General features: G+C 46.5%; 1 protein-coding gene and 1 non-coding gene across 3 annotated transcripts; one reads left to right on the forward strand and one right to left on the reverse strand.

Moving 5' to 3' along the window:
* Window positions 1-17,161: 17,161 nt before the first annotated feature.
* LOC138503107 (uncharacterized) lies at window positions 17,162-129,164 on the forward strand. Of its 2 annotated transcripts, XM_069622616.1 has the most exons (15): window positions 17,162-17,290; window positions 55,322-55,613; window positions 58,301-58,461; window positions 61,992-62,151; window positions 65,564-65,734; window positions 74,839-74,930; window positions 96,467-96,624; window positions 99,409-99,512; window positions 102,875-103,099; window positions 105,101-105,186; window positions 117,919-118,055; window positions 120,608-120,697; window positions 121,539-121,747; window positions 122,863-123,069; window positions 127,553-129,164. In XM_069622616.1, the coding sequence occupies exons 2-15, from the start codon at window positions 55,455-55,457 to the stop codon at window positions 127,847-127,849; spliced, it is 2,256 nt and encodes a 751-aa protein (XP_069478717.1). In that variant the 5' UTR covers window positions 17,162-17,290; window positions 55,322-55,454; the 3' UTR covers window positions 127,850-129,164. The 2 variants fall into 2 exon arrangements, with proteins under 2 accessions (XP_069478717.1, XP_069478718.1); XM_069622617.1 differs by lacking the exon at window positions 17,162-17,290 and having other exon boundaries at window positions 55,178-55,613.
* Window positions 129,165-277,677: 148,513 nt separating this feature from the next.
* On the reverse strand, window positions 277,678-277,759 carry TRNAS-CGA (transfer RNA serine (anticodon CGA)). Its single transcript has one exon. It is a non-coding gene; the product is annotated as a tRNA-Ser (tRNA).
* Window positions 277,760-288,358: the final 10,599 nt, after the last annotated feature.

Genomic DNA, 288,358 nt, shown 5'->3' on the forward strand with positions numbered 1-288,358 from the left:
TGACTTGCGGGGGCTAAAAAAACAGATGTTCCTATTGAGTTCCCCCGAGACCTGGTGCTACTCAGCCCACTGACATAAGTGTCAGAACCAAGAATTGCTGTGTGCTGAGTTAAAGTTGGGTGAAACAAAAGGGCAATAAGGCAAAGAATTGCCCCACCCGAGCCATACTAGGATAGCTTCCCTTGGAGGGTAGAGAGTGAGTGTCACAACTATATAATACAAGCATTGGCAAATCCAACAGGTTGGGCTTTTTTGTAGGAACAGGAAAGGCACTTGCCAGGCACTGCCGTAGTGGTATTAACTCTATTGGTAGCAGGTGCAAAATGGTGTGAGTACCTAGATATCTAATAGCAGTGTCTGGCAAATGCCTAATACTTATATGCAAGCCAAAACGGTCAGCTTTGCCAATGCTTGTTTTTCACAGGGCTTCAGTGAAGGACATGCATAGTTCTTATAAATCGAATGGCTGAAGGCAGACCTGCTTAAGACATTTTTATTACATCAGTAGTGTGTTTACAGCTCCAATTAAGTCACTAACTCCCAGAAGACTGCTTTGAGAAAACACTGGCAGGCACTTTGAGTGCAACGTTGGATGGTGAGGCTTGATTAAAGCAAGCTCAAAGGGTTCCCATGAAAAGGTGTTTTGCATGGGGAGTTGCAGGAACTGGGTGGGAATGGACATGGTGATTTGCATGGCCATGGGCAGTCAATGGGGGGGGGGGCAAATACTCAAACAGCACCTGCAAGTCTTGTGTCTATCCTCATATGCCATTTCTCCTTAGCTGCATTCACATGCAATAGATTTGGCAAACTAAAACATAGGCCAACATTTATCATTTGCAATTGTTCTGACTTGAGTGTCGTGTAGACCGTTGAGACCTCCGTCCCCAAGTGACGCATAGGGGAACCAAAAGAACCCCACTGTGCGACCTTTGGAGCCACAGGTGGGAGATGTTACTTCCCGGATCCACGGAACCTCTGGAACACCGATGCTGCTGAAAGAAAGCGAGGTTAAGTACCATGCAAATACAATGAAATACAAGAATCACAGGATCTGAATAATCTTACCTATCCGGTGGTTGGAAAAGCCGGGAGACCTAGTGAGAGAGGTTCGAGACTCAGATGAGAGGCAGTCCCCAGAACAACAGGAACCGGAGTCACACGTGGACACAGGACAGCCCACCTGAGACTAGAGCTGGAGGCGTAGTGTGAGTCCCCAAAGGGCAATGGCGTAGAAGACCAACAAAGTTCCAAGGGAAGATCCGAAGGCAGGTAAGGGACGGGCCGAGGTTCAGCAATGAGTAAACAGTTCCAAGCAAAGGTATAAAAGGATAATCCGAGGGAGTCCAGGTGCGTGATCCAAGGTCAAGGGAAACCAGCAGAGTAAATTCAAACGTAGCGCCTAACAGAGTCGAAAGACAGCTGAGAAGCGGTGAGTGCTCCGTGCATCAAGCATTATATACTGTGCGCTTCCGAGTCATGTGACGTCCTCCATCGTCACGTGGAAAACGCCGTTCTGAATCACATGAGCGGATGAATGATCGATGCGGAAGCGTTCCACCGCCCCTTCTGCTGTATGCTCTCCATGGCAACTGCCAATGCAGGAAGGGCTGCAACCGGGCACGTACATTGTACCCGGTACAGAGCTTTCGGTCCTTTGGGGTAACCACATCACGTGAGTCTCGAAACCTGGAGGGAGTAGTGTGGGAACCCGGGGAAGGTGTTGTGGAGATGTTGGCAGTGTTCTGGTGTGCAGAGGAACGTCTAACAGCAATAAGGGATCACAGGACATGTTGACGAACATGCAGCTTTACTGCACAGTGTCCTGGCTGCATGCATTGGTTGATTAGCTGATAAAACTCTGTGTCCAGTTTTGCTCCGGGAGCTTTCCCAGTGGCATGTCATGACACAATGTGCCCCATAGGTTTCAGCAAGCATTGCAATAAGCGTGATTAGAGGTTGAGGGCTTGGGCACCCAGTGCCAGGCTAGTGACTTTTCCCCATAAGACGTGTGAATGGTGGGTGATAATAGGTAAGGGGGCATGGTGCAGCTTTCTGTGTGAAGTAATTGCTCAAGCAGATAACATGGGCAGTCGGGTACTGCTCGCCCCCCACCGGGCAAGATTCATCCAGGCGTAGCCCACCTCGGCTAAACTGAGGCCAGGCCAGCTTTTCCTCATTTGTGGCATAAAAAGGCTGCAGTTTATTTTAAACATTTCACACCATCACTTGAAACCGAACATACGATCTTCAATACATTACTACAATTCCAGACAATCGGCAGCACCTTTCCGTTTACACATTTCTTGGCACGCCCCTTTTCACCTTTCTTTATTCGTTCATTTATTTACAGTCCGCTCTCTTTTACTTATCGATTCCTTTGCAGCATACTTAGGCCACCACTCCCTGAACCTCCCGGAGGCTCTCGGTCTGAGAAAAACATATTGGCCGGTGCCGCTCATGGCTGCAGTGAATGCTGTTATGCTTTTCATTTCCACCAGCCCAAGCTGGAAGCTGACGACCCTGCGGGTGACACCACCTCTTTATACCATGCGCCCCCCTGCCGTATTATGCTCCCGGGTGGCCAGTGACCCGTGGTCCATTTAAACCTCCCTCAGGAGGTTAGTTTAGGCACTGCTCAATGGAGTGAGTTACCGCCACAGCAAAAAGGGGTTTCTGCCCCTTTGCCGTCCCAACTCAAGCCAAAAACTGCCCTACTATTCTCATCCTCGCCTTTCATGGAGTCCACCCAGCTCCAAAAAAAGAGGTATCAAGCCATGCCGACATGTGAACCCCTCCTTCTCGTACTGCCCAGGCACTCCTAGGGACCTCAGCCAAAATAAGCCTCCCTCCCTGTGACCCTAGGAATCATTTCTGATCACGTCAACTCGCACGAGCCTCCAAGGCCTTGCTCAATGCCCACTTTGTGACGCACATATTGTGCAGCAGGTTCTTCTGCCCAGTCGGGCCAGGTCATTCCACCTCGGTGGATCCTTACGATGTCGGATGCCCTCTTCCATGATCAGTTCTGCCCTTTTCCTCCAGTTCCTCCCCTCTCGTTACTTCCTTACCAAACAAAAGGGAGTCAGTCTAACCCAAGCCCCTCTTCCCTCACTCCCCTAAACCCATTTCCCCATTTTTCCCTGATCCGTCTTTGCACCATAGCCAGATGGTCTCCTCATCCTGTCCCGTCTGGAGGATTCCGCCAACTCCCGTTCCTCCCCACTCTCCTCACCTGATTCCAAGTCCTCCGGTTGCAGTTGCCTGTGAGAGAGATAGTCCTTCTCCTTTTTGTGTAGAACATATCTGTCTCGAGAGGAAGCCACAGTGAGCGCTAAAGTGTAGCAAACCTGGGGCCTCCTTCCCGCGATCAGACAGTAGCGAAGGGAAAAAGCCTGTTCAGGCAGAAAAAACCCTCCGATGAGAGAAGCAGCTTGAGAAGGTCCAGAGCAAGCAGCTAAGGTGGCGTTCTTGAGGTAGGTAGCTGATGGGAGCAGACGAAGCGGGATATCCAATGTAGAGAAGGTACCGGAGAGAGGGAGAGCCACCGGAAAGAGAACCAGCGGGAGGAAACTACTCCAGAGCAACAGAAACCGATGCGGCTGGAAGACAGCGCAGCCGAATGTAAGGGAGAGAAGGCGGGCGCGGAGGGGCCGCGCGCCGTAGGAGAAAACAAGCCGAGAGGTAAGGAGAAAGCGGGAAGGAGAGGCAAGGCAGAGGTAGAAAGGAAGAGAGAAGGACAGGTGGTCCGAGGGAGGCAGACCAAGGAAACAAGGAAGTGACCGGGGCGGTCGAGACTGGAAAACTAGCGTATAGACCCAAAGATGCGAGCTAGCGCAGTGAAGGGGGTTGCAACGCAGCGATCGCTGGGAGAGAAGGAAGGAAACACTTCCCAGCGGCACCATGTTGGGAAACCACTAGACCGTAGGGTGCGCTGAGGAGAAATCACGTAGCGGAACCTCCACTCGCCCTTCCAGCGCATAGCCGCTAACGCGGATACAAACGCCAAACAGGACGGCGGATGACAGTATGCCCCCCCGTAGAGCGCAGAACCCCCTGCTTAAAGGGGAAGCGGGCATGAAACCGAGCCAACAATCGAGGGGCATTAATGTTGGAAGCTGGTTCCCACGAGTCCTCTGACCTAGGGTAACCCTTCCAGGACACCAAATATTCCAACCTACCACGGTAGTGGCGGGAGTCACGCAAAGTGGAGACCTCATATTCCATAGAGGAATCCACCTGAGGGAAAGGGTGGTCGGGGACAGCCCTCTGGTGGATGTCCGGAATGAAAGGTTTGAGAAGAGAAGCATGGAAGACAGGATGAATGCGGCTGAGGTAAGAAGGTAGTTTAAGCCGAAAGGTAACAGGATTTATTTTGGAAAGAATGGGAAAAGGACCCAAAAAGCGAGGAGAAAGTTTAGAAGGGTGAACCCATTGCGGTATGAATCTGGTGGACAGCCAAACCTTGTCCCCTTCCTTCCAATCAGGGCAAGGCCTACGATGTTTGTCCGCTTGGAATTTGTTGTATTGGCGACTCTTCTCCAAGCACCTTCTGGCAGTGACGTGTGCATCAGAAATAGACTGCAGAACCTCTTCAGCCGTCTGGGAATTTGGTCACGGAATGTAGGGAAGAAGAGATCTTGGGTGTACCCCATAGGTGCAAAAGAAAGGAGAGAGTCCAATGGCTGCATGAGATGAGTTATTATAGGTAAACTCCGCCGTAGGAAGCAAAGAAACCCAATTGTCCTGAAGATGATTGCTGTAGCATCTAAGGTACTGTTCTAAGGTGGCGTTAAGGCGCTCAGTTTAACCGTTAGTCTGTGGGTGAAAACCAGAAGACAGGGCACGTTCCATACCTAGGCGAGAACAAAGAGCCTTCCAAAACTTCGAGATGAATTGGCTGCCACGATCAGAGATGATTTTGTCAGGGAGACCATGAAGACGGAAACTATCCTGGGCGAAAACCTCAGCCATCTCGGTAGCGGTAGGTAGACCAGACAGAGGGGAAAAATGAGCCAGTTTGGTCATGGTGTCAACTGTAACCATAATACATGTGCAGGAGTTGGAAACAGGAAGTTCCACGATGAAATCAGTAGAAATCAATCCCCAAGGGCGAGAGGGTACCTCAGGTTGGGTAAGAAGGCCCAAGGGTTTGCCAGTTATGGATTTAGTCATGGCACAAACAGGACAACTGAGTATGTATTCCTCAACATCCTTCTTGAGTTCTGGCCAAAAAAAAGAACGAGTGATAGATTCAGTGGTATTAAGCTTTCCTCGATGGCCTGCAGTGAGTGAATCATGACACCAATTTATGATCTTGAGACGTAATGGACCGGAAGGTATGTATAACCGATGGTTGAGGTATAGCAAACCCTCCTTTTTGGTGTAGGGTGTCACTCCTCTGGGTTGTGCAACAGTACCTTCCGAAGCCACACCAGCTCGAACCTCTTGCAAAAAGGTATTGGCAACATTCAGGATCCTATTCCTGTGAAACATCGGCTCTGGGGTATGTCTTTTCTCTTCACATTTGGGACCCTTCCGAGAGAGAGCATCCGCACGCGTATTGTTGGTACCAGGCAAGTAAGTAATTTGCAGATCATATTGGGCAAAGAAATATGCCCAACGGGCCTGCCTGGAGTTGACACACTCCATATTCTGCAGAACCTTGAGATTCTTATGGTCCGTTCTGATGATGACGGTCTGCCTAGCTCCCATCAGTAGATGTCGCCAAGTCTCACATGCTTGTTTAATGGCCAGCAATTCTTTTTCCAATACAGAGTAGTTGAGTTGGCTGGGAGTCAACGTCTTAGAGAGGTAACAAATGGGGTGCTCCCCTCCTTCGAACACTTGTAGCAGAGAACAGCTCCAATGGCCATGGCCGAGGTGTCAGTCTCAACAATGAACTGTCTGGTCTGGACAGGATGGCGCAAAATGGGAGCAGTACAAAAGAGGTTCTTGAGATCGTGAAAACTCTGTTCTGCTTCGAAAGTCCAGCGAAAGGGATTGTTGACTTTCTTGAGTAGACGAGTTATAGGGAGAACTGCTTCAGAGAAGTTTGGGATGAATGTGCGGTAGAAATTAGAGAGTCTGAGAAACCTTTGCACCTCTTTGATCGATGTCGGAGAAGGCCAGTCCAGAATAGCTGCTACCTTGCTGGGATCCATGGAGATACCTTTTTCAGAAAGGTGATACCCTAGATAGGGCACTGAAGTAGCAGCAAAAACACACTTCTCTGGTTTGACAAGGAGTTGGTTGTCTTTAAGCCTTTCCAGAACTTGTTGGACATGGGTCTTGTGATCCTCTAGATTGCCAGAATATATCATGATGTCGTCCAGGTATATAATCATGGAGACAGACAATAAGTCTGAAAACATCCGGTCCATAAACCGTTGAAAAACAGCAGGAGCATTCACCAAACCGAAGGGCATGACTCGGTACTCAAATAAGCCGAACGGAGTGCGAAAGGCGGTCTTCCATTCATCTCCTTTGGCGATGCTTAACAAATTATATGCTTTTCTGAGGTCTAATTTGGTGAACCAACGTGCACCTTGAACAGCTTCGATGATCTCATGTATTAATGGCATGGGATAGCGATCCCGGATGGTAACCTTGTTGAGGCCTCGGTAATCGATACAAGGGCGCAAGTCAGTGGAGTCCCTCTTCTTGACAAAGAACAAAGAAGCCCCGGCAGGAGACTTGGAAGGTTGAATGAGCCCATTCTGAACATTGACATCAAGATAATCTCTTAGAACCTTTCTTTCTGCTTGAGTTAAAGAGAACATCCTACAGAAAGGAACCAGAGCATTAGGTTCTATGTCTATGGTACAATCTTCTGGCCTATGGGGAGGTAAGGTCGCTGGCTTTCTTTCGAACACCTCCAAGTAAGGGGAACAGTATAGAGGTAGAGCATGAACCCCGGCCAGCTGTTTGGTAGACCATGTAACAATCTGAGGAAGACCGTCGTCAGAAAAACAGTTAAGCTTGCAGTAGGAGGAACACAAATTTAGCTGATTGTCCGCCCAATTGACATGAGGGTTATGCTTTCTGAGCCATGTGATGCCAAGAATAACTGGAAAATGAGCAGCTCGAATAATGTCGAACCGGATTGTCTCAGAATGTTGAAAAATGGTAACCGATAGGTCCTCGGTGGTGTGAGTAATGGGTCCTGAAGAGAGAGGAGAACCGTCGACCCCTTCAACCTTTTGATCTTCTTTGCGAGGCAGTGTGCGGAGACCCATCTGTTTGGTCCAGATGATGTCGACAAAATTACCGGCGGCCCCGCAGTCCAGAAGTGCGAGGCACTCAACGGCCCTGCTGTTGACCTCAATAAGAACAGGTAGAACCATAAGCCTGGAATCCTCAGGAATGTAAGGAGCCGAAATTGAGAGAGAAACATAGGGACTCGTGGATGAAACGGAAGTCCCTCGGAACCAGGTCCCTACTGGCGCCGAGGGAAACCATTTCCCTGCCGTTTCTGAGGAAGTTTGGTACATTCTTTGAGGAGATGTTGATCCGACCCACAATAGGCACATAGACCCTTCTCCTTCCTTCTTCCTCTTTCAGCAGCGGATAGAGGTCCTCTAGTAGATCCAATCTGCATGGGTTCGTCTGAAGTATGGGAAGAAGAGGAGGAGACGGTGGAGGATGAGGCGGGATCGGCAAAATGAACAGTAGGTCGTTGTTTCCGACGCTCTGATCGTCGTTCCTGCAGTCTATATTCAATTTGTAAGGTGGCGCAGAGCAAATCCGGAAAAGAAGGCGGTCTGGATGCTCTTGCGAGTTCGTCCTTAATTTCCTCCTTGAGGCCTCGCCGGAATATGGCAAATTGTGCCTGTTCAGACCACCCAGCACCCGAAGCCAACCTCTTGAACTCTGAAATGTACGATAGGACATCCGATGACCCTTGTCGGATATCCAAAAGGTCCTCACAGGCGGTGTAAGTCAACTCAGGCCTCTCAAAGGTTTGCTTCAACAAGTTCTGAAAACCAGCAAAATCGTGTAAAATGGGGTTAGCCCCGGTAACCAGCGGAGTAACCCATACCAGGGCATTGCCGGTCATGTTCGATATCATGAACCCGATCTTTGTCTGATCGGTGTCAAACAGCCAGGGCCAGAATGTAAAATATACTATGCAGGCGTCCAAAAACTCTTTGACTCTTTTAGGAGTTCCATCGAACTTCCCTGCTGAAAGAGTCATGACAGGAAGTTCTGGGGATAGTGGCTCGCGGGCAGTAATCATCTGTTTCAAGACCACGTTCTCTGCCTTAACAGTTTGTAGCTCTTGGGACATTCCCTGAATGGTCGTCCATAGTTCTTGTATCTGCTCTTCTGCCGAAATTTTTTCTGATTGGCTTTGCAATCTGTCCCGTCTGGAGGATTCTGCCAACTCCCGTTCCTCCCCACTCTCCTCACCTGATTCCAAGTCCTCCGGTTGCAGTTGCCTGTGAGAGAGATAGTCCTTTTTCTTTTTTGTGTAGAACGTATCTGTCTCGAGAGGAAGCCACAGTGAGCGCTAAAGTGTAGCAAACTTGGGGCCTCCTTCCCGCGATCAGACAGTAGCGAAGGGAAAAAGCCTGTTCAGGCAGAAAAAACCCTCCGATGAGAGAAGCAGCTTGAGAAGGTCCGGAGCAAGCAGCTGAAGTGGCGTTCTTGAGGTAGGTAGCTGATGGGAGCAGGCGAAGCCGGATATCCAATGTAGAGAAGGAACCGGAGAGAGGGAGAGCCACCGGAAAGAGAACCAGCGGGAGGAAACTACTCCGGAGCAACAGAAACCGAGGCGGCTGGAAGACAGCGCAGCCGAAGGTAAGGCAGAGAAGGCGGGCGCGGAGGGGCCGCGCGCCGCAGGAGAAAACAAGCCGAGAGGTAAGGAGAAAGTGGGAAGGAGAGGCAAGGCAGAGGTAGAAAGGAAGAGAGAAGGATAGGTGGTCCGAGGGAGGCAGACCGAGGAAACAAGGAAGTGACCGGGGCGGTCGAGACTGGAAAACTAGCGTATAGACCCAAAGATGTGAGCTAGCGTAGTGAAGGGGGTTGCAACGCAGCGATCGCTGGGAGAGAAGGAAGGAAATACTTCCCAGCGGTGCCATGTTGGGAAACCACTAGACCGTAGGGTGTGCTGAGGAGAAATCACGTAGCGGAACCTCTGCTCGCCCTTCCAGCGCGTAGCCGCCAACGCGGATACAAACGCCAAACAGGACGGTGGATGACACATCCTCCCTAAGGCCGCCCTTCACGAGTATCCCAGACGCTCACCTAACATAAAACGAGCCCGGGAGAGGGCGCCGTGTCCCGAGAGTAAAGAGGTTTGTTTCCCTTGCCCTAAGTTCACCTCCCTTCTCGTTCGATTGCTCCCTCTGCTCCAGACGTGGTGCTCCTTACTTTTACACCGGGCAGCCTTGTGGTCTCCTCCGCATATGCTGCACGCGTGCCTGAACTTATACTTGGCTCCCCATGTGCAGTTCCCTTTTTCGAATTCCAGCAGGAGGTGTCCCTCCATGATCTGCTGTCCCTTGGCCAAGCACCAGCCCCACCCTGAAGGTGACACGTCTCCTCTCGCCATTCTGATAACTGCTGCTTCCCCACCGGCATGCTCTCGTGCCCATTGCTAGATATGATCTTATGGATGCATCCAGACCTCATCCTCATCTCAGTTCATGCTTGGAAACATCTGCATCTTCAACCTGAACCCCTCATCGTACTCGAGCCAGGCATCACCCCCATACTCCCCCTGGGCCTCTGGATGCACTGCTCGCATGTGATGAGTGCAACAGCGTCCCCCGGGAACTTCTCTACCATGATGGAAGTGCACCTCCTGAAGGCATATAGCCAATTCATGATGTTCCTTTCCTTCCTCACACTCTTCCTGCCATCCCTCCAGTCGTCCTCCTTCTTGGCCCCACCTGCTCTAGCTCGAGCGAAGTAAATATGTCAATGAACACCTTGCTCCATATCTTCTTGATTTCCAAGGGCACGTGCCACACTAAGCCTGCAGCCCTTGTGGTCATGGGTGTGCACCCAGACCCCTGCTGACCCCCACCATCGATGCGTGCATGTCTTCTATTTTTCTCGTCCCTTGGACGCCGCTCTTTATTAGCCCCCGCGCTTCCCATGGAAAGCCCAATGGTAGGGGACCAGCTCCTTTCTTTCCTGCTTGATCTCCCCGCTTAGTCCGGGAGCTGCGCCCCTCCCCTGCAGTGTCTGACTGGGTGCTGCTATGCCCCTCTCCCGCGCTCCCCTGCCCGCTATGGCTACATCATTTCCCCCTATTGTGGGCTTGCTTCTCTCCCCCATTGCTGCGCTCGTGCACACCTTCTACATTTGCCCTGGCCTGCAACCCATAGGTACCCCTGCAAGCATTCACATTCTTGACCTGCCTGCTGTCTTGCAAACTTTTCAGCGCTCTTTCTACATGCATCTCTACCATCTTTGTAACCCCCTCACCCTATGCATCCTGGTCTGACGCTACTGTCAAGGCCCCTAGCGACTTCTTAGACTTGGCCTTAGCCTGCTGCTTCTGTTTCCCATTTCCTTCTCGTCATTATCTTCTGCTGTTCCTACAATGCCTTCCTGGCTCTTTGTGGTCTCTTGGCTGCTGGTGGTGGTTCATTTTCCTCTTTCATGCTTTTCCTTTTTAGAGCTGTGTCCATTCTCTCTGGTGCTTCGGAGTATTCCCCCAGTCTCCCACTCTCCTTCTCCTTGGGCTCTTGCCACCCACTCTCCGGGGGTGGGGGGTGTCCGGCACATAGTCCTCCCCCATGGTATCTTCCAGCACTACCACTGCCTCTTGCTCTCTCTCTTTATTTTGCAGTTGCCTGTGCCATGAGCCAGTCCACGCCCTTGTCTCTGGCGGCTGCTCGAATTCTCCTCACTAGGTCGGCCATTTCCTCTGGACTTTCCATTCTTCATTTTCTTTGTTTTGTTGCCTGCTGCAGGGCTGCGCAGGCCAGCAGTTGCGAGTTTCTGTTTTTCCCCCCTTTGTTTTCTTTTTTTTTTAGTTACTGTAGGAAGATGAGTGACTAGGAAGATAAGTCACCCACGCCTTTGTGGTTGTTGTTGCCTCCACTTGCTCCTGCACGGTATTTGCAGACACCCCTGTTTCTGGAGCTGACGACGGAAAACGTCCTCAAAAATGGAGGAGGCAGCAGGGTAACCCCTGCGGGGTCATGCCGCTAGGAGCTGGGACCCTCACCCGGAAGGGCAAAGGGACGGAACGGCGCCAAAAGCCGAATGGCCCAAAAGCCAGCGAAGGGGAAACAAAAGGAAAGGGGCTGGGCTTGCAGGATATAAGCAGGCGGGACCAGGGACCAGGCATCTCGCTCTTGCACTGGGACCCGGTCGCCGCCACCTGACAAGTTGTATCAGTGGCGGCGAGGGATGGCTGGAGTATGACCGGGGCTTTAGATTAAAGATGCAGATATGGCCAGCAATGTCATGGGACGAGATGGATGTCGGGGGGTACATGGACAAAGTGGTCCCCTGCAGGGAACCCCAGGACGAGCCACTAGGAGAGAAGTCTCGGGGTGGGAGAGGCAGAGGCGGGTTCCCGCAACGGGGGAGAGGGTCCTTTCGCGGGCCCTCCTCCTGGGTGTACCGGGCAGCAGCCCACCAGGGGGAGCAAGAAGTCTGCTGGAGGTTTGCAGAAGGGTATTGCTCATACGGGAAGACATGCAGGTACAAGCACCAGAGTGGCGGTGGTACGGGCGCCCGCAAGGCCACTCCGGGAGAGGCTAAACCCAGGGATGGTGGGAAACAAAAAAATAAAGGAAATGTTGAGTGATGCGCCGACAAAACAAGGCAATGCTGGGGAAACAATGAATGACAAATGTATGATTAAACGGGCATTGCCCACACCAGTTAGCCTTCTTGCCATGACTTCCTTTCTAAATGAGTACCAAAACAAGGCCAAGGCAAAATTGCTATGGCAAGAGTTCAGGTGGGGCTTTAGGATCCCGGGGGCGGGTACTCAAAGGGGAAGGGAGGCGGCCAACCTACGATCTGCTCTGGAGAAACCCGAGGTAGTAGAAAGGAAGGTCGACAAGGAGGTGGGGCTGGGTAGAGTGGCTGGCCCATTTACTAGGCCTCCTATGAGCAATCTGGTGGTATCTCCGTTAGGATTGGTGCCAAAGAAGGGAGAGGGCCAATTCCGCCTGATACACCACCTATCCTTCCCCGAGGATCAATCAGTGAACGATGGCATCCCGGAGGAACAGTGCAGGGTGCAGTACGCCTCCCTGGAGGATGCGATACTAATGGTAAAAGCGGCAGGAGAAGGGGCATTGTTGGGGAAAGCAGACATAGAATCAGCCTTCCATCTATTACCAATCCACGAGGATAGTCACCACTTGCTGGGTTTTAAGGTAGGGGACAAGTACTACTATGACAAATGCCTCCCCATGGGGTGCGCCATTTCCTGCTCATATTTTGAGGCATTCAGCTCCTTTCTGGAGTTTACGGTAAAACGGGAGAAAAAAGGTGGGGGAATGTTGCACTACTTGGATGATTTTCTCTTCGTGGGGAGGGAGGGGACGGAAGAGTGCAGATCCCTGATGGAGGTATTTCAAAATAAAATGGAGCAGCTAGGGGTCCCCCTAGCACCAGGAAAGACCGTGGGTCCAGCAACGACATTGACATTTCTGGGAATCGAGATCGATTCAGTTAAAGGGGAATGTGGGCTCCCGCAGGACAAGGTACAAAAACTGAGGGGCTTGATTCAGGAGCTGATGGGGAAAAACAAAGCGACCTTGCGGGAGTTGCAAGCACTGGCTGGAAACCTCAATTTTGCAGGCAGAGTGATACAAGCGGGGAGGGCATTTGCCAGAAGTGTGGAGCTGAAAACTGTGGGCTTACAACATGCCGCACAGCACGTCCGATTGGGTTCAGAGGTAAAGGAGGATCTCAGGATGTGGGATAGCTTCCTGACAAGTTCCAGCGGGGTGGCAATCTGGAGGGCAGACTGGGCAAGCAGTCAGAGGCTCAAATTGTTCACGGATTCATCTGGGTCCCTGGGTTTTGGGGCTATCCTGGGTGACAGATGGTGCGGCATGGCGTGGCCGGAGGAATGGCATAAGGAAGGGGTCACGAAAGATATCACGCTACTAGAGCTGTTCCCCATAGTGGTTGCATTTAAGTTGTGGGGCGGGCAGCTGCAAAATTCTAAGGTCACGCTATGGTCGGACAACTTGGCGGTGGTACAGATCATTAACACAGGGTCGTCCAGTAACCCGAGGGTGCTGAGGCTCCTCAGAGAACTCACCAGAAGTTTTTTAGAGTTAAACATCGAGGTTAGAGCACGGCACATTCCAGGGGTGAAAAACACGGCCGCTGATTCTCTGTCTCATTTACAGTGGGACCGGTTCCGGGAGAGCTGTCCCGAAGCAAGGGAGGAGATGACCCCATTCGAGGTACAATGGTGGGGGATAATTGGGGCGATCTGACCGCCTTGGTAGAGACTGCCCTGGCACCCGGTACAACCAAGAGGTACAGGGCTTGTTGGAGTCGGTTTTCACAGTTCCAGGAGGAGAAGGAACCCACTAAGGAGTATTACGTCATGCTGGCCATGAAAGGCTGGGCGAGGCAAAGCATAACAAAACCAGATGAAAGGCGGCCAATCGATATTGGGAAATTGCACGGATTAATTAAATGTCTAGGGGAAGTATGTAAGGAGGAATCAGAGCGTGTGCTCTTCTCGGCTGCTTTTACTGTGGCATTTTTTGGGGCGCTCATAATCGGCGAACTGGTGCCGGAAAACAAGAACGGCAAAGGGAATGGGTTCTTGCGCGTCAGGGACATCCAAGTGGGGAGCGCTGAGGTCATCATTTATGTGAGGAGGTCAAAGACGGATCAGAAAGGAAAGGGGGTGGCGCTGACCGTACATGCCATTCAGGCGAGCAGGGTTTGCCCGGTGGCGGCAACGGCAAACTTTATGCGACAGAGGCGGCCATCAGGGGCAGAGGCGCCATGGCTCACGCACAAGGATGGGTCCGCACTAAGCCGTTTTCAGTTCAAGAAAGTGATGTCGCTAGGTCTGGATAAAATGGGTCTGGCAGGGGGCCAGTTTGGGACACATTCTTTTCAGATTGGGGCCGCCACCTCAGCATCAGTCGGGGGACTAGGGGCGGAGGACATTAAGAGATTGGGGAGATGGTCGTCAGGATGTTATAAACGTTATGTCAGGCCAGAGAAAGTGTAAAGATAACCATGCCGTTCCCTCCATGTCATTTACCAGCAGTGCACCAAAGGAAACTACGCACAGTATGGGTGGTGGGGCACTCATTCATCTCAAGGGCAAAGGCGAGCTGGAACCAGCAGCAAGAGATCTTGACGGCAGGAGAATTCAAGATCGAGTGGCACGGGGTGCCAGGGATGAAATGGGCCCAGCTGAAAGGGCAATTGCATAAACTGCTAAATAGGCGGCGGAAGCCGGATGTGTTGGTGATACACTTGGGAGGGAATGACCTGACCAGCCTAGGGAGGGGGGTCTTGCTGAGAGACATCACAAACTCATTACAGGAAATATCGGCACAGGTGGAGGAGGCAGAGATCATCTGGTCCGAGGTGATTCCTCGGGCGCAATGGAGAGGGGCAGAGAACCATTCAGCGGTAGAGAAATCGAGGAGGAAGCTGAACGGGGCAGTTGCCAAATTCTGCAGGGGCAGAGGTTTCCATCAGATCAGGCATGGCCTGATTGACGGGAAGACCCCCGAGTATTTCTTAGCCGATGGGGTGCACTTGTCCCCAAAGGGAATGGAGCTCTTTTTCTGGAACATTTGCACCAAATTGCTGGAGTTGTGAGAAGGAATGAGGAAGGAGGGAGCCAACGGTGGGCGGGAACCCACCGGTTGGCGTGGCGGTGTTTGGGCAACCAAGCACAAATGATAGACTCCGGCCGAGCCAGAAGGAAACGGAATGGGTCTTCGCTCTTCTGGACCAGCGCCTCTTGGGGGCCTAAACGGCGGGGGCGTCTGGTAGGAACAAATAAGGCTCAGCTTCCCCCCCCAAAACAAACGGCGCTCTCCCCACCCACGGACCCCTGCACGGACAGGATAGGAACAGGTACAATGGGTCGGGGGAGTTGGGGGCCTACTATACCAAGTATAGGGGGAAGCAAAGGAAATCCGGCAAGCAAGCGCCACACGTACAGAATGAGGTCACTATTGTGTACAAATACTTCTGTTGTCATGGAAATAAAACTGCGGCCAATTTTGCCAATTGAAATCTTGTGTCATGCCAATTCATGGGGGATAAAAACATTGTGTGCATGCGCAAAGATAATTGGGAGTAAAGGCAAATGGACGGCTGCAGGGGTTATGGAGCTGACGACGGAAAACGTCCTCAAAAATGGAGGAGGCAGCAGGGTAACCCCTGCGGGGTCATGCCGCCAGGAGCTGGGACCCTCACCCGGAAGGGCAAAGGGCAAAGGGGCGGAACGGCGCCAAAAGCCGAATGGCCCAAAAGCCTGCAAAGGGGAAACAAAAGGAAAGGGGCGGGGCTTGCAGGATATAAGCAGGCGGGACCAGGGACCAGGCATCTCGCTCTTGCACTGGGACCCGGTCGCCGCCACCTGACAAGTGCAAGGAATTTCGTTTTCCACCCACCCACCCACGAAATACAAGGAGGAGGACACCTGGGCATTGCTGTCGCAGGGCACCCAGGTCAGAGGATGACAAGTTGGCGGTGTTTGGGCAACCAAGCACAAATGATAGACTCCGGACGAGCCAGAAGGAAACGGAATGGGTCTTCGCTCTTCTGGACCAGCGCCTCTTGGGGGCCTAAACGGCGGGGGCGTCTGGTAGGAACAAATAAGGCTCAGCTTCCCCCCCAAAACAAACTGCGCTCTCCCCACCCACGGACCCCTGCACGGGCAGGATAGGAACAGGTACAATGGGTCGGGGGAGTTGGGGGCCTACTATACCAAGTATAGGGGGAAGCAAAGGAAATCCGGCAAGCAAGCGCCACACGTACAGAATGAGGTCACTATTGTGTACAAATACTTCTGTTGTCATGGAAATAAAACTGCGGCCAATTTTGCCAATTGAAATCTTGTGTCATGCCAATTCATGGGGGATAAAAACATTGTGTGCATGCACAAAGATAATTGGGAGTAAAGGCAAATGGACGGCTGCAGGGGTTATTTATTCTTTCGGTGTCCCCAACCAAATCAAGCGATACACTTATTTGTGCCAAGTCACTTTTGGTTACCGATCAAAGGTACCGGTCGTCTTTTTTCCCTACCCAAAATGGTTGCTACTCAACCTTCATGTGATATGGCCCTTTCTTTATTACTGTTGTCCCTTTCAAAATGGCCACCATGCTTTTGCCACACTTTATGTGCCTTTCCTCTTATTGACACCACGCGTCTCTTCACAGTTCCTCGCCGTGCTGCAGTATTCTTCCTACCACATTCCTGCTTTCTTGATCAATGCGGTGGGATATTGCGCTGTGAGCAGGCGGGTAGGTGATTTTCTGGGCAGTTGTGGATGCACTTTCCGTCGCTTATGCTCCCGCCGCTCGTGCCGCTCTCTGCTCCGCCATCCTGTTGGACACATGGCCTGGTTGCCACTTCTCTCCCTGATCTGGCACTAGGGAGACACACACGCTGCCCTTCGTTCCCTCAGTAGGATATTCATCCTCCCCCAGGACTGACGGTCCTGCCTGCTTCAGCCAATCTCATGCGCGTGGCTGCTAGTCCGCATCGCCGGTAAGTTCCGCCTGCTGGTACAATGTTCATGTTGCATGCGTTACCACGCTGATCCTGCTGCAGGGGGGGGGTGGATGTGTAAGGAGGCAGCTCCTCCTGCGCAGGTACCCTATATAGGGGTCATAGTGTATGGTCCCACTTCCTTTTCCTGCCCGCTCCTCCCCACTGAGGCAACTGGCGGGGTGCTCGGCCTCTCTGCCCTGTTATGCCTTGGTGCTTCGAGGCCCTTTGGGGCGGCGCCCCATGTGCTTTCCACATGTTGCATACCATTTTCTGCACGGAGCTATATTACCGGCGTGTTAGCTGCATATTATTATCACGACCAGTGTTCGGAACTATTTCTGCAGCAGGCACAATTACCCACCAAGCTATGCCGCTGTCTAGTAGGAGTGACCTCAGCTGGGTGTCTGTCTTCATAGCTGAATATCCCACGCGTCTTGATTGGAATTGCCTCCACTAACATGGCGGAGGAAACGGACAAAACGCCTATTTCCTCCACTTACGTGGGTAGCCCAGAGTCCTCCGCTCGGCCTGCCCTCAAGGGGCCGTTCCTGCCCTCAGAACGAGAAGGCGGGATTCTGGCTGGAGGGGGCTCAGGTAGGACTCTCCGGGACCTCGCCGAGGGGGGCGGAGACCGCACGACCAATCCCCAACCCGTCACTTTTCACTGGGTACATATAGTGAGAAACTGGTGAGTGTGCCAGATGAGAACGGGTGAGACTGGCGGGGCACCCGCAGGTCTTGGGTAAAACACTACACAGACAAATGCAAAGAGGAGGAGGGGGGAGGGGGGAGGGGGGGGGGCTTCTCTTTCGTTGCAGCGATGTGCGTGTCATTTGCAAGTTCTGATCCTGGCATAGCCGACCTCCGCCTTTCATCCTTTTCAGATTGATAAAAGAAGTACCATTGAATAGGTAGAAAGTGAAAACGATGAGGTGTCTGCTACCTCTATCCCGGGCTGGCTGGCCTATAGCAAAATGGCGTATTTCTTGGAAGGACCCTGTCTCTAGACAGTAGGACATGCCGTCACCTGTCAAATGATTTACTCAGTAAATTAAAGTCCTCCGTTATATTGTGAGAGTTCAAGTCGTGTCACGTGAGCGTAGACTGGAGAGTGGAACTGCATTCTTGGCAACATGACCCATTTCAATCTGTAGGCACTTATCCAGGCCTGGTTTTTTTCTTTGCATTCTGTGACTTGCAGTCCGAGTTTTTTTAATGGGAAAAGTAGAACTGCAAATCCCAGAATGCAAAGAAAAACTAGGACTGGAAACGCACCTACAGATCTGAAAGGGTCATGTTGGCAACTGTGGGACTGAATGGTTTGTACTTCTGCTTTCGCTAGTATAAATTCACGAAAAGACTACAGCCCCCAGAATGCTGAGAAAGTGCATGCCAGTGGCTGAGCTGCGTCAGAAGGGATTGCATTGAAGTGCACTTCAAAGCTTCTAGCTCAAGAAGGCACGGGTGCATTTGCACAGCATAGATAGGCGACAGAAGGCAAAGGTAGCAGGAGTAAAAACGTGCATCCGGTGACATCACAGGAAGTGACACAACACATGACCTTTCACCAAGATAACATTGCAGGAAAAAGAATACGGATGTATAAGTGTATCTTCTAAAACGTACACAGGACTACTTTAGTTGGCAACCATCTTTTAGCACAATCCCACATGTTCATGTGCAGCTAAAATATGCCATAGGTAGCCCCTACATGTGAGTACTGCCATCCTATGCCTGTTATAGCCACACATGCCATCATGTATCGCCATAATATGCCAAGGGTAGCCCCTACATGTGAGTACTGCCATCTTATGCCTGTTATAACCACACACGCTGTCATGTATCTCCGTAATATGTCCCTACATGTGAGTATTGCCATCTTATGCCTGTTACAGCCACACATGCCATCATGTATCACCATAATATGCCAAGGGTAGCCCCTACATGTGAGTACTGCCATCTTATGCCTGTAAGAGCCACACATGCCATCATGCATAGCCATGATATGCCATGGGTAGCCCCTACATGTGAGTACTGCCATTTTATGCCTGTTACAGCCGCACACGCCATCATGTATCACCATAATATGCCAAGGGTAGCCCCTACATGTGAGTACTGCCATCTTATGACTGTTACGGCCACACATGCCATCATGCATCGCCATGATATGCATGGTGCAGCCTGACATAGCAAGATGCTGCTATCATGTGTCGTCTCAAATGCCCTAGTAATTCCTTTCAATGCCAGGTAACGCCTGAGATTCCCGGTAAAGTCACTGCATGCATGGTACAGCCTCACCTGGCTAGGAGCTGCCATGATAGCCAAGTGTGGCCGCTAATGCTACAATATTGTCTCCTGCCATTCCATGCCTTCTCTTGACAAACCTGTCCCCGCCCCCCTCCCTGTGTCCTTCCCAGAGTTCCCCTAACCTATTATATACATTGTATGTATCCCTATTAGTGAACCCTAGTACTGTATCCCCTTGTTTTAGAGCGCTCCGGCACTACACAGCAAGGCATACATACCTACATACATACATACATACATACATACATACCTACAGCAGCACATTTATTTTATAGTCTAAAGTGCGGACCTAGCTCGAGAGCAGCAGAGCGCTGTTCAGTGTGTGGAGCTGGCATTTGGGGGGCATCTTTTAACAGCACAGTACTGTGAGGTCTGTGCGCCAGGATGTGTGCCCATTAGAATTAGTCCTTGGTGGGGTGTTGGTGAAAGAGCCATGTTTTAAAGATTTGTGAAATTGAAGATGTGTGGGGGCATTCCGGCCGACACCGGGATCGAGTTCCAGAGGGTGGGTGCACGACAAGAGAAGGATTGTTTGTGGGTTCTCTTTGCGGACGAGTTGTGATTCAAGCCGGTTGGTCGATTTGCTACGTGAGGAGCGTGTGCCACCAAATAAGTGGAGCTTAGCCGCCAGCACACACAATGCTTCCTGTGCCCGGTGTAGTTGGCCTGTGAAGCTGTAACACACATATGCCAAGAGCAGCCTCAAATGCCCCAGTACTACCCTCTTGACCAGTCATTGAAACATTTATTTATTTAATTTATAGAGCGTGCAGCAACCCGTAGGCATCGAGGCGCTATGCCAAGTTTAGTTAAAATATGTGAAGTACGGCCTCACATGTCCAGATCCAGTCATCATATGCTGGGTGCAAGCTTAAATGCCCCAGTACTTCCATTGAAAGCCAAGTAAGGCCTCCCTTACCATGCAAGCAGTCAATCCTTTCCAATGCCGCCCCGATGCTAATTGTAGGGATAAGGATAGTAACTGTTGAAATCTATCCTGTGGCTTGTTCCCACCCACCGTTTACCCCACAATGACCCCAATTCCTCTGCTTGTAGCTCATAAAGAGATCCCACCCCTAATACAAGGAGGCTAGTGGCGCCAGGCACTGGTGGAGCTCCCAGGCAGGGGGATATCTTCACCCATATCGCCAAACAGCTGCCTTCTGCACAGGGAGATAGCCCACTGGTAGGGCTAGTGCCCGCTATTGTGCCCTGCCCTTTCTAAAAACAAAGGGCTTCCCCCGGCACCCTGCAATTCCCATGTGATGGGCCCCATCTGCCCCTCCCATGGTATCTCCAAGGCAAGGGTTGTCCTAGGGGTGTCCTGGGCCTGTCACATCAGAGTTGTGAATGGTCCCTGAGCCCAGCTGGTGTGGCCCGATGCCAGCAAGCAATGGATGGCTGAAGTTGCCAGTCAGTGGTTTAGGATCTTAACGAAGCTGCAACCTAGGGTCAAATTAGAATTAGTTTGGATTCCAAATCCCATAACGTTTCTGCACGCGGAACATGTAGCTGAGACCACCATGAGATGTTAATAAACAAATGTATCCCATGTATTAATAGTCTTTGTCACTGGAGCCGTTACAGTGCCAGAGGTCCCCTTGTGCTTTCAAGCTGATGCCAGACACAAATCCATTTGCAACACTGAAGGTTGGTGGCTAGAAGGTTTGAATTAATCATAACACTGGCATTGCTCTGGCAGTCCCTCCACGCCATCGCTCTTCAGCCTGCAATGTTATTGTGGAAGGGGTGATCATATGCCATCTGGCTGGTGTCACCGCAAAAGGGGCAGTCCAAGCTGCAAGGTCACATCTCTTCTGCACGAGACCACAAGCATCCCCAGACATGTTTCAGCCTCACTGGGTGTCCTCGGTGAGGTGTACCTTGGCTCTCTAGGCCCAGCAGGCACGGGACCTGCATCTGGGCATACTTATTCCACTCAGGGTAACATAGACAAAACTGAACCTTGATGGCGGGAAGTTTTTGTATTAATCATGATGGCCGGCATTGCTCTGGGAAGCCCCCAGACCATTGTTTTTGTAAATGAATGTCAGGAGGAAAAAACTGCCTCTATACCCCTCCAACGCCCTTTTAGCTTGGCACATTTGCAAAGCGGGTCTCTATTATTGCCAGCCTGGGTGAGTGGCACCCAGCAGCAGTAGCTCCTACACAGAGCCCTGAATGGGTAGCCTTCAATAAAAGGCCATGCCTTTTCTGCAACCAATTACACTGCGCCACAAAGCTTAACTAATACGGCACTGCCCCCTAGTGACAAAACTCAAAATAGAAATATTGAAGGCACATATTGGGGAACGCCTTTTTCTAAATATGTATTTATTTATTTATTTATTTATTAGCATTTATAGATCTTCTTTTGACATTCTCTGCCGCCTGCAAAATCCACAGAGAATTACGCGCATTGTGTGCATGTTTTGCCCTCCCAGTTTGACTGGGAGATGTTAAAATGAATTTGTGGGAGCCACATCATTTTCTAGAAAAAATCATTTTCATGGTAGAAAATATTTCTAGAAGCTTCCAATTGTTATTAAGCAGGCTTCATCTAATTTGACATTTCGCCGTCGTCTGAGTTTTTTTCTAGGTGTTTTTAATTTAATATTTCTGTATTAAAGCCAACCTCCCCCCAACGGGTTGACTATGTATTCCACAAATGAAAAGTGCAGGGAGGGCGCATTGATTTGGGATTTTTGCAATGTGCTACAGCATTGCTTCTGGGTGCTAGCAGTGCAAGTGGGAGGGGTGGTGGGGCAGTGGGATAAAGTAGGTGTAGAGTAGGAAGAGGGTATGAAGGAGTAGAGAAGATGTATCGTTTACCCCATGTAGGACCTCATTAAGGTATTCTGGGTCCCATCACAAGTCTGGCAGTAATACCGCTGATATACCGCCAGAACAAATAGTGTTACCGCTCCTCGGTCCGGCGCTATTAGCGTGGCTAACAGTTATTTCACATTCCCCATTGGAACCAATGGGGGTTTCATGGCACTATTAGCGCCGTCCTAAACACTGCCGGTGGTAATAGCGCTGAAAACAGGTGGAAAGCTGGATTTTTAACCTCCAGTAAAAAGCTGGCGGTAAAACTCCAAACTTTCCGCCCAACTCATAATAGGGCCAGCCCTTAAATGCGGTGGTAATGGTGTTACTGCCACGTTTTAAGGGCTACCGACCAACTCGTGAAGACTTTCATTTGAATGCTTGTATTTTGTTCATTCACTTTTGGTCGAATCAGCCAATTACATGTACATACACATTCATATGTGTATGTAAGAGTAGGGGGCGAGAGGTGGGTATTGGGATGATTGGGGTGTGGGGTAGGGGTAGCACTACCAGTTTATAAAATAAAAAAAAGGGTTGAATTGAGGTCAACCAAAAGTGCACAAACAAGGAATGTCTTTGAAAACACATGGACCTCCCTCATTACAAGTTCAGCTGTGTGGTAAAAAAAGTGACAGTCATTTCATTACCAAGCAAATAAAACCAGCCCTTAAAAGAGATTCATGATCTTAACAAACACATATCACCCCATATGTTACATACATGTACAACAAAATATGAATGAGTTGAAAATCATTTGAAACAAATCAAGTAGTTTACCAGCAAATGTAAACCTGACACAAGCACATTATTTATATCAACATGAATTCCTGGGTGTAACGGAAGTCCACCCTCGTTTCTAACAAAAGAAACTTGATAGAATTTGAGTAACAATGGATTAAGGAACTGACTTAAGTTTCGGCTGAAACGGCCTGATAAGTCTGTGTCCCAGCCTTCTGCACGGCATAGGCGTAGTTAACCGGTGTGAACAACTCAATGGAAATAGATCTTCAGTTCATTTGGCAATGCAGTGTAGATTCCGGGTCTCATTCCCACAATTACTGAATTTCTAGCGCTGGTATCAGTATGGCTTGCCTTGTGAGTCACACGGTCCAATGAGGGTGTCCACATTTGCATTTAGAAATTACTGCAAGCTACATTGCATAGTGAAATTGTTGGGTGAAATAGCCCCGGATGCCATAAAGAGGCCAGAGTCCTGTATGAGGACTCCCCAAAATACAAGGCCTGCACAGAAAGAGGTCCGACATAAGGCCTTGTGAACAAATCAAAAGGAAAGAAAAGGTGCCTCAATGTCCAAATAAAGAGAGGTGCGCAACTGCCTTTCATGAAGGGAAAGAAAGACACGTGGCAATGATGTTGACAAATCCAGGAAGAACTGCACTGATATTCAAGAAACTGCAGTGCACAGTATCTTAAAGGAAATGCCATAATTGTGTTCAAGCAGCTGCAGTGAAACTGAGTTCATTTCATGTGTAAAATAAAAGCATGTCATTTAGTTTTCCCCTCATCTAGACTAATATTATGTTCAGCAAAATGCTCGCCAGACTTTGGTTTCTGCCTATCTCAAGCTCATCCACATGGACAATTTTAAAGCAACAGATTTTTGGAAACTGTGTGCCTTAGGAGAGGTCATTTAATATGAATGTATGTACGATTTACATGCTGTCTGCTGCAAGGGACAAGTACGGTGATTTTGTCAGATGTGGAACCAGACCCCTAGGGCCTCCCTGTTGCCCTGGAGATTCAGGACTGGCTGCCTTCATCCATCAGAACCATTCGTTAAAAATACAAGAAAAAAATTACTTCTTAGATCAGAAATGCGAGGAAGACCAGATTAGGACAGATCTTTTCTACAGCACTTAAGTACCATAAACAGTGCATTAGTAAGGCCATTAGTGGCCATTAGACCTGGAAGAGGTAAGCTAATATAAACACAGATCCCTCTGCTGACGTCGCATGCGCTCAAGGAGGAGAAATGAAACTTTTAAAAAGGTGGGGGTCTAGCAAATGAGGAGTGAAATTGTTCATTGCTTTTCAATGGGAGAATCGCATTTTATCGCATAAAATGGACAATGTACATCGCACAACAGTAATTCTCTGCTTTTATGAAGGGTGACAGTGAAACCCTTCTAACGATACTAAAACGATTTTTGTGGGATAAACACAACTAAAGTTATTCATGAAAATTTGATTTTGGGCCTTACCGAGAGATGTGAAAGTTGGTAAAAGCATACCAGTAATTATAAATATGAAGATTATAAAATAGCACATTTTTCACGGATATGGTTCCTGAGGAAAACTGTATCTCTACACAGGAAGGATGTGCGCAGTCCATATTAGTCTCATTTGATCCGCTTTAAAATGTAGTTCTCAAACATTTATTCATATATGTCAAGATGTGAAAATTAAGGGTACTTGCCATTTTGTGAGATTTCGTTTAAAAAACATGACAGAGCCCACCGGATGATGAAGCTCTCTCCTCCCTCGGCTAACCCAAAGCACTCCAACATCCCCATGTCCTATCAGCACCCAGGTGGGAGGGTGGTAGTGGAGGCAAACCAATCACTTTTGCAGTAATCATGACAAATATGTGATGTCATTTGCCCTATAACTAATCCAGCTTGCATGAGAGCTGGACTTATCCCAATAATTCCTAGAGGCAACCTGCTGCTGAAAACCTGGAGAAACATCCCAGCAGAGAGGCCTAATCTTGCAGTAGAGGACAGGAGCCAGGAGACTTAAATGCTGACTTGGGACCCCTTGGAGGGAAGAGAGGAGACCATTGACTGACCCCTCGCTGTCCCAGTGGTGTGTTCTGATGCTACCTAATGCCCAGTCCAGACCTCTCCTGTAAGTAGAACTACCCACAAATCCCAAGATTGTATAAGCCCTACATGGTTCAAGCGTTTTGTTATGCCCCCCATTGAAAAATCCCATTTGCCCGTGCAGATCCTTAGCATATTTATCAAAGTAAATCAATGAATTTTATTTTAAAATTTTTTGCATTTTTAAAGCGCTCACACAGCCCGCGGGCACCGAGGTACTGTTACAGGAATTGTTTGTTTTTTAGTTGCATAATTGTTGTTTTTTTTTGTCTTAGTTGCGTATTTATAACGCGCTTAAATACCAAGAGGTTTCTAAGTGCAGTCCCGGGGATCGAACCTATGTTGCTTCATATCATCTTGCTTCCAAGGTCGAGCACGTTGCTGATGTTTTCCACATACATTGGAGGGGGAAGGAGCTCTCTGACTTGGGTGTGACCGTGTAATAAACTGCGACAAAACGAACTGAAGATCTATTTCCATTAAGTCATTGAAAGAAATATTAATTTGTGAGAATATCCCGAATTGCTTTTGATTGTTGAGCCAAGCACCCACTCAGTCCTTAATATGAAATCTACTTTTTGGTGTCCCTTTACCTATTTTGTGGTAGTGATTCCATTACCACCACTTTCTTTTATGGCAATGGCATTAGCGCCACTTTTACCACATCGCTGAATTACGAATTTAACCTTGAGTCCAATTTTAAGGCAAGAATGTGGTGTATTTACCATGCACAACTACCGCTCACATTAAAACCCCCAAAAATTATTATGGAGTCCTAAGGACTCCAAAAATGTTTATTAATGCTTCCTTACCACCGCTCAGTCAGGCAGTAATCTTGCTGCACCGAGTGACAGTAACTGTAAACGATTGCAGTCAGTAATTCCAAAGAAATACCACTGAGTTACTGACGAACTTGCAGAGGCCCTTACTAGAAATATATGCTCAATAGCCCGAAGTATTGATGCGATGAAGGACTGACTAGGGAACATAAATGATCGGTAGCGGCGCTCAATGCTTCGGGAGTCTAGCTTAATCCCCTTTAAAAATTAGCAATTTACTCACAAGTTAATTGCTCTATTCATAAGCAGACTTTCTAGTGGTTAAGCTTTGCTACTGGTGTACGTCTTGCAGCATTTTATGCATAACTGCGTAAGTTATGCAGTCGTAACTTACTCCGAAACCAGAAAAAGGTGTGTATTCTCAGGAGTCTGTGGGGGAGTTGTGGGTGTGTCGGGGGAGGGTATGAATGGATGAGAGGTTCACTCCCCGAAAATTTAACTTTTAGATACACTCTCAAAACTAGAAAGTTGTTTTGGGAACGTTTCTGAACACACACTGGAAAGTTCTCGGTGGAAGTGTAGGATGCGAAGTGTGGAAGTACGTGCAACGATGTGTCAATGCGTGCAATGTGCGGCATAAGCATATGTGGTTGAGGGAGAGGAAACATGTTTACACAAGATTTTGTATTAATTTATTCATTTTGTTAATTTTTTTACTTATCTGACTTGAAGTAGGTTACTCTGTCTAGAGAGAGGGCCATCACATCAAAGCACCAAGTTTGTTTGTAAATTGGGCCTATCTTTGTGAATGTTATGGTATGTTATGTTATTAGGATTTGTACAGTGCGGCGCTGCCATTTGCATGGTCTCCAGGTGCTGTGGCACATCTGGAAGATGGTGGGTGGGTTTGGTTAGCTGGGAGGAGAGGGAAGGGGAGATTACAGTGCTTTGCGTTGAGGTTGCCGATCAGAGGTACCTCATTTGTAACTTGCAAGAAAACCTGACCATAGCATGGGGTACACGTGATTTTCTTTTTGTGAATATCCAGTTACATCAAGGCGGAGGAGGAATTTGCACCTGAATAAACGTCTACTAAAAACAGAATTCTTTGAGTCAGTGCCTCATTTAGCGACAAGTGAGACTGAAATAGTGGCAGGCACGACCAGCCTTAGCAGCAGCTCCCTGAGCGAATTGGCGCCACCGCCGCTCCCCACGCACACCTGGTCAACAAGGGGTGGCGCAGGGGGGACAGTATGCGCCACTTTTTTTTATACCTCCTGCGCCTTGCAGGGAGCTAATCATTGGAATAGAGCTCATTTGCGTGAGCGCTCTATTCCAATGGAAACAGCCTCGCTCCCGCGTTGGAGCGAGGAGGTAATCATGTGAATAGGGTGCATCAGCACCCTATTGTTGTTAAATGCGTCCCACTGCTGCGGGTGCATTTAATAACAAAAGGGCACCTGCTGCACCTTCTCCCACTATGCCAGCTCAGGGGAGCCCTAGAAAGACTGCCGTGAACTGGCATGGCAGGGGCCTAATGGCGCCCTGAAGGGGCATGGTGCCCCAGGCGGTTGCCCGGACCGTCCTGCCCTAAGTCCGGCCCTCATGGCAGGGGAAATCTGTCCCTCCCCCCACTAGAGATCTGAATTCAGGGGGTGTAGATGAGATGACAGAGGGAGACTTGCAAGGGGAGAGAATTAAACACAGGAGGCATAAAGCAGGCGAGTGCCAGACCCTCCACATTATGGTGTGACCTCTTTGGGCAGCTCATGCATGTGAGAATATTCAGGCCTCCAGTTCCTAATCAGTAAACTGGACGCCCTTCTTCTTGTGGGGATAGTGGAGTGGAGTGGAGTGGTCAGAGTGATGTGGCTGGGCTGTGGGATGGATCCCCAGCCCAGGTCAAGCAGCACGCGATTTTCTCAAGGAACCAAATCCAGTGCAGCTGCGGGCATCCACCAGGCGGTACTAAATCCTGGCGATTTGCATAAAAGCAAATTTGAATGGGAACATAAGAATGACCACAGAAATGTATATTTGAAATATATCTGTGATGGTTCAAACATGGAACCCGTCTGAGAAAGTTGTACAGGAGGGCGGGATATTCACTGACGGGCCCATAGGTCAGTGCACACCCTCTAGTACCTGTAAGACAAGATAGCTGCACCATGTGAGGAATGGGGGTGCAGGATTCACTTACTCCAACACGACTCAATAATGAGGACTCAGTAATTTGGCAAAGGAAAGTCTGTTTAGTGACATGTACATTAAACAGGGAAACAAATGGAAATCGGTATCGTTGCGATCACCTGTCTCGCTCCAACTTCCTCGAACTTCAGTCAAACAGCAATAGTTATAGGCAAAACTCGTCATCACTGACGTCTAACTCTACAAATTCGTCATGCAATACAATTGGTTAGGAAAGGTAACTTAAGTATAGGTGCTATAACTGTATATGGTAACAGAGCATGCGGATTGGATAACTCTTATCGGGTGGGCGTCTACGCCCATCCCCCTACATCATGCGTGATAGACGTCACTACAACTACGACATCCCATTGATTATAGTGTCTATAGGACCCTAGATAACTTGGTCCATTGTGATTGGGCTGGTTACACCCCTAACCATAAATCTCCACTTTAATTAGCAGCATGCAGACTGGACACCCAGGTGCCTAGTGTCCCAAGATTCACCCTGCCTCCCTCCATCAATCAGGCCTTTTGAGCTATGTGTCCATTAGTTGGCTAGGCATGGCCTCGAAACTGTAGCCTCTTATCTGGAGAAGTTATGGCACCCTTGGATCTGGGTGACATCAGACGTTGGTAATTCTTTGCGCCTCTCTTGGTCACATGTCTGTTCACCGTGAATCTGCTTCAGTTTCAAGCTTTTCGTGTATTTGTTTCTTCTTTAACCTCGCCACCTGCCTGGGCCCCTCTTATCTTGCCCTTCACAAGGCAGGCTGGTATGCTCTAAAGTTTTGATTCTCCAACGTTGCCGCTCTCCCCCTTTCCTTGGGTTGACCTTGAATTCCCAGGCATGAGCTGCTCTTTGTTGAGTTTTGATTCCGCTCTTTCTTCTGGCTTTAGCTGGAATATGAAACCTGGCCTAGTAGGCCGCCTCTGGCCACCTGGGCATACTTCTGCTTAACAAAATGGAGTCGCACTTGTATAATGTGCCTTATTGAGGTAGATCTATGGTTGGCGCTTGCCGCTCTATTCTTCTACTGAGCATTGCAAGCCGTATCGTTTCCTTAGCTTCTTGCGTTCCAAGCCTATTTACATGAGTTTAGCTGGTTAGATTCTTCCATCTTGTCTTAGAGCAACATTTCCTTACGTTTCAACATAGTTTCCTCTTTCGTGTCTCTTGAATCTGCTTTCGAGGCTGCTCGCACTGGGGTGTTAACTTTGTTAATATGCAAGTCTACTCAGGCCCTCGTGTCATTACCATTTGCCTTCCCTCAAGGCTCTTTGTGTCTCCTCATGGACAGTCTGTAAGTACTCATCGTTTCGTATCAGCGGCTGGTATGGCTGTCTGATAGGGTACCGTGCTGCCCAGGGTTGTCTGGTTATGGGTGCTTCAACATGTATGGCTCTTCTGATGTACACTGGGCAGAGTCCCAGTGCAGCTCTTTGTTGGTTCATCTGCTCCTCATAAGTCACATACCTTGGCGAGTACTTTACTGGTACCTCGAACTGAGGGGCAGGGGTGCAGGCCATGTCTGGCACCTCCTCTACACTCCCCCCTCTGGTGGGTTCATTAACCACTTCTGCTTCATCTTTTGTGTTTATTTCCTTTGATTCTTCAGTGTTTTGTTCATTGTCTTCAGGGTTGGTACAAGATGGCGTGAACATGTGCGTTTTTGGAGTCCATATTTTTATCACTCCTTTCAAACTTCCTGCTGTTTTCACATGTTCATCTTTGTTCCAGGTCATTCGCTGGCATTGTCCATTTGGACTGCAGTAGATCCATTTTCCTTCATACCTTCCTCGTCTCTTAGGATATGTGAACTTTGTTCCTTCTGGTGCAAATTTGCTGGCCTTCACAAATTCTCTTATTTCTTCATCAGTCAGGTCTCTGGGTTTCCATCCTGGTTCGACATCGACCATTATTTTCATCCCAATGGCTTTCTTTGCAGTTTTCTGGCACTGTGTGATGATTATCTTGATAACACAGAATCCTAGCAGTACCATTGCTATTAAGGCTCCCAGAAACTTGAATATATCTGCCATCCATTGTGGGACCAATGAGAACAGGGCTCCAAACCAGCTGTCATCGTCCACTTCACTTGTTTCGTCGACCATCTGGTTCTTTAGGTTTGTCAACATACTTATGGCTTCTGTTAAAGTTCCATTTTCTTCATCCTGCGATGGTATAAATGTGCAACATAATTCTCTGATTTTTGCGCAAACACCTCCATTCATTGCTGTGATCATGTCAAGCACATACCTGTTCTGGAGGGTCATCAATCAGATTGCTCTTAGTTCCTCTTTGATCGCGTTAAACCCTTTTACGTTAGAGTTGATGGTCTGAAAGAACTCCCATCTGGTTATCTGCAACCATTTAGCATTCACTCCAATTTGGATGTGTGGCAAGAGCATCGTGGTGAACACTGTTGAGGTGAGGCTGAAAGGCCTGTGTTCGTATGGGATTGCATGGAATGCCTCTTCTGATTTGGCAGAAAAGTAGTTTTCTCTCTTCATTCTGGATACCAGTTCCACAGATCTCCTTCTCCTTAGATGAGCATCTGCTTTTGGGAAACTGTCCAAATTCAGGTTGTTTTTTGGGATCACTAGTGCAGGAACGTGGACGTTCACCAGTGTACATACGCCTCCCCAGTTTTTCGGCAGTCTTATGTATGCCTTGGATCCACACGCCCAGTAATGGTCCATGATGACTGCGGTTCCGTGTGTCATTCCTGGGGCTTCATAAATTCGTCTGCAGTTTCTTTCTCGTGCCGTTGCTTATGAAGCTTAGTTGCGGGCCTTCCAGTGGTACTATTTGCAGGGGTCCTCATCTGTCTTCGACCCATGTTAGCAGTCTTACCAGTTTCGGCCATAGAGGTTTGCATAACCTCTGTGAGTTCTCTATTGCTTCTTGGCAGGCTCCAAGGACCATCCAAGCTCGGCAGATTACTACTCCATCTTCCCATCCATCTGGGGAAACCACTGTCCCCCCAAATCTGCATTTGGCCTCTTCTGCAGTTTTTCCTTGAACGTTCAGTCTCGGGTTTATTTCCCATTTTATCCCAGACCTCTTAATGCCAGGGTTCTAGTACCTGATCACATGATTCCTGGTGTGCGCCCTGTTTCTTGTTTTAATGTCCTGGACGTAGCCATCTTCATCCGGGGAATCCTTTTCGTTGGCCCATATCAACGAGGCGTCTCTTCCCATAAATTGTCCTCTGGTGTTGCACATTGCTACGTGTGACATACAGTGTGCTGTGGGTACATCAATTTCTACAGCCACGAGTATCTTGGATTTTCCCATGCTGTATGGTAGAAGATCACAGACAAAGCATTCTCCTTCTGATTGTCTTCGTCCTACTTCCTTCATGTGCAGATACCATATGTTATTTCCGAGATGGGCTGTGCTGTCCAGGTAATCGTTAAGTTCATTGTTATCTTCATGTGGGCTTCTCTTGATTCTTAGCATTTTTCTGTAGTTTGCTATGACTATGTCTCTAAATGCGTCTGTGCTGCTTTTCCTCTCTGGGTGTCTCGTTGGAGCAGGTTGCCTTGGCTGTCTCGCTGTGCTAGGAGAAGGTTTTGTGTTTCCTTTCCTTCCCTTTTGCAGTCTGTCATAGACTTCCTCTAACCACCATTGACTCACCAACCTCCCAATGCGAGCTGTGTTGTAGGCCTGATGCTTGTTCCTTGCATTAGAACTGACATGCTTGCTACTATAGTCTCTGGAGTTCTAGTTTTCAGCTCCTTGTGTAGTTTCTTAGCTCTGACTATGAACGGGAACAGATGATCCATTAGCACTTGTGTTTTCGCTGTGAGTTCCTTTGTGGCTACTTCTGTTCTTTTGAGGGATTTTTCTATGCCCTCTCTCTTTGGTTCCTCGCTTGGCTCCTCTTGGTTACTTCCACTGTTTTCTGGATCTGTTCCTTCTGTGGGCAGTTTCCCCTTCTCTGTTGCCCTTGTTTTGAGGCCCTGTTGCCATTGACGTGTGTGTGTGTGTGTGTGTGTGTGTGTGTGTGTGTGTGTGTGTGTGTGTGTGTGTGTGTGTGTGTGTGTGTGTGTGTGTGTGTGTGTGTGTGTGTGTGTGTGTGTGTGTGTGTGTGTGTGTGTGTGTGTGTGTGTGTGTGTGTGTGTGTGTGTGTGTGTGTGTGTGTGTGTGTGTGTGTGTGTGTGTGTACACACACACACACACACACAGTGGTCAGTGCTACATTTTCATTCACTCCGTGCTGACCCTGTCTCCAGCCTTTTTCTTCATTCATTACCTCAAGTGTGTATGAATCACTGCTAATTACATTTAGTTTTATCTCGTTTGTTTTACCATCAGCCTTTCTGGGAACTGGGATCACTATATAGGGTCTGGGTGCTTTTGTAGGCCCCAGACGTTCATTATCTGGTAGATGCACTGAAATTGGGACACTTCGTGCACCAATAAAAAATGCAGTTCGGATAGTCAAAGATAAAAACACAATGATAATTACTAAGCATATACACATTATAGACTTGTAGGACAGCTGGCAGCATTTCCTTCCAGGGAAGCGGGGCGCCCCTCTGCTGATGGTAAAACTAAGTTACTGTTCTGGGCCCCCATTTCGAACAAGTCCATAGTCAGTTATTTATTCCTTTTCTTGCTCTGATCTCGTAGCAAGAGTTCATTAATTCTAAAAGTAACAAGTGCTTTTCAAGTGTCCCCCCTCTTGCGGGTGATGACGGTAATCTCTGGGTATGCAGTACAGTTCCTTTTGCTAGACTATGGAAAAGGGTTAGGCTAGCAACTTTGGTACATCACATTCATAATGCATATCTATAGTAGGTAAAATGCCAGTGCATTCCTCGAATTTGCCTTGGTCCTGAGGACATGCTGGAACCTGTTCAATGCGAAGGAATGAAAAGATGGAATTGCTAAAAATCACACAAAAGTAAAATGACGTAAAAATAAAAATAAAAGTCAACATGGAAAAAATAAAAATCAAAATAAGGAAAAATAGAGGAAAAGGAAAAAGGAAAAAATAAGATGGTGTAGTTCCTGTCTCTGCTCTCCGCGATCTGTCCCACGGCGGAAAGCTGAAGAACTGCTTTTTTGTCTTTTCGAAAGTCTCACTGGAATCTCCTTAAGTATTCTCGCTGGAAGGTAGATGGCTCCACTTGGAGCATGATTCCGTGGAGGAGAGTGCCCATGTGTGGGGTATTGGCTGGATCTCTAAGGAAGGTGATTACGTCAACATCTGCAGGCCTCCCCACCATTTCCAGATAGTCTGTGACTAGTCTACACAAAAAGTTGTGCGCCAGCTGGGTGTCCTCGGGTGATAAGGACATTTGTCCTTTTTGGCTGGGTCCTGGTCACAAGCTTTTCTTTTGATTCAAACAGTTTCTGCACTTCCCTGTTGCGTGGATTGCCACTAGGTAATTTAATTTAGTCCACAGCTGGTTCAGTTGTGCCAGGTTTCTTGGGTCTCTGATGAAAGTGTGTGTGTCAGTTGTTCTCCCGACGAGTACTGGCCATTTCTCGATTATTTGAAAGAACAAAGTGAAGGTGAGTTCATCAATGTCTACTGGCGGCGGTAGCATTTATGTCCTCTTCGCTGTGCTCGGGTATCTCGGCGATGGCTTCCGCGATGACAGTCAATTGTTGGGAGATTATTTTCTTGTTGGCAGGTTCTCGAATAAAGTATGTGACACTGGTTTCTCTCCCTATAAGCGACGAATATGATATTACCACCAGCTGAAAGTAGGTGAGCACATCCCATGTGAGATTTCTGCTGGGAGCTACCATTAGTTCTGTGAACAAAGTCTTGATACTGGTTGCTTCAGGATACTGTGTCAAGTTCTCAGAAATGTCTTATATTTGTAGTTTATCAGAGTCTTAGTTTTTACAATGCTTTGTGTGATTTGATTCAAAAGTTTGTGTTATCAACGTTATTGTGGCTTCGGATGCGCTTCTCTTTACCCTGCAACTTTGATTTACAGAGTGTCAGTTTTTTGTCCTTTATCATCCTTCTCTTTTCTTTTCTTAAATGGTCTAGTTTTGAATGCCACAATCTTAAACAGAGTTCCTTTGCCTAGATTTTGCTGCTCATGCGTCCTTCTTCCTCGCCATAGATCTTGTCTGCACGTGCTGACGTGTGGTTTCTTCGCAGTTGATTGCAGCTGGAGGGCTCTCTCCTATATAAGGTTTAATGTCATTCAGGAAGAGACATGCCCTTCTGCCCTGGACTTTGACGGCTGAAGGAGTGCAGTCCACCACAATAAAAGGGCCATTGAATCGTGGCTCATCCCACTTCTTCCTTGTAAAGTTCCTTATAAGCACAGCATCACCAGGGAAGACGAGAGGCGCACATAGACTTGCATCCCTTCCTTCGTCGCTGCAGCTGGCCTGAAATGACAGACGCTGGATGTCATACAGCTCAGGTAATCCTGGATCTCTGTCCCCAGTTGGCTGGGCATCAGATCTAGCTCTATCTCGGGGGCGGGGGGTAAGAGGGGACCTCATTCTTCTGCCTGTGACTATCTCGTGCGGCGTGAGATGATGGTCGGAACCGGGTTGGTTCCGAAGTGCATACAATGCCAGTGGTAGACAGTGCAACCATCCCTTTTTCAATGTGAACTTCAATTTGGCTATCCTCTCCTTTTAGCAAGCCATTGAGCCTCTCACATATGCCATTCCCCTCCAGATGATACGCCGACGAGAACTTGTGCTTTATACCAAGCAACAAGCTGATCTGCTCAAACTGCATTGACAAAGTGAGCCCCGTTGTCTGACCTCATTAGCTCGCACACCCCCCATCTAGGGAACACTTCCCTCACTAGAAATTTGGCAGCACAGGTAGAGTCTTGGTGTGCACAGGGACCTTCTTCTATCCATATAGAGAATAGGCACACCACCACAATGAAATACCTGTACCCATTGCACACTTGAATCATGTCGACGTAGTCGATATGCAAGTGCTGGAATGGCCCATTTGCCCGGAGGATAACTCCTCTCACTACTTTTAATGTGTGCCCAGTGGTGAATTGCTGGCAGATTATGCAGTTCACCATGAAGAATGCAACATGCTCTGCTAAATTCGGTGTAAACCAGTCTTCTGCAACCGTTGCAGCGAGATTTTCTTTTGACATATGTATAGGGTAGTGTAATTGCTCCAATGCTACATTCAGTAGGGCTACAGGCATCACTGGTTTACCAGTGCTGTCTTGCCTCCACAAACTGTCAGAGGGGTTTAAGGAACACCCGCGACGCTTCCACAAATTCTTCTCCTCCTGAGGTGCCTCCCCTTGGAGTTCCATTAGCTAAGTCTGTCCCATGTTGCTATAGGCCTCTGGTGTGGCGCGTGCTACCATCATACGCTCATGGGTACGTGCCACCTCCACGTCCATAATTGTTTCATTCTTGGATGCCATACGCTTAGCTTCCGTGTCCGCTTCCTGGTTTCCACGTGACACAAAATCTGTCCCTTTGGTGTGGGCGGTGCACTTCACGACCGCTATGTCCACTGGGAGCAGTAGTGCTTTTTTCAACCTGTCCAATAAGGCTGCATGTTGCACTGGCGGGCCGTCCGCTCGGAGATAGCCCCTCCTTTTCCAGCGTGCTAAGCCTGCGTGCACGGTAGATGTCACATAGGCAGAGTCACTGTACTCCGTTACTTCCTGGTCTGCATGATTCTCAATGGCGAGTATCAGCGCCAATAGATTTGCAGTTTACGCAGAATAGTGAGACGGTATTAGTGCACTGACGAGTACCTGAAACTCTCCATTCGCTAGGTGTTTACCACAGCCACGCCTGTGTATCTTTGTCCATCTTCTTGGTCGATTCTTGATGAACCATCAATGAACACGATCTCACCACCTGCCAGGGCATTTTCCTTTACCCTGGGGATTTCATCATAGAATTCTTCATAATTCGCACAGTCATGTACGGGTTCTCCCTCTGTGACTGGCTCAGCTATGAACGTAGCTGAGTTTACTGTTTTACATCAAACTATTTTGATCGATGGGTTAGAGATAATCACCTCATATGCGGACGCTCTCTGAGATGTCAGTGTGCCCTTTGGCTTCTCTAGTATGGCGAATAGCGAGTGCTCAACGTACAATGTCATGGAGCACCCCATCACAATGGATGACACCTTTCCAATGGCGAACGCAGTAGCAGCTAGATTTTGTTCGCATGGGAAGTGGCCCCTCATAACCGGGTCCAGACTCCTGCTGTAATACGCTATGGGCTTGTACCCCAGTGAGGTTCGCTGAGCGAGCACTGCCGTCATAAATTTGCCATCGGTATGTGAGAACAGGTAGAATTCCTGTGCATAATTAAGAATACCGAGAACTGGGGCCTTACAAATCGCCCCCTTGAGTTCTGCAAACCTCTTTTCCATTGCCTCAGTCCATTCGATATTTTTCCTTTGTTGCCTGGGCCTTCTTTAGGGCCTGAAGCAAGGGCTTGGTATATGAGCTGTAGTCGAAGACCCATGCTCTGACATAATTGCACAGGGCTAAGAAGCTTTGCATTTGTTTTATCGTGAGCGGTTTAGCAATGTTCATGATAGCTTCAGCCCTTTCTGGGGTTACCTTTTTCCCTTCGTGAGAGATTAGCTGGCCTATGTACAGCACCTCTCGCTGACAGTATTGTAACTTTTCCTTATCAACTTTATATCCTTTCTCAGCCAGGATAGTCAGTAGCTGGACAGAGTCGCGCCTGCATTGTTCCTCAGTGATGCTGCAGATCAGAATGTCATCCACATACTGCAAAACAACACTGTCTCCTGCAATATTGCTTAGGTCCATCTGGAGGACTCTGTTGAAAATGGACGGGGACTCACAATTCCCCTGTGGCTACGTCCTGCTTTTCAGGCGCATTTGTCTGAAGGTAAATGACGTCAGGTCTTGTGAGTCACGGTGCAACGAGATTGAGAAAAACTCGTTTTTCAAGTCCATCACCGTGAAATATTTTGCCTCAGTGGGTATGTTGCATAGAATTGTAGATGTATTAGGGACTAGAGGGAACTCGGCTTCAACAATATTGTTTAATGCTCTTAAATCTTGAATTAAATGCCAAGACCCCCCCCTTTGATTTCTTGACAGGGTAAATCACTATGTTGCAAGGTGATTTTGACGTCACTAGGATGCCCTGCTCCATGATGATGGAAATTGTCTTTGCGATCCCTACATCTGCCTCTCTGGACATGGGATATTGTCGCGCTCATGGTAAAATTGTTCCTGGTTTCAGTTTAATGTTCACTTCACCTGCCCCCCTCAGGAGGCCTACGTCATAGGGCCCTGTAGTCCATATTGCAACAGGCACTTGGCCCATGTCATCTTTGAAGTATTCTGGACGTATCAGTGCCAGCATCATTCGCTGTGGCACCTCCCGTTTGATCATTTTGACCCAAAATATGAGACTCACTTCCACCCTTGCCTCTTCTGTCAGGGTGTTCTTCGAACAGATCGTCATCAGTGACGTCAGTCACTCGATACCCTTCTTCGATGGCGATAATCGTGCACCATTGTCTGCCTTTGTCAACATATCTTTCGACCAATACCACTTTCCCTCACACTGCGGCAGATTGTATCATTAAGGGAAATACTTGTCCCTCTTCTTCATGCATAGGTGTTCTTGGTCTGAATAGGAACTCATCAGGTGTCCTCATAGTTCTATCAGCGAGACCTGGCAATCCCACCATGAGCACCCACACGCCATATGCAAAGACATCTGGCTCTAACGGTATAGATCTCATGGCTATACGTCCTGAGTATGCTCTGATCATTTCGCACACGTTTGAATAATGCATTCCTGGAGTGGAGCACACTATACCATTCTCGGTAAACAAGATTGTCATATTCAACTTAGTCATTAAGTCCCGACCCAGGATGTTTACTGGGGTCTGACGTGAATACAATAAGGGTACATTCATTTCGTGCTCTCCCACAGAGACTGGGAGCGTGTCTGTAAAGGGAACTCTACTGTGAGCTCCTGTGAGTATCTATGCCTCGCCGGACAAGGAATACTTGCCTTCTCGTATGCACGAGCGTGTCGCACCCGTGTCAACTAAGAAGGAATATTATTTACCCCCTATGACCACATTCACCCTAGCTTCCCTATTAGGGTCTGGTGTCACTGATGGGATAGAGCACATCAGAGTCCCCTGTGAGCTGTCCTATTTCAATATAAGTTCAGCCCACTGTATACTTGTGGATTTCCCCCATTTCTAGTGTTGATTTCCCCCTCCGGAGTTAGTGCTCTGAGACATTTGTGGCAGTGCCTGCTGGGATTGTCCCTGTGTCAAGTTCCCCATGTTCGTGGGTTGAACCCCTTGTTGTGCACCTTGCTGCAAACCAAACGTCTGCTGCTGCACTGAGTGGTTCTGTGCATTGCCCTGTTGCGGGACGGCAGGCTGATTCACCATGCCTGGCCCCATTCCTTGGCTATTTTGCCACATGCCTTGGCTTCTGCACATGCGCGCCACATGTCCTGTCGTTCCACACAGCCAACCTACTGGCTGTTACGCTCACCTGGACCCCACAGGGGTGTCGATCGGACCTGGACAGCTGCGGTCTCCTTCAACGTGATGCGTAGTGCAGAGATGACTGTCTGGACTGGCCTGCCTAGTCTTGTCTGCTGGACCCGAAGAAGTATTTTCCTGCAAGTGGAGACGGGGATTAACCACCTGTGGGTTTTAGTGATGGCCTCCCAACTGTTCTCGCTCTCCCCCACTAATCACCTCCGATATCCCCTAAGTAACCTCACCTTATGTTCGTAAAAGATGAGCTCTCCATCCTGCGTGTCTTGCAGGGGCGCGTAGATACCAGTTACTTCACTGGTTTGAAGGCGTTAGGAGAGTTCCGGTAAGTATTGACTCTGAAGTCCCTGGCGGGATTGGTAAGTATCAAGTTCAAAGAGTTCAATGGGCCCGATGTTCACTCTTCTCCCCTTCCTTCCTTAACTTGCAACTGAGTTCGTGAGAAGAAGGTCTCGTAGCTGCTGCTGGCGTTCAGGTAAGAGTCTGTGTTACCCAACGCTGTCCGGTAACTATTGCATGCATTAACGTGTTGTTTTTTCCCCCTCCTTTATAGATGCGGCATATGAAAATGTGGAGAGTTATGGAATAATACCGCCGGTGGTAAGTCTATGGTGGTAAGAGGTTGTATTTGTTGATTCCCTTGGCTCACCTTGTTTTTTCTTGTGTCCCCTAGGTGCCGGATTACGGCGAAGAAATGATGGGGACAGTGCCAGATCGAAAGATGCTGTGAGAACTGGGGAGTATGGCGCTGTGCTGGAGCTGGCGAAGCGACGCGTGCAGGACTGATGTACTTTCCAGGTCCGGAGATGAAATGGTTCCGGAATTAGGTGAGGAATTTGAAATAAGTTAATTTTCTAACCTTGTCCTTTTCTTCTTCTTTATTCTAGGAGCTCCGGATTCGAGGCGGGCGTGGCAGAAGACTGGATGCTGGCTTCAGGCACGTGGGCGTGGCAGAAGACTGGATGCTGGCTGCAGGCACGGTGAGCGTCCCGCTGCTGGATGCAGAATAACGTGAAGCATGTGCTGCTGTTCGGGTGTGGTTTAAATAGCCTCCAAAGTAGTTCCAGGTAAGAAGTTCCCTAGAGCCACGCCCGAGTAAAAAATAGTCCCTGTAACAAAATAGTCCCATCCAGGCCTCATGTAGGCTTGGACTCTTTTGCAGCATGGTCTGCATCAGGTAAGTAAAGTCTATGAGCCTGGCGCCTAAGGCTCCAGGACTGAACCCAGACAGCCCCTAGCCGGGGCTGCTGAGGTTTAAACAAATGTATGGATGCCTGCTCCCGGAGCTGAGGGCCTTGGTCCTGATGGCCGGGGGTAGGCATCATGACAGCACTCCCCCCCAACCCCCCCCCCAAGGCCGCTCCTTTAATTGTTCTTCTCCCTGGTCCCGGTTTATCTGGGAAGTTCCGATGGAATCTTTTCACCAACCGAGGTGCATGAACGTGGTTGCTAGGCTCCCATGATCTTTCTTGTGGTCCGTAGCCCTTCCAATCGATCAAATAAAAAAGTTTTGATTTAATCATCTTGGAGTCCAGGATATTTTTTACCTCAAATTCAGGTTCTCCATCTATCAAGATGGGGTCAGGTGGTTTGGTTAATCTTGTCCCTGGTTAAACTGGTTTTAGAAGTGAAACATGAAAGACAGGATGAATTCGCATATTAGAGGGTAATTCCAATTTGAAGGCCACCGGGTTGATAATGGCCTTAATGGTGTAAGGTCCCAAATATCTAGGATTAAAAGTCTGAGTTCCCTTCAGAGGTATATGTTTTGTAGCCAGCCAAACTTGATCCGCAATCTGGTATTGTGGAGTTTCACTTCTATGTTGATCAGCATTTTTCTTGTATTTCTCTTTTGCTTGTTTCAAATGTTCTGTGGCTTCCTTAAAGGCTTGTGTAATAGTAGAGTGCAAATGACTAACTGCTGGCATTTCTAAGTGCTGAGGCGTATCGAGTTCTGAGGTTCGAGGGTGATGTCCATATATGGTATAAAAAGGGCTTTGTCCGGTTCCTGAATGTACAGAGTTATTGTATGCGTACTCGGAAATCCATAAAATATCTTTCCAATTGCTTTCGGTCTGGTGTAGCATGCAGCGTAGGTACTGTTCAAGGGTCTGGTTGGTCCTTTCCATCTGACCATCGGTCTGGGGATGGTGACTTGTTGATAGCCTCACGTCGATTTGTGCCAGTTGACAACATTTCTTCCAAAAATGCGAGATAAATTGACTACCTCGGTCAGAAACCAATACGGAAGGGAATCCGTGTAATCGAACAATGTTTTCGAGGAGCTCCTTGGCCAGAATCGAAGCAGAAGGTAACCCCTTTAAAGGAATAAAGTGGGCCATCTTGGAAAAATGATCCACAATAACTAGGATGGTGTTAAATCCATTACATGGAGGTAGATCTGTAATAAAGTCTAAAGACAAGGTGTGCCATGGTGTAGGTGGAATATCCAAAGGTTGTAAAAGGCCAGCAGGTTTTTTCTTCTGGCTTTTGTTTTGGGCGCAAATGCCACAAGACATCACAAATGACTTTACATCTTTTCGCCAAGTGAGCCACCAGAACTGTCTCTTAATTTTCGCTTCAGTTTTTGCGATACCTGGGTGCCCTTCCATCAGGGTGTCATGGTAATTGGAGATGACTAGTTCTTGTATTTCCTTGTGTTGTAGAAATAGTCGTCCTTGATAGTAAGGTAGGTCATTGACGACTGAGTAGTCCGGGCCTTTCTTTACCCAGTCCTGCAGGGTTGCTGGATCGAAGAGTTGTTGGATTTTTGAATGAATATCTTCTAGTGTCTGTAGAGTAGTTATGCCAAGAATTCTTTGCTCTGGAATTATTACCACCGGTTCCGGGTTTGCATATGCTTCTCCCATCCCTATTCGGGATAAGGCATCTGCTTTGCCATTTTTGCAGCCTGGTCAAAAGTGATCACGAAATCGAATTCGGCAAAGAACAATGCCCATTGAAGTTGTCGCGATGATTGGGCTTTGGCTGTTTTTAAATACTGCAGGTTCCGGTGATCGGTGATTACAGTAATAGTATGCCTGGCACCAAGAAGATAGTGCCGCCAAGGCTTAAAGGCGGATTTGATGGCTAATAGCTCTTTATCGGTAACTGCATAGTTTAACTCAGGTGCTGAGAACTTTCTGAACCAAAACGCTACTGGGTGAAGTTGACCGGTTTCAGGATCCTTCTGGGACAGGACAGCTCCCATGGCTAAACTGGATGCATCAGTTTCTACTATGTGTGGAAGCTCAGGGCGTGGATGCTTTAAGACAGGTGCTGATGTGAATTTCGTTTTCAGCTCTTGGAAGGCCTTTTCAGCCTCTTCGGTCCACAAGAAGCGTTTGTTTTTTCGCAAAAGTGCTTTGATGGGGTGTACAACATGGGAGAAGACCGGAAGGAATCTGCGGTAGAAATTAGCAAATCCGAGCATGCTTTGTACCCCTTTGACTGAACTGGGTGATGGCCACTTGAGAATTGTGTCCACCTTTCGAGAGTCCATTCGGACTCCTTTTGGAGTCAGGATAAATCCAAGAAATTCAACTTCCGTAGCATGAAAAACATATTTTTCCAATTTTGCATATAACTTGTGCTGGCGTAGTTTCTCAAGGACTGCACGCACGTGCTTAACATGGTCTGATTCTGAGGAGGAGTACACTAGAATATCATCTACGTATACAACGACACAGACGTCAATGAGTTCACGAAGGACATCGTTCATAAAATCCTGGAAGGCTGCTGGTGCATTGCACAACCCGAAGGGCATCACCTGATATTCGAAAAATCCGTACTTGGTGTGAAAGGCAGTCTTCCATTCGTCGCCTTTCTTGACACGTACCAGATGATCTGCCCCTTGGAGATCTAATTTAGTGTAGATACAAGCATCCTTTACTTGGTCTAGTAATTCGGGGATCCGAGGCAATGGGAATCGGTTTTTTACCCTAATCTGATTTAATGCGCGTAATCTATGCACGTTCTAAGGTCACCTTCCTTTTTTGGCACGAAGAATAAAGCTGAGGATGCAGGAGGCTTGGAAGGACGAATAAAGCCATTAGCAAGGTATTGGTCCAAGTATTGCCGTAGGTGACGATTTTCAGGTTCCGTGAGGGCGTAGATTCTACTGCATGGGGGTTGTGCACCGGGTAGGAGTTCGATTTGACAATCGTATGATCTGTGAGGAGGTAATGTATTGGCCTGTTCTTTTTGAAAAACATCCTGAAATTCTTGGTATTCCTGAGGTAACTGCACGATTGGGTTAACGACTGTAGGCAGGCCTTTGTTCAAAGTTTTCTCCGGGTAACCGGTGTGTGCACAGTCCGGGAAGGTTATTCTCTTCTCTCGCCAATCTATAAAAGGATTATGTGTTTCCAACCATGGCATCCCCAGTATTATCTGGAACTGTGGGGCTTTGATTAGATTAAACACAATAGTCTCTCGATGCCCATCTTGACTCAACAGTGTCATCTCTGTAGTGGAATGAGTTACAGGCCCCGAGGCAATCTCAGTTGCATCAACTGTGGTGATGACATCCAAAGTGGTCTTTTTGCAAAGAGGTAGATTCATCCTTGACACCAATTCGTGGTCCATATAGTTTCCTACGGCCCCGCTGTCTATGTATGCCCTTACTGCGTGCATACGTGATGGCTGCCTGGGATCAAGTAGGACCATTGGGATGATCAGATGCAAGGTCTTAGTGTCCTTCTTTAAGCTCGCCAAGCGGACCTCTACGCTTGTCGGGCGTGGTCGTTTCCCGAATCAGGCTCTATGTGGCTTTTATCAGCAACTCCTACCACCTTCTTGGGTGGTTTTGTAGGGTAATCCCATAGAAAATGTCCTGAGGTTCCACAGTACAGACACAACTGCATCTGTCGTCGTCTTTCTCTTTCCTTTTGAGTTAAGGGTCCTTTAACCCCCTCGATCTGCATAGGTTCAGATGCATCTGTTCCTTTGGGGGCAACGTTGGGTTTAACCAATACCCGGTTCTCGAACTTAGCTCGATCAGTCTTTCGGTTCTGAAGTCGGTGGTCTAGCTGGACCACTAAGTCTATAAATTCTGTGCAATCCTAAGGTGGGTTCACAACTTGAGCCAAGACATCTTTAGTTCTCCCCGAAGTCCACGATGAAACAATGTAATTCGTTTTTCCTCCGGCCACCCGGTTTCCACCACCAACCTATTGAAGGTTGCAATATAGGTTAGCAGATCCTGGTTACCTTGTCGTAAGGATAAAAGTTTGTTGTCCAGGGCTTGACCCGGTGAGTGTCTGGCAAATAGTTTTTCCATGCTCCTTTTGAAAACCCTGAAAATCCCGGAGAAGAGGGTCATCCTGGTTGACTAGTGGCATTGACCAGTCAGCTGCGCTGCCACTAAGATATGACAATACAAAGGCTACTTTGGCTTGGTCATTTGGAAATGTTCCCGGTCTGCATAAAAAGTGCAAGCGGCATTGGGTCATAAACACGGCGAACCTTTTGGGGTCCCCAGCAAAGCGTTCGGGTGGAGCTAACGGAATATTTCCTGGTAAAACCACTTGCACTGGATTGCTTGATGAACCGGGGGTTGGGTTTCCCCCATATCCAGGTAGGGGCGTTTGCCCAGCTTGGTTTTGCAGTAGTTGCCTAGCCAGATCATCCGTGCGCTCCTTTGAGACAATCAGTTCTCTCCTGAGGGCATTAGTCTCTTGGCGAGCGGCATGTACTTCCGCCCTAAGTTCCCCCAATAATTGGGCCAGTTGGTCGGTTTCTGAGGTTTCCATAACACCCGGGTGGGTATTTGTAGAGAGGCTTTGCATTCTGTTACGCTCACCTGGACCCCACAGGGGTGTCGATCAGACCCGGACAGCTGCGGTCTCCTTCAACGTGATGCGTAGTGCAGAGATGACTGTGTGGACTGGCCTGCCTAGTCTTGTGTGCTGGACCCGAAGAAGTATTTTCCTGCAAGTGGAGACAGGGATTTAACCACCTGTGGGTTTTAGTGATGGCCTCCCAAATGTTCTCGCTCTCCCCCACTAATCACCTCCGATATCCCCTAAATAACCTCACCTTATGTTCGTAAAAGATGAGCTCTCCATCCTGCGTGTCTTGCAGGGGCGCGTAGATACCAGTTACTTCACTGGTTTGAAGGCGTTGGGAGAGTTCCGGTAAGTATTGACTCTGAAGTCCCTGGCGGGATTGGTAAGTATCAAGTTCAAAGAGTTCATGTGCCGATGTTCACTCTTGTCCCCTTCTTTCCTTAAGTTGCCACTGAGTTCATGAGAAGAAGGTCTCGTAGCTGCTGCTGACGTTCAGGTAAGAGTCTGTGTTACCCAACGCTGTCCGGTAACTATTGCATGTGTTAACGTGTTGTTTTTCCCCCTCTTTACAGATGCGGCATATGTAAATGTGGAGAGTTATGGAATAATAGCGCCGGTGGTAAGTCTATGGTGGTAAGAGGTTGTATTTGTTGATTCCCTTGGCTCACCTGGTTTTTTCTTGTGTCCCCTAGGTGCCGGATTACGGCGAAGAAATGATGGAGACAGTGCCAGATCGAAAGGTGCTGTGAGAACTGGTGAGTATGGCGCCATGCTGGAGCTGGCGAAGCGACGCGTGCAGGACTGATCTACTTTCCAGGTCCGGAGATGAAATGGTTCCGGAATTAGGTGAGGAATTTGAAATAAGTTAATTTTCTAACCTTGTCCTTTTCTTCTTCTTTATTCTAGAAGCTCCGGATTCAAGGCGGGCGTGGCAGAAGACTGGATGCTGGCTGCAGGCACGCGGGCGTGGCAGAAGACTGGATGCTGGCTGCAGGCACGGTGAGCGTCACGCTGCTGGATGCAGAATAACGCGAACCATGTGCTGCTGTTCGGGTGTGGTTTAAATAGCCTCCAAAGTAGATCCAGGTAAGAAGTTCCCTAGAGCCACGCCCGAGTAAAAAATAGTCCCTGTAACAAAATAGTCCCATCCAGGCCTCATGTAGGCTTGGACTCTTTTGCAGCATGGTCTGCATCAGGTAAGTAAAGTCTATGAGCCTGGCGCCTATGGCGCCAGGACTGATTTCTATGATGAGCCTGGTGCCTAAGGCGCCAGGACTGAACCCAGGCAGCCCCTAGCCGGGACTGCTGAGGTTTAAACAAATGTCTGGAGGCCTGCTCCCAGAGCTGAGGGCCTTGGTCCTGATGCCCGGGGGTAGACATCATGACACTGGCGGTGGTCGGGCCATCTGCCCATCTGGCGTAGCTGGACTGCCCATCTGCGTACTTTGAAATCCACCTTGGTTGGTCTGAAAACCTCCCTGGTTACCTTGAAACCCTCCTTGGTTACCTCGAAACCCTCCCTAATTGCTCTGCCATCCTCTTTCTCCAAAACCCCTTCCCCTCGGGTAAAATCCTGCGCTACCCTGATTATTCTGCGCTGTGTTAGTCGCTTGCTGTGCGCTTGGTTCAGCTGGGCTTGTCAACATGGCTCCCTCAAGAGCATACTTGAGAGTTTCTTTTGCACCAGCTTCGCCTCCTTACCCTTACGGGTTGCCTCCTTTTTTCGGTTCTTTTCTTGCAACAATCTACAGTAGTGTGTAATTGTCAACTGTATTTCAGCCCATGGTTTAGCTTCTATTCCTACCAATTTCTTGAGCTGTTTTTGCACCGGTTCAGGCAACCCATGGCACAATATATGGTAGAATACAGGGATAGATTTTGTCCAAGACTCATGAGTTTCGAGCACCCACGTGTCTTGAAAATTCTGGATATAAATGAACAGATCTTCTGACTCTTTCCTTTTCCAAATCATTATGGCTCCCATATCAGAAGTGTCTGGGTAGAGCGTTCGTAGAGCTTTCCACACTGCTGCCTTACAATTGTTAAATGGTGCTCTGTCATGGGACGTGTTAATTATGGTTACCCTAGGGTATCCAGCTCGTTTCCATACATTGTCTGCCCTTTCACCAAGTATGGCGATCAGGAGGCCCTTAATGTCCCCTATAGCTAAGTTGACACCCCCTGTCATTTTCTCTAACTCATGTATCCACTTCCCAGCTCCCGATGTCAGCATTGGAAGCTTATTTTTCAGGTTCTCTCGATCCATGTGTGGCCATGGAATATATTGTGGTCTTGCTCCCCCTTTTTCTAGCAGCGGGAATTGGAATGTGCAGTCTTCCTTTTCTTTCTCCATAGCTCTCCTGTCTACCGCTGGAGTGGTGTTCCCGCCTTGCCGTCTCCCTGGCAATGCCCTTAATCTGCATAGGCAGGTGCTGACGCCCCCCTCTGACCATGGGGTGTTCCTTCATGTCGGCCGGACTGCGCGGCAGACTTCGGTGTCCTAGTTGCGGACTCGCTAGCGTCTGACCATCGTACCCCTCGGTCCCCTGGGAGCTGTTTTTCGCACTGTCTCCTTTCCTCGTGTGCCTCATCCTCGTGTCCCCACCGGAGTCAGATTCTGAATACTCCCAGTTTACACAACTCCTTGCATCTTCTTCGTTCTGCCCAATCTCCAGTCTGTCTAGGGACTGTCCCCTGTTCCCACTACTGGAGTGACCTCCTCATACAGCTGAGTGCTCTCCAAGCGCTCATCTTCCCTTCCCCCATAGGATGTCTGTTCTAGCCCCATCTCGTTGTATATTTTCTCAATCGTTTCCCCGATGCTTCTGGTGTCGAAGTCATCTTCAATATTTGTCCCACTTATACCTTGCACCGAGTCCTTTGCAGGAAAGAATTCTTCTATGTCTTCCCATTCTACAACAGGATTGGGTTTTTTAACTCCCCACTCAAATATTCAAGATCCCGTGCCCTCTGTCTGCGCTTACGTTCTGCTTCCTCATCTATTTCCTTGCACTTCCTCGCTTCTTCTCTAGCCTTGTCTACTTTCCTCATCCTTTCGTTTCTAAGTTCCTTTGCCCTTCTAATTTCCTCATCTTCACTTCTCTTCACTCTCTTCTCACGTACCCTTTGCTCTTCTTCCAACCTTTGCTTTTTCTGTTTGTATTGGTCGCAGGCTGCCTTCTGTTTGCGATCGAGCTGTTTCTCTTGCTCTTCGTGATATAGTTGTTCTCGCTTCAGCCTATCCTTCCTTTTTATTCTTTCATCCCTTATTTCCATCTGTTTTTCTCTCTCCCTCCTTTGCGTCTCATCAGACCTCTCTCTCGGTCTTACATCATCACTTTCTTTTCCATCTAGTTTTAACAATATCTGTCCCCCCCCATCCATTCGTCTTTTGCGAATGTTATCTCATCAGTTCTACCTTTGTTTCCCTTTCGTTTCTTTTCCCTTCTCACCTTGTCAGGAAGTGCACAGCTCTGTGCCTGGTACTTCCTTTCATTTTCGCATCTCTCCTTGTCCCTCGGGACCGCGGAGGCAAGATCGTTTTCCTGTTCCTTTCCCTTATTGTCATCCCTACTGTACGTAGGCGACTCATATGCAGGATTGCTATACTCTGTGGCTGCCTTAAGTTCTCTTAGCGGGTAGAGTCCCTCTGTCTTACTTCCCTCAATGACTGGTTCAGACGGGGCTGGTGGCGCGGTAGGCGTCTCACCCCCCTCCGTACATACATTTAATATCCAGTCTGCGGGTGGTTCTAACTCCTTCGTATGTTCAAACATTTTCCAAAGTTCTAGAACAGCAAGGCGTTTCTCTAATTTCTTGCCTGTGTATGTGGCATGTAGATAAGTCGTCATATACTGTAAGACGGCTTTAGATAGGGACCCATTCTGTGGCCACGGCATAAACATCTTGCGGGCGGTACCCTTAACCCACTCTGTGCTGTACTTTTTTAGTTTAGGTGCATGCTTGGGTAGTTGCTTGCACAGATGCGCAAGTGGGGTAACCTCCTCCATTTTCGCCACCAACAATATTTATACAGTTTGTTATCCTTCTACTAGTATGAGCGAGCACCAGATACGCAAGCTCCAATCCAATCTTTTCCCGCCAAAATTTATGCTATCAATTAACTCAAAACCATCAATTCATTGGCAATTCCATCTTCTTTACAGAATTGCATAAAATCAAATTTCATTTCAGACAATCAACGATACATTTCTTTTGCATTTGACGTACAACAGAACACATATGACAGACTAGACGGACACCAGCTGGTCATACATATACCTGCCTTCTAATCAATACCCCGTCATGGAGTTTAAACAAACTCCTTTGATGCGTCTTTAAACGTCACTGTAGTCTAATTGTCCCTTATTATATGGGCTATGAGTTCACGTTTTATTAAAGCGCAGGAACAAGGCGAATCCTTATGTTTTTATCTCCGGTGCCCCCCTGGTATCCTTCATTTTCTCTCGGGTGTCCCCCCCGGTAATCCTTTTATCTCTTACGCTCTAGTCATTACCCCTTATATATATCTTCTCTACTTCTGACTATTCTATTTTTTCTCTGCCACCCTCTGTTACCTTTCCCTCACTTGTTCTAATGCCTACAAGACAATTGCCAAAGTAACGTATTTATCGTTTCACTCACCGCTCGCATCTTTTTCCTCTCTGGAGCTTTGGGATCACTGCCCTTCCGCTTCAGCCTCTTGCAGTCTTTATGTCCGATTGGCTGCCCGTGGGAATGAGAAGGTTATGCTTGGAAAGGCGGGTTCCTTCAGACCCACTGCAGATTTTTATGGACTTACACTATCATTGTCCACAGGAAGCTACTCAGCCGGAATGGCGAAAGGACTTGTGATATTGCCGAAGGCCTAGAGTTACTTTGTGCCGTCGGTCTATTGGTGTCTTAGAATTATATAATCAATAATCGATGGCCGTAACCATCCTCTGCTACCAAGTGTACATGATGGCGGGATATTCACTGACGGGCCCATAGGTCAGTGCACACCCTCTAGTACCTGTAAGACAAAATAGCTGCACCCTGTGAGGGAGGGGGTGCAGTATTCACTTACTCCAACACTACTTAATAATGAGGACTCAGTAATTTGGCAAAGGGGAGTCCGTTTAATGGCAAGTACATCAAACAGGGAAACAAATGGAAATCAGCATCGTTGCGATCACCTGTCTCGCTCCAACTTCCTCGAACTTCAGTCAAACAGCAATAGTTATAGGCAAAACTCGTCATCACTGACGTCTAACTCTACAAATTCGTCATGCAATAAAATTGGTTAGGAAAGGTAACTTAAATATAGGTGCTATAACTGTATATGGTAACAGAGCATGCAGATTGTATAACTCTTATCGGGTGGGCGTTTACGCCCATCCCCCTACATCACGCGTGATAGAAGTCACTACAACTACGACGTCCCATTGGTTATAGTGTCTATATGACCCTAGATAACTTGGTCCATTGTGATTGGGCGGGTTACACCCCTAAGCATAAATCTCCACTTTAATTAGCAGCATGCAGACTGGAGTCGCACTTGTATAATGTGCCTTATTGAGGTAGATATATGGTTGGGGCTTGCCGCTCTATTCTTCCACAAAGCATTGCAAGCCGTATCGTTTCCTTAGCTTCTTGCGTTCCAAGCCTATTTACACGAGTTTAGCTGGTTAGATTCTTCCATCTTGTCTTACAGCAACGTTGCCTTACGTTTCAACATCGTTTCCTCTTTCCTGTCTCTTGAATCTGGTTTCGAGGCTGCTCGCACTGGCGTGTTACCTTTCTTCATATGCGAGTCTACTCCGGCCCTCGTGTCATTACCATTTGCCGTCTGTCAAGGCTCTTTGTGTCTCTTCATGGACAGTCTGTAAGTACTCATCGTTTCGTATCAGCGGCTGGTATGGCTGTCTGATAGGGTACTGTGCTGCCCAGGGTTGTCTGGTTATGGGCGCTTCAACAGGTATGGCTCTTCTGATGTACACTGGGCAGAGTCCCATTGCAGCTCTTTGTTGGTTCATCTGCTCCTCATACGTCACATACCTTGGCGAGTACTTTCCTGGTACCTCGAAATGAGGGGCAGGGGTGCAGGCCATGTCTGGGACCTCCTCTACAAAGTAATGCAAACGGGGCTCTCTGCCCATTTTGTCACAACACAACGCTCACACTAACTGTAAAATGGCTGAAAAACCACAAGCCGTACACACTCATTTGGGTAGTGCATCCTTATTGAAGTAAGGCTTGGGCTGTTCTGCTTGAGTGGATGCTTCACAGCGCTTGTAAGTCAATCACTCAGCCTCCCTTGCTTACTACGAATCTCCTCTCACCCCCTTTGTTACTAATCTAACAGTGTCACATAAGGCATGAATAGCCATTTGCAACTGTGGGACAATTTATTTTTATTGCGGCCTGAGTCAATGTTATGGCCCAGTCCCACCCTGAGTACAAGAACGCAGGAGAATTCACTTGGGCTACTTATGTGTGACAAAGGGAGCAAGTTTTGGGGTCTGCCGGGGCGCTGCTCCTTCTAGCCACAGGGGCGTTGGGTCTCATGACTCCATGGAATGGCACTCAGACAAGACAAATTATCCTCTGAGGCAAAAAACCTTGGAGTCATCTTCGACTCCACCCTCTCCTTCACTCCTCACATCAGACCTTTCAAAGAAGGCCCACTACCAGCTGCACCTCCTCTGATGTATTCTTCCTTTTCTCAGTTTCCCCTAGAGGCTCACGGTCTCCAGCGCTCTGGTCCTCTCTAGGCTGGACTACTGAAACAGCCTCTTTCTCAATCTGCCTGCCTCTATTCTCCGTCCTCCTCAACTCATCAAGAACAGGACTGCGAGAATAGTCCTTGGCCTCAATCCCAGGGACCGTATATCTCCAGCTTTGAAATATCTCCACTGGCTCTCAGTGGCTGGAAGGATAAAGTTCAAGACCGTATGCATTGTCCACAAGCATTTCTGGGGCCGGGGCACACACACACACACACTCTCTTCCTAAATACCTTCCTTCTCAAGCCCTTTGCTCTGCTGCCTCCAACTCTGAGGGTCAGACGCTTCTCCAGGCAGAGAGTAGGGGGCAGATCACTTTCCATTGCAGGTGTCTCCCTCTGGAACGGCCTCCCTGCCACTCTTATACTCAAGCTGGACCTCCTGAATTTCCAGAAGCAGCTCAACATTCCTTTTCTGCTTTGCCTTCTTTCCCTCCCCTGCAGACATGTCTGCTGTGCAGACTGGTTGCTTGGTTCCCCTCAGAGTCTGACTGGGTACCTGGCTCCTCTTGACCAGTCTCCCCAGCACTGGCTCCAGGCCTGTCGCACGCTAGGGGTTGTATCTGTAACCCTACAGTCCCCAGCCTCCTGCACTTACCCAGAGCCGCGCTGCCCTGGCTGCAATTCCCATTTCCCATCGCACTTCCCCTGCACTTTGCGTTACCGCACTTGCACAATCTGAATGTCGCAAATCCTAGTTTGTCTTGTCCTCCCTCGGTTGTCTTGTCGTGCCTAGAAACACATATGTACAGGCATGTTATAAATGACTTATCCTATCATGTAATTCTGGAGTGCATCTGTATCTTGTTCCAGCCCAAAACCTCTTAGTTCTTCCTTTATGTATCACACACAGCCTTGTCAAATGCCGGATCGAGGTGTAAGTTTTGCCAGAACTCCTTTCTTATGTCCTGAATGTAATGACACCAGATCTGGGTTTCTGTTGCCAGGTCAGTGAACATAAGGATTTCACGCCCCCTCAAAGAAAAATTCAGCTTTTTTGTAAGATGGTGCAGGATGGGCTCGCTCTTCATCACATCTGCCAGTTCATCTTTGATAGTAGCTTCTACAGTACTCTTACCACCACATCCACATGTAAGTAGTCAGTACACCTGATGCACGAACACCACATGCGTTGCACCCCTCCAATTTCTTCTGTGCCTGAAAAAACCTTCACTGTGTCTCTCAATCGTCCTCGCTGCTGGGAGGCCCAGAGTCTGTACTTTGACTGTCCTCTCCATTTTAGGTTGCAGACCCACAATAGTCACTGACTGTTCTTGAAGCCTTCTAAGATTGGAAAAGTCTGTCTCAAAGTCCTTCACTTTGGATTGTAAAAGTTATGACCCTCTTGGCCATCCCTTCCAACTCCCAGAGAGTCGAATCAATTCAGGGGGGCAAATTTGTCCCTCATGGCTGTGCCCTCAAATTTGAGTGCAGGGCCACCGCCAAAGGGTGGCCATGGCCACCCTTATAAAAACACTGGCCCATTCAATTATGTGTATTTGTTTTGCTGTGCCACCCCAAGGTTTCCAGTGTGGCAAACCCCCATGAAAAATGTGTGGGGGCCCCACTGTTTCTGGTGGTTTCTGAGGGCCTCCAGCAGAGCACCCCTTCTCAGCAATCCTGCAGCAGAGGTTGTGGGCTTTAGACTCTCTGCCAACTCTGATGCCAACTAAGGGTGCCATGAAACTCAGAGAAAGGAGACCCCCGTCTCAGGAACTTGTAAGCCATGATTGCCCAACTCCAGGCCTCGAGGGCCGAAATCCTGACTGAGTTTTCAGGATATCCTTCATTAATATTCATGAGAAAGGTTTTGCTTATATTTAGATTCGTTGTATGCAAATTTATCTCATGAATATAATAGAATGAATTAGGGGTATCCTGAAAACCTGTCAGAAGTCCGTTCCTCAAGGCCTGGAGTTGAACAACCATTTAAACACTTCGGATAGGCCATAAAAAGATGCTGTGCATGGGGACAGCCCAGCTTCTTGTGTATTTTTATAATTGATTTCAAACCCAATGTATAATCCATGGGAATAGATTTAACGCAACAATACTCCATTACCATAATATATGATTCTGGAAACGTACTCGTGTTATCCTTCTTTTCTCCTTATATTGAACACTCTCCAGCATCACAAAATGATCTCATGAATTGACCATCAGTAAACCAGTATGTCACCCCTCCCCTAAAGGAACCATATTTCCATCCTGCTGACATCAAGCTTGCTATTTCTACCTTTAACTGATAGTATTCTTAGTATACGTAACCGTGGAGTAACGGGATGGAAAAAGGATTACGAGGTGGGTGGAAAATCCGGTACAGAATTTGGGTGGCAAAATAGTTGGGAGACGACGGGATAAGAGATCTTGTAAGTTTCTGCAAAAACATGTTATACGTCAATTACCGCACAGGGTTCCCTAGAGAGATGCACTACCAGTGGGGCACAGGGTTCCCCAGAGCAATGCACTGCCAGTGGGGCACAGGGTTCCCTAGAGAGATGCTCTACCAGTGGGGCACAGGGTTCCCTAGAGAGATGCGCTGCCAGTGGGGCACAGGGTTCCCTAGAGAAATGCTCTACCGGTGGGGCACATGGTTCCCTAGAGTGATGCACTGCTAGTGGGGCACAGGGTGCCCTATAGCGATGCACTGCCAGTGGGGCACAGGGATCCCTAGAGTGATACCTGCCAGTGGGCACAGGGATCCCTAGAGTGATACCTGCCAGTGGGCACATGGTTCCCTAGAGTGATGCCTGCCAGTGGGGCACAGGGTTCCCTAGAGAGATGCACTACCAGTGTGGCACAGGGTTCCCTAGAGCGATGCCTGCCAGTGGCGCCCAGGGTTCCCTAGAGAGATGCACTGCCAGTGGCGCCCAGGGTTCCCTAGAGCGATGCCCTGCCAGTGGGTCACGTGGTTCCCTAGAGCGATGCCCTGCCAGTGGGGCACATGGTTCCCTAGAGTGATGCCTGCCAGTGGGGCACAGGGTTCCCTAGAGAGATGCCCTACCAGTGGGGCACAGGGTGACCTAGAGGGATGCCCTGCCTATGGGGCCCGCGGTTCCCTAGAGCGATGCACTGCCAGTGGGGCACCGGGTTCCCCAGAGTGATGCCTGCCAGTGGGGCACAGGGTTCCCTAGAGTGATGCCTGCCAGTGGGGCACAGCATGACCTAGAGAGATGCACTGCCAGTGGGGCACAGGGTTCCCTAGAGAGAGGCGCTACCAGTGGGGCACAGGGTTCCCTAGAGAGAGGCGCTACCAGTGGGGCACAGGGTGCCCTATAGCGATGCACTGCCAGTGGGGCACAGGGTGCCCTATAGCGATGCACTGCCAGTGGGGCACAGGGTTCCCTAGAGTGATGCCTGTCAGTGGGGCACAGCATGACCTAGAGAGATGCGCTGCCAGTGGGGAACAGGGTTCCCTAGAGTGATGCCTGTCAGTGGGGCACAGCATGACCTAGAGCGATGCCCTGCCACTGGGGCCCAGGGTTCCCCAGAGAGATGCACTACCGGTGGGGCACAGGGTTCCCTAGAGAGATGCCTGCCAGCGGGGCACATGGTTCCCTAGAGCGATGCCTGCCAGCGGGGCACAGGGTTCCCCAGAGAGATGCCTGCCAGTGGGGCACAGGGTTCCCCAGAGAGATGCCTGCCAGCGGGGCACAGGGTTCCCCATAGAGATGCACTGCCAGTGGGGCACAGGGTTCCCTAGAGAGATGCCTGCCAGTGGGGCACAGGGTTCCCTAGAGAGATGCCTGCCAGTGGGGCCCAGGGTTCCCTAGAGAGATGCCTGCCAGTGGGGCCCAGGGTTCCCTAGAGTGATGCCTGCCAGTGGGGCCCAGGGTTCCCCAGAGAGATGCCTGCCAGTGGGGCACAGGGTTCCCCAGAGAGATGCCTGCCAGCGGGGCACAGGGTTCCCTAGAGCGATGCCTGCCAGTGGCGCCCAGGGTTCCCCAGAGAGATGCACTACCGGTGGGGCAGGGTTCCCCAGAGAGATGCCTGCCAGTGGGGCACAGGGTTCCCCAGAGAGATGCCTGCCAGTGGGGCACTTGCCAGTGGGGCACAGGGTTCCCCAGAGAGATGCCTGCCAGTGGGGCACAGGGTTCCCCAGAGAGATGCCTGCCAGCGGGGCACAGGGTTCCCCAGAGATATGCCTGCCAGTGGGGCACAGGGTTCCCTAGAGAGATGCCCTACCAGTGGGGCACAGGGTGACTTAGAGCAATACACTACCAGTGTGGCACAGGGTGCCCCAGAGCGATGCACCACCAGGAGGACCCGGGGTGGGCCTGTTTGTCAGCCTGTTTCTAAACTCACATGTGTGGACAGTGGTGGAACAAGAGCGCAAGGTGATACAGCGATGTGCCCAGGATCACACCAGGTGGTGAAACGGTAAAGATGTCATTAGAGTGTAGCCTGCAGTGCTTTGCGTGCATTCGAGAGGATGTGTGTTGCATGATGGGATGGGTGGGGTCATTTTAGAAAGTCTCCAGGTGACCACGGAGCGGGGATTAAAGATAACCTTGATCGATATGTTGGTTTTCCCGGTTCTTTTATTGCAAGTAATTTTGCTTTAGATTTTTTTTTCCTCTTTTGACACACGCCGTTGCCATCCCTTGCTTCAAGGCGCTTCCTGCTCCATCGAAGGCTGCATGGTTGAAGTGGATATGCAGATTGCCCAGCCAAGCCCGGGGGCGCCATCTTTCCCAGTCTCTTGCAGTTGATGCTCCAGGGCTGGTGACAGGCCAACTTGTGGAGGATGCCTGGTGCAGCCATTGCCCAGGCTGTGGCCCTGCTCTTCTGTGCCAGCCAGGGCACCTGGGGCCAGGAATATCCTTTCAGAGACCCTTCCCTTCCCTGGGAGGAGCGAGTGGAGGACCTCTTAAACCGGTTGACCCTGGACGAAATGATACTGCAGGTAGGTTGAGGTGTAACGCATCCGCCTATCACAGTGCAGGAGCAAAGATCACTTTTAATGAGCACCTGACATGACTGCTTTCTAATTGCTGCAAGCTGGTACTGATTTAAAGGTTAAAAAAAGAAATGGAGATGTGAATAATGCTCTATTTCGTTTTTTTTATTATTATTTTTTTAATTTTATTTTTAAAACGATAGGATTTATTAAAAATTCGCCCACCCTTTCTACGACTTTTAAACGGATCCGTTTTTGCTAAAAGGTTTTCAAATGCATTTATAAAAAATGTTTCCAAACTTGCCCTGCTTTAACAAATTATTGTATAGATTAAAAATAATTAAGGCTTATAGCCAGGATTTTAGGAGCAGCATGAATTCTCCATTTTCCGCCTTTTTCCTGTTTCTGGTTTGAATGTGTGTACAATGCTGGTAAGGAAGCTCAGTGGGTTGAACGCTTGCTGCTGCGATCTGTTGGTCGCAGGTACAAATTACGGCAAAACCATTTCAGCATTTCATCCTTCCAAGGTCGATAAATGGGTGCCAGCTTTGGTTGGGTGATAATCAGGGCTTTAAGTGGGCCAGGGCTAGCTAGGGCTCAGCCCAGGCAGTCCCCAAATACTGACACTATGCCAGGGTTCCCTGTATGGACTCCCCTGCCCAGATCTATTCCCTGCAGGAATGCAAATGAAAATAAGTGCCAATACTGCTCTTCAACAGTAGGTGTCACTTTCAGCCATGTTTAGAATCATAACATAAGTTAAACAAATGTGCTTGCTTTCAAACACGGATTGGAAATTATACTAGAATACATTGTTTTCTTGTTGTTCTTTTTACAGCACAGATTAAAACATTTTAGAATTATTTTATTTGCAACAATATGAACATTTGATTGGCACTGTTGGACCACACCTTAGGCCCTGCCTCTTTTAAAGGTTTATCTACTTGGGAAGAGTACCTGCGCAAGACCCTATTTTTCAACCCGCCATCAAATATTGCATCATAACGCGTTAGAGATCCTCCTCCATTTGTTATGATTATTATTATTATTGCAAATAATAAAGTGCAAACTAAGGCCCATACCTTGTTATCCCACTTAAAGCACTGGTGATAATTATATGAAAATGGTGTCCAGCCAAAGGATCGAAAACAAAAGGATCGAATTCTATAGTTGAGTCAAAAGGACTCAAAAAAATAAAAATAAAAAAATAAAGGTTGAATACCTTTTTTTAAAAAGTTTTGGTTTCCATTTAGGAAAAAAATTCGACCTTTTTTTTTTCTCGGTCCTTTTGACTCTGAACTTTTTCATTTCGATCCTTTGTATTCAATCCTTTCACCTATAACTTATGAAAATATGTTCTATGTACAGAGCTGTGCCGAAAGCGCTATATAAATGACACATCGCTATCATTATGGCCCCCAAATGGGCACCTTATCTTAAAGCAACTGTAATAGACAAATGAAAACATTAGCTATTGTATCGGAATGTCGCATATAGTGAAGTAGGACCCTGACGACGGCGCACAAAGAAGTCTCATTTACTGAAGCGCGGAGCTGGAAAGATAGCTCAGCAGGTTGAGTGCACACTGCAGACAGGAGCACTCATTATCCACCTGAGTTGAGCAACAGAACATTAGTGAGTTTCAGTACAATGACAGGTTTCATTTAAGTACACAGCCAACAACCCAATTTCTTATGTGTGTAAATGTTTTTGTGCGTACACCTTTTCCTGAGTGGCCAAGCCTCCCCTTGTGCACGCACTTCCCCATCTCCCCAAAGGTCACACATGATGACACATAGGGGGAGGCAGTATTTTAAGAGGGATAACAAATTGAGGGGCCTAACCAGTCAATAAATATTTCTGGGGTGGGGGCATATGAGGTAAAAATTAAGCTGCTAAGGAACATTAACAAGTCGCATGGCCTTGGTACCTTGAGGAGAAGCCTCAGACACCAGGGGAGATTTCCTACTTACCATGAAATGAAGTAACATTTATTTTAAAAGGTATTTTAAATATAATATAATGAATCAGCAGTCAAAAAATCGACTAAAATAAATGGATTCAAATATCAAATAAAAATCTGTAAATTCTGGGGCATTACCCCCATTTCTTTCGAGGGGAAATGCATAATTTAATGTCCCATCATTTTATTAAATATATATCTATTGGCAAAGATTTGGCTATAAAAGTCTGTTGCAATGTATTCGTTCTATTATATATTCCCTTCAGACTCTTACAAAACTATAATATAATCGAACTCAAAATGTATAGAACTCGTGATGTAATACTAATAAAGTGTTGATGGTGACATATAGTGGGCAAGAGCAGTATTGTCAAACATCATCTTTTCATTAACTTGGATCATGTGGCTTTGGAGGAAATCAGTTTTGGGGGCCTCCTCAAAGTCCTGACTCGAGAGCAACTTTTTGACCCTGCCAGGGGTGCAGGTACTGAGCCAGGTGTGTTCACTTTAGAGAGCATGGCGCATCCAGAATCCCAAGTCAGTGAGGTTGAGGCATTTGTTCGATGCTTGACTGTCGCGACATGATGTATGACTGCCGGCTCACCCTTTCTGAGGGTGGGCCCTGTCCAATAATCAGTTTCCCCACAGGCTAGTCAGCCTACAATATTTATCCCTCTTGTTGGAGATTCTAAGCTGTACAGTATGAAATTCCTGCTTTTAAACCCCACAGATGGCGAGAGGCGGAGTCAAGAAAAATGGCCCTGCTCCCCCCATTGAAAGGCTTGGTATCAAGCCCTACTCCTGGAACACAGAGTGTTTGCGGGGCGACGTGGAAGCCCCCGGTTGGGCCACCTCCTTCCCACAAGCCCTGGGGCTGGCGGCTTCCTTCAGGTGAGACTACAGGGGTCTGTAGCGCTGGAATTCAGTCTGAATTGTGTATCACCACGTGACCTGATTTGAGGAGCCTAGAGGGTGTGTCACACTGTTACCAATGCGGGGAGGTGGGAGGAGGGCTTTATTTACACCAATGAACAGTGTCTTACACTGAGATCACCTGGATACACTTTCTGGTTGGTTTGTTGCATTGTGTCAAGCCATGGGCCACTTTGCTCATCCACGTGCAGCTGTGGAGTACTTTCTTACACACTACACACGTGGGGTGGAAGGGCCAACACAAGATACACACGAGGCCCAAGTCAGAGAGCCTTTTATTTCATTTTGTAAATGTATTATTATTTGTACTCAGTTCTAAAAGAACGTTAACAGACGTCTCAGTTATTAAACATTTCATAACATTTCACACATTACAATATCCATTTCAATTTCCATTCCAATGTTATTTCAGTATAGGGTTTGGGTGACTACAGGTTCTGGGGGGGGGGTTGACCTACAACTAATAAAGGTTTTCCTAAGTGGGTAAACTAAAGCAAAGTACATTTTTTCTCCCAGATGTAAACACACTTGGTGGTTTTATATTCAACATAAGGTTCTTTAAACTTAAGCTGGCTCACCCTTGACACCCTGTTCTATAAAACAGAGTCTCCAAAAGATATCCAACAAAAAGTTACAGCACCCAATCTTTATAAATCCTTAGCTTCCAGGCTAATTAAGCTAAAACATCAAATGTTCCAGAGTGTTCCTAAAGCAGATGTCACAAACTACTCTTCAAAGTCCACCCCTGATCCATTGCAACAAAAGATGAGGGATCTTGGAAAGTGCTTGCAGCAGTTACTCAGAGTCTGGTCTCTCTTGTGTCTCGCTGTTTCCACTTGGTCTCCAAAGTCCTCCCCGTGGCCTCGGTCTTCTGACTCTTCTGAGCTTTGGGGCTTTACAGGATTCGCAACAAGTCATTGGCACAGGCCTTACCTTCTATTAAGATTGACGACAGGCCCCTTGTGGACCATGTCTTTCTCAAATTCACTCCAGGTACCTCCAGGAGCCTGGGTTTCTCAGCAAGTTCCTTCTGAACCTTGCCATGCTCAGGGATCATTCACAACAGGTCCCGCTGGAACTTGGGATTCAAAATGGATCCTTCCTGGACCTTGGCTTTCTCAGGATTCAGACGTAGTCAATATAGGGCCTTGCAATTCACAACAGGTCCCCCTTGGAAGTTGGGGTTCAAAACAGATCCTTCCTGGACCGTGCCTTTCTCAGGATTCAAAATGGCCGACTTCACGTTTGCAGAGATGGGTGTATCCACCCCTCCCCCACCATTGGGATCCTCGTCAAACAGCCAATCCCATGATGTCCTCCAGTCCCAGGTCAGGTCTTGCCTTTGGTTCCCTTGGGATTGGGAATGGATGCTCCAGAGGAAGGTGCCGCTCCGGCAACCTGGTGATTCGCTCCTTCCAGGGTGTCCGTGCCTGGATGACACCTAGCCTGATAACATGGAACATCTTTCAAGCTCTCCTGATTCTTTTAAAAGCCAGCTCCCAGCACTGAAGTGAGATGGAATTTTGGGGCTGCAGATGGGAGTTGGAGGTGTAGAAGGAGCTTTGGAGAATACTCGCGGCGAGATTAGAAGGAGTTGGGGCAGGAGGATGGAGGATAGAGAAAGGGGTATGCAGTGATAATATTGAATACAAAACAACTAATGAAAAAATAATGAATGAAAAAACAACTAATACCAAACTAACTAATTTTGAAAAAAAACTAAAAATGGGGTTGTGAGAGGGAATACTGGTTTTGGGGGTGGGAGAAAGTATTCTTTAAAAAAACACGGGAGATTTGGAGAGGGGACCACCCCTCCTTTGAAATTGGTTGTTTTGTATTAGTTTTTTTTTTCATTAGTTATTATTTCATTAGTTATAATTCAATGTAACCAGAGATAGGTATCCAGAGTGCAGGAGAGGAGATTTGGAGTTGTGAAAAGAAGTGGCCACGAGGGAGATCAGAAGGGAAGTTTGAAAGGAGTGGTGTGGAGGAGAGGTGGAAGACTACTAATGGAGAGGCGGACGTTGAAAGGAGTGATGAGGAGGACAGGGAAACATCGGGTGAGGTGAAGATGAGGTTGCTGGAGATACTTTGAGGGCTGAGGTGGCGGATTGTGGTACGGAAGAGATTGGAGATTGGAGTGATGGGAGGTGATATTGAGTGAGGTGAGGAGTGAAAGAGAAAGGTGGATGAGGAAATATTAACAGGTGGAAATACAGGAGTTTGGAGGTGATATCCTGGGACGGGAAGAGGAGAGTTCAGGCAAGGAGGTTGGAAGGGTTGGCAAGTCAGGCCCTAAAAAGGCCAGAGGAGTAGAGGTGCTAGAAGCAAACCCTAAGACTATAAAGCGGGATCCAGGAATTGGTGAAGGGATGAGAGCGTGATACAGCATTAAAGAGCTCCAGTGGGAGCAGCGGATTAGTGAGTCGATAAGACGGGAGTAGGTGGTGAGGAGCAACATACGAAGTAAGGAGGATGGAGCTGAAAGAAGGCAGGAGGAGATTGTTGGAGAAGAATCGAGAAGAAGAAACTCAAAGCGTGAATCGCACCCGGATCCACAGGGGATTTGACAGAAGGAGTGGTGGAGGTATGAACACATGGAGGAGCATAACGGAGAGTAAAAGGAGGAGAGAGTGTGAGGTACAGGAAATGTCGCAATAGGCACAAGAACATTGTGATTCGTCAAGTATTTGTTTGAGGATTGGGTGTTTGGGTCTTGAGCCAGGATCTCATGACCGGTAAGTGAAGGAGGGACCATGGCTGTGCCTCTAGAGATACCCAAGTGACTCGCCTTTTGATGGAAGCTCTAGGGATCTGATTCCGCGTTGCCTAGCTCCAACTCTCGCCAGAGCCTAGGCATAATATGTAGGTACACGCAGGGCCCTGAGATCCCGATGAAGGACATTTGCTGGAAACGACAAGAAGTGGAGGGCCAGTATTTACTGGGGAGAAAGCCAGAGACTTCTGTCAGAACCCAGAGACTTCTGTTAGAACCCATGCACTTGTGTGAGAACTTGGAGACTTGTTAAACTTAGTCTTGTGTCACAACCCATTGACTTGCACTGCACTGAGCATTCCCTTAAACAGCAGGTGCTTGTTTGGGGTGTGGGAGGGTGCGTGGTGATGGGGTTTGAGGAGAGCGGGGGCAGGCCAGCAGGGAACATGGTTCCACTACTTATTTTCGTACACTTCGACACTGTAAAGCTCCCATTGGTTTCTAAGACCTCTGACGGTCTGTTTGTTTGTTTTATGTTTGTTTGTTTTTATTATTTATAATGCGCGCCAGACCCGGGGGTATCAGTTATGCTTGTTGCTTTCCTGGGAAGAGGTACTGAGGCCAGTCCACAGCTGTCGGGATCTTTGCTGGGCTAATGGATCTTGAGTGAAAATATATGGAAGCCCGCAGGTTCCACGCCGAAGGCAGGCTGAGTTTAATCCTTTTTGGTCCATGGGCCTCACATCTCGTCACTTCCGTTTGCCATTCACAGCCCCGACCTTCTGTTCCGCATCGCCAATGCCACAGCGACTGAGGTCCGAGCCAAACACAACTACTTCCTGTCCATTGGGGAGTATGGGGACCACACCGGCCTGAGCTGTTTCAGCCCGGTCATTAACATCATGAGGCACCCGCTCTGGGGCCGGAACCAGGTGAGTCCGTCTTTAATGTGACCTCCGTCTTGCTAAGCGGCTATGTTTGTGTCTGTCTTAAGAGTTATGTAAATGTATTATGATGCAAGCCTCATTCTTTGACGTCATTGGTGGATGTGGGGAGTTATGACGTACACCCAATTCTTTGACGTCATTGGTGGATATGTGGAAACATATGGCCGATTCTCAAATCCTTTTTGCGCCAAGTCGCATCTCCTCACTTGCCCCAAAAAAAGGAGCAGCCCAGTTCACAAACGGCATCTGAAAGCACAGCACAAATTCACAATTGGACTGCACCTTTACATGCACAGAAAGGAGGGTCCTCCCCCTGCGCCTTATGACGCAGGCGCAGGGGGAGGCGCAAATCATGACGGGGTCACTACTGACGGCTCCATGTGATTCGGTTGAGGAGAATTCGTCGATTTCAACACATTTTTGTTTACCATTTTTGCCACAGATATACGCGGGGGGAGACCCCCGCACTCCTCCCCTTCGGCCTATCACCTTAATTATTACCCTTACTGACCCCCCTCCACCATATAGTTCCCTTCTGATCATGTCATCATTTCATTTTTAGTTTGACAGCTTAAAACATGGCTGTCACACGTGCATTTCCAACTCCCAAACAGGGTTGGAAATGTTTTTTTGTTTTTTTCCCAAGCATTTCACTGAGACGGGCCGTTTAAGGAACCGTCTCGGTGAAATGCACTATCAGCAAGTGTGTGTGTGCGTGCGCACATACAAGGGTGTGCCAAATGATTACCTACTGCCCCTTAGTAGTCTCCGCAGAGGCGTTACTAGGGGGGGGCTAAGGGGGCTATAGCCCCTGATCTTTTGGTTGTAGCCCCGGATAGAATCTCAGGAGCTACAGCCAAAAGACTAGCTAGCCCCCAGCCCCAACAGTTCTGACATCAGCTTAGCCCTGGGTCTTTTCCAGACCTAGCAACTCCCCTGAGTCTCCGTAAACACAAGCTACGATCCCACATTCCGACATCCACCATGCGTGCCGGAAACGCCTTAACATGTTCATGGTTTGTTGCACAGCAGTACTCTGCATATGAAGTAACATTACATGACTTGCGGGATGTAAACATTCAAAATCCCATGGAACCTGGTCATGCCGACAAAACTCTTCCCACCCAGCTTCACCAGAGAAGCCGGTGGCTCTGGAGCAGCTCCCAGAAATGCTCACAAGTTGTATTCTGGAGCACTAGCTTTTATAGCGCATGACCTGTTGCAGTCTGGCACATGACCTGTTGCATTCAGTAAGTGTGGTTTTAGCACATTGTAAATGCAGGACTACAAGTACCAGAATACAGAGTGAGCCTACAAGCTATGACCAGCTAACTAAGTCCCATCTGACTTGGGACGACTTGAGATGTCTGTACGGCCCTTATGATTTATTTGACTTTAAGCCACAAAGGCAGCGCTCAGAGGAGTGCTTGGTTGGCACAGGCATGTTGCTATGCATGATGTGAAAGAAATTCATAGCACCACAGATAAGGTACAACACATTGTTGTGCATTTAAAAAACAGAAATGCTCTATTCTTCATTCCAAAGGAAGGAGTTCAAAACACAACTTGTGTCTTTGAACTGTATAAGTTCTAGTGTTAATTGCCAATCATGAACAATTAATAGAGGCTGCTGAGGGTCAGAGGATAGGGGCTCTCAGTGATAACATTCAACACAGTTGACTGTGCCCATTCAGCCCTGTATTACATAAGCCCAGCTTCAAATAACGAGTCTGTGTGTTCCTAGCGTGACCAATGCAGCAGACAGTGGGCGTGGGACATCTTGGCATGGCTTTGCACAGGGTTAGCTCACCATACTCTTGTCTACATCCACAAGCACGTGGCTAGCGCTGCCCCTGGCACACCCAGATTCTGTACCACGTAGCCAGTGTTGCTCCTGGTGCACACAGATTTCTGTACCACGTGGCCAGAGTTGCTCCTGGTGCACACAGATTTCTGTACAACGTGGCCCGTGTTGCTCCTGGTGCACACAGATTCTGTACCACGTGGCCAGTGTTGGCGTGGCGAGGGCTGCCCCAGGCGCACACAGATTCTGTACCATGTGGCTAGCGCTGCCCCTGGCACACACAGATTCTGTACCACGTGGCCAGTGTTTCTCCTGGTGCACACAGATTCTGTACCACTTGGCCAGTGTTGATCCTGGTGCTCATAGATTCTGTACCATGTGGCTAGCGCTGCCCCTGGCACACACAGATTCTGTACCACGTGGCCAGTGTTGCTCCCAGTGCACACAGATTATGTACCACGTGGCCAGTGTTTCTCCTGGTGCACACAGATTCTGTACCACTTGGCCAGTGTTGATCCTGGTGCTCATAGATTCTGTACCACGTGGCTAGCGCTGCCCCAGGCGCGCACAGATTCTGTACCACGTGGCTAGCGCTGCCCCTGGCGCACACAGATTCTGTACCACGTGGCTAGCGCTGCCCCTGGCACACACATATTCTGTACCACGTGGCTAGCGCTGCCCCGGGCGCACACAGATTCTGTACCACGTGGCTAGCGCTGCCCCTGGCACACACAGATTCTGTACCACGTGGCTAGCGCTGCCCATGGCGCACACAGATTCTGTACCACGTGGCTAGCTCTGCCCATGGCGCACACAGATTCTCGACTAAACATTGGATTCTGTGCTACACTGTAACCCAGTAGAAGAGAGTTTTATAACAGTATTTAGTGATGTTTGCAGAGAAGTGCAGCTACTTGCCTGCTTTCCACTCTGGGCCTCATAGTGATAGCCCCCCCCCCCCCTTCCTAGTATACATGTTCTCTCCGCGGCCAAAGCATGAACCGCCGCGATTCACATATCAACTCATCTCGGCAGTGAGGTATGCATGGGCTTCAATGATTCCAATTATTTGCAGCTGAAACTCCAAGTTATGCCAATATTATTATTCTGGTATTTATTGAGCAGGGGTCCAGCTTGGTGAAGCCTTGGACCCCTTTACAAGCCCTGACGTGTATCGGCTTAACACAATCCTCCCCAATCGGGTCCAGCTAGTGATAGTTTGCCATGTGAAATGCAAGTTGATCATTCTGTCCTTAAATCTTTACAAGGAGACAAGTCTTGACACCTGCACGAGGCGACGCCCCATCACTTGTCTCTTCAGGGCATGGGTCCTTTTCAGACAACTCTAAGGGTTCACTGTTTGAGTGGAGAGAGCGAGGGAAGCAGCGACGGAGTGGGGAGAGAGACAGAGAAGGAGACAGAGAAGGAGACAGAGAAGGAGACAGAGAAGGAGACAGAGAAGGAGACAGAGAAGGAGACAGAGAAGGAGACAGAGAAGGAGACAGAGAGATAGAGATATAGATAGCGAGAGAGGGAGAGAGGGAGAGAGAGAGAGATGTATATATTGGCTTCACCCCTTTTCTTGTCCTGCAGGAGACGTATGGAGAAGACCCCTATCTGAGTGGGACCCTCTCTGCCGCATTCGTGAAGGGGCTACAAGGATCCCACCCTCGCTATGTCAAGGCCAGCGCAGGCTGCAAGCATTTCAATGTCCATGGAGGTCCCGAAAACCTTCCGGTGTCCCGGTTCAGCTTCGATGCCAAGGTGAGTGCTTGCCGTACTGTGGTGATAGAAATTTGTGAGATTAGAGCTATATGCCTACGTTTAACAACGCATAATTACAACACTACGTGTGTTTATAACAAGTGTTATAGTACAATATATGTTCAAAGTCAAAGGGGGGGGAGGTCCAGTAGTGTGATGGGGCCATTTACACCTTAGACTGAAATTCCCACCTGCAGCAGACGCGCTGTTTGCTCAAGCGGATGATTTACAAGTTTCCGAAGATGCTTAGTTGGAGATTGTTTACAAAATAAATAACACTCTGCGCTGTTCGTCTTTCTAACGCGTTGATTGGTTTTATTATTATGATGGTGTTTATTGAGCGCGGGCGAGAAGCAACAGAGCGCTTTACAGAGGTAAACATGAGCTAAACAACACAGATACATAATGGAGCTCTTTCCAGAGTTAACCGAACAGATATACACAGTGGGGACGGGGTAGGATACAGAGGAGGGATACAGCTGTACCTGTAGGCATGGAGATGGGCGGGCGGCATCTAGCATGTCAGGTGGTGCGAGGGGCGATATGATGGCCTAGGTGTTGAGGCGGGGAGGCTCCTTGAAGAGGTGGGCCTTGAGTTTTTTTCTGAATGGTAGGAGTGTGGGGGCCAGTCTGATGCTGACGGGGAGGAGGATCCATATACTTGGGGCATAGGGCAGAGAAGGCTTGTTTTCTGGTCCTTTCCTTTTTGCAGCGGCAGATATCAAGTCTGCACATGTCCTGGCTTCTGATGGTGCGCTGAGTTTCTCCGCCAGGTAGCTGGATGACTTGAAGGTGACTGCCCTATAGATGATAGTCAGCAAAACAATTGGACCTATGGAACCGGGAATAGCCTCTCAACACATTTATTTGTTTCATAAATACCAATAAATGTTAAATTTTCAATTTCTAAAAACTTTTATTTGCATATCAAATTCATATAAAATACTAGAACATTTCCACAGACAAGTATCTACAAATTCCAATCGTACTCAATCACTCCTACCATTCGTTCAATTTTTGCTTTTTCGTATCAAATTTTTTGACATGTAAATATAAATGGCCTCACATATGGATGGCCTCCGACCCTAACTCCACATTACACAAAAGTCCTCCATTCGATTATCTGATGATTCCGTCTGTGTGTTTCTAATTACACCGACATACGTCTACACGTGTTTCGGTTGTCTTTTTTCAGGACATCAACATTCATCAGCCCTTTGTTCATACAACCTTCTTCAGGACAAAATTAGGGGAGTTTCCTTATTCCCATACGCATCGAGTAGGGTGAGTATCACCACCTAAAATACAATATACAATATCAAAAACGCGCTAAAATCAATTGAACTCAATTTCATACATTCTCTGTTAAACATAGGCTGTTCCCACTGATTTGAACCACAATTACTGTGAAGATATGATTCTCAATAGTAATCATCATGACAATGTCTAGGGGTGACACACTTGTTTAGCCCCCCATTTCCATTGTTAATTTGATTAATCCTGTTTACATCTCGGTATAGTAACCACCCTTATCTAGCCCCAACGAAGATGCAAACAAACATGTTGAAACACTACTTGTGGAGCATTGTACTTACACAACTAGATTGTGTCTCCCTTTTCTGTATCACTACAGGATATTCAAAATCCTTCCTCAAGAGGGATTTTTTGCAGCTCAGTCAGGAGGGACCTATTAATTCTCGTTGGCCCCTTGAAAGAAGGAAAAGAGCACTTTCTAAGAGGGTTTGTCAGAGTATCTTTTGTACATATATGTAAGCCGAATCGATACTTACAACGGCTATGATCTCGTGGTGCACCAATTCTTAACGCGTCTTAATTCGCCAATGTGCACGTCGTACACCAATTCTTAACGAGTAGCTGATATCTCTTGTGGTCGTTATCTCATTTGACACGGTCTGTGGGCCAAAGACGGATGAAAATAGCTAAGTGCGTTCGTGTTCCTTTACATCGAACTGATCATAATTAGAGCTGTTCCCCACATCTCCTGGTGACCTTTCTAGTATGCACCCCTACATGTACCCGAGCATTAAACAGGATCTAATAAATCAAGTAGAAGCTATATTCTACTCCATACTTTCCCGCCATTCAGTTCTCTCTGTTGTTTGCAGGCGGCCATCCCCACTCACTTGCTTACCTTGCTTCTTTTTTCAGGTCCCAACTACATGCCGTCTCGCTTTTTGACTTCATCTGGCATTGTTTACATAAGCGCAGCGCGGATTTATTTGTACTTCCGTGTTGGTCGCGATAGAAAGAGGACTGCTGTTAGTGTTCCAATCGTCACTGTAATGAATGGACTACACTTCTATTTTAGTCACGATAAAGAACAGACTGCCTTTACTAATTCATTAGTGAACATTGAGAATGTAACCCTTCTTCCTGCTTCTTGCATTAGTTGTACATTAACCTATCTCAATGTTCTGGATATAGATCATATTTGTACATATAGAGTGAAAAGAGATTCCAGCACATTCCACATCTATTTAATGTGTTATCAAAGCTCCCCATTCCACCGAAACATTCAGGCCATTTTTCACCGTATATAAACAATATATCCATCGTTGTTCCAATTTGTGGAGCATAGTTGACATGTCCCCACCTCTTTTCGGTAGTCTGATAGTCTGTAACACGAACCATCTCAGGTCGGTGTCTTTATGTTGTTTCAGACTAAAGTGGTCCACCAAGGGTTTTTTACGCCACTTTGTTCCGAATACAGCTACAGTGTTCCCCTATTCGCTGTCTCACCTCTCTGGTTGTTTTTCCCACATACAACAAACTGCAGGGGCATCTAATAATATAAATAGCGTTCTAAGTGAGACAGTTTGTGTGTGTTTTCATTTTATCACCACATGGTTGAACTCGCACCTGGTCTCGTTTAGTGGACAGGACACGCAGTTGCCACATTTATGATGGCCTGTGATTGGGTGTAGACCCCATTGGTTCAATATGGTTTGTTCCGAATTTGAATCTCTATAAGTGTGCACTAGAGTCTAAGATTTTGGTTCTTTTTAAAGGCAAACATGGGTTTCTTCGAGAGACTTCCTGCTTGTTTAATAAGATCCCAATTTCGATTTACAATCTTTTTGATTTCATTGCTTACCGGATTAAAAGTAGTAACACACACTAATCTGTCTTGTTTCTTTTTTTCTTTCGGTACCAAGCATTCTTCTCTGTTTCTGTTCAGAGCCCTTTTCAGATTGTTCTTTACTAACTTGCGTGGATATCCTCTTTCTAATAGCCTTCCTTTTAGATCCTCTGCATGTTTTTTGTATTCATCCTTATCGGTACAATTTCTCCGTATCCTTAAAAACGGACCATAGGGTAAATACTGGCGTAGCCCCACTGGGTGAAAGCTGGAGTAGTGGAGTAGTGTGTTTTTATCAGTTGTTTTCTGAAAGAGGGTAGTGACCAACTGCTGGTGTGACTTCTTAATGAGTAGATCTAGAAAACTTACTTGATTTTTGTGCCATTCCATCGTGAATTTGATATGATTGTCACATGTGTTTAGCCACTGATGGAATTGGTTCAATGTTTCCTCTGTGCCCCTCCATATCATAAACACATCATCGATGTATCTGTACCAAGCCCGAAGGCCTTGGCACAGATCACCTTGTTGTTTCAGATGGCTATGTTCACCCAAAATATATCTCTTCGTATTCCGCCATGAACAAATTTGCCACATCTGGCGCAAAGGTAGCCCCCATGCTGACTCCCTTTCCTTGCTTAAAAAGGGTTTGTTTAAATAGAAAAAAGTTCTCGGTAATCCCAATCCTTGCACATTCTTGTATAAACTCAGTGGGTGGAGTATGTGGTTCTGGTCTTGTATTCAGAATTCTGCCCAACACCTCCAAACATTCTGTCTGGGGGATAGAGGTGTACAGTGACTCTACGTCCATTGTGACTAGGATATCATTATCATCTAGTACTAGGTTCTGAGTTATTCTTATCATATCCCCCGAGTCTTTCACGTAAGATGGCATTTTGCCCACGAAAGGTTTGAGAAAAATTCTACATAAACCGAGAGTGGTTCCAATAATGAGTCTATTGCCGCCACTATAGGCCTCCCTGGTGGGTCTGACATCCTTTTGTGAATTTTGGGCAGAATATAAAAAGCCGCCTTTTTTAGGGTGGCTTTTTCTGAGGAAACAACCCTCTTCACTGCTTATCCATGATTCCCTTTCTGCATGGTTGGTCAGACTTTTCATTTCCTCTTCTAGTCTAGATGTGGGATCTAGAGCTAGCTTTACGTAGGCATTTTCGTCGCTCAACAGATTGAGTTTCAGAGCCTCTTTCGTTTTTGTTCAGGTTATCTGTGGTATAGTTCTTTCTCCGGATCGCCTTCAGAACTTCTTTCGTTAACCGATTTTCAAAAGTTTCAATCTCCGTTGGACAAGCGTATGGAGGTGGATTAAACCTCGATTTTATTTCCAGTCCTGTCACGTTGGGGACATCTTCTGCTGTATTGGCTGATTGATTGTCTTTCTTTTGATTAGGCAGAAAAATCTCAAAATAGTGTTCGAGTCTAATGTTCCGGAAAAATCTGTGTAGTTCTACTTCTGTGTCAAAACAGTCTGCTCTAGTTGCCGGTACGAAGGACAGACCCCTTGACGAAAGGCTAAGTGCTACTTCATTTAGAGCCTCAGTGGGTAAGTTATAGATGATGCAGCAAGACTTGAAGGTGATTTGTACGTGCAGTGGGAGCCAGTGAAGGTTGATGAGGGCCGGAGTGATGTGGTCGTATCTGCGTAGACCCTTGATGAGGTGTGTAGGACACCTCTCTGAGGCACAAGCGAGGACGATGGGAGGCCTTTGAGGAGTGTGTGCAGTCGCACCTGGAGTGTTCTAAGTGCCAGATAGAATTACCAATACATGATCTCGGACTCAAATAACTGGACAGTCACAAAGAATATGGCAAAATACTACTTTATTCTCAGCTCAAATAAAGTAAGGAAATCTGACAAGCATATATAAGTTGTAGCTTACTCACTCTCAAACATATCTTAATTAGGTTTTTAAGGATTGCCATGTAGGATGGCGGCATAGCTGAAGAAAATTGAGGTATAAAGCTTTTGTCTATCAGGTGGATGGATTGGTTAAGGGAACATACACACCTATACTTTATTTACGTGTTAGTAACATAATTGGATACCCTTTGTTTGTTTGTTTTATTTGCTTACATAACGCACTGAACCCTGAGGTAGCTAGGCGCACGCCTATCTGGTAGGCATGCCTCGAACTACCTCTTAACTGGCTGTAATACAGATTAAATGGCAGAATAACAGCAGCGGATTGGTTCCTGCAACAATGTATGGTAAACAGCTACACAGACCCTCATGATTGGTTGGCATTCTCTCCCACCATGGACATTCGGCTTGTTAGCAGCACGTAAGCAAAACAAACCCCAAGTGCAGGGGAACAGCGTCGGTCTACTACCCACTTGGTCAATTGGCCTACTATCTCTCATCAGTTGGGCCCCAAGCCAATGCTTCTTCTTTGTAGTTGACCTTGCTGACTGTTCTCTTCCACTGGACTTTTAAGGGAGTGTAGGTACATTGCTATCTTCGTCTGGAGCTTAACTAACAGGCCTTGTTTTCTGGTCTTACACCACATGTGAGGTGGCCATGATTTTGTTCAATTTGACCTTTTATTTAGTGCTATTTAATTCAATTATGCTGGGTGCTATTACTCCTCTTGGCCTCTGGAGACTTGGTTGCTCCATCTTGCATATGCTTTCAACATCTTTGATTGTTCAATACTTGGCACCTGCAAATATTCTCCTCTTTGCTTAATTTAAGAGAAATATGTTGTGCGTATGTAGCTCACCCACTTTGACTCCCCTTGTGCCTTGCAGTTATTTCTTGATGTGGCAACCTTGATCCCAAGCCAAACAGATATTCTTGGTTCTTCGCACAAACCTGTTTTCCAGCACCTGTCGGCTCTGCAGCCGTTGCCTCTCTCATTCGGGATTCTCGCTTAACTATTTATACAGAGTCAACGTCCATCTTGTCATCATGGCTGCTTTACCCATGTTATATTGTCTACTGCAGCAAGCTTCTATATGTGTATATAACTTGCGTTTTTGCAGATGTACATTTGCTTCGTCTCCTCACTTTTCTTCTTGGTGCATGTGACTTCTTCATGTTTCACAAATGTTTACTTTGTTTCTTCAGTTACATCTTCATCTGTAAGTATTTGCATATTGTTTCAGTGTGTCCTGGTATCTTCTCTTTATGACATCACTTTACCCTCATCCGATTTCAGTTCTAGGTCTTCTATGTCCAATGGTGTATGCAGACATCCTTGCACCACTTCAGTGTGAGGGTACATTTGATACAGTTGTCTGAGTGCATAACGTCTCTCATATCTTTGAGGCAATATTGGGACAATACCTAGTGCGTCACACAGGGCCCTCTTGTTGTTCCAATATGACAGAGGTGAGGGGGTGGGCACTAGAGATGATGTGTACATCTGCCTCTCTACAAGTGCATTGCCCCCATCCAGGTGGGATGGAACCAGTGCTTGAACAGTGGATCTAAAGCTGTCTGGAGGAAGGAAGGGCTTGATGTTTCGCAGGAGGGAGACCTGATACGAAGCTGTCTGAGTTGTCTTAGCTGTGTGTGTCTTGAAGGAGAGGTGTTTGTCGATGTGGGACCCTAGAGACTTAATGTAGTAGGTGAGTTTGGGTGTGACGCCCTCAGGGTTCATGGTTGAGAGCCAGGTCTGTATGTCTGGGTGTTCGGTGTTTTTGGTGAGGAGTAGAAATTCGGTCTTGGAGGGGTTGAGCTTCAAGTATGCACTGGAGATCCAAGACTGGATCAGCGAGAGGCAGGATTTGAGCCTGTGGATGTCCTTGATGGTCAATCTTGAGGTATAGCTGTGTGTCATCAGGGTTTTGGTGGATGTGGATGTTGTGTGTAGCTAAGAGGGCTCCCAGTGGCTCCATGTATAGATTGAAGATCACTGAGGAGAGGTTGGAACCCTGCAGGACTCCACAGATGACGGGTAGCATTGGCGACCAAGAGGAGTCCTTCTTGCGGTTGGCGAAGTAGGACTTGAACCTGCGTAAGACAAGGTATCTGATCCCCATGCGCCAATGTAGCATCTCAGTAAGTGCCTGGTGGTCTACTGTGTCAAAGTGACTGAGAGGTCGAGGAGAAGCAGGAGACGAGGATGGCCATCGTCAAGGATGTTGAGGGTGTTGACGACCACCTGTATGGTTGCTCTCGCCGTGCTGCATCTGGGTCAGAACCCGGACTGGTAGGTTTGGAGGAGATTGTTGGTGTCGATGTGTTTCTGCAGTTGCACACTACTGCTTTCTTAATGATCTTTCCTAGGAAGGCAAAATGGGTGATGCGGCGATAGTTACCTAGGTTGTCAGGATCAAGTGTGGGTTTCTTCAGTAGAGGGAGGATTTGTTCTGTTTTTAGGGTCGATAGAAAGATGGCTTGAGTTGGGGATCTCTAGGAAGTGAAGGAGAGCTTCTGCAGGGAGGGTCTTGAGGATTGATGCTGGGAGGATGTCGTCTGTATAGGATGTGGCTTTGTGGGCGACCAGGGTTTCTACCCAGTCCTCTGTCGAGAGTGTCTTAAATGTTGTCCAGGGTGTAGAGATTTCACAAGGTGGGCCTGTGGATGCAGAGCTGGTGTCTATGTGCTGGAAAATCCTGTTGATTTTGTCGATGAGGGTGGCGGTGGAGTTTTCAATGTAGTGTGGTGTGGCAGGGGCAGTTAGTGGGTTGACTGAGTGCTTGACCGTTTTGAAGAGGACTCTGCATTGGTTGTCGGCTTTGGCTATGGTGTTCTGAGAGTAGGAGGCCTTGGCTGTTTTGATGAGTTGTCAGCGGGTTGCTCAGAGTTCCTTGAGGAGCGCCAGGTTGAATGAGGTCTTGGAGCGGCGCCAGGTTTTCTCTTGTTTCCTGATGACTCTTTAGCTGAGATTGAGATCTTGCATGTACCAGGGCGCTGATGTACCAGAAATTCAGACAGGACGGAACCCTGGCGCAATATAAATGACCATTACTTTACATTGGTGGTAGGACCAAGACTGGTTTGCAACTGGGTGGTCCCCTTCAGTACTGGCACAGTCGTGCTAAAATAATTATGGCATGGAGGGTCGGACACCGCATTGCTGGTGGCTAGGATTCATTAAAAAATGTCACACATACAGTTTTAGTTTTGGTGGTTAGCAGAGTAGCATAAAAAACAAAGCCTAGCCAGTGCTCTATTCACTGGGCCTTGCCTGTGATGTCACTTCCTATGACATCATCTGGGTCAAAAATGGTGCCTGAAACTTTGCTCGCCCACTCATCCCCTATAAAAATAAAAGTTGGCACCCCTGTCCACATTGAAAGGGTGGGAAATTCCAAAATATGGGGCATGCACTGAAGACTGAGGACCAGCAATTCAGAGGAACCCCTTTCTTTAGGCCTGGCTACGTTTAACTTGCCCATAAGTGAAAAAGAGGTTTTTCTTTTTTTTTGTGGGTTTATTTTTTTATTAGCACCCGGGGTGGGGGAGCCAACCAATCGGGTTGCTCACATCGAGGTCTGAATCACATGATCCAAGCCCGCATTCCAAACAGACTGAGGCTGCTCCTCTGCCCCGCCATCTTCCCTCCCGCCCTGCCCTCACGTCCTGTCACTGTTTCCTCTCCTACCCACCCTCCTACCCCACTCACCTTATTCTTTAGGCAGTGGTACTGACGCCGCTCCGGTCACTGTCCTCGCCCTCTGTGAAAATGGATGAGGGGCTCGGCATGGAGCCCCGCCTTCTGTCTCCACGGTGGCCATCTTATATCAGTATTTTGTTTAAATGAACAGGACGCCGCCGCAAACGGAAGCGAGTTGTCGGCACCCCAGGTTCTCGGATTGAAAACCTTTGTTGTATTTAGGCTTGTAACTTAGGCCCCCAGGGAGTTACCGCCCAATCTTGCTCGCCAGATCATGCGTTATTGCTATTGTTTGTAATTCGCTTGGCTGGCATCATGTAAATCGATTACTTGGCTAAACAGTACACACTGCTAAAAAAAATGCAATCAGTCCTGTTCATGCCCTAATTTAATCACCCTTCTTCTGGTCTGTGCACTAACAGGTTCAAGAGCGGGACTGGAGGATGACGTTCCTGCCTCAGTTCCGGGACTGCGTGCAAGCTGGGAGCTACAGTGTCATGTGCAGTTACAACAGGTACACATCTCACTTGGCTATCTTCCTGCCCAGCCTCCCTCTTCTGGCTTATCACGCATGGGGTGATATCTGCCAAGAGATCTTCCATCCACTCTTCCTGCATTGTGTGGTTTAACCCGAATATCTCACCTACTGAGAACTTTCTTAACAGTTACAAATATTACATAAAGTGAGAAAAGTAATACGAAATATAAAAGAAATTACAAAAAAGTATATTGAAACAAATTCTAACTATGACATTGGTAAGTATTACTAGCAATTACCATAGAGTTTTACTTCAATTAATACTACCGCTCCACGTGAGTGTCAGTATGCGTGTTATGCAGAATACCACCTTCGGGGATGCTACCGACGTCATAATTCTTTTTTCAAAGAAACCTCCCACGAAGGTGTTGCCCTGTGACTACAACAACGTCAATGCCTCCATTTTTATAATGGGGAAATAATGAAGCAATAAACCTCGATGGGTGGGGGCTTTGCCGGGCCAGTTAGAAGCCAGAGTGAAGCGAGGGCTTTATCGTTAGCACAGGCATTACCAGCCCTGGTAAAGCCACCCACTCTGAGGAGTTTATTGCTGTTAGCATCCCAACATGTTTACCATGATTCTAATAGTTGTTTTTTTAAAGTTGATAAACGGCGCAGTTGCTGTTTATCAACTTTAAAAAACTGCAAACAAAGATGGCCACCATGGATTAGGGAAAAGGGAACTAAACATAGTCCCTTCTCTCTTTCCGTGGTAGCCATTGCCGCAACAGAGATGCACCAGTAACACAAGTGTACCTAGTGCCGCTGGTGGCAATGGAGTGCAAGGTAGTGGGGTGGGGATAGGGGTGGGGTGACAAATGTGGAAATTGGGGTTGGGGTTGGGGGGGAAGGACAGGATGGGTGGAGTGCGGGGGCTGGTGTCACACTTACCTTTATTCCGGCAGAGAAATGGCAGCCTCCCGTTTCCGAGGGGGCTTAGAGCAGGGGCTTTACAATGAGGTAAAGACCCTGTTCCGAGCCTCCTGATTGGCTGGGAGGCCGCCGACCGCCTAATGCTAATTAAATTTTACTATTTGTGTGCAAATCATCTCTCTGGCACAGACTCACTGATGGAACTACAGTGCATATGAATGGCCTTTGAGGTGCTAAAAGTTCCTGATTGTTTCATATGTTAGCCTCGAACTCTGAGCGGGGCAGAACAGCCGCTACAGGCTGCCTTGTCGAGAGAGCGATTAAATATGCTAAATCGGGTCAAGAGAAGTACTTTTAGTCACACAAGAAAGAGGCAGATTGGTAGAGTATACACAATTAAGAGAAAAGATCCCACATTTAAAATGGAAAATGGGTAACTGGAATAGTAAACAGTTGGTGTTTTTTTTACCCTGCTGTGCACACAAGATGGCAAGCAGATCCTTTTTGAATAAACACATCATAGCAAATATGTACACAAAATGCCTTTAACACAATGTTCAAAAGAGAATTCTCCCCACTTCAGTTTCAATCTAAAACTTTCTTCGAACATCTTATTGGGGCCTTGCTCACGTAGGTACCTAAATTAAAAATAAAGTCAGACAGTTCCAAATAAAATACAATGCTGCTTTGTAAATCACCTGATTTTCCAAGAAGAAGGGCCTTAACAAATCTATTCGCAAATCTAGGTACCACCTACTATTAGCAAAAAATGCTAACGATCCTCCCTTTCTGTTAGCCCACACATACAATTTCGATGGGTCTCCCAGTCCCCGATTGGTGCGGGCGTTTAGTGGTAACATGTTTAAACGAACTACTCAAGCAGGCAAGCAGATCTGAAAAATCTTTAGAAGCTGTTGGGTGGGGTTCACCCTTAATGTTTTTTGTTCAAAGTGCAACGCTTTCTTTGACAAAAGGTAGCCTTTTCTAATAAAAAAACGTAAACACTACTTTCCTGATTGTGCCACTTGTCGCGATTGTTCAGTCTGTTGGAAGGGTCTTCTTGTAAATGGCTCAAGCACATCTCTGATATTCTGGGCAAACAGAGTCAGCTAACGTTCTAGAGACATACGTGAGGATGGATAGCTCAGGGGCAACGCGTTTGTCTTAGAAGCAAGACAATGTAGCGCAACACAGGTTTGAATCCCGATCCCGGGCTTCGATACCAATCTCTGGCATTAGGCACGTTATAAAAGAATAATTATACTGAAACATAGTTCCTTTTGTAAGCGGTTAGGACTTTTTGGTGCTTCTCGTGATTCAAGAGTTTTGGTGCCAAGAGGCACGTGCAGTGCATATAACTAAAATGTAACCACACAACAAGACTACACATCAACATACTAATTAAGCATTACACAAGTACACATAACAAAAAGACAGGTTGTATTAAATAAACCTATGTATCTGGGACTTATGTAACCAGGATATACCTGAAGAGGTGGGATGCCCCTGCACGATGGGATCTCCTGACCACCACATGGTGAACAGGATTTCCAGGATATACCTGGAGAGGTGGGATGCCCCTTCAGGATGAGATCTTGCGACCACCACATGGTGAACAGGATTTCCTTTCTTCTCCATCAATGGATTAATCCTGCGCTACAAATCCGATTCAGTTTCTAAATGAATTGATTCCTCGTGCATGCTCAAATCTAGCCCTCGATTACTCACATTGACTTCTCTTTGGGTGTGAGGGAGCATGAAAGGTTCCTCGGGTATTCCACGCTGGTTCCACGTGTCCTCCACCGAAGAGGGAGTGGAGAGAGTCGGTCCTCATTCTCAGGCCTGTCTCTGTGGCCGAGTCATTTATACAATTTATCAGCAGCAAAACTCGGCCAAAGTTAGACCAGCATGAACACAACATCAAAAACACTGCACCAAATACACACAGTGCATAAAATGAACCTCACTTCACCCTGTGGGGAATTGCCATCTGCCAAGTGTGCAAAGCCCTGGCTTTTATTTCTTTTTTCTTTTTCTATGAAATAAAATGATGGGGGTAATGTCATCTCTGAAAGGGTAACCTGCTGATCAGATTCCCCTCTCATAAACCCCAGGCCAAGAGCATAGTGTGCATCTGTGTCTTGCTGCATCAGTATCCTGATGTGCAGCACCTGCTCTGACCGTGGCACAGAGCAGGTTCAAGCTGCAGTGATCGCCAAGTCTCTGCCATGCAGGGGCTGCATTTAAGATATGCACCCTGTACCAAAACTACAATTATCATAAGTAACCCATGCGGGTGGCATGGTAGACTCTAAATAAAAACCTATGCCTGAGTTTAGACATAGCGCATGGTACTACTTATTATTACGGTCTCCACATTCCAATGGGTATCGGGCATGTGTCCGCTCCTGTGAGTCAGCTCTGCTATGGAAGGGGATGTGTATTCGGGCCAAGCCTCTTCTTTGCTCTCTTTGTGTGAGCAGGTAACGCCCTCAACCTGAGACAGCCACACAGCAGGCAGCTGTCCTGGGCCCAGGCATCATTCCAAAGAAGTAGCCTCTGAGCAGGGTGCTGCATCTCTAAAGACCTTTGTTCTTAGTGACAAAGGAAGGGAGCGCGATTATGATAGGCAGAAGGGCTGTGATCAATGAAAGTAGACTTCCACCATTTTGTTTCTCTTTCCTGTCCCTTCCCCTCCCTCTGGAGCAAAGCACTTTGGGTGAGACATTAGAAGGACAAAGTCCTCTCCGTTCAAGACCCCGAATTGGACCACTAACGCAAGCTAGCTTTACCCCAATCACCTGGGGACGTTTGCCTTTACAGAGGAGGGGTCTCCCACCCCTTGAGCAGATCCTCTCAAGACCATCACTCGCTCTGAAGCACCGGACTTCCTTCTTTTCCTTCAGCCTGATGAGAAGAAGGAACTATCCAGGGCAGAAGAAAGATCTTCCTCCTACCCACTCCTAGGGCACATTTCTGGTGACACGTTGCGGTGGACCCAGACCTTCCAGTTTGCATTGGAATCTCCTAAAGCTGGGAAAGCAGACCCTGAATAGAACCCTGCTGTACTCCATTCCTTCTGAGTGTGTGGAAACATAAAAATTAACGTGAGGCCAGGAAGCCCAAATGGAAAACACACCAACACAGGTTGCAAAGGATCATATAAAACGTTTTATTTCAAAGTTCAAAGTTTATCAAAGTATCAAAGTCAATCGACATGCGAATAGCTATTCGGCTCTCTGACTCACATACGAACCTTCAACGATAAGGTTCGTACCGCAAGTGGGAGAGACCGAATATCTGGATGCTCTGTCTTTTATACGTTTCGTACTGCATTGGCCAGCCCTCTTGTAGATTAATCATTCCTGGAACTGTGGCTAGGGTTCGTAGCCAGGTCGAACATACGTTTTAGATCAGTTCCGCTGATACAGTTACAGATTTACAAGAGGTTGAACAGAGGACAGGGTCTTAGTTCATGACCCTAATAAATAGCTTGCGGACATATTGTTTATACATGTGTGCGGAGGTCACCATGGCCGAAGTCTTTACTCGCAATGTCATTCGGCCTCCATTTTGTGGTTCGGGGTGACTTCCACACTGCAAGAATACCTAAAATGGCGGCTAAATCCAAGATGGCGGCTTACACAATACATTGAGGTCAAGACCTTGCCGCGGAACCTATGTTCACAGTGTACTTTTAGACAGCTTGGCGTAGGCCAACATACATTTAAACAATGCGATTGGGGTCACAATATTATACCGATTTCCACAGACCCTCCTTTTGGCCTATGCCAAGTGCTAAAACACAATTTCTTTAATACTTTTGAAAATACTTAAAGGCATTATCATTTATAGGTTCCGCATCATTGTCCGAAACATCAATAGCCATAAGGTCGTTCACAAGAACTTCCTGCAACATGAACTCTTTAGATGCTGTCTTCGGGGTGTATATTTTTCGCCCTATTGCACTCATTGCCTGAGCACAACATCCTCCCATCATTCCGCATATACTTGGGAGGCACTGAAAACAACAACAAAGGAATAACAGAGTCCCTAAAATACCTAAAATAACGGAAAGCACCTTCCACCCCCAAGATCGCAGAGAATCCCAGAACCAAGTACTGAGGCTCCAGTCTCCTACAGGGATATGGACTTCAGAACTGAGAGTGTGTAAATTCTGAATCGCTTTGAATATAGTTGGTGAAGAATCTGGTACGAAAACACAGCAAGCGGACCCCACTAATTTGCATACTCCACCCCGTTCAGCTAAAATGACATCTAATGCCATTCGATTTTGTAACGCTACCAATCTTATCGCCTTTTGCTCTAAGGTCATATTGTAGAGTATGTCTGTGGTCCGGTTGATCGTTTTCTCCAATACCCTCGCTAATCCCCTAATGTTTTCCGAATTTGCTATTTGTCCCCAGAAAGGGACTACTGATTTAGCTATATCCCCGAACACTTGTCCGGGGGTATCTCCATCGCTATCTCGCCGCGGGCGAGCCTTAGATACCTCTGAGGTACTAGCTATAAACACACCTGGTAATAATATCCCTAAGTAACAAGTTCCCTGCCAATCTTTAGGCAACCAGGGAAAAGCTAAACTACCACAAACAAAATAAACGGGTCCCCCTACATACAAAGGCCTATTTTCCCCAGTCAAGTTTACAATATTTACACAAAGCTCAAAATCTCCCATTGGCCTAGTGCCATTTCGCTGTACACAGAAAGGGACAGAATCAGGATTGTGATTTATAGAATAAGAAGGAGGCATGGCATCCTTATTGCCTATCGGAGCCATCTTGAAAGATATTAGATTTTGAAAAGGAGAAGAAAGTTTATCAGACGGCCTAATAGAAGCGATGTTAGGTCTACTCCTATTTGCAAAAAGCGAGCATCCCAGGGGAGTCAATTCACGTCTCTCAAATTCGTTCAAATTAGTGCCATCGAAGTTCCCTGAGATGCTATCATTCCATCGGCCAAAGAAAAGTGCTCTAAGAGAAGCATAGCAGGAGGTTGTCAGAGGTAAGGGATGTATATACCATCCCAGTCCCTTGTTCCCATGTTGTGGCAAGTGCGTGCAAACCCAACAATTGCTCTTATTAAATATTGCATGCGTAGCATTCATCACTATCATCAAAGTGTTATTATGATATTTCTGTCTATGCCGAGAGTCCCTAGGGGACAGAGTATGAAGGTGTACAGAGGGAGTCAAAACAGTTGGTACAATTTCGGTCGGTAACAAAGGCTTCAAAGGATAAATGTCTTCAAAGTACCATAGTCCCACGGCAGCAGTTGCAAAACTAACAATTATAAAAACAAAGACACAACAGTACGTTTTCAGGGCCCAGGAGCATTGTCCATTGTTCGAATTGGTCACCTCTTTGTTAGAAAGTTCGATATGAGGAGCAGTGGCGAAAGCGGCAGGCATCGTGCTTGTCCTGATTGTCGGCCCCAAATGTTCGTTTGCTGGCGGCACTTCGGCCGAGCGACTTCTTAGTCCTTCCCAACCCTAGCCAACAGAACCCTCCTTTTCTCCTTTGTTCACAAAAGAAAAAGATATCAGTATTTCAATCACTTCTTCCCTTCCGATGCACGACGGTCGTGCAACAACTTTTCCCGTGATCGGAGATTGTACCTGATGGTACCCAAGTTTGCTGAATCCAAAAGCAGAGTATCGTCGCTCCCTGAGGGGAGCGTCGCGTCAGTGGCGACGGAAGTCGCAGAACTCAAAACAGGATTTCCCGGAAGTGATTGATCAAAAGAGTGTGGAGACAAGATGGACGATTCCCCGAGCTCCTCGGGCTCAGAGGACTTCTCCGATGCACTCACAGCGCTGATTGCTACTCCGAGATCAGAGATCGTAGCATCAGCGAGGGGTTCTGTTTCTTCTGTAGCGTGTGGCGTCGGGTGAGGAATCTTCTTCAGATGCGTTGCATGTATCCAATGTTTCTTGCCCGCCACTCGGACTGCCGTTCGGGTGACCAATAGGACCTGGTAGGGTCCACGCCAGCGAGGCGCGAGACAGGAAGACCTTTCGTAGGCCTTGACCAAGACCCAGCTGCCCGGCAATATATCGTGTCCTGGGCCCGTAAACCGTACAGGTAAGGCAGCATTCACCTGGTGGTAAATGAAATACAGATTTTTAGTCAATTGGTTACAGTAGTCTACGAATAATACATTTTCCACATCCCTCAAGGCTTTAGGTTTAGGGAGACCCCAAATATTGGCGGGTCTTCCCATCACTATTTCGAATGGGGAGAGCCCAGTTCTAGTCTGGGGTGTGGTGCGCATTGCTAACAAAACAATAGGTAAGGCATCTGGCCATTTCAATTTAGTATCAGCACATGTTTTTGCAAGTTTGTTCTTTAGAATACCATTGTGTCTTTCTACCAACCCCGCACTTTGAGGGTGCCTAGCTGAATGAAAACGTTTCTCTATTCCCAAGGCAACACATATTTGCAACATTACGGCTGCGATGAAGTGGGGCCCATTGTCCGACCAGATTATCCTCGGGAGCCCAAAACGAGGAAAATATTCTTTGACCAAGATCTTTGCGGTCGTCATGGCGGTGGCATCTTTAACGGGGAAAGCCTCGACCCATTTGCTAAAAGCACAAATAATAATGAGAACATATTTCAAGTTGTTACAACGCTCCATTTCAATAAAATCAAGGTGAATGGTTTCGAAGGGAACAGAGGGAGGTCCGAAACTTCCCCTTGGAGCCACTGTCCCTTTACCCACATTATGCTGCAAGCAGATTATACAATTCTGGACATATCTTTTTGCTATTTCCAAAATCTTATCATTCACCCAAACCTGCTGCAGTATTTTCACAATCTGTTGAGCACACACGTGTGTTGGGCCGTGTGCCATCGTAACCATTGCAATCACATAAGAATCTGGAAGCAACCATTTCCCGTTAGATGCGTCCACCCAACACCCTTCGTCATCCAATTTCCCCATGCCTTCAGCCCACTTCCTAGATTCATCAACAGTGGCATCAGTCTGAATATCCCGTACAGACCCAATACCTTCATCCATTACACAACCATCTCTCACTTCCCTCGTGATATACATGTCTGTGCTAAGGTCTGTGGCTGTTTGTCTAGCTATTGAATCTGCAAAAGCATTTCCTTTGCCCACATCGTCTATGACCTTTCGATGAGCTGCACATTTCATAATCGCTAGCTGTTTGGGGAGTGAGAGTGCCGAGAGTAACTGTACTATTAGGGGACCATGCTGAATCTTGGTCCCATGTGAAGTCAGGAACCCTCTTTCCGACCACAATTTTCCGAAGTTGTGAGCCACCCCAAAGGCGTACTGACTATCCGTATAAATATTAACTCTAAGCCCTTGGGAGAGTTCACAAGCACGGGTCAATGCTATAATCTCTGCGGCCTGCGCAGAGTTATGCGGAATCCTTTTAGTCTCTATGACCTTATTCAAGGTCGTAACCGCATAGGCAGCTGTGGATGTGCCGTTCGGAAGTTTAAAGCAGGAGCCATCACAAAACAGCTCCCCTTCCGCATTTTCCAAAGAAATATCTGAGAGATCTATTCTGCCCTTCGTTTCTTGTTCGGTGGCATATAGGCAGTCATGTGATCCATCATCACCGCAAGCAATAGTTTGCGGGAGAGGCAAAAGTTCAGCCGGATTAAGAACACAACACCTTTTAATTTGGATATGAGGAGCAAATAGAACTAATTCATACCTGGTCAACCGGGCAGAAGTAAGGTGTTGCGTTTGAGTTTTGTTCAGTAGAATATCGACAGAGTGAGGTACCATCAAAATCAAATCGTGGCCTAGAACCATCCCCTCACTCTGTTTAACAGACGCAGCAGCAGCAGCAACAGCGCGCAGACATCGCGGCAAAGCGCATGCAACAGGATCGAGGGCGGAGGAATAATAGCCGCACGGCCTATTCTTCCCTCCATGTTCCTGTGTTAACACAGACAAAGCACATCCATTACACTCATGCACAAACAAAACAAAGGCCTTATCGTAATTTGGTGTACCCAGAACCGGTGCTGAACACAGCGCGGCTTTGAGAAGCTCAAATGATCGTTGTTGTTCCGATTCCCATGGCAGTGGCAGAGAAATGCCCTTCTTCGTCAAAGCCAACATCGGTTTTACCACTAGGGCAAAGTTAGGGATCCACATTCTACAGTAGGACGCCATCCCTATCAGGGCTCTGACTTCCTTCTGCGTTTTTGGGACAGACATGCCAGAAATGTGTTTGATTCGTTCAGGTGTCAATCTTCTCCCCTCCTTTGACAGGAGGTAGCCTAAATAGGCAACCTCCTGGCAACAATATTGAAATTTTTTAAGAGAAGCTTTGTGACCATTTTCAGCTAAATGAACAAGCAACAATATAGTGCCTTCTTTACAAGCTTCCTCAGAGTCTGCGGCCAGGAGCAAATCATCTACATATTGAAGCAGCGTACAAGTAGGTGGCAATTCAAGGGTGTCGAGCTGCTCTTTTAAAGCCCTACTATAGATACTAGGGCTTTCAGTATACCCTTGAGGCGCCCTTGTGAATGTAAACGAGCGTCCCCCCAAGGTGAACGCGAACAAATACCTGCTCTCTTCATGTATCGGGATACTAAAGAAGGCGTTTTTCAAATCTACGACACTAAAGTGCGTAGCCGTAGCAGGGATCATTGTTAAAATCGTCGTTACATCAGGCACGATTGGAAATTGTGGGGCCACTACCCGGTTAATAGCACGAAGATCTATTATAAACCGGTAAGGAATTGCATTGTCGCCTTTCTTATATACCGGTAAGATCGGGCTGTTACATAAACTACCTGTAATCTCTTCGATCACTCCACGATGCACAAAATCGGAGACAATGCATTTCAAAGCGCGCTCGCCTTCGATCGAAATTTTATATTGCGGAATGCGCGGTAGCTTGACCCCATGTTTTAATACTATTCTTACAGGGTCAATGTGTAAAATCCCGACATCATTGTCGTCTATTGCCCACAAACATTCTGGGACAATGTCAAATTCAGAAGGTAGAGGTCGGGTCAAATATTGGGAGTTAAAGGGTTGCTGAGGTGAAACTGTCAATCTTATTCCATCAGGGGAACAATAAATCACTGCATTCAGTTTCTTCAACAAATTCAACCCCAGCAAATTTTCTCCACAGTTTGAAGTAAGAAGAAAAGGGCACTGGTCAGTAAAAGGACCCAAAGAGACAGACACCGGCACAGAGACCGGACAAACAGTTGGTATGCCAGAAAACCCTATAGAAACATTTGATTGCCCTGACAGGGGAATGTTTGGAACCCGAGAATGGTCAATGGAGCACTTCTGTGCTCCAGTGTCGATCAAGAATTGGTGTTTCCTATTCCCTACCAACAGTTCAACATAGGGGCCCTTCTGAATAACAGGAATAGGTCGTGGTTCCAAACGCTGCTTCGGGCAATCCTAGTAAGGCAGAACTTCGTCAAAGGGAAGTTCCTCAGAAAGATAGACGGCAGAAGGGTGATCAAATATATTTCTCGAGTCCATACTCGGAGTCTGATTTTCCTGTGAGAAAGGTTGCTGGGGATTTCGTAGAAGCTGACCCCTATCAGGGCCCCCTGCTCCAGGGCGGCCCCGTGGTCGCCTACCCATACCTCCAAATGTGCCTCCTGACCTCTGACTGAGGGCAGGGCATTGTGCTCGCCAGTGACCTTCCTGGCGGCAATAAGCACACTGATTAAAGTTTGGAGGAGTATTTCCTCTTGGAATGTACTGACCTCTAGTCTGCGTCGTACCTCCTCTGGGGTTTCTAACTATTTGTTGCAATAATACCTTAGTTTTCAGGTCACCCCTTCTTTTTTCGATTTTCTCTTTTTCGTTATTAACCCGATTCTCATAATACTGAGCCATGTGCAGAACCTCTGACTGAGATTTTGCCTGCCAAGCGCTCTCCGAGGACATAATCTGTGACTGGATGTCAGGCAACAATCCACGCACGAATTTGTCCACAAACAACCTCTTCCCCGACTCGGTACCCAAATCCTGTCCACTAAAGTCGGAGAATACTTGTTCAAACCTATTAAAGAACTCGGTGGTACCTTCGGTTTTCCCTTGGACACAGGCAGTAAGCTTGTCCCAAATAATCCTTTTTTCTGGAATTATAGTTTTTAATTTGGCAACTATTCTATCGGGTAAAGTGAGTATTACCTGGGGTGGTTTCTCACCAGCTGGTCGTTCCCCATCTAGTCTGGTTAGATTTACCCATGTATCCCCTAATCCCGGCACATCATCTACTGTCCGTATCTGTTTCCATACATCGACAGGCAAAAGTACTGGAAACAATAAATCCATGTCACTTAAGGTGAACACAGAAGACTGCAAAACGGATTCGATTTCCTTATAAAACCCTGTCGGGTTCTTCCTAATATCTGGTACCGATTGTCTGATCGTGTTCACTTCCTGTCGAGAGAACGGGACGTGAACAAACTGTGATACATAGTGTGCTGGGATATCCACCGCGGGAGTACCAGCCGCCGCGTTGGCGGGGATTTCTACTTTCGGGACAAAGGTCAGAGGGACCTCTCTCATAGGCAACTGAGATACCGGGACCTCCGACCGCTTACTGAGTAATAAGGCCAAATCGAGCGCTAAGGCAGCTGTAGAGGTATCGGGCGAAAAAGCTCTTTTAAAAATACCAATTAATTCTATGGGGCAACCAACCTTCTTTCTTATACATTCTTCCTGCAAGTGCTGTACCATCACTTGAATTACTTTCCTTTGCATTTCTACCGTATATTGACTGTAGGTATCGTATACCTCATCTGGCGGTATCGATGAATCCGAGATCCATCTGACCGCATCTCTAGTGCAAATTCGTACTTCCTCGGGTGCTGATCTTCGGCACGAAAGGAACCGTTTCTGCATATATATTCTATCGTCTTCATCATCCTCATTTCGCAATCTTTCAAAATCCTGTCTAAATTCGAATAGTCTATCGACATGCCCATGTACCTTCTGTTCGGTATCCCTCGAGAGTGCTAGATCGTTCAGATCTCTCACTCCTTGTGGGAGATCCGAAGTCTGCAATCTACCCCACATTACACCTAAGTGAATCCCCAGCCCTTCAATAAAAACGTTTTTCTCAGGAAAATCGTGCAAATTAGACAATGTTAAAAATGCATCGTTTTGATCACCCTTTTCCATGCAATGTTTAGCCCAAGCAAATAGTTCCTGTTTCCTGCCCGCAGGAACAGTACTACGAGTCACAATTTTCGACCTTGCACCAAGGTCTAATTCAGTAGATACGGGACTCCCCGAAATCGGAAGGATAGGGGGGCCTAACTGAGGTACAGAGGAAAGAGGTAGTGTAGCAGACGGAATAGACAAAGAAACGACGGCCAAAGAACTGGGAACAGCAGGCTGCGCAGGAGGAGGCTGCGCAGGAGGAGTGAGAGTAGCAACGGGAACAACAACAGGAACGGGCAAAGCGCCCGCACCAGGAGCATATGGAGGTGGCGCTGAAGAGTCAGGCCTCCGTTCATTTAATATCTTTTCAATAAACTCCTCAGAAACATGAAAATCTTTAGAAGGATAAATTTTCTGGACTCCGAGCGAGAAAGCTCTATCCATTCTCTGGGTTTCATCTAATCGTTTTTCTTTGTCATATAACAATGCTTTTTCGGCATTCGTTTTATGACGTCGTGCATGCTTATCCCTACTCTTAAGCTGCTGTAATGCTTCCTTTTTCCAATTTTGTAACACATCGAAGGCCGCTGGCCTAGCCTTCTTTTTAAGCAGAATCGACTCTAAGTATTCAATACAGGGGATCTCAAAACTACCATTGATTGGCCACTGAAATTCGGAGGCATTTCTGGTCTGTCTGTGCCAAATATCATTAAATACAATACTTCCAATGCCATACTTACAGTACATAGTACACGCCGGCGACCCCTCCTGTGGTGCCGGACGGCTAAATTCAAAGGATTGTCGATCGCTGCGGAATAAAACCCTAAAGCAGCTAGACAATTTCCCAGGCATTTCTCAAAGACTTGGTGTTACCTGGTTCAATAATTGTGTCTGCAGATACAATACTTCAAATTCAAATGTCAGGGTTAAATTAAGAGCCGGGTCACGACTACACCTGACCAAATTCAAATGTCAGGGTTAAATTAAGAGCCTTACGACTGCACCTGACCAAACCTAAGGAGGACCGTACGGTTTTCAAAGGACTTCAAAGGACTTCAAAGGACTTCAACTAACGAAGTTTACCTGCGTTTAGTGGTTTTCGGCAAATCTGCCCACCTCGAATTTGGACCCTCGTCAAGATGCCGTGTCAGACCGCACGACTATCGCCCAAGGATCGGATCGTGCAGCGCTGCCGAGGTATCGCGTCTCGATCGGTCGGGCCCGCAGAATCACACCGTCCGATCCCGATTCGATAGTCTGCGTCAACCTTCAATGATCCGGCATCAATCTTGAGGGTCCCTATTCGGGCGCCAACTGTGGAAACATAAAAATTAACGTGAGGCCAGGAAGCCCAAATGGAAAACACACCAACACAGGTTGCAAAGGATCATATAAAACGTTTTATTTCAAAGTTCAAAGTTTATCAAAGTATCAAAGTCAATCGACATGCGAATAGCTATTCGGCTCTCTGACTCACATACGAACCTTCAACGATAAGGTTCGTACCGCAAGTGGGAGAGACCGAATATCTGGATGCTCTGTCTTTTATACGTTTCGTACTGCATTGGCCAGCCCTCTTGTAGATTAATCATTCCTGGAACTGTGGCTAGGGTTCGTAGCCAGGTCGAACATACGTTTTAGATCAGTTCCGCTGATACAGTTACAGATTTACAAGAGGTTGAACAGAGGACAGGGTCTTAGTTCATGACCCTAATAAATAGCTTGCGGACATATTGTTTATACATGTGTGCGGAGGTCACCATGGCCGAAGTCTTTACTCGCAATGTCATTCGGCCTCCATTTTGTGGTTCGGGGTGACTTCCACACTGCAAGAATACCTAAAATGGCGGCTAAATCCAAGATGGCGGCTTACACAATACATTGAGGTCAAGACCTTGCCGCGGAACCTATGTTCACAGTGTACTTTTAGACAGCTTGGCGTAGGCCAACATACATTTAAACAATGCGATTGGGGTCACAATATTATACCGATTTCCACAAGTGGACCTCAGAGCAGCCGGAGGACCAGACCAGCTGAAGCTCCCTGTTCTCCCAGACCTTGAACAAGAGGGAAGATCCCGGCACTGGCCCAATCTGATATCTCACACAAAACAGGTATGCCTGAGGCAGACCGAGAGAATTAATTACCCCTCACTACTTGAATCTTGTAAAAGAGTTCGAAATACCCTAAAGTCACATACACATGGGTTAAGATAACACCATTAACACCGGGGAAGAACAACAGAAGAGCAAATCAAGGGAGTAGCCTACTAGATAAGCATATTAAAAAACAATTTTTAATAATGTGTACAAAAGAGCAAAAGAACAAAATCCATGAATGTATCTAAAAACAAGGCTGTTAAGGTCAGCCACATAACGAATAAAGCTAAAGACAAAAAACGCATCAAAATACAGAAAAAAAACTAGATGAATTAATATATCCTGTAATTCTCAACACAAATTTGCACAAACGCCTAGTGTTAGACATTTGTCGAGATTTGGGATGTCGACATGTTTCGGCCAAAGATTAGATGGGGCATTTTCTCACAGTGCCCGTACAGAAATCAGTTTCACGGCCATCTTCAGGACAGATGATTTCTTCATGGGAAGCCTTTATAGATGAAATTCAATTGACATGATGGATCTACAAATATATATATATATGTGTTTTAGTTACCACATGTAATTAAAAAACACAAACAAAAATGTACACAACTATGTGCATATCAATCTAAATAGAACGACATATTTTCTGGATTTAAACATTTCTTTTACTAAAAGAAGGGGGGCTGTTCTAAAATCAAACAAGTCCCTTCATCTTCCTTAAGATACAGTATAGATCAATCTCAGAAAAACAGAAAAAACAGATGACTAACATTGGAACAATGTGACCTATGGGGAACATGCAAACTCTTACTTGTCATCACAGAATCCAGTGTGATATCAAAACAGGTTCAGTAGTAACTTGTCTTGGCTCAACACGACAACCATTTTTTTTGAGAGAGGAGCTTAGGGTGAAGTACATCTAAATTTCTTCATCCATTGAAATGACAAAATCACTCTAGAAACAAATATGAAAGAACAGCAATGTAACAGATGACTTTAAAAACACTGCTCGTCGTGGTCATCTAAATGGGCCGTGGTGCATATTTCATTAGAAGCCTGAAGGGGACGGTATCTCACCCCGTATGTCATTGTAGACACTTACAATCTTGTGCAATTGGGGCCAAGATCGAAAAAAATGTGAGGAATACGCCGTCATAACCCCTCCAGATTTACAATGGGGCAAATTTAATGGGGTATATATAAATAATATCGTAATATCCCTCTACATAAGGGCAAGTGCTTCATCTTGCGTCTTATATTTTTCATAATTGATGTCTATTGTTTGTCATGTCCCAAGGAAACAAATGCTAATTTTGGGAATCATTCTGGACATGGTAATTTATTAGAAAAGTATGTATACCTTGTCTAAACAGCATAACAAATGAACGGAACGTGCATGCGTATCCCTTGCTAAAGTGCTGGACGTCAGCTTCAAAGACAGATTAGAGAGACCTCGGGTCATAAAATCCGCAGCGCGCTCTGAAAACATTTTAAAAAAGAAGGGCGGGCATATCGTTAACGTTACGAGTCTACAGAATGTTAGCAGCATTTCAAGTGCACGGCAGCCGATGCCGACCATGTAAGGAAAGGAAACTCACCGGCAGTATTTGCTGAATATTATTCTGTAGACTCGTAACGTTAACGATATGCCCGCCCTTCTTTTTTAAAATGTTTTCAGAGCGCGCTGCGGATTTTATGACCCGAGGTCTCTCTAATCTGTCTTTGAAGCTGACGTCCAGCACTTTAGCAAGGGATACGCATGCACGTTCCGTTCATTTGTTATGCTGTTTAGACAAGGTATACATACTTTTCTAATAAATTACCATGTCCAGAATGATTCCCAAAATTAGCATTTGTTTCCTTGGGACATGACAAACAATAGACATCAATTATGAAAAATATAAGACGCAAGATGAAGCACTTGCCCTTATGTAGAGGGATATTACGATATTATTTATATATACCCCATTAAATTTGCCCCATTGTAAATCTGGAGGGGTTATGACGGCGTATTCCTCACATTTTTTTCGATCTTGGCCCCAATTGCACAAGATTGTAAGTGTCTACAATGACATACGGGGTGAGATACCGTCTCCTTCAGGTGTCTAATGAAATATGCACCACGGCCCATTTAGATGACCACGACGAGCAGTGTTTTTAAAGTCATCTGTTACATTGCTGTTCTTTCATATTTGTTTCTAGAGTGATTTTGTCATTTCAATGGATGAAGAAATTTAGATGTACTTCACCCTAAGCTCCTCTCTCAAAAAAAATGGTTGTCGTGTTGAGCCAAGACAAGTTACTACTGAACCTGTTTTGATATCACACTGGATTCTGTGATGACAAGTAAGAGTTTGCATGTTCCCCATAGGTCACATTGTTCCAATGTTAGTCATCTGTTTTTTCTGTTTTTCTGAGATTGATCTATACTGTATCTTAGGGAAGATGAAGGGACTTGTTTGATTTTAGAACAGCCCCCCTTCTTTTAGTAAAAGAAATGTTTAAATCCAAAAAATATGTCGTTCTATTTAGATTGATATGCACATAGTTGTGTACATTTTTGTTTGTGTTTTTTAATTACATGTGATAACTAAAACACATATATATATATTTGTAGATCCATCATGTCAATTGAATTTCATCTATAAAGGCTTCCCATGAAGAAATCATCTGTCCTGAAGATGGCCGTGAAACTGATTTCTGTACGGGCACTGTGAGAAAATGCCCCATCTAATCTTTGGCCGAAACATGTCGACATCCCAAATCTCGACAAATGTCTAACACTAGACGTTTGTGCAAATTTGTGTTGAGAATTACAGGATATATTAATTCATCTAGTTTTTCTTCTGTATTTTGATGCGTTTTTTGTCTTTAGCTTTATTCGTTATGTGGCTGACCTTAACAGCCTTGTTTTTAGATACATTCATGGATTTTGTTCTTTTGCTCTTTTGTACACATTATTAAATATTGTTTTTTAATATGCTTATCTAGTAGGCTACTCCCTTGATTTGCTCTTCTGTTGTTCTTCCCCGGTGTTAATGGTGTTATCTTAACCCATGTGTATGTGACCTTAGGGTATTTCGAACTCTTTTACAAGATTCAAGTAGTGAGGGGTAATTAATCTCTCGGTCTGCCTCAGGCATACCTGTTTTGTGTGACATATTGTTTCATCCCCGTTTGAGAATTTCTCCCCCGTAAACAAAAAATAGTGGGATATCTGGCTTCCCTTCAGATCATATACCAATCTGATATCTTACATGCACTTCAACCATACATGCACTTCAACCAAATCAATGCTGCATTGTACCCTACCTTTGCCCGTCATTTGCTAGGCCCGAAACTACTGCTTGATGCCGGGACCTGACCCAATTCACTGCCGAGTCACAAGACGACACTGACCAAGGGTTACAACCATGGTTCGACCAAGCTAGCCCACGAACGGCCGCCTCACCGAACCGCACATCAACGCACCCAACATCACCACCTTTGATGACTGTTGCAGGTGACTCAAACTACTGGAGTCACGCATCGACCCCCTTACAGTGGCTAGACGCAGACTCGACCTGGCCCAACTGCAAAGAGATCCTGGGACCACCCCAACCTGCATTGCTGAGAGCGCCCCTTTTTACTGCACAGAGCATCTGGAATCGCCCCTTCTCGGCACCCGCTAGTTGCATGGACCCACACAATCCAACGTGCCTCAACTGAGCCTGATCCGCTCACTGAATCTACGTTCGACAACAGATTTGACGTCCGTCAACCCACTAAGAATCAAAAACCAGGTACAGTTGACCCTGATCTGCTTCCTCAGTCCTGTGGGACCCTAGAGACTGGGTAGGTCACCCCAACACCATCTTTCACTGAAGTCCTATCCTTTCCATGGTTGGTACTCTGGCTGGTTAGTACTCTGGCTCAGGGGGCTACTTTCTTCAGGTTGTTACTTCCTGTCTGTTCTTCCAAAGGGGTTATTTTGTACAGTGTTTCTATTTAGTTATCGTGCAGATGATGTGTTAAAGTATATTCTTTTTATAGAACTTTGTATGGACATTCCCTTTATTTTGAACTGCATTACTGTGTTGCTCAGGTCACTACTGGAACACATTCACACCCCTCTTAAGAGAATCGCCGTCCTTCCGCCCACATTCCTACAAAAGGAGAAGGAGGTGTATGTCTTAACTGTGCCTGTTTTACCTTTATGATTGTGTTGGTTCTTGGTTTGTAAATGTGAGGGTGAGGGGGCATATTTACCCCTACTCATCCTGCAGAGCAGAATGCAATTTGCCACACACCCACATAAGAGCACTCCCACAGTAACTCTAGCTTTATCAAGATTCCTAACCACACTTCACCCACATAAGAGCACTCCCACAGTAACTCTAGCTTTATCAAGATTCCTAACCACACTTCACCCACATAAGAGCACTCCCACAGTAACTCTAGCTTTATCAAGATTCCTAACCACACTTCACCCACACAAGAGCACCCCCACAGTAACTCTAGCTTTATCAAGATTCCTAACCACACTTCACCCACACAAGAGCACCCCCACAGTAACTCTAGCTTTATCAAGATTCCTAACCACACTTCACCCACACAAGAGCACCCCCACAGTAACTCTAGCTTTATCAAGATTCCTAACCACACTTCACCCACACAAGAGCACCCCCACAGTAACTCTAGCTTTATCAAGATTCCTAACCACACTTCACCCACACAAGAGCACCCCCACAGTAACTCTAGCTTTATCAAGATTCCTATCCACACTTCACCCACACAAGAGCACCCCCACAGTAACTCTAGCTTTATCAAGATTCCTAACCACACTTCACCCACACAAGAGCACTCCCACAGTAACTCTAGCTTTATCAAGATTCCTAACCACACTTCACCCACATAAGAGCACTCCCACAGTAACTCTAGCTTTATCAAGATTCCTAACCACACTTCACCCACATAAGAGCACTCCCACAGTAACTCTAGCTTTATCAAGATTCCTAACCACACTTCACCCACACAAGAGCACCCCCACAGTAACTCTAGCTTTACTGAGATCCCTAACCACAGTTCACCATTGGTTCACAGCTCACCCACGCAAGAGCATTCCCATGGTAAACTCGCCCATCAACTCTAGCTTCATTGAGAGCCACATAAGTACAGTAGGAGTTTGCAACCTTTGGCTCTCCAGATATTTCCGACTACTGCTCCAATCAGACCCAGCTAGTATATGTAATGGGAGGGATCATGGGATTTGTAGTCCAAAACATCTGGAAAGCTGCAGGTTGCAGATGCCTGCATAGGAGCGGTGAAAATGTTGTAGCAAGTGCTGTATAAAACGTGTTATTTTTTGAAGTTGCGAGTTCAGTTGTGAGCCAAGTTGATCCTAATATTTTTATGACTGTAGAGAGAGGTCTGGTTTGGGAGATGAAGTTATGTGGGCATTTGAAGGGCCTGTCTGGGGCAGAATCTGCCTGCCAGTGTGGAGTCCTAGGCAATAGACGCCACTGCGTGCTATCCACAGTCACTCATCTGATCTCTCTAGAAGTCTGCAAGGTATAATCGAGGGACAGGGCGAGGAGGCATCTGTCTGACAATATAAAAGCAAGAGATGACTGCCTTCCCGTCTCTGAGCCACGCAGCTTCATGTCGTCTGGGATCTGGCTGCTGGTCGCCTGCCAGGCTAAAGGCTGCTTTTACTATGAGAAATGGATTCTGGGCTATGGTTGACATAAAAGAAGGACCAAAAGCACTGTAGCGCTAGACGGAGGCGTCTCGCCTTACAGTAGAGAGAAGCCCAGGTGAGTAATGGCGCCGGCCAGTACTACTCTCAGGGTGTAGGGAATAGTGCAGCACCTCTGCCGGTGCCATAGATGCAGAGGCAGGTTGTGATGAGTCAGAATCTTCAGATGAAACAATTGTTGTCCTGCGCCGAAGTTTAACATGTTTTTACTCCAGTTCTGAGACTAGAGAGGGGCAGATAACTTGTGCTATGGAGGGGCGTCCACTCGGGCAAGCAAGAACTGTGACTTGACTTCAAAACACAGCTGATAACAGGCCCACTTGTGGTCATAGAGTTTAACGCTAGTCTCCTCCTTGCAGCTCAGGAGGCAACAGTATTTATTGATAAATGGATGTTGTCCCCATCAGAGTGGTTGCATGTGTACGGGAGCCAGGCTTCCACTGTAGCACCCCATGGCGAACACTGCAACAAATGGCATTTCTCTGAACAACTACACAAGGGTGGCAGCACAGACACCTACACACCACTCCTCCCTACAACCTTGCCTGTGTGAGCTAGGTCCCTCCCAGATCAAATACCATGTCCCACCCCCCCAGAGAAAGAAACGACACAGTGCCAGCCTGATGTGCAACTGTCAGCCAAATAATAACCCTTAGATGTAATGAATGGATTCTCCATTAAAGGGGGCTGAGGGGGGGGCAAAGCTGAAGACCATGCACGCCGGGCAAGACACTATGCAAAGAGAAGGGGGCAAAGGGGACACATAGAATTCATTCAGGCTGGACTGATTGTATCCTTCAGTCTGCCCATCAAGTTGCCCTTGCAATGGAGAAGTGTGGCAGTTTCTCATGGAAACCAAGACACGCTGTGGAAGCCCTTGCAATCGAAAAGTGTGGCAGTTTCTCATGGAAACCAAGGCACGTTGAAGTGGAAAAGTGTGGCAGTTTCTCATGGAAACCAAGGCACGCTGTGGAAGCCCTTGCAATGGAAAAGTGTGGCAGTTTCTCATGGAAACCAAGGCACGCTGTGGAAGCCCTTGCAATGGAAAAGTGTGGCAGTTTCTCATGGAAACCAAGGCACGTTGAAGTGGAAAAGTGTGGCAGTTTCTCATGGAAACCAAGGCACGCTGTGGAAGCCCTTGCAATGGAAAAGTGTGGCAGTTTCTCATGGAAACCTAGGCACTCTGTGGATGGCCTTGCAATGGAAAAGTGTGGCCGTTTCTCATGGAAACCAAGGCCCCCTGTGGAAGCCCTTGCAATGGAAAAGTGAGGCAGTTTATCATGGATACCTAGGCACGCTGTGGGAGGAGTGGATAAGTGGAAGAGACGTAAAATGTGCTTCTTAATTAAAGAGTAATTTGAGCAAGGGGAATGACGCGTAATTTGTTCACATTAAATTTGCAGATTTTAAGTGGGCCTCTTTAGGATCAGTGTGGCTATGTGATGTTTTCTCTGTTCAAAGGCCAAAAAGCTGTGTTTTCTTGAAGCGGGGGGCACTGCATGATTCTGGGGAGGCCTGGCTCTCACTTCATACCACCGGGAGCACCCTCTCTTTGGGTTCTATGGCACAATGGGTTCTCCTCTGCCCACTGCGCTTCCATGTCCTACCTCGCCGCTGACACAATGATGACTTTCAACAGGGTCAACGGAGTGCCAGCCTGTGCCAACCCGAAGCTGCTGACCGACATCCTGCGCACAGAGTGGGGGTTCCAGGGGTACGTGGTGAGCGACGAGGGAGCGCTGGAGTTCATCTCCCTGGCACACAAGTACACCTCCAGCTTCCTGGAGACCGCCATTGGTGAGTGAGGGCTGGTCATATACTCTGTGCTGTGCATCTCCGCACTCTCACACATCGAACAGGCGGCTACCGGTTGCCACGTCACCTAGCATGTAAGGCGTGCCACGCAGGGCCCTGCTGCCCTCTTATCTTGCTACTTCATACCACAATGGAGGCTGAAGGGGGCCATGTGATGGCTTCACTCAAGAGAAAGCACCCTCATAGACCGAGGGAGGAGTCATTATTGGGTTCCATGTAATAATGTCCCCACAAAATTGTCTCCTGAGAAAAAAGTCAGTTTTTTGCAGAGACATTATTAAAAAAAATGTTTAACAAGGGTGCAGGGGACATCCCCGCAACCCGTCGCCATACATAATGTCACCATATACAATGTCGCCAATGGCTTTTCCCGGCGACATTATGTATGGGGACATTATTACTTGATTCCCATAATTGTGGCAGTAATGACATGCCCCTTTTGTCGGGCCATAAGCTGGGCAAGGATCATTATGCCACATGACACTTAGCCCTCCCAAAGTCTATAAGGCTGTTGGCAGAAAGCAAAAACGCCAATGGATGTGTTGGGGTTGTGGTGGTGAAGTATACATTTGAGTGTAATAGTGTGTAGAGTACACAAAATGTGCTTGCAAATAAAATGGGGTTTAATTTTGTAATATTTTAATAACTTGGTTGTCTTTATATGGTAAACATTTTAATTGTGAACTTGGTTGAACTGGACGGGTTTTAGCTTAAGGTTGTTTTAGGTGCGATGTTAAAGAGAAAAACATGTCTTCACAACATCAAAAGCTCGGTTCCCTGTTTTAGCTTTCACTTTGGGAATTAAATTAGATTCCAGTGTCTAGTTGAAAGACATTGCCTTTCTACTGCAGTCAGAGTGTCTAGAATGCAGTCACTCCCAATAGTTATTGATGGCATTCCAAACATGCTGATTGGCTGAGAGCAGGTCAATCATGGCTTTCGTGTGCTAATAGGTTGTGCGCAGGGTTAGGCAACCATGCTTGTATCGGATTGGAACGTATCTTGGGGTTCAGATCAGTCCAAATGAGTTGCATCATTTGGATCTGTAACCCAAAATAATTCAAACAAGAGTATTATTATTATTATTATTATTATTATATATTCTTATAGTGCAAACCTAGCTCAAGATTAACGAAGCGCTGTACAGGTCAAAGATAAAAGTAGACCAGAGTTGAGTGGATTAATACATAAGAGTACTTGGCTGGAAAGGACTTTAACTTTTGGCAATTATTTTTGTTTTCTTTCAATTTTTTTGATTTGGGTTTTTTTTGATATTCTCATAAAAGGCCTTTTTAAGGATAAATGAATTTGATTCAAACCAATACCTGCCTGATTTTTTAACTAGTTTGCCACATTGTGCGAATCGATCGCTCTGACGTTTGGTGAGAAACTCCTCATGAATCGCCTCTATCAGGATTCAAGCTGATTTAAAGCAGTTATGAAACCCATTTGATTTATAATTCAAGTCCTGTACTTTTAAGGCCTCCCTTCCCTCCCCTCTCTGTAGTCCGCAATGGAATAACTAAAACCAAAAGAATGAATAAGTTTAATCAAAGGCTGAATATAAATGTTAAAAAGAATGGGAGAGAGCGCAGAACCCTGGGGGACACCACAAATGAAAGAAACTGGAGATGAAAGATAAGGAGAGAGGAAAGGATATTGACCGCGTTCAGATAGAAAAGACTAAAACCAAGCAGGAAAGATTTGGAGAGGACTGGCTGACAAAGGACAGAAGGAAGTGGTAAAGTAGGCGGGCAGGAAATGAGAGAAAAGGGAGGAACTGTGCAAGGAAGATCTTGCAACTGCACAGGGCCGGCTGAAGATGCGCGAGGGCTTGTCAACAACTGGGAACCCCATCTGAGATAGCTGTGAGGTGCACATTCTAATTGGTGATTCTGTGGTTTATCATAAAGGGGCATAACATGAGCCGCACCTAGAACTTCATTAATCTCCAAGCATGTTCACTGCCCACATCAGAGAGCTGAAAGCAGGGTAAAGCGTGTCTGCGATAAGTTAAGGTCTGTCTTTGGCCAGCAAGTATCGGAGCCTTTAGTTTGTGAACACTGATGCTTTCTGGAAGAATATGTGTAGACCATCAGCCTCACATTACAGTTTCATTCTGTGACTAAATACTATACAAGGCAGGGGTGGGAGAATGTGAGTAGCTGCACATTATCATGGGGCAGGTTTACCGGCTGGTGCACAGCAGAACAAAGGAAGGCAGCCAGCAGGGAGCTCAAATTCTAAATCACAACTTCAAAAAGCTATGAAGCTTTCTTGTTCGGGAAGGTACTAATGTAGTTGAAGCCCGACTGGTAAGGCAATAAGGTGTTAAGAACTTGCGCTCTGCTGAACACTGAAAGGCCGGAGGGAGTTGACGACCTGATGTTGCCAGCAAATGCTGCCGGTAACAAGGACACTCCAAGCTGCACATTTAATGTTAATGTGCTGAGTTAAAGAATGATTTAGTTTATTATAAGACTAGCCAACATGGGGCGGCAGCTCGTGGCACCCCTATGGCTCCAGACCCTTTTCAACAGAAAACTTAAAAGGCCCTTGTGCTATTTCTAAAATAAAAGGCAGCTAAAATGATCAATTTAACCACACATGTATTTGGAAATATTAGGCATCAGTGAATGACTGTTTCCCTCTGCACACCACGCATACATCACAAACACAAGTGTGAAGAGATATTGGGGAGAAACTCTTGGTGAGGTGCAGATATTAAGCAGTGATGATGACTGGGTGTCCTCCTTTTCTTCTCAGCCTCGGTGAACGCCGGGTGTAATCTGGAGCTTTGCATCAACCTGGAAGACAACGTCTTCATGCGCATCAAGGAGGCAGTGGGCCATGGGAACATCTCACTGGAGGTAAGCAAGGGTCCTCTGTAGCAGGCAAGCCAGGGAGGCTGTGGGCCTAGGGAACATCTCACTGGAGGTAAGCAAGGCTCCTCTGCGACAGGCAAGTAAAGGAGGCTGTGGGCCATGGGAATATCTCACTGGAGGTAAGCGAGGCTCCTCTGTAGCAGGCAAGCCAGGGAGGCTGTGGGCCTAGGGAACATCTCACTGGAGGTAAGCAAGGGTCCTCTGTAGCAGGCAAGCCAGGGAGGCTGTGGGCCTAGGGAACATCTCGCTGGAGGTAAGCAAGGCTCCTCTGCGACAGGCAAGTAAAGGAGGCTGTGGGCCTAGGGAACATCTCACTGGAGGTAAGCAAGGCTCCCCTGCGGCAGGCAAGTCAAGGAGGCAGCGGACCAAGGGAACATCTCCCTGGAGGTAAGCAAGGGTCCTCTGTAGCAGGCAAGCCAGGGAGGCTGTGGGCCTAGGGAACATCTCGATGGAGGTAAGCAAGGCTCCTCTGCGACAGGCAAGTAAAGGAGGCTATGGGCCTAGGGAACATCTCACTGGAGGTAAGCAAGGCTCCCCTGCGGCAGGCAAGTCAAGGAGGCAGCGGACCAAGGGAACATCTCCCTGGAGGTAAGTGAGGCTCCCCTGCGGCAGGCAAGTCAAGGAGGCTGTGGGCCTAGGCAACATCTCACTGGAGATAAGTAAGGCTCCCCTGTAGCAGGCAGGAAAAGGAGGCAGTGGGCCAAGGGAACATCTCCCTGGAGGTAAGCAAGGGTCCTCTGTAGCAGGCAAGCCAGGGAGGCTGTGGGCCTAGGGAACATCTCGCTGGAGGTAAGCACGGCTCCTCTGCGACAGGCAAGTAAAGGAGGCTGTGGGCCTAGGGAACATCTCACTGGAGGTAAGCAAGGCTCCCCTGCGGCAGGCAAGTCAAGGAGGCAGCGGACCAAGGGAACATCTCCCTGGAGGTAAGTGAGGCTCCTCTGTAGCAGGCAGGAAAAGGAGGCAGTGGGCCAAGGCAACCTCTCCCTGGAGGTAAGCAAGGGTCCTCTGTAGCAGGCAAGCCAGGGAGGCTGTGGGCCTAGGGAACATCTCACTGGAGGTAAGCAAGGCTCCTCTGCGACAGGCAAGTAAAGGAGTCAGTGGGCCCAGGCTACATCTCACTGGAGGTAAGCAAGTCTCCTCTGCGACAGGCAAGTAAAGGAGGCAGTGGACCAAGATAATCTCTCACTGGAGGTAAGCAAGGGTCCTCTGTAGCAGGCAAGCCAAGGAAGCAGTGGGCCATGGGAACACCTCAATGGAGGTAAGCAGGGATCCTCTGCGGCAGGCAGGTCATGGAGGCAGTGGGCCATGGGAACATCTCACAGGAGGTAAGCAGGGATCCTCTGCGGCAGGCAAGTCATGGAGGCAGTGGGCCATGAGAACATCTCAATGGAGGTAAGCAGGGATCGTCTGCGGCAGGCAGGTCATGGAGGCAGTGGGCCATGGGAACGTCTCACAGGAGGTAAGCAAGGCTCCCCTGTGGCAGGCAAGCCAAGGAGGCAGTGGGCCAAGGGGACATCTAACTGGAGGTAAGCAAGGCTCCCCTGCGGCAGGCAAGTCAAGGAGGCAGTGGGCCAAGGGAACATCCCACTGGAGGTATGCGAGGCTCCTCTGCGGCAGGCAAGCCAAGGAGGCAGTGGGCCAAGGGGACATCTCACTGGAGGTAAGCAGGGATCCTCTGCGGCAGGCAAGTCATGGAGGCAGTGGGCCCAGGGAACATCTCACTGGAGGTAAGCAAGGCTCCCCTGCGGCAGGCAAGTCAAGGAGTCAGTGGGCCATGGGAACATCTCACTGGAGGTAAGCAAGGCTCCCCTGCGGCAGGCAAGTCAAGGAGGCAGTGAGCCAAGGGAACATCCCACTGGAGGTATGCGAGGCTCCTCTGCGGCAGGCAAGCCAAGGAGGCAGTGGGCCAAGGGGACATCTCACTGGAGGTAAGCAGGGATCCTCTGCGGCAGGCAAGTCATGGAGGCAGTGGGCCCAGGGAACATCTCACGAGAGGTAAGCAAGGCTCCCCTGCGGCAGGCAAGTCAAGGAGGCAGTGAGCCATGGGAACATCTCACTGGAGGTAAGCAAGGCTCCCCTGCGGCATGCAAGTCGAGGTAGTGGGCCAAGGGAGTCTCAATGGAGGTAAGCAAAGTTCATCTGCAACAGGCAAGTAAAGGAGGCAGTGGGCAAAGGGGACATCTCACTGGAGGTAAGCAAGGCTCCCCTTTCGGCAGTCTAGTGAAGGAGGCAGCGGACCAAGGGAACATCTCCCTGTAGGTAAGTGAGGCTCCTCTGTAGCAGGCAGGAAAAGGAGGCAGTGGGCCAAAGGAACATCTCATGGAAGTAAGTGAGGGTCCTCTGCGGCAAGCAAGTCAAGGAGGCAGTGGGCTAAGGGAACATCTAAGTAGGGGTAAGAGAGGCTCCCCTGTGGCAGGCAAGTCAAGGAGGCAGTGAGCCAAGGGAACATCTCATTGGAGGTAAGCAAGGCTCCCCTGCGGCAGGCAAGTCAAGGAGGCAGTGGCCCAAGAGAACATCTCAAAGAAGTTAAGCGAGGCTCCTCTGCAGCAGGCAAGTCAGGGAGGCAGTGGGCCAAGGGACCATCTCCCTGGAGGTAAGCAAGGCTCCCCTGCGGCAGGCAAGTCAAGTAGGCAGTGGGCCAAGGGAACATCTCACTGGAGGTAAGCAAGGCTCCTATGCAGCAGGCAAGCCAAGGAGTCAGTCTCCCAAGGTAACATCTCACTGGAGGTAAGTAAGGCTCCTCTGCAGCAGGCAAGCCAAGGAGTCAGTCTCCCAAGCTAACATCTCACTGGAGGTAAGCGAGTCTCCTCTGCGGCAGGCAAGCCAAGGAGTCCGTCTCCCAAGGTAACATCTCACTGGAGGTAAGCGAGTCTCCTCTGCGGCAGGCAAGCCAAGGAGTCAGTCTCCCAAGGGAACATCTCACTGGAGGTAAGCAAGTCTCCTCTGCGGCAGGCAAGGTGTCCTCCAAGGGACCTTAACATATCTCTGGCATCAGTTTCTTATAATGCAGGTTACTTTGGGGTGGATGCAACGTATGGCCATTCCTTCCCTCTGAGTATGGAAATGCATGGATCATTGCAACACTCCGTCCTCTTCTGATGCTTCCCCTGAGGGTCATCCTCGTGTAACCCCTACTCCTTTTTTATTTGCCCTTGCCGTGTTCCCGTTGCCCTTCAGGCATTCTTTCTAAGATGATGGAGCCATGCTCCTAGTGCCTGGGGGTCTACTCTAGCTCACCCTGAGGCTGCTCTGCTTCTAATCCTGGCACACCTCCAGCCATCTCCTGATACCCCCTAGCCTTCTCCGCTGAAGAGTCGGCTGACCCATCCTCCTGTTTCCTTCTGCAGACCGTGAGAGCGAGGACACGTCCTCTCTTCTACACCCGGATGCGTTTGGGGGAGTTTGACCCACCAGACATGAATCCCTACAATGCTCTCAACCTGAGCTTGGTGCAGAGCGAGGTGCACCGCAATCTCTCCTTGGAGGCCGCCATCCAAAGCTTTGTTCTGCTGAAAAATGTAAAGGACACGCTGCCTCTGAGCCTGGGAGACATTACAGGCCGAAAAGTGGGGGTGAGTTGCTTCTTTCCAATAGATTTTGTGTCTATGGATTCACTGGTGTAATGTTTGAGGATGATGTTGAGCGAGAGCTTTCCTAATCTAACCTTCCTTAAAAACTGTGCCTGGGGCAGGGCCAAAGTCTATACCTCTGCAGAACGAAACACATCCATTGTCCAGCATAGCTCATGCGCAGGTCTGGGTCCATAGAGCTAGTCCTGACCCGGCTCCAGGTCCGTAGACTACCTTCAGCGTCCACTGAGCTGGCGTAGACTTGGCACCCAACACCTAGACTCTGCATACATCCAGCTCCATGTTTAAACCACATAGTCCAGGTCTGCAGTCCCAAATCACACCTTCCTTAGAAAACTGTGCTTGGAACATGGCCAAAGTCTATACCCCCTGCACAATGGCACACTTCCATTGAGCTAGCTCTGACCCGACAGCCAGTCCATAGACTCCGCTCAGCATCCACTCAGCTGGCTTAGACTTGGCTCCCAACACCTAGAGCCTGCACAGATCCATGTTCACACAACAATCTCCAGGTCTGCAGGCCCACCAGACTCTGGGCCCACAGACCCATTTCAGAGCATGTTGTGCGTCTACAGATCCAGAGTAGATAAGGCTCCAGGTCTGCAGATCTCAGCTCGAACTTGGCCTAGTCTATGGGCCCAACTCCACGGGTCCCTGGGCTTGTCTTCGGGTCTGCAGTCCCGGCCCAGAACTTACTATATATCTGGAGACACAACTCTGGGTCTGCAGAGTTGTATGCATAATAAGCCTGTTCTTTTTATTTTTTGGAGGCACGTTTCACCCTCCATGGCATCCATCATGGTGCCAAAGTGCTATGCATGCAAAGTGGGCTGCAATTTTTCCCTTTTCTTTGTACAGTGGAATCTGCGACCCAGCACAATGTCTACTGACCATAATGGCGGCCAGACAAAATATTTTCCATCAAAATGGATTTCTTTCGAGTTGTACTTGTCATTTGTATAGCGCCAATGTTACCATTATTATAGTTTCAATTTGCTGTTAGTGGGAATGCCCTCGTAAAGACCAAAGTCCAGAATGTTTGAGGTCATGCAGTACGAGTAGGATGCATGTGTACGTTTGGCCAAAAAAGGCTTCGCAGGGCTGGCCAGACTCTGGTAGAGAAGCAACCCATTTGCTCAGGCATGTGGATGGGTGCTGAGAGACGTAGGGTGGCCTCAGTGCTACACTCGCTATGTGTGCAGCGTGCCCAAATGTATCATATGTCTGTGCTGTGCTGCATTCTGCTGTCGGAGGTGTTGAGGCGTAGTGTAAGTATGCAGAGACTTTATGTGCACAGCACGACCACATTCTGTCGTAGTCCTTGCTGTATACTAATGTGTGTGGATAGCCATGTCTGTGGCCAGTGGCATGGTGTGTTATACGCACCTTGCTGCCATTAATGGTAGTCATTAAAATTGTTTTTTTTTTACAGAAGCCAGTGGACATTGACCCAAATGGGCCAATCACAGCCCGTAATTGCATTATGCAAATCTGCAAACAGGTTGCAAACTCAAAAACAACTAACTTGATTATCATTTTAGATTCTTTTTTGTACATGGGTTTGTGAATGTATTTTTACAAGACCAAGTGATGATTCAAGAGTGAGACCAAAAGCCACTTTCTTGCAAGTTTCATGTCAGTTGCATTCTATCTTTGCCCCCAACTCATGCATGACCTGTATACCAGTTTGTTTTGCTGAAGTAAATTACTTTGTTGCAATTTTGTTTGACAACATTACTACATGGGGGAAGTAATTGTCTATATATTTGTTAGGGTTATGGGGTATGGGGGGTGGCGAGGAGGTGGTGTATAGAGGAACTACTATAAGTTGTGACCTATGCTTGCAGGATGCGTGCATGAAAGAGGGCGTGCTCATAATCGATGTCATGAAAGTGCATTGCAAGGGTTGGCAAGTCAGTGCCTAGAGGCAAGTGGGAAGGTTTCCACCCGCATAGCTCACTGGCTGTGACGTGCTTTCTGCAGATCGTCGGCCCTTTCGCTGACAATCCACAGTTGCTGTTTGGGGACTATGCACCTGTTCCAGACCCGAAATACATCTCCACACCCAGGTATGGAAATAAAGTAAGTTATTTGTTCTATTGTAGTAGACCAATGCCTTATGGGACAAGGGTATTACCAAGGTAAGTGTGCACCTCTCCCTGACAGAATCTGTGACGCTTCTGTCGATTACCGCCACAAGATGTTGCCCATCTCTGTTTATAACCAGTCCTTGTTGGTTTCACCATGCATATTGCACGTCCAAAAACTGGATAAAATCAAGTCTTGATTTGTGATTTTGTATTTATTTAAATTTTTATGAAGCGCTATACACCTGAAGGCCTCAGAGTGCTAAAATACACCAAAAACAAACATACAAAAGCAGAACATAAAACCAAAATGTAAAATCAGTAATCCAAAAAGCAGCTGAAATTTTCCAAATACCTCTAACGGCAATACAAGCACTCAGGCAAGGTGTATTAGTCCTCCTTCATTCAACTAACAGTCTCGGGAGGAGGCTCCATTCAGCCATGATTGACACAAACTCAAAAAGTGGGGCAGGTTACTGGACCTGCAACCCACAAGAATACAATCCCGGTTTTTCTGGGAACACCAGTTGTCCACCTCAATCCTACGTAGGGCTTTCAAATCCGAAATTCTGACAACCCCTGGCCCTGTTCTCTGTCTGACAATTTTGGATATAAATTGTGTCTGCGTGAAGAGGATGTCACAATTGTTGTTCTGTATAAGAACCCTAAACATTACTTCACATGACATGTTCGCATGATCCTTTTAGACTTGGTATGGGTCTGGGGGGCATGTTTCTAAAATCAAAGCCATCTGTTGACTACTTGTTTTTCTGGTTCCAGTGATATTTGTAAAGCACTCGTGCTTCACGTATATGGGTTTCTTGTCCCCAGAAGCCCCCATGGGCTATACATGGGATAACGTGCCCTTGACTGTACATTATAAGGATAATGCAAGAGGCTGAGTATTTAAATGTCTACCTAGAGAGGTCATAGTGCAGGGGGTAGGTCACATTCTCACACATTTAATACTTTGCCTTTTGCTTCCTCTTATGCAACAAATCTTAAAGCTGCATTATGTAGAATAATTCAGCCCAACTATAAGTTGCTTAATATAGTTCAATTCCTTGTCACTTTTACTTATTTTCAATTCATTGTCATTTACTGTTTTATTAATGTTATTTAGAAAATATCCAATAAAAGCAAATAAAATACACATTTTCTCATTGTATGATAATCGGACAGCTCTTGTGTCATCCCTGGTAGTCCATAAGATTATTCTGAATTGTAAATATTATTGTTTTAGGTTTCACTTGGTATTCTAATAGTACTATGGTTGTGTTTGTATTATCCAACATTTGCTCTAGAGTTATTCCTCTCTGCGATGTGCCCGGTGTTCATGGCAGGGGTCGGTCACAGGGCCACTGTAAATGTCCCTGCCCCTGTAGTGGTGTTAGGGAGACTTTTCCCAAAGCCGTATGGTGTGGGATGTAAAACCATTTGACCTAAAGACAAGACAGGGTTTTCAACCGAAAGAAAGACCAACTTCTTTATTGTGGTAGCGATGAAAGAGCAGTGTGGCATACCCCAGTACCCCACAGTTACCCCTTCCATCACAGGACATTCAGCTCATCCAGTGAGAAGTACCACGGGAGGATGAAGGACTGCTCCAGGAAGGACAACCAGCAGCCAACAGTAGACACGGGAGCGAAGGGCATGGGACACAAAGCCCGGCCAGTATGGCTGCCTTTTCCCAGAGTTTTACAGGATATCGCTTCATGGGAAAAATGTTGTCAGCATGCCGGTAAGGAACCTAGAAAAGACCCAGCAGAGATGAGGAAGGGTCAGGGTCTCCCCTGCAAATAGATAGCCTAAGGCCACTCTCTAATCACAGAAAAGGCAGACACACACGGTTTGGACAGCTGGCCTATCAGTCTGTCCTTAAAAACTGCCAAAACCCTCAGTGTGTATTGGGCTGGCTAGGGTCATAGACCAGTCTGTACCGCTGTTGAGGGTGCAGGGCTGGGCTCTGAGTGAGTCCATCTTTACACAACAACCCTGTTTAGGCCTGCCTCATCGTTTCCATCAACAAAGTTGTGAAGATACTGGTGGGGGGTGCCTGTACTTCCGCTCTCTATATGGTAGAGGAGAGGCACCGAGGACCCCAGCCAAGATTCTCAATAAGGTAGCAATGGACGAGCAATCAAGGCCTAGCTTCTCAGGAGGTGATGCGGGCTGGTTCTTAAGTACAATGTAGTCCCCGAACCCCCACAAAGGAATGTCCACACACTGTATTACTGAAAACACAGTCTTTATATGATTAATATTCAAAGGTATGTACACGATCACAATAACGCACTTTGTACTCGGAAATCAACAATGACAAATATATACAATTCTAAAGTGGTACCACCAATGTTATCAAATCTCATTAAAGTGCATCAACTGTACGGTTAAAATGTCACACAGATCAATAGCGATAGGAAGGAACGCAAGATGGTTGAAACAATAGGCAGATTTCTGACCCCTACCGCTAGGCACAGTTCTGTGTGAAGATCCCCCCCCCCACCTGGGCAACCTGTAAAATAAAGCTATATAGCACAAGCCCAGTCCATATATTGTTCAATAGCCTTATTCCCTCCTATTAAGGTTTCACCCCCCCCAATGTACCTGGTGAAGTAGAGTTCTTCGAAGAGGCGTCGAAGGATCCTTCTTGAGTGACTCCCTTTAAAGCAGGAGCCACGGATCGTCGAGAGATGTCGAAGAGGGTGAACTTGTCGTCGACGGCGGCGATGAGAAGTTCAAGGGTGCCGAGACCCCGATGTCGATCCAGGCGGTGCTCGTCAGCGATGTCCTGCGAGGATGAGGTGTGCGGGGCATCTCGGCGATAGATTGTTCAGTACCGCAAAGAGTTTCGGAAGAACTGTGGCCCAACAAGGCCGTCGAGTCGTCGAAGTCTTTGTGGCCTTCAGGTGGCAGGAAACCCACCGGCGGATTCTCCTCGGCGCGTTGGTCGTCTTCGACTTTCTCCGGCGGGACAAAGAGGTCGACGTTGCGGACAAGGGAGTCCTTGGATTCAAATGTTCTTAGGCAAAGGAGTGGGCGGCTCCGGTCGTTGGCGGCAGCACAGCGTCAAGTGGTCCCCACGGCTGGGCAACACAACTTCGACGGGCCTCCGGCGGTTACACAAACCTGCGAACCCTGGTCGACGGCAATGGACTTCGGCGGCGAAGACCGGATGCTTCACTTCGATCTCCTCAGCGGTCCCGTCTCGGGTTGGCAGCCTTTTGAGGGTCAGACTTCCAGGGAGCTTCGGCGAAGGTTTTAGCGGTGCTCGATGGTCCCTCAGAGCACGGGAAGAGGGCGCCTTACCAGGTCCTCTCTTGGACCAGTCCTTGACGAGCTTGGCAGCTTTTAGATCAGATCAAAGCAAATGCAACAGCAAGTCTTCGTCTTCCAGCTGGACGTTGAGGATCAGCAGTTCCAGTCACTCTTAAAGTGTAGACACAGCTTCTGAACGCTTCTGAACAATTTCCAGTGGTGAGAGGTCCCCAGATATACTATCTTGTCTCTCATCCACACTGCTGGGTCACTCTCAGCAGCCAATCATACAGAAGGGCATTCATGCAGTCAGTCAGCCAATCAGGCACACAGTGCATTCAGGTCATCCTCCTCCCTCTCAGACACTCACAACAAGGAATGTGGATTGGGACAAGTACCCAGCCATTCAACACTACACACTGCATTCAGGCCAGTTTCGGGCAGGGCTGTCTGAGTCTTTGTCTCTCATACCAGAAACCAGACAACCACAACATCGCATTGCCTGACCCGCACTGCCTGACCTAATGATGCCGGGCGCAGCGCGGCGCCAAAGCGAGGCTGTTGCCTCGTTGCTAGGTAACTAGCGTATACTTCTACCGCCCACATCCGCCGGCAGGCGGAAGCGCCGGCAGCCACACGAAGGCCATACAAAGGCCCCTGTTTGCCCCTGGAGCCTCAGCTATCCACGCAGCAGCCACTTCGAGGAGAGGGCAGGAGCCCCTCCCCACCCACAACATCCTCTATCCAGTAGCAAGCCAGCTCCTTCGTGCGGCGACCAATACTTTCATGCGGCCCAGCTGTTCATCATTGAGCCATCCAGCCGGTAAGGCCTACCTACTCGCCCACACGTTGCCTGCAGAAATTGAATCTTTTGGTGTAACGAAGCAAGCGACGTGCCATCGCATTGCCTGACCCGCACTGCCTGACCTAATGATGCCGGGCGCAGCGCGGCGCCAAAGCGAGGCTGTTGCCTCGTTGCTAGGTAACTAGCGTATACTTCTACCGCCCACATCCGCCGGCAGGCGGAAGCGCCGGCAGCCACACGAAGGCCATACAAAGGCCCCTGTTTGCCCCTGGAGCCTCAGCTATCCACGCAGCAGCCACCTCGAGGAGAGGGCAGGAGCCCCTCCCCACCCACAACATCCTCTATCCAGTAGCAAGCCAGCTCCTTCGTGCGGCGACCAATACCTTCATGCGGCCCAGCTGTTCATCATTGAGCCATCCAGCCGGTAAGGCCTACCTACTCGCCCACACGTTGCCTGCAGAAATTGAATCTTTTGGTGTAACGAAGCAAGCGACGCGCCATCGCATTGCCTGACCCGCACTGCCTGACCTAATGATGCCGGGCGCAGCGCGGCGCCAAAGCGAGGCTGTTGCCTCGTTGCTAGGTAACTAGCGTATACTTCTACCGCCCACATCCGCCGGCAGGCGGAAGCGCCGGCAGCCACACGAAGGCCATACAAAGGCCCCTGTTTACCCCTGGAGCCTCAGCTATCCACGCAGCAGCCACCTCGAGGAGAGGGCAGGAGCCCCTCCCCACCCACAACATCCTCTATCCAGTAGCAAGCCAGCTACTTCGTGCGGCGACCAATACCTTCATGCGGCCCAGCTGTTCATCATTGAGCCATCCAGCCGGTAAGGCCTACCTACTCGCCCACACGTTGCCTGCAGAAATTGAATCTTTTGGTGTAACGAAGCAAGCGACGCGCCATCGCATTGCCTGACCCGCACTGCCTGACCTAATGATGCCGGGCGCAGCGCGGCGCCAAAGCGAGGCTGTTGCCTCGTTGCTAGGTAACTAGCGTATACTTCTACCGCCCACATCCGCCGGCAGCCACACGAAGGCCATACAAAGGCCCCTGTTTGCCCCCTGTTCGCCTAACTGTGCGCATTAAGAACAGCTACATGATCTGAATACCAGCCCCTTCGGTGAGTGCTCATATGCTGTTTTCACTACCTCCGCACGCTGTGAAATATGACTCTACTACGATATGTTATAATCTTTTCAGCATCAAAGTAAACACTGTAACCTGTCCCATCAATATATCTGGCTCAGGCCAACGTCACGGCATTGTCAGACCCTCTTCCTCAGAGCAGGAGCTCTGGCTGCTCCCCCCCTGAGCTGCAGGAGCAGCACCACCTTCACCTTCACCCTGCTGGGTGTAAAGGTGCATCCGCCATTGCCCAATACGAGGATATCCACCCTCCAACATGGCCGCCCCATGCATTGCAACCCTCCCCTCCTTGAGCCCCTGAGCCCTGCAGTACCCGAATTGGCTGCTAGAATCATTTCTAGCCAATCATCTCTCGCTGGAAGGCGAGCGCCGGCCCACGGAGGAAGGCTGAGTGAGCTGACCGAGCTGGCCATGCTGCCTGATGCTCCAGGTCTCTGAATCCTACCTCCTCGACCCCTGCATCCGCTATCTCCTAAGCCTTAGCCAGCCAACCTAGCCTGCACGACAAACCCACTAAGGCTTCCACGGTGAGACTGTAAGCTTTATGTACAATTGACCTATTCACTGCAGCCCCTGACATGAGTCTTAAGCTAGCTGCTGAAAATACTATCGTACCTGGTGCACAGCAACGCCCTTATCACCTCATCACATCAGACAGGCTATAATCTCGAACTTAGCCTGTGCCTACCTGTGTTTGCTTCATTTGAACTGCCCTTTTGCACCCTAGCTATAATCTCGAATTTAGCCTGTGCCTACCTGTGTTTGCTTCATTTGAACTGCCCTTTTGCACCCTAGCTATAATCTCGAATTTAGCCTGTGCCTACCTGTGTTTGCTTCATTTGAACTGCCCTTTGCACCCTAGCTACAATCTCGAATTCAGCCTGTGCCATCTGTGGCTGTATTACTGAAACTGCCCTTTCTGCACTATAACAGTAACTTCAATCTGTAACCTCGGCTGTGCTTTAATTGAAATTGCCCGCCTCCGCACTACACCAGCTAGCTCGAACCTTGCCCCTGCCTATCTTACTGTGTCAACAACCAAACTGCCCACGCTCTCCTCAATTCCAATTATGATCCATTGGCTCATACTCACCATGTTCCCTTTCTGTATCTTAAACAATAACACTCCATGTAGCAACAACAGCTACATACCATACAACAATGGACTAGCCAAACTAGGCTGCCCTAGGCACCACCCCATCCCCTGCCCCACACCCTTCCTCCCCTCCCTTCCACCCTTCACACACACCCCTCACCAACAACTCATCGCTAAAAGCAAGGCCACACCAGCCAACATCCTACCTAACAGTACCAGCTCAACAAATGCCAACCATACTGCCTCCAACCTTCTCCTTCCCAACCCATTAGATCACTGCCCCACAACCTACCCCACCCTCCAAGACCGCAATAATAGACTTGGCGATAGACTCCCCACCACATCTAGCAAACTGCCTACCAAACCTATGACTAAGACCTCAACCACTAAGGATAGCGCTAAGACCACTAACGCAACTTCTCTAAAAGGTGCACTACTCAATGTTAGATCTCTAGTAGCCCACCCCACCGAAATTGCTGACATTATCCTCTCAGGAGACCTCGACTTCCTTGCCACTACAGAAACTTGGTTACATGAAGCAGCAGGACCCTACCTCACTCTGGCTATCCCCGACAACTACTCTATCCTCAGAGCAGACAGACCTAATGCTCGCGGAGGAGGGGTAGCTATCATTTTCAAATCCTCACTCGACTTCAGACACATCACCTCCCCCCCGCTAAAGTCCTGTGAGCACCTCACCTACAAAGTACAAACCACCCCTAAGAGTACCATTACCGTGCAACTCATATATAGACCCCCAGGCCTCACAGGATCCTTTGAGGAAGACATTACCACTCTCGTAGCAGAGAATACCAAACCCCACTCCCAAAATATCATTCTAGGAGACTTCAATTTAGGATTTAATGACCCTAACGACTCTCCAGCTGCCTCCCTGGCCAATGCCTTATCCGAGCACGACTTCATTCAAGTCGTCACACTACCCACCCACCAGAAAGGTAGAACCATAGATTGGATCGCAGCCCACAACTGCAATATCACCTGCAAAGCCCCACAACCACTCATATGGACTGACCACTCCCTCATATCATTTGAAATCAACCTAAATAATCCCAACCCCAAGCAGAGCCCCTGTGCACCAGCCTGCCTGTCTAGAAACAAGCGCAATATCTCAGCGGAGACCCTCACACCTCTGATCCTCCCCTCTCTAAACACACTGCCTGCCACCGCCGACCTGAACCTTCTAGTCAACACCTACAATGATGCCCTCACCAGCGCCATTGATGCTGTTGCACCCCTAAAGGAACGCAAAGGTAAACCCATAGCCCACTTGAACCCTTGGTTCACACCAGAACTCAAATCTATAAGAAAAAAGAAAGCCAAGATGGAAGCCTTATGGAAATCCAACCCCACTGCAGAAAATAAATCTAATCTCAAAACCATCTCCTCATCCGCACTAAAAAAGAAACCTACAATACTAGAATAAATAATGCCCAATCGTCGGCTAAAGAACTCTTCACCATCCTGAAGGAACTAGAAAACCCTAACCCTCCTACCGATACCTGCGTGAAGGACAAGCCTTGGATGCACCAGTATCCAAAATGCCCTCGCCAATAAAATTACTGGTCTCCAAAACAAAATTGAGGCCAAAAGACGACAACTCTCCAACAGCAATGCCATCATTCCTCCTAGCGCACCCACCCCGACTCGTAACACTTCCGGCTTTACTTTCAAACCGGTTACTATACCTGAAATCCAAAAAATCATAGCATCCCTCAAACCTTCTAATTGTAAAGGGGACAGCTGCCCCGCCCAGATCATCAAAGATGCTGCACGAGATCTAGCCCCCTTCATCTCCAAACTAATAAACCTATCTTTCTCGACCAATTCTGTACCTAACAACCTGAAACAGTCCTGGGTTCTCCCCCTCTTAAAAAAACAATCTCTCGACCCGGCCATACCCACCAATTACAGACCCATCACTACGGTCCCTTTCCTGCTAAAAATCCTCGACAAAGCCGCCTACCTGCAAATCCTCGACAGAGTCGCCTACCTGCAAATCCACGATTACCTGGAGACCAATCAACTGTTAGGCCTGCGTCAATCTGGCTTTCGCCCTCAACACGGAACAGAAACAGCCCTTGTTGACCTCAAAAGCCAGATTGATGACATCAAAGACAACAACAAAGCAGCCATCCTACTCCTCCTAGACTTCTCAGCAGCCTTTGACCTGGTTGACCACAAAATACTCTGCAACCACCTCTCTTCTGCTGCCCACTTCTCACACTCTGCTGTCACTTGGATACAATCCTTCCTAGCCAACAGAACCATGAGGGTTTTTTCATCTGTGGCTGCAGCAGACCCCATCCCCATCACATGCGGTGTCCCACAAGGGTCCTGCGTCTCCCCTACCCTCTACAATATCTTTACTAAACCCCTCTTTGACAAACTGGACCATCTGGGTGTCACCTACACTAACTACGCAGATGACACCCAGATACTCCTCACCATCACTGGCAACTACAACACTGACGCCACCAGGATCAACGAAATCTTCGCCATCATTCAGGCATGGATGGCCATACACGGCCTCTGCCTGAATGATGAGAAGACCGAGCTCCTCCTGGTCGGCTTCCCCAATAACCTACAGAAACTCAGCCCTGACTACTCCAAATTCATCATAGATGGCAACATCATTCCAGTTGTAAATCATGTGAAAACCTTAGGCTTCTACCTAGACGCCAATACCAACCTCTCCAAACAAGTTAATATGACCGCCTCAGCTACCGCCTACACGGGAAAATTAATTAGGGCTTGTAGACCCTTTCTATCTACAAATAGCTGCCTCATTCTGGCGAGGGCCCTCATACAATCTAAGCTTGATTATTGCAACAGCCTCTACCTTGGTGCCAACCAAGCTATAATCAAGAAACTTCAGATCCTCCAGAACAATGCGCTGAGAGCAGCACTAAATATTCCCAGGAGAGAGCACATCTCCCACATAAGATTAGCTTGTAAATGGTTATCTATCCAACAAAAAATCGACTTGAAAACCCTCTGCCTCACCTATAAAGCCCTAAATCACCTTGCCCCCCAGTACCTCACCAATAAACTCTCCCTCAAGCCTAACACAAGACTCACCAGATCATCCAATACTCTCTGCCTCACCGTGCCCAGATTCTCCGCCAAAAGAGCTGGGGGCTCAAGCTTTAGTGTCCTTGCCCCTCAACTCTGGAACACCTTGCCACTGAGTATTAAATTGACCAAATCCTTCCAACTGTTCAGAAGATTAGTCATTAGTTGGCTTCTGGAGAAGGAAATCCTCAGATAAACTAAGCTCAGTCCCAACTGCATTTACTGTACATACTTTGAATAGATTGACTTAGATCAGTACCAACTGTATATATTGTACATACTTTGAAATGTTCCTACTACCTGCCTGTACATTCTATATTTGGCATCTTAACGCCACAATTGTATAACTGATTATTTACTGTAATTATGTAACCTATCCTTAAGCGCCCATTTACCCCTGGGTCTGGAGCGCTATACTAAATAAAATAAACAAACAAACAAACAACAAGAAGTGCATATTGGTCACACACTCCATTCACCCAGGTCCCACTCACAGGAGGTACCCACAACATACAGTCACTGGGAAGGCTCCAGCTAGTCTGGCCGGGCCTTCACAACAACACCATGTATGGCACTTCCACCCTACAGCCAATCAGGGGGAAGGGACAGAGTCAGGGCTTCCCAGGACTTTGGGAAAACAAGGTAATAGGTAATAGAAAGCAAGAGGCCACAGGGGCCATCTTGTTTTCCATCAGGAATCCACTGATTCCAATGGCAGGGCCTGGGGATCCCCAAAATGGACAGATACTCAGCGCACCTGTCAAAGTTAGCGTGGAGCTGCCACCAGCCTATATCCTGCTCGGCGGTCCACCCACAGGTGCCCAAAAACATACACTAGGGGCACAGGGTTGTACCCCCATCCACGGGTGCCGTAAGGGTATCCCACGGGTCTGTTCACCAAACCAAAAGAGAGCTGCACCGCCAGGAGTCCCACATGAACTCCTGCACGGAAAATATGACAGAACACACGATAAAAAGGCAGTAAAGGACAAGGATATGGAGGCCCTGTCCCTCCGATGCATTTCCAGCATCACAAAAGGTAAGGCCCAAAACAAAATGGCTGAACACAGGGCTTAAAAATACATTATTAACCCAATGGCTGCCATACTGGTACATTGGGCTACAGATGGAGTAGAAATATCTGGAACTGCAACTTTGATGAACACAAAAGCAAATTACAGCTGCCACCAGCCTACTCCACAAAATCAATGTAGTGTGATAAGGTCACTGTAGGCTGAAAATGGGGTGCTTACATAGCACCCCTGTCCTAGTAGCCATATGGGCTACTATAATACCATATACTAAATAAAGGACTGCAGTGACAAGGGGACTTCAGTAGTATTCCTTCTGGCCACAAAAATAAGCTAAAGATCCTAGAAAATCAGGGGCCAAATGGATACAACCAAAGGATTTAGGGATCCAGAAAATGGCACAGCAGAAACTCTAAAAACAGAATAATACCTTAACAAAGGGAATCGAGGAATGACCGTGCCACAGAGAGGCAGCACCTGCACAACTGGCTCCCCTCATGTGGCTACATAAACCACGCTTCAATTTACAAAGAAGAAATGGGGGATCATGATCAAGGCCGGGAATTCTATAGGGCAGTCATTCAGTCCCTATAGAAGCATCCTTTAGGATAAAAGGGAATTGGGAACTCCAAGATGGCAGACTCAGTTCGTGAAATTGCAGTCTAGTAGATACTTATGGCCCACCTTGGACCAGAGAACTACGACCCCCCCCCCTCCAATGTACCTATACCCCCCCCCCCAAGTTCCCTATACCAAGCCTGCACACCTGAGTTCCCTTACTCCAGAGAGAGGTTGAAAGTCAAGGCCAGGGTGTGACAGACAGATGGATGGACCCCTAAGGAGTGGGACGAGCCAATCCCAAGTGCCACACCTGGGCTGTAAACCACCCCAAGGCATGGAACCCAACAGCCAATCTCTATCCCAGCAACCACACCTGATTCCTGTTACACAAGAGAGAGGCTGGAAGGTGAGACCCAGGCCCTATCAAACCCATAAGATCAGTCGGTTGATGGAGGAGTTCAAAAGAAGGAGGTTGGTGTTTGGGGAAGAGTGGAAAACAAGGAGAGAGGGGTCTGGAGCAAGAGCATGGATTGGACGAGTTTGAAGGCCTGAAGGGGAGGAGGACCTTGAGAGGATTGGTGCTTATTGGAAGGACAGGTGTGATAATTTGGAGAGGTGGTTGAAAGGAAGCTTTTCAGACCCCAGATAGGGGGAAAGAGCTGTTCAGAGGATACCAGAGGGTAGAGGTGAGAAAGACTAAGGCAAGCAGAGAATATTCGGTGGAGGTGATAAGACCTTGAAGACTATGTAAGGGGAAAAAGAATCAGTGAGACAGATTGAGAAGGTTCCAGGCATTAGAGGAGGAACACGGCGGAAGCATAGATCGGGGAATGCACCAGAAGCGTAGAGGGGGAACGAGCCAGAAGTGCAGAGGAGGAACGAGCCGGAAGCGGAACATCAAGGAGGGAAGTGTACAATTGAGAGGTGACGGGAAGTAGCGACGCCTAAACATGGGAGCTGCTCCAACCCACTTCACTAGTGCAGAGACCCAAGAAGGCCGTCAATCCCAGATGGATCCAGCCCCCGCTTGCCGAGGAGCTACTGTTCTCCCTCCAAATTCTAGTAGAAACCCAAAAGATACCGGCAAGGTAAATGTGAGAGGCAGGGTGCCGGGACCCATTTAACATGCACCCTGGTGATGTTCAGAGGTAGATTTCAGGAGCCTTTACAGCCGCACCCGCAGAAGAGGGAGGACCCCCTTAGCCCCCAACTGAGGGGCATTCAGCGACACTTCAAGGTTGTGGCCTCACTGTGGAGAACTAAGAGTGCGTTTCACCTGCAATCGCCCCTGTGTATTACTCTGGTCCTTCCTGTCACATTAGCCCAAATAAGAACTATCTTTAGTCTGGCTGCTCTGTAGTCCTGACCCTTCCATGACAATGCCTTCACATGTAAGGGATTCTAATAGGTTTCTCCAGAGTACGCACTTGCGTTCTACCTGCCAGGCTATTATGCAAGTCTATGCAAAAAGGACGAACAGACTCGTCCATGGCGATTAAGGGGTTAAAAGGTATTCACTATACAGCACCTTCATTTACGAGTCACTTGTAATTCTAATAATATCGATCTGTCCATATTTCAATGCCCCTTATGATTGTGAAAGAGTGAAATGCGGAGTCGTCTCCGCCAGAGTTTTCCACCTGTGAACTATAGGTCACACCGAGCTCTCTGAGGCGAGGGCTCGAGGCGCTAAATTCGGCATGTTTTTCACTGTGTGCAGGAATGGTTTGGAAATGTTACCCGTGGAAGTCCAGTATGCTGCGGGGTGCAGCGAGCCCCGCTGCAGGAATTATTCCTCCGCTGAGGTGAAGGCAGTGGCGCAGACTTCTGACGTCATCATAGTGTGCCTGGGAACAGGTAAGTCCAGTATCGTCATGGCAACACTCACATTAAGATATCCTAAGAATTCATAGAGACGTTTATTTTGCTGTACATCGGCAGGGCATTTTTTGTGAATTGTGACAAATCTATTCGTACTGAAAAGTAAACTGTCGATGAAGAAGTCCATGGTTTTATGTGAAAAGACCTCATTATCATGAGAAAAAGACTGATTTCTATTGGTCGTTTTTCCTTTGATGGTAGATGCCGAGACCATAATGTCTTAACACAGAACAACCCTTTTTTTAGATAAAAAAAATCGGGGTGGGGGTCACCCCACTCTCCTCCAATCCCTACTTTGGCCCTCCTCCTCCAAACCCTACTTTTCCATGTAATTACCTCGCCCCCCACCCCACCCTAACCCTCTCCACTAAAGAATCCCCTAATCCAAAACACAGCCACACACAGGCACCCACACACTTGCCCGTTCTCCTTGTCCTGCCGTTCCTGGTCCGACTGAGCCTGTCGGTCCATGCTCATACTCGTGTGCGGCAGGGGCGTGACAATTCGATTTAGAAAAACCGATCCATGTGGTCATGGAGCAGTCTAAAGCGATTTTACAAAAAAAAGAGATCTTGTTCTAAAGATCTTTTCACCTAGAACAGAAGCCCACATTGGGTGGGAGGGGCCTCGGGTGCACATGCTGCTATGGCGGCCATTTTGATTGAGAAAGGAAGGGTGATTTTATTCCACCCTAAGCTCCCTGGATCTGCCCAAATGCATTCAAGACTTTGACTCTAGGCTCATGCATTATTCGGCACCTCCGCCTCTGTCGTGGAAGACTGTCATGGCTGCATAGATGTCGCACATTTATGGTCAAGAACTAAACTTGCGTGTTTGAGAGGCCTGTAGGGGAGAGGGGGAGAGAGGGAGAGAGGGTGTATGTGTGTTGTCACTCAAGTGTGGGTCCTACATTTGTCCTCCTCTTAGCTTCACTCTGTCACTCACCCCCTTCTTTCCACACTCCCCACATCTGTATTGGTCATCCATTGCTTCTTCGGCATTGCCGGAACTTGGTTATTTGGCCTCTAGCTCTCACGCTTGGCTTCTGAGTCTTCAACTCCGCCAGCTATTGACTATAAATTGGAACCCTTTCCCCCTCGCCCCCCACTAGGCTGTAGGGTTTTGTAGAGGAGGGTAGGATATAGGTTGTAGGGTTTTGGCTACACCCATACAAAATGACTGATGGTGAGGAATGTTATTGGACAGACAAGCAAGTTCCACTCTATTTCCGATAACATTCCCTCTCCTCTCTCGTTAGGCAATGGGGGTTAATCCGACCCTGGCGGCAAGGGGTTAACGGCGCCGGTAAAGGTGCCGAGCTAACCAGGAGTCCTTAGCGGGTCCCGCAAGCAGCCCAGGGTGCTAACAACGGGCCTATTGGCAGCACCCTCCCCATTCCCATTGACCCCTAGGGGGGCTCAAATGGGAATGGGGGTGGGTTCCTTGAATGAGGAATCACCGGGCCCTCCAAGGTGGGAATGGCCTGGTAATTCCTCATTCAAGGAAGCCCGGACCCGGTACCCGTTAAGGGGGTAGCCATGCTGCTAATAGCGGCATGGTTATCTCCTACCTCGTAATGATCCCCAATGTCTCCCATAATGTGTAGCGCCTAGAAACACTTGTGTACAGGCGTGTTATAAATGCCACATATCATATACCATTGAGTCCATTGTTTTTCCAAGCTCAGCTTTTCTCAGCCGAGAGATATTGTAAAGAAAATATCATTTTTTTCTGAATGGTTCTGTCTGTTGCCTGCCCTCAAAAGTCAATATTCCAATCCAGACCATACGTGCCACTAAATACAATTCAATGACGTTTAAAATACTAGGCTTGTGTATGGGCCACGTTAACATTTCCGTGGTTCTAAGCGCTACAACTAAAACAATCGCATTTGCGTTGCTAACCTAGACATCCATCCTTTCATGGTGGATGCCATTAGTTGGGTAAGCTTTCTACAGCAGTACAAAATGGCAAAATGTGTAGCAAACAAAATCATTATTATTATTATATTTATTTATTTTAAAATGTTTATAGGGCTCCTAACCTAGCGGCATCTAGGCACTGTTCTATTCGTATTATTAATCTAAGCTGTTTGATTATTGTCTTTGTGGTTGATGCGATTGTTCTATTCGTGATTGAAAAGCCAGCAATGTTTAAAATGAACATCCCAAAATATGCTCCAAGAAAAATTTGGAAAAACAAAAGTGACTGTCATCTCTTATGAGTTCTCTCTAATTACAGTCAAAGAGAAGACTCTCTGTTCTGATATGCCTGAAAAAATCGTGAAAGTAAATATAGATTTTGAAAGAAGAACTACCCTTTGTCTAAAAAGTACAAAATACAATTCACAGAAAGAAATATTAAACCTAGCGTGCAAAATAGCAACCTTAAAACTAAATGTTAGAGCATTTCGAAAAGATTCCGCCAACAACAAGCTTGACAGTTTACTGAAGCGTGAACAAAATGGACGTGTTATTAATGCGTCCCCAGAATGGGCACGTTTCAGCTCCTGCCTTTATCCTCCTCAGGAACCAGCATTGAGTCTGAAGGGAATGACCGAATGAACCTCTCGCTGCCTGGCTTCCAGAATGATCTCTTGAAGGATGCGGTCACCGCCGGTAAGCACCACCTCACCTAACCCAGGTCTTGTACCATAAGAAATACTCAATGTGCCATACAAATGTCTAAAGACTCCAAACTGATATTAAAGCTAATCCATTGCTGGATTTTCTAATCACCCTCATGTGTTTTTAGTTCATTTGTATGGCTTCTTGTAAATAAGTAGAATACTCTGTAATAAAATTATACGCCCTTAGAAATAATGTGATCACTTTTCCAAATGTCCAATATCATTTGTCGTGAAGGGCACAGAGAGGATCCAGGAAGACACTAAGGCCTCATAGTTCGTTCACTGGTTTATTAGGTATTATGTATAGGGGCTAACTGGAGACTTCCCATACTAAAGTGACATTGTATTTATAACAGGCCATCATGTGACCCCTCTCACCACCTGTCTCGCTAGACACCACCTGCCCCTCTCCTCCCTGCCACCCTGTACAGCTGTACCCATCCTCTGTGCCCCTCTGAAACCTACCCCCGCTGTATATCTGTTCTGTTGTTACCTCTACAAAGCGCTCCGTCCTGTATCTGTATTGGTGTATACCTCTGTAAAGCTCTGTTGCTTCTCGAAGCTAGGTCAGTGCTCAATACATTTCATAATAATAATACCAGTCAAACAGCCCCAAATCCATCAATGTGATAAGCCCACATTTCATTCCCCCCTCTTCTGATCCACTTCACTATTGGTTTGCAGTAGAACACATGCGTAAACAGCCTAACACCACCTGCCCCCTTCCATTGAGGTGGCACTGCCACTCTGTAAGTGGGACCTGACTATGAATACCCATTAAAAACCCTGTTCCAGACATGACTGTTACCTTCCCTTTCCTCCCTTGCCAGCTGCCGGACGTCCCACCATTCTGCTACTTTTCAATGCCGGCCCGCTGGATGTCTCCTGGGCCAAGCACAGCGAGGGCGTCCGTGCCATTGTGGAGTGCTTCTTCCCAGCGCAGGCCACCGGCCTCGCCATTGCCAACATGCTGCTGAATGTGGGCATGGCCAACCCTGCGGGCAGGCTGCCTGCCACCTGGCCGGCTAGCATGGATCAGGTACGGCATTAAGAATATTTACTTTGGGCGATGGTGGCCACGCCATCCTATATATTACAAGTGTTTATTTAGCAGCTAAAATGAGTTATACTTGGGGGCAGTCATGAGACACAAGAGGAGAAGCAGAGGATAAATAACATGTCTGCTGGCACTACGCGCGAGTGTGTTGGGACGCATATGGCTCTACTGCGGCAATGTGGGCATCTCCTCATTGAGTGATATGATATGATATTTTATTTGTATCGCGCTCGTACACAAGTGTTTCAGAGCACGACTAGGCAAGGGAGGGGAACAAGGGAGAACACAGCACAACATAAAAACGATCTTACTAGGCCCAGTGACATTGATAACGCGCAAGGATCTGTTAGTTGATATGTGAGGGTCTGCTAGGAGTTAGGCAAGGGTTTCCTCTAGGTGAAGGTCCCTTGGGGACTACGCAAGTGTGTGTTGGGACACATGGCTCTACTGCGGCAATGTGGGCATCTCTTCACTGAGTGAGGATCTGTTGGGTGATATGTGAGGGTCTGCTAGGAGTTAGGCAAGGGTTTCCTCTAGGTGAAGGTCCCTTGGGGACTACGCAAGAGTGTGTTGGGACACATGGCTCTACTGCGGCAATGTGGGCATCTCTTCACTGAGTGAGGATCTGTTGGGTGATATGTGAGGGTCTGCTAGGAGTTGGGCAATGGTTTCCTCTAGGTGGAAGTCCCTTGGGGACTATGCAAGGGTATCAGTGATTATGGGAGAGTCGGAAGGGGAGTTGCTACATATGATATTGAAAGGTAGTATTTTTATCTTCTCTGGGAGGAGGGTCTTATTAAGGCAGAATTCAGTATTTTTCAGGACATCATTTCCTTGAATTGTAATGGGGTTGGGTACACAGACTAAGCTCATAGGCTGCTACTTTAAGTCGATATTTCCCGGGTTATGATACATTTCATCGATCTGGAAGATTGTGAGCTTTCTGGAGGGTTCAGAGGCAACCCAGGACAATGGTCTGAGACTGAGCACTGTTGAATAGTTGTCTTCTCAGCATACTGCTGTTGCCCATTGCCAGGAATTAATCAGTTATCATCAATAAAGCAGACCTAGCAAAACACTCCTCATTTCTTTTCCAGGTGCCGGCGATGGAGAATTACACCATGGAGGGCCGGACGTACCGTTACTATGGGGATCAAATCCCGCTGTATCCATTTGGCTATGGACTCTCCTACACCACCTACCGCTACAGTAACCTGGTTCTGTCTGCTACCTCCTTGCCCATCTGTGGGCACCTGATTATTTCTGTAGAGGTGGAAAATATTGGAAAAAGGGATGGACAGGAGGTAAGGCAACTGCCACCTTTCTCTACATCCTCCTTCCCGCTCCCTCATTCGAACCCTCACGTAATCGCCTACACAAAAATACTTCTTCAGTCTCCCCTAATTGACCTCCCAAGTGAAGGAGTTTGCTCCCGTGGCACCCAGATAACGAAGAACCACAACAAAATCCTCAACTCTTCATGTCATCCAAGGAAATCCTCTCCTGACTTATTCATATGTCACCTACAGGAAGTGACACAGATGTGGCATTTGGTGCATCCCATTGTCAGGTTCACACCATTAGATGTCACTTTCCTCATTGAGTCCAGCAGGTTTCAATAGCTTATGCTGTGATATCCATCAGGCAGTATGAAATCATGTAGGCGTCTAGAAAACAAAAGGAGAGGGCACAGCCAACCACTTCACATCTCTAAGAGTAACTTAATTAAAAGCATGTAATTACAGGAAACGGAAAAGGAGCATTACAGCAATCCCAACAGGCACTATTGAGTTATAATGGCCCGTGCAGCGTAACCAGTTTAGCAGAGTTGCTGTGCGTTCAACATGTGGGTTGATAATCAACTAAGCACATTCAGACCATATAGTGTGTGCGCGCTAAATATCAAAAAATTCTTCAATGGTCCATAGAAATCATGTCTCCAAAAGGATGCACACAGACAAGCCAATGCGTTTCAGATAATGAAATCCTTCATCATGCAGATCTATAATGTGAAAAGAATGACGCAACAGTGACCCTATTTAGTGATTCCCAATATATAACCAAAACGGTAGGCTATGGCAGGCGGTTTAGAGAAACGATCCTACCTGTCTCAGATCAAAATTAGACATTCCTGCCTCTAAAAATGATAAAGACAGACATGGAATCTATAGTATATAAATCAAAATCCGAATAGCCTCTGATTATAACATCCTCTCTAGTTCATGACGAGGTCTACCTGCACATATCTAGAAACACACGCCTCCAAACGTTGAAAACTGCGTGCGTCTGTCTATCGTGTGCTGAAAAGCATGAAGAGCACTCTCAGTAGGAACCCTGATATTCAATGTGAACAGGAACACATAGTGCCAACTCGCCTATCCATGAAATGTTTGTAGGCCACAGTAGCAGCTGGAGTTTCACTCAGAGCGGTAGTAGTTAAGAAAAGGGCACTGCAGAACTGGCATATTTATAAGAAAAATGGAAGCGGCAAAGAATTGGCTGCATCCTGGACGTCCCGCGGCGTCTTCATGCGGAAGCGATGATGTCGCACCGGTCCATTGTTAGGAAGGTTCAAGTGAGCGCAGGAATCTGCGTGAATGTGTAGGAAGAAAGCAATCCTCACAATGACGTGTGATTAGTGCAGCCTTGTCTACACGGTACGAGGTGTGAAATCTATCATCGATTTGAGAAATGAATCCATATGAGACCGAGGATAACCGAAAATAACAAAATGTTAGGTAAACAAATACTGCACACATCAATCATGGATTCCTTTAATAGGCACTGTTTAAAAGGTAAGAAAAGGTCAATGTAGACAAGTGTTAATTTCAAACAGTACTGATATAACGAGCATTTTGAAACCGTGCAGAGAAAAAATAGAAGAAAAATTTGGAGAATACACATGGAAGGAAGCACTGGGTATATAGGTTTGTTAAAGCGCCCTGATGCCTACGGGCTGCTGGCGCTATATGAACTGACATACATACATACAAAGATACAGCTGAAAAATATTGAAATAAGTAATAATAACCTATAGTTACTATGCTTCACAGGAAGAAAGCTAGATTCCATACCTCATTCATACCTCTGGGGGTCAGTGAGTCCAAACGATCGTTCCAAAAGGCTTCTCTTCGATCCAGTTTATTCTGAATGGTCTCATGTGGAGATGAGGTTATTACCTCAAGTATTTGAAAATGAACTTGTCACCTGATGCCCTCTTTCCAAAAAAATGTCAAGCTACTGCGGAGGTTGGATTCTTGGTCCTAACGTTGGAGCTGAATTGTCAGATCAGTGAAGCTTAATAGGGTAAAGCGCCTGGTGACCGAAAAAGGAGCTGTTGAACCCGTAGTGCAGTAGTATATTCTTCCCACCAATGTAACACTCAGTTGTGTAAAAGAAAACAGTCTGAGCGGTCAATTGGTTGAAAGATGTTTGATGAAGAAACAGGACCCTCTGGAACTCCTGAAGACTGCAACTTCCTTCCAGACGAATGACAATTTCGCAGGACAGATTGAAGGCTCACTGATTGTCAGTAGAGTAAGGTGCAGTATATTCCGACAAGATAATGACAACAGATGGGAAGTAGACAGTCTCTGTAATGATACAAGAACTATATAAGACAAGGAAAGGCAAAAAGAACCAATAACTGGAGAAAGAACAAAAAAATAAGGACTCTTACTTGTATCTCCGTAAGACGGGAAGCAACGAAGATGAAATTTGATCTCCACGGAATCCAAAGGAGGAATCTGAATAAAGCCCAGTCTGTATGTGTAGAAGATTCTTCAGTCCGGTGCAAGTCCTATTCCCGCCGGCACGCGTACGCCTAGGCAGTTCAGAAAAATCCAGAAGTGATATAGGCAGTCTCTAGTCCAGCACTTGTATCCTATTCCCGCCGGAACGCGTACGCCTAGGGATATTGATCCTTCCTTTGGTAGACTGAGAAAATCAATCCAAGTGTTCCGGGTCAGATCCAGGAAAGCAGGCAAAACAAAGCGAGAGACAAGAATCGAGGTCAAAGGAAGTCCGGGTCAGCAAAGTTCGTAGCAGAAGTTCGAAGCAAAAGTACCGAGGGCAAGACAAGAGCAAAATCCAAGAGACAGGCAAAAGGTCAAGAAGGGACAAGATCCAATATATCAAGCGCCACTGTAGTAATCCTAAGAAAACGATCAGAAGCACCGAAGCAGCAAACGGGGCGTGCTTAAATATGCGTGACCACAACGCGGGAGTCACGTGACCGGGAAACCAGAGCGATACGTGACTGCAGACGAACTAGTGGCCATCGTCGCCATGGCAACCCCCAATGCCTTCGAAACAAGCCTTTGGAGGAATGGGAACGCTTGTTGCTCTTCCTAGTTACTGTGACTCCCGAAAGTCTGTCGGGTAATCGGGAACGTGCATTAGGAATCGGTGTTCTGACATGAATCCTATCCAACGAATCTTCGCAGCAAGCTTAGATTAATCAATATAATCTATGCTGCAAGGGCATCTAATGCTATAAATAAAACATGATGTATTACAGGCAGCAAAGGGATTTAAAATAGTTTCTCTTGAACGAGGGTGGTGTACGATGTTCACCTGGCTCACATTATTACAATTAACACTCTATATGGGAAAGTACCTTTTCGTATACTCTCCTGTGTTGGATTTCCTAACGTCACTCATCTTGATCAATACGTTTCTCAAGTTGTAGCTGCGTTCATAGGTAACTACTGAGGGTAATCTGAACAAATGGCACACTGTCCTTTTTAATGATGTTCCAATGTTTTATGATAGTATTTTTGGTTTTAGTGCTGTGTATGGAATAGGTAGAGGCAAAACCCATATCAGGGGGACTCCGTGGCTGTTTCTGGGATAAAGGGGCTTCCCTGGGAATCTCACCAACTGGCTCTAGTAAAGGAGTCAGATCCTTGTTGCGGGAGCCCCGGTCAATACATTAATTATCCATTTTATCTTGTTCAACTCTACTATGTTCATAGTCGCTCACAATCCTTTTGACCCGCAAGAGTTGACTATATGGAAGATTTAGAAGTCAGGCGGCTGAAAACGCAAACGGTGTAACAAATTGTTTCTATCAGTACTTTTGTTACATTGGTAGAACAACCTGTAGGGCCAGGGCTAACAGTCATTCAGTGTTTCCTATAAGCACCTTGACACTGTTATGACTTAACTTGATGGTCTTTCATGTGGCATAAAACGGGAGCCATATAAAATCCTGAAAATAAAAAACCAAATGGTAGATATGTTCGAATTTCGGCTGTAGGAAAATGACATACAGCCTACAGTTTCGAAAACGTCCACCCTTCTGTTTAATTCCAGTGAACAAGGGGGGTGGAGGATGCAGGGGTGTTCCCCGCACCCTTGTTCACTGTAATTCTATCAGGGGTTGCAGAGGTGGACCCCGCGACTCACATACATTTTTTTTTTTTAAAGGGACCCTGAGGCACAGGTTACAATGCATGCAAGTGAAGGGAACCGACGTCGCAGAGTGAGGGGGGAGGCGGCAGCACATCGAAGTCTGCCGCTCGAAGTTATGTAAGGGGGTGGGGGAAGCATTGGTCCGAAATATCCGCGGGAGACAAAAACAAAAGTTATTTTCGTTCAAAGAACTTTAGTTTTTTTTCTCCTTTGGAAATTATCGGATTCGATCAATTCATGGTTATCCATCTCATTTGATGGTCTTCCATAAGCATTGTGACAGATTTATGGCAATAGACTTGACTGAAAAGGGCTGGTATTATTGACCTGTCGCTCTGCTTCTCACCTCTGTCTCCTTTGCTCCTTGTGTAGGTGGTCCAGCTGTACCTACGATGGGGGCAGGCATCAGTACCGGTCCCACGCTGGCAGCTCGTCGGTGTCAACCGTGTCACGATCCCGGCTGTTGGCTCAGTGGCAGCCGTCTTTGAGGTGAAGTACACCAAGCGGGCTGTGTGGACAGACCAGTGGGTGCTGGAGCCGGGACCCTTCTCTGTTTTCGCTGGCGGGCAGCAGCCCTTCCAAGAGACAGCGGCCTCTTCCAACGTCCTCCAGGCAGATTTCACAGTGACTGGGGAAGCTCGCCCGTTGAGTGAGTGCCAACGACAATGACTTCTCCAATTCAAGGGACTGGACTTGTGCTGGCATAATGGCACCTAGAGGAATGCGACGACATTGGCACACTGAAAATGTTCACAGTACGGCCACTGCTTCACGACTAGGCTGTGAAATCTCCAGATGAGACTCAAAGGCCGAGTTTACAACTTGTAGGCATCAATGTACTTTCAAGTCACTTTGGCGGACCAAGAGATGAGCTGAGCCCATGATTCGAGTATTCCACCAGGTTCAAGGTGCCCTACTGGTGGTTCCATGTGTTCAAATCGCTGCAAAAATTGCTGTTTACACAAAAAATCGCAGCTAAAAGGCTGTGGTTTTGCCGCTGCAATCCATGTAATGGATTGCAGGGGACGCCCCCGCAACCCACAGACCCATTATACCATTTAAGGGGAGCGGGAGACACCCCGCTCCCCTTAAATGGTATAATGGGGTACACCTTTACCGGGTCAAATCACATTTTTTCCGCGATTTCTTTTTTTTTGTGCTGATGACTTTTTTCCGCGATTTTATTAATGCATACCCTACTGGCAGAGGGTTAAAGGGGCTTTCAAGCCCAGGTCTCTGGTGCAAAACTGAGCCGACTCAGTAGCACCTGGAAACCATGATCCTCCTCTTGGTTAGGCAGCCGCTGCACATTTGGGGATGTTCTCCGTGAATTTGCGAGGTCGATCGTCTAAGCAGATCACGAGATTTGATCCACAGTCTGGTGTCACTAAGAGGCCGAAAGGACTGGAGTAGAGTTGCTTGCATATCTGGCCTCACCGCCTCTTCCCCAGCCCTGCCAGCCTTTCACACAGCTCCTGATTTGATTGTAGAAAGTAGAAATGGAGGGGATTGGGGAAGGGGGCCTAGCACATCAGATCTCCAGTAAATAAGAAATCCTTCAAAGATCTGTGGCCTGAGCCCCCCAACAAACCTGGTAATGTTTTCCTACCGGCCATGAAAGGTAATAAAATCTATTTAGAAATTCTCTGTTGAATATTGAATTATAATTAATCCACAGTCAACAAATCTCCCCAGGTAGAAATATTGAAATGCGGGCACGAAATCAAATCAAAAGGTTCCAAGAGGAGTCAGACAGCACAGAGTGTTAAAGTGCCTGCTGCAGAGAGTGGGTCATCCACCTCTTCGTATTTTTAAATCTAGACTCAAAGCTTATCCTCTGTCCCTTCATTTTATTTACTGATATGTTTGCACCCCTCACCCCTGTTTAAATTGGTGCTGCATTTCACTGATTGTACTGTTCTTTTTAATTTTCTTTTGGCAGAAAGCGCTTTATCAATTCAATAAAATGAAATCATTCCAGGAAGACGAGTCAGGATGTTTTTGTGCCTACTCTGGAGCTCTAAGTGTAACAGGCAGCAATAAACCCTGTACCAAAACAGAATAACAAGCCCTCCCCTACCCACCCCCGTCCTGAAACAATGAAAGATATCCTCCAATTTACTTCCCATAAACTACAAGCGGTTTAGTGATTAATGCCAGCAGAGTGCGTCTAATTTCCCACATCTTGCATTTCAGTGCCACCGGGCCCTGCTGTGGCAGTGGCCGCAGCATCTTTATTTATTTTATTTATATCATTTTGTTGATAACGCCCAGACCCAGAGGTATCCTGGTGCTGAAGGTTACAGCATATGCGGTGTAAACACAGTTAATGTAACAGACAATAGCATTCAAGCCATATACAGGCAATGCAAGTGTTAGAGTTGTAGATCACGGCTGAGGGTGCTGCATATCATTGGTTGGGTTCAGGGGTATTTGTTAAACCATGTTGATTTTATTGAAGAGCTCTCTAGGGGGTTCATCTTGTGGAAATGGTGGTGGAGTGTTCCAGAGAGTGGGGGCGATGGAGTTGAAGCAGGATCCGCCAGCCCTTTTCCTATTGAGGTGAGGATGAGGCGCGTAGGCTGCGTGTGTGTGAATTTCTGGAGATGCAGGGGGTGAGGTATGGGGGTGGTGTTGTGGAGGAAGCTGTGCGTGATGGACAGGATTTTCAACTCTACCCGTGCTTTCATGGGAAGCCAGTGTGCATCACATCTTGCAGACGAGATGTGGTCTGAAGGTTTCAGGCTCCAGTCTACTCTGAGGGAGTTATTTTGAAACTACTGAGGTTTGTTAAGGTTTTTTTTTTTTCTTGAGGTTCCTGCGAGGATGGCATTACAGTAGTCCAGTTTATTCCCGATGATGGCCCTCGCTAAGGTGAGTCAGTTGCTTGTGCTTAGAAACTTTCTGGAGAGATTGAGAAGTTTGAAATAGGCTGCAGATGAGGCAATTGCCTTGACGTGTATTTGCATATTGAGCTCAGCATCGAGGTAAACACCCAGTGTTTTGATGTGTGGTGATACAGGGGTGATGTTACCATCGATGCAGAATGAAGTAAAGTTGGGGTCGAGGTTTTTGCGGCAGAGTAAGGAGCCGACTATGAGGAGCTCTGTTTTGTCCTTGTTCTGGCAGAGATTCTGTGTAGCCATCCAGGCCTGTATGATGCTGAAGATACGATTGATGTTGGTGGAATCTAGTTTGTGGTGGCCGGTGAGTTTGATGAGGACCTGTGTGTCGTTGGTGAAATTTGTGTATGGATGTTAAGGCTGTCCAGGTGGTTGAAGAATGGCTTTGTGTACATGTTGTACAGGACAGGCGAGAGGCAGGATCCATGTGGGACACTGTAGGAGACAGGGATGGGGTCAGCTGCTTCAGCCCTGCCGAAGACCCTAGAGGATCGTCCGGATAGGAAGGCTTCGATCCAGGTGCATTCATCGGTGGAAAGGTTGGAGGTGGCGGTGAGGTGGTGGCAGAAGATCTTGTTGTCTACAAGGTCAAATGCTGCAGAGAGGTCTATTAAGAGGAGGATGGCGATATCCCCTGCATCACGGATGAGGTCCAGCTGGATCTTAATGTCAAGGAGGGCTGATTCTGTGCTGTCTGGGTCTAAAACCTGATTGGCGGGAGCCTAGGAGGTTGTTGGTTTCAAGATGTATTTGGAGTTGTTGGTAGGCGATGCGGTCAAGGATTTTTAGAAGGTAGGGTACTGTGGTAATAGGGCAGTAGTTGGTGGGGAGGGTGCAGTCTCGAGAGGGATTTCTTTCAGGAGTGGTGTGCCCCAGGCTTCTTTGATGGGTTGGGGTCTATGTGGGAGGTCAATGAGGCATTGATGAAATTGGCAATTGTGGGTGCAAGTGAGTCTGCGCACATCGTAATAAGGTGGCCGGGCATATGTCGCCCGTGCAGTTGGTAGCTTTGAGGTGTCGTATGGTGGTGGTTACATCTGTAGGGGGGACAGGGGAGAAGTAGAAGGGGGATTTGGGGAGTGACAGGGCTGGTTGGTGCAGGGGGCTTGAGACTTGGGGGAGGAAGGAGGGATTTTCTGAGAATGGGTTTGTCTCCAAGCTTGTGGATTTTGTTGGCAAGGGCAGATTGTATGGGGGTGCACCAGGCTTTGTCTTTGTGGAAGCTGTTGTTTGATGGTGCTGGAGTTTCAAGCTCCTTGATTATTTTGAAGAGCTCTCTAGTGTTGGAGCTAGCTTTGTTAATTCTGACGTTGTAGATGCTGGCTTTTGTGGTCAGGATAGCTGTTTAATGGGTGTGGGCAATGGTATTGCAGGCTTCCTTATTGATGGGGGTCAGATTTTTGCACCACAGGTGTTCCTGGGCACGGCTGAGTTTGCGGAGTGCTATTAACTCTTCTCTGAACCAGTTGTGATGGTTGTTTTTTCTGCGAGAGGTGGCCTTGAGTGTGGCAGGTGGTCTTGGGCGCTGAGGAGTGCTGCATTGTAGGTGGCGAGGATGGCTTCGGTCAGTCGGTGGTGTCTGGTTGCGCTTTAAGGGTGGCAAGGGTGGTGGGTGCCAGTAGTTCTTTGGTCAGTTTGCGGGTGTGTCTAGCAATGATGGCGGGGGAGGGGTACCTGTCACGGGGTGGGGGCAGGGTGGGCAACATGGCACAGGGGATCAGTGCATGATCCGTCCATGGTACAGGGTCAGTGGCGGTCACTTGCATGGATAGGTTGTTGGGTAGGATCCAATCGAGGATTCGGCCTTTGTCGTGGGTAGGGGAAAACACCAGTTGGGAGAAGTTAATTTCTTCAAGAGCTGTGGTCAGGGCTGTAGCCTTCAGGCCGCAGGGGTCTTTTTAACCTACATTGAAATCTCCTAGGAGTTTTGTTTTACGCTTTAGGAGAGGGGCAATGAGCAAGGGAATGTCGGTGTCGGGGGTGCTGGAGGTGTTTGGTTGGCGGTAGAGGAGTAGTATGTTGATGGTGGATTGGGGGTTGGATTCAATTTTGGCTAGTCGGAGTTTGTAGCCAGGTGGTGGTGTTGAGGAGGGATGATTTGGATATGATGGCGACACCTCCACCTATGTTGCCATCTCTGTCAGCTCTTAGGATAGAGTAGTTGGTGGCTATGGATAGGGAGAGGCCAACTGCCTTGTGCAGCCAGGTTTCTCTTACGGCTAGGAAGTCGAGATCTTTGGCTCATATTAGGTCATGGATATTCATGGCATGGGTGCACAAGGAGCGTGTGTTGAGTGCCCAGGGGATGTGAGGGGGATGGGGGGTACTTGGTGGGTTGTGGGTGTGTCCGAGTGAGTTCTGGAGGTGTGCTGGGCAGTTAGTGGTGTGCGTGGGGTGCTCATGGTTTTTTTTGTTGGCTTTGTGGTGTGGTTGTCACTGTTTGGGCGGGTTTGAGTGATGGATCAGTCTGGTGCGGAGTCTATATAGACGTGGTGTGCCTCGGCAAGGAGTTGTGGGTGTGGTTAGGGTGGGGGGTGATGTGTGTCATGTGGGGTCTTGTTGGTGTGTGATGGGGTTGTGATGGGTGGGAGATTACTGGCTTGAGTGGATGGTAGTGTGGCTGGTGGTGATGAGTGCTAGATTGTGTAGGGGATGGTGTGATTTCGGTGCGGATTTGGTCATGTAATTGGTGGGCACGGTGGGGGGGGGGCAGGCTGGCGCTTGGGGGCTGCTGTTGCTACTCCTTGGTGTATTGGCAAGCCCATCCAGTACAGGGGAGGTAAGAAAGGAGAGGGTGGGGTGTTGTTTCCAGGATATGTGGGCGCTAGGTATGCAGTCTTGTATGCAGAGGGCAAGGTGTTAGTGGTGGTTTTGGGTAATGGGGCAGTAGAACGTGTGTTGCAATCATCATCCTCCGTAGCGTTGCTAATATGGAGCATTGCGTCAGGGCAGGGCGCACTTGTAACGGAGCACAACACATTTGGAGAACGTGGGAGGGGTAATCTTCCCTCCACCAGTTGTACAGAAATAGGGGTTTGGAGGGGGTTAACTCTTCCCACGGTCAGATGATGTCCTGACTTTGAAACGACGCTGGGACCCTTCTCCCATGAGCCATCCTAGCGGCGAACCTGTCCGCGAAGCTGTTGAGAAGCAGGATGCCCGTCCTAGAGTTAAATGCGCCTCTCGCCACTAGAGGGCAGGCTTTCATCACAAACGCCTGTGTCTACGCTGTGTTCCCTAGAGAGGGAAGTTGGCAAATTCCTGTGCTGCAGTGTGTTTGAAAATAGCAATGACGCTGTTTGGCATGAATGACCCTCGTTACTCCCTCCAAGCCTGTCAGCTGCCCCTCAATGGCATTCCTTACACAGGGCTAAAGTTGTCTTTGATTGGTGAACATTCTTGAGAGAAAAGGGGTCTAGCGGTCGCTGCCTCGTGAAACCCATATGATTTTGAAAGCTAGCTAACAAAAACATAAGTTGGCCTAACGAAGGTATCACCTCTGCAAGATCATGTGCTCTTTATTGCTTTGGATAAAAAAATAAAATAAAAAAGTGTGCATTGTTCATTTTGGCTTCCAGCCTCCCCTTTACAGGGACTCTGTCCAGACGCTAGCATCTGTGTGAATGTTGCTTGAAATCCTTGAAGCGGGAGTCTGGCCTTCCCTGCGTTCCTCGGTGTAAACATTTAGATTTCAAAGACACGTGTTTGCACGGGGATGTGAGGTCCCCATTGCGAGGGGGGTGGTCAAGGTTCGTATAATGCTGATGTAATTGAATCATTGCTTGTAAGTGTGAAAACACGCACATCCACGCGCACGTGGCTGGGCCCAATGTCATCCGGGGCTTACCGGTGCGGGTTCTTGGTGGCAGCCACCTTTGCACCGCTTTTGGGCGTGGCTCACCTGGAGTGATAATCCCGTGCGATCGCAATCAAGAGCACGTTTGCAGATAAACGTGTTTACTCTGCGTCGTCACCAGGTTCCTGCGCAGAGGAGGGCAGGGAGCTGCTGTGCCACCGGTTCCCAGTGGGGCAGAGGGCAAATGTCTGCGTCTGGGGCTTCCCCCGCCAGTCTTCCCGGGATGAAAGTCCACCTGGCACTATCAGTGGGTACCCGCCGGGGTGAGGTGTCTGGCTGCGCCTGTCGCAGCCAGTGGTGTCTGGGGACTTTCTCACCGAAGAGGCGGAAGGATTTCAGAATATGCGCGAGGCACTAGTATAGCGAGGCGCCCCATCCAATGGCATGATTGCCAACCCTACTGATTTAGGCAGTAGGCTACTGCTTTTAAAGCTGCCCTACCAGCTACAGATTTGGGCGACAGATCCTACCGCTTTTTAAGTGGCAGGTATTTTATGTGACTCTCAGGCGGGCTGCTTGAGACTAGGCCCAGGACAAGGCACGCAACACATGAATTAGTCTGTGTGATGAGGATCGGTGGGTGGGTGCGTGATTACTTTGATAAGTAGGGTGGTCTAGAGATTAGAGGAAGGGCAGACCCCTGTGCTATCACTTCGTTTGGTTGAGTGATTGCTTATTTTCTGCAGCCTGGTAGCCTGGCACAAGGTTTGCTAGGGAAAACACTCTGAAGTTCCCAACGGTAATTGTATACTGGTGGGCAGGCAAGCCTCGTTGGTGGTGGCGCTGGATTATGTTGATGACCATGGTCGCGTTTGCTTGTTGAAGGACGTCAAAGACACCTTGTTCGTGTTACGCACATTCCATTTGAATTTTTTGATTTGTTGTAACCATTGTCCTGGCACAAAGTGTGCTAGGTGCATGAGAGAAAAGCCAACACGTGTTTCGACCGAAGTCTTTGTCAAGGCTCTGCATGTGCAGTGATTTGTGTGTGTGTTTGTGACAGGATAAGAGTTTTGGATCATACATTCACGAACAGTATGCACATTGTTCGTGGTGGAGTGTGAAGTGCCGTCGTAGTGACGGTGTGCGTATACATTTATGGTACCAAAGCATTTGTTCACAGGTTGTACCGAGGAGGAACGAAGAGCGGGGTGGGAGAGGGTGAGGAGGGGTTGAGAGATGAGTTTGTAAAAAGTGGCTTATATAGCTTGATGTCATGGATTGATAAATACATGATCTTACCAGAGGCTGAAGAGTTAAGGATCCTTCTTAGGGATGGCGGCAGCGGGGTTTGTAGAAATACTGGTTCCGTGTAGTCACTGTAAAAAAGGAGAAGCCATCAGTTACTCAGAGATGGCCAGGCGGACCATATGATTGGTTTTGATCATGCTGACGCTGTTGTCTTGTGCACGTGTCGATTGTGTTGCACGTGTTTGCAGAGTTAAAATGGCAAAGGTGCAGGCTGCTGGGGGGTGTCCAATGCGTGAGGGTGGTTGGATATGGGTTTGTGCCAATGCTCAACAAAAAGGGTTAATATCAATGCTTATTGGACTGGATAGAATCTTGGTGGCATCTGCTTCCCAGACTGAGGGTTTGATAGGTCCCATGTTAGCAGTGTTCCGCTGACTGGCCTATCGGGGACCCAGAGAGCGAGGCAGGCAGGTGCCAATGTAACGGCGGTGTTGTTCCTGTTGAAAATTCCTGTTGGTGCCAGCACGAATAGGGAGAAGTGGTGTTACGGCAGTGTTGGGTTAGGTCCCTTGTGTGTGTTGAATGCTACAAGGCGAGGGAGAGTTTATTTATAAGGGGACTGCGTGAACATGCGAAAACCGACAAGTGCATGTTCACTGTTGCAAGCCTCTGATAAGCGGTTGCATAGTAACATTGTGTTGAACAAGCTCGGTTCATTTGTAGGGCAGCCGGTGCACTAGCCCGCCAAGACGTTGGGGTCGGCAACGCACTCGGTTCACGTGGGTGGTTAGGGCGGGGCGAATTTAAGACCCTGCTCGGAGCATGGAGGGATGCCTTGCGCTCCATACTGGTTCTGTCCCGAGTCATGTGCATTTTGAAAATCCCAGACGCTTTGGAGTTAAGCGTGAAAGGGGCGGGGGCTCTCTTACCTGTTGTTCAGTTTAGCAGCAAATCTAAAGCCTGATGGCGGTGATCCTGTGTACGGGGTGCCTGTGACATAAATAGATGGTGCTCACTGATAGGCTCTTGTTAGGAGGCTCGGGATTAGCTCTACAGCCAGGTGGTGCGTCCATTGGTAGTTGCCGAGGCAACGCGTCATGCCCGGGCGGTGCCCAAGGGAGGTGTGTATGTATATTCCTGAATATGACTAACAGCACAGATTGTTTACCGCTTGCGAGCGCTTGCTTATGGGATATGTGAGCATAATTATATGTTAGAGCATGTATATTAATTGTCTGGTTAGACTAGTCATAATATCCTCTGTCAGACTTGTTTGAAGTCATAGCGTGACCGTTCCATTTGCACTATTTTTGGAATGTACGTTACTGGAGGAGTAATCATGAACATGACTGACGGCGCAGATTGTTCACCGCCTGCGCAGCCTTGACAAAGACTTCGGTCAAAACACGTGTTGGCTTTTCTCTCATGCACCTAGCACACTTTGTGCCAGGACAATGGTTACACTAATCAAAAAAATAAATTGAATGTGTGTAACACGAACAAGGTGTCTTAGAGGTCCTTCAACGCTACCATGGCCATCACCATAATCCAGCGCCACTACTAACGAGCCTTGCCTACCCACCAGTACTTTGATTGATAACCTCATATCCAACCACTGGCCTGACCGCAATGTGACCGCCCTGCTTTCTTGTTGTAACAGACCTCGGGTGAACCACCAGTGGCAGAGGGTACCGCTATCCCACAGTATCTGCCTACCAGAGTGAGGAGGGTATCAGTGTAGGTCTCCATGTATAAATATGTACTGGCCAGGCTGCTGCTGCAAAGCTGTGCCAAACGTTGCCTACCAGCTCTGTGTAATCATCTTCTGTGAAGTTAGGAAATTGAATTTGGTGTTAACGTAGATGCAGAATTATAACTTTGAAACATTCAAACATCTTTCCATGGTTGTATTTTAGAATGCTCCAATGGTGCCAACAATGCTTTTCAGAATTAACACAAAAGGCTAGGCAATGAAGGCAAACATATTTGAAAAACTGTTTTGGGAAAATGAAAACAAAGACCTCTGTAAACATCAAACGCAAAGTGGCTGCAAGGTCCAGAGTGGCCCTCAAGAAGCACATCGGCCCAGTCTCTGCAGAGAGAGTCCTGTACTGCTACCACTTATTCTGACAGCCTACAGTGCCATGGTGAAGTATCATTACTACATGACAACTGAGCTATAGGCACCAGTTTATATGGACCCATAGACCTCTAACGCACCAATAACAAATTCTCTGGGGCTCAAGGGATTGGGGCAAGCAGCCTTCAAGCCCCTGTGCTAGCACTAGTACAATCCCCATGTTTCCAGGGAGGCTGATGTGTGCACAGGTGTTTTTTTAAACTGTAGATCACTGAGGTCTACCTTTTTGATTTTCTAATTAAGGATTGCTATTTTTTCATGCCGGGGAAAGGCACTGATCAAGTTCTTTACAAAAACGTTAAGGCAATGCCCTTGTCACAGGGCTCCCCAGGCAGCCCAGTCTTTTTGCTTCTTTTACACATCCCATTTGTCATCTCTTTATTTCAGGCTGCCGTAGACCCCTGTGAAACGAGAAAATGGCCCATTTGGATGTGTCACAACTCACTGAGCTGGTTCCATGATCATTTCATGGCACACGGCTTAGTTGCCATGAAAACGTGTTCACCTTTTTTGCAGGTCTGTACATTTTATTCACATCCTGCATAGCAAGATGCATGCCAGTATGAAACATGAACTAAACGACATCTGTGGTTGTCTCATGTGAGGCATGACATAATTAGCCAGTCCTGGCTTTCAGGCTTGCATCATATTATGCCTTCTGCTACTTATAGGCAGAACTTCATTATATATACCAGCGCTTTGAGGCCACGCCAATGATATACAGAGCGCTATATAAATGCCAAATAACATAATATATGAAAAACCTAAAATATACAGGAATGCAAAATGACATGCACTAAAGAAAATGGGGTTTACAGAACACAAACTAAGATCTATGTATCCTTATTTTAGAGAACTAAAGTTGAGATAAGACTCATGTTGCACCTTGTTTTTGATCCCCTATTGTAGCTTGTGTCCAAATCTCTCTCTACTGGGCCAGAAGAGAGTAGGCAAATGTGGCCCAGCACAAAGGTTATTTTCTAGTTTAATGAATCACCGAAAGAAAAATGTATCCCTTTCCTTAAACTGAAACTTACACCGTAGCTATACCATTGCAATTTCAGCTTTTTCCCTCATGCTTATCGTCATTTTCCAATTTTAGTTCATTCAAAAAATGTATAGTTGCATAACCTACTGTTCTCGAATACACATGAAATACATATTTCCATAGATCTTTCGGCCCCATATGTATTCGATATTCAAAACGATTTTTAAAGTATTTAATTCTTAAGGGCTCCAATTCCGAGCAAACAGTAATGATATGTTCCAAAGATTCCTTGTGTATATTGCAGAACCGACAAATGTTATTACCTTCATTATCAACAACCCATTTCGATGTAACGTCTCTAGATTTCCATTGATTTAGCCTCAAGCGCAGGAGTCCTGCCCGATGCAAGACATTTGGTGATTTTAAGAGATACGCTTCAAGGGTTCCAAAAGACATCAAAGCGAAAGGATTTTGTTTAAAGCATTTATAAAGATGACACAATTCCCTGGTCCTAATCCAGTCCATTTCCCACATTTTATGCTTTGCTTTGTCTGGATTTTGTAACAGCAGATCTCCTTTATGTCCGCCTCCTGCATGAACTCCTGTGCCTGCGACTTCCTTTGTTTGATGAAGCTGTCCCTTGACTCTCACATAATTTGCTAGCTGCGTAACCAATCCATTCTGATAATTTTACAGAGCACATTTTCTATACAGCATGCATAATTTCCATTTATAGATGGAATGTATTGATATGAGCCCTAGTTCGTGCCTTATGAGGGCCACAGGTGTAGATTTAGGGAGCTTCAAAAGGTTTCATCCAATAAGCCCCTTCTTTTTTTATCCCAATATATGCTTGGTTTGCATGCTCTTGTTTCAGGTCTGTACAACAGTATAGGGAGAGCGTTTTGTTTATAATATGTTATCAGAGGTGTAATGGTGAATTTACAATATTTACCACTAATAATTTTAGATTGTGATGTTAAACCATTCCATTTCATCATCATAGTGGTCTCATACGGGATGTAATTTGGATTATTATTAATGTTTACACCCAAGTAGCTGTACTCACACACTGATTCTAGCTGTTGGTTGTCTAGTAGCCATCCATATTTTTTGTTTCTTTGTTGACAACTTCCAAACTGAATCACCTTTGTTTTCTTGATGTTTATGGTCATTCGATTAAGCTTGGCATATTTCTCCAATGCTTGAAGCATATTACGCAACCCCATTGGTGTCTTGGATAACAAAAGGAGGTCGTCAGCATATAATAGCCATTTAATCTCGTGATGCCCAAGTTTGGGTGAATCAGTTGTGACACCAAGAAATTCCTTGCCCATATCAAAAATAAAAAAGCTGAAAATAGCTGAGGCAAGTGTACATCCCTGTTTGAGTCCCCTCGATGTATCTATGGGATCAGTCAATGACCCATTACTGTCTAGCCTTATCTGCATAGAAGTATCCTCATGAAACTCAATGATCCACTGTAAGATGTTCCAGGGACAATTGCTTCTCCTTAGCTTCATGAAGAGTAGTTCTCTTAGGATAGAGTCAAAGGCAGTCTTGAAGTCGACAAATGCGACATACAAAGGTAGTTTCTTGCTTGATTGTTTAGCAATAATCACATTTATCATCAATAAATTAATGCCTGTGCCCAAGCCTTTAAGAAAACCTGTCTGCCATGGATCCCTCAAGTTCTCTCTATCTAACCAGGCGTTGAACTCACGGAGAAGCAATCGAGCAAATATCTTCCCCGGGTAGTCTAGGAGAGCAATCGGCCTATAGGAAGCAGGATCGAGGCTATTCCCTTTCTTAAAAAGCAGGATCAATATATACTTTTTCCATGATTCAGGTAACTTTCCTGCACGCATCACGTCCTCAAATATTTTCATTAATATTGACTTCCAGAATCCTGCGTTTTCCTTGATCGTTCTGTTATCAAGGCCGTCCGGGCCTGGGGCCCTAGAAGAGCTAAATTTTGAGATGTAAAAAAGCACATCCTCTTGATCAAATTTTATCATGTGATCCCAGTTTTCACTCTTAATGGACACATGGTAATTCAATATTGGAGTCTGGTATATTTTCTGAAAGTAATCGCACCAAGTTTTAGCTGGAATAGAGTTAACCTGAACAGAGGCCTGATCATTGTATGTGGCCTTGTTCAAAACATTCCAGATTTCGGCAGAGGACTTGGATGCAATCTTTTTCAACATATCCTCGCTTCCCTCTGGTAGCATATCGCCTTCCTTCCTCTTAGCCTATTTCCATAGACTGTACATATATGCTTGGTTGTGTCAGTTTCTCTTCCATTGTTGAACATTTTAACAGGTGTATCTGCCTTCTCATGTCGGCTTTTTTGATTTTAACATCAATGTCAAAAACATGGGTGTGTTTATAGCTCTGACCTTGTACACTGTTCTTTACATGCACATATTTTTGCATAGATGCAACATAGTCCAGTCCTGGACATAAAGATAGATGTTTATCAAGGTCACTCAATGATGTACTGGACCATTTAATTCGATTCCTCATATTGTTTGTGATTATATTCCCTTTGTAATTGCCACAATTTCCCTCTAACTGGCTTTTCTACAGTTCCCAAGCTAGACAGAGTTGGCTATGATCACTTTTGCCAATTCGATCTTATGGTCATGGATTGGACTATGTTCATCATTGCTCCATTCACAAATATGTAATCTAATGTTGCTTCAAATGGACCATTATACCACGTACTGGCAGCTGGGATGTCACCCTCCACTGTGCCATTTACCATAAATAATTGCATGTTTTAGACCATCTTTGCTCTTCCACTGCTAATTTTCTTTTACCTTTGGACAAGAGGTGAAGATTTAGATTGCCCATGACCAACATATAATCAACATTTTTTTTCAGAGGCAATCCTAACGAAAATCTCTTGAAGTAGGTCAAAAAAGCAGTCTGGTGACAAATGGGACCTTCCCCAATAGATGTTAACAATTAAGAACAAATGTGTATTACTTCTCAGCTTGATTGTTTGAATAAAGGGCGTACTAGAATCATACATGGATACTTTGAATCCCCTTGATTTCTTGGCTGCTATCATGAGTCCTGCCATGGGCCTGCCTCGCGGCAGGCACAAGGCTGGTTCTAGGAATATCTCATAACCATCCCAAATGGGAGCCTTTACCAGCCAGGTTTCTTGCAAAACCACTATATCAAATCCCTCAAGCTCTGTAGTTTGTGCATTCGTAAAGTGAGTAAACCCACATGTATTCCAACATATTAGCTGGATTGTTTCTTTTAATGCGGATTGTTATGCATGGACTAACTGGTAACTTCCTACATCGTTTCGGTCATTAGTATTGGTGCCATAGCGGGGTCCACTTCTTGGATCCCAACATTACTCCTTCTGTTGTTTGCGGATATTCTTGATATAAGTTGAAGCCCATTTGGAAGAGAACATCCCTTGCATGCCACATTAGATCTGCCAGGATAGTCGAGCGGACGGAGATTTGGGATCGAGAAATCTCTTGATCGTCCAGAAACTCCACTGTGTCGATATCTGACATTGTTATATTCCTTAGTTGGGGTATCTCCTTGCAGATATTTATGACACTTGATCGATTCAAATCAAACTGCTGGAATGGCTGGTCTCTACATTCCAATATGAAGCAATGGTTGTTGTTTTGTGCAACTGCTCTTGATTTGAATTTATAATCTTTAATCGTATTCATATTTTTTTTTCCATTGCAATGATTTCCTCATATTGTCAGTATCCAATGGCTCCTTACTTGAGATTGTCAGGTTGCCTCCCACTGAGGAACTATGTGTCATATTTTTTTGAACTACCTTGTCCATTACAATTTGAGTATTTTCTTTTAGCCTATTGGCCATGTATCGTTCTACAGTTTTGTTTATTTCATCTCTCATTTGAGCCTCAGTTAACCCACTTAACCTTGGCTCTACAGGTTCAACAACAAGGGGTATCTGGGATTGAGGTCTTTCTCTCTCTCTCTCTCTCTCTCGTGGCAGCTTTGTCAGCCACTAGATCATTCAGTGGTTTGTAGAACAAGCTAGGAGTAACTTTATCTTTACTTACAACCGGAAGTAACAAAAGACCACTACTTTCATTGCCCAGCTTTTGCTTTTCAGTAGTTATCGTCTGATTTTTGCCCTTGCTTTACAGGCCTTCTCAGCGGCAATTGCCCTTTTTGTCTTATTTTTCGGTACTTGTCTCTCTTTGGTGTGGTTGTTATGCCCTATGGCCGGTTTTAGGGTTACACTGGGCACACCATTTTGTTCTTTCTCACTGGTCATATCCTCAATAGTTATCACTGTATTTATAATATTTGTGTGCTGCACACCAACATCACCATTCGCACCATTCTGTGGCTGTAGTTTTGCAGCTACCACAGGTTCTTTAGGGAGAGTTGCCCTACTGAAGTTGAACTGTTTTAATTACAGTAATGTCTTGTTTCTTTGTTCATGTAGGAATTCAGTCCAAGTCCCCGAGTCTCATTGGTGTGTGCGGGTTTACAACAGTGTCTTTTGGGTTCACAGTGGTTCCTTCTTTAAATAGTGACATATTCACAACAGGCGTTCCAGATTTCAATGTATATGGACCCTTTTCCATTTTAACACAGTTAAGAACCTACTACTCACTTATGTACGCCACCAAATGGCCTCTTTCACTGTAAAATTATATAATATGATACCAACACACTTTAGTCTGCTCAAGAATATACTTAACTTTATACCAAAAGCATTAAGCTACTTAGCAATGTATGCTTTTTAAAGGAGTTTTCAAACTTAAATTAAAAATGTGCTTTCCTATTACTTGTACACAGTAAAGCATCAAAGCAGCAGTATCAGATACTTCTTACCCTTGTATTGGCTGCTCCTAGACAGGGCTCAATCCTCTGTTTAAAAAAAAAAAAGAAAATTCCCTGGCAGTTCATAACCCATGGATTCTCCCGGCACTCTATTTCAGTGATTTCATGTCGCCCCACCAATACATTTGTGAAGTTGACATCCATGAACTCTTGTGTCTGTCTCTCCACGTGTGTAGTTCATACAAAAATACTGCTCAGCTGTTCTCATGGCAGTGGACAACTAGTATAGTGCCTTCCAGCTCTGTCGGATCCTTATCTGTGCAAGTTTAGTCAGGTTATTAATTCAGTTTTTCATCAAAATCTGAATAACCCAAATTTGAAGCAGTTGCTAGGTCCAGAGCCCTTGTGGAGCGCAAATGCCTCTACAGTTCCCAGTTGGTTCTGCTTCTTGCTATTTCCTTATGCAGAGAGTGAACCATGAAATATCATTAATATATGTTAAAAATTAGCCAGAGTGCTCACAGGTCACTCATTTTGTAATATGATATCTCGCGATCGGTCCGAGGATTTAGGTTAGACCATGCCAGACAGCCCTTTCCTGTGATCTGTTCATGGCCATATGTCAGGGGACATCATTTCGTGTGATGACATTAAGTCAAAGGCAGTGGCAGACCACCACTATGGGGCGTTGAATGTAGGACAATCTATCCATGTAATAACACTTATCTTTGCTTTACCCTTGATGTAAAGTTGGCGTGCATCAAGGGTAAAGCAAACATGATTTGGCTAGACTACATTCAATGTAGGCTGGTCGTATCCATGCAATAACACTTGTCTTTGCTTTACACTCGATGCCCAGACAGTTAGCAAGTGGTATTACCTGGCTAGACTATCTTACATTGAATGTAGGCCAGTTTAGCCACATAGTAACGCGTGCCTTTGCTTTTGTCACGGATGGCACTCTGTTAAGAGAGGCACAGGACACCCAGGAAGGGTTTTGGGTGGTTGTGCCGAAGTAAGGTGGACAGATAAGTACACACACAGCTGAAAGTAATGAGAACGAAGAGTAGGCAAGTGTAGCAAGGAATAAGGTACAACAGAATGGATTCCCTCTAGGGGTGTATGCAGATATAGGGAAAGAGTATTCCACGGACCTTAGGAAAAAACTCTAGCCTTCTGCACAGTTTGCTATCACAGAGGCCCACGCTGTTTGCTCATGGCTTGGAACAACAGCTATGGGTGTCTGTAACGTAAAAACGAGACAAGGGAAGGGGCAGAGGTTGCCTGATGGAAACCAACAGACAAGCTCTGTACAAAAGGGTCTACAAACAGTACAAGAGAAGATACTTACAGACAAATCCAGGAAAAGGAAATTGATAGCAAACTAGCAGAAGGAAATGAAGGGAAAGTTGTATAACAGGATTGGATAGCAGAGGACGGTATGGAACAAGGTTGAGAGCTCAGAGGAGCAGGAAAGCAATGAGCAAGCCCACAGGAGCAGGGCTGTAAGGTAGGGAGCCCAGAGTGAACGGGCTTAGGGCAGCGGAGTAAAGCAGGCTGCACGGCAAGGAGCCCAGAAGGGCTGGGCAGCAAGGAGTGAGCCCTGGGGGGCAGGGCCGCTGACCGTAGAAGACTGCAGAGGACTGTAGAGGGTTGCTAGGCTGAGAACCCAGCAGACTAAGGCTGTAGGTAGCAAGCAGCAGAGCGTGATCGGCTGCAAGGTAGGGAGCCCCGAGGTCAAGGGCTGTTGGCAGCGGAGAGAAGCAGACTGCGCGGCAAGGAGCCAGAAGGACTGGCAGCAAGGAATAAGCCCAGAGGAGCAGGGCCGCTGAATGTAGAAGGCTGCAGAGGACTGTAAACTTCAATGTAGGGAGCCCAGAGGACAAGGGCTGTAGGCAGCCGGAGTGAGGCAGGCTGCAGAGCAGGGGCCTGGAAGACTAGGGCGGAAGGTAGCAGCTGAGCGTGATCCACTGCAAGGCAGAAGCCCGGAAGGGCAAAGGTGGAGGCTGGAAAGCAGCAGAGCGTGATCGGCTGCAAAGCAGAGAGTCCGGCAGGGTTCTGGATCCAAAGCCGGAGTAAGGAGGAACCGCATACAAAGATCCGTAGCTCGAAGCAAAAAGGTGCCAGAAGGACACTTAATGCAAGAGACTGAGCCCCTGCAGGCAGCAGCTTTTATACCGCCCAGCCCAGCACAGAGGCAGGCTAATTGGTCGCACCTGGATCTGCACACCTGCATACAATCTGCCTCCTCCCTCTCTGTCCCTGAGCTGGTGGAAGCAGAGCTGATTCCTAGGGCTTCTGGGGATTGTAGTTTCGAAGATTACGAATAGGAATGGCCAGGAATAGATAGTTATAGCCAAGGGCATTGTGGTAAGTGTAGTTTGTTGGGAAAAATAGTAAAGCACCAAAGTCTCGCAAATGGGAAACAAGGTCCAAAAAGTGAACAACGGTTGATCCAAGAGTTCTCCGCAGATAAATGAATAATAATTAGTCCATATTGATGGCCAATGAATGTGCCCATGGCGCAGGCGTGACAGTATGCCCCTCTCCAGGCCCCTCTCCAGGCTCCTCTACAGGCTCCCTGAAGACCGACCAACAAGAAGAATGTCTGTCACACCGTGAAAGAGTCTCATACCAAAAAGGCACATCATGAAGCACCAAAAACTGTTTGAGGTTGCAAGGTGAGAGTCTTGAAGGACGGAGACAGTACCAATGTTCTGAACCATTGAGGTAGAATTCAGAAAAGACGAAGTCTTTGGAGCACAAAACCCAACAGTGTGTTCATGAATAGAGGAACTCTGAAAGACTGCTGCAGGCTCCATGGCAAATCCTGCTTTGAAATGCAACAGTAGGGTGTTGAAAGGTGGAGCCAGAGGTACAGCAGAGTTGGTTGCTCTAGGAAGGTTTTCCGAAGCAGCAATGGCAAAGTCAAGATTAGCAGCAGAAATTTCAGGAGTCACAATGGCGGATTCTCCAAGATTTGTAGGAAGTTCAGAAGCCACAGCAGCAGGGAGATCATGAATGGCTGTGGATAGTTCCGATGCTGTAGCAAGTGGGAGTGTGGGTGCCATAGAAGAAGCAGCGGGCAGTGACGCACCTGAGACTGACAGAGTAGAGTCTGGTAGTTCTAGTGCTGCAGAGGCACCAGCAGGAACAACCGGAGCGCTAGTCCCAAAAGAAAGGTTGTTATCTGACTTAGCAACAGGTTCTGTCATTGCAGGCAGAGAGGAAGGGGGTGCTTCTACTGCAGAAAGAGTGATGTGAGATGCTGCAACAGTAGCAGATTGAGAAGTATTAACAGGAGGGGCATCAGAGATTGGGTTAGCAGATACAGTAACAGGCAGTATGTCAGATGTGGGGTCAGGATAGGGTAGGCGTTCTGAAGGCTGATCTTCAAAGTCTGGTGTGCTCAGATTGTTAGGTGGGTCTGGGGTATAAAAACCCTTAGAAGCAGAGTACATTTCTGATTTGATCACTTCAGAAGCGGCTGTAAGTGTGAGTAAAGGACAGTAGTCAGAGGTAAGAGCGGAACAATCCTTTGACTCAGAAGGATCTCTAATCAGAAGATTACACTGGACTTGTGGTGTAATGGCAGCGTGAGTGATTTGGCCCACTGAAGGAGTTAATTCTTTAGTGTCTGTACAACAACCTGAGTTACTGTGGCTGGAAAGTGAAAGAGTTGTGTCAGACTTTAGAAGGGATGCATATGCCAAATGTAGGTCTTCCATCTGCTTGGTATAAGTCTGTATCCTTTTCTGCGTGGCAATTCCAGGCCTTACCATGTCAATCTTTAAAGACAGAATATCGGGTGTAGGACATAGTGTCAGAAGGTCTGGAATATTGTCCCTTCATTACATTTTAACTATGTAAATAAACAAAGTCATCATAGAGATCTTCGATCTGTCTTCTAAGGCTTAGGAGTTGTTCTTGAAGCAGATATGTACCATTAGCCTGATCTAAAGCTTCAGAATCTGGTGTAGCAGAAAATTCGGTTGTAGCAATAGGAAGACTGACCTTAAGGTTATTATGGTTGGTAGATACTGGGGAAGTATTAAGACAACCGATGGTCAGTATTGGTCTTTTGTACCCAGGACCAGGTGGACTAACCTCAGGATACTTAATGCCTTGTACTGTCAAACGAGGGTTTCCAGCAGCCTGGGGAGCTTGCCAAGCTGATCTTGAGCATATCACACTAGCAACAGCGTACTCTGGTTTAGAGTCTCCCACAATGAGTGCTATATCCTTGGATGTAGCAGTGTTAGAAAAAATGTCAGAAGACGCAGGAGTGTTTTTTCACTGTTTGGGCTAACAAGATCTGTAAGAATTCATTATCTTGCTGTAGCTCTTCAACAGATAAGGACTGCAGATCATAGTCGCAAATGTCATAATAATTATACATGGAAGAAGGGTCAGCAAGCCAGTGAGTGTAGTACCGAGCTTGTAAATCTTTGTTAACTAAGGTGAGACTGTCTTTTAGACGAATGTTCTTGTTTGCTGACTTTAGGGAACCTATATATCTTTGCAAAGGTTTCTTAACCCGAAAGGAAAGCATTCTTGGTCTGTGTGTGCCTTTCCTGCCTATGGAACAAGACTTTCTGGCTCTTGCATTCTGTCACGGATGGCACTCTGTTAAGAGAGGCACAGGACACCCAGGAAGGGTTTTGGGTGGTTGTGCCGAAGTAAGGTGGACAGATAAGTACACACAGAGCTGAAAGTAATGAGAACGAAGAGTAGGCAAGTGTATCAAGGAATAAGGTACAACAGAATGGATTCCCTCTAGGGGTGTATGCAGATATAGGGAAAGAGTATTCCACGGACCTTAGGAAAAACTCTAGCCTTCTGCACAGTTTGCTATAACAGAGGCCCACGCTGTTTGCTCATGGCTTGGAACAGCAGCTATGGGTGTCTGTAACGTAGAAACTAGACAAGGGAAGGGGCAGATGTTGCCTGATGGAAACCAACAGACACACTCTGTACAAAAGGGTCTACAAACAGTACAAGAGAAGATACTTACAGACAAATCCAGGAAAGGGAAGTTGATGGCAAACTAGCAGAAGGAAATAAAGGTAAAGTTGTATAACAGGATTGGATAGCAGAGGACGGTATGGAACAAGGTTGAGAGCTCAGAGGAGCAGGAAAGCAATGAGCAAGCCCACAGGAGCAGGGCTGTAAGGTAGGGAGCCCAGAGGGAAAGGGCTTAGGGCAGCGGAGTAAAGCAGGCTGCACGGCAAGGAGCCCAGAAGGGCCGGGCAGCAAGGAGTGAGCCCTGGGGGGCAGGGCCGCTGACCGTAGAAGGCTGCAGAGGACTGTAGAGGGTTGCTAGGCTGAGAACCCAGCAGACTAAGGCTGTAGGTAGCAAGCAGCGGGGCGTGATCAGCTGCAAGGTAGGGAGCCCCGAGGACAAGGACTGTTGGCAGCGAAGAGAAGCAGACTGCGCGGCAAGGAGCCAGAAGGACTGGCAGCAAGGAATAAGCCCAGAGGAGCAGGGCCGCTGAATGTAGAAGGCTGCAGAGGACTGTAAACTTCAATGTAGGGAGCCCAGAGGACAAGGGCTGTAGGCAGCCGGAGTGAGGCAGGCTGCAGAGCAGGGGCCTGGAAGACCAGGGCAGAAGGTAGCAGCTGAGCGTGATCCACTGCAAGGCAGAAGCCCGGAAGGGCAAAGGTGGAGGCTGGAAAGCAGCAGAGCGTGATCGGCTGCAAAGCAGAGAGTCCGGCAGGGTTCTGGATCCAAAGCCGGAGTAAGGAGGAACCGCATACAAAGATCCGTAGCTTGAAGCAAAAAGGTGCCAGAAGGACACTTAATGCAAGAGACTGAGCCCCTGCAGGCAGCAGCTTTTATACCGCCCAGCCCAGCACAGAGGCAGGCTAATTGGTCGCACCTGGATCAGCACACCTGCATACAATCTGCCTCCTCCCTCTCTGTCCCTGAGCTGGTGGAAGCAGAGCTGATCCCTAGGGCTTCTGGGGATTGTAGTTCTGAAGATTACGAATAGGAATGGCCAGGAATAGATAGTTATAGCCAAGGGCATTGTGGTAAGTGTAATTTGTTGGGAAAAATAGAAAAGCACCAAAGTCTCGCAAATGGGAAACAAGGTCCAAAAAGTGAACAACGGTTGATCCAAGAGTTCTCTGCAGATAAAAGAATAATAATTAGTCCATATTGATCGCCAATGAATGCGCCCATGGCGCAGGCATGACAGTTTTGCTCTTGATGCACAGGAACTGTGCATCAAGGGTAGAGACAACATGATAAGTGTTATTACTTGGTACAATGGCCTATTTTGGTATAGCCAGTATGGAAATACCTTGTTTCTGTGGATTGTTTTTCCTGACTGGGAGTCTTTATATGGTAATACTGGCAGATATTGATGGAGCATGCATGGACATGATGGCACAGCCAGCATGCAAAATGTTTTATATACTAGCATATGTTGTTGGCAAAGGCATAATGCAATTACATTGTAACATGGCCCTGTGCACTGTTGGTAACTTGCATCTATTGCTTTTTTATGTTCTACCATACAAAATGGATTGCAAACTGTTTGGCTTTTTATCCCAATTTTCAGTACTGTAAATGCACCATTTTAACCCATTATTTTAAAATATGTTCACGGGGAGAACCATCCCTTCCCCCGAACCCTTCTTGTTTGGTTCGGGCTGCCTTGCTGTGCTTGGTCACTCTTGCATATTAGGCACATGCATGTAAGTCCCTCCAGTTGCAAAATTCACCAGCCACCGCTGGTCAAAGGCCATGTGTTGCATTTTCGTATGATGTCGTTATTCAAATTTATTTTTGAAACTTGAAAAATCCGACATCTTTTTGGTCACGGAATGTTGGCAAGTATGCAATGGTTGGGGATTCAGGGGACGTATGCAGATAACACATGATGTTTCAATTGATTCATTTTACGGGATTCCCCTCTTTGTTCGACTTACAAACTGGTCGAATCACGGTTTGAAGCAATTTGTCTTAACACAAAAAATATAAATGAGTTGGTGTTAGAAGTATAGAAAGGGGGGAGTGAGGGATGGTCTCCTTCCACATTTTGGGGTTCAAAAAAATCAGTTAACAAAGGTGCCAAAATGTGAATGGCACAGTTATTTTTTTAACAAACGTCATAGCTCCCATTTTACAGCACACTTGGGTAAGAGGCCATGTTTTCAAGAGTAACACAAACAAATGCAATAGATGCCAGGTCACCAAGAGTGCACAGGAGCATTTTGCAATTGCATGAAAAAATGTCCATGCTGGCTGCACCACTATATGTCAGTATTCCCATATAAGAACACACTTTTGTTGGCTTTGACCATAAGTGTAAGCAAGCATTTGACCTTTGGCTGTGTCAATATATGCTATGTTTGACACATAAGAACTCATTCATGTTGGCATTGCTCATAATGCTACAGCAAGAAATCATGTGCACACTGGCCGTGCCAATATATGCCATATAACATAATACTCGTGTTGCCATAATGCTGGTAAATCCAGTGTAAGTGAACATATCCATGCTGTCGTTGATAATATTTTTCAGTATTGTCACATGAGAGCTCACTAATGATGGCTTTGTAATTATAGTCAGTAATGCCACTGTAAGAAAATGTTCATGTTGGTGCCAAATATGCCGTTATTGCCACATAAAAACACACTCATGTTGGCATGATGCCACTATTCTGTCAATGAAAGACCGTTTCATGTTGTCTATGGTAGAATATTCCATTATTGCCACATAAGAAAACATTCGGCTTTGACCATATTGCCATCAATGCCACTGTAAGAAAACCTGTCAATTGTGGCTGCACCAGTATCACCAGGTAAGAATATGCTCATGTTGGCTTTGCCCATAAAACACTCATTGCAGGATAAGTAAACATGTCCAGGCTGCTCCAATATATTCCAATATTTCCACTTAATGACACACTCTTGTTAGTTTTGCCCATAATGCACTAATGCCAGTGTAAGAAAAAATGTCAGTGCTGGCTATGCCAATATGTGCAAGGTTCCCTTCATAAGAAAGCGCCCGTGTGGGCTTTGCATTTAATGCCCCTGTAAGAAAACATGCTAGCTGGGCCATTATATGTCAATAATGCCAAGTAAAAACACACTTATGTTGGCACAATGCCAGTGATTCCAATATAAGTTAACATGCCCATGTTGGCTGAGCAAGTATGTCCTTAGTCCCTCCTAATAGACCATTCAGTAATGTTGGCTTTTCCCATAATGCACTAATGCCACTTTAAAAATCAGACGCCTCGTTTAACTGCTGACACCTCCTTTTCCTGTCTTCCCTGACGCAATAATCGACCCTCTTCCTACAGCCCTGACATAAATGATACATGTGCACACATACAGGCAATCACACTTCACTCACACCCACATACACACGTTGCTCACACCTGCGTAGGTATGTTCATAAAGGTGCATACAAAGACAACAATTCATACAGAATGTTTGCTTCTACACTTTCTGGCCTCGGCCCCAATACCACCACAACCTGGCCAATCTGCCACCAGGCCAAGTCTCCTGTCGCTCAGGGTCTGCAGAGTGTTTGTGCACGGCTGAGAGGCAGCGGATCAGATCACTGATGCCCTGCCGGCCTCTCAATGTAATGGCATATGCACGGAGCACTTTGGGCTGCAAAAAATAAAGGACATGTTCATGGCACCGAAGGCCCCCCTGTGCAGCACTGTCCACACCATAATCCTGCCCGACCCGACAGACACCACATGACTGCCTGTCACTGCACACTAGTTGAAAGATGTGAGTTTTGAATTTGTTTCCTGCGGCAGTGTAAGGGTGTGGCTGTTTGGAGCAAGGTGGCTGTCCTGAACCTCAGCAGGACCCGTTGTTTGCTGTGCACGCCCCTGGGCTTCAAAAGCAAGTAACATTCCCTGCGGCAGTAAATCTCACGGCAGTGTTAGGGGGCAGCTGTTTTGGAGCCAGGAGGCTGTCCTGAACCTCGCGGGACCCGTTGTTTGGTGGACACACCCCCTGGGCTTCATAAACAAGGACTTTCCCTGAAATACTGAAGCCTGCAGAAGTGTAAGGGCGCGGCTGTTTGGAGCCACATGGATTTATGGGCCTGGGAGGCAAACTGGGCTGTTGCATACCCACCCCTACTTTAAGTGCCGCAGACAGTCCTTGCATGCTCTAAAGCACTTCTGCTAACTCCCCAGAAGAAGAGTTGGACGCTTGGGGTGCGAAGTCCTAGCGAAACTACTGACAGACTACGAAGAACTTCACTGGTAAGCTGTGAGAAACCAGAAGGTGTCTCACTCACTAGTCCCCAGGGATCTGTCATCCAGATGGACGTGGCCATCGTTTTTGGTTCCAGTTCCTGGGAGTGGATCAGTGCAGGAGGATCACCTGGGTGAGGCATCTTCAATGAGTGGGACTGAGACACCGGATGGTGAGACTCAGTAGTCCCTTCCCTGTAACACCTTTACCCCATCCTACCAGGTAGGATACCTAGAAACTGTCCCCTCCTGCCCCCACCGCCTTTTACAACATGAACACTTTCACATGGCAAGCCCACTATGGGTGAAAACGGACTAACACCCGAGCAGTATGCCTGACGTGTCCCAATACAATGATCAGGTGAGGTCAAGCAATTACTGACCATCATGCACACCTGACTCACATTAAGCTTCCCCACACAGATAAAAGGCAGAGCACGAGAGCACACTCTGAGCGAGGTACATCACACGAGGAGACGGCAGTTTCGAAATGGCAGCTCACTGAGAGACTTAAGAGGGCAAAACCGGAGGGGACCGCAAGGAGGGAAATTCCCTTGCCTTTCCACAAAGGCACTGTTACTTTCCTGAGTCCTTGAGGGTGAAAGCATAATTCCAGGAAACCATGCGGAAGAATCCTGTATTGTGTGTCGGAGATACCCGGGGTCCACCCACATCAATAATCATGTCGGTGAGAGAAGTAGCAGCCGTTGTACCTTCCTTGCCTCCAAGAACAAAGCAGCATCAGTGAAATCGACACAGCCGGTGAGTTGGGGAGACCGATACAAGACCGGTCTGTGTTGAATCCCAGATTGCAAGCAGCAACATTGTATGACGAGCGCTGGAACGAACATTGTATGAAAGCATGTGATAACCAACGCAAGTAAAGAGGAACTGCAGATGAGAGATTGAACTTCAAAACCAAGATACGATACCTTTGACGGAGTGGTCTGGCACCGCGTGCGTGCTCAATCAAAGGTCCCTGTAAGGCATCCTGCTGAGAAGTGGCAATAGGTGAAAGGTAAGAGTTGTAAAGAAATGTGAATCGAAGTGGTCCTGTAATGGGTCAAGCAAAATCCAGCACACAAACAAAAGTCTTCGATGTTGATACAGTAAAGAAAGTTTGTGTTTAAAGTGGATACATTGGTCCGAGCCCGGCGGAGGGAGACTAATTGAAGGTTTTATGTTAAGGTGTGTCTGAGCCCAGCAAAGGGGACCCGAGATGAATAGTGAATCACCTGAGAAATTGTTTGTATGTGAAAATCCTAAGAAGGAAGGAACTTTAATGTTTGTTTGTCACATCAGCCCCTCTGAAATAAGAGGCTTTGAATGGCAAAGAGACTTTGGCACAGAAAGCCCTGATGCTGAGGTTTTGAACTGCATCCTTGTGCTAAAGAAGACAGAGAGTGTGCTAAACTCAAGTGTGCCACCTTGTCCCGTGCTGAAAACATGGGGAAAGGTAGCCAACGGCTCAGATATCCTGAAAATATTGTATTCGTATTTGTGCTTAGTTTATTTATATTGCGCACCTGGCCGGGGGGCATTTGGACGCATTTCTTGCAAAGGTTACAGATAGCATCTTCCAATTACAGTTCTTGGAAGTACACTGCAGTGTATTGTCACAGTTGACCACCAATAGAACTATTGTCATCCACAACCTTTTTTTGTTGTCACTATGTCAAATTACTTTGTTGTATATTGCATTATGTGAATTATCGTGACAAACAACAAATGTGATTGAGTTGTGTCTTACATACACAAATAGATTGTTGTGCCAAAAAATATATGGCCCTGTGTGATGTAACTATATATCCTTTAGTCAGTACGTCCAGTTTAGCCACCTTGTGATGTTATATATTTTTGAAAAAATGTTCATTTGATGTTGATTCATACTACCTTATGTATATAAAGAAACAATATTTTTTCACAAATAGAAAAAGTGCATTTTGGTCTTTTGATGCAGAGGGTGATGAGGAGCATGAGTATTTTTGAGCAAAATCCACTCTGGACCTATTCAATTGTAATTTTGTTTCATAAGTAACCCTCCTGGGTAGAATAGGCTCCAAACCAGGGGCCCATTTATTGAAAGTACATATAAAGGTACATATATTACATCAGGTTAAAGACTTGGAGGAGGCTTAGCAGTGGGCATCAGGTTATCCGTTGCAATTTAGGACACATTTGCATGTAGTATATACAGAGGATGTCAACATGTAGAAGTATGACAAAAATGTACATTGATGCAGTCGAGGCAGCTAAATCCTGCTCAATGAGCCATAATTTGGCTTTGTTCTTAAATGCAAGGTAAAGGAGTTCAGTTCTGAGTGTGTCGGGAGTGTAATACATAGTTTGGAGGCGAGGACTGGGAAGCTGGACCCCCTGCTTTTTGTAGTTTAAATCTGGCTATGGCAAGTGAGTGGGCTTGGGCAGATCTGAGTGGTCGGGGGGCCGTGTGTGCGGTGAAACAGTTAGCCAGATATTCAGGTGTGTGATTGGCTTGGCACTGCTGTGTCAGTGCAAGCGTTTTGGGTGATATTCTGAGTGCAACAGGGAGACAGTGAAGACTCTGTCTTGTGTCGGAGATATGAGTTTTTCTAGGGATATTGAGGGCTGCTCTGATGCCATTATTCTGGGTTACTTGTAGCTTGTTGATGTTCTTGTGACCAGTCCCCAAGTAAAGGGCATTGCAGTAGTCAATTTTAGCCATGATGAGAGTTCTAGCAAGGATAATGCATTTCAAGGCCGTGAGGAAAGGTCTGCAAGCTGTCAAGAGTTATCATGTATATGCTGATGCTGAGACCAACGCTTTGATTTGTCTCGTCAGACAGATCGTAGAGTCCAGATGAAAACTGAGAGTTTTAGTGTCATTAGACACCTTAATGGTATTCCTGTAAATGATAAATGCTTTAAAGGCAGAGTCCAGTTTGTTAAGTCTAAGGTGGGAGCCTAGGATAAGTAACTCCATGTGCCATCCAGGCCTGAATAACTGTATAAATATTGTTGAGTGCTTTTGAGTCAGTTTCGTAGTCACCAGTGACGGGGATGAGTATCTGAGTGTCATCCGCATAGTTAGTGTAGGTGACACCCAGATAGTCGAGAATATCAAATAGAGGTTTCGTAAACACATTATAAAATGTGGGGGATACACAAGACCCTTGCGGGACCCCGCACGTGACTGGTGATGGATTAGCAGAGGCAGAAGGGGAGAAGACACGCATGGTTCTGTTTGCCAAGAAAGATCTGATCCAAGAGGTGGCCTCATCTGAGAAGTGGGCAGCGGTTTTTAGGTGATGGCAGAGTATTTGATGGTTGACCAGGTCGAAAGCTGCATAAACATTGAGCAGGAGTAATAGAGCTAGCTTGCCCTTATCTTTAAGGTCCTCAATTTGCGTTTTTAAGTAAATGAGAGCGGTCTCTATTCCACTTCTGGGGCGGAAGCCTGATTGCCGGGGACCGAGTAGTTTCTTGGATTCGAGGTAGTCCTGAATTTGTAAATGCGCTGCTCGGTCTAAGATTTTCAGAAGAAAAGGCACTGTGGTAATGGGTCTGTAGTTCAAAGGGTTACTTGGATTGAGAGTAGGTTTTCTGATGAGGGGGATGACCCAAGCATCTTTCTGGTTGTCTGAGACAGTACCTGATTTGAATGAGGAATTAATGAAGGTGGTAATGAAAGGGGCAAGGTCATGTGCAGCTTCCTTGATGACTGGTGTAGGGCAGGAGTCGCCTTGACAGTTAGACGGTTTGAGCTTTTTAATGATGTTTCCCGCTTCCCAGATAGACAATGGAGAGAAAATGAATGGTTTGCAGGGGTGAGTAGGTGCTAAGAGGTTGAGATTAGTTGCAGTAGAAAGTGGACCTGCGAGCAGGTGCATTTCTTGAACACTTTTTTTTTTGTTTCCCACACTATTTGTATTTAGAGGTAAGGATTGGCAATAGATTTTAGTATATGCCCTTTTATTTTGACAAGACACCACTAGGACTGCGTTATTATTATTTGATGGATGTAGCATGCGCCCATCTTTAGATGGGCATTTTATAAACCCAATTGAAGTTCAATAAACACCCTTTAACTGTCTTACTGTTTGATACCATGCTTCACTTACAAAGTTCAGCGAGAACATCACAGATCTGCCAGCCAGCGGCCTCGCATGGATGAAAGTACAAGTGTGTCCAAGAGACGAACATTAACCTCGTGTAAGAATAACACGATCAAGCGCAGGTTAACCGAGTTATGCAGTTTTGAGGGCGAGTAGAGGGAGATGGAGTAAGGCAGTACCAATCTGTCGGGTATTCCTCGCCTAAACCTTGCTGCTCATATTAAGGCCCTATAGTTAAGTTGGTGCTTTATTTAACCATTATAAGAGCAAAAACCTGATGGTGCTATTAAGTATTACATCCTAATTATGTATATGGCAATCACAGCTGCGACGGGGGGGGTGTGGGCATGGCCGATAACAGCTTGCCAGCTCGAGCCTAGGTAGGTCTGGGAGAAGCAAGGGCCTCTTTTGAGGGCTGTCGGCTGTCATCGGTCATGTCTGCCCCCCAACAAGGGGGTGATAGCCATTCACTCCCAGGGTTTGCCCAGAGTGCGAATAGTTACAAAACAAATGTGGGAGATTGCGTCTGCATGTATTGCGAGAGCCCATTCTCCCGAAGGAAAAAAAAGATGCACGCAATCATAGGAAAAAGGGCTTAGTCCCTTATCTATTTCTATGGTGGCCACGGGAGTGAGGAGCACTGGGACCGGCGCTCAAACGTCCAGTCCAGCAGGTACGTGGAGTGGCAGAAAGGGTATTTTATGTTTTTCGGGGGAGGGTGGGGTTGTGGGGAGGCAACTGAAAGAAGCTCCTGATTGCCTCCTCACAGTCAACATGGCACCACCCGGGGAGGGGCCTAGGGTGGCTGGAAATAGCACGCGGTACACTGTGTATTGTCACCCGCTGTTCTATCCACCTGATTGGCTGAGCACCCTTCCCCGTGTACGGATAGGCGATCATTCAGGTTTCAATTAATTTATTAAGCAGAGTATGCACATATACTTTTATAAACTTGGTGACAGGCAGCATTCTTTGCACAAGCACTTTCATACAGTTTTAAGCAGCATTCTTTGCACAAGCACTTTTCCAAGTACCCGACTATGGTACCACTGTCTTAACTTCCCCTTGCCACTGCAGGGTAATAGCCTGGCCAATTGCAGTGGCAGGTGCTATTTTGCTATACCACTTGACATACGCCAGCATCCTCTACAACGTCATCATAGCAGTGACGTGCTATAAGGTGGAAATAATATTGAATAGTCGTACATATTGAGTTTATGGACTCCCAACTGCTTTCACTCGACTCTGTCTGGAGTGCTACTGTGAGCCTAATAAAGTAGTAGATCGAGGTGCCTTCTAGATACAACCCCTAAACCTAACTGCTAGATTTGCAGTGACAGGGGCCCACGCGTTAAGACTTTTGATCCATAGCAATGTCTAAAAGGAAGGCAAATTCGGGTATGTCCCCTACCTAAAAACATTTGCACCCATTAGTGAGGCTAATGTTTATATTCCTGATATCAAAGACTTGCTATATGACTTAGATGGCTGCAAGCATGCTCCTAGTCTGCAACTATTGCTTTGTAACTGGGTGGCTAGTGACAAAATAGAAGGGACCGATATAGCCGCCCTAGAGGCAGAAGTAGCGAAAGGGGAGCAGGCAAGGGCATCGTAGCCCACACCACCCAAACTAAAAACGCAACAAACATCTGTAGAGAAGCTCCCACCCCCTCATCTCCGTCCTACTGGAACTGTGGGAGAAGAGCCCTGTGTGCGACACCAGGTATCATCCCAATACCACATTGAGTGTATGAGAGATGATATGCACTCTGTGAGAAACCTGAAGGTTTCTCCCTAGCTAGTCCCAGGGATCTGTCAACCAGGTGGCCAGGACATGGCCATCGCTATTGGATCCAGTTCCTGGGGGCAGACTAGTGAGGGAGGATCACCTGAATGAGGGGCCCTTGGGGAGTGAGAGTGGGACACCAACAGGTGAGACGTGGTAGCCCCCTTCTTTCAACACCTTTTCCCCAACCTACCATGTAGGATATCCCAAAATACTGCCCCCCCCCACTTTCCGACAAAAACACTTTCGCTCAACTCGAAAGACAACGGACTAAAACCCGAGCCATTTCCCTGGAATGTCCCAATAACAGGGTCAGGCAAAGATGGGCAATTGACCAGAATCACACACACCTGATGGCCCTTTCCCTTCCCCACAGCGATGGAGCACGAATGAGCAAGACAGATTGCTTAACATGAGAGCTAACTCAGCACGGCAGTTCAAGAGGAGGCGAAAGACAGCGAATACCGAGAGGGTGAGAAGGAGAGAAACGACCTTACCATCTCCGATCAAGGTCAATGAAACCTCTGCAGATAGAAACATAAGGCCGCAAACAAAAATCAGCTTGTGTTGCAGCAGATGAGCATGCTACACGAGACCCCCCTACGCTGATTACCAAGCCGGTGAGAGACGCTTGTCTTGGAGGTACCAACCTTCACTCCAAAGAGAAGAAAGGCCAAGCAGTTCATCACAGCTGGTGAGTCGAGGGGAGAGTCAGTAAGAAACCAAACTGTTGAACGAAATGTAGCGAACAGCTGATTTGAACTTTCAAAGGTTTAAAGAAACTGGTGATGAAAGAGGGGAAAAGTCCCCAACGGAGACGTGTGGCACCATGTGGATGTTCACGCAGGAAATTCTGGACGATTGCCCGATGGTAGAGACTACATAACCAGAAAGCCTTGGGAAGAGGTAAAGAGAGGGCAAAGTGGTAATACAGGGGCCTTGTAAAAATCCTCTGTACCGTCGAAAGTCTTTGACCGACAGATGATTGTGAAAGTTAAGGGAAATTAATCCTGCATGGTGAAAAGTAGGGAATCATCCAAAATGGCAGATAAATAATGACTGAATGGGTGATTTGGCCGAATTTCGGCTCTTTGAAAATTCCAAAGGGCCGAAAGGTTCGACCAGATCACGCATTCAGTGCTAGGGGTTACAAGGGTGTCCCCCGCAGCCACCCCCAACCCCAAAAAAAGAAAAGAGAAGAGGACCCTGCAGTGTGGGATCCAGAGATCACAGAAGTGAGGAAGTGAAAGGGAAAAGGCGTTGCAGGGACACAAGGTAAGTAAGGGTGTGGTGGGGGTGTGATGTGTGATGGGGAATGTGGGGGGTGGCTCTGGCCAAGTTGTAAATGTTCAGGGGAGAAAAGACAAAAGATTATTTCCGAAAAATAATCTTTGGTCTTTTCGGTCTTTTCTCCCTCAAACATTTGGATTGTGGGCTTTCAACCCCGATCCAAAAGTAGTTCACAAACAGTATGGTGCAAAGGTTGGTAGGAGTGAACCCAGTGGAGGGATGCTAACAAAAGGGGGCAAAGTCTAAAGTCCCAAAATACAGGGAACTGTCTATAAAATTTGGTGAGAGAAAACCTGGCAGAGGGAAGCCGCCAACCAGGGGCAAAGCCCGAAGAACTGTTTAATAAAAAGACATTAAGATTTGTGAATGCAAGAAGACTAGTGGAAGTGAATTGTCCCCCTTGTCAGTTGGGTATGAGCCCAGTCGAGGGAAATCTAGGAGTGAAAAGTCATCACCCAAAGTTCAATGAGAAAAGGAACTGTTTAGTTGTTTTGTTAAATATGACTGGTGAAGGGTCTGTGTCCAGAAGAGGGGGACCCAGGGGTGAAGCCATCACCCAATGTATACGTGGAACAGAACTTTGGTTCATCTGTTGAATGCATCAGGCCCCCAAAGGCAAGAGACTGTTTATGAAAAGAGACTTAACCATCAAGAACCTGATAGCTGAACGGAACTGTCGGCTCATGCTGGGAAAGCTTGAGTGTGTGCTGTGCTCAAGGGATCCTTCTTGTCCCGTGCTCAAAACCTATCACATCCTGACTTATTATTTGTGCACAATTCTTTCTTTATTGAGAACATTATCCCACACTTCTTTTTTGTATTTAGACTAAGGATTGGCAATAGGGTTTTCTTAGTATAGGCCCTTTCATTTTGACACAAAACCACAAGGACTGCCTTATTTTCGTTTGATGGTCGAAGCTTGCTCCCATCTTAGATTTAGGTTAGTCATTTTTCCACCCTGCATTTACAGTTTAATAAACACCCTTGAACTGTGATCACTTGTGTCTGTCTTTACTGTTGCTATCACGGCTTCCTTACAACTCAGAAAGGGTGGAAGGATATTGACACACACCACTGGATAGCATAGAGCTATAAGTGAAATATGACGAAGGCAGAGTGACGTTATGAAGAAAAGATACTGAAACGATATGCAAATACTTAAGAGTAAAGATGTGAATGAAGTAACAAGAGAAACATGTAATAGAATATGAAGAAATCATACATGCGAAGAAGGTGAAAGAACCTGCTGACTAATAAGTGTATATGCACAGAAACGCAAGGTAGATGAGACATATAGAAGCTTGCTGCAGAGGAAAACATAATGTGGCTAGAGCAGCCATGATGAAAAAGATGGACGCCGGACTCGTATTAAAACCAATCAAGCTACCTCAGAGACAGACCCGGGCTTCAGAGTCAGGAGACGCTGGAAAAACAACTTCATGGGAGGAATAAAGAGGAGTCTATTGGCCTGAGAACAAGGATGCTACTTCAAGGACTAATTGCAAGGCACAAGGGGAGTGAAAAGGATAAGCCATGTAAGTAAGCCATTTCTCTTAGATTAAGCACAGAAGAAAACATCTGCAAGAGTCAAGTATTGGACCATTCAAAATGCAAAAAGCCTATTCAAGGTGGAGTGAGCAAGTTTCTAGAGGCCAAGAGGAGTAATAACAGCCAGTACAATTGGATCAAATAGCAATAAATGAAAGGTCGAAAGGAACACAGTTGTTGTGTCTACACATGTGATTCAGAAGTCAAAAATAAGGGCTATTTATTAAGCTCTAGATGAAGATAATGGTGTACCTATACTTAAAAGTCCTAGAATAAATAACAGACTGCAAGGTGAACTACAAAGGAGAAGCCTTGTTTTAGGGCCGGACCAATGAGAGATGATGGACTAATTGGGAAAATGGGGAGTAGTCTGACGTTACTCTCAGCACCCGGAGATCCATTTTGCTTACGTGCTGCTAAAGAGCCGAAAGTCCAAGGTTGGAAAAGCATTCCAACCAATTAGAGGGTCTATGTAGAAACATGCTATACAGTGTTGCAACGAGCAACCCACTGCCATTTTACCGCTATAATAAGTGTTATACATAGTTATAGGTGGTTTGCGGCATGCCTAACAGATAGGGGCAGCCAATGGAGTCACTAACACTTATTCATACTATAGGTATATATGTTCCCTTAACCAATCCCTCCCTTCTATACGTTTTACAATTTGCCATGTAGGATGACATCTTAGCTGACGTACATTGAGGTATAAAACCTTTGTACAATCAAGTTTGAGTTTGAGTGTGTGGGCTACAGCTTGTTGCTCGCCAGATTGCTCTACTTTATTTTATGGTAATAATAAAGTAGTACTTTGCCATATACTTTAGGTCTCTCCGGTTATTTGGGTCACAGATCGTTATTGGCAATTCCATCTAGCACATGAAATGCTTCAGGGTGCAAGAGGAAATTTTGGTAGCAGTGCGGATGGTTCTGGTCTAATCGGCCTAGGCCCAGGTCTAGACTCTGGGACTCTCGATCGCTTCTGCCATTAGCTGAAAGACAGTGGAGCTTCCTGTGGAGATCGGCATGCAAAAACACATGTGTGAGAAGAATCGGTTGGCAGGTGCCCCTTTGATGAAATTCCCATCCGGTGCACTGCGGACTCAAGGCGAACTAGTTGATTGTGGAAGAGTCGATGCCGAAGGACTCCAGGTGAGCCACGGATGTAAGTAGAGCATCGAAGGTGGCAAAAATAGGGAGTGGGATGTATTGTAAATACATGTATAGAAGTAACAGGATTTTTGGGGATTAGAAAGCAGAGAAATAAATACCTCATTTTCCTGGTTCCAAGAGGGGCGGAAGGGTACACACTAAAAAAGACTCTAAGTAGGGGTATTAAGGATTCCTGAGGCAAGGCCAAAAAGAAGAGTGCGTATCAAACTCCAAAATGGGGTAAAAGGAGAGATGACATACATATACTAGGGACAGTAAAGGAGGGCATACGCAGAAAATTTAAAATGTGCACATGTGTATGGGGTTATAAATATGTCAGTATAAAACTTTTATTGTGTTTAGATTAGGAGATATAAAACGATAGTAAAAAATGAAGGTGCTCATCAGATTTTTTATTAATCAAGAGATTAACATCAATCAGGAGGGTAAAAATCAAAGGAGAATAGTAATTAAAGAAGAGATTAATAAAACATCAATAATAAAATAAGACAGTTAAATTGATAGAAAGTGTAAATGAAGGAACAAAAAGAACATCACTGCATAGGCTTTTAAAGTGGTTAAAAATAGTTTTTTGGTAATAAGCAGCGATTGATGGTGCCTGCTCAAATTAATTTGTGTGGTATACTTGATAAATTAAATACAAATATAAAAGATCTGGTAATTAATGACAGCCGAGGTCGACTTGTGATCATGGGAGATACACCCCTTTTACACCTATGCAGGACACTCCTGAGATATACACCCAAGAAAAGGCAGTATCACGCAGATTGGGTCAGAGGCACGACTAATAAAGCACTTATGCAGTGGTCTCAAGAGGGTTCATTGGTAAAAACAGTATTGTGACATATGGCAACATATTTGGATGCTACACATAAGGGGAAGAAGTTACAGAAAAGATTGGCTGTTTTAGAGTTGTGGGAGATGTATCGGAGCGAGAAAGAAGATCCGCCTGAGAAGGAGTGGATGCTTAATCAGCATAAAGAGGAGGATATAACGCCTTCGGCTCCTTTTTCCACATCTGAAAAGACTCCTCTTCCCCTTCTGAAAACAATAGCACAGATACTGGGGAGCAGGGATTTTATACTTTAACGGAATTGAAAGCAGCAGCGGGGTATGTTAATCCGACATATGTGCCCCCGCCTTTAATAGTGTGGATAATGCGGAAGAGAGCAAAAGTAGAGAATGCTAATATATATCAACACGCGATGAAAGTAAACCACGTGATGAGAGAAAGGACGGACAGGACAGACAGTTTGAGATAGAGGAAGAAGCAAGGAGACAAAGGGAAATGAAAGACAAGGCTATGAGAGTAGCGATAGCGCAGAATGAATGGATGGGAGGACAGATATTACACAAGCTAGATGATGAGGGCATTGATGGGGTTCGAGAAAGAGAGGAAAGAAGAGCTGGGAAAAAAGAAAGAGAACATGAGAGGATACAAAGAAGATAAGGAAAATGATAGGAAGCGAAAGGATAAAAGAAGAAAGTATGAGGCAAGGAAAGAAGGAGAGACTAGAATAGAAGAAACGAGAGAAAAGAGAAATACAAAGATTGAAAGTATGTAGGTTGCAAAGAAGCAAGAGGAAGAAGAGTTGATAGAGAGGAGGAGAAGGGAAGAAGAAATTAACAGATGTAGGGGACTAAAGGATGACGAGATAGATTATCTATTTAATAGAAGTATAGTCCCGATTGAAGCACAATAACGAAATGAGGATGAGAGAGGGTCAAAACAGCCCGGCAAGGAGCTGCAAGGGATACCGAGAATACAAACATGGGCTGACGAGCATGAAGCAGAAGACATAGGATAATGGATTGGGGATTTAGATAGGCAAATGAGTGATACAGATGAGTGTAAGACCAAAGAGAATGTCGAAGGATCTTTATCGAGGGAAATAGCAGGTAGGTCAGATGATGCCATAACAGACGAGCATAGAATGCAGTCTTTAAGTAGACTAGATTTTGATGATGTGGAAAGGGACGATAGCCATACAAGCTGGGGCATAATTATGTAAGATGATGAAAGGGAAGAAAACGAGAAAGCGCGGTGAGAGGCTGCATGTGATTTTTTAAAAAATATTGAAGTGTAGTAAAAGGTGTACAATGGTCCAGTAAACCAACAAAGAATGGTGGGGGCCTCCTACAACTGGCACCTGGAGGTGAAGCAATACATATAAAACAGATGGTGGTACCAGAATCACGAGAGCAACTGAAGGCGAAGGCAGAAGGTATTACATTAAATCATCAAGTTTTATTTATTATAAATTGAAGTAAAAAAGTCATTTTATACATCTTTAATTAATTCATTTCTATAAAACGCATCTTAAATCACATACATTCATACATTCGTTCAGCTAATACAACTCTAAAAATAGTGCATTTAGGTTATCTTCAGGAAATGTGAGACAATGCAACAACATTCCCAGAAGTAAACAGGAACGGATTATTTCGTTCGGTCAAAAAAGACGATTGATATTGTCTAAAAACATTCAATTTGTATTTTTACGGGTATAATTCCTATGTAAAGGAGAATACAAATACATTTCCCGTGTTACATGGTTCACTCCAGACAGAAAATATCAACTATTAGTGCCCATAAACATGAAACTTCTTATTTGAACAGGCTTCTTATTAAATAGTTTCGACTTGATTGGTAATCTATGTCTTCATCAGGATAGGGATGAACCTAACAACAATTCTAGAAGAAAAAACAAGATAGAATAAAACACTTAAAACATAATAAAAAACACAAATACCTAAATACCTTCATTCTCTCAGTTGCTCTCTTTTACTAACAATAGTCCAAATGAGGGGAGAGAACGAATAACATCTCACTCTACAACCCATTCAAAATTTGGCTAAATGAAGGGAGCATAATCCTATTCATTAGGGCTCTACTGCCAGAGGAGCCATATGTGATCCGCAGGCCTTACATGCCTTCCGGACCTTCATCTCCCTCCAAACATAAATGAAGATGGAAAAAAATTCACTACACTGGAAAAGAACAATCATTTTCCCAAAGTGGAACACTGTAATTTCGTGCCCCTGAGTTTCGCCCAATCTGACAGTCCACTCCCTCCATGTCTGCATTTAGATATTAAATGGAATCGTACCTGGAACCCATATAGAAAAAAGGTTAAAAAGTGGTTGGATGGTCCTCAGACAACCAGGGTCTCTTCTGGATTCAAGGTACTGGGTAGGGTAGTGGAGCACGTCATAACGCGTACGTTCCTCTATGTATAGATAGTTTCTGCAACACAAAACAAGATGCAGGACAAAGAATCAAGTGCTCATGTGGCCACTGGGTCAACCTCTGGTTTTAGATATGTTAAGCTATAAAGGAAAACATTTTTAAATAAATAAAAATAAAAAAATATAAATAAAAATAGCTCGGTGAAAAACCATTGCCGGAGTTACCTCAGTGTCAAGCAGGAGCGTTTCCTTGGCTTTGTTTACACAAATTATGCAGATTAGAAACAGTCTGTCTCTAATTGTAGTCACCGGGTTTTGTCATCAATTTCATAAACATCAGGCAAAAGAGTGACACATGCCACTCTTTCTCTGAAAAACAGATATAAAGATATGTCGCTTTAAATGCCTTTTCTGTTAGAGGAATGGCTGTAACTGTGCCCTAAAGAAAAAGAAATGGAGAGAAAGGAGAGAAAGGAAGAGACAAAAAAGAAAGCAGGCTGACAGTATCCCGCGGATCAAATCGCCTTCAATACGGCCGTTACTATTCCATATGCGCGGCTATTTTCCTAGCCGAGTCAAAATCAGCCGAGTGATACTAATGTTACTAATGTGCCCACAGCCGTGTCTCGATGAAGTAGACTCTGCTCGCAAATGCTTACCTCGCATACAGTAGACAAAACGGACAGCGCCCGCGATGACTTCCGGCTAATAGAGAAGACCAAGCGTGATACGCTAGTGCCTTTTTTATTTCGGAAGTCTCAACGACACAAACGATGGACTAATGCTCAAGTGACACAAAAAACGGACCAAAGTCACGTATACAGCTAGATACTGAGGAAAGGAGGGGAAAGAATCAAAAAGGTCAATTCTTCCCTCATCTAATCTGCGTGTAGATGCTGATGACTTATAATTTTCTGCATTCTTGGTAAACATGGCAGACAGAATGCGAGAATAGAAGGATACAAAGTGTAAAACGAGAGTGCCCAATGCAAAAAAATACAGAGGGGTGAATGAATATTATAAAAGAGTTATAAAAGAAGGAGTATTAAGAAGGCACAAGTCTCTTGTGCCCTAACAGAGATCTTAAGTGGAAGCAAAGGCAAAGCGGATACTGGAATAGAGGTATACCTCCTCGCAAGAGGGTTACCTTTTCAGATACCTCATCGGACGAGGGAGATGGGTATCAAAAAGGCAGGAGAGGCACTCAACAAAATCAGAGACAACGGGGCAGAGGCATGCAAAGGGGAGGAAGGAGAGGAAGACAAAATATCTTTTTTCAATATCCTCCTTACTTTTACCCGCAAGGGTTTGCCCCTCAGGGGCAGATGCAGCCTTATCCACCCCCAGAACTCCCTTTTCCTCCACCTCAGACAGGCCCTCCTCCGTTGGGGAACTTTTTCGAGACAAGAAGGAGGGCGTACAGAAGATAAGCCCTCCTTCTGCTGTTTATAATTTATCGGATAAGATTCTAACACCTAACGAAGTCTCTATACTAGAAAAAGGTTTTTCTTTCATTCCGATGAAAGACCCCAGCAAAATGGAAGTTGAAGTTGAACTAAGGAGCCTGTTCCGTAAGATTAGGCTTAAAGACTTCTTTGGTAACATCCAGATTCCTCCTTTGGAACCTAGTCCCAATACACCTTTTAAACCTCCTTCCAAATTTACTCCGTCATTGAATATGATCTCTAAAGAAACAGCGACCTTCGAGAAAGCTGTGCTTAGAGATTTTCATGCTATTTATGAGAGCAAGGATAAGAATAAGCCGGCTAAAAAGTGCTTCAATTTTACCAAACAAGATTGGGCAGTATTGAAGCAACTACAATCAGACAGAACGATTGTGATAAAAAAGCCGACAAGGGTGGAGGAGTCGTAGTCTGGGATGTCTTGAAATATGACCAAGAAGTTATGCGACAGCTTGAAAATAAAGAGGTCTATGTTAAACTACAAGGGGATCCCTCGCCCAAGATTCGGAAGGAAATTGAGACATTGGGTAAAGATGCATTGGAAAGAGGGATTATTACTCAAAAAGAGTTTAATTTCCTATTACCCACTAACACTCGGACCCCCCTTATCTATATGTTACCTAAGATACATAAAAGTATGAGTTCTCCTCCAGGCCGACCCATTGTGTCTCTAAGCGGTTCCATTTTGGAACCTATCGGCCAATACTTAGATTTTTTCTTTAAACCTTTGGCAAAGATCACCCCTACTTACCTTTCGGACTCTACGGATGTCATAAGGATGGTAGAGTCTTTCCCTTTCAGTAAGGACAATGATATACTGATCACATTAGATGTTGAGTCATTGTACTCTAACATCCCACAAGGGGACTCCCTTGGGATCATGAAGAGATTTCTTCAAACCAGAACGGACATTATCTCTGTGCCCAGTGAGTTTCTGGTAGAACTTTTGGAAATTGCCCTCACCAAGAATTTTTTCAGATTTAAAAACACATATTACATGCAAATAAAGGGGACAGCAATGGGGGCATCCTTTGCCCCAAATTATGCCACCCTTTATATGTGGGACTTTGAAGAATCTAATATTCTCACAGAATCCAATCCATTCAAATCGGCTCTGAAACTTTATAAGAGGTACATTGACGATATTCTCATTATCTGGGATTGCTCGAGAGGGGACTACAACGCTTTTTTCGACTGGATTAATAACTTAAATCCCAATTTGAAATTTACGATCCAGACTAGTAACCAAGAGATTGCGTTCTTAGATTTGTTGATAAAGGTGGATGATAAGAGACTGGCAGTGGACTTGTACAGAAAGGATTCCGATAGGAATACGATATTGCACCACCAGAGCTTTCACTCCCAGTCTCTGAAATCTAATATTCCCTACGGGCAGTTCCTTAGAGCCCGTAGGAATTGTACCAAAATAGAAGATTATACCAAGCAAGCCTCCATTATTGAAGCGAGACTATTGGAAAGAGGATACCCCAAACAACTCCTCAGACGCTGTAAAAAACGAGCACGCTACCAGCACAGAGAAACCCTTTTGGAAAAAGACACAAAAGAAGACAAAAAACTGAAGGATGACCAACTGGTTTGTGCGCTTACATTTAATACCCAGCACAATCAAATCAAGAAAATTATTTCTAACCATTGGCATTTACTTCAATTAAATATGCATAATTTACCCAGACCGATTTATGCCTTTAAGAAAGGCAAGAATATCAAAAACTGGGTATCTAAAGCAGATAGGAATTATCCTCAAGAGACCCAAACTTCCATCACTACATCCTGGGGTATGCCTCCAATAGTTGGGCATTTTCCATGTGGAAATTGTTGTAACTGTTCCAGTACCTCAGTCACCTCTATTGTGAACATTCACGGAAGGGACTGGAAACTCAGACAACACACCACTTGTCTCAGTACCAATGTTATTTACGTTATAATTTGCCCCTGTAAGAAGGCGTACATAGGTAAGACTACTAGACCAGTTAAATTACGTATAGGGGAACATCGTTCTAAGATTAGAACAAAACAACACAATGCCCCCCTGACTACACACTTCCTGGAATTCAACCATAGCTCTGAAGATCTGCAATGGTGGGTGGTAGAAAAAGTAGTCGGCACAGATAGGGCTAATGTGGCGGCTCGGCTTACGCAAAAAGAACAGTGGTGGATATACCACACCAATAGTCTTACCATAGGACTGAACCAGCAGGAGGAATGGAGTTAGATTCATCATTATTCCATCTGTCTCATCGCCGTTGCCCTGGCGCCTGATTTCTATCTAAACTTTGTAGACCTCTTAAGTCGTGAATGGCTACAGGAATTGTCGGATTTCTACACATACAACTACTTCGGGAGCCCTCTGAATGGGGTATAGGATATATACCTCTATTCCAGTATCCGCTTTGCCTTTGCTTCCACTTAAGATCTCCGTTAGGGCACAAGAGACTTGTGCCTTCTTAATACTCCTTCTTTTATAACTCTTTTATAATATTCATTCACCCCTCTGTATTTTTTTTGCATTGGGCACTCTCGTTTTACACTTTGTATCCTTCTATTCTCGCATTCTGTCTGCCATATTTACCAAGAATGCAGAAAATTATAAGTCATCAGCCTCTACACGCAGATTAGATGAGGGAAGAATTGACCTTTTTGATTCTTTCCCCTCCTTTCCTCAGTATCTAGCTGTATACGTGACTTTGGTCCGTTGTTTGTGTCACTTGAGCATTAGTCCATCGTTTGTGTCGTTGAGACTTCCGAAATAAAAAAGGCACTAGCGTATCACGCTTGGTCTTCTCTATTAGCCGGAAGTCATCGCGGGCGCTGTCCGTTTTGTCTACTGTATGCGAGGTAAGCATTTGCGAGCAGAGACTACTTCATCGAGACACGGCTGTGGGCACATTAGTAACATTAGTATCACTCGGCTGATTTTGACTCGGCTAGGAAAATAGCCGCGCATATGGAATAGTAACGGCCGTATTGAAGGCGATTTAATCCGCGGGATACTGTCAGCCTGCTTTCTTTTTTGTCTCTTCCTTTCTCTCCTTTCTCTCCATTTCTTTTTCTTTAGGGCACAGTTACAGCCATTCCTCTAACAGAAAAGGCATTTAAAGCGACATATCTTTATATCTGTTTTTCAGAGAAAGAGTGGCATGTGTCACTCTTTTGCCTGATGTTTATGAAATTGATGACAAAACCCGGTGACTACAATTAGAGACAGACTGTTTCTAATCTGCATAATTTGTGTAAACAAAGCCAAGGAAACGCTCCTGCTTGACACTGAGGTAACTCCGGCAATGGTTTTTCACCGAGCTATTTTTATTTATATTTTTTTATTTTTATCTATTTAAAAATGTTTTCCTTTATAGCTTAACATATCTAAAACCAGAGGTTGACCCAGTGGCTACATGAGCACTTGATTCTTTGTCCTGCATCTTGTTTTGTGTTGCAGAAACTATCTATACATAGAGGAACGTACGCGTTATGACGCGCTCCACTACCCTACCCAGTACCTTGAATCCAGAAGAGACCCTGGTTGTCTGAGGACCATCCAACCACTTTTTAACCTTTTTTCTATATGGGTTCCAGGTACGATTCCATTTAATATCTAAATGCAGACATGGAGGGAGTGGACTGTCAGATTGGGCGAAACTCAGGGGCACGAAATTACAGTGTTCCACTTTGGGAAAATGATTGTTCTTTTCCAGTGTAGTGAATTTTTTTCCATCTTCATTTATGTTTGGAGGGAGATGAAGGTCCGGAAGGCATGTAAGGCCTGCGGATCACATATGGCTCCTCTGGCAGTAGAGCCCTAATGAATAGGATTATGCTCCCTTCATTTAGCCAAATTTTGAATGGGTTGTAGAGTGAGATGTTATTCGTTCTCTCCCCTCATTTGGACTATTGTTAGTTAAAGAGAGCAACTGAGAGAATGAAGGTATTTAGGTATTTGTGTTTTTTATTATGTTTTAAGTGTTTTATTCTATCTTGTTTTTTCTTCTAGAATTGTTGTTAGGTTCATCCCTATCCTGATGAAGACATAGATTACCAATCAAGTCGAAACTATTTAATAAGAAGCCTGTTCAAATAAGAAGTTTCATGTTTATGGGCACTAATAGTTGATATTTTCTGTCTGGAGTGAACCATGTAACACGGGAAATGTATTTGTATTCTCCTTTACATAGGAATTATACCCGTAAAAATACAAATTGAATGTTTTTAGACAATATCAATCGTCTTTTTTGACCGAACGAAATAATCCGTTCCTGTTTACTTCTGGGAATGTTGTTGCATTGTCTCACATTTCCTGAAGATAACCTAAATGCACTATTTTTAGAGTTGTATTAGCTGAACGAATGTATGAATGTATGTGATTTAAGATGCGTTTTATAGAAATGAATTAATTAAAGATGTATAAAATGACTTTTTTACTTCAATTTATAATAAATAAAACTTGATGATTTAATGTAATACCTTCTGCCTTCGCCTTCAGTTGCTCTCGTGATTCTGGTACCACCATCTGTTTTTTATGTACAATGGTCGAGTACCATAAAGAAAAAAACACCAGAACCGACACAATATACTGAGCACCCACAAGCACAATCCCACAGTGCAGGGGATGTATCTCTGTTTTATGTAAGCAGATTACGGTCACCACAGTACAGAGACGAATCGACAGACTAGCCCCACCTGGAAAACAAAAAGTGTAGGTGGGTATGATTATGGATCAGGGTTTTTACAATTCCTATTATTAGAGAAAGGGAGAGGACGACCACAATATATTCAGTGGCCGCAAAGGGATAAGGATAATTTAAAATGTAAATTACCTAGTTTGACTTCAGGTGCAGGAAAATGGATTTATGAGCTAGAGAGATGAGATCAGGAATGACGTTAACTATAGGTGACATAAAAGGCCTGCTGGCCGCCATTCTAGGAGAATGGGCTGACAACATTTTGATGCAAGCGGGCTATGTGGGTGTGACTGAACAATAAATGACACACGATGGAGCGCCATTTAAGAATTGCAGAGCAGATGTATGGCAGGCGCTCAGAGTACAATATCCCGATACATCAGATATGGTTGCGATTATGACTAGGAAAATGGGCATGGATGAAGATCCTGTTGCCTTTATTCAAGATATTCAAGAGAGATGGCGTCTTGAGACAAGAGAACCGTGGGATAAAACGGTGGCATTATTTTACTACATTTTATGCCAGGGACTGCCTGAGCCAGTGCAAAGGCAGATGAAGAAACAGGTAGTGATGGAAGTAGAGCCATGGCCAGAAATACATTTGACTAATCGTGCATCAATGCCGATTGTTCCAAGAGACGAACAAAAAGAAAGCTGATGGTAGAAAGCAGGAGGAAGTGAAGGTAGTCCAGAAGAAATGCTTAAAACTAGACATAAATGGAGCGGTATTGATGAGTGGTGAAAGTGTGGCGACACAATAGATGCGACCAGCGCAGCAAAGTAATTTAGTATATCCTATGGATCAGAGTGGGTACAATTTCCTGCCAAGAGGAAGAGCGAATGGACCTAGAGGAGGAGGACAAGGCAGATTTTAGAAACCTTCGGGGAGGAGCAGGATATAATAGCAGACAGCCACAACAATGTTAGAATTGTGGAAGGATATGACACATAGCCAGAACATGTAGAAGTAAAGTGGGCATGCAAGAAAATTGGCGGGCTCCAAGAGGGTGGATGGGCTATATTCCACAATATAATACAGAACCACAGGAGTATTATGCCCAAGATCACACACAGAATCAGCACGTGCACCGCAACCACAGCAAGCTCAATTTCAAATGCAATCGCCCCACAGCAAGTGTCTATGAAAACACAACAGATACAGACACAACAGGCCATGGTACCACAATGGAATACAAATGCAGTAGTCCCACAAATATCCACACCTAAATTAGGGAGTGTGACTGTGATAGGAGGAAATCCTTTCACAGTTACAGGGATGAATTTATATCCACACTAGGATGGTCCACAGAACGACATGATGTGTTCTGTACTCTCAGTGACATATGTGAGGAACCAGAAGGTGTCTCACTCACTAGTCCACGGGGATCTGTCATCCAGGTGGCCACAACGTGGACATCGCTTTTGGATCCAGTTCCTGGGGGTAGACCAGTACCGGAGGATCACCTGGGTGATGGGTTTTCGGGGAGTCTGAGTGGGATACCAGATTGTGAGATGCGGTGTCCTCTTGCCTGTAACACCTTTACCCCATCCTACAAGGTAGGATACTTAGGAACTCTACCCCTCTCCCCTCTTACTACATGAACACTTAAAACATGGACTGACCGCTATGGGAGAAAACAGACTAACATCCGATCAGTATACCTGACATGTCACAATACAATGGTCAGGCGAGGTCAGGAAATTACTGTCAATTACACACACCTGACTTCCATTAAGCTTCCCCATTGTCACGATACCCAGGTCCAAGGCACAGGAGCGACGTTGTACCAACCACCCCCACTGTGGTCGTGGAGCTCGCAAGTCAGAGCTTACACGGGTTTCCTTGACCAGAGCAGGGAAGGAGGGTTAGGGTCTCGATGAGTGAATAGGTAGGGGGAAGTTAGGTAAACCGGGTTGAGGGTAAGATAGAGGTTATGGACAGGATTGGGGGAATATAGGGGGAGATTGATTGCTGCGCACTTTTGTTCTGTGTCCTCAGCCTTTATAACTATTCTTTACATGAGCAGCAATTTGCACATAAGCTCTCCCTTACGCTACCTAACCCTATGTCAACAGACCAGTACACTGTTCCAACAATAGAATTAGCATGCAGACTTAGCTCTGGTCTTCAGAGTCCTGTCCTTTAAGGGCGGTCGAGTCTTGAGCACGTCTGAGAAGTGTTGTCTTCAATGGTCCAAGCTAAAAGAAATGACAAGCATTAAAATGTGCCCTTTGAGTTTGCCAGCATTCACACCATGCAACTTGCACACACACACGCACAAGTTATGCCTCCTGGGCCCGGGTTGTGCAAAATAATGCACCAAAAACAAGTTATGTGCAGCTGAGCCCAGGACTAGTAGCAAGCGGTCTACCTGCAGACCCCTGTGAACATGATTAAAGTTGTCACCGGATTGCACGAGCGGTCTTCCTGCAGACCCTCATAAACGTTGGTGCGACCAACTTAGTAAGATGTCTCTGGTGTTTTCGCCTCACGGGCCTTCGTGGTCTCCAGGAGGCGGAAACATCCCAACAACAACGCGAACCCCAGCACGGGTTAATTCTTCCCAAAATATGCCGCCCGCGCCTACGGCGCCGAAGTTATGCCCACTTAGCTTTTCGTAATGGTGCAGGGGCTCTGGTTGGCAAACGATGGCCCCCTGCGCTTTCCCCTCGATCCCCTTGAGGCTTAAGCATGTGCTTACTTATCTCGTGAAGGCGAGGTGCCGGGCTGCAGCTCAGGTGGGGCTGGGCACCTCACGTGTGATTTTGCTGGAGCTCCGGTCCACACGTCCTCTCTTCGTGGACTCTCAAGCACAAGCCCCGTGCTTGGGGTTCTGCACATGCGCGTTGGGGCTGCCGTGCCCTTCTTGGTCCCTGATTGGCCCGAATTGGCCCAAAGCATGCTGGGTATTGTAGTCTTTTGGCGCTGTCTGCTGGGCAATGTAGTTTTTAGTGCCTTTTTCCTGCACATAGGGCAAAGCAGCCTTTTATATGGTGGCAACCTTTCATGTGAAGCCTGTTCTACCACAATAGTGCCCATAACTCCCATGTGCATAGCCTGTCCATGTCTCTGTCTGCCTGTATCCCTGACAGCACTCCCCCTCCCACAGAAGGTAGCTGTTCCAGGTTTGTTAGGGTAGTTCTTGTGAAAAGCACGCAGCAATCTGGGTCATGAATATGCTGTGAGGGTTCCCAAGTGCGCTCTTCAGGGCCGTACCCCACCCAGTCCACAAGATAAAACACTTGGCCTTTTTTATCTTGTTTGGAATTCAATATAGCTTGGACTTCGTATTCTGACTCCCCGTGAACAAACACGGGGGGTGGTTTCTTGGTGGTGTCATGTGGGGCAGGTTTTAGGAGGGAAGTATGGAAAGTGGGGTGAATTTTCATTTGGGAAGGGAGAGTCAATTTGACAGCAACTGGATTAATTACCTTGGCTACTGGAAATGGGCCCAAATAACGGGGTTGCAATTTTCTTGGTCCGTCCAGATGCAGATTGCGGGTGGATAACCACACCTTTTCCCCCACACAATAAGGTGGGCTAGGTCGGCGACGCTTATCAGCGTAGCGTTTGTACGTATCTTTAGCTTTTGTGAGATTGCCTTGCACCTCCTTCCACACTTGCTCGATACCAATTTGTTGTCTAACCAACGTAGGTAGTCCTGATCCGGAAGATGGAATAGCCATTGGGAGAATTTGTGGGTGTCGCCCATAAAGGCAATAGAAAGGAGTCTTTTTGGAGGAAGCATGTGTGGCATTGTTATATGCCAACTCTGCTAACCAAGCATGTTGGACCCAAGTTGCCTCTCTGCTTGTGGCAAAACATCGTAAGTATTGCTCAATGCATTGATTGACACGCTCTGTTTGGCCGTCAGTTTCGGGGTGGTACCCAGATGACAAGCAGACTTCTGTTCCCAACATTTTGCAGAATTTGCGCCAAAAGCGGGAAGTGAACTGTGGGCCCCTATCTGTAACCACACAAAATGGGAGGCCATGGAGACAGACTACGTTCTGAAGAATTAGTTCTGCGATTGCCCTGGCAGATGGGACTCCCTTGCAGGGGACAAAATGTGCCATTTTCGAGAAGGTATCCACTATTACTAATACGGAGGTATAACCCTGCACCTCGGGGAGATCCACTATAAGATCCATGGGGATGGTGTGCCATGGCTCTGTGGGAGTTGGTAAGGGCCGCAGGAGCCCTGCTGGTTTTTGGTGACTGGCCTTATTTCGAGCACCTCTTGAGACATATTGCAAAATGTCTTGTCGCAACGTAGGCCACCAAAAATGTCTGGCTACTAGTTCCTGGGTTTTTTACCTTCCCGGGTGTCCCGCCAATGAGGAATCGTGGCACCATGATATGGCCTTTTCCTGCAATTGTTTGGTGGGCAGGCATAATGCTGATGCATGGTAAGGAGGTCCCTCAATGAGTGCATTCCGAGGATATTGTTTGCACCATTGCTTTATTTCTGGCATGGTGAAACCTTCAAGAATGGTTTCAAAGAAATCAGAAATGGCACCAACAATTCAGGTTGAAGGAATGATAGGTTGGGGTGAAATCCCAACCTCCTGTCCTGCCGACTCTGGGTATCGTGACAATATGTCAGCCTTTCGGTTGTTGGCTCCAGGTCTATATGTAATTATAAAGTCGAACTCTGCGAATTATTGAGCCCATCGCAATTGGCACGGGCTTAGCGTCTTGGCGGTTTTTATGAACTGGAGGTTCCGGTGATCCGTTATTACCGTAATGGTATGACGTGCCCCCATCAGATAGGGCCTCCATTCACCGAAAGCCGCTTTTATCGCCAACAATTCCTGATCGGCAATGATGTAATTTTGTTCAGCTGGAAGTAGTTTCCTTGAATAATAGGCAACGGGATGTAACAGGCCAGTTTTGGGATCTCGCTGGGACAGGATGGCCCCCAGAGCGTAGCTTGACGCGTCTGTCTCTACGACAAATGGCCTAGAGAAATCTGGGTGTTTCAGTACCGGCGCATCGGTGAAGGCCTTTTTGAGCTGTTGAAACCCCTGTTCGGCCGATGTATCCCACACGAACGGGTAGCCTTTACGAAGAAGCTTTGTAATTGGAGTGAGCAATGCTGAAAAGTTCTTGACCAAGCGTCTAATGAAGTTCGCAAACCCCAGGAAAGATTGAATTTCTTTTACATTGGTAGGGGGAGCCCAATCCAAGATTGCCCTCACCTTCTTACTATCCATTTGTATGCCAGTCCGGGTCAGTAGTAGCCTAGAAATTCCACGGTGGTACGATGGAATTCTCACTTTTCCAGTTTTGCATAAAGATGGTATTCCTGCATCTTTTGCGAAACCGCACATACCTGTTGGACATGTTCCTGGAGATTATGAGAATAGATGAGGATGTCATCGATATACACAACTGCACATACATCCAGAAATTCTCTAAGAACCTCATCCAGGAAGTGTTGGAAGGCTGCGGGAGCGTTACAAAGACCGAATGGCATAACCTGATATTCGTACAATCCGAACTTAGTGCGGAAGGCGGTTTTTCATTCGTCTCCCTCACGCACCCATACCAGATGGTATGCACCTCGAAGGTCCAACTTGGTGTAGATAGCCGCATCCCTGACTTGGTCGAGAAGAACTGGGATAAGGGGAAGGGGATAACGGTTCTTAATAAGAACAGCACCGGCTGCTGGGCAATGTCATTTTTAGTGCCTTTTTCCTGCACATAGGGCAAAGCAGCCTTTTATATGGTTGCAACCTTCCATGTGAAGCCTGTTCTACCACAATAGTGCCCATAACTCCCCTGTGCATAGCCTGTCCATGTGTCTGTCTGCCTGTATCCCTGACACCCACACAGATGAAAGGCAGAGCACGAGAGCACACCCTGAGCGAGGCAAAGCACACGATGAAACAGCAGTTTTGAGACGACAGCTGGACGAGAGAGAAAGACGGCAAAACAGGAGGGGATCTCAAGGATCAAGGTGGGGAGAAGCAGCGGCTGCCGTAGTACCGTCCTTGGCTCCAAGAACAAAGCAGCATCAGTGAAATCATTACAGCCGGTGAGTTGGGGAGACTGATACAAGACCGGTCTGTGTTGAAGCCAAAGTTGCAAGCAGAAACATTGTATGATGAGCGCTGGAATGAACATTGTTAAAACACGTGAGATAAAAGACGCAAGTAAAGATGAACTGCTGATGAGTGATTGAACTTTGAAAGCAAGATACAATACCTTTGCCACAGTGGTCCAGCACTGCGTGGGTGCTCAATCAAAGTTCTATGTAAGGTAGCCAGCTGAGAAGTGGCAGAAGTGAAAGTTAAAAAGGTTCTATTAAGAAGAGAACAAAGAATTGTGAATCGAAGTGGTCCTGCGACGGTTCAAGCAAAATCCTGCACACAGCCGAAAGTCTTTGATTTTTTGATGAAGTAAAGAAAGTTTGGAAAAGTAGATACATTTGGTCCAAGCCCGGTGGAGGGAGACCAATTGAAGGTATTGGGTTAGAGTGGGTCTGAGCCCAGCAGAGGGGGACCCAGAGCAAATAGTAAATCACCTGAGAAGTTGTACATGTGAAATCCTGACACAAAAGGAACTTTAATATTTGTTGTCACATCAGGCCCTTTGAAATAAGATACTTTATATGGCAAAGAGACTTTGACACAGTAGGCCCTGATGTTGAGGTTTTGAACTGCATCCTCATGCTAGAGAAGCAGGAGTGTGTGCTAAGCTTGAGTGTGCCACATTTTCCCTTGCTGAAAACTTGGGGAAGAGAAGCCAACGGCTCGAATATCCTGACATATCATTTCTTGAACACTTTTCTCTTGCATAACAATGTTTCCCGCACTATTTGTATTTAGAAGTAAGGTTTGGTAATAGGTTTATTAGTACAGGCCCTTTAATTTGACAAAGACTCTACTAGGACTGCGTTATTATTATTTGATGGTCGTAGTTTGCTCCCAGCTTTAGATTTAGGATTAGATAGGCATTTTTGAAAACCAATTCAAGTTCAATAAATGCCCTTGAACTGCGATCACTTGTCTGTCTTACTTTTGATACCATGCCTTCCTTACACACCGGACCCCCAAGAGGAACCGAGGGTCAAGGTAACAATAGGAGGCAAGACATTTTTGTTTCTTGTAGACAGTGGAGCAACTTGTTCCTGTGCCCGTGAGGGAAAATACCCAATGTCAGGCATTGCCATGAATGTGCAGGGATTCTCTGGGGGTGTTGAGCTTAGTTCCTTTTACAGATGAATTACCAATCTCTATAGGAGAACACGACATCTCGATGCCATTATTATATTCTCGGCAGACATCAGTTAACATATTAGGATGTGACTTGATGACAAAACATAACATGACGATACCTTTTATTGACGAAGGAATAGTGTGCTCCACTTCAGGGATACATTTTATGAATGTGAAAGAGTTTATATTAGCTTTTAAAGGCCAGAAGGCGTTGCAGAGAATTCCTTTAGATCCAGAAGTATTTTTGTATGGAGTGACTGTTTTATTATCATGGTTACCCAGGTTAGTAGATAAATATTGAGAATACCTGAAACGTTTTTGTTTAGACCAAAGATACATATGGATGATTAAGATGGACAGGTGATCCCTTAGAGCTAGGAGCAGCAGTGGTCAGAGAGGAAAGAGTGGTTGTCCATGGAACAGATGATGAGGGGAGAGGATGGAGAGCAGTGATAGCCCTCGGTGAAGGACATAGATTGACAGACTTGATGGAAAAAGAGTTTTTTAGAGAAGATTATTCAGATGATGAATTAGTATTTTTCATAAATCTCACTTATTGGATTAAAGTAGAGAATAGAGAAATAATGCAGAGAATGGTGAGGGTAAAATGGAAACAACTGTTCCAGGAGAATTTAGAGAAGGTGGCAAATATTGCATGGACTTCTAGTCCATATGACGTGGGCCTATTGAAACGAGTAGGAGCAGTTAAAATCAAGCATAAGCCAGGAGCAATTTTACCACGAGCAAAACAATATCCTATGTCCAGATAAGTGAATGACAGTATATTCAAGAGCATTTCCGCTCTAATGCAGCAAGGAAAATTGGTGCCATCTGAGTCCCCATGTAACACGGCGGTGTACCCAGTAAAGAACACAATATTGTTGAAGCAGAGTTTCCTTTAGTTCCAGATCCTGCTACAATAGTATGTAATATCTCATCAAAGGCCAAATATTTTACAGTTGGAGATTTTTAAAAAACGTGTTCTTCTGAAAACCCCTTCATGAGGATTCACAACACTTGATTCATTTTCATATAGAAATATCCGCCTGAAATGTACTTGTTTGGCACAGGGGTACTGTGAGTCCCCATCAATCTTTACCAGGGCCTTTCAGATGGACCTGGCCAATGTTCAGCTTGAAAATGAAATAATTCAGTACGTAGATGCAGTGAGACAGAAGAAAGATGCAGAGAAGACTCAGTTTGACTCTTGACCATACTAGCAGAGAAAGGATACAAGGTAGACAAGGAAAAGCTACACTATTGTCAAGAAGAGGTCCTGTACATTATTTCAGAACCTAAAACCATGAGGGAATGCAACAGTTTTTAGGCCTATGTAACTATTACAGGGCCTGGGTTCTTGAGTACAGCACATATATTTGACCACTTTTAAAAGGACTTAAAGAAGCACAGGTGGACAAAAGTAAGGTAACATGGACAGATTAAATAACTGATGGATTTGATGAACTAAAAAAGGCAATCAGTACAGCCCCTGTGTTAGGAATTTCAGATTCTCATGAAGAATTCTATTTATTTTCCCATTCAAATTGAGAATTCATGACAGCAGTCCTTAGGCAGAAAACCACATTAGGGCATGGGCATAAACCATTGGCTTACTACAGTGAGATTTTAGATCCAGTTATGAAAGGCCATTACCCTTGCAAACAAGTTTTCACTGCTGCTACATTTGCCATTGAAAAGGCTTCAAGTATTACAAGTATTACAATAGGGTGTTCAGTAACATTATTTGTTGAGCATGCATTATTTACTATTGTAGAGAAACCTAAAATACATTGACCACACAAAGAGCATCAGGGTACAAACTAATTATCTAAAACCCTGAATTAAACATTGTTAGATGCAGAATAGTGAACCCAGCAATTTTCATAGCAGAACCAGTAGGGGGTTATGATTATGTACATGACTGCACAATGTATACTGAATTTTATGATGACATTCCCTGTGTTAGAGAAAATGCTCTCGGAGGAGAGGACATTCTCTTTATTGATGGTTCTTCAAAAATGTATCAAACAACTGGTGAAAGGCCTACTGGATCAGTGGTAGTAAAGCTGAACCGCGAGGGTGAATTTGAAGTAGTCACAAGCGCGAGATTGCCTTCGCATTGCTCAGCACAGGCTGCAGGATTACTGGTGCTTATCGTTGCACTCCAAAGATATGAAGAGACAGTGTACTCTGACTCCGCCTATGTGACATCAACTGTACACTCAGGTTTGTCACACTGTAAACGGAGGGGTTCCTCTACGCAGACAGCATTCCAGTGCAGCATGTGGCCCTATTAGATAAACCTATTGAGGCATTAAGGCTCCCATTGACTATCGCAGTTGTAAAATGTGCAGTGCATAGTAAAGGAACAGACATGATTTCTCGCGGAGACGAAGCTGCACGTTTAGAAGCCAGAAAGCCCACATATTTCACAAACATTTCGGATAGTTGGTGACTGGATGTCGAATGAGAACACCTCTTGCTCCTCCAACTAGGTTAGAAACTGATGCCCACAGTGTAGCGAAGACATTAGGTGACGAGATGCATGATTATTTGGCAACTATGAGTGCTAGTGTTTCTTTCATTTCTGAACAGATTAAGAACCAAAGAGAAGGGTCAAAGGGGAATTAAGAAGAAAATCAGCCAACTAATCCAGAAATCCTTTTAAAATAACCCAGCTTATATCCAGGGGCCGAGGGGCTAGTGTGTAAATGTGCCTGCACCTGGAATAAATCCTGTTTAGAGGGACCTTACTAGGTGGAAGAACATACCTCCACAGCGGTTAAGCTACAAGGAAGGCGACCCTGGATGCATCTGCATGACATCAAACCATAGAAGGAAGAAACTTTGACCCCACCTGCATCTACTGACAGTGAAGCAAGAGAAGACATTCTGCACATATGGACAAGATCAGCAACCATAGCAAAGAAAAAGAGTGTATGGAATAACGAAACACTTTTGAAATTACAGATAGACATTTTTTTAAATCTAATAAGGAATGAATGGCCTTGCAGCTATCTTGGAGGTTTTCTGGATGGGTACAAGGAACAATGTGTTGGAAGTACCAGAGCCGAAAGACAAGGAGCACACGGCTTCTCCTATGCTACCCATCGTAATCACTTTGCACACATTTTAGCATGCTGTTTTCACCTACATATTACTGCCTTACTCAGCTCTGATAAGACATGTCGACATTATAACATTTCTTGGCAATCTTAAAAACAATCATATTATTTTCAGAATCATAGTGGCAATTAATTTACAGTTTTTTTTATATAAAAGTGTGATTTATAATAACAAAATTACATATTGAAGTAAAAAGATGGGAAGGTCACAGAATATAAGAAATGCATTGCCATCAATAAAATCGATTTGTTTTTCTAGAATATTAATTGTGATGTCATTTTGTATTATGATCTGCCTATTCTTTCTAATTATTATGGCATTCAGACAAATAATGATTAAACATGCAGATACAGTGGGGGATAATGCAACATTTGTTATGATCCCTAACAAAAGCACACGCAGCATCTTTCCTGATTTTACTAAACAAATTGTTCAACTTAAAAGAGATACTTGGGAGGATTTTGAAGATATAAATACATATCTTCATAATTTTACTAATTTGAAGAATAATTTATGGCACCAGCACATGAAGGAGGTGGGAGAGAGAACATCAGATGAAAGCTGCTATGTATGTTCTCGCATCCCCTATGCCATGAACGCATCAAGAACATGTATTGCAAAAGAAATGCCTGTACATGATGCAAAGTGCCATAGTCATCTAGTAGCATGCATAACGAGAAGACAATTCGAAGGAAAATTGGCAACCCTACGATGGTGATCAAGGAGTACATTCCCATAAGAAGATACTTGTGTGAAAACACAAAGGATAGAAAAGGGGACGGGTTGGACAAGCAAAAAACATATGTATCCATCCCAGATTGGAGAACAAATGAAGGTTTTCGAAATGAGGAGGATGGAATGTTCAGACATAGTAGAAAGATCCGCAGTACCAGGATGCTGGGAGGGACCTCAGCTATTGGTGTATGGATGAGTTGCTACCAGCACATGATGGGACGAAGGAATGCTATCTTGCACTGCACACTTACTGAAGAAGGAACCAGTAAGCATAGTGCAAATAGAAAATTACATGTGTTTTGAGTCATGGGCCAAGTACTCTAAGCTACTAACATGGGTTGACAATGAAGCAGACCAGTATCTATAATACCACAATAAAATGCAACAATATCCTTCAGGAATGAAGGCCTGGTTCTAGTTGGAGAAAATAAAGGATGTAAGCAGGTGCTCAAAGTACCAGGAATGAAAGAAAGAACTGCTGTGCTGATGGATCAATATTGGACCTGGGATCCAGAGCTTACATGCAGCTGCCCATAAATTGGGGAGGAATATGTTCCATGGTGGTCATACATGTTCCTACATTGGTGATTCCCTGAAGTGAACTCCATATTGATGAATTTCCAAATATGAATGAACACCAGAGCAAGAAGACGTCGCTCAACCGAAGCCGGGTGATGAGGAAGAACTATTTCTCATTAAAGTCAATAGAAGCATATAATGATATACCAAATGAGCATACATTATTTAGCAAGACGGCATTGACAATGACATCTATATTTATGCCTGGACTTCAGACTGTAGTGAATGCCAAAGGGCTGCAGAATACCAGATGGGAACTGGTGCAAACCATCAACGCAACCATAAAAGGATTTAATGCAATCTGAGAAGAACTGAGGGCCATTGGACGTATGAGCATCCAGAACAGGTATTCCTGGACTTAACTACAGCAGTGGAAGGACGTGTGTGCCAAGATTGGGCTTTCTTGCTGCACCTTCACAGCTTCTCATGATGGAGAAAGTGGAACCCTGACAGAAGCAATAACTATGCTGACAACTATGCATACGAAGATGGAGGATGAAGTTAAAGAGACAGCAGGAGATGACTGGTTCTGGTCTTTGTTTTCATGGATTCCAACATGGCTGGCAAATGCCTTCAAACTACTTGGAGATATACTAGTGTTGGTTTTGCTAGGATTCTGTCTGATAAGGATAATTTTGGGACCATGCCAGAAGGTAGCCAGGAAAGCTATTGGGATGAAGATAATGATTGATATAGATGCTGAAACCCATGAGAATATAAAGAAAAGTCCCCTGGCACCCTCAGGAACAATGTTCTACTACCCTAAGGATCACAAGAAATATGTAGGATGGTGGATATTCTATCCACCATCTGGAGAGTGCTGCCATATGGCCTGGAGTGTGGATGAACAATGCAGTCCTAGTGGAGTCTCCTCCAAATAAAAGGGCCTATACCAGTGGTCTTCAAACATTTTATGCCAAGGCCCCCCTGAGCAAACAATAAATTGTTTGGGACCCCCCTGACCCGCCCCTCTGTGTTGGTGTTCTATTTTTTATAGAGATAGCTGCGAAATGTGTGATGTCCATACACAAGCACACTGGATTGTTTTGTATATGGGACTCTGACGAGCATGCCAATCAAAGAAGTTGCCTCACATTGTCAATCCACTAGGCCAGTGGCCTTCAATAATGTTTAGCCTGGGGCCCCCTGAGCAAATTTTGGGCAGACCGGCCCCCCAAAAAATGCCAAATGGACAGTATGTATTGCGCGCCATCACTGCACCCTACTCCCAGTATAGTCCCTGGGCTCCCCCACCTGCTCCCATCACAGTGGCTGGGCTCCCTCATCCCACTCCTACCCAGTCCCTGGGCTCTCCCCACACCATCACACACCCTGGGCTCTCCCCACCCTGCTCCCACCACTACCCCATGGTTCCCGCCGTCCTGCTCCCACCACAGTCCCTGGGCTCCCCCATCCCGTTCCCAACACAGTCCGAGAGCCAGTGGCAGCTGGTGAATTTTTTAAGTGGAGGGGCATAACTATTTCCCTCAAAAATGCCATAGCGACCGAGCGCAGTGAAGGAGTCTGAACCAATCAAGGGGGTTTCGAGGGGTTCCCCCCGTGAATTTTTTAAATAAAATAATGGGTTAAAATGTTGCATTGTAGAGCATTCTTTAAAAAATATTGGTAAATATCCAAACAGTTTGCAATTGCTGCTGGGGCGTCCAGAGGGCCGGCATGACATGTTTTACTGGACATCTATGAAAGATGTCTAGCAGAAATATACCATCCCTGGGCCCCACTAGGCCTAACACAATCAACATGGTCATGTGTGTATACAAGGCGCTGGGGTGCCAAGGGGGAAAGCATGGTATTTTGACTGGACATCTATCATAGAAATCCAGTAAACAAATACCATCCCTATCCCCTGGGCTCCACAGTGCCTCAGGAGAGCTGATTTTGGCAGGCCGGTAGGGGGATTGTGCAACAAAGGAATTTAGGCATTTTTAAAATGCCTTTGTTGTACAACCCTCCTTCCCCCCCTCTATCCACCACTTGCCAAAATCAGCTCAACGGACCAAAACAAACTAACACACACATTCATACAGCAATCACTCTATCATTCACACAAACATCCATCACCATACACTCACACTTCACAAGCATTCACACATCCATACACATGATTCAATAAAATAAATGAACATAAACATACCTTCTGCATTGGCTTTCATGTGGGTGCTGAAACGCCCTGTTCCAGGCTGCTCTGTCCGTATGTGTGAGGAGGTACAGGAGCTCCCCCTTGCACATACAGACATGCAGTGCCCCAGCCAGCATTTCCAATGAGCTATGCAATGCTGGAGAAGAAAAACGCCCCAGCCTTGCATGGCTCAGAGAGCATGTGTGGCTGGGGAATTAACTGAACTGTCAAAGGGAAATAGAGTTTCCCTTTGACAGTACAGCCAGCCCTGGAGTACTCCCTCAGCTGAAAAAAGCAGCTGAGGTAGTGCTCATTGTTTCACTGGGCTGCCTCCTTAGCTCCTCCATAATGGGCGAGGGGGCCACTGGGTGGGCACCCCCTCGGCATTATGGATGAGCCGCCAGGCTCAGACTGGCCTACTGGCCTGTTCCCCTTCTCTTTGCCTGGTCACGCTCTGAAACACCTGTGTACGAGCGTGATACAAATAAAATATCATATCATAGGGCAATGTCTGTCTCAAAAATACTAAATAGTAGTGTGGGCCAGTCAAAATGGGCCACTTTTTGTTGGCCAATGTCGGACAGTTTAATGAGTTACTTCCATACACAGTTAGTAATTTTGACCATTGTTGCTGAATAAATATTCTATAAATATCACAATGTACTCACATTTTAACACAAAGCACCCCCTTGGGTACTATTCAAACAGTGTGTTAATGAATATCCATTTTCAACTGCAGGCCACTTTTTCATTGGTGCCTGAGACAGTGTCATGCTTCCACCCGACCACGGGAGCCGCCCCTGCTCAAATATATATATTTTTTTTACTTTTCATGCTGGCCTCTCGCGACCCCTCAGAGATGCGGCTGCGGCCCCCCACGGTGCCACGCCCCACTAGTTTGAATACCGCTGGCCTATACTAAAAAAAACAATTGCCAAACCTTACTGCTAATTTACAAATAGTGTGGGGAAATGTTCATGAGAAAGAAAGAAGTGTTCACAAAATGATAAATCAGTATGTTCAGGCCGTTGACCTACCTTCCCCACATTTTCAGCACGAGACAAGGTGGTTCACTCCAGCATAGCACACTATTGGGCTTCTTCGGCATGAGGAAGCAGTTCCATTACCAACATCAAGGCAGTCTGTGCCCAATTCTCTTATGTTATCATAATCTCTTGATTCAGAGGGCCTGATGTACGGAAAACAAGCGAAAGGTTCTTTCACAAATACGCAAGTCAGGTGAGTCAGTCTTCACCATGGATCCCCCTATTCTGGGGACAGATCCCCTTTATACAACTAGTCTCCATGAGCTGGGCTCAGACTAGTCTCAGTTAAATTCATTGGCACCCCTCAGTCGGGTTCACATTTACCACAGCAATATCTTTTGGCGGGTGACTCACGGTTCACCCCGGATCCCCGTCTTCTGGGCTCGGATCCCTTTTTCACAATTACAGTTCGTATTAGTTATCCAAGACTTTCGAATGTGCATGGTTTTGGCTTGACCTGCAGCAGGACAACTTTGATTTCCCAGTTCACAATTTTACACTCTCAGTTGGATACCTAAAGAGACCTTTCGAATGAGCACCCACTTAGCGCCGGACCACTCTGTATATGGTATCCACTTTAGTTTCAAAAGTTAAGTCACTCCTTGGATATTCAATTATATTTGCGTCCCTAATCACATACGCCTTAAACTCTGTTCTTTGCAGATTTCCTCCTACAAGTTGCTGCTTGCAACCTTGGTTCTAACACAGACCGTTCTGCTATCAGTCTCCCCGACTCACCGGCTGTGCTGACTTTATTGGAGTGGCTTTCTTGCCGGAGCCAAGGACAGTACCACAGCAGCAATTGCTCCTCCCCGCCTGAGCCGTTGATGCAGGAAAGCCCTGTGTACCTTCGACACACAATGCACCTTTCTTCAGCTTTAATTCCCGGTCTTTTGTTTCTTATCCTCGAGGGCTTGTGAAAGTAACGTTTTTCTTCCTCTGAAAAGGCCACAGGCAATTCCCTCCTTGTAACCCTTTCTGGTCTCGCCGTCTTTCTCCTCATATTAAACTGCCATCTCGGAACTGCTGCTTTCTCTGGTGTTTTGCCTCGCTCAGTGTGTGCTTTCGTGCTCTGCCTTTTATCCGTGTGGGGAAGTGTAATGGAAGTCAGGTGTGTGTAATTATCAGTAATTTCCTGACTCTGCCTGACCCTTGTGTTTGGACATGTCAAGTATACGGCTCTGGTGTTAGTCCGTTGTCGCTCACGGTGAACTGTCCATGAGAAAGTGTTCATGCCGGAAAAGGTGGGGGGGTTGTGTTCCTTGGCATCCTACCTGGTAAGAGGCCAATTGACTTATTTAAGGCATAACTGCTAATCTGGCGGCCGTTTTTGCATCGCCTATTTAATGCTTTATTTGATCTAAGAGGGTACCATAGTCATGGACATCTGCAGAAATTGTGCCCATACATAAAAAGAAGGAGAGAGAGGACTCAGAGATTTATCTCCCAATATCCCTTTTCGACGCTACAGTGAAAATGTTCGCAAAAGCAGTGCTGGAGCATCCACACGGATGGGCAACCACCAAGGAGATCATTGGCCACTTACAGGCTGGCTTCCAAGTAGGTTGGAGGACAATTGATCAAGGTTTTATATTATTTCTCATACTCCAGAAATACATTATCTGTATATGATATGATAGGTAATTTATAACGCGCTTAATACCCTGAGGTTTCTAAGTGCAGACCCAGGGATTGAACCTGTACTGCTCCATGTTGTCTTGCATCCAAGGCGAGCAGGTTGCCACTGAGCTATCCTAAGGAAAGTCTGTCTGTATGCTGTCTTTGGCCGTCTTTGTCGACCTGAAGACCACGTTCAATGGGGGAATCCCGGAACAACTACTTGGTATAATCCAACAGATATACACCAACAACCAGGCAGCCATCCTTTGGGGTCTTCCGGAAGAAACAACTAAACCCTTGCTATTTTTACGAAAAATGTAAGACCATGGGCCTGGAGATAAATGTTGGTAAAACCAAGGCCATGGTATTTCAACCGCGTTGCACAAAAAGCCACAGATTGAACATGTACCATGTTGGTAGATTAGAACAGGTCCCTACATACGATTCTTTGGGAATTAGCTTCTCTGACAATTGCCAATGGGTAGCACAGATACTCAAAGCTAATCTTGTCTTGGGGAGAAACAGTGGGGCAGTGCTAAGGTTTGCGCACCGAATGGAGTTGGGGGCACAAAACCGGACATTGAGATATATAAAGTGCAGGCGAAAGCAGCGGCCACAGATGTGGCAGAAATGTGTGGGTACGACAAAACAAACAAAGTAGCTACCACAGAAACTGTTTTCCTTAAAAAGCTACATCAGCTTCCTCTAAGCAGCCCAAACGCTGGGAAACTGACGTAAGACCAATGGGTGATGTAAGACCAATGACATATCATCAAAGCCTGTGTTGTATTGGATCCGACTATGGTTGTCCATTGACCTTAAAAAATACAAAGACACCCTCCAAAATGTAATGATACAGGAGGGCGGTCAAGCACTCCCATGGATCCAGCAAATCAAATCGATATTAACATCACTTGATTTGGGTCATCTTTGGTGAAACCCTTCTGATATGAATGTCGAAGCCAAGGGTATTGTCAAAAACGCTGCCCTTATCTTGCCCACAACAAAGATGGAGGCATCATGCCCAAGACTCAACAGGAGGACCCTTTGATTGGTCATGCAAAATGGGCTTCAGGTATGAGGAGTACTTGGATTTTGTCTCACCCTCATATGCTCATTCTCTGTATATAAAATTCAGAATGAGCAATTTGAATGTAGCAATGTCGACAAGATCATGCAATCAAATAGTAAGCAGTGTATGCCCAGTACATGCCTAGTACATGCCCAGTACATGCCCAGCTTTTGGCGCAAATGAGGCGACAGTAGAACGTGTTGTACTTCTCTGCCCTACTTACAGAGACTTCAGAGTCCTGTACTTCAAACCAGTTTTAAACTTGTGTTGTTAAGAAGCCTAATGCTCTAGGATGTGAGCTAAACCAAGATCTAATTGTGTATTATGGTATCAATCATTTAATTGATGTTAGCAATCAATTAATTAGGTTGATTTCCGACCATCAAATGAACAACCTAAATTGAAGATATTGCTATTGTATCGGTAGACCATAGCTACCAAAAATACCTATCCACGTAGAACAGGACGTGTCAAAAGCATCAACTAGAGTATATGTAATCATATTATGCTGGATAATTAAGCTATGGTGGCCCACTCCATAGTACACTGCAGTAAAAATCAAAGGTTAAGGAAATTGACAGATCAACAAACTGGGGATGACTTAACGGTTATGGCACTACGCTCCAACTTGTTTGCTGACATAGGTGCATATTGTTGGGGAGGAGGGACGTTCGTCCCGCCCCCCAGCGTTTCCGAAAAAGACAGAGGCCCAGAAGTGTGCAGTAAGGACTCGGGGAGGGAATAGGAGGGAGGGGGGACAACGACAAGAGTTATGGCATGTCGGAGGGGACACAGTTTTGCATTAACTAGTACGGGAGGCCAAAATGCCATTTGTCAATGATCGCAGCCATATTGAAATTAAAGGCCTAACGTTGCACTGCAACTAGGCCCGCCGCCCAAACTGCGCTCGCAGAGAAATATGCATATGCATGCAAAAACAAAGAATAGATGGCAGAATGAGTGAGAGACCAGGGCTACAGAGATTCATAGACCCCTCATTGTCTCATGTTGCAAGCATCTGTATCCCAGAAATAATGCACCCTGCAAGGCTATGAGGGGGTTGAGAGCTCCCCTAGAACAGCGATCCCATGAGAAGGACAGCACAAGCCTCCGACCTTCCACACCCCAGCTTCAAGGAAAAGCTCCCGGATGCCGCATCCCTAGACCTCTTGCATTCCAAGGTACCAGTCAGCCCCAGACCACCAACTATAAAACTGTTAAACCCCCAATCGATCAGAAAAGATCTGAAACTAGGGATCAGTTGCGTTCAGCATGGGTCACGTGATTTGCGCTGCGAGGTGCAGGGAGGGATACAACCACGTAGCCAAAACGAGGGTGGGGAGCCTTGATGGGGCGCCAACGTGTCTAATTCGTCAGAAGCGATGACCTTGAACTACCCCCTTAGCCCTTGTCTGTAGTACCAGGTGTGCGTCCGGCTCGAGATAGAGGTAGGATTGTTTGTCTTTACTTAATTGCTAATTGGACACCACCTGCTGCCCGATGACGTGCGAAGAAGATCCCACATGGAAGAAGATGGACAGAAGAGGCTGGGACCAGTGGCCTGGCATCCCCTAAGGAGCAGGTAACTATGTATAGAGTGTCGACCAACCAGCCATTTAGATTTCTACAGTATACAATTGCATCATTGATGATGATGTGTACCTTTATAATGTCTTGCTTTAACCAATTTTGGCAGAACTTTCCATGGCAACAGAGTGCTTTGCCGGCACACAGGCCTTTTTGCCTAGCAGGTTGTATTATGTTGAGGAAGTTCTCTAGAATATTTAGAACCATAATTGTGTCATGTTTACTTCTGAGTAGCCTGGCCCTGTGCAATGCAGTTTTAAATTCATTCCTAAACCTGCTTTTATATAACAGTTTTTAACAAGCATGTGTTGTATGTTTTTTAATTTTTGTTTGGTTCTTAAATAATTGTTCAATCAAAGTGTTTGTCTAGCGGATGGCATCAAGGTGATAAAAGGTATTTCTGAATCTTAATTTGAATCAAAAGTGATATTTTCCTGTCTAGTGCAAAAAAAAAGGGGTCAGCACCTTTGAGCTCAGATCCACCAGTCACCACCGGTCAGAACTCATGGTAGCTGCAGAGCTTCCAGTGAGCTGCTCTGTCTGCCAGGCAGGCAACCATGAATGCCTTGCCAGAACCGTGGCACAGTTGGCCCTTGTGGGGGTGACCTAGTACTTTGCTTTCCATCCACTGACCTCCTGGAGATTGCCCTTGGGTGGCAGCGGTGCGCGGTCTAAATCAATATAACATAACACCCAATTTACATGTATTCTCATCTCTCAGCATCCCACTCTAATTTGGTAAATCGATAGACGCTCTTGTTGGAGGTTATTAATATTTGGTATTGGCCATCAAGCTTAAAATTCCTGACACCATAGTGCAAAATAGTATCCACTGAAGCAAATAAAGCACAACTTTCTGAAAAGGGCAATATCGTCTGGTAATTGCCTGCTGTCCCTAGGTAAGGGCCCCAGTGATTTGAGGGCATTACTGTGGACAGCGTGCCATTATCAAATGGGACAGCCTGCCTCTCCGAATCCCTGCAGATAATTCCCTCATTCGTCGCCTTCTGATTGGCTGTTGTAGCATCAGCATTCTAAGAAGGATAAACAATGTATCAAGAGTTCACACATGACATGATATGATATGGCCTTTATAATGTTCCTGCAGACAAGTGTTTCTAGGCACACAGGACAAGGAGGCAGAAACAAATGGAGGACAAAGTAACGATCTTACTAGGCATTGTGTCATTTAGATCGCGCAAGTGCGGGAAGAGGGAAGGGGAGAAGTGCCAGGGGAAGGGGGAAGTGCAGTTAACTCACAAGTGCAGCCAGCGGGTGGCTCATAAGTGCATAGAGAAGGGACTGTAGGGTTGCAGATACAGGCCCTTAAGTGCTGGGGAGCCCAGAGTCGGTGCGAGGGCAACTGGACATGCAGTAGCCTGGGCCCGAGTTCAGAGCGTGACCAGGTGACCAGTGCGCAGAGCAGTCAGGTCCATCAGCAGGGGAGAGGAAGAGAGAAAGTGGGAGTGAAAATGAAGGACTTGAGTTGCTTCCGGAACCGGATGTGATTCTGGTCAAATTTGAGAGAGGCAGGGAGGCTGTTCCAAAGGGAGGCCCCAGCCGAGGAGAAAGATTTGCCTCATGTGCGGTATGGTTGAAATGGCACCATTCTAGGACCCAAACACATTAATGTTCTCTATGCAGAAGCAGGGCTGGGTAAGAATCACTCACATGGCTGGCTTTCCAGAATGTTCCCATTCCTAACCAAAAAACCCTCCTGAACCCGGTAGTTATGTGCCAGAACTGCGTCAAGTGGTCAAATGGGATCATGGCAAGTATTCCTTTACCTGAACAAGTGTTAAATCAACATGTATTGGCAAAGCCAACTGTTTGGCCATACTGGCCAACCCCTGGGTCTCAGGCTGTGAGACTGTGTAGGTGGCATGCACAGCAGAAGGACCACCGCTGCGGTAGAGGAGTGAAGCGTCCTATGCATTCCCCTGGCCCGAGCAGCTTCCCGCTCCCGTGGAATTCAAATCTCTCTTTCCATGCTACTACACTTCTCTTTTCCCTGTTTTTTTCTCGCATTGACTACTGGTCATCTCGTCTGCTTGGTCTCCCTGCCTCACATTTTCTTCTTCTTCGCTATGTTTATAATTCCTCGGGTCGTCTCCTTTTTTCTTTACCCCCCTCGTTCCTCCGTTGCTTCCTCCTTGCTCTCCATCTCATTGCTTCCTTTCAAATCACCTCTTCTTTATCATTTTCTCTTAATTGTATTTGAATGTACCCATGGATGTCTCCCCCTTATCTTTCTTCGTTAGTGTTCTACTTTCCTTCTCGGCCTCTTCGATCGTAGAATCTAATCCTTCTCACTGTTCCTAAACCCCCTCGTGCTTCATCTCGTTTCCGTTCATTTGCTCTTCTGGCCCCTACACACTGGAATTCTCTTCCTCGCTCTGTCCGCTCTTTTGCGTCTCTTTGCATTTTTCAATCTCATTTAAAAGCTCATCTCTTTCCATTTAATCCTGCGTGTTCTCCCTTCTTCTGTTTTTAACTGACATTGCACTATCGAGTAACTGTGCTACTTTTTTGTACTTTTCTGTTCAGCTCTTTTGGCGAAAGGCGATTTATAAAATCGAATGAAATAAAAATGGATCTGCTCTGCCTGATGCATGCCACATTCTCCTTCTATAACAATATCCCTGGCCCCCTCTGGTGCTAAAGCGCAGCCAGGAGCCAAAACTAATGTTGGTGGTTCAGCGCACCTAGGAGCCAAACCATTGTGACCTCATTAGGTGCTACACAAGCCAAACAAAGTGGTGGTAAAATGGCAACAGTGAGCCAAATCTATGCAGCCTGCGGACACCACCTGACTACAAACTCTATGCGAACAATGTTGCCTTCGTGGGAGGTGCGTGAGCTAAAAGCCACCCACGAGCCAAAAATAACAGTGCGTCACGTTCCCATGCACACAGAAACATGGAAGAACATATTTATATAGTGCACCGAACCCTCAGGCATCTGAACGCTGCTCATTATTACCCACCATGTGTGGTGCTCATTTATCGACCTCAGAAGGATGAAAGGCCGAGTTTGGCCCTGGTGGGTTTCGAACCTGCCTCGGCAGGTTCTGCCGGATGTCAAAGCCAGCGCCCTACTGGCTGTGCTATCTGACCGGCTTATATCATTCTCACAGTAAGGAAATCCGGCAAGCGTAGTCCCCTGCACCCGCTGAGTAGGGGAGGTCAAAGCATCCCCTCACCTGATGATAGGAGTGGGCACTTACTTCTGAACACCGCAAACTCTCCTCGTCATGCCACTTGGCCCCACGGTTGGCGGCAGCAATGCAGAATAACACACCACGAGATTATCAATGTGTGAGTTAGAAGCAGAGACTGGGGGGGCTGAACTCAAATTATTGGGGAGGCATGAGCTGCCCAGCCGTATGCGCCTTCTCTGCAGGGTCGAATTGCTGAGTTGTGGAGTAGAGACATCCTTCACTTCAACTTACTATGTGTGAACCACGGGCCTTTGTTGGGTGCAAGTGAGGAGACGGCTTGGCGCATCTCTCCGCTTGCCCCATTGCACATTTGCACAAATAAGGGGGCGCTTCTGGGCATTTGAAAGTGCATCCCGAATTCACAAACGCGATAAGCTTTTAAATGCGCAGAAATGTGTGTCTACCCCCTGTGCCTCTTTGGCACAGGGGGAGGCGCAATTCATGGCTGGGTCATTTCTGACCCTGTCATAATTTACATTTTAAGTTTGACCGCCGCGGCTTGCACCGCGCCGTCACTGTAGCATTTCCATCCCCCAAACACGGATCAAAATGCTTTTTTTTCAGGCACTTAAAGGAGGCGGGCCCTTAACCACCTGGTTGCTGGGGGCCTGTCATACATAGGTGTCGAGAGGGCACTCCTGACACTAATGTATGTAAGGGGGCTGGACACTGCATCTTTGCACCACTGTCCAGCCCCTACTGAAATGCTCAGGTCACGTTAGATGACTTGAGCCAATCAGAAAGCAGCGCAAATGTATTGAGCGCATTCTCTGCGCTCTTTTCAGTGGCACTCGTGTTTGAGAATCTGACCCCATTTGTGCATTTCATTCTGTTCAGCTGTGGACAATTGTGTGAGAGAAATAGGCAGTTTATTTCAAACAAATATCTCTTTCAAATTGTTCTCATGTATGTGTTGCTTTACTCACTCTTCCTACATATGTTTTGTCTTCAAAGTACCCCATTAATTGTGGCAGCCTCTCAGCCAATGAGGAGGCTCGGATCGGGGTATTTACCGCACCGGGAAAGACCCTGCACCGTGCCTCCTCAGAGCAGGAATCCACCGGGTTCTGCAGGTAAGTGTGCTTCCTTTCATCCCATCCCCAACTCCCACCCCCCTTTTCCACACAAGGCAGCCCCCGTCCCCACTTACCTTCTGCATCAATGCCTGTTGACTGCACTGGGAACAGTAGTGTTCCCGGCACAGCTCTGACATCAACATAGACCCTATGGAAACAGAGATGTTACTACATATATTCCCTTCTCCCTGATCTTTGGAGGCCATCTTTTTATTTATTTTTTAAAGTTGCAAAATGCATCTTACAAAGTATTAGTCTTCCGGTATAACGTGCCGGGATACCAGTAGCAATACGCCCCTCACTGGGGTGGTATTACTGCATATATAAGGTTTGTCTCCAAAGCAATTCAATTAATTGTCCCTAACTTCCAATGATGCCATGATGATGTCACTGGGAGGCAGGTGCAACCTGGAGCCCCCGGTGCTGTATCCATTAGAACCTGCAATGAAATGCTGGGTCTGGAACGTGTAAGTCATTAACTTTTATTCCCCGCACCTTCCCCACCCAGGTCCTGAAGAAGTTCCTTTCTCTGGCTCGAAACACATGTCAACTTTTTGGGACAAAAAACACATGTATGTATGAGGATTGATTAAAATACTTTTTTGAAGACAGAACATATATAAAAAGAATTATTAAACAAATCCATGTATATGAAGAATTTTAAAGAGTCTTTTATTGTTTGGAATAAAAACATACTTCACTCACCAAACTAAGCACCAATCAAGTACATGTATATGTCTGAATAATACCTTGAGGTGAAGGCTGTCGCTACAGTAAGGAAGGCATGGTATCAAAGTAAGACACACAAAAGTGACCACAGTTCAAGGGTGTTTATTGAATTTTATCATGGGTGTTTTAAATGCCTATCTAAACCTAAATCTAAGATGGGAGGAAGCTACGACCATCAAATAATAATAATGCAGTCCTAGTGGAGTCTCATCAAAAATATAAAAGGGCCTATACCAAAAAACCTATTGCCAATCCTTACAGCTAAATTACAAATAGTATGGGGTAATGTTCATGAAAAAGAGAGAAGTGTTCACAAAACGATAAGTCAGGATGTTCAGGTCGGCCTCCCTTCCCCACGTTTTCAGCACGGGACAAGGTGGTTCACTCGAGCACAGTTTCCTTACAAGCATCAGGGCCTTCTATGCCCAAGTCTCTTAAGTTATCAAAAAGTGTCTTGCTTCAGAGGGCCTGATAAATCAAACAAACAAAAAGTTCCTTTCCAAATACTCACATAGGGCGATTCACTCTTCACCCTGGATCCCCCTCAGCAGGGCTCAGATCCCTTTTTCTTCCACAATCCCTTCTCAAGTGACTCATGGTTCACCCCGGATCTCTCTTAGTCGGGCTCAGATCCCTTTTCCACAATTAGTCTCCCTCAGCTGGGTTCGGACCAATTACATTTCATATGTCTTTTCTTGGGTGACACACAGTTCAACCCGGACACCCCTCAGTCGGGCTCAGATCCCCTTCAGTCGGCCTCAGATCCCCTTTTAACACTTAGTCTTCCTCAGCCGGGCTCAGACCAATTACAGTTCGTATTAGCTATCGAAGACTTTCGAATGTAGACAGGGTTTGGCTTGACCTGTTGCAGGACCACTTCGATTTTACAGTTCACAATTTTACACTCTCAGTTGGATAGCTAACAGAGACCTTCCATTTTGGTTTGCCTCCCAAAGTTCAATCACAAAGTTCAATTACTTCTTCAGTTCCATTTGTGCCGCTAATCGCCAACGCTTCACACACAGTTCTCTTTATACAATGTTGCTGCTTGCTACCTTGGTTCTAACACAAGCTGGTCTGCCATCAGTCTCTCTGACTCACCGGCTGTGCTGACTTTACTGGAGCTGCTTTGTAGCGGGAGCCAAGAACAGTAACACGGCAACAATCGCTCCTCCCCGCCTCGGCTATCGATGCGGGAGAGCCCTGGGCACCTTCAACACACATTGCACTTTTTTTCAGCTTTAATGTTTCTTATTCTCGAGGTCTCTTGAAAGTAGCAGTTTTCCTCAGAAAAGGCCAAGGGCAACTTCCTCCTTGCAACTCTTTCTGGTCTTGCTGTCTTTCTCCTCGTATTAAACTGCCATCTTTGAACTGCTGCTTCCTCATATGTTTTGCCTTGCTCAGAGTGTGCTTTTGTGCTCCGCCTTTTATCCGTGTGGGGAAATGTGATGGAAGTCTGGTGTGCATAATTATCAGTAATTGCCTGACTCTGCCTGACCCTTGTGTTGGGACATGTCAGATATATGGCTCGGGTGTTAGTCTGTTGTTGCTCACGGTGAACTGTGCGTGAGAAAGTGTTTGTGTCGGAAAAGGGGGTGGGGTGTTTGAGCACCTAGGCATCCTACCTGGCAGGATGGCGAAAATGTGTTGTTGGGAAGGGGGTCCGTGTCTCATCCTCTGGTGAACCGCTTCCACTCCCTGAGGACCCCTCAAACAGGTGATCCTCCCGCACTAGTCGACCCCACGAACTGGATCCAAAAGCAATGGCCGTGTCCTGGCCACCTGGATGACAGATCCCCGTGGACTGGCGGGTGAGACACCTTAAGGTTTTTCTCACTACCCACACCTCAAAAGGTTATCAGTGTGTGCTGGCATATTTTGCTTATGTTTTTGGCAATTTTTATCATGCTTACTGCCAAACTCCACCAGCATCTAGCGCCGTACTGGGGATTGAACCCATGTTGCATGGCATTGTCTCGTAACCCTTGACCTATCTTGCCTTGCTATTGATGGATAGTTTATTTTTCTCATTTTAAAAAGCTTTACAGAAAAGATACAAACTGAATGTGTGTGTTGCACAACCTGGTGGGCCCCCGTTCAGCTATGGGACGAGGCAGCTCTGTATTGTGGGTCCCACAGCAGGGGTTAGGGTGCCCTCCACCATGCCCTCCACACAGGGCATTTGGTAGAGCAAAAAACCCGCCACTTGTGAGTATTTAGGCTACAAAAAAAGAGAGGCAGGGAGTGGGGATGTAAGGTGACTGGCTCTTGTAACGCGCAGAGTTTCAGATATTTTTTTAAGGCCTCTTGGCGCTGTGTCCTTCAAGAATGGGGGGTGTTCATTGGGGATAGAGGGACAGGAGAGTTGTCTGTGCTGATGTGCTGACGCATGCAAATTCAAAGAATTCAGGAGCTGTGTGGTAGTCAGCTTCTAGGTATTTGGGTTAAGGCAGGGGTGTGTTGCTTTGGTAGTATCTCTGACTGTGTCTCAGGATCATTTCTGCACAACTGGTGTGGATGGAGCAAGGACAGCTTTCAAGTTTCCCGTGGCCATGCATGAGAAGGCAATTCAGATCGGCTTTTTTTTCTCTTTGGATTCTGGGACTTGCAGTTTTTTTTCTCTTCCATTTGAAATATAGGAAAACTACAAGTCCCAGAATTTTAAGGAAAAACAGGAATGGTTTTCACGCATGGCCACGGGAAATTTGAGAGCTCAGGGCAATGCAGGGTTCTTCGACCTAATGCTCTGCAAATGCTTTGGACTACAACTCCTGCGATGCCTCACTGTTGCTGCGGCTTCTTAGGAGTTGTAGTCCACAACAACTAAATAATTGAGGGAGTCTGGGAGAGAGAAGCACAGACGTAACATAACGCTCATGATTTACTGGAAGGCTGGCAAGCACAAGTTTCCAGTAGGCCATGGTGTCTGCAAAATAAGTTGCAGAATTCAGACGTGCAGCAAATGGCGTCAGCTGCGCGAGCAGCAGCATTGATTCACTCTTTAAAGCGAACCCGAGATTGACAGGCGAATCGATGCACAGGATTGGTTGGTTTTCCATTTGTACAAGCATAAACAGGCAGTCGTTTATTCGCTGGCGCTTTCAGTGATGTCTTAGCTGAAGAAGTGTCAGGTAATTAAATAAAGATTTTAGAACGCCCTCCCCTGTCCCGCTGAAGAGGAATCCTAATGCCCGGTATTTTTCATAGAGCAGCTAATTAGTATTGATCTGCTAGTGTTGGTGTCATTGAAATGAATCAATAATGGCTATACTTATAAAGCACACATGTACTACAGCGCCCCCCTATGGGCTCATAGCAAGTGTTCAATGGTGCCATTCTACTAATTCTGGGAGAATTCAAGTCTGTTTGCACCCATGCAGGTTTGAACCGGAAACATTTGGGGGCATGGATGGATGTGCGCCTGGGATTTATAAAGTGCATGACCAGCTGGGCAGCAATGAAACTCTGTACATAGGGGGCGCATCCTGGGGGTTACAAGTAAGGTGCAGGGGTAGCAGAGGAGACGGAGGGTGTCATGGGAGTATGGGAGGGGATGCTGGCAACAGGGAGAAGTAGAGTTGAGAGGGTGAACACATTATTTCAGTAGGTGTGTAGAGGAGGACCCAGACATGGCGTGCACCCCTGCTCCTCATTTTGAGTTGCCAGTAAAGTACTCGCCAAGGTATGAGACGTATGAGGAGCAGCTGAAGCAACAGAGAGCTGCAATGGGCCTCTGCCCTGTATACATCAGAAGAGCTGTACCTGTTGAAGTGCCCGTGACCAGACAACCCTGGGCAGCACGTTACCCCATCAGACAGCCATACCAGCCGCTGATACGAAATGATGAGTATTTACAGACTGTCCATGAGGAGACACAAAGAGCCATGATGGAAGGCAAATTATGAGGAGACGAGGGCCTAGACAGACTAGCGCACGAGAAAAGGCAACACGCGAGTGCGAGTAGTCATGAAAACAGATACAAGAGACACGAAAGACAACACGATGTTGAAACGTAAAAGAATCATAGCTGAGAACCAAGATGGAAGAATTGAACCAGTTAATGTGTGTAAATAGGCTTGGAACGCAAGAAGCTAAGTTATCGATACTGCTTGCAATGCTTAGTAGAAGAATAGAGCGGCAAGCGCCAACTATATATCTACCTCAACAAGGCACAAAGTACACATGCGACTCCATTTTGTAAAAGCACAAGTACGCCCAGGAGGTGAAGGCCTGACTGGCCGGGGTTTCATATCCAAGCCCAAGCCAAGGGAAAGAGCAGAATCGAAACTTAACAGAGGACGGCTCAGGCCTGGGAAATCAAGGTCAACCCAAGAAGGGGAGGCGAGCTTCAGCTAAGGAGAATCGAAACTTCAGAGCATACCAGCCTGTCACGCAAAGGTCAATATAAGGAGGCCCAGGCAGGTGGCGGAGCTACAAGGAGAATTAAATACATGAAAAGCTGGAAACTGAAGCAGATTCACGGTGAAACAACACGTGACCAGCCAGACGCGAAGATGTACCACCGTCTGATGTCACCTAGATCCAAGGGTGCCATAACTTTCCCTGATAAGAGACTACAGTTTCGAGGCCGTCCTTAGCCAACTAATTGATACATCGCCCTAAAACACTGATTGATGGAAAGGAGGCAAGGTGAATCTTGGGGCACTAGGCACCTGGGTGTCTATTTGCTGCTAATTAAAGTGGAGATTTATGTTTAGGGGTGTACCTTGCCCAATCACAATGGACCATGTAATCTAAGGTCCTATAGACAATGTAACCAATAGGACGTCGTACTTGTAGTGACGTCAATCACGTGTGATGTAGAGGGATGGGCGTAGACGCCCACCTGATAAGAGTTAACCAATCCACATGCTCTGTTGTCATATACAGATATAGCACCTATACTTAAGTTACCTTTCCCAACCAATTATATTGCATGGTGATTTTTTATGGAATTAGACGTCAGTGATGACGAGTTTAGCCTATAAAACGTCTGCTTAACTGAAGTTCGAGGAAGCCGGAGCGAGACAGGTGATCGCAATGCTGCTGATTTCCATTTGTTGATGTACTTGTCATTAAACGGACATCCCTTTGCCAACTTATTGAGTCTTCCTTATTGAGTCGTGCCGGAGTATGTGAATCCTGCACCCTGTCCTCACATGGTGCAGCTATCTTGTATTACAAGTTCTAGAGGGTGAGTACTGTCCAATGGGCCCGACAGTAACTTCCTCCCCTCCAAGAACACTTGGTAGCATGAGGATGGTTTCGGCCATCGATTATTGAGTATCGATTGATATAGTTGTAAGACACCTTTAGACCGACGGCACGAATTAACTCTGGGCCTTCGGTAACATCACGAGTCCCTTGGCCATTAAAGAACTCATTGTGAAAATCGTGGCTATACATTGAACATTTCCTCTACGCACTAAAGTGGATACAAGACATTTAACGAACACTTTGTGCAGCTAAAGTGCAGGGTAAAGAAGAGATTCACACACCCAAAACGCAGTGACACTGATAGCATGAACATTTTAAGCCACACAAAGCATTGAACGCGAACTATAAGACTCTGATAGCGGCAAATAAGACAGTTCTGAGACCCGAAAAAACGATATTCTAAGGCATCCAGTATCAAGACTTTGTTCACAGAACTTATGGTACATCCCAGCAGAAGTCTTAAGTGGGATGTACTCACCTACTTACAGCTCGTGGTGCTAACATATCCGTCACTCATAGGGAGAGGAACAAGTGTCACCGAATTCATTCGAGATCCGGATAACACAAAGATAATCAGGCAACTGCTGACTGTCATCACAGAGGTCTTCGCCGAATTGCCCGAGCACAGCGAACAAAAGACAAATGCTTCCACCTCATGTCATCATAGATGAATTGACTTACACCCTGTTCTTCCGGATCATAGAGGAGTGCCTAGGAGCTGTTGTGAGAACCACAGACACCCTAACCTTCATCAGAGATCCTAGAAACAACGAATTTCTCAATCTAGTATGGTACAAACTCAACTATGTGATAGCGATCCATGTAGCAGGAAAGTGTAACAACTGTTCACGTCAAAAGGAAGGCTTGTGTCCAGGTCCCAGCAGAACGAGGCAGATGTCACTGTCTCCCGCAGATACCCAACTAGCCCACAATGTAATGCTTAGACTAGTTGCAGACTATCCAGAAATGGTGGGAAGGCCTGCTGATGTTGACGTTGTCACCTTTCTAAGAGATCCAGTCAATTTCTTACATATGAGGACCCTTCTCCATGGCATCATGCTCCAAGCGGAGCTGTCCAACTTCCAGCGAGAATTCCTAAGGAGATTCCAGTGAGACCATTCACCGAGAGACAGATCGAGGAGACAAAGACTGTTCACGCTGAAAAAAAAGGCCTGTGATCTAGAGACCAGAAAGTAAGAGCGAATGTCGTTGTCACCTGAAGACAGCAGGTACGCATACCAAGTCTTCTTCCACCTCATTGAGAACTTTCCAGAACTAGTGGGTAGACCCAGCAGTGTTGATGTACCCACATTCCTCAATGATCCAGCAATAAATGCACAACTTAACAGGCTCCTGAGAGCTATCATCTCGCAACTAAGAAGCAATCGTGGACATCCACTGCTGAGAAGAGCCTTAGAAGGAGGAGATCCAAAATAGAACTTTCAATATCCTTCCGCCGTGGAGCAGATCGAGGAGAGAGACACTATTCTTCAACTTGTCACCGAGAGACTGAGAGAAGGGAGCAGACCCAAGAACTTCACCATCTTATTGTTCTTTTTCTTCATTTTTCTTATTTTTGCCTATTTTTTCATATGTTTTATTTTTATTTTTGTTTGTATTTTTACGACATTTAATTTTTGTATGATGTTTAGCAGTTCCATTTTTTCAGCCTTTCACAGTGAACAGATTCCTGCATGTCCTCAGGGCCGAGGCAGATTGGAGGAGTGCCCTGGGACGGTGTTTGTCATAAAAATACAGAATGAATGTGATGTGCTAAAAACGGTAGTCTAACCTTTCTCCATAGTTTAGCAAACTGAACTGTACTGCATACCCGGAGACAACTGTCTTCAGCCGTAAGAAGGGACATTTGAATAGCACTCGTCACTCCAGTATTTACTGAACTTTGGAGCAATGAGATCAGAATCAGAAAAGAAATAAGCTATTGACTATTGACTTGATTGACATGGGGGCCCAGAACAGTAACTTAGTTTTACCTCAAACAGAGGGACGCCCCCGCTTCCCTGGGAGGAAATGCTGCCAACTATCGTATAAGACTATAATGTGTACATGCATAGTAATTATCATTGTGTTTCTGTCCTTGACAATCAGAACTGCATTTTTTATTGGTGCACAAAGTGTCCCAATGTCAATGAATCCACCAGGTAATGAACATCAGGGTTCCACGAAAGCACCCAGACCATATATAGTAATCCCTTTTCCAAGAAAAACTGATGATAAAGCAAATGATTTACAATTGAATGTAATTAACAGCGATGCGTATACACTTGAGGTAATGAATGGAGAGAAAAGCTGGAGACAGGGTCAGCATGGAATGAATGATAATGTAGCACTAACCACAGCACGCACCCACACACTGAGTGCAAACGAACAAGGGCAAGTGTCAATGGCTACGAGACCCCAGACCAAAACAACAGTAAGAGAAAAGCTACCTATGGAACGAACAGCTCCAGAAAATGGTGGGGTTAATCTAGAGGAGGTTTGCAAAGGTAGCGGGCGCCCCTCTCTCGATAGAACAAGGCTTGATAACCTGTTCAGTGGTTATTAACCACTTTAGAGTTCGCAGCCACTGCTTTTTCTCACTGTGCCTTTCACAGATGGGAAATAGCCATTTGCATATCAGTCTTTGTCCTGCCCAGGGGCAGTCCAGCACCGAAATGCAATGGCAATTCCAACCTGAACGAGAGTACCACCAGCAACCCCATACACGTGTTTCACCCTTGTTGGGGATCATCAGTGAGGTGAAGCTGATGCCTCTCTAAGCACAGTAAGAGGGAGACCACGTCTGGTTGCCCCCCAGGAGACCTAGGGTTACCAATCCCAGGTTCCTTGAAATTTGGTTTGCAAAGGTAGCGGGCGCCCCTCTCTCGATAGAACAAGGCTTGATAACCTGTTCAGTGGTTACCACCAGCAACCCCATACACGTGTTTCACCCTTGTTGGGGATCATCAGTGAGGCGAAGCTGATGCCTCTCTAAGCACAGTAAGAGGGAGTGTGTTATGATGTTGCTGCCAACATAGCAGCCTGAGCCACCCAGCACAGTGAAGCTGGATGGCATGGAATGTTATGCACCTCTGGTTCCGATGAGGTCATACAGGTTGCAATGTATCTCAGCGTTCTAACTTTGTCAGTTAATCTTGTCTGTGTCACTGTAGGGAGCCCTTGTTGTTGTTGGGGGTCTTTTTCCCTTATTAACCTAAATAAACATATGTTAATAGACTTACCAGTGCCCTTTGATATCTTCGCAACAATGGAGACGAGGATGGGATTCGAACCCACGCGTGCATAGCACAATGGATTAGCAGTTAGGGGCCGAACTGAAGACACATTGTATGCTGGCCGCTCCGCTTTGCCCCAGCGTCGAGCGGCCACCAAAACTACGGCGGCATTTCCCCATCAAGTAAGTGCGCCGCTCGCCTGGCCCTGCAACTGTTGGCCTTTGATCCAGTCATCGCGGTTACATTGCACCAGCTCCACCGCGTTCTAGCTGTGTGTGTGTGGTAGGCTCTCACTGGCACGCCGGGCGGCGTTTGCAGAGGCCCGTCGTGGTGTTTAAAAGCATATTCGGCTTTTATGCAAGGATACGGAATGGAAAGGGAGAGGCGCCGTTGAGACGAGGAGTATTACCACGCAGCCCCTGGTAGAAGCGCGGCGTGGTAGGGCCGAAGAAGATTACTACGCAGCGTTTTGTAGAAGCGCAGCGTGGGTGAAGCGAAGAAGATTACTACGCAGCGTTTTGTAGAAGCGCGGCGTGGATGAACCGAAGAAGATTACCACGCAGCGTTTAGTAGAAGCGCGGCGTGGTTGAGCCGAAGATTACCACACGGCACCTAGTAGAAGCGCCGTGTGGTAATCTTCTTCGGCTCAACCACGCCGCGCTTCTACTAAACGCTGCGTGGTAATCTTCTTCGGTTCACCTACGCAGCGTTTTGTAGAAGCGCGGCGTGGGTGAACCGAAGAAGATTACCATGCAGCGTTTAGTAGAAGCGCGGCGTGGTTGAGCCGAAGAAGATTACCACACAGCGCCTAGTAGAAGCGCATTTAATAGTGAATTACCACACAGCTGATAGTTAATGTGCACAGCAATGCTGAAGTAGAGGAGGAAGGCGCATAAAATATGTGATTCATTGTACATTGGGCTCGCACCAGAAAGATCAAGAGTGGTAGAACCGGACGCTGCCGCACTGAAGACGGAAATAATACAAATAGTACATTTTGTGAAAATAATACAAATAGTATATTTGGTGAAAGGCGAAGTAGTGACAGCTTGAGCACGAGAGAGGAGAGACAACCCCCAGCTCCTCAGTGGAGAGGATAAACAGAGGAGGGGAGCACGGGGCAAGCAGACTAGAGAAAAATTCCCCAAGACACAGAGAGAGAGAGAGAGAAGCACGAGCAGCGAGGCAGAAGGTGGGTCTGTAGTGTCCACAAGAGGAGTGCTATATCTGAGAACACAATATGGCAGGCTTGCCAGGGATAGCTGGACCGCCGATTTTTATGCCGATACCAGGACCTGCGAAGATACCATGGGCTCAATGGCGCAAGGGATTTGCACATTACTTAAAGGCTGCTGGCGGAACGTCATATTCTAGCGAAAGGAAATTGGCACTATTGTTGCATTTCTTGGGGTATGAAGGCCAAAGAATCTATGAGACTCTTCCACAGCCAACAGGAGAAGGTAGTGAGGATGATGCTGGGAATGAATTCGACGTAGCTTTGGTGAAGCTGGACAAGCATTTTAACCCCAAAACCAGCACAATACTGGAACGATATAATTTCTGCATGAGGATGCAGGCCCAGGGTGAGTCAGTCGAGGAGTATGTGACGGCCCTGCGACACTTAGCATTGACTTGCAAGTTCCAAGGAACATTTTATGAACACATTCGGGACCAGTTCATGACACACTGCAGATCAAATAAAATACGCGAAGAGTTGTGGCTGAAGGATGACCCCAACCTGGATGAGGTATTAGATTTGGCGAAACGAGTGGAACACTCATTGGCATGTGTTGCCAAACTATCAAAAGGTGAAACTAATGATCCTAAGGAAGGCAAAAGTGAAGTATTGAGTGTAGGAGATAATAAAAGCAAAAGGAGAGGAAGAAGCAAGCAGTTGAATAAAATTGGGGGTGAGGAGACGAAGAACCAAGAGACAGTGCAGAGATCTGAGAAAAGAGAGGATAGACTATGCTTTCGATGTGCTAGTGGGACGCATTTTGCTTCATCCATTGTATGTCCAGGTCGTAAGGCAACATGTGCAAAGTGCAAGAGGAGAGGTCGTTTTGCGAACTGTTGTAAGAACTACCAGTTTGGACAGTCAAGTCAAAGAAAAGTCCTTTATGTAAATGAAGAAGAGGACGGCAGATCGTCGGACGAAGAAGTGATGCTTCCAGTGCCAAATGTCATAGTTAATACTGTTAATGTTGTGATGGATGGCGATCAGGATGACTGTGAGCGACCGTATGCGACAGTGAGTGTGAATGGTCGCGATGTGTCTATGATGGCAGATTCAGGCTCGAAAATAACTTTAGTATCCAAAAATGTGTTTGAGAAGGAGATGTGTGGAGTGGTAAGTCGCTTGATTCGTCCGGATATCAGTCCCGGAGGGTACAATCAAGACAGAATTGAATTACTGGGTTATGAGTGGAGTGAATTTAAGTTTAAGGGAAGGAGTTGTAAAGGCAAAGTATACGTCACTAGAAAAGGCCAATCACTATTAGGATGGAGAGAACAGAAAAGTCTGGGTATCCGTTTGGACCCCAATCATCCTGAACAGGTGCTCCAAGTGTCATTGCCGTGCACAGGATCAAGCAAATATGTGATGAAACATAAAGGAGTTTTCGAGAAAAGTTTGGGGAAAGTGAAAGGGTTTCAAAACCAGATTGTTCTAAAAAGGGGCAGTTTGCCCGTCATTGCTAAACTTAGGTCAGTACCATTTTCTTTAAGAGAAGGGGTAAAAGATGAGCTCAAGAAGTTGTTACAAATGGGTGTGATTGAGAGAGCAGGAGGTGTGGAATGGGTGTCGCCGGTTGTTGTGGTAACGAAAAGTTCAGGTGATTTGAGGCTGTGCATAGACATGCGGGAGCTCAACAAGTGCGTTATGGTTGACAGGCATCCTTTGCCAAACATGGGTGAGATGTTAACCATGGTGGGCAAAGGGAAAGTATTTTCAAAACTCGATATAGCGTCGGCGTACCATCAGGTCGAGTTGACGGAAGATTGTAGGAATGTTACAGCTTTAATAACGCATGAGGGTGTGTTTCAATTTAGAAGAATGCCGTTCGGGCTGGCATCAGCTTCATCAGTATTTCAAAAAATTATGGATCGGCTGCTTGGATGTGTAACGGGAGTGTTTTGTTTTCAGGGTGATGTGCTGATATGCGGTGAGACGTTGGAGGAGCATGACAGAAGTCTGTATGCGGTCCTGAAAATCTTTGAGGAAAGAGGCATCACTTTGAGGGACGAGAAGTGCAAATTTGCAGTATCCAAGGTAGATTACCTGGGTCATGAGGTATCATTTGAAGGGGTGAAGCCCAAGGAAAGCATTATCAACTCCATAAAAGAGATTGAGAGGCCAACGACCAAGAGTGAACTTCGTTCATTTTTAGGCATGGCGGAGTTTTATCAGAAGTTCGTAGAGAATTATGCTGCAAAGGTCGTGGAAATGAGAAAAATATTGAGGAAAGGTGTGGAATTTGTATGGAGTCGTGAATGTGACGTAGAGTTTGCCAGAATCAAGGAAGAAATTGATATTGCGAAACCTTTGGGATGTTTTGATACCAGGAAGTTGACGATTATTACGGTGGATGCAAGTGAGGGCGGCCTGGGTGCTGTCCTAGCACAGAGGCAAGATGATGGATCGGAAATTATAATAGCTCATGCATCACGTGGTTTAAAAGGTGCGGAAGTGCGTTATTCGGTCCTCGAAAAGGAAGCCCTTGCATGTTACTGGGCGGTGGAGAAGTTTACAAATTTTGTCTGGGGTGTGGAATTTGTGATCCGTATGGATCACAAACCGTTGAAAGTTATTTTTGAGATGAAAGGTCTGGACAAAATATCACACAGGGTTGCTGGATGGGTTACCAGGTTGCAGGCCCACAGGTTTGTTATGGAAGTAATCCCTGGGAAAGAAAACATATTAGCGGACAGTCTGTCGAGAGTAAAGGTTCATTCCCGGGACGGGATAGAGAATGATGAGATGGAAATGGTGTTTGTAAGTACAGAGGGTATTGTATCCAAGGAAGAGTGGTTGGAGGAGATAAGGAAGGATGTGATATTGAGAAAGGTGATATCATATGTTGAGTCTGCAGTTTGGCCAAGCAAAGCAGCGTTATTAGAGGAAGAAAAACCCTTCTGGGAAGTGAAAGATGAATTGTCAGTTGCTGATGAGATATTGTTTAGATGGGAAAGGGCAGTGGCTCCCAAGGGGATTCGGGGAATGATTATTGATTTGGCGCACAGTGGTCATATAGGCATTGCGAAGACCAAGGGAGTATTGAGAACGGATTACTGGTGGCCTAGTTTTGACAGGGAGGTTGAGGTTCGGTTGGGCGAGTGCCATTTCTGCCTCTGAAGTGGTAAGGGGGTAGAAGCTAAGAAGCAAACCCTGGTGGATGTGGGAGTCCCTTCAAGGGTTTGGAATGATATAGCCATGGACATACTAGGACCTGTTGAGTTGGGATATGGTCGGGGAAGATTTGTTGTAGTGGTGGCTGATCTATTTTCTAGGTGGGTGGACTTTAGAGTTGTGAGGGAGATAACGGGAGAAAGCATGGTAAAAGTATTGCAAGATATTTTTGCAAGTGAGGGTCTCCCAGGAAGTGTTCTTACGGACAATGGAACGCAATTTACTGGTGGATGTTTTCCCAAGTATTTAGAAAAATGTGGTGTGAATCACAAGAGGACAGCTTTGTACCATCCAGAAACTAATGGAGTTGTTGAGAGACTCAACAGATGTGTGATGGAAAGTATTCGCATGGGGGAAGAGTGTGGATTTGACAAGTTGGCGACTATTCAGAATAGGATGTGGGCGTTACTTATGGCACCCCACGCCACTACCGGACTATGTCCATTCGAGCTCATGAGAGGTCGAAAGCCTTATTCCATGGCGTGCCCGCCTTGGTTGGGCAGAAGCAGGAAGTCTGATGTGGTTGTCGACGAGGTGAGAAGATCTCTCAAAAAGAAGAAGAGTGAGTGGGTCATGCGGGAAAACAAGAGGAGAGGAAGGAAGGAATTGCATGTGGAGTGTGGTGATTAGGTAAGGATAAAGAAAGGAGTAGTGAGAAAGAAGGGTGATATGTTGTATTCCGACCCAGTAAGAGTTGTAGCTGTGTTGAAGGGTGCTGTGCGGGTGGCCGGTGGCCAGGTTTGGAATATGAATAGAGTTGCCACGGTGAAGAGAGGTAACGTGTGAAACATTTTATTGTGAAGAAGATGTTTATTAAAAAGAAGAGGAGATGTGTTATGATGTTGCTGCCAACATAGCAGCCTGAGTCACCCAGCACAGTGAAGCTGGATGGCATGGAATGTTATGCACCTCTGGTTCCGATGAGGTCATACAGGTTGCAATGTATCTCAGCGTTCTAACTTTGTCAGTTAATCTTGTCTGTGTCACTGTAGGGAGCCCTTGTTGTTGTTGGGGGTCTTTTTCCCTTATTAACCTAAATAAACATATGTTAATAAACTTACCAGTGCCCTTTGATATCTTCGCAAAAAAAGACCACGTCTGGTTGCCCCCAGGAGACCTAGGGTTACCAATCCCAGGTTCCTTGAAATTTGGTTTACAAAGGTAGCGGGCGCCCCTCTCTCGATAGAACAAGGCTTGATAACCTGTTCAGTGGTTATTAACCACTTGAGAGTTCGCAGCCACTGCTTTTTCTCACTGTGCCTTTCACAGATGGGAAATAACCATTTGCATATCAGTCTTTGTCCTGCCCAGGGGCAGTCCAGCACTGAAATGCAATGGCAATTCCAACCTGAACGAGAGTACCACCAGCAACCCCATACACATGTTTCACCCTTGTTGGGGATCATCAGTGAGGTGAAACTGATGCCTCTCTAAGCACAGTAAGAGGGAGACCACGTCTGGTGGCCCCCAGCAGACCTAGGGTTACCAATCCCAGGTTCCTTGAAATTTGGTTTGCAAAGGTAGCGGGCGCCCCTCTCTCGATAGAACAAGGCTTGATAACCTGTTCAGTGGTTATTAACCACTTGAGAGTTCGCAGCCACTGCTTTTTCTCACTGTGCCTTTCACAGATGGGAAATATCCATTTGCATATCAGTCTTTGTCCTGCCCAGGGGCAGTCCAGCACCGAAATGCAATGGCAATTCCAAACTGAACGAGAGTACCACCAGCAACCCCATACACGTGTTTCACCCTTGTTGGGGATCATCAGTGAGGTGAAGCTGATGCCTCTCTAAGCACAGTAAGAGGGAGACCACGTCTGGTTGCCCCCAGGAGACCTAGGGTTACCAATCCCAGGTTCCTTGAAATTTGGTTTGCAAAGGTAGCGGGCGCCCCTCTCTCGATAGAACAAGGCTTGATAACCTGTTCAGTGGTTATTAACCACTTGAGAGTTCGCAGCCACTGCTTTTTCTCACTGTGCCTTTCACAGATGGGAAATATCCATTTGCATATCAATCTTTGTCCTGCCCAGGGGCAGTCCAGCACCGAAATGCAATGGCAATTCCAACCTGAACGAGAGTACCACCAGCAACCCCATACACGTGTTTCACCCTTGTTGGGGATCATCAGTGAGGTGAAGCTGATGCCTCTCTAAGCACAGTAAGAGGGAGACCACGTCTGGTTGCCCCCAGGAGACCTAGGGTTACCAATCCCAGGTTCCTTGAAATTTAGTTTGCAAAGGTAGCGTCGCCCCTCTCTCGATAGAACAAAGCTTGATAACCTGTTCAGTGGTTATTAACCACTTGAGAGTTCGCAGCCACTGCTTTTTCTCACTGTGCCTTTCACAGATGGGAAATATCCATTTGCATATCAGTCTTTGTCCTGCCCAGGGGCAGTCCAGAACCGAAATGCAATGTATTTGCAATGTATTTGCCACCTTTTTTGTATTTTTTAAAGGGACTTGGGGTTGGTCACTCTGGGTTACCTGGGGGCAACCAGACGTGGACTCCCTGCTCACTGTGCTTAGAGAGGCTCAGCTTCACCTCACTGATGATGCCCAACAAGGCTGAAACACATGTATGGGGTTGCTGATGGTACTCTTGTTCAGAGAGGAATTGCCATAGCATTTCGGTGCTGGACTGCCCTTGTGGGTGGGACAAAGACTGATGTGCAAATGGATATTTCCCATCGGTGAAGGTACAGTGAGCAAAAAGCAATGGCTGCGAACTCTCAATGTGGTTAATAACCACTGAACAGGTTATCATGCCTTGTTCTTTCGAGAGAGGGGCACCTGCTACCTTTTTTGTATTTTTTAAAGGAACTTGGGGTTGGTCACTCTAGGTTACCTGGGGGCAACCAGACGTGGACTCCCTGCTCACTGTGCTTAGAGAGGCTCAGCTTCACCTCACTGATGATGCCCAACAAGGCTGAAACACGTGTATGGGGTTGCTGATGGTACTCTTGTTCAGAGAGGAATTGCCATAGCATTTCGGTGCTGGACTGCCCTTGTGGGTGGGACAAAGACTGATGTGCAAATGGATATTTCCCATCTGTGAAGGTACAGTGAGCAAAAAGCAATGGCTGCGAACTCTCAATGTGGTTAATAACCACTGAACAGGTTATCATGCCTTGTTCTTTCGAGAGAGGGGCACCTGCTACCTTTTTTGTATTTTTTAAAGGAACTTGGGGTTGGTCACTCTAGGTTACCTGGGGGCAACCAGACGTGGACTCCCTGCTCACTGTGCTTAGAGAGGCTCAGCTACACCTCACTGATGATGCCCAACAAGGCTGAAACACGTGTATGGGGTTGCTGATGGTACTCTTGTTCAGAGAGGAATTGCCATAGCATTTCGGTGCTGGACTGCCCTTGTGGGTGGGACAAAGACTGATGTGCAAATGGATATTTCCCATCTGTGAAGGTACAGTGAGCAAAAAGCAATGGCTGCGAACTCTCAATGTGGTTAATAACCACTGAACAGGTTATCATGCCTTGTTCTTTCGAGAGAGGGGCACCTGCTACCTTTTTTGTATTAATCTAGAGGAGCAAAGCGAGAAACCAAACAGAGAGGGCATAGCAAAATCCCTCAATAGAACGGCCACAAAAGAACTAACTGAGAAAACGCAGGCGTTAGTCGAGTATGTGTTCCCGCTCATAGTTAGAGCAAAGAAGCTACATGAGAAACTGCACAAGAAAACCACAGATGCACAAGAAAACCACAGAAACTGTAATAACAAGCACGCCAGCTCCAACGCCAGAAATAAGCATCAAGCCTACGACACTGCCACACATTGGAAAGATGACAAGCCAATGGTGGTGGGAGAAGGTCTACAAAAGAGTGCATGAGGAAAGGAAAAGAAAAGAGAAACCTTCCCCTACTACTGAAGTGCAGGTGATGAATCCTACCCCACCAAAGATAGTACCCAAGAAACTACCAGAACGGAAAAGCAGTACAGACGCATTCAGAGACATAGTGATAGCCAACTATAGAAAAACGTTAAAGATCAAGAGAAGCCCATATGAAACCGACAGTGAACTAAATGATTACCTGGACAGCACAGCCCATCTTGGAAACAATATTTGGTACCAACACATGAAGGAAGTTGGAAGAAGGCAAGCAGAAGGGGAATGCTTTGTTTGTGCACTCCTGCCGTACAGCATGGGCAAGTCCAAAATCTTCGTGGCAGTAGAAATTGATGTCACCATGTCATGATGCCTACCCCCGGGGACCCAGACCAAGTCCAGCAATCCCAGAAGCAGGCATCAAGTTATTCCAAGCAAGCCCAACAACCCCTGCTAGGGGCTATTTGGGTGCAGTCCTGTCGTCTATGGCCCCATAGGCTCATAGATTAAAACTTACCTGATGCAGACCATGCTGCAAACTTACCTGATGCAGACCATGCTGCAAGAGCTCCAAGCCAAAAGAGGCTTGGAAGGGACTACTTTATCTAGGGACTATTTTTTACTCGGGTGGGGCTGAGGAGGAATATTTACCTGGGACTACTTTGGGTGCTATTTAAACCATGCCCAAAGAGCAGCACACGCTTCACGTTATTCTGCATCCAGCAGCGTAACGCTCACCGTGCCTGCAAGTCTGCATCCAGTCTTCTGCCATGCCCGCCTCGAGTCTGGAGCTCCTAGAAAAAGGGAGAAAGAAGGAGAGAAGGTTAGAACAAGAGCAATACCTTTGATCCTTACCTGAATTCCCGATCCATCGCGCCTTTGAGCTGGAAGAAAGACGTTTTTTTATGCTCATCACCTCGCCTGCTGCAGCGCCGCGCTGAACTCACCGGCCTTCGAAGCATCTTCACATTCCACCGCATCCTTCTGCATGTTCCCGCCGCACTCCAGCACCTAAGGGGAAGACAAGAACAGCAAGGTGAGCCAAGGGAATACACAGAGGCAATATTAGTTACCCCCCATAGACTTACCTGATTTTACCACCGGGGGTACTATTCCTCTTCACGGGTCGGCGCAGCTTCCACTGCATCCTCGCCGAACCCCGGCCCTTAAGGGGAAACAAAAGGACAGCAAGGTGAAACAAAGGGACAAACAAGGGGAAACCTCCTCACCACAATAGACTTACCTGATTTTACCGCCGGAGGCATTATTCCCCGACACTTCATACTTTCTTTCAGCGCCTGAATAAGGGAGAAAGCATCAGGTTACATACTGACATTATTTTATCGAACTGTGTTGGATAATACAAATCCTTACCTGAATATTACCGATTGCCACGAGGAACTCTTCGCTAGGGTCAAGCTGCAACCTGCAGGAATCGGACAAGAGTGAAAGTCAGACATTTGAACTCTCACGAACTACATACTTACGGCGTCTTGCCGGAAATCTCAGAGTCAATATTGTTCTGGAACTCACCAAATCCTTCGAGCCAGTGAAGCAACTGGTTATCTACGCGCCCCTGCGCTCAATGCAGGATGGAGAGCTCATCTTTCCAAACCATCAGGTGAGACTATAAGAGGGGACATCAAAGGTGATCAGTGGGGAGAACAGAGAGAGTGGGGGGGGTTAACGCTCAACTCCATGGGTGGTTAATTCCCTTTCTCCATTTGCAGAAGAATATTCCTACGGGCAAAGCAAACGAAGCTAGGTGGGCCAGTCCAGTCCGTCATCTCGGCACTGCGCGTCACATTGGTGGAGACTGCAACTGTCCAGTTCAGATCAACGCCCCTGTGGGAGCCAGGTGAGCGTAACACCCCACTGCACACTGCATGTCACACACAGCAATGTGCAACACCATCACTGATATGGGCCAAAGAAAAGGATTACCCTGATGAAGACGGTTTTGTCCAAGACATCAAAACATGAAACAGGGCGCATACCAAGAATCATGTGATTAGATATGAAAACCCTGATGTCAAAGGATCAGGAATAAGATGGGAAATAAACCCGAGACTGAATGTCCAAGGGAAAACAGCCGAAGAAGCTCAAATCTGGAAGAACCGAGGCCAAATGCAGATCTGGGGGTCAGTAGTTTCCCCAAACGGATGGGAAGAAGGGGTCGTGATCTGCCGAGCCTGGTTGGTCCTTGAAGCAATTGAAAATTCGCAAAGACTATGTAAACCACTATGGCCAAAATTGGTAAAGCTACTAACGTGGGTCAAAGACAAAGGAGGCCCCCTGCAAATAGTACCACTAGAAAACCCGAAACTGTGCTTCAGAAGTAATGGCATGAGGAAAATGGGGGAGAATCAAAACTTTGGATGAATATATGAAGCCCCAGGGACGTCGCAAGGAACCACAGTCCTAATGGACCATTACTGGGCATGTGGATCCAAGGCATACATAAGACTACCGAGAAACTGGGGAGGCATATGCACACTGGTGAACGTCCACGTTCCAGCACTAGTGATTCCAAAAAATGAACTGAATTTGGACAGTTTCCCAAAAGCAGATGCTCACCTGAGGAAAAGGAGGTCTGTGGAACTAATGTCAAGGACGAAAAGAGAAAATTACTTCTCCGCCAAATCAGAGGACGCATTTAATGCCATTCCCTACGAACACAGGCTGTTTAGCCTAACCTCATCCGTATTTACAACAATACTCTTGCCACACACCAGGTTGGTGCAAATACTAAGTGGTTGCAGATAACAAGATGGGAATTACTGCAGGCCATCAATACCACCATAAAAGGATTCAAAGCGCTCAAAGAAGAACTAAGAGAAGTCCGGCTGATGACTCTCCAGAACAGATATGTGCTTGGCATGATCACAGCGGTGGATGGAGGTGTTTGCGCAAAAATCAGAGAATCTTGTTGCACATTTATACCATCACACGATGAGGAAAATGGAACCCTCACGGAGGCCATAGGCATGTTGACAAGTCTAAAGAACCAGATGACCGATGAAACGGATGAAGTGGACGATGACAACTGGTTTGGGAACCTATTTTCATGGGTCCCGCAATGGATGGCTGATATATTCAAGTTTCTGGGAGCCTTGCTAGCCATGGTGCTGCTAGAATTCTGTGTTATCAAGATAATCATCACACAGTGCCAGAAAACTGCAAAGAAAACCATTGGGATGAAAATGATGGTCGACGTCGAGCCAGGCTGGAAGCCAAGAGACGTGACCGATGAAGAAATCATGAACTTTGTTAAGGCAAGTGAATTTGCACCAGAAGGAACAAAGTTCACTTATCACAAGAAACGAAGAAGGTGCGACGGAAAATGGATTTACTGCAGTCCAAATGGCAATGCTAGCTAATGACCTGGAACAAAGATGAGCATGTGAAAACAGCAGGAAGCTTGAAAGGTGTGATAAAAATATGGACACCAAAGATGCATACATTCACGCCATCTTGTGCAAACCCAGAAGACGATGAGCAAGATATTGAAGAATCAAAGAAAATAAATATAAAGGAGGAAGCAGAAGTGGTCGATGAACCGACCAGAGGGGGGAGTGTAGAGGAGGTCCCAGACATGGCCTGCACCCCTGCCCCTCATTTGTGTTGCCAGTAAAGTACTCGCCAAGGTATGAGGTGTATGAGGAGCAGCTGAACCAACATAGAGCTGCAATGGGCCACTTCCCTGTATACATCAGAAGAGCTGTACCTGTTGAAGCACCCGTGACCAGACAACCCTGGGCAGCACATTACCCCATCAGACAGCCATACCAGCCACTGATACGAAATGATGAGTATTTACAGACTGTTCATGAGGAGACACAAAGAGCCATGATGGAAGGCAAATGGTGAGGAGACGAGGGCCTAGACAGACTAACGCATGAGAAAAGGCAACACGTGAGTGCGAGTAGCCATGAAAACAGATACAAGAGACAGGAAAGACAACATGATGTTGAAACATAAAAGAATCATAGCTGAGAACCAAGATGGAAGAATTGAACCAGTTAATGTGTGTAAATAGGCTTGGAACGCAAGAAGCTAAGTAATCGATACTGCTTGCAATGCTTAGTAGAAGAATAGAGCGGCAAGCGCCAACTATATATCTACCTCAACAAGGCACAATGTACATGTGCGACTCCATTTTGTAAAAGCAGAAGTACGCCCAGGAGGTGAAGGCCTGACTGGCCGGGGTTTCATATCCAAGCCCAAGCCAGGGGAAAGAGCAGCATCGAAACTTAACAGAGGACGGCTCAGGCCTGGGAAATCAAGGTCAACCCAAGAAGGGGAGGCGAGCTTCAGCTAAGGAGAATCGAAACTTCCGAGCATACCAGCCTGCCATGCGAAGGTCAATATAAGGAGGCCCAGGCAGGTGGCGGAGCTACAAGGAGAATTAAATCCATGAAAAGCTGGAAACTGAAGCAGATTCACGGTGAACCAACACGTGACCAGCCAGACGCGAAGATGTACCACCGTCTGATGTCACCCAGATCCAAGGGTGCCATAACTTTCCCTGATAAGAGACTACAGTTTCGAGGCCGTCCTTAGCCAACTAATTGATACATCGCCCTAAAACACTGATTGATGGAAAGGAGGCAGGGTGAATCTTGGGGCACTAGGCACCTGGGTGTCTATTCTGCAATGCTGCTAATTAAAGTGGAGATTTATGTTTAGGGGTGTAACTTGCCCAATCACAATGGGCCATGTAATCTAGGGTCCTATAGACAATGTAACCAATAGGACATTGTACTTGTAGTGACGTCAATCACGTGTGATGTAGAGGGATGGGCGTGGACGCCCACCTGATAAGAGTTAACAAATCCACATGCTCTGTTGTCATATACAGATATAGCACCTATTGTTAAGTTACCTTTCCCAATCAATTATATTGCATGGTGATTTTTTATGCAATTAGACGTCAGTGATGACGAGTTTAGCCTATAAAAACGGCTGTTTAACTGACGTTCGAGGAAGTCGGAGCGAGACAGGTGATCGCGATGCTGCTGATTTCCATTTGTTGATGTACTTGTCATTAAACGAACTTCCCTTTGCCAACTTATTGTGTCCTCCTTATTGAGTCATGCCGGAGTATGTGAATCCTGCACCCTGTCCTCACATGGTACAGCTATCTTGCATTACAAGTTCTAGAGGGTGAGTACTGTCCAATGTGCCTGACAGTAACTTCCTCCCCCCAAGAACATGTGCATTAGCCCACTGACCTACCTTACTAGTGTCCGTCCATCCTTTTGTGATTCACAATAGGACTGTCAGTAATGTGCAACCTGGATACAACATAAACAGCACCACCCTTCTTTGTGTGTGCAAGAACAATACATTGTGATATGTTGTTAGGTTACGTTGCTATGCCAATAAAATGTGTGTACCAACAGAATCCACAGCTATCTAGTGGCTGACTGAGAAGGAGCAAACCGTGAGTTGTCAGAAATGTGTGGTGGGCAACTGAATGACACTTTTAGGAGGGGCTTTTGTGTAGCTTTTCTGCCTGTCTGTCCAGTCTTAATGTGGAATTACAGCCTCAGGACGACTGCACAATGTATTCTTGACCCACCCCCAAGTTATGGCCCTAAGTGAAGCCACTGGTCCACAATGCAGTTAAGAGAGGATAACACCTGTTAAAGGATTTAATACCATTATAATTAATCAAAAACCCGACTTGGGGCGGGTGTTAGCCATTTAATGACTTGCAACATGAGTTACAGGCTTGAGCGAAGCATTGGTCTTAATGTGGGCCCTGGGAATTAATTGGCAGGTAATGCCCACTTACAGAGTAGTGTATTGCTATTAACCCCCGGCATGCCTTCTGGGATTGTCTTTATTTTAAATTGAGAAAAGGCGTGGTTGCCATTTCTAAAAAAACTTCAAACCAAAATGGCCACCATTGATATGGGGAGAATGGAACTACATGTAGTCCCTTCTCTCTTTCCATGGCGGCCATTCATGTGGAGGGGCAAGCCGGAACATAGAGTATTCCTGCTGTTGGCAAGGGAGGAGGCGGCCACACTTAAGTGGGACTGGGGTTATGGTGGGGAGGGAAGTGGATGGGGGAGTCGGAAACAGTGAGGGGTTGGGGTTGAAGCGGCCATGCACAGCATGGTCTTATCTGCCCCGGAAGATTGATTCTGATGAGGCTTAGTAAAGCGATACAATGAGGTATAGCCCACCTTGCAAGATTCCTGATTGGTGGGGAGGCTCCATGAACCTCTCACCTCCCCTCCCCCTCCACCAGGTGCTAATATGACAAAATTACAAAAAACAACTAAATGATTTGCGGAAGATGCTTGGAACCTTGGAGTAATAATTGCCCAGCGGAATGTTGGCTAAGGGGCAGAGTGAGCATTGATCTGGAAGGCTGGGAAAGAAACATAAATCGTTGCAACTGTGGTTAAGACCCTTTGCCGAACCATTGTTTATAATGACACATGAACATCTCACTGTAATATTGACCCATAATGCAGCATTCTGAGCATCATTACCATTTGGTTTTGGCCCTCAGAGGAAGTTCATTCTCAAGGGCCTCTAACAAGAGCCAAGGGATGTTACCACTTGGTAATGGCTTGAAGAGGGGGGCTTTATTACTATTAGAACATTCTACCCATTAATGGTAGAATGGTCTGCTAGAAAACTAGGAAATACATAGGTGAAACATTGGAAAGCTATACCAAGCATTTTCTAATCACGCAGTAAGCCTCGAGCTGGGGGGGGCATTACCGCTTAAGGTAATGCCCCGGGGCACATAGTTACAGGCTCGAGCATAGCGAGGGACGTAACGCATGTCCCGGAGCATTACCTCAAGTGGCATTGCCCCCCAGCGAGGGGCTTATTGCTATTAATATCCTGCCCCTTAGACCATGGTACTAAGTGTCTTTTGTCTTTTGTCAGTTGTGAAATTCTACAGCATTTCACAACTGAAAAAGAAAAAAAAGATGGCCATCATGGAATGGAATACGTAGTTCTTTCTCTCTTTCCATGGCAGCCATCTAAATAAAAGAAAACACACAAGATGGCCGCCATGGAATGGGGAGAAGAGACTACAACTACACATGGCGGCCATTAAAAAGAGAAAAGAAGAAGAAGACAAAGATTATGGCTCCCATGGAATGGGGAGATGGACACACACGTAGTCCCTTCTCCCTTTCCATGGCGGCGGGAAACATCAACGCAGGGATGAGTGGTGCCACTGGTGCCTTGTAGGGCTGCTAAGGACCCGGCATGGGCCAATCAGATCGATTGTTGCAAACTGATTGACCCTCGCCGGGTACTAATATCCATTATTGTCCTCTGCCACTGCCAACATTCCAATGTTCTAATGGAAGAGTATTCCAGAGGTTATGGCTGATTACACCAAGCATCCTGACCCTACCACCACACAGTAGTCTGAGGCATTAAGTGAAGTGTGAACGGTTGCTGGTTGATTGAATAGCCCCTCTGTCCTTACAGACCACTTGTTGTCTTTCTTGACTATTGGGGGTAGAAGCAATACACATAAGATGAATTCTGGCGTCTAGACCTTGATGTCCAGTCTCTTGACTTGGATGATGACAACCAATAAAAGGTTGCCATTTTGGAAAGTATATGTTGATAACATATTGTATTGAACCACATCAGTTTTGGGCCTTATGTTTTGAGGGTAAATCTGTTACCCTAACAATCAGGATTTTGAAGTTTCTTAGGAAGTTGGGAATGAGTGACAACGTGAAGAATTTTAAATTGGTTGTTATCTGTGTGTATGTAGATTTCTGTAGTGCTATCTGTATATGTTGTTCTTTCTTCTGTTTTTATATAAATGGATTTACTACTGTGAAAGGTTTAAACTTCTTTTATGTATTTTAAACCGTAACAATATAAAAAATAAAAAGGATAGTTAAAAATGAACTAGTGATGCACCCGTTTTACCATCCATCCATCCATTCATTCTTTCTACCTCTACCAAGGAGTTATCCATCTAGCACCAGACATGGTGTATTTGGATAAGCAGGCTCATGGGGTCCTGCGCATCCTGAATATTCATGCTGAAAGATGAAATTGCCGCAGAAATTCATGCAGGATTTTAAGTGTTTTATTGACAAATTGCCAAACTGTGGATAAAATATTCTCCCTAGTGGGAGAGGAGCATCAGAATCTTCCAGCTCACACAAATCTCCCCATCCCGGTGCAGGAAGACAAGGGACAGAGTGAGAATGTGCTCATGTTTTCTGGTACGGCATTAAATAAGTGGTGGATTTTATGTAAGCCCTGTAGGCACAGGTTAAAGAGGGACTTGCCTACAGGGAGCACTATCAATTTTTATAAAGGGGTAGTTTCCCAAAAAGCTGCTAGGGGTTGGACAGACTCAGTCATATATCAGTCAGAGAAATGCCTTTGGATTGCAATTGTGGGATAGCTCTACACAAGAGAATAGTTTAGTACCATCCTCAAACAAATGGCCAAGTAAAGAGGATTAATATAGTTATCAAGGAGTGTCTTTGGTGGAATGTTTTCTGCTGAACACCAATAGTTGATGGGTTGTAGGCAACTAACTGCAAAATTGTTAGGCCTTCTTTTTTGCTATTAACGGGCAATGCACCTGTAACGGACACAGGTTTAGGTTTATTGGCTATCAACAGATTGAAAGAAGCTTAATAAAGAGTCGATAAAGTGACGTTATGGATGCAGTTGAGTCATTCACCTACAAATCAGCACGGTGATCAATCCAATGTGGCCAAGTCAGCAAACGTGTGTGCTGGTGATGTCATCATAATGGAGAAACAAGTCTTGTTTGGAAAAGACTAAATCCATTTTAGCCACCCTCAGCTTTGGTGAGTGAGCATGAAAGGCAATGTTGTGAAGCAGGAAGGTGGTTGTTCGTAGAATGTGATAAGGCAGGGATCATGGTTCTCAGATTACAATGTCATATGAAAGAGAAGCCGGGGACTCTGATCTTTATGTGTCCCTGATTTGGTACAGTGTCGAAACTCCTCCTTCCTGGATGGCCCTAAAAAACTCTAACCTCGAATAGGGTTACCCTCGCGGTGGCACCCGTTGTCTCTTTACATACTGCTTGGTGACAAAATGGTTGCAAATGCCCGACTGAAGTGAAACGAACAGTCCCCGCATACAAACGCAAAATATCATTCGTGGACCTCAGGACCAGCCGATCCCCAGACTGCGGCCTCTATGAAACCTCTGCCATCCCCATGAAAATAAAATCCTCATCAACTGCGTTATCTGTATGCAACACTTATTAGCAGCATAACCAACTAATCCATGCACACCAGCATTATCCATTCCTTTCGGAGCACTCTAGTTCAGTCCTTGTTTTAACTTTGTATGCTGGGACGTGTGGTCCTGGGTTTGTAATGGGGGAATCCAGCACACGTTCCAGAATGCAAAGGGAACACCTGGACTGGCTTACCTTCTCTTGAAAGGAATGGATCATGTTTTTGCATATGTTTAGGCATTTAGCACTGGTGGGTCCTTTACGTATGAAAAAGCCCTCGCTGACTTTTACCTGTCCAAAAGGGGGGCCCCACATTGTCAAATGGCCAAACATAAGCAAACGTAGAAAAAGCCCCCTTTTAAAGTTGTCATGTCTGTGATTAACATGCAAAAAAGGGATTCCCTTGCCTAGAGAGCAAATGTTCCTAACAGTAACAGCAAGCTGGGAGTTAGTCACAAAGCTGATCAGTATCCAAATGACATTACCACGTCTTTCTTTTGTGATTCTCAAAGTTTTTAAAGGATAGCAGTGGTGTTAAAACGCAATTATTCCGGATTGTATTATTTTGCATTTTGGGACTTCTAGCTTGCCAGTCAGCATGTGGATACTAAACCTAAAATGACATTATTTTGGCTGAATACGTTTCTCTAAGAATTTAAACATTGTAAATGTGCTTTCCCATAAAATGTGTATTTTGCAAGTAAACTGTCAGAGCTGTGAGATCACCCAGTCCTGTTTTTTCCCCTTTGGATTCTGGAATGTGTAGTTTTCCTACATTTCAAATGGGTAAGAACAAACTGCAAGTATAAGAATACCAAGCAAAAACAGGACTGTATAGCTTTCTTACACCTGGCCATGGGAAACTTTATAGCGCTTTTCTACAAGATCCTATTGTAGGCCTTGAAATCCATAAGTTTATTTTTGGCTAAGGTTATTTTGTTGCAAACTTGATATGGGCATATCTCTGTCGTATCTAGTTTTATATATTTTGTGAGTTTTCGGGAGCAGTGGTTAGTGTGTGCTCTAGGTAAATTGTTTCTGTTATTTTGGTGGCTGCCGGAGTGGTGTTTAAGGACTGTGGAGAGTTACGTTGATGTATCTGTGATGGGCTACTGGGCTATTTAGGGACATTTGGTATGGGTGCGTGTGTTCAGGGTGGTGTGCATTTCATTGAGTAACCTTTGTTGTTTTGCGGTTCGAGGGGCTGTGTGTGTAGACAAGTGTAGTTATTTAAGTAGAATTATTTCATGTGGTATTACCAGATCTTGATTTCGATTATTGATTTTGATTTTGAGCATTTACACAGCACTCACAGACAGACTTAACTGGATTCAGGTGCAGGTGGAAGCAAAACGCCTCGATGAGGCAAGAATAACTCAATACATAGACCCTAACCAAATATACCAACTTCTAATTGAACAGGAAGGTTTTAAGCAGTTCATCTTGCTCAACAGGCCATCTAATAACTGAGGACCACCTATTTCCATTTGGAAACATCCCAGTCGGTATTTGCTTACATCACTGCAAAACTGCCTTTCTCAAGCTTTTATGCCTTGTTGTGCCATTTCTAAATCACTGGCCGCTGATTGTTGAAATTCAAATTGGGGTCATGGTGGGAAGCTCACCCCAGACAAGGGTTTCCTGGCCTGCCCCTAGACTTGCTGCGGGAAGCAGGGGGCTTGGTGATCTAATCTGCTGTCCTCTTTCCCCAGCCATCATGCGCGTGTTTTTGGGCTTTTTGCTAAGCTTGTTTTCTTTCGTCTGGCCTGAAAGGGACACACTGCCCTCGAGACATCAGAGTGTGTCCATCTCTGCAGAAGACACTGCTTTAAAGGATTATATCTTGTCACTGGTTGACCGCTGTTATAGGGCGCACACTCACACACACTGTGCTCCTCTAGTTCACATGCCCGCTCTGGATATTCTCAGTGCTCTTGCTACATTTGCACTATAAAATGGCCACACAAAGACACTGCTGAGAAAGGAACCACAGCCCCAACTGCGATCTGCACAGACCTTCCAGAAAAGCACACTCAGCCAGATGCGAGAGGCACAAAAAGGCATCGCGAACCGTAGGTATTCATGGCATACTAGTGACAAGCTATCTACGGCAGATGCAAGTAGGACACAATATGGACACTGTCAGCCCGATTGATGGAATTTTCTGCACTGTAAATAGGAACATCACGCGCAAATTCCCATTTGTCAATTCATGGAATCGACTGCGTAGGTCTTTTTCGTACTTTGCAGGGTATCCGCGCAGGCTCGCCATGTCTCTGCATGCAGTCGATCGCCCTGCGCAAGTAACCTTGTAGAACGTGGGCGTAGGGGGGCAGAACACACAAAATGGCGAAGCACATGGGAAAATGTGGACGTTACAAGGAACAGGCCGCAGGCATTCCAAAGTATGCCCACAAATGCGCAGAACGAAATGTATTCATGGATCTGACCGCGCATGTTTTCGTCGGGGAAAGGCCCATGCAAAGAAATCTATCCACCACCCGAAGGCAGGCGCACAGTCACTTGCGCATAGGAATCCCCTATGCACAGTGAGATTGCATGTTGGATTTAGGGGTGCCTGCACGCAGACGTGGTTCAGAACTAACTTAGGGGTGCGCGTATGCAGTTTAGCAGGGTGCATGAATGGTTTACGGGGGTACGCATGCAGGTTTTCTGGAGTTTTACCTGCGTTACGGAAATTCCTACGCATGTTGTCGCGGTGCCGGTAATAGTTACGGGGATCCCGTGCAGTGCCCCCAAAGTGCAGACTTTGTTGTGGGGGACCCCACACACTGTTTCAAGGGTGCATGTGTTTGTGTCCAAGGAGCACGCAAAGCTAGCTGTATCTGGCTCTTTTTGCTTTGCCAGTAGATGTGTCGGGGGTGTTCTGGACGTGACTTGTGTATATGGTCACTTTGAGCGAACAAATCCATGAATACACGGAGCGAGTAAAAAACATCTGCACGCAGGCTCACGCAGATGCATTCTTCGGCACGCTGCCTTTGCGGGATCTCTGTGCACTTTTCCATGAAACGGGCCCTATATCCTTTCAAAGTGCATAAAATAGCAAATGACAACCAATGACAACAGGCAACATCTGAACAAATTGCCAATGAAGGGCCGAAACCAGGAGTGAACTTAACTGGTGCTGTGTGTGTGTGCTTTCAGAATATAACTGACCCTTTGCATTTCTTAACACAAAAACATTAAAACATTAAGAATGGTCTCTTAAACGAACCAAATGGCTCCCACTTTAAATGCTCTGCCAGAACAAAGAAAGTGATACGCAGTCCCATCCCCCCCTCCGGCAGCATCTGCTGCTGGGAGGGGGTATTTGGCTTTAGAGAGTCTGGGGCAGGGGTGGGCAATATATCGAGTTTTGGAAATATATCAATATATATTTACAATATCCATATAGGATCAGACAATATCGTTAGCATCAAGATATATACATATATACAAGAGAATTGCTTGTTGTTACCTCCCCCGGCCACTTTGGACTACTTCGCCACCATCAATTTGGGAAAAGCATACACATTAGCCTTTTACAGGCGGCCCCCCTACTTTTGTCTGTGGCCCCCTCTGTGCCCCCCTAAATGTGATTCCAGGAGCCGCAACTGGCGTGATCACGCATGCAGAGGTTGGTGTGTGCACGCAAGCACGGATGTGTGCACCTGACCTCCCCGAGGACCATCCACAGGAATGTTTTGTTTACAATTAATCTTCGGACCCCGACCAGCCGATCGCAAGGCCCAACTGCCTCCCCCTCCCCCAGCACTAGGCACAGCCCCCTCTGTGCAGAGTCTGCTGCAGCGTCCTGCAGACACCGGCCCGCAGCTGATTCTGGACCGCTGCCAGCGTTTGCATAATTTACTGGGCAGAGGCCCGATGCTGTGGGGAGTGTGATAGAGAACCAGGCAGCCTGTGCCAAGCACAGATGCCCACGGGCTGTCCTGGGCACGTAGATGACGGCGGCAGACAGACAGGGTGCGCCTGGCCCAGCCCCTCTGCCTCTCCTAACTACTATAGGCCTACATTATTCTCAAGCCCAGTCTTTGCTCTCTCCGGCCTGTCTGACCTTGTCTCTTTCGGGATCTGCCTGCATTCTCTTATGGGCATTGCCCCGCCCCCACACACCACTACTGCTTGGTGACGGCACATGCGTTCACCAGCCTTTCTGTAAAGGGACGTCAGTCCCTCTTTTATTTCCGAGCCCCCCAGACAAGTCTTACCTTAAGCCAGTGGTCTTCAAACTTTTTTGGCCAGGGCCCCCCTGAGCAAAATTTGGGCAGGTCGGGACCCCCCAGAAATGCCAAATGGACAGTATATATTGTGCGCCGTCACCTGCTCCCATCACAGTCGCTGGGCTCCCTCATCCCACTCCTACCCAGTCGCTGGTCTCTCCCCACCCCATCACACACCCTGGGCTCTCCCCACTCTGCTCCCACCACTATCCCATGGTTCCCGCCCATTGTGCTCCCACCATAATCCCTGGGTTCCCCCATCCCGTTCCCAACAGTCTGAGGGCAAGTGGCGGCTGGTGATTTTTTATTTTATTTTATTTTATTTTTTTTAAGTGGAGGGCATAACTATTTCTGCCAAAAATGCAATACCGACCGAGCATAGTGAGGGAGCTCGAACCAATAAGGGGAGGTTAGGGGGGGTTTCCCCCTGTGAATTTTTTTTAAATAATGGGTTAAAATGTTGCATTGTAGAGCATACTTTGAACAAAAAATGGGTAAATAGCCAAACAGTTTGCAATTGGTGCTGGGAGTCCAGGGGGCAGGCATTGATATTGATATTTATATTTTATTTCTATCGCGCTCGTACACAAGTGTTTCAGAGCACAAGGCAAGGGAGGGGAACAGAGGAGAAGAAAACAGCCATCTTACTAGGCCCAGTAACATTGAGAACGCACAAGTGCGAGGGGGGGGGGAAAGTGCATTGAAGGGGGGAGAAGTGGAAAGTGCGAAGCAGAGGAGAAACAGATAAATAACAATAAATAAATAAATAATAAAGGCAACAAACAGTGGTAGTGCAGCCAGCAATTTGCAAGTGCTACGTTTAAGGCAGCAGACATGGTAGGTCTGAGAAGTGCAGGAAGAAAGATGGTTCTCCTCAAGTTTTAGAGTGGCAGGGCGCTGTTCCAGAGGGAGGCCCCAGCCGAAGACAGAGATCTACCCCCAGCTTGTTTCTTTGATAAACAACTGACCCTGAGGGAGTTGGAGGTAGAGGAGTGAAGAGCTCGAGAGGGGAGGTATTTGCGGAGGGATAGCTGAAGGTATTTTAGACCCAGGCCCCAGAAAGCCTTGTGGACAATGCAGAGGGTTTTGAATGATAGATGTCCAGTAAAAAGATACCATCGGTGTCCACTGGGCCCCACTGGTCCTAACGCAATCAACATGATTATGTGTGTATGCAAGGCGCTGCACATTCATACTGCAATCACTCTATCATTCACATGAGCATCCTTCACCATACACTCACTCATAACATAAGCATACACGCATCCATACACATGTTTAAATAAAAACAATGAACATAAGCGTACCTTCTGCATTGGCCTGCGTGTGGGTGCTGAAACGGCCTGCTCTAGCTGCTCTGTCTGTATGTGCAAGGAGGCGCAGGAGCTCCCCCTCAGACATACAGACATGCAGTGCCCCAGCCAGCATTTCCAATGAGCTATGCAATGCTGGCGAAGCAAAACGCCCCAGCACTTGCATGGCTCAGTGAGCATGTGCGGCTGGGGAACTAAACTAAACTGTCAAAGGGAAACTGTTTCCCTTTGACAGTTCAGCCAGCCCAGGAGCACTCCATTAGCTAGATAAAACAGTTGAGGGAGTGCTCACTGTTTCACTGGGCTGGCTCCTTAGCTCCTCCATAATGGGTGAGGGGCCACTGGGTGGGCGCCCCCTCGCCATTATGGATGAGCCGCCAGGCTCGGACAGGCCTATAGGGCAATGCCTGTATCAAAAATGTAAAATGCTAGTGTGGGCCAGTCAAAATGGGCCACCATTTTGGCCAATGTGGACCAGTTTGATGAGTTACTTAACTATGCAGTTAGTAATGTTGACCGTTGTTGCTGAATATATCACAATTTACTTACATTTTAACACAAAGCACCCCCTTGGGTACTATTGAAACAGTGGGCTTCATTAGAACTCTGGCGGTAGCTGTGCTGGTAAAACCGGCACGGCTGCCGCTGGAGTTGCATCCGCGTCCGGCACCCGCGAATGGGCAATTACCAGGTCATGCCGAGTTAGGCGGACATAATTGACCTTTCGTGGGTGCCGGTACCGGTAGATCCCCATTCCCATTGAGCCCTATAGGGCTCAATGGGAATGGGGGGCTCGGATGCACCGGCAACGTTCGTAACGGTGCCGGTGCAGCCAACAAACTGTGCTCGCGGGTGCCGCACGGCCTACCAGGTCAGACCTGGTGGGCTGGCAGGCACACGCAAGCACAACTCTTACTATGACGGTATGGTAGCAACGGTGCCAGTAGCTTACCGGCACCGTTGTTACCATACAGCCATAGTTGTAATGATGCCCAGTCTGTGACTAAAGGAATGAATATCCATTTACAACTGTGGGTCACTTTTTCATTGTTGCCTGAGACAGTTTCATGCTTCAGCCCGACCATGTGAGCCACCCCTATCATTTCTACGAATCTAAAAAAAAAAAAAAAAATTAGCTATTTTTTTTTTTGTTTTTTTTTTTTTTAAATTCATGATGAGATCTCAGGGCCCCCCAGGGATGCACCCGCGGACCCCTAGGGGGTCGCGACCCACAGTTTGAATACCGCTGCCTTAAGCCCACTTGGCCAAGAACTATGCGTGCCGGATCCCACATTCCTGCCATATCTCCCCACAGCCCTCTGTGTTTACATGTGTGCACTAGCCAGGAGTGCAACGCAACCTATATTTCGTAGGTGTGAGGGGCTAACTGGTATATTTCGGGGGTGTGAGGGGGTAACTGGTATATTTCGGGGGTGTGAAGGGCTAACTGGTTATGGGCGGGCCAATTTAGAAAAGGGGCCGGGCAAACTTAGAGGCTCCGCCCCCTCTATTCTACCAAAGGGTTGTCTGGCGCAGAGCTCATATATGCTATCTCCCTTCCCCCACCCGTCCCTCTCCTACCAACCACCACACCTCCCCACCTCTGCCCGCCAGAATCAGCTTCTCAGTCCAGCATTACACATAAGTGAACACATATATATACACACACACACACAAACACACACAATTACACATTCACTCACTCATTCAAACATCCCATTCACCATACACTCGCTCATTTACATGGGCACCCAGCCCCCATACATCATGCACTCCTTCACAGACACACGCCCATTCACACATACATTACATACGCACTCTCCTCGCACACAAGCATACATACATAATGAGCTAACATGCAACACCCTTTCACACTGCTTAGTTCCAGAAAAAGCATCCCTCGCCTCTCTGCCTAACAAAACGCAAATGTTCACATCGGCCCCTCCCCTCGGATGTGAAAGAACACATAACGTTGTTATATGTTCACTTGCATCCGTGGAGGGGGGCTGATGTGTGCCTTTCATTTTTGTTAGGCAGAGAGGCGACGGACGCCTTTCCTGAAACTAGCAGCTTTAAAGTTTCGCTGCGTTTGTGCAAATACATGTTTCTGCAGGAGTACAGTAAACTGTTTACCGGTTTTAGGAAAGACTTCTCTCCCCTCTCTAAGTAACAAAAAGCCCCGCCCCTCAGCTCAAATTTTGGGGTGGGGGGCTGAAGTCCGGCCAGCTCAATGGCGTTGCGTGCGTGGCACTTGCATCTTGGAGCGTCTCACCTACTCGATGGAATTACCAATAATGATCTCAGACCCAAATAACCAGACAGACTCAAAGAATATGGCAAAGTACTACCTTATTATCATAATACAATAAAGAAGGGCAATCTGGTGAACAACAAAATGTAGGCCACACATTCACACTTAAGTTGTGATTATTCGAAGGCTTTATACACCAACATGAGTCATCTTTTACGTCATCCTACATGGAAAACTATAAAACCTATTGACGGGAGGGATTGGTTAAGGAAACATATACACCTGTTTATCATGTAAGTATTAGTAATATCACTGGATGCCCCTTCTCCAGTAGCCACGCCTTGAACTACCTCATAATACGTATAATACAGATTATAGCAGAAAAACAGCAATGGGTTGGCCTGTGCAGCATTGTATAGTGTGTTGCTACATAGACCCTCTAATTGGTTGGCATTCTCTCCCTACCTTGGACTTTCAGCTTGTTAGCAGCACGTAAGTAAAATGGTCCCCCTGTGCCGAGAGTAACATCAGACTGCTACCCGCTTGCCCAATTAGTCCATCATCTCTCATCAGTCAAGCCCCAAGCCAAGGCTTCTCCTTTGTAGTTGACCGTGTATCCTGTTCCACGACTTTAAGTGAGTGTCTAGATTCACGATTATCTTCGTCTGGGGCTTAATGAATATCCCTTATTTTCAACTTCTGAATCACGTGTGAGGAGACCATGATTGTGTCCATTTCAACCTTTTATTTAGTGCTATTTAATTCAATTAGGCTGGGTGTCATTACTCCTTTTGGCCTCTTGAGACTTGGTTGATCTACCTCACGTAAGCTTTCTGCATCCTTGAGTGTCCAGTATTTGCCACTTACAAATGTTTTCTTCTTTGCTTAATCTAAGAGAAATATGTCTTATGGACATAGATTATCCTCTTGACTCCTTTTGTGCCTTGCAATTATTCCTTGATGTAGCATTCTTGATCCCACGCCAATAGAGTCCTCCTTATTCCTCATACAAAGCTGTTTTTCCAGCATCCCCTGACTCTGCAGCCCTGGTCAGTCTCTGCAGTATCTTAATTGGTTTCAAAATGAGTTTGGCGTCCATCTTTTTATTTGCGTGACTGCTTTAGTCACAATGTATTTTCTTCTGCAGCAAGCTTCTATATGTCTGATCTACCTTGCATTTTGGCATATGTACATTCACTTCGTCTTTACTCACTTATTTCTTTGGTGCACATGATTTCTTCATATTTGGTAACATGGTTATTTTGTTAACTTCAATTACATCTTAATTCTTTGAGTATTTGCATATCATTTCAGTGTGTCATTATATCTTCTCTTCATGACATCACATTGCCCTTGTCCAGTTTCACTTATAGTTCTTCGATGTCCATTGACATGTGCAGACATCCTTCCACCACTTCAGTGCAAGTGTACATTCAATACGGTTGTATGAGTGCATATCGTCTCTCATACACTCAATGCAGTATTTGGACAATACCTGGTGTCACACATAGGACTCTTCTACTGCTGTTCAAGTATAACGGAGGTGAGGGGGCAAAGTCTATCGGAAAAATACACCTCTGCTCCTCTACACATGTATACAGATGAGATATTCAAAAAGCTCTTGGTTATCACCCTCCTCTCCTCCTGACTCCAGCAGATTGACGTCCTTACAGCTCTCTTCCTAACATATTTGATGCAGAGTGTAAGGTAGCCCAATTTAGGGGGTACCCCTTAATTATACAGGTAACCCTAATCCCGCTCATACCAAATTAAAGTTCACCCCTCTAGGGAATTAAGGCCAAGAGTCTATCTTGCAAGGATAACATTTCTTTAAAGAAATGAGGATAGGAGCAAAGAACTCTGCTGCCTGAACTGTGTTCTTCTACCGTCCCATTCTCCTACAGACTGGAGCCAGACAGGAGCTTAAATACTCTTGATTTGGTCACTAGATACTGGCATGGCTCCATCCAAAACTGTCATTCTTCCCTACATGGGGTGCTGCAAAGTCTTCCTTTATTCATGGTCGGCGATTTTCGGCCATGCTACTTAACATATTGCTAGCCTATGCAAAAATGTATGGTAGCTTCATTTTTAATCATTTAGCTACCTATAAACATTTATATATAAAAACATTTTCATGTCACGCTCTCCATACTTCACTCATTATACTCATATTTTTATCTAGTCCAGTAACTCCCCTTAAAACCTTGTTTTCCATAATTCTGCATTGTGTGCATTGAACCTTTAGCATGCATGGGCTTTTTTTTGTTGACAGACAGCAGACAGCTGCTGAGTTACTTTGTGTGCTCTGCCAGCCTTAATGACGCAACACCTCATGAGCCCTATGATCCATTTTTAGTGCAGGCCACACTCCTCCTGGCAGAGAGCTTGCCTGTACCGTGCTTTGAGATTTCTAAAACTAAATAGGATATAACATTCACATATGTATTCAGATAATAGTTATTTACACCTTATATTTAAATAATAAGTGCCTTCTTTTTAGTGCCCCTCCTCCCCCCTTGTCTCTTGTAGTGCTTAGAAACAGTTAACAGAAGTCTTGCCTAATTCTAAAGCACTTGGGAATGAAGGAAGGTGCTAGCTCCTTCCCAACAAGAGCTTGCCTTGCGGATAACTTTGCTTTTGACTGCCTATTTCATGTCTACATACACAAGATGTCCAGAACTAGACACACTACACAGATGTGGCCTGTACACCTATGCACATTGTACCAGCTGAGATGCACAGAACTAGACACACTACAGATGTACACAGAGAAGATGTGCACTAGGCTGAAACAATCCTTGCACTTCGCTCTAAGATTTGCAGAGTTATTTGGGTAGAAGCATGGTCACAGATGGGTGAATGTGATACGCACACCTCCTCTTGGGTAGGGTGAAATTGGTTAAGTCCCAGATACCTTGCGCTTTTGGATTGAAAAGATGGATATCTACGCAGTAATTTGATTATAAACCCAAGTGGTTTTATTATAGTAGTGAAGACATGTAGTCTTAGTGGGACAGCCAACACATGTTTTGACCTTTAGGGTCCTTTTCAAGGCTGTCATTGTACACACATGTGTAATAGTGGTGATTGTGACAAGTGGATATTTGTGACGTATGTGCACAACAGGATGGGGACGGCCCCATTGTTCATAAAAAGTAGAATAAATTAGAGTATGTCAGTCATACAGTGTTTGTCACATGTTGCAAAACCAGAAATATCATATAATATAATCATCATGTTTTTAAGGTTCAGAAACAAAACAATTTTCAGATGTGGTCTAGGGGGAGGAAGCAGAGGAGGGGAGAGAAGAGTGTGTAGGTTAGTCTATTGGGGTTTTAAATTGCATGTGCCAGCATGAATGAGATTGTTTAATATTCATGTTCTGTCCTTGTCTTTCCTAAAAGTCAGTTTGTCATGCCTAATATGATTCCTGGGCTGGTTGTACTCCTGCTTGGGCTAGAGCAATGTTATATCCGCCCTCTGTTATTCTGGGCTAGTGGCTGTCCTGGATAGGCTGGAGTGAAGGTGTGCAGAAGTTGGGTCAATAGGGTGGAGGGCTAATCCCATCCTCATTACCCGCATACCCTGGTGCTCCCTGTGCTGGTGTGGTACCAGGTGTATTGGTGCATGTGACTATGATGTGAGGTTGATAACAGATGAGATCTTGAGCGTCATGTTATGACTCTTCATTTCAGTGAAATTGCCCGGTGAAGGTCGGCTGGTGGTTGGGTGTGGCATGTGGGTAGTAGGCCCTTAGCTGTGATAATGTAATGCCTGAAGTGGGCAGCTGGCGTTGGGCTGTTGGCTAGCTGTAAGTTGTGAATTGTGCCCCTTTCCCGCAGACCCATGTCCAGTTGAGCCGTGTATGACCACTGACATCCGTGGCAGTTCAAATGGGGGGCTAGTGGGTGAGGGAGACAGGGGTGTCCAGCCCGAGTGATTGTTGAGCTTCCGGCCAGAGGATTTGGATCGTCCAAGTTGATAAGAGGCGCTGTATTTTCTTTTCCAAGAATTCAAACTGTAGAGGTTGTAGTGCATGCACGGTATACCGGGTGCCGACAGGGTTGGGGATTAGTGCATGTGGACCATTGGGGCTTACCTGTGTGATCGCTGCTGTGTCGCTGTGTATTGCTACTCCCATTGCGGCGACTGGGGCTAAGGTGCCATAATGCTACATATATTGGTATGCGCAATGTGTACATACACGTGCACGCATGCGTTGCAACTCAGCTAGTGTTATCGAGCACGCGCATGCGTTGTGTGCTTGATCAGGCATCACAATGGAGACAGTCCTCCTTTGCGCATGCGCTTGCTAGTAGGCATCTGCTCTGTTATATCTGGTATTCTGATAATGGTAACCATGAGTAATATGGACAAGATTTAGGGGTGGGTTGGTTGGATGTGGTGCGGATGTTCCTTGAGGGTGTGGGGGGGATAAGGAGGAGTTTTGTTTTCATAGGATGGGCGCTCGGGCAGCCATAAGTGTGAGAAAGGGTCCAAGTGGAATGCTAATTATTTAATCAGTCTAAGGAATTGTTAATTGTTATAGTACATTTTATGGGTAGTCTTACCTGATTTGGGTACAAATGAGTCTGGTCAGGTTCAGGTTCAGGTGGCCCCCGTGAGTGGTTACATGAGGGCCTTCCCATCCCTTCGTCGGATGGTTTATGTTCTAATGGGGTGGTGCAGTATGCAGCACTCTGTTCTTCTAGGCAGAGCCCTGCCCCTTCTCATCCCAGGTTTTGAAATTTGATGGGTTTGCCCTCTTCAAGCCGGGTTTTGCCCTTCGGAAGTAGGTTCAGTACCCTCAAAAAGTAGTGCTACTGCTCTCAAAGCTACAAAACAGACCATTGGGTTCTGTGCCCCATTACAGAGTTATCTGAAGTGCTGTGTTCTACTCCAGAGGTAGGATCTGGAGTACTCTGTTCCATTCCAGCTGTAGCATCTGGATTACTATATCTCATTTCATCTTCCGCAGCACTGTCACCCATTCCAGAGTTAATATCTGGAGCATCGTGTCCCATTCTAGCAGTAGCATCTGGAACCCTGTGTCCCATTCTAGAGTCAATATCTAGAGCATCGTGTCCCATTCTAACAGCAACATCTGGAACCCTGTGTCCCATTCCAGAGTTAATATCTGGAGCATCATGTCTCATTCTAGCAGCAACGTATGAAACCCTGTGTCCCATTCAAGAGTTAATATCTGGAGCATCGTGTCCCATTCTAGCAGCAACATCTGGAACCCTGTGTCCCATTCCAGAGTCAATATCTGGAGCATCGTGTCCCATTCTAGCAGCAACATCTGGAACGCTGTGTGTCATTCCAGAGTTAATATCTGGAGCATCGTGTCTCATTCTAGCAACAACATCTGGAACCATGTGTCCCATTCCAGAGTTAACATCTGGAGCATCATGCCCCATTCTAGCAGCAACGTTTGGAACCATGTGTCCCATTCCAGAGTTAATATCTGGAGCATCATGTCCCATTCTAGCAGCAACATCTGGAACACTGTGTCCCATTCCAGAGTTAATATCTGGAGCATCATGTCTCATTCTAGTAGCAACACCTGAAGCCCTGTGTCCCATTCCAGAGTTAATATCTGGAGCATCGTGCCCCATTCTAGCAGCAACATCTGGAACACTGTGGCCTATTCAAGAGGTGGGACCTGGAGTACTCTCCCATTTCACAGGTGCAATCTTGATTTTAGTGTCCATTGCAATGGCAACATCCGGAAAAATGGGTCTCATTCCTCAGGTCACATCTGGAATACAGTGTCCCGTTCCAGTGGTTTGCGCTTGCAGAACCCACACTTGGACCAAAATGCCCCCAGTTCCAGAATCCTCATCTGGAGTCTACTGCCCAGTTCAGAAGGCTTCTTCTGTAGAGATGTATTCAAATCTTGGGGTCCCATTTGGAGAATGTTGTCCCTTTCGAAGATTGCTTCTGTAGACTGCATCTTGAGACCTGTTCTGTTATGTGGCATATGTCTAGCACCTACTACCATTGGTATGGCCTCAAAGCGCTGTGGGGTGAACGTCCTTGGAGGACTGAGGTCGTAGATGTGAGATTTGAAGGAGGATTCTACTATGCTTGTGTGTCCAGAACTGGAGGTCACACCTAGGGCACAGTGTGTCTACTTCTGCAGTTTTGCGCCCAGGTCTTGAGATCACATCTGAAGTATTGGCCAGAGTCCTGAGTCCATGCCTGGTGTAATGTGTGTCCAGTCCTGGCAGCATACACCCCCCACCTGGTGTCCGAGTTGCGCTACAAGTTCTATGAAGAAAAGTTCCAGCTTCTCAAAAGTATACACAGGAGGTAAAGTGCATGTATTGTATTCCCCTAATATGTTACACTACAGGGCGGAGCTTTGACAGGAAGTTCTGAACAAGAGTATGGATGGATGGCCGGGCCATCTCAAGAGTGGGCGCCTTACATTTGTAAATGATATGATATGATAAGTCATTTACAATGCGCCTGTACACAAGTGTTTCTAAATGAGATGCCAGGACAGAAACAGGAATAGAAAGGTGATGGGTCAAATGATAGGCAGGCACCTATGTACAATGATTACAAGCAGATCTGTCACGCCACATGGGAGACCGGGGCCCACTGCGTCCGCTCTCCCCGTCACCTCCTGGCGAGTCTACCCGCGCTTCCGCACCTGGGGATTCGCCGGAGGGAGAGCGTTTCGTGCCGGGGCCGGAGGGCCACGGCGCATGCGCGGAAGACCTCTGTCTTGTTTACGCGCATGCGCCGTGGACTGGGTTCGCGTCCTGGGAGCGGCTTGCCGTCCAGATCTCGTTTTGGGTACGCCGGCGCCCGGAGGCGAAGCAGCGTGCGTTTCAAGCCTCGGGACGAAAGACAAGTACTTCAGGACTACCTGTCAGATTGTCTGCAGAAAGGATATATCGTTCCGTCAAAGTCGCCTGCAGGATTTCCCATGTTTTTTGTGAAAAAGAAAGAAGGCACCTTGAGACCCTGTGTAGATTACCGGCAACTAAATGACATAACTGCAAAGGACCGTTATCCATTACCTTTGATTCGTTGTATTCTAGAAACCTTACACACAGCTCGGATTTTCACCAAACTAGATTTACGCGGGGCCTACCACCTGGTCCGCATCAAGAGTGGAGATGAATGGAAGACGGCCTTCAAGACACCATTTGGCCATTATGAATATAGGGTCATGACATTCGGTCTATGCAATGCTCCCGCTATCTTCCAACGGTTTATGGATAACATCTTTGGTGATCTGATTGGTTTAACAGTCTGGGTGTATTTGGATGATATCCTGGTTTTTAACAAATCTTTGGGCGAGCATGTGGAACACGTTCGGGAGGTCCTACGCCGTTTGTCCTGCAATCATTTGTTCGCTAAGGCGGAGAAGTGCAGCTTTCATCAGCCTAGTATCGAGTTTTTGGGATTTGTAATTAATCAAGATGGGATAGAGATGGATCCCAAGAAAGTGCAAGCCATACAAGAGTGGAAACAACCCCACAATGTGAAATCTCTTCAACGCTTTTTGGGATTTGCCAATTTATATAGGCGCTTTATTCCACAGTTTTTTCAGATTTCAGCGCCCCTCACCAGGCTGACCAGCAGTAAAACAGTTTTCAAGTGGGATTCCTTAGCCTCTCAAGCTTTTGACACCTTGAAGTCGGCTTTTATGGCCGCCCCGATTTTGCGCCATACACAGGATGATCTACCCTACATTGTGGAGGCGGACTCTTCCAATTTTGCGGTCGGAGCAGTTCTTCTGCAGAAAGATCTTGCGACGTCAGTTGAACATCCAGTAGCCTATTTCTCGCGTAAATTGAGTCCCAGCGAGAGGAATTATGCGGTTATTGAAAAGGAACTGCTGGCTATTAAGACCGCTTTTGAGGAATGGAGACATCACCTACTTGGAGCTCGCTTTTCCGTGGAGGTTCGGACTGATCATCGCAATCTGCAGTACCTACGCTCTTTACAATGTCGAACACCCCGTCAAGCCAGGTGGGCCTTCTTCTTCTCACCATTTGTGTTTCATGTCACTTACGTTCCAGGAACCTCCAACCTGAAAGCCGATGCTCTTTCCCAATCTCTGGAGAAGGAGGAAGAGACGTCTTGTCCTAATCAGCCAGTAATCTCCCCTCAGCATTTCTTACTGACTTTGTCTCCTCACCTAGAGTCCATCGCTGATGCCACCCGGACGGATCCCGAAAGGTCGGCCCTTCTTAGGCGTCGATCAGTGTATGAACTTGACTTCTGTTTTTTCGGAGAAGGTTGTACATCCCAAAGGGAACAATCCGAGAAAGTATATTACACAGATTTCACAATTTGCCTATCGGAGGTCATAGAGGAATAAGAGCTACACGAGAATTAATATCCCGACAGTTTTGGTGGCCGGGATGGGCTACCGAAGTTCAGAAGTACGTTGAAAGCTGTCCAGTTTGTGCCCAGTGCAAGATTCCGAGAAGACGGCCTTTGGGGTTACTGGTACCTACTGAAGTGGCACCTTACCCATGGCACACCATCGCCACGGACTTTATTGTGGATCTGCCTCCCTCCGAAGGATTTACCTGCATCATGGTTGTTGTGGATGGTTTCACCAAACTAGCTCATTTCATCCCATTTAACAAGATACCTACGGCGACCCAAATGGCTTCAGCATTTCTACATGAAATCTATCGGTTGCATGGCCTTCCGGAGAAGATCATTTCATATCGTGGTTCCCAGTTCATCTCATCTTTTTGGAGCAAAGTGTGTGGCCATCTGGGAATTCATAGAGCTTTAAGCTCTGGTTATCACCCACAGACGAATGGGCTTACCAAAAGGACTAATCAGACTTTGGAGGAGTACCTCCGCTGTTTTGCTAACGCTACTCAATCCAACTGGAAGGCTGGGTTAGATCTTGCTGAAGTATCCTACAACAATACTGTTCATGCTTCCATTGGAGTCAGTCCGTTTTTCTGCTCAACTGGCCAACATCCCAAATTGGTGCCTTTCCATCCCGTACCTGCCAGTACTGTTCCATCCGCTGATGCCCTGATCTCTAACATTCAACAACAACAGGAATTGGCACACAAGACCCTGGGAGAAACCAAGAATCGGATGAAGGCACAGGCGGACAGGAAGAGGAGTGTGGAACCAGATTTACAAGTCGGGGACAAGGTGTGGTTGTCCTCTAAAAACCTGCCACTTCACAATTTGCCTGTTAAACTGGCTCCCCGTTATTTTGGTCCATTCACCATTACCAAGCGGCTGTCCTCTGTAGCGTTCCGCCTCCGGTTGCCCCCTTCCTGGCATGTACACCCAGTTTTCCATGTCTCTTTGTTGAAACCCTATGTTGACGATACCTACGGTCGCTCCTGCCCTCGCCCTGTCTCAGTCGTTGTGCACGTCGTCCCGGAATTTGAGGTTCGGGAAATTTGTGATGCCCGTTATCGCAGAGGGGTGCTCCACTATATAGTGGATTGGAAAGGGTACCCGGCCTGTGATCGTACTTGGGAACCACACCGGCATGTGCATGCTCCCCGCTTGGTACGTGAGTTCTATAAGCAGTTTCCTTGGAAACCCGGGGCCCCGGGCCTTCCTGGGAGGGGGCATAGTGTCACGCCACATGGGAGACCGGGGTCCACTGCGTCCGCTCTCCCCGTCACCTCCTGGCGAGTCTACCCGCGCTTCCGCGCCTGGGGACTCGCCGGAGGGAGAGCGTTTCGTGCCGGGGCCGGAGGGCCACAGCGCATGCGTGGAAGACCTCTGTCTTGTTTACGCGCATGCGCCGTGGACTGGGTTCGCGTCCTGGGAGTGGCTTGCCGTCCAGATCTCGTTTTGGGTACGCCGGCGCCCGGAGGCGAAGCAGTGTGCGTTTCAAGCCTCCCGGGCGCCGGCGACCCATAAAAGGAGTCGCAGGTAGAGGCAGGCCGCGTCTCAATGCGGTTTGCTCCGTACTGTGCGCTTTCTTACCTTTGTTACCGGCTCTTACCTGAATTCTCCTTGGGCTGCCTGCAATTACCTGAGTCCTCCCTGGGCTACCTGCACACTACCTGTGTCCACCTTGGGCTGCCTGCAATTACCTGAGTCCTCCCTGGGCTACCTGTACTCTACCTGTGTCCACCTTGGGCTGCCTGCAATTACCTGAGTCCACCCTGGGCTACCTGCACACTACCTGTGTCCACCTTGGGTTGCCTGCAATTACCTGAGTCCTTCCTGGGCTACCTGCACCCTACCTGAGTCCACTTAGGGCTGCCAGCATATTTTCCTCTGGGGATACCTTAGGCCTGTCAGCTTACCCCTTACCTAGGAATTCCCTGGGCCAGCCAGTATATTCTCACCTGGGGTTCCCCTGGGCCTGCCAGCTTACTCTTACCTGGAAGGCTGGGTTAGATCTTGCTGAAGTATCCTACAACAATACTGTTCATGCTTCCATTGGGGCCCCGGGTTTCCAAGGAAACTGCTTATAGAACTCACGTACCAAGCGGGGAGCATGCACATGCCGGTGTGGTTCCCAAGTACGATCACAGGCCGGGTACCCTTTCCAATCCACTATATAGTGGAGCACCCCTCTGCGATAACGGGCATCACAAATTTCCCGAACCTCAAATTCCGGGACGACGTGCACAACGACTGAGACAGGGCGAGGGCAGGAGCGACCGTAGGTATCGTCAACATAGGGTTTCAACAAAGAGACATGGAAAACTGGGTGTACATGCCAGGAAGGGGGCAACCGGAGGCGGAACGCTACAGAGGACAGCCGCTTGGTAATGGTGAATGGACCAAAATAACGGGGAGCCAGTTTAACAGGCAAATTGTGAAGTGGCAGGTTTTTAGAGGACAACCACACCTTGTCCCCGACTTGTAAATCTGGTTCCACACTCCTCTTCCTGTCCGCCTGTGCCTTCATCCGATTCTTGGTTTCTCCCAGGGTCTTGTGTGCCAATTCCTGTTGTTGTTGAATGTTAGAGATCAGGGCATCAGCGGATGGAACAGTACTGGCAGGTACGGGATGGAAAGGCACCAATTTGGGATGTTGGCCAGTTGAGCAGAAAAACGGACTGACTCCAATGGAAGCATGAACAGTATTGTTGTAGGATACTTCAGCAAGATCTAACCCAGCCTTCCAGTTCTCTCTAGACCTGCTAGCAAACCCTTACCAGGAATTCCCCTGGGCCTGCCTGCATACTATATTGGGGCCCCACTTGATTGCAGTCCTAGGGTTCTCTTTCGGTCCCTTTCAGTTTGGTCACCTATTCCAGCCTGGTTCCTCCCATTCCTGTCCAGCCTTGTCCTCTACATACGTACCTGTGGACTAGAAGGTTCTTACCTCACTGGAATCTGTGGCCCACGCTTCAGTACACGGACTATTGGATTTGATTTCATCGGACTCTATCTGCCTACGAACATCTACAAGACAGTAGCCTCTCCTGTCTGTGCCTGCACAGTCCCTTCATCACGTTAATCGGGAGAGAGCTTTTCGTGACATTAGGAATTGGTCCATCCTCCACCCAGTATCAGATTTGGGTGGTGGAGAGGCTGGTCCCTCGTGCCACAAGTTCATCCTTCAACTGATTCCAGACTGGCGACCTCGGCAAGATCATCTACCAAGAAACCAGGTACGCAGTCCTCCCGTGCTTCCCAACTTGACAGATTGAGACGCCTGCCTTCAGATTCGGAAATGGAGGATTCGCAAGACCTGCGGAATGAGTTACAAGCACTCAGGGCTGAGATGGCCGCCTTGCGTCAGGAGAATCAGACGTTACGTCAAATGATAACCCAAGGAGCATTGAGTACCTCACAGGGGGAGAGTTCTTTAGCTCATACAACGTCAATCAAGTTTGATGGAGACCCTAGACGGGTAGCAGAGTTTTGTAACCATTGCCGAATCCATTTTCTTTTCAGATCGACTCATTTCAACAATGACAAAGCCAAGATCGGGTACATCTTGGGGAACTTAACCGGGAATGCTTTAGCCTGGGCAACTCCTTTTGTGGTTACAAACAGTCCTATCTTGAACGACTTTGCAGCCTTTGAAAAGGCGTTCCTTGAGGTGTTCCAAACGCCGAACCTGGCCTCTGCTGCACAAAATCAACTGATGGAGATCAAACAGGGAAGCGCCGACATCATAACCTATATCAGCCGCTTATGATTATTAGCAACCGATTCTCAGTGGCCAGAAATCACTCAGAAGACCCTGTTTCGCCGAGGCTTGAGAGAGGAATACAAGGACGAGCTACTCCATATTCCCAAACCGGAAAGTCTCCAGCATATGATTGATCAGGTGCTCCGCATCGACCAGAGGTTAGCTGAACGAAAGGCTGAAAGACGTCGGCTCGACAGAAACAACCCTAGAACGACCAGTCTACCTGCCGGATCGTTCGGACCTACTGAATCAGGACCAGAGCCAATGCAATTGGGAGCCGTGAGAGGACCATTATCTGAGGAAGAAAAGAAGCGGAGACGAACATTACGCTTATGTCTTTACTGTGGAGCCGGCGGGCATTATCTGGGTACATGTCCCTTACGTCCACAGAAGAAGAAGGCGGGAAACTGAATGACCTGTCGTGTATTGGAAGGGCAGCGACAGGTCCTATTCCCTCTTCAGACCTTTCCTCATTTTGTTCTGTACTTCTTCCCATGCAACCTGCGGTATTACAGACTTTGAAGATTCGAATCAAGTTGCCTGACAAGAATCTAGAAGTGTTTGGGCTGTTGGACAGCGGAGCTTCCGGCAATTACATCGATGAGGCTTTTGCCTCCAGTCACAAGATACCGCTCTTGCCTAGACTCACCGCCTTACCCGTAGAGGTCATTGATGGGACTCCTTTGTCCTCCGGGCCCGTCCGACGGTTTACAGCGGGTCTAATTCTCCAGATTGCCGGTCATTCCGAGGAACTCGCATTGGATGTGATTAAGTCTCCTACTTACAAGGTGGTCTTGGGGTTGCCTTGGCTACAACACCATAACCCGGTAATTGATTGGAGAACACAGACCTTGACCTTTTCCTCCACAGTCTGCGCCCAGAAGTGCAATTTATCAGCTCCTACCCAGGTCTTCTCAACATCCCTGGAAACACATGGTAGCGGGGTCAGTCTTTGTTCCACTTCTCTGATCCCGTAGGATTACGCCGACTTTGAACAGGTATTCTCCGAACCAGGCGACATACCCCTTCCGCCTCATCGTTCATTCGACTGCTCCATCGAGTTGTTGCCGGACTGTGTCATTCCACATGGGAGACTGTATGCATTAACTCGGGACGAAAGACAAGTACTTCAGGACTACCTGTCAGATTGTCTGCAGAAAGGATATATCGTTCCGTCAAAGTCGCCTGCAGGATTTCCCATGTTTTTTGTGAAAAAGAAAGAAGGCACCTTGAGACCCTGTGTAGATTACCGGCAACTAAATGACATAACTGCAAAGGACCGTTATCCATTACCTTTGATTCGTTGTATTCTAGAAACCTTACACACAGCTCGGATTTTCACCAAACTAGATTTACGCGGGGCCTACCACCTGGTCCGCATCAAGAGTGGAGATGAATGGAAGACGGCCTTCAAGACACCATTTGGCCATTATGAATATAGGGTCATGACATTCGGTCTATGCAATGCTCCCGCTATCTTCCAACGGTTTATGGATAACATCTTTGGTGATCTGATTGGTTTAACAGTCTGGGTGTATTTGGATGATATCCTGGTTTTTAACAAATCTTTGGGCGAGCATGTGGAACACGTTCGGGAGGTCCTACGCCGTTTGTCCTGCAATCATTTGTTCGCTAAGGCGGAGAAGTGCAGCTTTCATCAGCCTAGTATCGAGTTTTTGGGATTTGTAATTAATCAAGATGGGATAGAGATGGATCCCAAGAAAGTGCAAGCCATACAAGAGTGGAAACAACCCCACAATGTGAAATCTCTTCAACGCTTTTTGGGATTTGCCAATTTATATAGGCGCTTTATTCCGCAGTTTTCTCAGATTTCAGCGCCCCTCACCAGGCTGACCAGCAGTAAAACAGTTTTCAAGTGGGATTCCTTAGCCTCTCAAGCTTTTGACACCTTGAAGTCGGCTTTTATGGCCGCCCCGATTTTGCGCCATACACAGGATGATCTACCCTACATTGTGGAGGCGGACTCTTCCAATTTTGCGGTCGGAGCAGTTCTTCTGCAGAAAGATCTTGCGACGTCAGTTGAACATCCAGTAGCCTATTTCTCGCGCAAATTGAGTCCCAGCGAGAGGAATTATGCGGTTATTGAAAAGGAACTGCTGGCTATTAAGACCGCTTTTGAGGAATGGAGACATCACCTACTTGGAGCTCGCTTTTCCGTGGAGGTTCGGACTGATCATCGCAATCTGCAGTACCTACGCTCTTTACAATGTCGAACGCCCCGTCAAGCCAGGTGGGCCTTCTTCTTCTCACCGTTTGTGTTTCATGTCACTTACATTCCAGGAACCTCCAACCTGAAAGCCGATGCTCTTTCCCGATCTCTGGAGAAGGAGGAAGAGACGTCTTGTCCTAATCAGCCATTAATCTCCCCTCAGCATTTCTTACTGACTTTGTCTCCTCACCTAGAGTCCATCGCTGATGCCACCCGGACGGATCCCGAAAGGTCGGCCCTTCTTAGGCGTCGATCAGTGTATGAACTTGACTTCTGTTTTTTCGGAGAAGGTTGTACATCCCAAAGGGAACAATCCGAGAAAGTATATTACACGGATTTCACAATTTGCCTATCGGAGGTCATAGAGGAATAAGAGCTACACGAGAATTAATATCCCGACAGTTTTGGTGGCCGGGATGGGCTACCGAAGTTCAGAAGTATGTTGAAAGCTGTCCAGTTTGTGCCCAGTGCAAGATTCCGAGAAGACGGCCTTTGGGGTTACTGGTACCTACTGAAGTGGCACCTTACCCATGGCACACCATCGCCACGGACTTTATTGTGGATCTGCCTCCCTCCGAAGGGTTTACCTGCATCATGGTTGTTGTGGATGGTTTCACCAAACTAGCTCATTTCATCCCATTTAACAAGATACCTACGGCGACCCAAATGGCTTCAGCATTTCTACATGAAATCTATCGGTTGCATGGCCTTCCGGAGAAGATCATTTCATATCGTGGTTCCCAGTTCATCTCATCTTTTTGGAGCAAAGTGTGTGGCCATCTGGGAATTCATAGAGCTTTAAGCTCTGGTTATCACCCACAGACCAATGGGCTTACCGAAAGCACTAATCAGACTTTGGAGGAGTACCTCCGCTGTTTTGCTAACGCTACTCAATCCAACTGGAAGGCTGGGTTAGATCTTGCTGAAGTATCCTACAACAATACTGTTCATGCTTCCATTGGAGTCAGTCCGTTTTTCTGCTCAACTGGCCAACATCCCAAATTGGTGCCTTTCCATCCCGTACCTGCCAGTACTGTTCCATCCGCTGATGCCCTGATCTCTAACATTCAACAACAACAGGAATTGGCACACAAGACCCTGGGAGAAACCAAGAATCGGATGAAGGCACAGGCGGACAGGAAGAGGAGTGTGGAACCAGATTTACAAGTCAGGGACAAGGTGTGGTTGTCCTCTAAAAACCTGCCACTTCACAATTTGCCTGTTAAACTGGCTCCCCGTTATTTTGGTCCATTTACCATTACCAAGCGGCTGTCCTCTGTAGCGTTCCACCTCCGGTTGCCCCCTTCCTGGCATGTACACCCAGTTTTCCATGTCTCTTTGTTGAAACCCTATGTTGACGATACCTACGGTCGCTCCTGCCCTCGCCCTGCCTCAGTCGTTGTGCACGCCGTCCCGGAATTTGAGGTTCGGGAAATTTGTGATGCCCGTTATCGCAGAGGGGTGCTCCACTATATAGTGGATTGGAAAGGGTACCTGGCCTGTGATCGTACTTGGGAACCACACCGGCATGTGCATGCTCCCCGCTTGGTACGTGAGTTCTATAAGCAGTTTCCTTGGAAACCCGGGGCCCCGGGCCTTCCTAGGAGGGGGCATAGTGTCACGCCACATGGGAGACCGGGGTCCACTGCGTCCGCTCTCCCCGTCACCTCCTGGCGAGTCTACCCACGCTTCCGCGCCTGGGGACTCGCCGGAGGGAGAGCGTTTCGTGCCGGGGCCGGAGGGCCACGGCGCATGCGTGGAAGACCTCTGTCTTGTTTACGCGCATGCGCCGTGGACTGGGTTCGCGTCCTGGGAGTGGCTTGCCGTCCAGATCTCGTTTTGGGTACGCCGGCGCCCGGAGGAGAAGCAGCGTGCGTTTCAAGCCTCCCGGGCACCGGCGAACCATAAAAGGAGTCGCAGGTCGAGGCAGGCCGCATCTCAACGCGGTTTGCTCCGTACTGTGCGCTTTCTTACCTTTGTTACCGGCTCTTACCTGAATTCTCCTTGGGCTGCCTGCAATTACCTGAGTCTTCCCTGGGCTACCTGCACACTACCTGTGTCCACCTTGGGCTGCCTGCAATTACCTGAGTCCTCCCTGGGCTACCTGTACTCTACCTGTGTCCACCTTGGGCTGCCTGCAATTACCTGAGTCCACCCTGGGCTACCTGCACACTACCTGTGTCCACCTTGGTTTGCCTGCAATTACCTGAGTCCTTCCTGGGCTACCTGCACCCTACCTGAGTCCACTTAGGGCTGCCAGCATATTTTCCTCTGGGGATACCTTAGGCCTGTCAGCTTACCCCTTACCTAGGAATTCCCTGGGCCAGCCAGTATATTCTCACCTGGGGTTCCCCTGGGCCTGCCAGTTTACTCTTACCTGGGATCTCTCTAGGCCTGCTAGCAAACCCTTACCAGGAATTCCCCTGGGCCTGCCTGCGTACCATATTGGGGCCCCACTTGATTGCAGTCCTAGGGTTCTCTTTCGGTCCCTTTCAGTTTGGTCACCTATTCCAGCCTGGTTCCTCCCATTCCTGTCCAGCCATGTCCTCTACATCCGTACCTGTGGACTAGAAGGTTCTTACCTCACTGGAATCTGTGGCCCACGCTTCAGTACACAGACTATTGGATTTGATTTCATCGGACTCTATCTGCCTACGAACATCTACAAGACAATAGCCTCTCCTGTCTGTGCCTGCACAGTCCCTTCGTCACGTTAATCGGGAGAGAGCTTTTCGTGACATTGGGAATTGGTCCATCCTCCACCCAGTATCAGATTTGGGTGGTGGAGAGGCTGGTCCCTCGTGCCACAAGTTCATCCTTCAACTGATTCCAGACTGGCGACCTCGGCAAGATCATCTACCAAGAAACCAGGTACGCAGTCCTCCCGTGCTTCCCAACTTGACAGATTGAGACGCCTGCCTTCAGATTCGGAAATGGAGGATTCGCAAGACCTGCGGAATGAGTTACAAGCACTCAGGGCTGAGATGGCCGCCTTGCGTCAGGAGAATCAGACGTTACGTCAAATGATAACCCAAGGAGCATTGACAAGATCACACATATCACTTACTTGGAATACCTTCTTCTATGTTCAGATGCTAGGGTGGGGTGAAGGCTCAGGGTGGGGGACTATACCACTAGACAGCTCCTGAGCTCCTTCCAGTGAAAAGCCATGCTTCTTGAGGGCAGTGTTGAAGGCTGGTACAGTCGGGATGATCTTGAAGTCAGAGGGTGGGCATTCTCTTGGTGGGGAGCAAATAGTATGGTGGTGTAATAGAGACTAGGGAAGGGCACGCCTTACAATTCAAGACTGCCGCCATGCTGGAAAACCACAGGCACCAATCGGTTTTAATTACATCGCAATCTGTTCCATCTGAAAAAAGCCCTTTTATGAGAATAATATTAGATACAATCAAATTTAAAAAAAGGTAAGAAAACCAAAAGAAATGAAATGAAAAGAGACAAATGTGACAAAAGAACGGATGGCATGGAGCAACAGGTGTACTCATCAATGTGGGCTGCTCAAACTGAGGCTGTCATTTTTCCAGCTATTTCAGGTGTCACCTCTAAAAGGTTTGAATCATTTAAACCTTTGTTTAAATATGTTTGAATCAGATTGGAGCCCATATACCCATCTCTAATATAGAGGTATCCATGCCGTTGCGGCGCCAAATCCTCAAAAAACTTGACATTCCACTGGAGTGGATCCTGGAACTTGGCCACCCGCAGGAACCTTCCACCTCCCAGGCTGCGCTAATGCAAGAGGAGGGCTCCAAGGCAGGGCACAGAGAAACCAGCCATGCAGAAGGCAAGGTAAACGATGCCCAAGCAGAGGGATGGACAACAAAAATGCGGTGATGCATGTGGGGCAATGATGCCGCTTGACCAGGCATATCCATCTGCTGGCCTTACCTATGGCTGCTCAGGAAAGCCTAACCACTTTGCCAGACTGTGTCACACACAATGGCCAACGGCGCTGCTGACCCACCAAAGTCGCGTAGCAGCCTTGGATGATGACCAAAGATCATTGCTTTTACGGCTGGAAGGCACAGCGGGCATTGAGGAAGCATTCTTTGTCTCAGCCATTTGACTAGGTGCCCTGGGAAAACGTCAGAAGCTGTGGTGTTCAGTGTCTATCTTGGCCACGGCAATGCCCATTCTCATTGACACAGACCTCAGTTAATGTCATGCCTTCCTCCCAATTCCTCAGGTTGCACCCAGCACCCAAGTTGACTCCACTGGGGATATTAATATTCACCTATGGTGGATCCTCGCTGCTACCTCTGAATGGTGTGTTCCACACAAAGGTGATTCATGATCAGGCGGCGGTTGACATCAAATTCTATGTGGCTCCAGTAGCCAAGGGCACTCTCCTCAGTTGCTTTACAGCAGAGGACCTTGGACTGGTGCAGTTTGCATTCCAGGTCTAACAGATGGACATTGATTGCCTGCTGAATGAGTTCCAACAACTCTTCGAGGGGCTGGCTGCCAGCACATTGACAAGTCCGTGCAGAGCTTGCCAAACTGGAGCCAGCTTGTGATGGTGTGGGGCGATGGCAGGCCCCACCTGCAGACACACACGCACGCATACAGCACTCGCACCAATAGACATGCCGGAGACGTGTTGCTGCTCTGGTCTCTGGCGCGAACTGCCGGCCGGGACCGTCTTTATTCAATGCGCGCATGCGCGAGCCTCGTTATGGGCCGCGCATGCGCAGAACCGCATATTCACTACGCAACATCCCTCCTTTTTCCCCAAACAATGAACATTGATTAACCGTGTAACTTAACAACGTATTCTTCAAACATAAACGTTCCAGCACGGCCTAGATTACTAAGCAGGGTCCATAATAAAGTCTTGGAACCTCTGCGGCGGCTTACGCCCCGCCCGGCTCGGGTACCTGCGTGCCTCGGCCTGAGGCACCTCTTGTGTCCCTTGAGTCTCGGCCAGTCCATCGGGTCTCGGTGGCGGTCCATCGCTTGGCTCAGGTGCCAGAGGGTCGACTTCATCCGTTTCGGCAGATCCCACGCGCTTGAAAAACGAGACGTTCCTGGTGACAGTTCCACGTGCGTTGGCCGCTGTGATCATCGAGCCCTTTACATGCGTCACCCCCAGGGGCTGGGTTTCGTAGGTTAACGATAACTTTCCTTCTGCTCTTCTGTTTCGCACCAATACGGTATCCCCCACCGCAATCGGCCTCTCGGAGAGCTTCCTCCTGATTGTCTCATTTCAATTTCGCGCTGCCCTCTCCGTTCGCACGTGATCCTTTTCAATCTCCCCCGGCTGGCGGCCTTCCATTTCGGGCAGGAGTCCTCTTGGTACACGCTTAAAGAGTGCTTCGGCTGGGGCGACCCCGGTTGACTGATGTGGGGTCGAGCGATACTCTCGAAGGAAGTCCACTAAGTTGCGTCGGAGGTCTGCACCTCCATCTGCTGATATGTGGAACACTTTGTTTAGCGTTCGCATGAAGCGCTCTACCTCCCCGTTTGCCCTCGGCCAGAGAGATGTGACTTTCCTATGGCGTATTCCCCTCTCCTCACAATACTGAGCAAAACGTTACCTCCGAAATGGTGCCCCATTGTCTGAGCATATCTCCACCGGAAATCCATGCGTGGCAAACATTTTCTCCAGCGCCATGATGGTGTGGTCACTCGCCGTCGACTCCACCAGTTCAACCTCCGGATAGCGGGACCACTGGTCTGTCACCACTAGAAAGTAGAGCCCTCGGCCGGTGGATCCAAAATTGGCATGGACCGTCCCCCATGGCTGGTCACTTCTCTCCATAGTTTGGATTGGCGGACCCTCTCCACCGGGTGTGCTGCTTGGCAGGGGATGCACCTTCTCACAAACTCCTCCACTCTACTTTCCAGGTCGGGGAACCAGACCTTGAGTCTCTGCAACAACTGGTTCCGAACCATCTCCTCTTCATTTCCCCATCTGCAGGAGCTTGCCAGAACTCTGAGTCGTGCACAAAATTGATCCAATGACTCTTCCTCTCGTTGTCTTTCCGCACTCATGACGAACCTATCAAAGTCTACATTCGCAATTGGCAGAAAGTGATCTCGGAGCGCCTGCTTCACTGCAGCATATGTCGCAACCGGAATGTTCAGAGAGTCATATATCTTGTGAACCTCGGCCCCTGCCAAGTACACCATGATTGCAATTCTTTCTTCGTCCTCTGTGATCCCCGAGGCCGTGAAGAACATCTCCAACCTCTTCACCCACAGGAGCCATTTAGGCCCAACTTGGAAGGTGGGCCCATGGTATCAAATTCGGGCATGGGGGCTAGTGTGCTGTTCACCCTGCGAGGGATGGGGGCAGGAGCGCCATCCTGTTCTTCTTCCTCCCCCATTTCTCTCCGTGGTACTCACAGGAATACGTTGAACTGCTTTGAAGACAGGGCCCCGGATCACCCTTGGCGCAATATCTTCTCCAGTGCCACTCTCTTTTTTTTTTCCGACAGAATGCCACAACCTTGCAGCTGCACAGGTTGTAAAGGGTCCAAAAATTGATGATTTTCGGTGCAAATCGCAGATGGCGCACAAGCACCCTCACGGGCCGCAACCACTGTGTTCTGCGCACAATCCAAGATGGCCGCCGGCCACACGTGTGAGCCCGTGCTGACACGGAGCAGCGTTCTCCTCCCTGGACGCTACCGGAGCAGAGGACTGCTCCCGCGCCGTCCTCGTCACCAGTGTGATGGTGTGGGGCGATGCAGGCCCCACCTGCAGACACACACGCACGCATACAGCACTCGCACCAAGAGACACGCCGGAGACGTGTTGCTGCTCTGGTCTCCGGCGCGAACTGCCGGCCGGGACCATCTTAATTCAATGCGCGCATGCGCGAGCCTCGTTATGGGCCGCGCATGCGCAAAACCGCGTATTCACTACGCAACACAGCTGACATCATCGAACCTGAGCCCAAGTGTCCGGAGGCGGTCTGGATCTGTGAAGACATGAGGCTACCCAAACGGGCCATTCACTGAGAGCATCACCTAATGCCCACGCTTGGCGACATCCTGGCTGACCTACAGGGTGCCATGGTTTTTTCAACACTTGACCTCAATGCAGGCTACCACCAGGTCCCACTACATGTGGACACACTATTGATAACCTTTTTGTCACATGTTGGATTATTTTGCTGTAAGTGACTCCACTTCAGGGTGTCCTCTGTGGCTGAGGTCTTTCAGCACACTATCAGAGGCATGCTGGTGGGACGCTGCGGGGTTCTCAATGTGAGTAGCGATGTGCTGATCTTTTCTGTCCTCCCACAAGGACCACATGTCATTGACTGTGCTATTGACAAAGATCGCCTAGCATGGCCTGATGCTCAACCAATGAAAGAACTGCTTCTTGCAGTCCTGTGTTGACTTATTTGGCTTGTGTTTCACAAGCATGGACTGTCTCCTGACCCCGGGTAAGTGTGGGACATCAAGAACGCGGCTCCTCTGCGATCCCTCCCTCTCAGAAGTAAGAAGTCTCCTGGGGAGGGTCAATTTCTGTGGCCTTTTATCCCAATCTGGCTACACTGACAAAACCGCTAAGTGTCCTCACCAAGAAGGACCAGGACTTGCAGTAGGATCAAGCGGAGCAAGATGCCTTTACTGCCACCAAGGCGGCCCTCCTGTCCGACACGTCTATGGCCTACATTGACCAGCAAACACTGCTGAGGTCAAGGTTGATATGAGTCCGATGTGTCTATGAGTAGTCCTTCTTTAGGTGGGCAGTCAAGGGGACAGACAGTCTGTTGCCTATGCCAGCAAAGCCATTACTAGCACAGAACGCTGATACTTCCAAATCGAGAGGGAGACTTTGGTGACCCAGGGGGGCTGCAAGCACTTTCATATTTAAATTTACATTCATCCCGTAACTGTCTTCACAGACCACAAGCCGTTGATCCCCATCAGGCTAGAGTGCTGGCTGCTACAACTCCAAGAATATGGCATCACACTAATCTTCAGAGTCGGAGAGGACAACTTGGCTGACTACTTGTCGCGGCCTCCCGGAGGGCAAGGTGTTGGGATGGGTGAGCCGATGAGGACATGGAGGGGTTCTTCCCCATGGTCACTAGGGCTGCCATTCCGAAATCCATGTCTCTAGCTGAACTCACAGAGGCCACCTGGGGAGACCTGGCCTCCAGGATCTAATGGTCCAATTACAGTCCGGCTAGTGGAAGAAGTTCCTGTCCGCGATGTAACACAGAATGCCAGAGGCACAGTTATGGCTGTTGGGCCTATGGAAGGTCAAAGCAAACTCTCAGTGGGCCACAGAGGGTTACTTCTCAGTGGCACCCAGCTGGTCATCCCTCTAAAACTACAAGAATGGGTCCTGAGCCTGGCTCACAAAGGTCAACAGGGGGCCAGTAAAATGAGGAGGAGTGGTTCCCAGACCTCAAGGCCAAGATGGATGATACCTTCAGCCACTATGTGTGGTGGTAGGCAGCCAGACTACTGGACAAAGAATCCCCATGCTTCCTCCAGACAAAGAAACAATTACAGGGCAGGTGCTCAGTTTGGATTCCAACATGGAATGCCAATTGAGACATGTCTTGGTCATCTAAGATGAGCTTTCACGCTACACAATGGAGTGATTCATCCAGTCCACTGCAGCCGGAGTCCTCATTATGATCCTAGAAAAGCTGTTTGTGGCCCATGAAATGCCGGAGTCAGTCAGGTCAGGTCCCATGAAGATAAGGGAATCCCATAATTAAGCAATATGACCCGAGCGGCTGGGGCATTACCGACTCAGGTAATGCCCCGGGGCCCATAGTTATACGAAATCCACGGGGCATTACCTGAGTCGGTTAATGCCCCCGCCGTGAGGGTCATATTGCTATTAGTACCCCGACCCACATTATGTGCGGGACCGGGGCACTAAAAGCATTTTTTCTGTCCCGAAACGCAGCCGTATTTCGGGACAGAAAAAAAAAGAAACGACCAAGAAAATGGCCACCATGGAAGGGGGAAACAGAGTCCACAAGTGTTCCCAGCGTGTCCACTCCCGAAAAAGGATTAAAAAGAAGGTAAGTGGGGTTGGGAGGGCGCAAGTGGGACGGGAGAAGAAAAAAACAAAAACGTACATGCGTCCCCGGCGAGGGACGATGGAAGCCTCCAGCCGGGTGGAGGCGCGGAGCGGGGATGATCCCGCTCCGAGTCCCCACACGGCTGGAGGCTTCCCTCGTCCCCCGCCGGGGACGCAGGAACAAGAAGGTAAGTTGGGGGGGTGGGTGAGAGGGAATAAAAAAAATAAGGGAGAATAACATGGATGTCAGAGAAACATTGTTAGCCCATATGCGGAGTCCAAGGCACAAATTGTGTTTGCCACATGACACAAGACCCTGGACAGTCTCCAGCCAGCAGTGGTCCATGATTACCATGGTGAGAGGCCAGGAGGGTACATTTAAGTTCGAGGGTACATTTAGTACGGTTGTCAGAGTGTGTGCCATATTTCATATTTTCGATGCGGTATCGGGACAATACCAGGTGTTATGCATAGTTGTTTCTTGCTGCTCTTCCAATATGATGAAGGTGAGGGTATGTGTTCTATGAGTAGCGTGTACATCTTCTCTACATTCCCCCCTCTGGTCGAGTCCTCAACCACCTCCTCAATCCTCTTCATCTTTCCTTCACTCTGTGGTTTCTTCATAATCCATATCTTTCTTCACCCCCTTCAGATCACCTGCATTCTTTATATGTTCATCTAGACTCCAGGTCATGTGGTAACATTCTCCAGTTGGTCGACAGAATACCCAACGTATCACATATTTCTTATGATCCTTGGGATAATAAAACTTTGTTCCTGGAGGTGCCAGAGGACTTCCTTTCATGTGCCCACGGGTAGTGCTTTCGGTCTGTGTGTGCTCGTCAGTAACAGCAGTCACATCAATCATTATCTTCATCCCAATAGCTTTTTTTGGTGACTTCTTGCACTATCCTATGATTATTCTTATTAGAACTGAATCCTAGCAACACCAACACTAGTATTGCTCCGAGGCATCCAGGTTGGAACCCATGAAAACAGGGACAAAACCAATCTTCATCTTCGGTCTCATCTACTTCTTCCACCATGTTCATATGCAGAGTTGACAACATAGTTATTACTTCCATCAGGGTTCCATTTTCTCCATCGTGGGCAGGTTTGTAAGTACATCAAGAAGGCCCGATTTTGGCGCAAGTGCCTCCTTCCATTGATGTAATCAAGTCAGTTACATACCTGTTCTGGGGGGGTCATAAGCCTGATGGCCCTCAATTCTTCTCTAATTGTATTAAATCCTTTTATTGTTGTGTTGATTGTCTGTAACAGTTCCCACCTAGTGATTTGTAACCACTTGGTGTTTACTGCAGTTTGAATTACTGACATGAATATGGCTGTGAATACCACTGATGTTTTACTGAACAATGTATGCTCATCTGGAATGTCAGTGTATGCTGCTACTGATTTTCTGAAAAATAGTTCTCTCTCTCCTGTTGGATGTAGTTGAGCGACCTCTTTTTCTTCTGGTGTGCATCCATTTTCAGAAATTCAGTGATGTGGAGTTCACTTTGTGGAATCACCAATGCAGGAACATGTATGATCACTATAGAACATATTACTCCCCAATTCTTAGGTAGCTTCATATAAGCTTTAGATCCACAATCCCAAATTTGGTCCTTGAGCACAGAAGTTCCTTCATTCATTCCTGGTACGTCAATTATTTGCTTTGCATCCTTTATTTTCTCCAACTGTGAACAGTCCCCTGTTTCTGAAACACAGTGTTGCATTCTTCATTGGTAGTGTGGACACAGGTCCTTCTTCATTCTCAACACAAGGTTAATAATTTCACATACATAGCGCAGTCCTTTAGGCATTCATCATTTATTACTTGCACTACTTGTACTTATTGTGCATCAATAAGAGTGCACTGCATGCTAACATTCCATCTTCCCATCCCTTGCTAGTGGCAACTCGTCCATATACCAGTAGCTGTGGCCTCTCCCAGCATCCTGGCATTTCTGGTGTTTCCCATACATCCATACAACACAATCTCTTTTGTTCAACAGTCTTTATCTGTTCTCCAGTCATACCACTGAATGAACATTGTAGCATTCTATCTCCCAATCCAGTTCTTTTTCCATTTTCTTTGTTTTTATGTAACCATGTTAATATGGAAATGTTCTTTTCAACATCCATCGTAGGGTTGCCCATCTTTCTTCAAATTGTCCTCTTGTGCATGCTGATAGATGACACAGATACTTTGCATCATGTATAGGTATTTCTCTGGCTGTGCTCAAGGCATAAGGGATGAGAGAACACCTGTAGCAGCTTCCATCTGCATCTGGCATTCTCCTCCCCACTTACTTCATGTGCTGGTAGCGCATGTTATTCTTTAAATGGCTGAATTATCAAGATTTGAGTTTATATCCTCATTATTTTCCCCTGCATCTCTTTTAAGTCGAATAGTGTGTTTGAAAATCTCAGGGAAAGTATTACTTGTGCTTTGGTTAGGAATAGAAATATATGTCTCATTTTGAACCATTCGATCTGCATTATAAAACATCACATTGTGCAAAATATAACTACAAGAAGTGCACATGTGTTGAATTATATCCTGTACAGTAGACGATCTTCTTACTAGAAATGTGTATCTTATGTAATGGAAAATGTCCATTCTCTTTTAATTCAATCGTTCAGTTTCTGTCACTTTTATAAACCACAATTTTATATCAGAAATTGTAATATGATTGCAATGATGAATAGTGCTGTTTTTTAGGATTTCAAGAAAAAAATGACAATGTCAATGTGTCGTCTCACTAAAGCTGGATAAGATCGAGGTATGTATACAAAAAGAGCATGCAGAAATGCGTGTAACGTTTCAGGCCGGATATAGTGTGATTTGTGCAATCTTCGTGTAACTCTGCAAACTCTGCAAGGGTCAGATATTGCCATTTAAACTTGGGAATAGTTCATAGCTCAAATTGTTTTTGTTTCTTGTTCCTTATTTTGGCTCTTGGTAGCCGATCTTTTCTGCATGCGTAGAACTCCTTCTCTTGCTTCACTGTCAGAGGGTGCAGGAAGGGTCAGGGTCTGGGTCTCTGCTTTGTAAAGCTTCACATCATTCAAATGCAGCCAAGTTTCACAGCAGTAGGAGTGACCCCCGTAACTAGGTACGGTTCCCAATAAAACATGCTTTTTCCAAGTGCACACAAATCTCTTTACAAGCACTTGGTCCGCTGGGAACAAACTGGGTTGCTTTAGCAAGTCAATAGGATCAACTGTTTGGCTGTCTTTAGCAATCTTCTTGGACCCTTCCCTCCAATTTATGACCTTTGAGAAATAAAAGAAACACTAGCGGTCATATTTGTTAAATACTCATACATCTCATCACCTAATTTCTTTCGCTACACTATTGGCATCAGTTTTTATTCGAGTGGGAGACACAAAGGGTACTCTCATGCCACATCTTGTCACCAAATCATGAGGAGTCAGGTGGTGATCTGAGCCAGGCTGATTTCTCAGAGCAAATAGAGCAAGCGGTAGGCAATGTAGCCATCCCTTCTTCAAAGTTATCTTGATTGTAGCTATTCTTTCTTTAAGGAGTCAATTTAGCCTGTCACAAAGACCATTCGCCTGTGGGTGATACGCAGACAAAAACGTGTGCTTTATGCCTAATTGAAAGACACAGGTGTTCAAACAGTTCATTTACAAAATGCAGCCCATTATCAAACTGCAGGACTTTGCACACACCCTTTGTAGGAAACACCTCACACATTTGCTTAACATCTACTACTTCAAAATTAGAAATATTTGGAAAATATGCTGCTCTTTTTTATTTTGTATTTGTGTTTGGTTTAAACAAAATCTTTACAAACATTTGATTAAAATCATCATACAAATCCTACATACACACATTAAAATCACATTCTCTATTATAGGTATGTACAAAGGTGCAAAGTGCATAATTGTGCAAATTTAATGCAAAATTTGTGGAAATAATGGCAATTAAGTACTTCATGTTGTTATTAAACACACAGAGAGGAGAACGTATTTCTTGTCCAGCTGACCCCTAAGAAAAGCACTTTAAAGTTAGAGTCACTGTCATTGAGTTCTGCATAATGTGCAATGCTTCATGATCATTTCTAGAACGGTGTTCACAGTATCACAGTATCAGCAGTCATGAGCATTGTATATAAGGGTGGCATAAGAAAACACACTTGAAGTGCTTTAAAGTGCATACATTTTTTGCTAATTGTTACAAATGTGCAATCTAAGGAAACCTATAACATGTCATGGTATGCCAAATAAAGCTAAAATGCGTAACAGTTACCAATCAACATTTATGTCAGACATTAATGTCTGCTACTGTGAACTGTCTAAAGGAATTTAAATCAACATTGATTATGCTTAGGAGGCGTACGAGAGAGAGAACAAGCGATTTGTTATCACCCCACATACATCTTATCCAAAGAAGCCTGTTCAAAGTTGGAACAATCAATCACAAGCTGTTTTATGGTTTCAATTTGCTCTCTACACACACAAAATCAACATGTTCCTGTGTTCGAAGTAACACTGGAATTCCAATGTTTTATGCATTCATGTGTATGAAATTGGTTAAACTTAAACCTCATAAACAAGGCCCAAGCTTTCTCGCAAGGAAAACACAGGAGGTATATCCCAAGTATCGTAATTCAGGTGTGCGCTCAATTATTGACCCATCTAATGTCCATTTAAAGGAGGTGATCTTTTTCCTACTAGAGAAGATTACAATTTTCGATTTACTGGCATCAGGGTGTAAATTGAATTGATGGGCATACGTGGAAAAAATATTAAGTTTATTTTACGGTGTTCTGTCAAAGAAAATAAGGTTGTCCGTAAAATCTCTAATGGGAAAAATATTGTTGTGTTCCCAAATTCCCAAATTTCATCCAGGGCACATAAGTAAAGATTAAAGAGTGTCAATGCCAAATTAGACCCTTGCTTGACACCTGTTTAAGTTGGAATCGTATCTGTTAAAGTGCCTTCTTGATTTATGAAAACCCTATAACAAGTGTTACGATGGAGCAAAGATATCATATCAATGATGAGGGCACAGATGCCAATCTTTGCCATTTTTGCCCACAGATGATTAAGTATTACACAATGAAATGATGAGCTCATGTCAAAGAAGCCATGTACATAGGCCCAGCATTTGTTTTCTTGGCGGTTTCTAGAAAATGTGAAAGTACAGTAGCGTTCAGGGCAGTGCCCAAATTCTTGCAAAAGCCTGTTTGAAAACACGATAAGGAGTCATGATCTTGAAGGAACCTATCAAGGTCTTTGAGAATCAAGATGGAAAACACCTTATACGATGCGTCCATGAGGGCGAATGGTCTCTAATTTTATGGTTCAGATGGATTGCCTTTTTTATAAATGGTAATAATTATGGATATGAGCCAGGAATCGGGAATTCGGTTGGTTTTAAAGATATTTTCGAATTTAACTTTAAGGATGATTGACCAGAAAGCAGAATCTGACTTGATTACACATGAAGGTATCCCATCGATGCCTGCTGCCTTTGAAAGGTTTGAGAGTTTATTTATGGCCCATTGGATATCCTCCATGACCACAGGCAGCATCCCACAGTGGACACATTCAAGTTTTGATAGGATACATGAAACTACAACAAAGCTATATCGGCAGCAATCAACTCCATTGCTCCTCTCAAACCTCGGAAATCCAAACCCACTAGCCACACCAACACCTGGTTCACTCCACTCCTCCTCAAACTCCGTACAGACAAACGCTCTGCCCTTGCACGCTGGCAAACCTCCCAAGACGACAAAGACAAACTTGACTTCAAAACCAGTTCCAAGGAATATAAAAAAAGCCATCATCCAAGCCAAAGCCAAATCATTTGATGCCAGAATCACCGAAGCTAAATCCAACACGAAGGAAATGTTCATCATATTTAGGGATCTTGAAACCCCTACCCCCACACCCAAAAACTTCACCAAAGATAAGGCCTAGTGCGATGGCATTCAAACAGCCATGTGTAACAACCTGAACCTGCTTCAAGCTCAAATTTTGAACACCAGACTCACTCTCCCTACCCCACCCACTCCCGCCCCCTCTCACACCTCAGATGCCTCCCCCACCTTCTCCTTCAAAACCATCCAGGAGAAAGACATTATTAACTTAATGAAAGACATCAAACCCTCCAACTGCAAAGGATACCCCTGCCCCGCCATCATTATCAAGGATTGTGCCGACTCCCTTGCTCCATTTCTCACAGCCTTTGTCAATACCTCCTTCACCACAGGGAGAGTACCCTCATCCCTCAAGGAAGCATGGGTCAGGCCTCTCATAAAGAAACCCACACTTGACTCCACCTCACCCAACAACTATAGGCCCATCACCACCGTCCCCTTCCTTCTTAAAATTCTTGACAAAGCAGCCTACCTGCAAGTTCAACACTTCCTCGAAGAGAATAAACTCCTAGGTCTGAGACAATCTGGCTTCTGCCCCAAACACGGGACTGAGACCGCCCTACTCGACCTTAAAAACTAGATGGATGACGCAAGAGACTTAGGCAAACCTGTGCTGCTCATTCTCTTCGATCTCTCCGCCACATTCGACCTTGTTGATTATGACGTCCTATTCCACCACCTGACCTCCACTGCAAACTTCTCAGCTCATGCCAGTACTTGGATCACCTCATTCCTACAAGGAAGAACCATGCAGGTTTTCTCTGATATAGCTACTGCCTCACATACCATTATGCTATGTGGGGGTACCGCAAGGCTCATGCCTCTCTCCCACCCTCTATAATATATTCACTCGCCCCTCTTCCTCATCCTTGACGCCATGGGATCTCCTACACTAATTACGCGGACGACACACAGATCCTCCTCACCCTGACTGGCGACTATGACACTGACTCCAAGACCCTCACCATCATCTACATCACCATCCAAACCTGGATGGCTGCAAACAGCCTCTGTCTCAACTCAGACAAAACCGAACTCCTGCTTGTAGGCTCCCCCGACACTCTCAAAAAACTTGACGACCACTTCATCATCGACGCCATCAAAATTCCAGTATCCGAGTCAGTAAAAACCTTAGGCGTCTATCTGGACTCAGGTTTGTCCATGACTAGACAAGTAAATGCCATTGCCTCCTCGGCTGCCTACCATGCTAAACTCCTCAATGCAGTCAGACCCTACCTTTCCAATGACACCTGCACAAACATAGCCAGGGCCCTCACTGGACCATGATTGGACTACTGCAACGTTCTCTTCCTAGGGACCTCCACAAAAAAACCTTGAGAAACTACAAGTTATTCAAAACAATGCCTTACGCGCCGCACAAAGCATTTCCAAAAGAGAGCACATCTCTACTGCCAGAAGAGCCTCCAACTGGCTCCCCATAAAGGAGAGGATCATCTTCAAAACCCTGACTCTCAGCCACAAATGCATTCACCTCGCAGCACCAGCAGACCTATCGCAAAGGATCTGCCCTGCCTCTTCCTCAAGACCAACCAGGACCCCCTATGCTAACCTGCTCACCGTACCCATGGTAAAAAGAGCAATAGCAGGTGGCGCCAGCTTCCCCTACTTAGCCGCCATGCACTGGAATCCCCTCCCCACTGCCCTGCGAGCTGAACCTTCACTCACCGCCTTCCGTAAAACCATGAAAACCACCATATTCGCCTGATCACTTTACCCCCTGTCATGACGTCCATCCATCAAAAAAACATTGGTTGTAGAGACACTAGGGATAGTGTTTCACCTCCTAAAATGGCCGAAACATGTCGACACTTGAGAATAGACTAGCTGAAGAATTTAGTCTTGTATCTGTAAACTACTGAATTGTTTAGAGTGGTTTTTTACTAAGACAACAAAACCCCATATGAAACATTGTGTTTTTTAAGAAGCGAGCGAGAAGATATGCTGATGTATCACGATTAATGTGTGTTCTATTGATTTGGTCTCTCTCTCCCCTTTTTTAACTTTTCTAAAGTGGTCTTAACACTTAATAAATTGATATGGACATATTGAAAAAATATTTGCTATGTGTAGTGTGTATTAATTGTGTCGAAGGGTTCCTTTCCTTTTGCACATAATACGAGATACGTTTTGCACAAATTTGGCTTAATAAACTTGAAGGTGAAAGCCATGTTCAGAATAAATCTGTAGATCATTTTGCCAGTACTGGTTGGACATAGAGTGGGGTAGCCAGTTTTTCTCAATTTTGTATTTTTTATGACGTCCATCCCCTACATGGATACTATGAGCTGTGTACGTTTTTATGCATAACATGTATTACATCTCTGCTCTCCAATGCTGCAACTTATGCGTAATGTAACTAAGTCTACTGCAAGTAACATCGCCACAATGCCCCTGGGCTGTCTGTGCGCTATATAAATGTAAAAAATAAATAAATAAATAAAAGCATATGACGAGTGTATCGATATGTTTTGCCAAGTATTTTTCCCAAGCCTTGGCTGAGATGGAGGAATTAATTGTGGCCAGGGATTGGCTGGTGGCACTTTTTATCATTTTCCAAATTGACTTTGAATTATGCTTACATAGATGATAGATCATTTTCTGAATATCAGTTTATGCAGTTTGTATTTAAGAATGTTGATATTGTTCTTAAATGTCTGTATGATCTTTTTTGTTTTGTTTTAGATATTGTTCTATTTGGATCTGATCTACTTTGAAGTCCCTTCGACTTTTGTTTTTGAGGCGTTTTAGGTTAGCAACCTCCAGATGGTAATTGTGCTTATGATGTTGTTTACACACCCTTCTTTGTTTTGCAAGTAGAGAACTTATTATGAAGTTGTTGTGGTCCTTTATTTGCTGAACCTCAATTTCATAATACTGTAAGTCTTCCTCGTTAGGAAGTTTATTTCTGATCTGTGAGGGAAGTTCTCATAATAAATTCATGTTCCAATGTACGGATAATGATGAACGTTCAAATTCTATAAGTGCCCATTATGGAGCAATTCCAAGGTGTGCATTCAAGAGACACCTGCAGTGAAATAATCATGTAATCGCCCAATCCAACCTTGCTTGTTTGATTGGGTTACAAGGATTAAGTAGATTCACAGATACAAAGAAGTAGTCTTTCACAGATTTCTGAAGGCCTCTTTGCCAGGTGAATGTCATAATAAGTAGTTGGGTGAGAGAGTTGGTGACTGGATATATCAAAACAAGTTGAGTGAAAGTCCCCGCGTAGGGCACTTCATAGTTAGAGTAGCGCATCAAAGCGTCCCCTAAAACTATGTCCAAATGATCAAAAATCGTTGTTTGGGACATTTTAGCCGGATTACAGTACAAACATTAATAAATACATGATATTTAGATCAGCATGTGTTATTAATTCAATGGCCAGCTGTTCTTCAGAGGAAAGTATCAACTTAGATTGAGCTTTCAAATTGTTGTTTACAAGGACAGCTAGTCTACCATAGGGTCTGCCTAAGAGGCCTCTATTGGCAGGTGCGGTATAAATTGTGTATAAAACTGTTGTAGATTCATGGTTTCTTGGATGAATATTACAGACGGTTTATTGAAGAGTTTGTATGTGTTGAAACATGTGGTTAGATTCTTAAACCACATGAATTCCAAGAATGGAAAGTGAGGTCTTTATGGCTACGATTTAGAATTCGGTGTTGTTCATGGTCGATAGAGTTGTTTTTAGGGGTTCAACCCAAGACCAATCCTTAATATTACTGGCGATAGATGAAAACTGAGACATTAACTCTGCACTGGGCAGTTTAGAGTTGTCGTTCGTAGAAGGTAGTCTATTGCCTTCGTCAAGAGCATTTGCCTGTAGTTCTATAAACGTGGATGCCTCTTCCTTGGATTGGAATAAGGAGAGCTTCAGTCCTAGTTGCATCAGATCAACTCAGTGGTCCCAAGTCAATTTCTAGATGATGGGCGAGTGTAGTTGGCATATAATTCTGTTATTGTCCCGTAGCGGCAAGATTACCCAGTGTACATCATCTGAGTTTAAGATCCTAAGTGAGGGGATCTGATTGAAAGTGTTGATTAAAAATGAACAATTTATTCTAGATGATTCATTGATTTTAGGATCACTGGACCAACCCATAATAGTGGAGGTTTTAGGAGTAGGATCATGAATACCAAGGTCAGTTTAATCTATGTTTGTCTCTTTATTGATGGAAACAGGTTTAGTGTCCATTGCAATTAAACTAGAGCTTTCATTGACTACTAAACTGATTTCATTCGAGGGCAGAGAAGTTGAACGTAGAGATAGATTAGTCTCAGAGATGGAAGGGTTACTAGTAGACGGTACACATTTTTTTCTGACAGGTGAGTTTTCATTTTATTTTTACCCTATCACGGGGAAAAACTGGAAAACTGTGTTTGTTTAACCCCGATGGTATCTGTCATAAAATTATATGGAACTTTAAAAGAGTCTATTGTTTTGAAAATAGGCAAGTCCACATGATTATTGGTCTCATCTATGTTTGGGGTATTTCGGCTAAGTGTTTTTTTTCAATGCAGCTCTTTTAGCTTCGACCTCTGTGGCTTTGTTAACGTGAGAAATCGTGTCTATCCTTTTAGTTTGGCCTGCTCATTTCACCGTTGCAATAGCCAATTGGAGCTTTACTACCTTAATAAACTTGCCCAATAAAGACACATGTTGCACAAGTGTGCCGTCTGCACGGACAAAGCCCCTCCTTTTCCAATGTGACAACCCTGCGTGAACGGTTGACGTCACATAGGCAGAGTCAGAATACACTGTCACGTCCTCATCCTCACATATCTAGAGTGCGGCGATAAGTGGCACTAATTCTGCAGCCTGTGCTGAGCGATGTGAAGGCAGTCTTGCACTTGTCATTACTTCAATTTCACCATTACAATTTAACTTCACTACTACTGATCCATTAGGTCTTTAACCTGTTGTTTGATACATTTTTGAAGAACCGTCAATGAATAGAATCTCCCCCAAGAACATTTTCTCTAACATGGAGAATATCATTATAAAAATCAGTATATGTTGTGCAGTCATGTACATATTCGTCCATCCCTACTGGTTCTGCTATAAATTTTGCTGGATTCACTATTCTACATCTAACCATTTTGATTGCTTGATTTAAAATAATGACTTTGTCCCCTAACACTCTTTGTGTAGTCAATGTGCTTTTGGGTATCTCCAAAATGGCAAATAAGGATTGCTCGACAAATAACATCATTGAACACCCCATTGAAATATTTGCAGCTTTTTCAATCATGAAAGCAGCAGCACTTGTTCGCAAGGGTAATGCCCTTTCATTACTGACTCTAAAATCTCACTATAGTAGGCTAATGGTTTATGTCAATTTCCTAATGTTGTTGTCTGTGTGAGCACTGCTGTCATCACTTCTACATTTGAATGTGAGAATAAGTAAAACTCCTCGTTAAAGTCTGGAATTCCTAACACAGGGGCTGTACGGATCGCCCTTATTAACTCAAATCCTTCAGTCATCTCATCTATCCGTGTTATTTTACTTGTACTTATCTGTGCTGCCTTGTGTCCTTTTAAAAATGGTTGAATGTATGTACTGTAACCAGAAACCCAGGCCCTGCAATAATTACATAGGTCTAAAAAGTGTTGCATTTCCCTCACTGTCTCAGGTGTTAAGGTTTTCATGATCGATTCGGCTCTCTCAGGTTTCACCTTTCTCCCTTCTTGAGAGATTATCTGTCCTATGTACAGGTCCTCTTCCTGGCAATATTGTAATTTCTCTTTGTCTACCTTGTATCGTTTCTCTGCTAGCACTGTCATTAGTTGAACTGAATCTTCTGTGCATCTTTCCTCTGTCTCACTGCACACTAATATGTCATCTACGTACCGAATTATCATGCTCTCAAGTTGCTCGTTACCTAGGTCCAGCTGAAGAACCCTATTAAAATTGATGTGGACTCACAGTACCCCTGGGGTAATCGTATATGTTTCCAGTGCTGGTTTCTATATGAAAATGAAGTCAAATCTTTTGAGTCTTCATGAAGGGGAATTGAACAGAAAGCGACTGTAAAATATTTGCCTTTAGTTGGGATATTAAATAATATTGTAGCAGGATTCAAAACCAGCAGAAACCCTTTTTTAACAATATTGTATAGAGGGCGTAGATCCTGAATAAATCTCCTTTACTCCCCTGTTGCTTTCTTCACCGGGTACAGAGTCGTGTTACATAGAGATTCTGATGGTATCAATATTCTCTGCTGTATTAAAGTGGACATGGTTTCAAATATGCCTTCATCTGCTTCTCCAGACACAGGAAACTGTTTTGCTTGTGGCAAGATTGCTGCTGGCTTGAGTTTTATTTTAACTGCTCATGCTCTACTTAATAAACCCACATCATACGGACTGCTGGTCCACATGATACTTGATACCTTCTCTAAACCTTCCTAACCAAATAGGCTTTAGGAAAAATGCCGAAATGATACACAGCTTCTTGAGCCGGGTATCATCAGTTGAGCATACATAGTATAGAAGAAAGGTGTTATAATACGGTGCGTTTATTAATTTTAGCTCTGCATTTGATACCGTGATGAGAAATAGGGTGTGGGGCAAACTACTCTCATGGAACATTCCTCGTGGTCTCCTAAAAATGCTCATGCTTCTTCATAAAGGAACAAGCATTAGAGTATGTTTGGATGGCCAAGGTAAACTATCGGAATATCTCTTCACCTGTAGGGTGGTTAAACAGGGAAGTATTGTCGCTGCAACACTGTTTAACTTGTATTTAGCTGATCTGTCCAATGTGGTCGAAAAACAAAATGTACATCCAGTGAAAGTAGGAACACAGCATCTAAACTGGCTTGGCTATGCCGATGGCCTACTGCTGTTCGACTATACTCCCAAGGGACTTCAAACAATGCCATACTCTCTTGGCATCTATGCTGAAATAAATGGTCTATGAGTTAATGTCACAAAAACCAAGATCATAGCATTCACAGGTAAACACAAAACGTATGGTAATAAGTATAATTGTTCTAACTTGATGGATCCGACTTGATGGTCGTGCAGTTATTAAATGCCTCCGTCCCCAAATACCGCTCGAGCAGAATATAAACACTGCCCTAGCAATCTTTGAGGCCACAGGAAGGAGTGTTGGAGTGTTGTCGTCAGCCTGGTATTGAGGATGCCGGAAGGACCCCTGAATGCTGTAATGCAAAAGTTATAATCAGGAATACTCTAGTATGACAATGGCAATGGGTAATTAATAGCATGTGTTGAAACAAGATGCAGTGACACCAGCTTACCTAATAGAATGGAATGTAGGTAGTGAACCTACGCAGAGGAATCCACGGCAGGCTGGAATGATGATGTAGGCACTCCTTCCCAGTACCTCGTGGAGTGTGGCAGGGTCTGTAGCAAAGCTTGAAGCAACCCGAAGGTTACAAAACAGAAGGGCAATCCAGAAGCAAGTCCAGGGTACAGCAAGGGTCAAGTGTCCGGTAAATCAGAGAGCACGCCAAAATCCAAAGGGTAATCCAATAGCAAGTCCGAAAAGAGTTCCAAGGTCGAAGAAAACAAGAGCAAGGGTGATGCGTGACAGTCCTCCGTGGCAGTTGAAGTAGCTGTGAAGCAAAGAGTCTTGTTTGCCGGCTGCTTTTGAAGTGGCGAGTGATATCACGTGATGCATCACGTGACTACTCGCGTACGTTGCGTGGAGCGCAACGTGGTCAGTGATTGGGGCTGCCGGCACTTCCTGTTCTCCTGACGTTGCCGGCTGTGCAGGAGGCGCCATGGCAGTCGCCAACGTGGAAAAGGGCGAAAAGTAACAGGTCCGCCCAACATGGTATTCCGCCTGCCGTGTTTTCCCTGCTGATGGTGAAAATGGGAAACACGACGGCGAGAAGCGCCTGATGAGGAGGAGGGGTGTGAAGAGGCAAGAGTTGTGTGAGAGGTCGTGACAGAGCCCCCCCTCAAAGGCCCACGACCGCGTGGGCTGGAAGGATGCTCCCGATGAAACTTGGCCACCAGGCGAGAAGCGTGAACATCTCGAGCAGCAACCCAGGAGCGATCCTCAGGGCCATAACCCCGCCAGTCCACCAGATACTGCAGCCCACCCCTGTGTATACGGGAACCCAGTATTCCCCGAACTTCAAAGACATCAGGGGAAGAGACAGAGACCGGAGCAGGAGGGGCTACCAATCGGGTTGGACCAGGGCAAGGCTTAAGCAGGGAGACATGGAAAACCGGGTGGATTCGCCAAGCAGGAGGTACAGCCAGACGCATAGCCACCGGGTTCAAAACTTTGGCCACTTTGTAAGGACCCACAAAACGAGGGAGAAGTTTGCGACAGCCAGGAATGTGTAAATGACGAGTGGAAAGCCAAACCTTGTCCCCCACCTTGTACGCAGGAGCATCCGCCCTCTTCCTGTCAGCAGTGGATTTCATGGATGATTGGGCCTCCCGTAAATGGATCAATGTCTGAGCATGGATTGAGACTAAATCCCTAGTGCAGGCCGAGGCAGCGGGGGTATCAGAAGAGGAGTAATCTGGCAGAGGAAGGGTACGAGGATGTTGGCCATAAAGAGCAAAGAATGGTGAAAAACCAGTAGCAGAATGCAAAGAATTATTGTAAGCAAATTCGGCAAGATGCAATAAATTAAGCCAAGTGTCCTGATATTGTAACGTTAGGCAACGTAGGTATTGCTCCAATGATTGGTTAACCCTCTCAGTTTGCCCGTCACTCTCTGGATGGTAAGCAGAGGAATAACGAGCATCAATCCCTAACAGAGAGGTGAGGGCCCGCCAGAAACGAGAGGTAAACTGTGTGCCCCGATCGGACACCAAAACATGGGGCAAACCAAAGAGACAGAAGATAGACCTGAAAAAATGCTTGGCCAAAACCGGGGCTGAGGGTACTCCCTTACAAGGTACAAAACGAGCCATTTTAGTATAGGAATCGACAACAACCCATATTGTATCGAAACCCTGAGTGCATGGTAAATCAGTAATCAAGTCCATTGAGACCGTGTGCCAGGGACGTGGAGGAACCGGAAGAGGAAGAAGAAGACCCAAAGGCCGGCCCCTACGTGACTTGACCTGAGCACAGATTGAACAGGTATTAACATAATTCTGTACGTCTCGTTTCATAGCCGGCCACCAACACCATCGTTTGAGTAATTCTAGGGTACGATACTGTCCGGGGTGGCCATTTATGGCAGCATCATGAGACCATTCCAACGCCAAATTCCTGGTTTCACTTGTGGGAAGGAAAAGCTTCCCATGTACAAAGGGCAGCCCATCCTGCATAACGGGATCCCATTCTGTTAGTGACTGTGGATATCGGGAGACCCATTGTCGTATGGTGGACTGCAATGTAGGTGATGGTGTACAAACACAAACCACGTGAGACTCACTCAACAAGGTTTCAGGGAAGGATGGTAGAACATCCCCCCCAGGGGAACGGGAAAGGGCGTCTGCTTTCCCATGCCCTACACCAGGTCTATGTTTGACCACGAAGTCGAACGCGGCAAAAAAAAGATGCCAACGTACTTGTCGACTATTGGTACATTTCAAGGAGGCAAGGTCTTGGAGATTCTTATGGTCGGAGAACACCACCGTCTGGTGTTTTGCTCCCAGAAGGTGATGCCTCCAGGTCTGTAAGGCGTCCTTAATGGCTAATAATTCTTTTTCTGTGACTGTGTAGTGTAATTCACTTGTTGTGAATTTGCGAGAGTGAAACGCCACCGGATGTAACCGACCAGTAGCAGGACATGGCTGGGACAGTACAGCTCCAAGTGCATAAGAGGATGCGTCTGCCTCAAGGACAAACGGAAGTTCGGGGTCGGGATGTTGTAACACCGGTGCAGTGGTGAACATGGTTTTCAATGAATCAAAAGCTTTTTGTTGTTTTTCAGACCAGACATAGGGGACTGAAGGACTAGTGAGCGCAGTGAGTGGTGCTACAATAGAAGAAAACCCAGCTATGAATCGTCGGTAAAAGTTGGCAAAACCCAAAAACGACTGTAGTTGTTTGAGTGTGGTTGGAATCGGCCAATCGTTTATTGCCCGAACTTTGGACTGATTCATGGAGAGACCTCCTGGAGAGATATGGAACCCCAAGAACTCAACTTGGTTGGTATGGAAAATACACTTTTCAGGTTTAGCAAATAGTGCATTGGCTTGAAGACGTAACAACACTTCCTTGACATGTTTGATGTGTTCCTCGAGAGAGGAAGAGAAGACTAATATGTCATCTAAATACACTACTACGTATGCGTTCAGGATATCGCCAAATATATCATCCATGAAGCGCTGGAACGTAGCAGGAGCATTACAGAGACCAAACGGCATAACTGTATACTCAAACAGCCCTTGTCGTGAGCAGAAAGCCGTCTTCCATTCATCTCCCTCTCGCATGCGTATGAGATTGTATGCACCCCGTAAATCTAACTTGGTGTAAACTGTGGCATGAGTAAGTTTGTCCAACAACGGGGTAATGAGAGGAATAGGATAGCGGTTTTTTACTGTGATGGCGTTCAAACGCCTATAATCAATGCAGGGACGGAGATCCCCTTCCTTCTTTGGCACAAAGAAGATGGGACTTGCAGCTGGAGAGGTTGATGGGCGTATATGACCTAGGCGCAGAGCCTGCTGTATGTAATCCTGAAGGACTCGCTCCTCTGTTTGGGTTAAGGAGTATATTCGCCCCTTTGGGATAGGGGCGTCTGGGATCAAATCAATGGGGCAATCGTAAGATCGATGTGGAGGAAGGTCTTCTGCAGACCCTTTGTCAAATACTGCCCGAAATTCATGATACTCAGGAGGTATGTTATTCGTGACTGCCCCTATTATGTGTGTGTCTGGGGACTCGGGCCTATCTTCTATGTCTAATGAAGCGACTACCCCTAGGATGTCTGCGGGACTGGAAACCCGAGGTGTCTCAAGCAAGCAATAGTATTGACATGTTTCGGATTCAAAAAGTACCTGACCTGTTCCCCAGTTGATCAATGGGTTATGCCTCTTTAGCCACGGAATACCCAAGATAACACCAAACTGAGGCGTCGCTATGAGGTCAAAAGACATGGTTTCTCTATGGACCTCCTGTATGACTACTTCCAGAGGGGCAGTTTGGTGTAAGATCGGTCCAGAGGCTAGAGATGTCCCATCCACTGCATGAACCGGTTCGGGGTGTTTCTTTTGGACCAGAGGTAAGTTTAGAGCATTGGCTAGTGCTATGTCTATATAGCAACCAGTAGCACCAGAGTCGATCACTATTTGTATTGCATGGGAAACTCCTGCAGCTAGATTTAATGAAGCTTGCACCACCACAGGACGAATGGGACCAAAAGCAATATCAGAGGTATTAGGTATAGGACTCGCCCCAACCCCTGATCTCAAGGGCGAGTCTTCGGAAAACCCGGAACTTTGTTTCTTGGTCGTCGTGGACACTCCTTTACAAAATGTCCATTGAGTCCGCAGTAGTAACAAGCATTGTCTGCTCTCCTGCGCTCTCGTTCGACATGTGTAATAGGACTGCGTACCCCACCGATCTGCATAGGTTCAGGTAAGGAGCTAGATGAGCCTGAAGGTGTGGTCTGGGATATCCCTACTTCCCCCTTACGTTCTGCCCGCCTGGCGTCGATTTGTAAGGTTAAATCTACCAGATCAAGAAAAAGTGAGGGAAGGGAGGGCACTACAGACAAAGCATCCTTCATGGAACCACACAGACCTCGATAATAGATAACTGCCTTCTTATTTTCTGGCCATGAGGTCTCGGTGGCGAGTTGATTAAACTTGGTAATATACTCAATGAGAGTAGACCGACCTTGAGTGAGATCTAAGAGCTCCAAGTCTCTGGATTGGGCTTTATACCTTGTGTCAAAAACCTTGGCCATTTCTTGGGTCAACAATTCAAAATCGTACAGGGCGGGGTGGTTGCTCTCTAAAAACGGATTAGCCCATGTGGCTGCCACACCCGACAAATGGGAGAGAAGAAAAGCCGCTTTAGAGACTGGATCAGAAAAAGCTTGAGGTCGACATAAGAAATGTAGTTTGCACTGATTTATAAAAGTGCGATATTTCAAAGGATCACCCTGGTACCTCTCAGGGGCTGCTAGAGGAAATGGAGTCTGAACCACCACTGACGGGGCTGGCAAAGTAGGTGGGGTGATGGGGACCGTGTTTTGGGATGAGGCAATATCGCCGAATTCAGCGTCAGCAGGTAAGGGGTGTCGGGTGCTTTGCATAGCATCAAGACGATGGTTCAGGGCAGTGGTGGCGGATGCTAAATCAGTACGGAGGGCAGTGGTAGCAGCTGCCATATCTGACCTAAGCGATGTCACTGCTTGCATTAAAGCAGTCACAGGATCCCCGGCTGAGACATCCATAACTGGACGACCATAAGGCTTCACAGTCTGTTCTAACTTGATGGATCCGACTTGATGGTCGTGCAGTTATTAAATGCCTCCGTCCCCAAATACCGCTCGAGCAGAATATAAACACTGCCCTAGCAATCTTTGAGGCCACAGGAAGGAGTGTTGGAGTGTTGTCGTCAGCCTGGTATTGAGGATGCCGGAAGGACCCCTGAATGCTGTAATGCAAAAGTTATAATCAGGAATACTCTAGTATGACAATGGCAATGGGTAATTAATAGCATGTGTTGAAACAAGATGCAGTGACACCAGCTTACCTAATAGAATGGAATGTAGGTAGTGAACCTACGCAGAGGAATCCACGGCAGGCTGGAATGATGATGTAGGCACTCCTTCCCAGTACCTCGTGGAGTGTGGCAGGGTCTGTAGCAAAGCTTGAAGCAACCCGAAGGTTACAAAACAGAAGGGCAATCCAGAAGCAAGTCCAGGGTACAGCAAGGGTCAAGTGTCCGGTAAATCAGAGAGCACGCCAAAATCCAAAGGGTAATCCAATAGCAAGTCCGAAAAGAGTTCCAAGGTCGAAGAAAACAAGAGCAAGGGTGATGCGTGACAGTCCTCCGTGGCAGTTGAAGTAGCTGTGAAGCAAAGAGTCTTGTTTGCCGGCTGCTTTTGAAGTGGCGAGTGATATCACGTGATGCATCACGTGACTACTCGCGTACGTTGCGTGGAGCGCAACGTGGTCAGTGATTGGGGCTGCCGGCACTTCCTGTTCTCCTGACGTTGCCGGCTGTGCAGGAGGCGCCATGGCAGTCGCCAACGTGGAAAAGGGCGAAAAGTAACAGGTCCGCCCAACATGGTATTCCGCCTGCCGTGTTTTCCCTGCTGATGGTGAAAATGGGAAACACGACGGCGAGAAGCGCCTGATGAGGAGGAGGGGTGTGAAGAGGCAAGAGTTGTGTGAGAGGTCGTGACAATAATTGGCGGATTAATAACCAACCTGTTGAATATATTAAATACTATAATTACCCGGGGATTATGGTGGATCAGAACTTAAGTTGGAAGTACCATTGGGACGAAACAAAGAATACATGTATGATGATTGTTCGTTTATAAGCTCTTTTATTGGAAAGTTTGGAGGATACTCCTTGAAGACCATACTACTGCTTTACACTGCAAGGATTGAACCTGAATTAATGTATGGGGTTGCAGTATGGGGGTATAACCTCATTAATGAGGTCAGCAAATTTTAAGCAAAGATCCTAAGGATTTTATTTTGGATGCCGAAAACACTTGCAGTTGAGTATTTACGACTGGAGTTCAGTCTCCTGGGTACTCCAGTAGTCTTTACTCGAATGGCGGTAGTGTGTTTTGAGAAGACACTACACCTTGAGAATGGAACTATAATTGTTTCTTGCATTCAAGCCTACATGAGATTAGATCACTTTGAGCATTTGGGCATCTTGGGGAAAATGAACACAGCACGCAAGGATTCGCTGCATCTGTAAATTGTACATCATTAAGTGCACCAAAACGCTGGTTAAATCCACAAATATAAACACAGGTCTTTTTTATTCAACATAGAATGTTGCGTAGATTCATTCCTGAATGCATATCTGCATACCTAATCATTCGACATCACTTAATGCTAAAGTTTTATGTTTGCAATGTCCTTGAAATTAAGGGAGCAAGAAGTGGACAAGTCAGATCTGAGCGCTTGTGTAGGTTATCTGGTGTAAACATGATAGAATCTTTGGAACACATTTTAACTCACTGTGAGAGTCTAAATGTGATTCGATATAAATATGTAAAATCATATAACTGCACATTTCTCAGCACTGACAGATACCTCGTGGAAAATATGGATTGAAGACAATGACATTAAAAAAAATTATTTAATGGTCAAATTGCATCTTCAATGGATTGAGATTTTAGAGGAACTTACTTAGAGCATATTGAGTGCTTTTTTTCTAAATTGTCAGAAGTGATTTAAGAATTGTATTTTTTTATATGTATACTAATTTAATTCATGCTTTACATTGTTTAGTTGATTGAGTTGCTATGTATCAAATGTGGAAATGTTATAATGAAGTGTTGCATATACAAAGCCAATTTTGGCCATGCATATGTTCAATTAAATACATTAATAAAATGAATCTTCCTAAAAGATTAACGGTTTCCTTTTCACCTATGGCATTCTCTGTGGTGTCTCTCTACTCTCAACTTTAATCCAATAAGTGAGATTTATGAAAAATACTAATTCCTCATCTGAATAATCATCTCTGAACAATTCTTCATCTGTCAAGTCTGTTAGTCTATCCTTCACCAAGAGCTATTATTGCTCTCCATCCACTCCCCTCATCATCTCTCCCATGAACAACCACCCTTTCCTCTCTTACCACCGCTGCTTCTAGTTCTAAGGGAATAACCTGTCCATCCTCATCATCCATAGGTATTTCTGCACTAAACAAAAGTTGTGTCCGGTATTCTCAACAATTTTCCTACCAGTCTTGGAAGCCATGTCAAAAAAATATTTACCCCATACAAAAATATTTCTGGGTCTAAGGCAGAGGTCTTCAAACTATGGGGTGCGGCCCCCCATATGGACATGACATTGCTGCATCCTCGGGTGGAGGGGGGGGGTGCGAGAATCCAGCATGAAATATTAAATAAAAGATTTTTTTATTTTTTTTAGATTGAAGATTTTCTTATTGTTTTTAGATTGGAGGAAATGGGCTGAGGTGGCTCACATGGTCGGACTGGAGCATACAACTGTCTCAGGCACCAATGAAAAAGTAGCCAGCAGTTGCAAATCGATATTCATTCATTTTAAAAATGCCTTTGTTGCACAATCCCCCTACCCTCCTGCCAAAATCAGCTCTACTTCTGAGGTGCTGTGTAGCCCAGGGGACAGGGATGGTATTTTTTTTTACTGGATATCTAGCATAGATGTCCAGTCAAAAATACCATGCTTTCCCCCTTGTCCCCCCAGCGCCTTGCATACACACATAATCATGTTGATTGTGTTAGGCACTGTGGGGCCCAGGGGACAGGGCTGGTAACCTTTTACTGGATATCTATCATAGATGTCCAGTAAAAAATATCATGCCTGCCCCCTGTGCCCGCCAGCGCCAATTGCAAACTGTTTGGCTTTTTACCCATTTTTTTAAAAGTATCCTCTAAAATGCAACATTTTAGCCCATTATTTAAAAAGAATTAATGGGGGAAAGAAAACCTTCCAAACCCACCTTGATTGGTTCAGGCTCCCTCGCTGCGCTCGGTCGCTATGGCATATCTGGTGGAAATATTTATGCCCCTCCTCTTAAAAAATTCACCAGCCACCACTGGCACTGGCCCTGTGGTGGGAGCAGGGCTGGGGACGCCCAGGGACTGTGGTGGGAGCAGGATGGGCAGCAGCCATGGGATAGTGGGGGGAGCCAAGGGTCTGTCACGATGCCTGCCCACAGACATCCGGAACAGGTCCATCTGTCCAGGGAACAGGCACCCAAGAAGACACAGGAATTCCCAAAACCCCGCCTAGGGGCTATATGGGTTCAGTCCTGGCACCGTAGGCACCAGGCTCATATTGCCAACTTTAAACTATGCAGGTCATCCTGCAAAGAACTCATGTACAGGCCATCATGAGGCCTTCAAGGGACTACTTTCCTTTAGGAACTATTTTGCTGCTTGGGTGTGTTACTGGACCTTCTTACCTGGGAACTACTTTTTTGATCCTATTTAAACCACGGCCGAAGAGCAGCACACGCTTCGCGTTATTCTGCATCTTAGCAGCGTAACGCTCACCGTGCCTGCAGTCCAGCATCCAGTCTACAGCCACACCCGTCTTGTGTCCGGAGGAGATCCTAGAGAAAAGGAAAGAAGAAGAGAAGGTTAGAACAAGGAGATTTCCATCTGGTCATCATCTTTTCCTGGAGCAGCCACACCTGTGGATAAAGGAAAAAGACATTAAAATAAACCGCGTCGCATTGCCAGCTGCAGCGCCGTGCCATACTCACCTGTCTTCGAGCATCTCCACGACCCTGCGCAGCACCCGTTGAATCGCCGCCCGAAACATCAGCATCTGAAAAGACAAGAACAAACAAAAGGTGAGCGGGGTTCCGCCAAAGACATTCTTTTACTTACCGCAAGATACTTACTCGGAATTTTACCGCTCGAGGCAGCGCTGGTCACCATCCTACATTAGACATTTTCGGCAAGGCGCCGCACCTGCAAAGAAGATAGAGAACTATTGGTTAATTACATTTGGAACAATATTACTTGCTAGACAGTGCTTGGAACAAACTGACTCTTACCTAAGCGCTACCTTCATCCATCGAGGCAAACTTGCAAGGGAAAAGGTATGAAAGGAGCAAGAGTGAATTAACAGACATTTGAACTCTAAAAGAACTATACATTCAGTTTACACACTACTTACCTCGGAGTCATTGTTGTCTGGAACTCTGCCAAATACCTTTGGATCAGTTAAGTAACTGAACTTCTACGCGCCCCTGTACTCCACTCAGGATGGAGAGTTCATCCTTTCAAACAATAAGGTGAGACTTTATGAAGAGGAATACTGGAAGTTTTCAGGGAAAATAGTGTTAGTGTAACCTCTCTACCATGGGTGGCTGATCCCCTTTACTGCTTTTAGGAAAATATTCTTGCGGGCCAGGCAGACGAAACTGAGTGGGCAAGTGCAGTCGATCATCACTTCGCTACGAGTCACACTGGTGGAGACCGCAGCAGTCCAGCTTCGTTCGACGGCCCTGTGGAATCCAGGTGAGCATAACAGGTCTGTGGTGGGGTGGGTAGAGCACAGGAACCGGGCAAGGAGTGGGATGAGGGAGTGATGGGAGCAGGTGGGGGACCCCAGGGACTATACTGGCAGTAGGGTGCGGTGACAGCGCCCGGTAGTTCATAGCCATTTGGGCTTACTGTCCATTTGGCATTTTTGCGGGGGACCAGCCTTCCCACATTTTGCTCGGGGGCCCAGGCATAAAAAGTTTGAAGACCACTGGTCTAAGGGAATCCGTCGTAATGCTTTTTGGCCTGTAAATGCTTATATGAATTCTCTTGCATTTATGTTGTTTATGGCTGGAGTGGAACACACTATCCCTTTGTCATTGAAAGATATTGTCATGTTTAGTTTTGTCATCAAGTCACATCCTAATATGTTAACTGGTCTCTGCCAAGAATACGATAGTCACATAGACACATCATGTTCTCCTATTTATTAAAAGTGGTATTTTGTCAGTAAAAAGGAACCAAGCTCGTAGCCCTAAAGAAACCCTGCGCATTCATAGGTACCCTGCGCACAGATATTGGGTACTTTCCCTCTCGTAAACAGGAACGAGTTGCTCCTGTGTCTACTAGGAATGGAAATGTCTTGCCTCTTATCGTTACCCTGACCCTGGGTTTCTCTTTTGGGTCTGGTGTCACAGATAGAACTGGACACATCAAGTCGCTCTGTGGGATCTCCTATTTCAGGTATAAATTCATCCCTGTGCCTGTAAAAGGATTTACTCCCACTACGGTCAAACTCCCTATCCTAGGTGTGGGTACTTGTGAGGCTTCTGTATTCGACTTACATTGTGGCACCGTTGCCTGTTACATTGGAGCATACTGTGGTTGTTGCATCTGTACTTGTTGCATTTGCATAGGCACTTGCTGTGGTTGCCCTTGTGACAATTGTGTTTGCAGCAGGATGTGCTACGGTTGCTGTGTTTGCGGCATGCATGTCTGATACTGCGTGTGTTCCTGGCCATAATACTTTTGTGGTTCTGTATTATACTGTGGAGAATAGACCATCCTCCCTCTTGGAGCTTGCCAGTACTGTTTCATGCCCCCTCTGCTTCTACATGTGCAGGCTTTATGTCCTGTCCTACCACAAATCTGACATTGCTGCGGTTGTCCTCCATTAAATCCTCCTCCACCTTAGGGGTTTTGAAATCCACCTCATCCTATTCCCTCTACTTCATGGCCAAACATGTTACCCACCTCGATTTGTAGGGTACCCTACATTGCATGGTTGCGCTGGCTTTAACTCTTGTGTGGTCACGCCTTCACCGCTTGTCAATACTGCTCCTTTTATGGCAAACTTTCACAACTTTTTTGGAACCAACTTTGCTTCCTCCTGCTTTCTAGTATCAGCTTGTTTAGTATTCTTCTCTTGTAACAGTCGACAATGATATACGATAGTCAACTGTATTTCTGGCCATGGTTTAGCTTTCATCGCTACCTGTTTCTTTATTTGTTGTTGCACTGGCTTGGGCGGTCCCTGGCATAGAACATGATAAAATAATGCTACTGTTTTATCCCACAGCTCTCTTGTCTCACGACGCCAGCGTTCTTGAATCTCCTGAATAAATGCAACAGGAGCTTTGTCCTCACGCATTTTCCTTGTCATAATCGCACCCATGTATGATGTGTCAGGATATTGTACTCTAATTACCCTCCATACATCTTCTCTACAATTATTAAATGGTGCTCCATCATGTGTCATATTTTGTGCTGTCACACTTGCATATGATATGATATGATATGGCATTTAAAATGTGCCTATATACAAGGCTTTCAAGGTGCGAAACAAAACGCATACGCTGTAAGCAGGATATGAACCTGCGCAGGGAAACCCCATTGGATTTCGAGTCCAACGCCTTAACCATTCGGCCATCACAGCTCATCTCCAAATGTTGTCAGCTCTCTCCCCTAGAAGAGCTGCTAGTAGACATTTTACATTACCCACTACTAACGTCATTCCTGCTGTCATTCTTTCTAACTCATAAATCCATTTTCCCACACCTGCAGTCAAACTAGGTAATTTACATTTCAAATTTTCATAATCCATTTGCGTCCACGGTATATATTGTGGTCGCCCTCCCCCTTTCTCTAATAATTGAGATTGTGTGAATCCTGGTCCAGAATCATATCCACCTACGCTCCTTGTCTTCCAGGTGGGGATAGTTTCACCCGTTCGTCTTCATCCTGGCAGTGACCTTAATCTACTAACATAAGGCGGGGACATAACCTCTGCACTAGGGGACCATGCTTGTGGTCGTTCAGAATATGGTGTAGGTTCTGGTGTTTTTTCTTTTGGGTCCTCTAAGTCTGACCACTTTACCCCTCTGCCTACATCTACATGTTATGTTATGTTATTTTGCATTTATATAGCGCCTTATGTACTGTTGGTATGATCTGAAGGCGCTGGTAGGTTGAACCCCCTCGGGAACCGTAGTTCAAGTCAGTAGAGAGAGAGAGAGAGTCAAAAGGTGTGTGTGAGCACCGGCTATGTGTGCAGCTGGTGTGGCACTCATATGATAGCTGCTTCTTAGCAGTAGGTGTGGTGGTTGGGAGATCAGGAGTATGTGTTCGTTCTGGCAGGGTGATATCCAGACTGATTCTGGCTGTGTTAGGCCTGAGGAGAATGCCTAGGCTGGTGGGTGTGCAGCCAGCTGTGTTTAGTTAGGATGATGGGGAGTATGTGGGAGGTGTTGGTATGAGAACAGCTATACCGAATGTGTCATAGTATCACTGTGTTCTAGTTGAGTGGTGGTATATAGAAGAGAGTAAACGTGGTGATGTGATATGGTGTTTTTCAGTAGGTGCTTGAGATCGAGCGCACATCTGAACCATTTATTCTATCTGTTATATTCACTCAGTCTGTTCAGTCAGCCTTGTCTGTGTTCAACTCTATCTGTGGAGTCTGCGCCATCCATAGTGACTATACCATGCATTCCATGCACCCCAACCATTCCATGCACCCCAACCGTTCCATGTACCCCAACCTTTCCATGCACCCCAACCGTTCTTGCACAGTGTCCGTTCCATGCCATCTATCTGTTCCAAGCATTCCGTCCTTTGCATGTACTCCCTCAGTTCAATGTACTCCATCTGTTCAATCAGTTCCATCCGCTCTCCACAGATTCTCTACCCACTCTCCATCCGTTCCATCCACTCTCCACAGATTCTCTACACACTCTCCACACACTCTCCACACAACCTCCACACACGCTCCACACACGCTCCACGAACATATGCGCCTTCCCTCTGCCCTCTCTCGTTTTCTTCCCTTTCTTCGTTTTACCTCATTATACCCAACTGGTATGACTGTTGTCCCTTTCCTCATCATCAAGATCTAATCTGTTTAAGGACAACGTTCTTTGCTCGTCCATCATTGCATCATCCAATCTATCGCCTATTTCTTTCGGTGGGGACCCCACAATGCTCCCTGTGGTCTTGTAACCATCTTTCTCTCTCATTTTCCTATATAGATCCCCAATCCTTTTCCCTATGCTTTCTGCTCCATGCTCATCAGCCCCAGTCTGTATTCTCGGTGTCCCCTGCAGCTCCCTTTGAAGCTCTTGTGACCCTCTCTCTTCTTTCCATCGTTCATGTACTTCAGTTGATTTATACATCTATTAATGATATGATCTATCTCATCATCCCTTTGTCCCGTACTCTTTCTCATTTCTTCTTCCCTTTTTCTCATCTCCCTTTTCTCTTCTTCCTCTAACCTTCTTTGCAACCTATGTTCTTTCAATCTCTCTTTCTTCGTGTTTTTTCTCCTCTATTCTCTCTTTCTCTTTTTTCTGTTCTTCATACCTTCTTAGTTCTTCCTTTCGCTTCCTTTTTCCTTCTCTTTGTATACCCTTTCGTGTTGCTTTTCCTTCGCTTCCCATCCTTTCTTTCTTTGACTTCATCAATACCTTTTCCATCTAATTTGAGTAGTATCTGTCCTCCCATCTACTCGTTCTGTAGTATTGTCAATCCACTAGCTATGTAATTCTCTCCTTTTTCTCTCTTAGCTTCTTCTTCTATCTCCATTTGCCGGCCCCTTCTTCATCATGTTCTTTATGTTTATCGCGTGTGGACATATATTTACTCTCTTTCATTTTACTCTCTACTATGTTATCTTCACTACTATAAGTGGGGGGCGCATAAATTGGATTAGATATGCGACAGATGGGGAGCAGGTGCAAGTGGTTCTTGGTCACCTGGCCTAAGCCCCACCCACCTGGTGCCTTCCTGGTTGCCACTCTTTTTCCCTACTTAAGGAGCCCTCCATCCTCTTTTCCTTTTTCTTTGCTTCATTCTTCTACCCTGCCCCCACCTCCAGCCTACTTCTGCAGGAGTCTGTCCTGATACTTTCCGGTTTCACCATCACTGTCTTGTGGCCAATGCTGGATTTGACTTTCATGGACTTCATTGATTCACGGTGCATCATCCTATCTCATAGTGGCCCTGAATCATTCTGTTCCCATCTTCATCTTGTATCCTGGCTTGCAACATTATATGTTACTACTGACTTCTGCAATTGTATTCGCTCTCCTCTATTGCTTCTCCACTCTTTTTGACTGCTTACTCTCTCTTCTCTCCTCCTCTCCCATTCTCCCTTTTCCTATCTCCTCCCCCCTTACTTTCTTCTATGCACTTACTCTATCAGAATTGTCCCTGGACCAAGTATAATAGCAACCTCGCCTGTATTCTCCTCCCTCCCCTTACTTGTTCCTCCCCTCCATCAATATCTGAAATGTCATCAGGCCTAGTAATATAGTCGTTTACTTTGTTCCTCCCCTCCTTTTCTGCACCCCTCTCCCTCACCTTTTGTTTTCTCCGGCTCTACCAGAAAATTCGTCAGGCCTAGTACGGTAGTCGCCTGTCTGTTTCCATTTCCTTCCCACTCTCTCCCTCCCTTGCTTAGCTATGTCTTAGCTCTTGCACTATCTGAAATGTTGGCAGGCCGCGTACGATAGTTAATTTCACCTCCTTACTGTCATGGCCTATACGAATTTCATTGTATTTTCCCTTGTTCCCTCCCTTGCCTTGAAACGCTTTGAAACACATTGAGTATAGGTGCTATGTAAATAACCTATCATATCTTAACATACCCCGCGGCTGCCTTTAACTCTTTTAGAGGATACATTCCCTGTTTATCGTCAATTGCACTATCATTTTTAGGAGGAGAAAGAGGAGCAGAGGGTGTTATGTCCTCCCCTTTATGCTGATTAAGCATCTATGCCTTCTCAGGCTGGTCTTCGCTCTCACTCTGATGCATTTTCCATAGTTCTAAAACAGCTAAACTTTTCTGTAACCTCTTCCATGAGTATGCAGCATGTGCATATGTTGTCATGTGTTGCAATACTGTTCTTGATAATGTACCTTCTTGAGGCCACAGCATGAACATTTTGTCAGTCGTGCGTTTTACCCACTCGTCATGATATTTCCTAATCTTAGGTGTGTAACTCGGTAATGTTTTGCACAGGTGTGAAAGGGGAGTGTCCCAAATGATTGCAGTCATTTTTGACTGTCAGTACTTATCGGTTATTAAATTCTGTTATTACTTTGATTAATTACACCACAACAATCAATTCGGGCAAGCGCCATCAATCGCCGCCCATTTCCCAAAACAATTCTCCAAACAATGTTCAAGCCTACACAATAATAACCTTTTTGCTTCTTCGTTTATGCTCTATTCTTACTATCCTGTTTTTATTATTGACAATGTAAGAATCTTACTTTATTCTATTTTTTCAACTCCTGTCCGTGTCTAATTGATTGATTGATTGGCGCCAATCACTTGTCTTTTAGGATCTAATAACGAGTTTAGTTTATTACTATTGTTCTATGGTTTCAACTTATTACTTATATTATCACAAGTAATACAAACGTCATCAGCTTTTTAGACTATTTTCACAGCCCCAAACTAAAATGTGCACACTACTTTCTGCGATCGTCTTCATTACTTTCTCTAGCAAGAGTATCTCATCCCTATTTTACCCCATTTTGCAGTGTGTCGCACACCCTTCTTTGGCTCTTAGCCCCAGGAATCCCTTAAATAATATTCTGTTCCAGAGTTTAATGCAGTCCCTTCTATTCTCCTTGAGATTAGGAATCGAGGTATCTCTACTATAACCAAATCCTGTTACGTTACCCACTAAATATACACATGTAAGATAACACCTCCCCTTTAATTTGCCACTTTTGATGCTTTTACTCACATCTGTTCAGCTTGAGCCCTTCGGTATCGAATCTTCCCCAATTGACCACTTGACCTACCGTCTGCGGGGCGCCTGTAGGGACCGGACAGGAATATCTTCAAAGCGGCACCTGCCGACCGTCTCTGGTTACATGTGTTTTTTGGCCCGCTCTCCACAGGAAACTCTATGATCTTCTGGCCGATGGTGGAAGACATCAAGAATCTGAGATTCTGGATCTTGAACCATCCACACAGCTACCAAAATGTGCAGCAGCACATGGAGCGTATCAAGTGCTGGACGGCATTACCATAACAATTAATTACGGGCACAAATAACTGGACAGATTCAATGAATATGGCAAAACACTACATTATTATGAGTTCAATAAAGCAGGAAAATCTGGCAAGCATAACAAATCGGAGCTCACCCACTCTCAACTACATTTCCATTACACAAAGGCTTTATACCGCAATGTATGTCAGCTATGATGTCATCCAACATGGCAAATAGTAAAAACATCGGGCGGAGGGCTAGGTTAAGGGAACATATCTACCTATAGCTTATTTAAGTGTTAGTAACATCATTGACTGCCCCTTATCAAGTAGTCATGCCTGGAACAACCTCTAACTACGTATAACACAGATAATAGCAGAATAACAACAGTGGATTGGTTTCTGCAACAATGTATAGTCCATCATCACATAGGCCGTCCTGATTGGTTGGCACTCTCCTCTAACCTTGGACATTCGGCTCGTTAGCAGCAGCTAAGCAAAACAAAACCCAGGTGCGGGGAACATCGTCAGGCAAATGTCTTCTTAAACTAATTAGCCTACCATTTCTCATCAGTTAGGCCATAAACCAAGGGCTCTTCTTTGTAGTTGACCTTGCTGACTGTTCTCTTTTCAAAGCTTTTAAGTTTTTAAGTGAATGTACATTGTTATCTTCATCTGGAGCATTATGAAAAAGCCTTGTTTTCTAGTCTTGCGCCATGTGTGAGACCATGATTTGTTCATCCTGTCCGTTTATTTAATGCTATTTGATTCTATTATTCTGGGTGCCATTACTCTTTTTGGCCTCTGGAGACTTGGTTGCTCTGTCTTGCATATGCTGTCTTCATTGTTAATTGTCCAACACTTGGCCCTCGCAAATGTTCACTCATTTGCCTAATCTAAGAGAAATATGTCTTACGCACACATCTTATCCTCTTCGACTCCTTTTGTACTTTGCAGTTGCTTCTCACTGTGGCTTCCTTGATCCTTAACCAAACAAATATTATTTGTTCTGGCACGATTTTGTATTTCAGTGGCTGTCAGCTCTGCAGCCTTAGTCTCTGTCCTTAGGGTTTTTAACTTATTATTACACGAAACCGACATCCATCTTCTCAACATGGCTGCTTTGCCTGTATTATAGTTTCTACTGTAGCAAACTTCTATATTTCTTATCTACCTTGCGTTTCTGCATATATACATCTACTGCATCTCTTCTTACTTATCTTCTCAGTGTATAGGATTTCTCCGTACCCATATGTTTATTTACTTTGTTACTTCAGTTACATCTTCATTCTTTGAGTATTCGTATGTCGTATCCTTGTGTCTTTTCTTCTTGATGTCACTTTACCCCTGTCAGACTTTGCTGATAGTTCTACGTCTGGTGGTGTCTGCGCACTTCCTTCTACCACGTCAGTTCGAGGGTACATTTGGTACGGTTGTCTGAGTGCTTAACGTCTTTCATATCTTCGATGCGGCATCGGGACGATACCAGATGTCATGCACAGTGCTTTCTTGCTGCTCTTCCAATATGATAGAGGTGAGGGTGCAGGCTCCATAAGTGACGTGCACATCTCCTTCTCTACAACGTGGTGTGCATGTCCTCTTGGTTAGGGCTCTGGCAGCAACTGGACCCTAACTAACACAGGGACGGGTGTTCAGCAAACTGCCCTAAAAGGAGAAAGTACAGAATCCTGAACCATGACGGTGTAATTCCAAGAGCAACGACAGCAAGTAACTATTATGAGATAAACTGAACCCTGGGGCTTGGAGGCAAATTTCCTAGTGATGGCAGGAATACCAACTGGTGTGAGAAGCACTTAAACCTCTAACTTGTGTGCAAGGTTCTTACACCAATTGAGGAAGAGACTGAGGGCAGAAACATGGAATCGTTGAAGTTCAATGCACTTTCGGTCTTCGTTTGATACAGAGAGTTAAAGAAAAAGCATGTGATACAGAAAGGCACAGGAGAAGAAGTGACTCGAGGATCTGAGAGCCATATTTCCCGGCTTCGATAGGAACTGGGAGCCAATGTTTCTGACTTCCCTTGCAAAGACACACTGAAAGATAAAATCAATGCATCCTGGAACTTGAAGTTAAAATTCCTTCCTCTTCTTGATAGACCCTGACCTGTGAATGTGATGTCACGCTCTGACTTGATTCGAAGGTCAACAGAAGTCCTAAGTGTGGGAATACGAACTGTGGCTAAGAGACAGACATTGAGTAGAGTGCCAGAATATCTGACAACCCCGGTAAACAATAGAGCGTTTGACGACTCTTCTTTGTCTACACCTCACACGCTGTGGAAAAGACATATTTTCCAGCAGTAATGTATTTCTTCAAATGGCAGAAATGAGACTGAAAGGATGGGCTGGAGCAAGGGTCAACCATCTTTGGCTCCCCAGACGTCTTGGGAGAACTCTCTTCAGCTCAAGCCAGCACAGCCAATGAGGAGAAATCATGGGAGTGGGACATCTTGGGAGAACTCTCTTCAGCTCAAGCCAGCACAGCCAATGATGAGAAATCATGGGAGTGGTAGTCCAAAACATCTGGAGTAGGGTGGCCAGACGTCCCGGTTTTGCCAGGACTGTGCCGGAATTGGGTGCCTTGTCCCTCTTTCTCAAGATAACTTTTCCATTGGAAAATTCAGTGGTCCCGGTATTAGGTAATAGGCCTTCATAGCTGTCAGGCAGGTATGCGCAATCTTGCACAAAAGAAATGCTGTCAGAAGCTCCCTTCTTTCTCACCCTTTTCTCCTTGCTGGTGTTCTTCCGGGATGCGGCTTCTTTCTTTTTCACCAACCTTGACTTGTACAAGCGTTCGATATCCAGGAACAATGTCAATAAATCCAGAAAGGAAGATATCGGAAGGGTAAGGAATTAGGGGGAAGGTTCCAGGAGTAAGGGGAAGATAGAATGCACAAAGCGCAGAGAGCGAACTCGAACAACGTCTAGTAACTTGTAGGGGTAGAGTTGAGATGCGTGGAGCCACGGGGGGGGTGCTTGTTTTCTAGGAAGCAGGTGAGTGCACGCAAAGGCTAGACTGTAACAGTTCTGACTCGGTGGCCATTTTGGATGGGTTGCAGAGTTTACGCCGCGGTGCATCATGGACCATGAAGTCCAGAAGGGTCGAAACCAGCCATTCATGACAGCATGCCTCCTCCTGAACCCGGACCCACCAGGTTTGCCTGGGTGTATTCGATGAAACCTTTGCATTAGAGGAGGAGCATTCATGTTAGAAACTGGTTCCCATGTACGCTCACTGGGGGGGGGGGGGGTAACCTTTCCACTCTACCAAGTATTGTAGTTGTCCTCATCTATACCTGGAATCACATATCCTGGAGACTTTGAATTCGACCTGATCATTGATGAGCACAGGATTAGGTCTAGGAACTGTCTGATTGGATTGTACAAATGGCTTCAATAAGGAGGTGTGAAAGACCGGATGAATTATTTTCCAGGAATCTGGGAGCTGACGTGTAACGCTCACCTGGTATCCACGGGGACGTCACTCAGCCTGTTCTGACCTCTTACGACCTTGAACCCTTCCCTGGAGGCTATTAGACTGGAGACTGGGCCTGAAACACAGGATTGGCAGAGGTTAACCCCCTATTGTCTCTTTGTGCTTGAACCCCTTCTTCCCCGGGGTCCAACACTTCCCTTTGATCCACAGCTCACCTTGGTTTCTTGGATAGTGTGCTCTCTGTCCTGCTTTCAGCGCAGGGGCGCTTTGATTGATGCAGGCTCGTTACTGCCTAGTTATTTCACTGGCAAGAGTCCGACAGGTAAGTATAATGAGTCATTTGAACAGTTCTCTAACTTCGTTCCTTTCCTTCCTTAGATGATGGCCGGCGTCCGAGGATGGCGGCGTGCTGCTGTGATGAGTAGCACTGAAGGTGAGTGAGATGCACCCCTTTCGTATTTTCATAGAGCTAAGTTCTTTTTCTGTGTCTTTTAGGTGCCGCGACGTTTTCAGCGTGGATGCCGGTTATGAAGAACAAATGCGGTGGGTAAGCGTGGTAAGTGGCACCTCTAGATGTTTCCACGCTAACCTGGAGTGTCTTTTTCCTCTTGCAGATGGATGAGAAGTTCCGGAGACAGAGTTCCCCCAGAGCGGCTGGGATTCAGGTAAGCGTTTGAAGCTCGTACAGTTTAAAATGAAGCGAAGAGTTGCAGAATGCTTACTAATGCCTTTTTTCTGTTCTTTTCCCTTTTCCTTAGGAAGCGGCGTGCCGGGATGGAATGACACCTCCGAAGATGCCCGAAGAATAGAAGGAGCGATGAATGATGGGCAGAAGCCGTGCACGGTAAGGCTGTTCCTAACGGTGTTCTTGTTCTTGCAGGAGCTGGGCGCAGAAGAAAGATGCAGGCCTACTGGAGACCGATCCGAACACGGTGAGTGTCACGCTGCAGGTGCAGAAAACGCAAAGCATGCTTCTCAGCCTGGGTGTGGCTTAAATAGACTCTGGGTATCCCAGGTGTCTCTGGGCTGAACCACACCCAAATGACTAGACCGCACGTGCAGTTCTGGGAAACCGAAATATGTGGGGGCATCCATCTTGTCCCCATCAATGCACTACAAGTCCAATCCCCAATGTTATCCTATGGGAGTAAGTGAGTCTGGTGCCACAAGCACCAAGTCTGACTCCAAGTGGGTCTTTGGAGGGATGGAGAGGCCCTTGAGGGCCATGTAGGTGATCGTGGCCTGGCTCCAGCCTGACATCTTGTGGGGCTGGGGACATGAAGGGCAGGAATCATGACATGAAGTCGATATGCCACTGGGTTAATGATTTCCTTGATGGTGAAGGGTCTGTAATACTTGGGAGCCAGTTTGTTAGGCCGTAGATGTCGAGGAAGGAGTTTGGAGGATAACCAGACTTCATCCCCTATTGAATAAGAAGGGCTAGGTCTTCGCTTGGCATCTGCATATCGTTTTACAGCTATCCTGGCCTTTTCCAAATGTTCCTTAGCATCCTTGTGAACGTTCACCAACTTTTCAATCCAGGAATCAACTGCAGGGTTGGATGTGGCAAAATTGATGGTAAAACCGCAGGATGGAATCCTTGACTGCAGAAAAATGGGCTTGTCTTGATGGCCGAATGGTCTGAATTGTTGTAAGTGAATTCAGCTACCGGAATCAATAGCGACCAATCATCCTGGACCCTGCCAGCAAAACAGCAGAGATATTGTTCTAAAGTCCAGTTGGCTCTTTCTGTGATCCCGTTGGTTTGGGGATGGTATCATGAAGACAATGCCCGCTGAATGCCTAGTATTTGGCAGTGGTGTTTCCAGAACTGGGATATGTACTGGGGACCTTTGTTGGAGATGATCTTAGGAGGTAATCCATGGAGCCTAAATATGTGTTCAATAAATATCCCAGCAAGTTCAAGTGAAGAGGGCAATTTGAACAGCAGTGTGAAATGAGCTGCATGGGTAAACAAGTCAATTGTAACCATTATGGTCATATATCCCCGGGATGGTGGTAATTCCACAATAAAATCTGTAGCGATGAACTCCCAAGGACGTGTTGGTAATGCAGGTTGATGCAGAAGACCGGCAGGTCTTCTATTGTCGTGTTTGTTTTGATTGTACACAGCACAGGATTGGATGTAGGTTTTTATGTCAGTAGTCATTCTTGGCCACCAGAATTGTCTCTGTATGAGATGAAGGGTAGTAGTAATGCCTCGATGTCCTGAATGAAAGGTGTCATGACAGAGATTCATGATTTTATCTCTCAGTCCTTGTGTAGGGATGACCAGTCGTTGGTCCTTGAAGAGATAACCATCCTTTGTGTTCAGGTTCCAATGATTATTATGAGTGTATTCTTTCCAGCGATCTGAGGAAGAAGTACGAGCATGGATGTCTTCCAGGAGGAAATTAGCTTGTGCCACAAACACAGTTTTTGGAAACATCTTGGGGAATGCCCTGACCTCGACAGATTCGTAGTCAGGACGTCTGGATAAGGTTGTCAGCGACGATGTTATTGATTCCAGGAAGGTGGTTGATTTGAAACTGGTACTGCGCGAAAAAGAAGGCC

Source organism: Ambystoma mexicanum, chromosome 11 (assembly GCF_040938575.1).
Source record: "Ambystoma mexicanum isolate Mex_15411 chromosome 11, UKY_AmexF1_1, whole genome shotgun sequence".
Taxonomy (NCBI): domain Eukaryota; kingdom Metazoa; phylum Chordata; class Amphibia; order Caudata; family Ambystomatidae; genus Ambystoma; species Ambystoma mexicanum.

Excerpts from the sequence above, each read along its gene's own strand:
- LOC138503107 (XM_069622616.1), top strand. The coding sequence starts at position 55,455 with ATGCCTGGTGCAGCCATTGCCCAGGCTGTGGCCCTGCTCTTCTGTGCC. Across the intron at positions 62,152-65,563 it reads CGCTCTGGGGCCGGAACCAG|GAGACGTATGGAGAAGACCC; the intron begins GTGAGTCCGTCT and ends CTTGTCCTGCAG. Across the intron at positions 105,187-117,918 it reads AAATACATCTCCACACCCAG|GAATGGTTTGGAAATGTTAC; the intron begins GTATGGAAATAA and ends CACTGTGTGCAG.